The following is a 215,111-nucleotide window of genomic DNA, read 5'->3' as shown; positions in this document are numbered from 1 at the left end:
ATAAGATCCTTAATAGGATAAAGGAACAAAGTCAGGCCACAGCAAAGGGTTCAGCTTAAAAGAAAACAGCTGAGATGGGCTTTACAGAGGCAGAAAGAGTACTTTATGTTACTTCCAGGAGAACTCAGAAGATTATAGTTGAAGAGGTGGGGGGGGGATATGGCCCTTATCCCTAAAACTTGAGGAATCTAACCAGTGTAGAAATCACAGTTGTATTCATGTTTACGTATCAGCTTTCTATAAATGGAAGCTGATTTACTAACTGCAGAGCCAAGGTCCCACAGGGCTCAACTGTGGATTCATAAAATCTAAATTTTGCATACCATGAGAGTTTAGGTCCTCAGTATTGTTGTTTGAGCCGACACAAACTTTGCTTTTCCATCAAGTGGTTAAAAACAGACCGAAGAGAGGCCAGAAGAAAAGCAAGTTTGCCCTCTGATCACCTTGAAAGCTTGCAAGCACTTTTAGCCTCCACCCACCTGAGAGTCTGGTTATATTGACAATACTGATGATGTTAACAAAAGTGATTTATAGTCACACGTTTTTAGCCGCGCCACTCGAGCCACCTTAGAAGTTTTCTTGGTGGTCTTGACCGTGACCGTCTGAACTCCCAGCCCAGACGAGCCTCCCACTGACACCTCCTGGGGGCGTTGTTCTTTGAAATCGAGCATCCTGGGAAAATAAGGGTCTTCCATTGGGGGGGCCAAAGTTTCACCCCAGGGCTCGGAAAGACAGAAGACGCAGGTGGACGTCTCAGGATTGGACCGACGAAGGGAGGACGGCTTCTCTCTTGACGAGGATGATGGTGATCTCGATCTTTGTCCGTTTAATATCCTTCCTTCAGTCCAGGCTTTGTTCGCCATCATCTTCGACGACTATCCCCAACGGGCTTTTTAGGGATGCCTCCGCCTCTTTCCACTGCCTCCCAAATAGGGTCCCCCACTTCCCCTGAGAGGTCCCCTCAGAACCAAGACCCATCTTCTCCTGGAAGAGAAAAAGGGGGAAACGGTGAGGATGGGAGCCCCGGACCAGGATCCGATTTGCCGTGGGATCTGGCTGAGCGCTCCTGGTGGCCCGTGGGGTGGACGCTCCGCCACCCAACCCAGTTGAAACTCCGTGGGTTTAGGGGGGAATCCCAGGGGCTTAGGGGAGATATTTAGCCCACCAGCATCCCTGGCTTCACCACCCACCATGAAGTGATTCTGGTTGCTGCCCCAAGAGGGGTGTGGGGGTCTTCACTGAGTAGCTCCCTCATCTCTTTCAGAGAGGAGTCCATCTCCTCCTGCCCCTTCCCAAAGATCGTCTTTGGCTGCTCCGAAGTGGGTGGTGGGGACCTTTCTTCGTCTTCCTTTCTGGAGGGTCTCCGGGCATTCGAAACCCATTTCCTCCTGAAAAGAGAGAAAGGGAAAAGGGGGAAGACGACAGGAGTTGTGGACCTCCACCCAGCTCACCATGGGACCTGACAAAATGCTCCTTGAGACCCCTTACGTGAACCTCCCTGGGTAGCCCCAATCTCCCAGGAGTTCCCTTGACGAAGGAGGTGCCATTCCCAGATGAGGAAGGATGCTTCTTGAAGAGGCAAAACTAGTCTGCGTGGGCCAAACCCACGTTTGGTCAGTCAGCCTGCCTTTTTGTTTCATAATGCGTTGAAAGAGCATGGCTCTATTTACATGCTTGATGAGTCCCAGACAGGCAGCCCTGAAAAAGTTGTGTAGCTGGAGGGAAACCGGTTTTAAGAAGGAGATCTGGATTCAAATCCCTGCTCAGCCCCATAAACTCACTGGGGGAGGTGTCTACAGAAAGCTACCCCTAAAGTACTTCATGTCCCTCAGAAGGAGGGTCACGCTAATTAAGGGACGACTTGGCAGTGGTGCTCCACAATGACAATGGCTTCAGGAAACTACAGAAGTCTTTGCTTTTCCTTCAATAAAAGGCAAACACAGCAGGAAGTGGACCCGAGTGAGAGCCCGAGTGGCTGTTCGCTCGGTCACTCTCTGTGCCTGCCCTCCCTCGCAGGGTTGCTTGGGGGAATCATCTTGGTGGCCGAGCCAGGAAAGAGTTTTAGGGTCCCCGGAGGGAGAAACCTGTGACATCCTTCACACACAGGCCCATGGAAATACAGCCTCGAAAACATACTTAGCGGCTGATAACTGTCCGGCGAAACGCTAAAACAGGGGGGTGACCCACAGAACATCCCCTTCACACCACTGTCCAGAGGAGGCTCCAATGGTCAACTGGCCAACTGACCGTTGAGCCCAGAGGTGGACATTCCGCCAAGACCCCCCCCCTTTGGAACGTCAACTCTCCTGCGTATCCTGGCAACAGGCTCCTCCCTGCCCCACCTCCTGCCTCAGGAAAAGCCCCCCTCCCTCCATGCTCCCCTCTTTCCTCTTGGGCTCCCCAGAATGTGGTCTTGAAGGATAGACTGCCACCAACCCTGGAGGTTCATGTGGACCTTCTCACAGAGGATAACTTGATTGCCTCATGTCTTGCGGAGAGAGAGCAGCCAATAGGTCTCCCTGGACGAGGACATGGGGACCTGATCCAGCTGGCACAGGCCAGGGATGAAGGAAGGAGAAGGCCACAGTGGGTACTTCACCCTAACCCCGACCGCATGAGATGGGAGCACTGTAGCTCCATGATACGGTGTAATACCTCATCAGCTGCTGCGGTTCTGTCCGGCGGGCATCCCGGGTTTTGTGGTTTGGTGGAAGGTGTGATTTTCCATTGACGCTCCAAAGGTTTAACTCCCTCAAAGGTTTGCTTCTAAACTGTGCTTTGGATTGCTTTCCATGGGCTTGTCATTTAATCCTTTTTCCAAGGGCATCCTTGCTTTGAAGGGCATCCTTGCTTTCTCCCTTCCTCCTCCTGGCTTTTCCTTCTGCTTTTGGGCTGGGAGCAATTAGAAACCACAGAACAAGTTGGGAGGGCAGGACAAGAGGGGAATGGTGGATTTATGGGGCTGTTCCACTTCTCTTGCACCCCACTTATCCACACCTAAACTCCCTCCCCAGACCCATGCACCGCAAGTGCACCTTGATCTTCAGTTTGCAACAGTTGCACCATAACAAAGAGGCATCCCATTGCAGTTTTTACAACCTTGTGTGCTGCCTGTGGTTGAGTGACTGGGAGGGACTTTTCTGGGGTGACTGTCAATCTGTCCAGCATTGACCAATCATACTCGTCCACCTCTGAATTCATAGAGAGCCCCGCCTCTCTGCTAAGTGTTATTTTTTCCCCTTATTTATTAGATTTAAATCTAAATTTATTTATTTATTAGATTTAAATCTAAATCCCCGGGTAGGTGGGGCTCGTCAGCTTTGGAAGGCAGCCCATCTAGGAGAAGGAAAACTCCGATTTCAAACCTCCACTGCCTTGTGGCTACAGTGGGGTCTTGACTTAAGAATGGCTTGAGTTAAGAACATTTTGACTTAAGAACCGCTCTCATAGGAAAATATTGACTTGACTTACATACTTAGATTTGAGTTAAGAACTGAAAAAAACCACGTGGGAGGCAGGGAAAGTGCAAAATTTGAACTTTCAGTTAACTGTTGGCCAGTGAAAAGGGTGCCTGTCTGCTTCCTCACTCCTCCCAGCATTTAGAGAGTGGATTGGGAGACAGTCTTCGGACTGCCTGGTACTGGACTGCCTGGACTGTATTTTCCCTGCCTTCCCTGAACCTTTCTTGACCTAAGAAAAAAAGAAACAAAATATCTCCCTCTAGTGGTCGAAGGCGGAATAGCAGCTTCCCATTAGTTTCTATGGTCAGAAAAGAGCAGATACGGATCAAATGGTTTTCAATGCATTCCTATGGGAAATGCAGATTTGACCTGAGAACTTTTTGACTTGAGAACCGCCTTCCAATACGGATTAAGTTCTCAAGTCAAGACCCCACTGTATATCCACTGATGGAAAAGGCTTCAGGAGTTAACCTAAAGACAAAATCCGGAGCTGGAGTCCCGAAGGCAGTTCGTGTTGTTCTGCCAACTCCTGCGACGTTGCTGGAACCAGTTGTATTGGCTCTTGCCTTTCCATTGGACCGTTTCAGCGACGTGGAGAGGGGGGATCTGCTGCTTGGGTAACAGCCTATCCTCCATATTACTTTACCCAGGCTTCATGCTCTGGAGAGGACACTCCTTGATTCAGAGCATGTTACCATAGTCTCTTGAGACTGAAGGATGCCTATGGAAGTCACGAGGTCTTAGAATCACTGTGTGCAACTCCTGTGGCAGCTGCTCCCCCAGGTTTTTTTTTTTATGAGTTGGCAGAGCAGACTGGATCCTTAAATTTATTTCCCCTCATTTTCAGCCCATCCATCCAACCCTTGACCTTCTCAATTTCTTAAAGGGGGCAGCTTCTCCCTTTCCACCTGGCAAATGGGCAATGGATTTGGGTGCCTTACCTTCTTGGCTTCCTTCTTGTGTGAAACAAAGCTTCCCTCTGCAACCATCACCTGGTTCCCTGCGTACCTTTTCTGCCTATAAGGTTGTCTGGAAGCTCTGCCTGCATTTGCAGCTGGGAAGTCCATGACATCTGGCAGCATGTTGAAGTGTAGAGCCATACTCCTCCATGTTATCTAGCCCACATAAGATGTGAAGAGTGGGGATCTAGCCTAACCCCTGACACCAGTTCCCCATTCCATGTGCAGAGCTTATATTGTTAGATTTTGGTGTTTCATTATTGGAGGTGGTCACGAATCTCAGTTCAGAGGTTCATGCTGGTTTGTATGCACTCCCCCTGCCTCCCTAGAAGTGTGCACCTCTCCTCCTCCTCTTTGGCTGTTTGACCTGTCGCCAGCAGGAGCACAGATTTGTCTGTCCTACTGCCTTATCTGAATGAGTGATCTACCCAGGAGGCAGGGCAGGATAGGGAAGCCCATGCTCCTGCTGGGGACTGGTCAAACAGCCAAAGAGGAGGAGGAGGGGAGCACACCAACTGGTGAGTGGGAGATCCAACTGAGGAGGCAGGGGGAGGTTTCTGCCATCACTGTTTGTTATTATTACCTTTGTGTCATTGTGTTTTGCAGTTTTAATTTTGTATGCTGCCTTGGGAAGGATTCTACTAAAAACAACCTTAAATATATTTTGAATAACTACATACACATGGTTTATCTTGGCTTGACATATGACTGGCTGCTCTTCAGGCAAACCCACATGGAAGCTGCTTTTTTAATATATGATCTCACATGACAGAAAAAAGGCCTTGTGCGAATGACTCAGTAGCAGAGGTGAAGGTTTTCCTATATATAGTCAACGTGGAAATACCCACATGATCCATGTGGTTACATCACCCAAAGACACCTGCAGGCATTGCATTGTGGCAAAGACGCTCTGCATATGAACAGCATTTCTGGACTGAATATTTCACAATATTGCTTTATTATTCTGTTTTAAAACATTTATACACGGCTGTTCATCCAATGGATTCAGGGTTAGTAAACAGAAAATATTTTGAAAAGTTATGCAACAAAACACATACACATTTTATCTGTTTTATTATGTGCTGTTATCTGATTTGTTATGCAATATGTGAGTTATTTAAGGTGTGGTTTTCCCAATGCCCCCTACTCATAAGTTTTCATGACCAAGTACAAATTCAAACCCAGATCTCCCAAGTCCTATTCCATTACTCCACCCACTATATTATACTGGCTCTCAGTTTTAGCTTTGATATCATAGAACAAGGTAGCAATTCTAAAACATACAGGAGGTTAAACCATTTGTTGAATTAAAACTACATGGGAAAACAATCATGTCCTCACCTGGCACTGAAAAAAAATGTAATGCAGGGACATAATGTGTGTCTTCCCAGCTGAGAAACGTTAACTGAAACAGTCCTCTCCTTTCTTAACGTAGTAGCATATTTGCTACAAGAAAAGTACTTGATGAAGAGCTCACGGAGAATATATCAGAATATGGGCAAGCTGGTAAAGGAAATAATAATAAAATAAGACACATTCCTTCAAGTAAAGTGACTCTGAAATTATTTAGGGCTCCAAATGTGAAAGTGTGGCGCAGTAAATAGACCAGGATTTAGGAAGAATTGGGTTCAACTCTCCGCTTAGGCATGGAAATTCATTAGGATGTGGTAATGGTAACTATTCTCTGAACATCTCACGTACTTCCAAAAAATCTATTAAGTTGGAGGAAACCTGATGGCACATAACAAAAGGTAAGTACCAGCACCTTAAATTGTGACCAGGAACCAATAAGCAGCTGATGAAGGTATTTATTTATTTGCTGCATTTCTCCTGAAGGATTCACTGCAGCTTACAGTATTAAAAGTTAAATTATTACAATATTTAAAAAGCATTGAACAAATATGTTAAAACTATTGATAAAAACAATATGAGAAACAGAAGTAAAAAACAGAATAACATGTTTCCTCTTTAAAAAATATCCCCTTGGTCAATCCGTCATTTAAAAGAAAGTCTGCCTGAAAAGAAATGTACAGTACAGTATTTTAGATGAACATAAAATACAGTTAACATTCTAGTAGTCATATTTAATTTTCAATATCTGAGTGGTGTTCAAAGGCAGCCCAGTATACAACTCATTACATTCCAGCTGTAACAGGTCAAGAATAGCTGTGGACAAAACTGCATTTCAAAAATTTCTTAACATAGGGGATAAAAAAGAAACAAGGACATAAACATTTGAAATGGATAAGAAAACAGCCCTTAAACACATATGAGTTCTCCTTAAGTGCAAAGGGATAATATTTTCTACATAGAATTGTATTTCTTCCCAGAATAGCTCTGTGAATAGCTACTTCTCACAAACAGCAGATAAAGTGGTGGACCTGTGTCTGGCTGCACGGATTTGCTAAATCTCATGTTGGTGCTGCCAGCCTGTGGCTGCAAAAACTGGAAAAGACCAAAAAATCTAGCAGCAAGTTGAGGTAATTTGCTGATGGATTGTGTTCAGTCTTGCACTGTCCTATAGCAAGCGGTATCAGAAGTGAACATTTTAGCTTGATACCCTTGCGGCTTAAAGGATTAGGTTTTCTTTGATAGTTATTACAGTTTAGCAAGCAAAACACACCATGGGAAATACCTCTCCTTTCTCAAATGTAGCAGTGGTATGTAAGGTGTTGACAGTTATAGCCAATTAAAGGCTTAAAGTGAATAAAACTGCAAAAACAGTAGCACGGACTTGCACTTTCATTGGAGTTGCTGGTTGGTTGCTAAGATATAAACTTTTTCCCCCTCAGTAAACCTGATAGTGTCACAAACATTCCCATGGCTTAAATCTTTGCCGCTTATTTTGCATGAGTGAGCATAGCTTCTTGGGATCCTTTTTTCCTCTTCAGTCCCGTATGTATTTATTTCTGAAATTACTGAGATGGGTTCGTTTGGGGATGACTACTGTTTGTTTACCACCATAAATGGATGGCACTTGATGGAGTCGTGTAACAAAAACGCAGACCACAGCCTCAAAAGTGCTTATAGCCCAATGCACTTTTTAAAAAGGTGCTGTTTGTAAAAATAATTTTTATTCATATGTGAAGTACAGAATCAAAATGGCAAAATTAAGATGTCATTACATTCTATTTCTATTTCCTTATCCCTTATATGCCATGTTACAGTTTCCTTATGTTAGCAGCAGTGTCATCTATGTCCCTTCTGATTTTGAAGCTAATTAAATGCCTTGGACCCTAAAGAGCTTGCGGACTAATGGTAATGTCCAGTTCACACAGCTCATCCAAAGTCCCATCAGGCTCATGCTGGCAGGGTGAAAGTGAGTGAGAAGCGGTACAGTGTGCTGCATTTCTCTTGTTCATTATTTTCCTTCTATTGTAAGCAAGCAATGGGAAGAACATTTGGTGTAATTTTTCCCTTGCATTGGGGCATGACTGGGGACTAGAAAGGCTTGGGATTGTATGGCTCCAAAGCCTCCCAGCTCCACCCAAGCCATGCTGTGCCAGTTGAAGTCCAGTGTTGGAGAAGTAAGGTCTGCCAAACATTTGGTTAGGGAAGAGATGAGAGCTCCTCTGGTGGTGTTCTTACTTTCTGCCCTGCAAGAGAGAACTTTAGTGCATCTTATAGTCTCTGGGACAGCATCCTGGGGGGGGGGGGGGTTGAATGGTACTCCGAAGACAGTGGTTCCCGACCTTGGTCCCCAGATGTTCTTAAGACTTTTGGAAACCTTCACCACTAGCTGTGCTGGCCAGAATTTCTAGGAGTTGTAGTGCAATAACATCTGGGGACCCAAAGTTGGGAACAACAGTCTTAAGAGAAGTTCAAAGTCTTTCTTGGAGTCATTTATGATCTCAGATAGGCACCTCTGGATGGGCTTCTGAATAATAAGGAACTAAATTTAAAGGGCTAAAAAGAAAAGGAGGTGTAAGCAAACATTCCTTCTATGAACATCCTTACGATCCAACCACTAATCTGAGTCATTCCCTTCCTCTAAAGCAGTGGTTCTTAACCTTTGTTACTTGGATGTTTTTGAACTGCAACTCCCAGAAACCCCAGTCAGCACAGTTGGTGGTGAAGGCTTCTGGGAGTTGCAGTCCAAAACTCCTGAGTAACCGAAGGTTAAGAACCAGTGCTCTAAAGCAATGGCTTTGCTGCATAGGCCCATTAGGTCACTGTAAGTCAGAACCGACTTGATAGAACACAAAGCACCCTGATAACCCTTATACTCCTTATTGTTCAGGAGCCCCTCAATTCTCCAGAGGAACTTTTTAGAGGAGGTGCATTGTCTTAGCAGTGCTTCCTATGCATGTTCACCCAAAAGTCCCACTATATTTAGGGAGGCCTAATTCGCTCTAAGTAAGTACAGTATAGTATTGAAACCGTGTTGTATTGGATTTACATGTAGGTTAGATATTTTTCTGGGTTACCAATATGGCACACACTGCTTTCAACTCCTAAAGGAAAATACATATAGTAACATCATATTATACAGTGTAGTAGCACTGTAGTAAAATATTGGCTGAAATCCAATAGTAAGTCAAAACTAGAGTAGGCCCATTATATCATTGACAATTCGGTGAGTGAACACCTACAGTATGTAAGTACTACTGATTTAATGGACCTATTCTACTATCTAGTATCGATTGTAGGTCCCTCTTCTTCAGGGTAGAGGAGAAACTCTTGTTGTAATTTACTACTGGATTTCAGTCAGAGCATATAAGTACCAGATATAGTGTGAAATATATACATAAATGTTCTTATCCTACAAATGTATAAATATGCACCATTTTGTCACTCATAAATTTTGTTTACTCTTCAAGACTCTGTTCACACTGACATAGTTATGGTATAAGGTTCCCTGATAGCACATCGTCTACTTGTGTTTCTACTTAAAATGATCCATCTTTCCCCTTTTACAGCTGGCCTTTATCTTTCTAGCACAGGGCTACTGCATGCAATCTTTTTGGGATGATTCACTGAGATGCAAAATAGCTCTTTGTTGTGCCTTCATGGATGGGTTCTTGAGTTAAAACAGATTGTACTGAAGATCAGGTCCAAAGGGTAAAGATTTATTTCTATCAAGGGAGCTTCTGATACAACTTAGAGATGGGCACAGACCACCTGTGGTTCATGCGTATCTCTAAATTGTATCAGAAGCTCCCATGACAGACATAAGTCTTTACAGGACCTGTCCACACTGTGAAATTCGGTGCAATTAGGATTTGGTTTGTTTCTTTTTCCATGCCAAAGAGTGCTATCAGGGAACCATATACTATAAAATATCTTAGCTGAAAAAGTGTTCAACACTTCAAAGCAATGCCTCCTCAGAAGGAGGCCCACTTGGAGGCAGCAACCTGACTTCCCTGCTCTTCCTCTGCCAGCTACTGCACCTCTGAGTGAGTGCCCACTGGAGGAGGTGGGGCTTTGAAGTGTTGAACATCTGTTTGGCCAATAAACAAACTGGCACAAACTGCTGAACTAGGAAGTACAGCCTCTGAATTCTATGGTTTTAATGTATCAGGACAAAATTAAAATCATCTGGTCCTTAGCAGGTCTGAAAATTAAATTCTTTTTTTAAAAAACCCTCTGATTTATGAGTGTGGGATATTGTGGTTCTGTACCCATGATTCAAAAAGCCAGGAAGTGGCTCTAAATTGCTGCAAAATATTGTGCCCGCATTGTAGCAGGAAAAAGGATACCAAGCTTTACATAGCAAAGGGCAGCCTGAATGTTGACAACACTAATGGCAGCTGTCAAGATGTTCTACCCACTTCTGCTCACTACCATTCACACGTTGAAAAACAGCCCTGACAATTGCTTTGCATTGGAGTGAGAAGTGATGAACTGATGAAAAATGGAGTCAGATTCTGTGATTTGTGTGGTGTCACTTTGTGAATGGTAGTGGTGCTGGGGGGGGGGGGGAGACCCATACAACACCTTGAACATTATCCTGTGGAGTATCTCAGGGTTTCATGATTCCCCAGACTATTTTTTTACTCCTAATTTCCAAAGCAATTGACAACATCCTTGGAATGCAGTCAGTAAAAGGAAATTTCTGCTTTATAGTTTTGAGTATTATGGTAACTCTTTTATGACATACTGTTTTATGACATACTCTTTTATGACATACTGTTTCTGCATTCCAAGGCAGAGGAACTGACTGGGTAGGGCTAAACTGAATGGCAATGCAAAGCATTAGGGGTATTGTAGTTTCCCAAGAGGCACCCAGCACTGAGCATAATGGGCAGGGAGACTGGTTATGGTTTATAGCTTATTCTATAAGGTTGTTCTGTAGTATTTTATCACTTATTTGAGTATGTTTCAGGAATTACTTACTTGAAATAGATTAATTACTGTTTTTCTGTTTCATATATTCCTGAAGATTCTCTTTCCCATATTCTTTTCAAGCTTTCAGTCCCTTATTATGATCAATTATCAGTCTGTTAATTAAGGTAGTGTTTCCTTTCAATTGCTTTTTCATTGCCAACAGCTACATCTCAAATGCAGAGTGTGTGCATTTGATTAAACTGGATGATTTGATGTGTTTGAAGCCAGTTATACCTTATATGTTTCAGCTGCTCTGCTAGCTGGCATCCTTCCTGTCTGTTTGACCCTGTGAATAAGTTTTTAAATCTGAATAATTTGTGTTAGTGAAAGGAAGGGGAAAAGCCTCTAAAGAATACTCTATACAATTTTGGAGAGGTAGTCCATAATAAAAATATTGTTAAATGGGGTCCCATGGATATGGGGTGCACGTTAGAATTTAGTTTGTAATAAGCACTATTATTTTTAATTTTTTGTATTTTTGTTGTATATGTTTTTTGTTTTGTTTTGTTTTTGTATTTAAATTTTTTAAAAAAATTAAAAATCTGAATAGCCATGCATAATACAAATCTTAGCAGAGAATGATCCCAGGGGTCAGATTTCTACTCACACATGTGACTGTGTAAGTGCAGTTGTGTAAATGTTTCCTCCTCCCAGCAGGCTTTCCTTCACAAGCCAGTCCCATACTGGTTGCAAAACTGGATGCACACCCAATGGTGCAAAGGGAAGCTCCCATGAGGACAAAACCCTTTACATTACTAGAACAGTTTTTCTTCAGTTGGATTTTGTCCATTTATTCAATTGCCAAGTAGCTACGTCAACACTTACAGCGGTGCCCTGCAAGACGATTGAAATCATTCCATTGAAATCGTTGTTTAGCGAAAACATCATCTTGCAAAAAGGGTTTCCCCATTGGAATGGATTGAAATCCATTTAATGTGTTCCAATGGGGAAAACAGTCGTCGTTTTGTGAAAATCGCCCATAGGGAAGCCATTTTGGGAAGTGCTGGTCAGCTGTTTAAATCACTGTCTTGCGAAGCATCGGTCCCAAAAACACCTTTTTGCAAAGATCGCCCATAGGGAAGCCATTTTGTAAAGCCGCTGATCAGCTGTTAAAATTGTCGTCTTGAGAAGCATCGGTCCCGGGGGGGGGGGAAACGTCTTGCGAAGCACGGACCAAAACATCGTCCAGCGAAAATCGCCCATAGGAAACACTGTTTTGCGAAGCGCAATGGCAATCGCAAAACCTCATCGTCATTTTGCAGGGTCATCGTCTTGCAAGGTACCACTGTATATAAATGTGATTGCTTCAGCAGATCTGCCCTAGCTGAGCATAACAAGGCTGAAACATATAAAAATATAAGTAATTATTTTCACCTTATTTGGCTGTGAGAAGCTAGTTACAGATGCCTTATAAATTGGATAGATGATTCTTTCCCTTTATATCTTGGTATCCCTATCTTGTCATGTTTGTAATCACGAGTGTTTAACAGTTCATTGAAAGCACAATTTCTTTATCACATTTGTTTCTCACTCTTCCTTGAAGGAGCTTAGTGGGACAACATGGGGTTATCTTGTTTTATCTTCAAACCACCTTATGGGGTTGATTAGGCTGAGCCGTCACATATCTGATCACTACAAGCAGGTACTCTGTGGGGGGGAAAAACTGTATCAGTTTCCCAGGAGTGTGTGTGAGAAGTGGTGTCTAATCACTAGCCCAAATTCAGCCACTGTCAACTTTAATACATTTTAATCCACATATTATTTAAAGATTTCCCCCATGTTTACTTACAAATAAGTGCATAAAAGTTGTAAAGAAAAAAAATCTACACTTCTGCCCCACATTTTTGGATTGTCTACATGACACATATACAGTACAAACATGGCAGCATATTTGATGTGTACCGTCTATATACCTTAACATGTGCACTCTATAACTTTTAAGCCTTTTTGCTATGATACATTTTATTAAGGGGCTTATCCACCTCCAGTTTCAATTTGCCAGTAGGAGACTACAGTACCCCTGAGTAGAAACAGCTACTGTAGCTGGATAGCTCAATAGTTTAGGTATCTGGTTGCAGAACTTGAGGTTGGGAGTTTGATTCCCCACTAGGCCTCCTGTGAATAGAGCCAGCCTGTGTGGCCTTGGGCGAGCTGCACAGACCCTAGGGTGCCCCCAAGAGAAGGGAATGGTAAACCACTTAAGAGTATTGTCTACCTGGAAAACCCTGAAAAGAGTCGCTATAAGTCCAAATTGACTTGATAGCAGATGATGATAATTATTATTAAGTATAAACAAGATATTTACAATGTATCAAATTATGTTTTGCCTTCCACTTCGAAAGCATGAGCTTATTAAAGGAACATCAAAGTTATTTTTAAGGACTACAGCTTCTAGAATCTTCCAATCAGAAAGGCCAACAGCCTTGGTGGTTGTGGGATTCTGAGACCTGTTCTAAAAATTAGCAACGTTCCCAAGCTCTGCTATTTCTCTGTGAGATATATACAGTATTTTTTAAACCCCACAAACTGAATTCCTGTATTATGTAACATTCCTGTTCATACAACAATAATGTCTGATTTTAAAATTAATAGAATAGTTACTCTGATACAAGCTGGGAGTTTAAAGAGAGACTGCTATTTGCATACCCATCAACCTTCATAGTCCAGGCACAATAATATTTACAAAGTGTTATTCCTAAAGGTCTTCAAGAACCTCAGAGTTTCCATATAGAACGTCTATAAATCAGTGGCAAAACATTACCCGGTTTAATGACCCAGGATTATAATTAAAATAAATGTCAACATTAAGCTCCCAATAAAATCTGCTATGAGATAAATAAATCTAGTTAGTTTATAAACTTACTGATATATCGGCCATTTTTGGTCACATAGTATTGTTCAAAGTCTTACAGATAGAAAGATGAAGGCTTTTGGCATATTATTGCATCAAAAGAATTTCTATCAGCTCTCCTCGACTTTGAAAAGCAGAAGACATTCTGAGGAAGTAAAACTAGCGGTCATCTCCAGAGGATGTGAACATTCCAGTACTATTCAACATTATTCGATGAGGAAATGGTTAGACCAAGTGTTCTCTTATTAAGTTAAAAAACAGTATCAACTGTTGCATTTGGAACTGCTGAAAAATTAGTTCTGAGAGCTCTCTCATTGTTCCAGACGTTGGCAGTACAGAGATATTTGATTTGCAAAACTGGCCAACTCACAATGACTCTGAGCAGATATGGGAAGAAAATGTTTGGGCAATGATTTCACAGTGTAATTGTTTTCTAGATGCTGAAATCTTAAAACGATGGGGGAAAGAACCAGCATTGCTTTTTGTCTCCTGAAACTAACCATTCTTTTTCCCAGTATGCCCATTAAAACTGAACTGTGGGAAACTGTTTCTGACCCATACCAATCACTCTGTATATCACAGACATTTCCAAGGGTGGGGTGGGTCATTGTATTAATAATTTGCAACAAAAACTTCAAGGAATCTTGTTGTAGTTTTAACAAAAGTTTTTAAACTTTTTAAAAACTTTTTTAAAAAAAAAAGTTTTAACAAAAGCTTTGGGGGACTGTAGCCAACTTTTTCAGATGCCTGTATTTACACTTGCCTTCTCCACATCACGGAACATAATCATTCCTCAAGATGTTCTTAGATCTCCTCCAATGTGTTTCAGAAAATGCAAAAACCATATTTAGGTTACATCCAAATATTTTAAAGTATTTATACATAATTATATTTGTCTGAACAGTGAGAAAACATGACTACTGAGGAAACAAAGGAGAATGATCTAGAATGGGCAGGGGCAAAATTCAGTGCCATCAAGACATAAGACATAAGACATAAGAAATTTATTTGTCATTGCACTCACAAGTGGGTGCAACGAAATGAGGTGCTCTTCCCCAAGGTAAAACTGGACAACACCACTACAAAAAAAGTTAAAATATACACAACATTCACCATACAAATATAGATACCCCGTTTCTCCCAGCAATTAAAATTCCACCAAAAACTTATGACCCCGCATTTAAACTCAATACTGCACTTGGGTAGAAGCTGTTCTTGAATCTGCTTGTCCTTGCTTTCAATACCCTGAATCTCCTTCTCGATGGTAATAGTTCAAAGAGCTGATGTCCTGGATGAGAGGAGTCTTTCAGTATGTTAGATATCTTCCTCTAACAGCCAATGATGTTTTGGGCCGTCTTAATCACCCTTTGAATTGCCTTTTTCTCTTCCACTGTGCAGCTCGTGAACCATACACAGAGACAGTAGGATAATATGCTCTCAATCGAACTCCGATAGAAGGTGGTTAACAAACTCTCAGTCAATTGTTGTTTTCTAAGAATCCTTAGAAAATACAACTGTTGTTGCGCCTTCCTGATTAACGCAGCGGTGTTTGCACTCCAAGTCAGGTCATTTGTTATGATGGTTCCAAGAAACTTACATTCAACTTACTTTCAACTTACATTCAACTTACATTCAACTATACTGTTCAACCTCAAGTGTACCAGCAAAGCTCCCACCAGTTTCCTTCCTTCCATCCCAACAACAGGAGCCATGCCATTTATTCCTTGCTCAGGTCCCACATTTCCTGAATCCATCCTGCACAATTTGGGCACTGTAGCGGAGTTGTTGTTGAACTTAGCTGTTTCCTCTGAAATAAAAGGTGCTGCTCTGGAATTTTCCAAGACAAAAACGGAGCATTTGAGAGAATCCTAATTGGGTCTGACCACTACTTCAAGCTTCCTTGTTTCACTTTGTTCACAAACAAGTACGCCCACTTTGCCTCATTTTTCCTAATAGATTTCAAATCCAAAGCACTTCTCTGTTCATTAGCTCGATAAAGAATATTAATGATATGCTGAAATTACAGATGATAAAAATGGTGTAGTTACTTTCATCTTTACCAACTGCCATGGCATACAAAGCATAGTAGTAAAAGAACTGCTCATATCTCTCTTTCGCCACATGGTATTTGCTGAAACATGTTCATATGCGAAACAGTAAAATAGTTGGCAGGAAAGATGGGAAACAGTTGAACACTTGGCAGAGATCAGAATCTACACAAGGCTGTAATGAAGCACACACAGCACTCTTCCAATCCAAATGTTAATTTTGGTGGCATAAGTGCTTCCTTGATTCGGGTCCAGCCCTCTTTTGCTTTTTCAGCCTCAAAAGATATTATTTCCCAAAGTAATTTTAGAAAGAAGGAGTGGCAATAACACTGCGATGCCCCGGCAGATTCTGTGTCCCAGAACAAATCAAGAGAAGCACAACTGATCCTGCCAAAGACTGTAATGCCTTGGCTTGAAATGGGATCACATACTGTGTGACTTCAGCATGAAGGTGCTTGAGTCCTCTAGCTTAATCCGGAGAAGGATTCTTCCCTCCCTCCCTGCACAGCTATGCTGCTGCCATCAACTTTGTGTCCTCTTTCTTGCTGCCTTCCTCTTCTTTCTCTGGCTGCTGATTCAAAGATCACTTGATCTCTGTCCTCCACCGTCAACTCTGACTGAGGCAGAGAATGAGCTCGCGGTCTTCTCCTTATTGGCGCTTGTAGTACCACAACAGAACATTATTAGCACTAGGGAGCCCAGGACACCTGATGTTCTCAAGGAGCATTGGGAGAAAGATGATGTTCCAGGACTTCAAAGTATCTTCATAGACCATAAGGGATGGAGAAGGAAAGAGACCTCCACAACTTTCTGTTGTAGCTACAGCTAAGAAACAGGATAACAGAAAAGAAAAAGACTACACAGCCATCAGGTAATCGGGCTGGAGAGGTAGTTTTCCTGAGCATTCAGACTGCACTCTCGAGTCAAGCATGGAGGAGTTTGTGCCCTATGAGATGGAATGCAGACATCATTCTTTACCCCATTTTGTTCATTAGAGGTCTTTCCCTTATCAAAATATTCCCTGCTGCTGCTTCTCACATTCTGCTTCGAAACAGATCAGCATCTCCGCCACCATCATGTCCATTTGAACTGGAAATTTAAGTTCAAACTCAAAGAAGAAATCTACTTGCAACAGGATTTAAGGACATGCCCATCACTGCCCTGTTCAAATCACAGCCCCACTTATACCCTGCTGCATTTTGAGGCTCTGAGCACACTGGCAAGTTGAATTACTCTGATTTGGCTTTGCTGTGATTAGCTTCACAGCTGGTATTATGGCTGAATTCACAGTCAGTGATCACACAGGGGCTGTGGTTCGATTCGGAAAGTCAGTGTTCACACCCGATGTGATGTAATTCATATTTCAGCCCGCAGCTCCCCCCACTTCCTTTTTCTAGTCTCACCTCTGCTGATGCTTTTATGGATTGTTTTCAAGCCACTTGGTTTTGAAAGGGTTATACAGTGTTCCAAAAAAAAGGAGCAGCATTCCAAAGTTCTGATCATTTTTTTAAAAATTCTCACCCAGAGGTGATCTAGCACTAAACTAGTATATCAACACTAGTTATTAGGTGATAAGATGATCCAGCACTAATCTCATATTTGAAAAAAAAATAAATTAAAAATCAGAAGATGATTAGGGGAAAGAACACAAGTCAGACGTTCCTGCCATCCTGAACATCATGCCCCAATTGAACATCATACCCCAACTGCCTACATCACCGAAAAACCACCCACAGACACACATCCCATTTTTACAAGAACAAATCAGCTGATCACATGGGAAGAAGTCTGTTTGAATCATTCCAGCTTGAAAAATATAGAAACCCTGTCCCCAACGGCAGAGAAATAAGCCACGCTGGGAGCAAAAAGAGCTGTACTGATTCAAATCGGCCCTTTTCATCTTGTGATGGGGGCATTGGAAATACTTTGATTCAACCATACTTTAACTGCAGCAAATCCAGCAGTATTTGGTTGTCCAGTCACAGCCTAAGATGAATATCTAACTGTTTGAAAAAGGCTGAAGAACAGCCCACTTTCCTTTCTAACTGCAGATCTCACTAGGATTCTTTTTCACTCCAGAAAGCCACAATCTTCTCATGAAATTTCACAGCTGTTCTATTGGGATGTGCTGAAGTGCTGTAAAGAGATCATCACCACCGAGCTGTATGAAATCTTTTGTCTTTGATGGAGGGAAGGCGGAGTACCACAGGACATGAAGGATGCAAACATAGTCACATTGTATAAGAACAAAGGAGACAGGGGCAACTGCAATAACTACTGTGGCATCTTTCTTCTCAGTGTTGTAGGCAAGCTGCTTGCTCGTGTTGTGCTGAAGAGACTCCAGGTGCTTGCAGACAGAGTCTACCCAGAATCACAGTGTGGATTTCGAGCTAATAGATCCACCACTGACATGGTATTCTCCCTCAGACAGTTGCAGGAGAAATGTAGGGAACAACAACAGCCACTCTTTGTGGCCTTCATAGATTTTACAAAGGCCTTTGATTTGGTTAGCAGCGTCAGCCTTTTTAAAATCCTTCCCAAGATTGGATGTCCACCTCCACTCCTTAACATCATCAGGTCCTTTCATGAGAAAATGAAGGGCACTGTAATTTTTGATGGCTCAACATCAGATCCCTTTGACATCCAAAGCAGAGTGAAACAGGGCTGTGTCCTCACACCGACCCTGTTTGGGATCTTTTTTTTTTTTTTTTTTTGCTGTAATGCTGAAGCACACCTTTGGAACTGCAACAGAAGGTGTCTATCTCTGGACTAGATCAGACGGAGAGCTCTTTAATCTCTCTAGATTGAGAGCGAAGACCAAAGTCCAGTTGAAATGCATGCAGGACTTCCTCTTCGCTGATGATGCAACTGTTGTTGCCCACTCTGCTGAAGACCTCCAACAACTCATGAATCGTTTTAGCAAGGCCTGCCTAGACTTTGGATTAACAATCAGCCTGAAGAAAACATAAGTCATGGTCCAGGGCGTGGACTCACCTCCCTCTATTACCATCTCCACACAAGAATTTGAGGTTGTTCATGACTTTGTGTACCTTGGTTCAACGATCTCTGACACTCTCTCCCTAGATGTCGAGCTGGATAAACGCATTGGCAAAGCAGCTACCATGTTCTCTAGAGTCACAAAGAGAGTATGTCTTAATAAGAAGCTGACAGCATACACCAAGATCCAGGGCTATAGAGCCTGTGTCCTGAGCACACTCCTGTACTGCAGTGAGTCCTGAACCCTTTGTGCATGGCAAGAGAGGAAGCTGGACATGTTCCATATGCATTGTCTCCGACTCATTTTTGGTATCACCTGGCAGGGCAAAGTTCCAAATAGAGTAGTCCTAGAATGAGCTGGAATTTTTAGCATATATACATTACCGAAACAGCGACATCTACATTGGCTCGAGCATGTCGTGAGAATGGCTAACAGTCAGATTCCAAAATATCTCCTGTATGGAATTAGTGCAGGGAAAGCACCCCAGAGGGAGACCACAGCTGCAATACAAGTATATCTGCAAGCGGGATCCGAAGGCCTTAAGAATGGACCTCAACAGATGGGAAACCTTGACATCTGAACCTTCAGCCTGGAGGCAGGCAGTGCATCACAGCCTCTCCCAATTTGAAGAGACCCTTGTCCAGCAGGCTGAGGCAAAGAGGAAGTCCCGAAACCAGCAAAATCAGAGAGCTGGACAGGGGATAGATTGTATTTGTCTTCAGCATGGAAGGGATTGTCACTCTCGAATTGGCCTTCTCAGCCATAGTAGATGCTGTTCCAAGACCTCTATTCAGAGCACGTTACCATAGTCTCTTGAGACTGAAGGATGTCTAATGATGAATATTGGGATAAGGTGTGCTTATCAAGATGATGAAACATTTAGCACTGTGTCCCATCTCTATATGCTGGCTATAAGTGCGATAAACCACCTGTCTGGAATACAAATGGTCTGCGTAATCATGTACGTGGACTAAAATCGCCTCTTTACCCAACCCTAAAATGAACCTTAAAATTGTATGAGGTGGCCAGCAGCCACGTCTCTTTGAAATTAAGAAAGCTGAACATGAATAACTTCAACAGGATGTTAAGTCTGGTTTTCAGTTGTTGCACTTAAGTTATATTCAAAGGTGCCCCGTAGTGCTATTCTTAACAAAGGACCACGCTATGGCATAACTGTTCCCTACACTGTCTGATTTATATTAAGAAACTCAGTGTATGCCAATATATATACGGAATGCAATTTCTAATTGTTATAAGCCATCAAAGAACTTTCTGAAAAATGACATTGGTTGCCATCTAGAAATTGTCAAAATCAGCTGCTATGTGCTTTGATCACAGCACGTCTCTAAAGTCACCACTTTCTTGTGCTGCTCACACAGCTTTCAATTAGGTTGTCCAAATCTGTTTCACAGGATAATTATGTTACTTCTTTTAGACGCTATGTCCACCATCCCACATTGAACAGGCAAAGGCAAACTTACTGATTTCATGGAGCTCACGTGTGCTAACTCTGGGCTGGATTGTGGTCTTTGCATTACGAATGTGAGAGGCTGTTACTTAGCCCCTGTGGCTCCTTTCAATTAAAAGGCTCACCTATGTATCAGGACATCTTTTTTTTAAGAATATTTTAGACTGCACCATGATTAAAGAAGGGAGTTACAAATAGGTTAGCACGTGAATTTTTAACTTCCAGATAAATTACTTAAAATTACTGATTAACATTCTCTCGACACTTCCAAATTCACAAGTCAGTTCAGTGAGTGCTGTGATCACTGAAGTGTAATCTCACGTGCACCATAGCAGCATGTGTTTTCCTACCACTAGGGCTGGATGGATGTCTCTCTCTCTCTCTCCTCCTATCCCTCTATACAGCAGAAACTATTGTCCTAAGGAAAAGACCTACAACTGAGGGGGGGGGGGTTCCTGTCCTTTTTGCTAGTAGTTGGTTTTGGGGTAATTTGATGAGAGTCATCTCTACAAAGAGAAAGAGAGGGAGAGACATATTTTATTTGCTTTATTTTGACAAAACTGAATCATGAACTGAAGAGCCTCATGGCACAGTGGTTAAACCGCTGTACTGCGGCCAAAACTGTGCTCACGACCTAGGGTTCGATCCCAGGTAGCCGGCTCAAGGTTGACTCAGCCTTCTATCCTTCCGAGGTCGGTAAAATGAGTACCCAGCTCTCGGGGGGGGGCAATGTGTAGCCTGCATAATTAACTTGTAAACCGCCCAGAGAGTGCTTGAAGCACTATGGGGCAGTATATAAGCAGCACACTTTGCTTTTTATTAGTTTTTTTAAACATTTGTTTTATCAATAAACTGCCTTTTTCTCAATAAGGGGACCCAAGACACATATGTACTGCACTGGAACATTAATAAAGTAATTAAATGTATTTACATTATTAAATTTGGTCACATGATACCAACTACAGGAGTGGGGGATGTGGCTACAGAGGGCATTTTGATTTTTCTCCATGCACTTCATCTGGAAATCCTGCCTGTGAGAGGCTTGGAAAAATTTTGTTTTGTTCTACAGTTCTCTGAATATTAACTATCTGAAGAATTCTGGGAAAGGTAGCCCTAAAAAGTAAACCCCACCAGCTTGGCCTTTGGCTTCCATATAGATTCCTGTGGGATTTCTTAGCAAGCAAGCTAACCCCTGCTTGCAATGATGCTGCAGCCCTGCCCAAATTCCTCTCTCAATACAGCTACATTTGTTCATTACATAAAACCAATAGAGAAACTCTATTCATAGGTATAATGAGTCTCAGAATACAGAATTAACTCACACCTCTCTCATGTTTGTAAAACAAAGCCACTATTGCAGACACGTTGCAGGGATAATAAAGGGTACATCTTCTCTTTTCCCAGAGCGCTATCAAAGTGATGAAGCGTGCAAAGTCTATATGCATGTGAAATGCAGGACTGTGAAGATGAGCATCTTGAAAAATAAGAGACCTGCAGAGAATTAACAGTGGAAGAAGAAAAAAAATCCCATTGATTTACCGAAGTTACCTCATTTTCTTCTCCTCAAGAGTCTATGTATTTCCTGTTCCTTTGAAAAACAGATTTTGAAAATAATTGAGAGCTTCTCAAGCATCCTCTCAGCCTCCACAAACTTCAAGGGGAGGGAAAAAAAACAGCCCTTTCATTAAATGGGATATTGGGTTCACAGCAAAGCCTCCACCATGTGACAAGGGGACAAAGCAGATTTTTGAGTCATTGTAACAAACTCTCATTGTCTTTTCAGAATGGCTTCCCCCAAAGCCATCCTGTTTTAGGGACAGGGTTATAACCATTGGTACACAGAACTGAGTTAAGATTCTGAACCTCACGGCCTTATTTATGGCAATGCCTAAGCCCCCAAGATCATAGGCACTACTTCATTTACTTAGACCCCTGGCCTTGCTGACTGGAAGATTCCAGGAACTGTGGTTCCAAAAAAGTAACCTTTCTAAATTTTGTTTGAATCTAACAGAAGCAACTAACTAGTGAGAAATTGTGTGGGGAATGAAACCTCTTGGATTCGTAAAGAAACTGGCAATCCACATAGGCATTTGTTCCGCTGATCAATGCACTGATGGATTAGACCACTCTTTATTCAGGCATCCACATGTGGACATAACTGGAGTGCCCAACCCACAATTCTGTTCCCCTATCAGGGTTCTACTATTTTGGTACAAGTTGGAGGGCTCTACTTTAGTCCATTCCCAGCAAGTGTGGTTACTTGGAATGGACTAGAATAGAGTCTTGCAGCTCCTTTTAGTGTCAATCAGAAACTGAACCCTTCCCTTGATTGTCTGCAGAGGTCAGGGGATGTTAACTTTTTAAAAAATATATAGCTGTTAGATCATTGCTAATGTGGTCAATCACTTCATTTAAATGTTTAAAAAGTTTTTCTTGGCCTGTCTGTTTATTACTAATCAAACCATGGCTTCAGGCAGTTTCTTGATTGGTAATAAACAGACAAGCAAAGAAAAAAATAAATGTAAATGAATTGATTGCATTAGTGATGATCTAGCAGATGCTATATATATATAATTTTTCCTGACCCTCTGCAGAAGATCAGGAGAAACGCTAATTGACAGTGGATAGGGTTATACGGGGTCGTCTGCTGTCTGGATGGGAGGAGCGCCATTGAATGGCATATCGTTCCTTCCCCTTTGTAGCCCAATCCAGCCAACACCAAAATGGTCAGTCTCAACAGGCCCTAAGAGAGCTGGCAAAAGACGTATGCTGAAGCCACTGGTCCCATCACCTCCTGGGAAATAGAAGGGGAAGATATGGAGGCAGTGACAGATTTTATTTTCCTGGGCTCCATGATCACTGCAGATGGAGACAGCAGCCCCGAAATTAAAAGACGCCTGCTTCTTGGGAGGAAAGCGATGACAAATCTTGACAGCATCTTAAAAAGCAGAGACATCACCTTGCCAACAAAAGTCCGAATAGTCACAGCTATGGTTTTTCCTGTCGTGATGTATGGAAGTGAGAGCTGGACCATAAAGAAAGCAGACCGCCGAAGAATTGATGCCTTTGAATTGTGGTGCTGGAGGAGACTCTTGAGAATCCCCTGGACTGCAAGGAGAACAAACCTATCAATTCTAAAGGAAATCAACCCTGAGTGCTCACTGGAAGGACAGATCCTGAAGCTGAGGCTCCAGTACTTTGGCCATCTCATGAGAAGAAAAGACTCCCTGGAAAAGACCCTGATGTTGGGAAAGTGTGATGGCAAGAGGAGAAGGGGACGACCGAGGATGAGATGGCTGGACAGTGTCTGCGAAGCAACCAACATGAATTTGACACAACTCCGGGAGGCAGTAGAAGATAGGAGGGCCTGGCATGCTCTGGTCCATGGGGTCACGAAGAGTCGGACACGACTAAACGACTAAATGACGACGAAGCAGCAAAGGGTGACCACTCAGACATCATTCAAGGTACATGGTGGCCAAGTCCAGTCAAATTATTTTGGCACACATAGGAAAACTCTAAACTTCCTCTTTCTCTTATAACAGTAAAACACAATATTAATAAATAAAATAACTAAAATTTCACTGCTGTCATGTTGCCTAATGGTACTGCCAGGCTTATTAAGAAATGTGCAGTCAACTGTACTGTATAAAATGCATCATAATTCTAATGGCCCACTCAGGTACATAAATATCCAAGTTCTACAGATGTAAATTTGGTGGAGAAAGAGCATTCTGCTGTACTCACTCAACATATTCCTCCTGTTATTGACACCAGGCTGCCTCTGTTAACATACATGAACAAGCAGGACAGGTGAATATACTCTAAAGACAGTATATTACAAAATATATGCTGAATACAAATCATATGTTCACTGTTCACTTCCATTAAAGCAGGAGGAAGGGACCAATGTCTAGGAAAATTTTACTTTCTCAGGACCTCTGGGTTATGAAATGTATGAATTTCCATGATCTGAAAATTTTTATTTTAATCATCTATGGAATTCAGTTCTGAATCACATCTGAGGTTGATCCATGGCCCTTTTAGCCTAAATTTGGCTAAAATCAGTGTCCAGTGGTCCTCTGCAACTTGGACTCTGCACTTATTTCTCAGTAATGTGGTTTGTTGTGTTTCAGATTAACCACAAATTAAGCATTAACTTAATGCCTGAATATCAGGGGGAACAAAACCCAAAATATAATTTAAAAATAACATTCCAGAATTGCTGATTTATAATCTTACACTAATATCTGCTGCTACTGCCGTATATTTCCCACAATATTGGATTATTTTTCTTCCTATAGAAGGCTCCATGTCTTCTGTTTTGAGATGCTGGCGAGACATGAAGGCAGACCAAATTTAACAGCTACATTAACATCACTGTGACACTTGTTCACATGTAATTTGCTAATGTTGTACTAGGTGGCGAAAAAACGCTCCATCATTTCCCGTCTGACATAACAAGTCACTGGAGACGCAGTGCCACTTTTGGAATATGTCAGGAAAACAGATCGTAGCGCTCCTTTTTTGTCTTTCTGGAATAGGAGCAATGATTGCTGCCACGGCCTCCAATGAATGGAAAATAACCAGCAGGGCATCCTCTGTGATCACAGCCACATGGATTACCCAGGGCCTCTGGATGAACTGTGCAGGAAATGCTATGGGTGCTTTCCACTGCAGACCTCATCTGACCATCCTCAAGGTCGAGGGTAAGCAAGCTAAAGGAAGTAATGTCTTCTCAGGTGGAGGGCCATGTTGTCTGGGCAACTAATACTTTTAATCAGCACTATGCGTCGAAATTGGATGTTCTTTTGGACCACTGGGGTTTGAGTTTTGGAGGAGAGCTTATAGGAGTTCAAAAGAGATGCTCCGGCCGCCCTGAGGTCTTCAGGTTTCACACTCAGGAATTCAAAATGTATTTTTAAAAAAAACAAACAGGCAAGGGCATGCCTTTTAGCATATACCAATGGCGTTTACATCTGTACATATTCACTAGTGGATGTCAACATCCAAAACAGGGTGGTGGTAATAGGAGCAGCTGTCAGACAGCACGCAATAATGCAAGCATCAAGAATGCACAGCTAAAGATATCAGTCATATTTTCCATTCAAAAAAAAAAGTGGCTTGTAGGCCCAGCCAGTGCTGCACATGATCAGAGTGATCCCCTTTAGAATGGGATGGATCAAGTGCACCTTGGGTCTGTGTGGGATCCCCTCTAGCTCCGGGTGGTCTTCTGTCATTTCTCAATTAAAAAGAAATGGGCTTCCTGGACTAAAACATATGGCGGGGGGTAATTATGGTCCCAAATGACCAATCACAGTAGCTAGAAGCTTCAAGGGGGGGGCACAACCGGCCATATTTCTGACCAAGTAAATTGAGGGGGTAAAGTACTTGGAGAGGCGTTTCAGAAAATGTGGTCATGGTTATGGTCTCTTTGGCATTGTATGGAGGCTGGCAGGAGCCCCCAACCCCTGGCTGCTGTCCTGCTCTGCTGGAGAACATGGCTAGAATCCTTTCCTGCCTTTTGGCTTTTTGGGTGGGTAGGTTGGCAAATGTCCAGTGACGCTGGGGACAAGGTTTCCTGAATGTTCTTGGTATGTTTCTCTTTCACTGCACTGCAGTTTTTCAAGCTTCTTCCTTTAATCCTTCCATTTAAATTTTTCCATTGGGGAAGATAACCCCCTTTTGAGTTGCTTGATATCGACACAGAATGACAGCCATGTACTTCCTTCCAAGCCAAGAAGGGCAGAGGAAGACAAAGGCAGCTGCTTTGGGGCCTGCAAAAGCTTTCTTGTTGAATCCCTAAAACCAAACATTGATTATAGTCATATCTATCTATATTGCTATTTACTACTTCCATCTACTGTATTTACAATTTATTTAGCAACACAGTAATCTTCCAAGGTAGACCCTAGTTCAGTACTGTCCACACTATCAGTGACTCTCCAGGCTTTGAACAGGACCTTCTCCCCAAATGCTATGTGGAGACCTTTAGGAACTGAACCCAGGACTTTCTCCATGTTGTCTCTGTGGTGGCCACATCGCCTTGGAATTCACTCCTATCTGAGGTGTGATCAGCCCCATCCCTCCTTGGTTTTAGGAGATAAGTTAAAATCTAACTTGTTTGCGCAAGCCTTTCATGGCCTTACCCCAGAGTAATCTGGCTTGAGTAACTGGGTTTTCTTTTTGTGCCTGTGGACTTGCATTGTTCTGCCGCCTACTATTATTATATTCTGGATCTATACTTTTTTATAGTTATTATCTTTTTTGTATTTGTTATAATATATTTTTGGAGATTATGTCCTTTGTCTGTTGTTTCATTTGAATTTTATTATTGGTTTTGTCATGTATATTGTGCTATTTCGATTTGTTCGCCACCGAAAGCAGTATGTACACACACACACACACACTCACAAATACATACACACACACACACACACACACACACACACACACACACACACACACACACACACACACACACACACACACACACACACACACACACACACATGCATTGTACCATGGTGGGTGGAGCTACTGTCCCATCTACCCCAATATTTTTTATTCTTTCACCTTGCATTACCTAGTCTCATCCAAGACTAATAAACTGTACTTTCAATATTTATGAATCATGAGGAAAGTAAGCTGTAGTCCATCTGGACTGTTTATTACGAGTTTGTAAGTTTATGCAGGAAGAAACTGAGAGTAGCTCTTCTCCAAATGAAACAGCAACAGCACAACCTAGAATGACATTTAGGAATTCTAATTTTAGCCTCTCTGCGCAAGAGCTGCTGAGGCACAGTATTACACTACTAGGTGACATGAGATTCTGAGCAGTAATCAAGCAATTCAAACCACTGGTTACTATGCTTACTTTACTACACAAATACATGGGGGGAGAAGAAAGAAAACAAAACACAACAGAACAAAGTCATGGGGAACTGTTTGCAGTAATAGTGTCTACTATAATTTTGGCTCCATGGCTGTGTTACAAATACTAAAATCCCTAACTTATGTTATATTCTCTAGTCATATTTGTTTCTGGGCCCAATCATAAAACATTTTCCAGATTTCTTTAACATGCTTTTGCACCCTATGTGTTCATAATTTTGGCAATATTCTGTGGCACCGAGTTCTATGTTTCCATAATATATTTTGTGCAGGGATTTTTCCTTTCATGTCATTGAAACCTGCTGCCTATCCATTTCTGTCTCTGTCTGTTTTTAATATTTTGAGAGCTTGTGTTAATTGTTTGATATTTGCTCTTTCCACATCAGTCACAATATAGTTATACAGCACTGCATTCCAGTCACTCCTGGGATGGTGCTCTTCCTTGACTTCTGCTTACAGCATCATAATTTGGATATTCTGATGCCATATTCCTCTCTCCACAATCCCCTGAATGTCAGATGCCTGGCTTCTGCATACCATTTTAAAAACATATGAAGCCACCAGAGTTTGGAAATTTTAGACCAACACCAGGCAAGGATTCTCAGAACATTTGGGGGTGGGGTGTGTGCATGGGCTTCAGTCTGCCCGAATAATGCTTGAAAAATAATGTCACTTGAAGCAAAACCATAACCCAGCATCCTCAGTGAAAGATGAAGCTGGGATGATTTTTATGTTCCCTCCCTTAAAAGTCTTTACACAGGAGGTGAAGGCCCATCCTATTACTGAAGCAGTGTAGACTTAGCTGGACTGCTTGTTTAAAAAGTGTGCTGCTTATATACTACCCCCTAGCACTTACTGTAAAACGCACCATTTACTGATCATGGAAGGCGTAGTGAACCTCGAGCCAGCCACTTGAGATCGAACCTGGGACATGAGCAGAGTTTTGGTTGCAGTACTGCAGTTTAACCACTGCGTCATAAGGCACTTATCACAAGGAAGTGCAAGTTTGCCCTGTTTGAATGAAACAGAAGATGAAAGATTTATTAGTCAGCATGAAAGAGTGGCGGAGAAAAGCTTCTGTTGATGCAAGAAGGGGTTCTTGTTCTTTCTGTGACTTCAAATGTACTAACCTGTATCAGTTCCTTACCTGCCTCATACCTCACCTGTTTCTTATCTGTTGAGGATGGTTCCATATAAGCCATTTCCTTTTTCCATTCAATTTCATTCAAATAGACAAATTTGCAGCCTAGGATGGCCCAAAAGAACTGAATTCCAAATGTAGGAACTTAGTTCTTTGTGTTTGCCAGTTCTACGGCAGACCTATATAGTTCCTGTGATATGAAAAAAGATGTGTAAATCTAGTTTTAAAAGGCTAATATAGAAAGAGGAAGTGTGGAGTGACATGTGTAGACAGCATGCACATTGATGTGTCAAATAGTAGCAGTAATTGGTAGTAACAGTAATTTAAGCATATAACTTTAATTCATTTTCAAACCTAATGTTTCTAAGTTCTGTCCTCATATTATTTTTATACTTATAGAAGTGGGGCTAAATAGTGGAGGAGGACTATAACATCATTGAATTTCTGCTGTTTTTGTGTTGTTGTTTTGCATTCTGTTGTGAGTGATCAGGCAACAGTGAAGTGTTTCAGAGAGAATTATTTGATTTCATAGGCCAGCAGCCTATAGCAACTAGATTTTTCCCCTAATGAGTAATGAAAATGAAACTACAGTAATAGTAACTAGATTATTTTTGAGAAAGCAAAGAGGTACTTTTTAGCAATCAACTGTAACAATAACTTGTATTTCTGGGTGGTTGGAATGACCAGTGAAATTCCCTCCCTCTCTCTCTCTCTCTCTCTCTGTGTGTGTGAAAAGGTTCGTTATTTCCCTCAGGCGACCCCTCCATAATGGTGTGAAATGACAACGGACGCATCTTTTTAAATTTAACATCAGAACTTTTACTTTCTCCAACATCCACCTGCACTTCTTCAAACGATAACAATGGTTCCAACACCGGCAACTGGCCGTCATTAATAACATTCAAATTTTGATTAACATCCCATTGAGTCAGTGATGTGGCTCCCCACAGGGTTCCTTGGGCGCCATCCGAGGGCTTGGGAGACTCCTCACTGCGCAGATTGTCCCACAGCATCGATGACAGATCCATCCTCTTTCATCCGGACCCTCAGGGAATGATGCTACTGCGCTTTCCCTAGCCCGTTGTAGTTCGACTTCCCTCGGGGCCACGATCACGTCCCACTCCCAAACAGTTATCCTTTGGGGTATCCCTTGAGGATCAGGAGGGTTAGGCAATAAAACACCCACCTTTAGATTCGGAAAGTCCTTTACCAACCCTTGAAATCGGACTTTCTCGAATGCTCTCCGTCTTTCCTCTCTCTTTCTCTCCTCATACGCCTTTACTACCGAACTGAACCACACGACCCCCTCCTCATCCTTGTATTCCTCCCCAACTGTCACTTCTGACTCCTCCCACTCCCCCTCGGCCAAACACACCTCTATCTTCCCCTCCCCCTCTCCTTCTGTTAACTCTTTTTTCTCTTCTTCGCCATTTTTCTTGTTAACCTGTTGTTTCTTTCCGTTGTTATTGTCTTTTATTTTGATTTCTGCGGACGGCTCACTTCTACTTTCTAACCCTTCACACTCTCTTTTTTTTTAAATTACCCTTCTACATTCTGGGGTGAGCATAATAATAGGCCATGTAAGCATGCCTGTGTGTTGGGGTGAAGTGAGGGTATATGGCTTCCAGAAACAATTCTTCCACTGCCAGTAACAGCAGTATGGTGAACATATAATTCTCACAGCAAAACTCACAGTGCGGCCACTTATGATTTCTGTTATCAAAAATGGAAGCAGACAACCATGCTGGCCATCTACTGTGCATTCCCTGGCACCCACATGTCTTCAGGTCATTGCTTATTGCAACACAATGGTTTCTGCCTACAAGCATTCCATAGGCAGTTATATTGTGTATCTTTTATCTAAAGATGTGATACCTGATTAACTATATTAACTATATAATTAGAGACAAAGAAGTTGGGCAAATGGACTTTGTCTGTTATTTTTTTCATCTGGCAATGAGAGGCAAGCTTTTCCTGGAATACTTCGTTTTTAAGTGCCCATTTGTTCAGAATGATGAACCCTGATTCAGGTTTCCAAAGGAAATGAGGATGCCGGAGTTTAATATTTCCTTTCCCAGAAGGTGAACTTCCAAAAAACGCATGGATAGAAGTTCCAGGACTTCCATGAGTATATATAACCAATTAAAATGGAATGGAATGGCTCCCTATGTGAATCAAAACAAATTATCTAAAACTAAAAATATTCTATTTTCAGAAGAAACGTGGAATAGTAAAGATGCAATGAATCTTAATTTAGTAATTTGCACATGTGTATAGTTTGTCTTTTGCTTTCAGTTTAAGTCTGTTTCCTAGATGTTTTAATGTTGGTTATTTTTATTAAGATAAAAACAAAAAAGGGGAAGGGGGAATGTTGAAGAGCATCAGGCCCAGGACTCAGCCTTATGGGACCCCACTTGTTACTTCCTCCCAGTTTGAGAAGGAACCATCGATAAGCATTCTCTGAGGATGGTTCTATAACTCAATGGGTATCCATCTGACAGTTGTTCTGTCCAGGCCACACCTACTTAGCTTGCTAATCTGAACATCACGGGGCACTTGTCCAAGGCTTTGCTGAAATCAATATATATTACAAAAAGGCGACCCTATTTAGCCCTCTCCAGTCCATTCCAACTCAGCTCTGTAGACGAGGTCATTGTTCCTCTAACTTGAAATGTGCTAGAAACACATACCTATACTAGAATGTGTTATCAAAACTTTGCAATGAATTTCAGGTTCTGTTTTCTCTGGAACAGGAAGTTGTCCAGAAGATAGTGACATGCTGCAATCCACAGTGCTTTATACACTTACCTATGAATTAATACCACTAAATCCATTGGGGCTTACTTTCAAGTACAGTGCACAGGATTGCCCTGTTAATGCATTTGGCAGAACTTGGAAAATTAGCACAAAAGGCCTACTTAATTAATATTGTAATTGAAGGATGCAGGAATCTACTTCAGTTTAGTGGGCAATGTTTAAATAAATTAAGTAAAAGATAATATTAAATATTACTTTTTGAAATATTAAGTTTTTAATTGTAGAGGAAATAGCATATGTTACCGTGGTTTACACCATTCCTCCCACTGCATTTTTTTCTTTAATCCTTCAATTGGCTCTTTTTGTAACTTAAGTTGGCTTCCCCAATCTGGAACATCCCAGATGTCTTGGATTTCAAACCTCACAATTCAGTCACTGGCTTGAGATGGTGTGATTTGTAGTCAAAGACACCTGGAAAGTGTTGCCCAGATTGGGAATTTCTGCATTAACATTGAACTAAGAATCATTTAGGTTGTTTCTTCATCTTTCAAATACAGTGGATTGTTTGTCTGGACTGAAACATAGCATAAAGAATGCTATCCTTATTCCAGTTGAAGGACACCAAGCCAATGCACTGCTGATATGCAACAAGAAGCATGTACAAAGATTAATCAATAAATCAAGGGTGGGCAATTCTTAATCAGATATTTATGGAGTGCCTCTGAGCATATGCAAGACATTTTTCTACCCTCCTGAATAACAGCTCCTTTTGCCTCATTGTCCACTCAGAATCAAGGAGCATGATCTACAGAGATCAACCATGTGTTTAGTTGTTTAGTCGTGTCCGACTCTTCGTGACCCCATGGACCAGAGCACGCCAGGCCCTCCTGTCTTCTACTGCCTCCCGGAGTTGTGTCAGGTTCATGTTGGTTGCTTCAATGACACTGTCCAGCCATCTCATCCTTGGTCGTCCCCTTCTCCTCTTGCCATCACACCTTCCTAACATCAAGGTTTTTTCCAAGGACTCTTTTCTTCTCATGAGATGGCCAAAGTACTGGAGCCTCAGCTTCAGGATCTGTCCTTCAAGTGAGCATTCAGGGTTGATTTCCTTTAGAACTGATAGGTTTGTTCTCCTTGCAGTCCAGGGGATTCTCAAGAGCCTCCTCCAGCACCACAATTCAAAGGCATCAATTCTTCGGCGGTCTGCTTTCTTTATGGTCCAGCTCTCACTTCCATACATCACGACAGGAAAAACCATAGCTTTGACTATTCGGACTTTTGTTGGCAAGGTGATGTCTCTGCTTTTCAAGATGCTGTCAAGATTTGTCATCGCTTTCCTCCCAAGAAGAAGGCGCCTTTTAATTTCAGGGCTGCTGTCTCCATCTGAAGTAATCATGGAGCCCAGGAAGATAAAATTTGACACTGCCTCCATATCTTCCCCTTCTATTTCCCAGGAGGTGATGGGACCAGTGGCCATGATCTTAGTTTTTTTGATGTTGAGTTTCAGACCGTTTTTTGCACTCTCCTCTTTCACTTTCATTACAAGGTTCTTTAATTCCTCCTCACTTTCTGCCATCAGAGTGGTATCATCTGCATATCGGAGGTTGTTGATATTTCTTCCGGCAATCTTAATTCCGGCTTGGGTTTCTTCCAGTCCAGCCTTCCGCATGATGTATTCTGCATATAAGTTAAATAAGCTGGGGGACAATATACAGCCTTGCCGTACTCCTTTCCCAATTTTGAACCACTCAGTTGTTCCATGACCAGTTCTAACTGTTGCTTCCTGTCCCATATATAGGTTTCTCAGGAGACAGATAAAGTGGTCAGGCACTCCCATTTCTTTAAGAACTTGCCATAGTTTGCTGTGGTCCACACAGTCAAAGGCTTTCGCATAGTCAATGAAGCAGAAGTAGATATTTTTCTGGAACTCTCTGGCTTTCTCCATAATCCAGCGCAAGTTAGCAATTTGGTCTCGAGTTCCTCTGCCTCTTCGGAATCCAGCTTGTACTTCTGGGAGTTCTCGGTCCACATACTGCTGAAGCCTACCTTGGAGGATTTTGAGCATAACCTTGCTAGCGTGCGAAATGAGTGCAATTGTACGGTAGTTGGAGCATTCTTTGGCACTGCCTTTCTTTGGGATTGGGATGTAGACTGATCGAGATCAACCATAGAACATGTGTTTTGCACAGAGGATCCAGTGCTCTCAGACATAATCTCAGGCACCTTCAGTTTATTAAGAAATAGGCAGCCTGTGGGCTGTATGAATCCCCGTGGAGTCCAGAGATTTCCCCTTTGCACCCTGGGCTCCCCATCATCCTAAAACCATTCTTAACAAAATGTTTCAAAAATTCCCCTTGTGCCTTGTAGCATTGTGGGGGGGAGAGATGACTCTATTGTTTTGAGGCAGCTCAGCACTTCTGGGGGCCATCACTTACCTCTGGTTTAAAGAATGAAATAATAATCTGAGAACTGCTGAGATGGAAGGGACCCTATGGATAATCAAGTCCAGCCCCTGTCATGGAGGCACAGTGAGGAATCGAACTCCCAACCACTGAGATAACCCAAATGTATTAAATCTTCTCTTGGTGTTTGTCCTCTCAGTTCCCACTGGAGGAAGAGCTGAGCTGCCAGAGATGTGTTGATTAATCTGATGCCCTCTCTTTCTCCCTCCTACACAGACACAGGCATCTCGTTCTCTCTGTCCTCTTCCTGCTTTTGTTGTTGCCATAATCAGCCCTGCCTTTTCCACTTATCCTGGTTGCTCAGGCGCTTTCTGCGCCTCTACATTTGTAACCAAGGTTCCCTCGAAGGTGCGTTGCTGTGGGCATGCAGGTGACTCCAGCCCCCTCTACTAAGCATTCCCTCCTCCTCTGCTTGCTCACAGACAGAGATTGTTTAGAGTCCCTTTGGTTCTGGTCACAATAGAACCACACACCGGGTGGGGGGGGGGCAGCGTTGTGCGTGTGAGGGGCAGAGCCCTGCCCAGCAGGGCTGAAAATTAGAGGGAACATTCCTTTTAAAACATTTTCATTTTCATCTGTAACCTTTAAATTTCAATTGATTGAGAACTGAATAAATAAGTTACTGTTCTAATAGCATTTGGGCAAAATTAGGATTAAGATTAAATTATTAGTCTAATTAATTAAAAATAAAATGCTTATGTCAAGCTCTGGAATATCTACATCTAAGTGTTCAGTTCTTTTAAAAACTTTCACTTTATGAATGTGGGACATTGTGCTTCTGTAACCATGTTTCAAAATGTCAGAAAATGGCCTGATATTGCTAACCAATGTCACGTCAGCATCGCTAGAAGGAAAAAGGACACCAAGCTTTACTTAGCCTGAATGTTGCCAATACAATGGAAATAAAGTCTACAGGATACCATCTTGTGCCCATTACCATTCACAAAGGGACATCAAGTAAGAGAAAATCCCAGAAGCTGATGCCCTTTTGCATTAGTAAACCATTTCTCACCCAATCACAAAGCAATTATCATGGCTGTTGTTTTTTTGACAATTGTGAATAGTGAGAGTGATTAAATGCAACACATACAATGGAGAAACATACACACCCTTTAACCTCTCAGTTAAACTAAGGTTGCCATGCCCACTCCCCAGAAGGCAGACTAGAAAGCTATCTTCCAGTTTCCAAACCCTTTCCTTGGGGTAGGCAACCTGAAGAAGAAAAGCTATATTGATCCAAAAGCTTTACAAACATGTTGTGTGTGTGTTTTCCAAAAGTTGTCTCCTTGCCTTTTGAAATAAAAAGAGAGAGCGGGTTGGGAATTAGCAAATAATGTCATTGGAAACCAGTCAAAATCATGTAAAAGAAAAGCAATGAAGAAAGACAGAGGGAAAATCAACTCATTTGAAATGTGGTGTTGGAGGAGAGCCTTATAGATACCACAGACCACCAGAAAGGCAGGTACGTGGGTGCTTCATTTTCATTTTGTTTGATCTGTTTTAAATCTGGGGACATTTAGCGGCAACTATTTATTGAATCAGGGGTAAAGTTCTACCTTTTAAAAAAATCCTGACTCAAAAATCCTGTGCCCAAAAACCCTTTCCGTTGAGGGAGCTGACACTTGAATGTCAACAACACAGCCTAAGGGCTCCCATAATTAACAACTAATGTTCATGAGGAAGGCATTACCACAAAAGACACATTAGTGATCCGAATGGAAAATTAGAGCTTTCCTTTCTAAACAGTGGTATGGGAAAAAGGCTTCCAGTTGTGCTGAAAAGGTAGAGGAGGACTGAAGAGTTACAGAAAATCCATCATCAAAAGTTAAAATCAGATAGTGTTCCAGAAATGTGATTCTGGCAGACCTTTGTGACTGAGGAATTGTACTAGTAAATGAAACCCAGGCTTACCTCCCAACAGCCAATTACAAAGCAACACAAATTAATTTGCAACCTATGGGAGGTGTGAAAATCTCCTACTGTGACAATCAGGCATTCTTAGCAGCTGAGGAGCCGCCCTCTTCTAACAAAAAGTTATTGTAACATACAGTTTGACCCTTAGGTAAACCCTTCTCCCCTTACACTATCACCTTGATTCTGCTGATCCTTCATTTAAGAATATAGCACATTAAGTATAACCCCATCTATAATGTCACACAGAGTTTGGCATCATTAGCTAAAGCATGCTCTAGAGCAACCATCCAGCAGAATGCGACTGTGATCATAATGGGTAACTAATAAGTATTTTATTATTTTTCAGAAATAGGAACTAAGTTACTTTTGGAAAATCAAACTATTGGGGGCTGTCTTAAAAAGTAACTAGCTATAGTTTCTAAACTAATTTTCTTAAACTCCGCTGTGGTTCAGACTGGCAGACAAAACTCTTCCCATCCTGCTTTTTCCTCCAATGCTGCTTCTCCTTCCTCCACTCAGCTGCTCAAATAATCAAGTTGGGACTTGCTCTCCACAATTTTTCTCAAGATAGCCAGCATGACTGGATCACTTATTAAAGAATTAAGTAAAAACACATTCCAACCCTGATTTTAAAATATTTGGCAACATTGTTTCAAATGAGATAATACAAGCATTATGTGGTACTCTTTAAACTAATTCAACTCCGAAATGAATCAAAGACTGAATTCATAAGCTTTTTTGACTCAGTATTCAGAACTAGCAATGCAGAGGATAATTTTAATCACATTGAGATATTTATTTTCCTTTCAAAACCATTGCTACCTGCTTTGGAACAATGCATTTAAAGTATGATTAGAAATTTAATTAGGTATACATTAAACAAACATTGAGCTTTTACATAGTCACTGAAGTATTGCTCAGCACTTTGAATAAGTAGGGATTTGATGGGTCACCTACTCTATAAGTTCCATTGATTCAAAGGGCCTCCTCTAGTTGACTTACTATACAATTAAGTTACAACTAGAGTAGACCTATTTGAATCAGTGGAACTTATGAAGGATTGGATTCCCCAAATCCCCATGGGTTCAGTGGGTCCACTCTGAACTCATTGACCTTCACATTCCCTTGTCTCATAATCATACTGTTCCCCATTTTTCCTCCCCAAGGAATAATACAACACTACACTAGAGATTTGTGTCACTCTCTCCTGCTCTGGCCAACTGCTGTATTAGAAAGGCAGAAGAGGAGGCATTTCTTAATAGCTGGAAGTAACAGGGAAGAATTTGGAAGTGGAGCGAAAGGTAGGGAGTTCGATTCCCCACTGTGCCTCCCTGACAGAGACTGGACTCGATGATCCTTCCAGCTCTTCAGTTTTAAGATGATGATGACGATATTAAGCCACTATTTAGACCATAATTCCTAGCATTCTCACCATGTCCATGGGCTGACCCTTTCTGAGAGAGCCTCTTTTCTGGCATCACAAAGTCCATCTTTTGGTCTAACCCATGTGGCAGTCTTTTCTCCCCTTTTTCACCTTTTTCTTTACAAGCCAGTGCTTTGTCACTTGGATGACCAGTCAATGAAGCAGCATGCCACTTCACAATGAGTAAGGAAAAAAATCCAGCTTTCCCCTGCTCCCTGAAGAAGGGGAGACAAAAGAGGAGATGGAGGGGGATCTCCCCCCACGTTCTTACGCCTTTTTCTTTACAGTTCAGCACTGTGTTGTTTGAGTGGCAAGCCAGTTACATATTGGGGGCCGGGGAATCCCAGCTTTCCTCCAATCCCTGTGGAGGGAGAGAAAGGAGAGAATGTGGAGGCATGGGGGCTTGGAGGGAGGGAGAGGCTAACTAAGATTGCTTAGCGGTATGGTGTGGTTTCCTGTCCTGAAACCACCCAATCCTTGTGTATGGATGCAAGGATCATTCTAAATGTCAGACTGCACTTCCAAGCAACCCTATTTAGCTCATTCCAGTCAGGAATAACTTCACTATCTAGTTGCACCATTACATAAGAAGGGAGCACTCAGCACAGATTCACAGTGGCTGCCCAAGACAATGTTGGCTTGAATCACATTTTCATACCTCAACACTGGCAAAGCAGCTACCATGTTTTCAAGACTCACAAATAGAGTATGGCTCAATAAGAAGCTGACAGCATACACTAAGATCCAGGGCTATAGAGCCTGTGTCCTGAGCACACTCCTGTACTGCAGTGAGTCCTGGGCCCTTCATGCACGGCAGGAGAGGAAGCTGAACATGTTCCATATGCGTTGCCTCCGATGCATTTTTGGTATCACCTGGCAGGACAACGTTCCAAATAGAGTAGTCCTAGATCGAGCTGAAATTTTTGGCATGTATACACTACTAAAACAGCGACGCCTACGTTGGCTCGGGCATGTTGCAAGAATGGCTGATGGTCGGATTCCAAAGGATCTCCCATATGGAGAATTAGTGCAGGGAAATCGCCCCAGAGGGAGACCACAGCTGCGATACAAGGATATCTGCAAGTGGGATTTGAAGGCCTTGGAAATGGATCTCAAAAGATGGGAAACCCTAACATCTGAGCATTCAGCCTGGAGGCATGCGGTGCATCACAGCCTCTCCCAGTTTGAAGAGACCCTTGTCCAGCAGGCTGAGGCAAAGAGGCAATCACGAAAGCAGCAAAATCAGGGAGCTAAACGGGGCACGGATTGTATTTGCCCTAAGTGTGGAAGGGATTGTCACTCTCGAATTGGCCTTCTCAGCCACACTAGACGCTGTTCCAAGTCCTCCATGCAGAGTACGATACCATAGTCTCTCGAGACTGAAGGATGCTTATAATGATTATGACCTCAACACACATTTGGTGTAGACATGTTCAGGATGTGAACACTGTCACTGTAACTTCCTCTAGTTTACAATTTTTAAAAAGCACTAAAGTAACTGCTGCAAGTCTGTTCATGTCCTGCTTTTAAGGAAAGTGTACAATTATAATAGCACAGTTAATAAAAATACTCACCAACTGATGAGACAAACTAAACAGCAAACAGAACTTGTTGCAACATGCAGATAAGCATTGCCACCTACTAATGTTTAAGCTGTTTTTATGAATGGGGTCTGATGAATAGAAGAGTATCTACTCTTACATGAAAAGAAGTTCACAATCTTTAACTCTAATTTTCACTGCTGTTTGCATTCAGTGCCTTGTACAGTGGTACCTCGCAAGACGACAGCCCCGCTAAACTACGAATCCGCATAACAATTATGTTTTGCGATTGCTGTAGTGATTCGCAAAAGTCATTCCAATGGGGGATTTTCGCTGGACATTGATTAGGTCCGTGCTTCGCGAACCGTTTGTTCGCAAGACGACGATTTCTACCACTGATCATCAGCTTCGCAAAATGGCTGCCCTGTGTTTTCCGCACCCATGCTTCGCAGGGCAGCCATTTTTACAGCTGATTGGCGCTCGCAAAATTGCTTCCCTATGGGCAATCTTCACTGGATGACGAGGTATTTTTCCCATTGGAACGCATTAAACCGGGTTTCAATGCATTCCGATGGGGAAAGGGTTTTTGCATGACGACAATTTCACTAAACCGCGATTTCTATGGGATGGATTATTGTCGTCATGTGGGGCACCACTGTACATCTTATTTTTCACCTTGTGAATTTCAGGATACAGTGGCTGTTGTTGCTTAACTCTTCCAACTGGATGGCTTTGAATTGTTTACACACCTCAGTGGACCAAGTACTGTAGTTTACCTTCCTGCTGAATGAATCAACAGTATTTAGATTTAGGCTCAGGGATTACTTTTCTTAAACTTAATTTCTTTCTTGGAAACAACATTTGGAAGTCTGAAATCTAGGCTCCAACAGATTTCACAGGAACAAACTAATATAAACAATTCTAGCATTTGTTCTCAAACAAAATCATGTGCCAAGAGTCATTAATTCCTTCTTAGTTACAGTTTACAAAAACATCCCTGTTTGACTATTGCATTTTTCTTTATATCAAGCCCACACATCATGTCACATCTTCAGCAGTAAGCATATCCTCCCCAGAAATATTTTGTTTTGTCAGGAACCTAATGACATTCCCCGCCATTTTTAGTCTCAGGCAGGCAACAAAGTTTCTGAACGGCCTGGGTATCTTTGGGTACGACTGGTGAACTGGTTTCACTATAAGTCAGAAACTGTCCACTCCTAGAATTCAGAGTCCGCAGTTTAGTTTAGCAACATGCTACATTTCACAATAATAAAGTGGAATAGAGTAGCTTTGAGGTATATGACAACAACCATGGCTCTAATTCGCTGATTTTTCAGTATAATGAGAATTTGTCCTCCTGTTTTACTCATTACTTTCCTGAGCTGCCTTTTTTCTAAGGAGGAGGAGCTGTACAGCATGCAAGAAATAAAAGAGAGCAGAAAAAGGAGAGAGGGCAGCCCTAAATGAAAAAAAAGGAGGCCAAGAATGAGCTGCAAAGATTCAGGTTAACTGGGGGATAAAATTCTTTTAAAGGGGGTAATCTGTTTTGGAAGTTGGCGGATAGAGAAGAAACCCACAGCAGAGCAATGGAGGCAACAAAAGATGCAGAAATAATTCATAGGGCTGATATGTCTTAGATTTTGGGAAGCAGAATGGGGGGAAATTAAAGCAATAGGAAGAGGAGGAATGGCAAACATCCATGCATTCTCATTCTCATTCTCATTCTCATTCTCATTCTCTCTCTCTCTCTCTCTCTCTCTCTCTGTCTCTCTCTCTCTGTCTCTGGAGAAGGTGACAGCCCAGTGGTGGCTGTAGCTCTACAGCCATTCACTCTGTCCAATAAATTAATGCAAAAGTGCTTGTCTGTAGAAATGTATCCAACCTGACTCTTCATGTATTAAACTACAAATCCCATTCCATCTACAGTTGGGTTTTGCATATAGCAGCTGTAATTTAAACCAGTGGTTCTTAACCTTTGTTACTTGGATGTTTTTGAACTGCAACTCCCAGAAACCCCAGCCAGCACAGTTGGTGGTGAAGGCTTCTGGGAGTTGCAGTCCAAAACTCCTGAGTAACCCAAGGTTAAGAACCAGTGATTTAAACCATCTGCGAATAAAGAGCCAAGGAGAACTTTGCTTTGTATTATTTTACAGTATTTTGTGCAGTAAAGAGAACTGGCTACTTGAGGGAGATAATGAGTGTTCTCATGTACCTGTATTGTCCAAGACCTGCCTCACTAAAGAGGAACAACAACACATTACTAACAAGGAACAGCAGGGGATGTGTTACTTTTGCAGGCAGGGTAATGGCAACTGTAACAACCTTTTTGCTGGGCTGAAATAGCGTGTAACCCAAGGAATTGCTTTTTTTTTTTTTTTACAAGTACTGTATAATTGATGCTCCATGCTCTGTTTCAGCCTATTTATTCATTTAGTCTGCCCACCCGGCTTCACACTACATCATGTCCTAAGATGGGGCAGTTTTGTCTCCAAGGGTCATGTTTTGTTGCAGAACTGCAAGGAGGAAGTCGATGCACAGGGTAAGGTGTTCCAATGCACTGCCATCTGATCCATTGTAAACAATGTTCCCCAGTTTCTACCACTTGCCATGTACCAGTTATTTTCCTGCAAGCACACACACACACACACACACAAAGTACAAAAATATGCCAAGAGGTCTATGTACTGTTACCTTGGGGTAGTATTCCCCCCTTCCAACCAATGCACTATATTGGGACAAACATACGTCTCATGCCATTTTTCAGCAAGTCATCATATAGCAAAGGATGAGTGATGTGCTGTAGTTCTCGGTAGGTTGACTCCATTCAGATTATAACTGAATGTTTTTTTTTCCCTTATTGGAAATGCCCCATGATGATACAAGAATCATCTGCTTCTTTTATTTTCTCTGAATATATTGCCCTTTTATTCCACTTTGTGTTTTCTGGCTCTGGCTCTCTAGGTGGGACAGACATGATTCTGCACACATAAACATTTCTTTGGACACAGGACATTTCAATATCATTCAGTGCACTGGAATTCTCATTGGGATTAGAAAACACTGCATAACTTACACAATGCAGTCTTTGAAAAAAATCCTAGTACATGGAGGCTGGGTAAATATTATTGTTAACTTACATGGCAGTATTTTTTTTTGTGAATCCACATCTTGATGAGTTTAACTAGATGCTGGAACATACTTCACTCATATCCAGCTTGTTTTAAAGCAGTGTGCTGTGGAGTCTTGGTACCAGAATAACAGCTGTGTACATAACTTGTGTGGGATGCAGCTGACCCCCCCCCACCCTAAAGATACTCTCTCTAAACCTTATGATCCTTCATGCTCTCTCATCTGTAAAATGGGTGTCAGTAACACAGACTGTATCTAGGTCATTCCATCACTGTATTCATAGATACTTGGGGGGAGGGGATCAATTCATCCCTTGGTGGCCAACTTTCTGGTGATGAACCTTCCTTTATTTAGTTTTCCCTCAGCTGTCACTGAGTCCACAAATGAAGCTCTCAAAACCTGGTAGTATGTGCCAGATTTTGGATTCTACTGGTATAAGCCGTTGAGAATCGTAGTTACCTCCATGCCATGATGAGATGGCAGAGCAGAATTTTGTGGAATTATTTCTGTCATGAAATATATAAACGCACAATAAAACCATAACCTTCAAAATACAGTAAGGCTGCCAATGAAAACATGGCAGAGTAGGGTTCTACTCAAATCAAAATATTTGGGAAAATTAAAATGTCCTATCCTGAGGATGAAAAAATATAATGTGTGTGACAAATATGTCTGTTCAGGGAAAGGTTGAGATACACGATGGCATTTCAACCTAAAAAGCCCTGGCCTTTATTGTGGCATAACTGACTTCTAAGAAAGAACGCACCTGGAGAACTGGTTTAGTAAAAATCTCAAAACACAGGCAGGCTAGTTACATGAAAAAAAGGCACTTTTTACAGTGCTTTGGTCCAAGTGATTTGGGCCAGAAGCAAACAGGCCACCAGTGCAGTATCACAGGTGTGTAGCAAATCTGGTTTTATTACTTGAAAAACACTCAGCAGATGAGGCTTGGGGTGTAATCAAGCTCAATGGACTCTCAACGAAATAGGTCATGGAGAAGCTGCTTTACAGCACTGTTTCCAAACACTGAGTCACTTCCTGAGATAGACTATTGGCAAATGTCATTTCTTGACATTAAAAGGAAACACAGAGACGTTTACCGAAAGGAAACATTTATGTCTTGGCTCCAGCTCTCATCCTTTTGTTGTTTTTTCCCCCCAAGTAATTAACTACCAACAGATCCGTGCAGCCCTTATTGCAGCATTGCCTGACATTCAAAACTCTGAGATCAACCGCTGATATGGGTAAAATCCCAGGGCGTTGGGCCTATAATATGTAAAATGTTTTAAATTTTTTTTTAAAGATAAATAGAAAGGAAAAGAAAAGGTTAGGTGGATAAGAAACCAAACAGTTGTGGCAGGTGAGGGGGACAGTATTTTCCAGATGCACACATTCTTGACTAGCAATATAATACAGTGGTGCCTCACATTACGACGTTAATTCGTTCCAGCGAAATCACTGTAGAACAAAAACGTCGTAATGCGAAATAAAAAAGCCCATAGAAACGCATTAAAACCCGATTAATGCGTTCCTATGGGCTTGAAACTCACAGTCCAGCGACGATCCTCCATAGCGCGGCCATTTTCGCTGCCCGTGCAGCGAGGAATCCATCCCAGAAAAGAGCGGGGAGCCATTTTTTTAACCCGGTGGCCATTTTGAAACTGCCGATCAGCTGGCCGAAAATCGTCATTTTGCGAGATTTGGTTCCCGAAGCAGGGAATCGATCATCGCAAAGTGAAATTCCCCCATTGAAACCATCGTAAAGCAATCGCTTTTGCGATCGCAAAAAGTTCGTCGTAATGAAATTTCGTTGTTAAACAGGGCGCTCGTCTTGCGAGGCACAACTGTATATACTTGGAGCGCCGCACACACACAGCTCAACTTGCACAAGGAGCATTAGTTCTGTCAAAGCACTGACCTACACTATAGCTGCCAGAGATGCTAGCAGAGCCATCTTAAACCCAAGGCATGCTGTCTGTAAGAGCAAACAACTATCTCCTCCTGGCAATAAACCACTTCTATTGGCTCTACTGGCTGATCTCAGAGATCCACCAATACAGCAATCCACTGGCAAATTTGGTTGATATCCACCAACAGAAGAGACAGAAAGGTATGGTGAGAGAGATCCAAATCCCTACTCAAACCAGAGGGTATACCACCTGCTACACGAAACTGACACAAAATAAGGCCAGAGTGTGGATAGTATTGTTTCTAACACCCCTCGGCTGGGAGGAGGTTTGACAAAGAACATTTTCAGCTAGCCTAGTATTGGCTCCTCTTCCCCTTAGCCACTAAGGCTTGTGCTGTTACTGTGTAGCAGAGAGACCAGGAGAGAGAAAAACTTTCACACAGCTATCCCTCCTGGTCATAAATCATGGTCATAAATCAACTTGCCAAAAATCTTGTTCAATGAACAACACTGCACATTTCAACACAACTTTGATTGTCAGACTTTAGAGGCATTAGAAACAACTAGATGAACTAGCCCCAGACATTATTGTTAGCATGATCATCACATCCTCACAATATGGTGAAATGAAAAGCTTTGTTTTAGAAAAAGATAGCTATACTCAAATCCTACAATTTCCCCCTGCAGTTGGGTAGACTGAGGAAGAACATCATATCCCTAGCCAGCATAAATAATGATGGGGATTGATGACAGCCAGTGGGTTTCCAACAGTGAATGGAGCAGCAGTTGACTGACTCAGCAACCTATGAACCACAAAGGGTAACATGTGTGGTCCTTCTGTTATGTGTGTTTGTGTGTGTGTGTGCATTACACTGTTACATATATATTAGGTTAGTTGATGTTTCTGGGAAATATTGCCAGGCTCCATTCTGTATATAAGATCTGCCTTCTGCCAAGTGACATAAAATGGAGCTTGGCAATATTTCTCAAATTGCCATATATATGGTGTGTACGTATATAAAACCAAAGTGTGTGTGTGTGTGTGTGTGTGTGTGTGTGTGTGTGTGTGTGTATCAGAAAGTCCATCATAACTTTTATATAATATATATACACACCATATATATAATATATATACACACCATATATATGGTGTGTATATATATTATATAAAGGTTATGATGGACTTTCTGATATATGACACAAACATCAGCAAGGGTAGGAGGGATAAAGGGAATAAGCAAATAATAACATTTTTCTATACAAGAGAATAAGACAACTACAATTCAACAGAAACCTCTCACTTTAACGAGTTTTCCCTCCTACAGTATTGAGACAGGCACACTTGAAAGATATGAATGGCAGCAAAGGTAAATTAGTTTATGGGCCATGGAGAGAGAGAGAGAGAGAGAGAGAGAGAGAGATCCTTTGGTTCTGCTGCCCTCTAATGGTTATGTAAGAACTTCACCCCTTCAGATGTCTCCTTTTTCAGCACTTTCATTTTGAAGCCATAATAAAAGGAAATACTGTAATGCATGCTTCATGCTCTGGAGAGGACACTCCTCGATTCAGAGCATGTTACCATAGTCTCTTGAGACTGAAGGATGCCTATACTATACAGAAGTTACCACATAAAATAAATAAAATAAGAAAATAAGAAAAATGAGGAGAGAAAACTAACAAATACACATAAAACAAGGTCAGAGGTGGGAAAAGTAACTTTTCTTTGGATTACAAGTCTCAGAAACACCCTGCCAATGTGGTCACTGGGCAATTCTGAGAAGTGTAGTCCAAAAAACAGAAACTTTTTCCATCTCTGGAATAACTAGAGTTTATGAATTTGATGACTTGACACTTGAGTAGCCATGTATCCTACTTCATGGAAGATGGCCCTCTGTTTGAAGGGCAGTCAAGGGATTACTACATGTTCCTTTAAGCTGTAACAATAAGTTCTCAATATATTCAGTAATTACAACTATTTATGTGTCATATATAAAGAAGCCCATCTAAGTGCTTCTAAGACTTCACAGTCAATACCTTCTTTTCATCTCTTGGTGGCCCTGCTGGTGTTCTCATCACATGTTTACTGTTAGAGAAAGGGATCTGCAAGTTTAAAATGTTTCTTAGCCTGAAGATGCAATGATGGGAAAAGTACTGATGGCTAAATTCCATCCAGGAATCCAGCTGTTAATGAATCTGGGGGAGAAAAGTCAGCAGGGCTAAGTTGGTAATGATGGTAAGTCAGCCTGTTCTGTTTTTTATTTATTTATACCTGCTGTCATTGTCTTAAGCTTTCTCATTGCCCACCCCCTTGATGCCATGTTCTCTTGACTCTTTGGCCGTCATCTCTACCACTTTTCCCCCTGCTCTTTCTTTCCCTTCCCTCCAGTGTTTCCAGTTGTGCTTTCAGTCCAGAAGGGCAGCAATAACACATTAGATTTAGTGATGTTGGCAGCAACATGGAATTAAAATTCCATAAACCACGCTGAAGAACAAAGTTTGGAACACAATTTACTTGACTTGCATTGCATTTTTTTTCCATAACACCTTCCACCTAGCATTAAGAATTAAATTGTAAAACTACTGATAGTCTGTTAAAAGGCTTTGCTGGAGAATTTCCTTCTAGGGATGAATTTCAGCACATAAAGCAGTTCCAGAATATATCAAACTGTTGCCCCTGTGCATGTACAGAGTGCCACAGATATGGAATTTTTCACCGTCTAGGTCAAAAAGCATAAACTTTAGAAAGGTCTGAGGATTTTTAAAGGTTTTTCAATTCTAGTCAAGTAAATGTGTGTTCTGGGTGTGTGCCTCCTGCTTGCTAAAACAAAGCATGCATAGATGGGTTGTAAGTGTAGGCATACTTGCTTTCTAACCCGGAGAGGCATCAGACAGAATGTGGCTGAACCAAAGATTGCTTTCACCTGTAGCAGGCTTTGTATTTGATGCAAAAATTGTAGTTTCTGCATGTTGTAGAAATTGTTATTTTATATTTGAAACATGCTTTGTTCTAATTTAGTGCTGCCCACAGTCCTATCACTCTGAATGAAACCACACTGTGTCTAAAGGAGCTTACTCCTAATTAAGCAGGTGGAGGATTACAGCCTAAGTGCTTTTCCATGTACATACATTCCCTCCACACAAAATATATTTAGGGGGAAAATAGTTATTTTAAGAAACATAAACTTCAGCCAATTGTTGGCGGAAAATAATGCTATATTGGTCACGACTTATTGACTTGTACTTAATTCTACTATTTTGTGACTTTATTATTACTCTTCATTTCAATAAACACAACTTTTTAATAAGGGACTCAAGTCCTGGGGCCAGATCCTTGTTAGATTCTGCTGGCCAGGGTTTAACCAAATAGAATATATTTTTAAACTCACTAATAGTTGAACATTTGTCATCAGGCAGGCTCTGCTTATGGCTACGGTTGCCACCACTGGGCTACATCAGCCCATAACCAACTGTAGCTCAAGGGTCGTGGGGGTTTTTTGGGCTCTTTGGCCATGTTCTGAAGGTTGGTCTTCCTTAGGAAGACCAACCTTCAGAACACGGCCAAAGAGCCCGAAAAACCCACAACAACCATTAGATCCCAGCCGTGAATACATTGTAGCTCAAGGCTTGCAACATTTTCTTGGGTATCTCAGATTGAGGCCAGTGCACTCCCGCCAAGGTCTCTCTTTTGTCATCATCTTTCATTCTCTCCTCATTCTGAACAATCTGCTGCCTTCTGCCTCCTGTTTATGGTCTCCCTCTCTTCTAGACTCCTTGGACCCTGACTCTGAGTCTTGCTCTTTCCGCAAGTTTCCCTACTCTCCAGGGTCTTTGAGCAAGCCTCTTCTGACATCTTCCCCTCTTCCATCACCGTCAGCAAATCCAGCGGAGTTGATGACTTCACAGGGGGCAATCTGGCCACCTTGAGGGATATGATGGCTCTGGGGAGATCATTTCAGGATTTTAATGGAAGGCACGGAGGATTTCCTGACCACGGGACCCTCTGACGATCTTCACCGCCATGTATTCTGACTTGGAGGAAAAACAGGATCATATGCAAAATCATGGAAAGGATTTTAAACATTTCTTTCTATTAAGGCTGTCATAATCTAATAGCAATTTAATAACTGTTAGAAAGTTCAACGTCTTCTTAACCAAATAGGATTTTTAAGCTCACTAACAGTTAACCTGTTACCCATTTTCTACTAACTGTCCCATTCCTAAACCAGCTACATTGCTGTTTCTTTCACTTCAAAATGAAAAAAAGAAAAAAGCCTCACCTTTCTTCACCTCTTTTTGTGTTTCACTTAATTCATCCTCCTGTCCTTTGTTGACACCTTCCACCCATTGGTGCCTCTGCCCTTAGGTAGTTATTATCCTACCTGCCAATTTGCTCATTTAATATTTCCACAGTGAGAAACTTCTCTGGTTTCACTGGAGTTACCTAGAGTTATTTTCTTTGTCATTGACATATTTCCTCTTCACAAAATTCCCTGAGCCCAGCAAACAATCTTATGACTTTCATGATGACGCTCAACTTTGTTTATTTTATTAACATATATACCACTCCTGGCTCCCTAAATGCTTGGGGAAAACTTACATTCCCATAAAGCATAATAAAACACTCAAGCCATCAAACCATAAAAATAAAAATCCTATTCCAATGAAGCCAACAACAATCACAGTCTAATACAATTTGCAAAGTTCAGTTTCTGCAAAAACCAATAAAACATTGTATCCATTGTATCAATCTCTACTACATACATGTGGGTACTTAGAAATAAAGTCTTGCCTTGATGCTGAAAAGGGGTAGAGAAGTTCATGACGGTGATTCCAGATGGAAATCATTCACTTCTCACGTCACATGCATTCCTTCCTTTTGCATTGTATCAGTCTGACACGTCCCGCTGTCTGATATTTCTTCTAGTCATAGGGCCCTTCCCCCTCTCACACCCACAACTGTGTCAACTAGGTGCTCAGCCTTGGCCTTATTGTTATCTTCTTATCCTCTTTTGATTTTCAAATTGTTGATGTGTGGCAGAAGTTTCCTTGGTCCAGAATCCCTCTCATCCAGACAGACCTCCCTTGCAAACTTCAACTGAAAGTATGAGGGCTAAGTGGGACCACATTAACTGACCCTACTCCTGATCAGCACACAATCAGCAGAAGGCATGAAAAGGCTTTACACCAGTGGTTCCCAACCTTGGGTAACACAGGTGTTCTTGGACTGCAACTCCCAGAAACCTTGACCAGCACAACTGGTGGTGAAAGTTTCTAAGAATTGCAGTCCAAGAACACTGGGGTCACTCAACGTTGGGAACCACTGCTTTACAGGCATGTAGCTATAGGTGGAGGAATGATGGTCGTGTTGGCTTACCAGTTACACCAAGAACTTGGGTGCATTCAGAAAATTCCATGACCAGAGCTTGGGGCCAGCAGCCACAATCCCCTTGCCTCTTTATATGTTCATTATAAGCACGGAGGGACAGAGGCTCTGAAATGGGCTAAAGCTGAAGTAGACAGCTGTGGCCCCATATGTTTTTGGATTGCAACTTCCATAATCCCCCACCATTGGCTCTACTGGCTACAGCTGATGCAAGTTGTGGACCAACAATATCTAGGTGGCCATACTTCACTCATCCCCAAATTCAGTAGCAAACTATAGGTCAAAAACACCTAGAGGTCCACAAACTGAGACACCAGGACCAACAAACTGAAAAACTAGTGTTTTTTAAACAGTTTGGATAGTTCTGTTTCTGTGAGTTCATGTTTTATTTATTTATATAGTCCTTTTTTCTCCCTGAAGCAAATTAAAGGTAGCTCACAACGAGATTAAAAGTAAGTACAATTAAAAGCATAATATAAAACACATTTAAACAAAATATAATAGTGAAATGCAATCAAATGAAAAGTAATTTGAAAACATGTCAGTTTTAACTATGATGATCCTGATCTTTATTATTCACCCATTTAAAACCCAATTATTATTAACTAGGTAGTTACAGGAAGTCTTCCTGAGTATAAGAAACTGGTTTTTTTGGGAGCAAAAGACTATGTTGGGCCTCTTTCAGTTATGTTCATATCCTAATCACTTTGAACAGTGCTAAAACCCAGTGATGAAAGCACATACAGTATAAGGCCTATAGTAATATAGTAATAACTGGACAGAGGAGGTGGAAAACTTAGCCCCCCCCCTTTGTTGTTGGCCTGTTCCTGCCCTCAGTAGACGTCTTTACCTGGCACACAAAACCTCAGAAGGTGTGAAAATTGCCTCACACTTCCCTCCATGATGGGAAAAGCTTTAGCACTTTCATTGCTGCATGCCAGGTAGTTGTTAACACTGTACAAAGCAAAACTACAACAGTGAGCGGGTATCTTTTTTTTAAGTCAATTTTTGACTGCTTGGAAAAGCAGGATTTGTCCCAGGATCCCACAGTCAGACTTTTCCAAATTCTACTTTTAATACCAAAATAACTCCAGTAATGAGGAGTCCAAGCCTGTCCCCTGCCTATAGCTTATTTTTCTTTAATGCTTCTGCAACAGAAGATAGTCCACAGGAGGGTACAGTTCTTGGCTGTCCAATTGGCAGTTCTCCAAACAGTCCTTCTATGTGACTTCACAAATCTCTCTTTAAACACATGCAACCACTGCTACGACTACAGCTTTATTTGAAATTTAGGCATCCTACTGAGTTCATGGTTGAAAAAATAACCTCTGAGTGAAGAACTTATAGGTGACACTTCATTCTATCAGCTGTCAATTACCCTGTCTAGAATTCCATGTTCTTTTTCACCTGGCAAAGAAACATTAAGTATAGCTGAATACTTTTACTAAAACCAAATTCTTGTCCTTTACAACAGAGGAAACCATTTATTAAAATGGCACAGGAAGAAAGGTCGAAAGGTAGCCCAATCTCTCAGTGCAAACAAACTTCTAAATTATGTCTGTGTTTGGTTTGCCTCACTACTCTACAGCTATCACATAACAGTGCTGAACTTCTATTTCCTGCTTCTTCGGCTTGTACTCACAAAACAGATCCATAAGTCTTTTTTGTCGTTGTTTCTGAGCAAATTTTTGCTAATCTTATCTGCTTTTTATTTTTCATTCTCAGATTACAGCCACTAAAACTTAATCTCCAGCAACATATATTGTGAATTTCACTACTATTAAAAGTTAGGTAATTAGTGAAGAACTAAGAACCACCTTTATTTATTGTACCCTCCTGCTCATTATTATTAAATGAGCACCCAGGCCATAGACTCTAAGCAGTCAGCTGCACAGTTCACCTAAGATTTGCTCAGACAGTGTCACCTTCTGGCATAGTACTTCTAGTTAGGGGCGTACATGGTGAAAAAAGTCATATACATTTTGTTTCAATTTCTTTTGGGGGTGCCTCTTTAATTTTTGTATTTTTCATGTCATTTCATTTTATGTGTGAGGGACCACAACTTGTTCATCTTGTTCATTTTAACTCTTTCTGTTTTTGTCACAAGTAGACCCCAAGCCCTAAAGAAAACTTTAAAGCTACTAGGGTTAAAAAAAAAAGCAGAAGCAAGGCAACAGAAAATCAATCTACTCCAAAAGCAGGCAACAGTGCATTAGAAAGAAATATCATCATCAGACCTATGCAAGCACTCACACAGGCCAGTGGAACACTGGCATAGCCCATTAAAAAACTCCAAAAATACACCTTTAACAGAATAAATACAGTACACAATAAATTAATCAATAACAATGTTTAAAAAATTAGTCAAAGAAGGAAAGTACCCCCTATACACAAAGGGGAACAATAGCAAAATTTACTGCCCCCTTTCCCAAAAATAAAGAAATGCAAAAAAGGGGGAGGGAAATACAATAAAAGCCTGCCCCACTAGAATATGGGGAGATTTCTCTTCCACACCCATTTGATACGTTCTCTTCTCTGATCAATGGTGACAGCAGACATTCCAGGCAGCAGAAAAAATAATGCAAATATATCAAAAATACTTTTAAAAATGAAGAAAAAAGGGCAAGAAATGAAAGGACTTTAAAATGGAGGCACACAGGCATTGCACTTCTCCTTAGTAGAGTCCAACCAATCCAGACCCTTTTATAGACTGAAAATTCACACTCTCTTTCATTGATGCTTTGATTGGCTGCTGACAGCACTTCTCACAATAATATTGGATGAAAGATTTCCTGGGCCATTTGACAGAGAAAGGGTGAAAACAAAAGGTTAACAAAGGTTAAATGAAAGAGTGAAGTATGAAAAAAACATAAAATGTTCCTGTACCCTCTTTCATTAATATGAATCATTCATGTTTAAGGGGGGGAGGAGGAATTGCTGGGAAAAAAAATACAAAATGAAAAAAGAGCTTTTGGGAAAAAATCTTTTGTGGAAACATGAAAGGGACATAACTACTTGTAATTGTGACTGGAAAAATACTGCCATAATGTGGCATGAATTTTGCAACCACCAATGCTGCACTTAACAAACTGATTGTGCATTAAGTCATCACAGGACTCAGAAACTAGCAAAGATGTCTGTGACGGGGGCTGGATTGTAAAAATAATCTTAAGGATCACCCTAAGGATTGCTCATATTCCTGCTTGACATAATTAGGCATGACTGGGCCCTCTGAAATCTGTCAAAGGGCTCTGGATTGGTTGGAACCTCTTTGATTTGTCTGAAAACAGAAATAGCTTATTCAGCACAGGGCCAGTCTCTACATTCTGTTGAAAGGGATGGTACTTGAGATAGTGGTGTCTAACATTCTGTTCACTACAGTGACACTAAAGAGCAAAGTAGATGTGAGCAGCACTGTTAGTTCTTCCGTTCATGCTAACTTTAGAAGGACTGGTGCTAAGGTATTTGTTGTCAGGTTTCTGTGTATTCCATCCACATTTTTAAAAGCCAGAAATGAACTTTGGGCCACTTCTTACTCTGTGACAGCTTGTGCAGATTTCCACCCCATTTCCAACTGCTTTTTTATGTGGCCCCAAAGGGACCTGCGGCAAAAAAAAGCTGGCTCTCAGACTACCGAAGTTGTCCACAAAACAAAAGTCTGTAGTTTCACTCTCTGCAGGAGACCAAGAATCTCATGAAGCTGTTAGATTCCCCACTTAGGTTTCTTGCAAAATTGAGGAATGTTGCTAATATTCTTCATATCTCTAGTCATTATAATGTGCCCCTGTCATTTCCAATAGTCCCACAAAATACTGTATACCACTTTCATGCATTCTGACACAAATCACTTTGTGCAACAGGATTTAATTGCTAATTATGCAGTGGTTTTTGCAAGTCAAAGTCTCATCTCTGAAACCAGAGATTTCTCCCTTATTTGTTTTGTTTCTTGGTTGCTGGAATAGTCTGCTCCCAGTGAAGACTAAACTTTTCTTTATTGCAATGATTTTTTTTAATCCTTGCCATCCCAGATTCAGTCAAGCTAAATTAGCCTAAAGAAACTGATCTGCTCCATGTCTTCTTTTAATATGCTTGGTTTCATATGATGAGTGGCAATGATGGTGGAAGCCAAAAAATATTCAAAACAAAACCTCAGGCAGTAATCTGTAAAATAACCTTTGTGAAGAGGTCAAGAGTCCAGGACCCTAGTAAAGAATGATGATTGTGGAGCCGTGGGGCTAGAATGGAAGAAGAAACCAGCAGAAAAGGCAGGTGGGGAAGACTTTCTTCTCTCTGGTCAGCCCTTTCCTTATACCATCAGCAACAGTGGAAGAAAGCAAATGGGGTTTCACTATGATCCTAGCTAGCACACAGAGACAGGACTTGCACCCTGATGTTCCTCTATCCTAAGGATATACACCTTAGCCCACCATAATGTCTCTGAAATGCAATGAAGAGGGGTGGTTTCCCATGCCACAACCCCTCCCCCAGCAATATCTATAATGAGAAAATAACAGTTTTGCTATATAATGCAGTTTCACAGTGTGACAACCCCAGACCTACTGGAGTATGCCACACTTTAACTATGCTGCCACCAACCATTCCCTATAAGGAGTCACACAGACCAGGAATGGATTTTACTAAACAAAAGAACAAGGTTTATTTAAATAACAAACAGGGTAAATAAAATGATCAGGTAAATAAGATACAGTAACGTGGCTTAGTCTCAATCATACATACAACAGTTTGGTTCACACAGAACACTTAAAAGTAAAGCACAGACCCTGAACCTATCAGTTCTGGCTACCCAGATAGAAACCTGAACCTATCAGGTATGTACTAACTGACGCACAGTTGTACTCAGTCTGACACACAGACTCCCACTCCTAACTCTCCACACAAGCTCCACATATATATACAGTACAGCACCTCCCCCCTGATGTCCCGCCTTCCACTCCCCATAGGATGGAACTTTCCCTCCAAACCCATGACAGACAGGTACCATCAGTGCTGTATGTAACACCTCCCCTCTTTATAAGTTGTTTTGCAGGGGGAAAGCTAAAGTGCTTTTCTCCAAAAAACAACCAGGATCAAAACACACAAAACAGATATACAATAACACAATCCCATACTTACACTCTAGGTTAAACATATCAATTAGGCATTTAAACATTCATATTTACAATACATTAAGTTACCTTTATTAATACAAACCAAGACTGATCAATAAACAAGTACATTTAACTTTTGGTCACCAAAATATACATAGTCCATGTTTCTTCGCCGTCTTCACTCGTCGGGTCTTCTTGACAAGGCGTCAGCAACACAGTTCATTGACCCTCTGACCACCTTCACTTCAAAGTCATAATCTTGCAGGTTTAAAGCCCACCTCATAAGTTTACTATTATGGGTTTTCATTGTCTTTAACCACTGCAGTGGTGAGTGGTCAGTGCACAGAATAAAATGTCTTCCCCAGATGTAAGGTTTGGCCTTCTGGATCGCGTATACTATGGCCAGGCACTCCTTTTCCACGGTTGCCAAATGTCTCTCACCTTTCTGGAGTTTCCTACTCAGGTAGGACACTGGATGCTGGTCACCATTTTCATCCTCCTGGCAAAGAACTGCTCCTACCCCGCTGTTAGACGCATCGGTGTAGATGATGAACTCCCGGTCGAAGTCGGGAGCACGCAGCACTGGATAATTGATGAGCGCCTCCTTCAACCTCCGGAACGCCTCCTCACAGTCGCTGGTCCACGGGATGCGGTCATCAGTCTTCTTCCGCGTCAGATCGGTCAGCGGAGTCGCCAACTCGCTAAACCTCGGGATGAACTTTCTGTAGTAGCCCACCAACCCAAGAAATGATTTGACTTTTTTCTTGGTGTTGGGTCTGGGCCAATCACGAACGGCTTCTATCTTGGCCTCTAGGGGTTTGATCACTCCTCCCCCTACTATGTGACCCAAGTATTTTATCTCTGGGCTACCCAGCTGCAGTTTGTTCTCTTTGCAGGGCCTAGGCCAAAGCACTTCCTCCCCTGGGTTAAAGTGCCTCTCCCTGGCTTGCTGGTCATACCAGGTCTTCTGTCTAACCTTCTGAGCTTGCAGGTTCTCTGCTGCTAGCTCTAGGTTTCTCTTTAGGTCATTCATTAAAGAGTTTATATATGTCACAACGTCTTGTGGGTCATCCTGGGTGATCTGCTCCCAATTTTGCTTGATTAAATCAAGTGGCCCTTTCACCCTTCTCCCAAACAAAAGTTCAAACGGACTGAACCCGGTACTGGCTTGTGGCACTGATCGATAAGCAAACAAAAGGGATTGCAGCTTCTGGTCCCAATTGTTTGGATTCTCTGCCAAGTAAGCCCTAATCATGCGCATCAGAGTCCCATTGAACTTCTCCGTTAACCCATTACTTTCGGGGTGATAGGCAGTGGTTTCCTTGTGTTTAATTTCACAGATTTGCCATAACCGTTTCATGAGCTTCGATGTAAACGATGCGCCCAAATCTGTGATTATTTCTGAGGCAAATCCCATCCTGGACATATACCCCACCAAGGCATCTGCCACTGTGTTAGTTTCGATGTTAGTCAAGGGAATGGCTTCGGGGTACCTTGTGGCATGGTCCACAATGGTGAGAATGAACCGGTTCCCCCTCTTTCTGGCCTTGGGCAAAGGTCCCACAATATCCACTCCTATACATTTGAACGGGGTGTCAATCACAGGCAAAGGGCACAACTTCGCTTTGGTCCTGTCACGGTTATTCCCCTGCCTCTGACACACATCACATTGTTTACAGAACTCCTTGATCTGCTTCCCTATTTCGGGCCAGTAAAAATTCTGTGTGATTCTCTGCTGTGTTTTGTTCACCCCTAAGTGCGCAGCAAACATGTCAGAGTGCCCCCTTTGTAAGATCATGGGGCGATACTTTTCAGGTACCACTAGCTGACTTCTGATCCCATCTCCCCCTTTTGAGACATTCCTCAGGGTCTCTCTATATAAAATTCCCTTTTTCTCACGAAATCTCGCTGTGGTTTCAGGTGTTAGCTGGGTGTCTGTCACCTGTTCAAAACACTTTTGGAGAGTGGCGTCCGCCTTTTGCTCTTGGCCAAATTTGCTGTCTGTGGTTAAGGTTTCCACCACAGCTTCGGAACTACCCTCATCTGCTTCCGCCTCGGGCCCTTCAGTACCCCCCTGAACTGTCCCCGTGGTAGCTTGTGAACGTGTAATCACTAGCACCCGTTTCACATGTTCAGCCAGGTCATTTCCCACGAGCACGGCTGCTGGCAGAGTCGATGAAATTGCTAGCCGCCAAACTCCCCTCCAGCCTTGAAAGCTCACAGGTACCTCAGCTACTGGCAGTGAGATCACCTGTCCCTCAATCCCTGCCACCTTCAAGCTCTCATTTGGGATTACATACTCCCTAGGAATAATGTCTGGATGGCACAGGGTCACCTGGGAACAAGTATCCCTTAGCCCCCGATACTGATGGTCAAGTATTCCTACGTCCACCCCTGCGGTCTCAAACAACTGCGAATCTGTCCTCACTAGTAAGCAGCACTTGACCTCCACAAGAGGACCATTTTCCCCAGCCTGATCAGCAGATGTAACTGTTCCAGATTGAGTAGTCATGGCAACAGGCTCCCTCAATGGCAAGGAGCTTTGCTCTGTCTGGACACAGAACACAGCTTTTGGCTTGGTTCCACTCAAATCATGAGGCAAATTTCCCTTTAGCTGCTTTAATTTCTCACACTCTGAGATTAGATGGCCCTTTCCTTGACAGAAATAACATTTTCTGCTGTATTTTGAGTCTTTCTCATCTGGTTTTGGTTTTCCCTCCAAAATCTGAGGTCTTTGTGGTTTCATGTCTGAGGGCTTCCCTTCAACATGGGCCCCTCCCCCTTGCTGGTTTTTCCCTGGTCCCTGAGAGTACTTGCTGTAGGTTTCTTTGGGTTTACCTACAGATTTCCCCTCAGCACCTAAGGGCTTTCTTATTTGGTAAATAAAATCTGCGATCTCTGCCGCCTCGGTCACAGATTTCGGTTTCCTCTCCCTCACCTGGAACTTCAGTTCCCCATGCAGGACTGAATAAAACTGTTCCAGCGCTATCAGGTCTTTGAGCTGCTGGAAGGTCTCTGTCCCCTCCTGAGACAGCCATTTCTCTAGCAGCCTCACCAGTTGGGCCCCCACTTGGGTAAAAGTCTGCTCTGGTTTTTTGGTGAGTGACCTGAATCTTTGCCTCAGCTGTTCAGCATTTATCCCATGTCTGGCAAACACCAGTTTTTTAAACTCAGCGAAATCTTTCAACAGTTCCACTGGCATCTCTGCATAGACTTCTGCCAGGCTGCCACTGATCAAAGATCGCATAATGGTCATCTTCTCAGTTTCCCTTACTGAGAAGTCCACAAACGCTCTTTCCACGAGGGAAAAGAACACCTCAGGGCAATCTCCCTTGTGGTACACAGGGAATTTCTTCAGGTCAGTTTTAGACAGGCTGCCTTCCCCATTCCCTGGGTTCCCCTCATTATTATTGTTATTATTATTCTGGTTCATCATTTCCAATTTTCTTAACTCAAACGCCATCCTTTCTTTTTCCAGAGCAATTTTCTCTCTCTCCAATCTTTCTTCTCTTTCCATTCTCTCTCTCTCTCTCCCTAATTCAAATTGTCTTTGTTTCTCCCTTTCCTCCATTCTTTCTCTCTCTAATCTTTCCTCCATTTCCCTCACCCTCAGTTCATGCTGTTGGGCTAGGAGCATTTTTCTGAGTTCTGGGTTCTGTTCTCCCGTGCTCTCATCCTGCACTGAGCCAAATTCCTCCTCAGAACCTTGGTCTACCTGTGGGTCCCTTACTTCCCCCATTTCTGCCATTTGGCTTCGAGTCAAGGGCATAATCCCCCCCCAGAACAGGCTGCCTTCAAAAGTCAAGCCTCAAAATAAAGCGACGACTTTTTTCCTTTTGCCTCAGAAACAGCCTTCTATAGATTGCTGCTGTTCCTTCAGCACTAACTTGCAACTGTTGCCAGGCAGAATCCACCCCCTCTGCTAGGCCTCTCAGCAGACAGGCTAGATCACTGTTACTTTACACAGCTTTGCCTCAGCCCTTTCCCACCAAAACGGGTTGCCTCAGAGCTCCCTAATCTAGTCCCCAATCTGAGTTGGCACGTTCTTCCACTAGCGTACCTCCCCGTGAGGTAAGCCTAGAAGATTACCTACGCGCTCTCAGATTGTCCCTGACTAGACCCCCCTTGCTCTGGGCACACTTGCCAAGGCTTTGCTGGACCACTGGACAACTGGACCAGTCGTATCCCACACGCTGGACACCAATCAATGTGACAACCCCAGACCTACTGGAGTATGCCACACTTTAACTATGCTGCCACCAACCATTCCCTATAAGGAGTCACACAGACCAGGAATGGATTTTACTAAACAAAAGAACAAGGTTTATTTAAATAACAAACAGGGTAAATAAAATGATCAGGTAAATAAGATACAGTAACGTGGCTTAGTCTCAATCATACATACAACAGTTTGGTTCACACAGAACACTTAAAAGTAAAGCACAGACCCTGAACCTATCAGTTCTGGCTACCCAGATAGAAACCTGAACCTATCAGGTATGTACTAACTGACGCACAGTTGTACTCAGTCTGACACACAGACTCCCACTCCTAACTCTCCACACAAGCTCCACATATATATACAGTACAGCACCTCCCCCCTGATGTCCCGCCTTCCACTCCCCATAGGATGGAACTTTCCCTCCAAACCCATGACAGACAGGTACCATCAGTGCTGTATGTAACACACAGCTTTATATAGTGTTCAGATATCAGTCACAGAAAACTGCAAGGCTGTGCTAAGTGTGGTTTATTTTGTGACCAATCAAAACAATTATGGGTTTGTTCCTTTGTTCTTCTGTAATTTCCCCTTCAGGGTTTACATTTGTAGTTCCAGTGGCTACCTCAACTCAAAGGGGAAAATCAGGGAGTCCCAATCAGTTGGGGAGGGGGAGGGAAATGTAAGAAAAGTGCAGCACCAAGCATGGTGATAAGGATTCCAGTAAAATTCATTGGAACACAATAAGATAAAGAGCACCTCTCCCCCTCTCTCTTAATATTTTCTAGTCGAAAGACTTAAAAAGTGGGGGATTTTAGATCACAATACCAAGAATCTTCCAGGCAGCACTGGGGATTTGTGGAGGCATAGTCTTAAAGGTAACTTTTCCAAGCTCTGCTCCAATGTTGTACTTGTCCATGTAAACACAGGGTAAAAGAATGTGAAAGGCAGGGAAAAGCAAACCTCATATAACCAGAGGCTCATTTCTTGGGTCTACTGGCATCATTAAATAACAAACCTTGCAAAAAGTACAAAGTCACGATCTCAGTGGGGTATACATGCCTCTGGTGTCCGCCCAGGTCATGAATATTCATATGCTATCTGCATGGACCAATGAGAATGCTGGAGAGGCGGAGTAACAAGATATAAGAGTCTCTGCAGGAGGAGGAGGAAATAAGATGGGATTTTTGAGAGATTGGTGATTTGGGAGTTTGGAGCTGAGACAGAATTTGGGAAGGTGGTAGAGAATAGGAAGGAACGTTGTTTTGTTAAGAGTTAACGACATCGACCGTACCTTCATCACCTGTATTAATAAACAACTTCTATTTGGGTCTATTTAAAATGACATATTGCCTGGACCTCTATCATTAATAATAAACAATGTTGATGTAATCAGCTGGTGGCAGTGACGTGACACGTAGCTTGTGCCCTTTGCTTGGTGAAACAACCAAGGGACAGGCAGGAACATGACAATGCCCTATATCAAAATGGCAGTGACTGGAAAAAAACAGGCCAAGAGGTAAGGTTTTATTAGTTTTGGAATTCACCATATGTGTTAAGGTCACAATCAAATTAAGGATTACAGGATTTAACACATTGATATAGTTTTCCAATATGAGACAGGCAAGTTCATAATAATAATAAATAGCAAGAACTATCACCACTACATGTTAAAGCAATAAAATTGTTCCTAGATTGCTCTATAATAAGCCTAGGTTAATCTTAAATATTTCTGATGGGTTTGCCAAGGGTCCAATATAAAAGACTTACAACACAATCAAGTAAGTGTCTATTTAGAAACCTTAATTTCCAGGTATCTACACAGGCTGTTGTTGCTGCTTCACACTGGGCAAAATCTTGTTGGTATAAACCTACACTGCAGAGCCAGATAACACCATCATCTGGCATTATCAATTTAAATGAACTGAAACCTTCCTACAGCCTCCATAGGGCCTCAATCCCAGTGACAGTGATCCAGCAGCAATTTTTTTTTTACTATTAAAGGCTCCCCATCCCATCCCAAGGCCCCCAAAGGCTTCCCAAGGGCAAAAGGGAATCCTAGGGAGCCTTGGAAACAAGGGGATAGAACACTTTCAATTAATTTAAATTAAATATTACTGGTACTCATATCATCTAGGTCCAAACATAATTTTATATCTCTTGGATTTCGGTCACTTGGCTTCTTATCTGCAGTGTACAAACTGTTTTCTCCCAGCTTTGTAACTAAACAGACAGTCATCCTTATCAGAAAATTGAACACTAGTTCTGCTATCAGTTTTTTTTCAAATGTGGTTCATTTTTAAAATACTTTTATGCACCTTATGTACAGTTACCAATTCATGTGTTGACTAATTAATGAAATAAATGTATTGCTTCTGTTGAAAACTATTCTAGACTATAAGCTATTCTATTACTATAAACTATTCTATTACTATAAAACATTTAGAATATATAAATTATTATATATTTATATATAGCCTATCAGTGCCGTCTACAACCAGCTTCTACTGCAAATTTGCAATATTGTGACTTGCCACCCAAGAGCAATGAATGCAATGAGTGTACCTTCAGCTTTTCCCTGCTGCTATAAAACCTTTATGAATATCTTCACCTTAAGGTTCAAGTCCTTAGCATAAGACACCAAGGTCCTTTTATTAAAAAAATGGGTTACTGTTGTGCTATAGCATAGCACCCAAACTGTTTTTCCTCATTCCAACCACTCCCTTGTCAACTAAGTGTGTTATTCCATTGCCAAACACTGCCAATTAATTAACCACCAAGTTTTTCAATTACTGCATTCCTGATTGTGTTCAGCTTGGCCAACACTTCACCTTTTACTTCTGATATTTACTGAAAATGAAAAACAAAAAGCCTACATTGCCCTATCGACTCTTAAATCTAGTCTTCTAAATTCCAGTATCAGAGAGTCCAATTCAATGGATTCATGTATACTCAAAGTTATATTAGCAGCAATGTCACCATAGAGGAATTATCTTGGAGGTACTATTGACTTCAGTTTTCTCCTCTTTGTTCTGTACAATATTACCTTTGACCATGATTCTTTCACGAACCAGGCATGAACTGACATTATATAACAAAGATAATATTTCTGAGTGCATGCAGAGTACATCACCAAATAAGAGCAGGTCATTACACACATTTAGAATTTTAAAGAAATTTAGAATGTGTCTGTACTGTATCACTCTTTAATTCAAAAATTTCCTCACCTGCTTACAATAAGTTACAAGCTTACAATAAGTTACAAATGTAATAATACATCAGTAATCAACAAAATATTTGCAACAAGAGAAACTGGGATCACAGAAGAAATTTAACACACACAAAAACATATGCAAAAGATGAGAGTTTAAAAGCTAAGGAGACCAAAATGTGTGTTTCACAGCTCAGCAAAGCATGCATCACTCTCAACCCATTCCCCTTTTAACAGCATTTTGCCAACACTGTTGAGGTTTTTTTTTTTTTCCTGAAAATGTTAAACCTGATAGCCTTGCCGGGACACCCATAACACAACTGAATGTGTGATCAGATAACTGACCGTACATCACTTAACATTAGCTGTCATCTGTGTCACTGTGAAATGTGAACCTATGCTTTGCATTGTTGCAGCACTAGCTAGAAATATGCTACTCACCTCTTTCCAAAAATTGGGGGGGGGGCTTTATTAATCTGTTGCAAGGGTGACCTATTAAAAGCTTTTAAAAAATTATATCACAAGCCCACAAGCATCTGATTCAATGGGTTACACAAATAGTACATGCTTCAGTAAACATGTTAGCTTAAAAATATGTTAGCTGTTAAAGGGCCACAGGACTATTACCTATTTGCTAGAAAACCTTGTCCAGGAAGTGATGGAATGGTATTCTACCTTCTCCTCATCACAGGACAAAGAGTGCCATCACAATCACTAGTGTATAGGGTAGCTAAATGTGTACTTGAAATATAATTTCAATTTCATTATGAGAACTATTTCGGATTTTCTGGTTTCTTCTGAAACAATTAATGGACATTTAGTGAGCTGCAGTTTTATGATAGCATGCCTCACTCTAAAGAGTCCTAGGAAATGCAGCTCCAAGGGGAGAAAAAGCAGCCCTAAGTTTAGGCAACAGGAAATCATTCCTTATCAGTGGCCCAATGGAAATGAACAATGGGCCAGATAATGTGTTAGTTTTGGTTACATGTGATTAATATTGATTTGTACTAAATAACACAATGGACCTGAAGTCAAAAACAAGGGACAAGTTGTATTTAATTTATGATGTTTCTTCTAATATCATACATTTGGCAACATATGAAAAGGTAACTAATCTTTAACAGAAATAAATCTCACAATGCCTAGTGAGGCTTAAACCTTATTAAATGCATTAAGGAATGATATTGAGTTCATATACCTGAGAGTAACCCTTGCCAAACTCAGTGTGAATAGACATGTGTAGGATTGTGCTGTAAGTCACTTTTTCTCTAACCATGCATCTTATGAAAGCAACACATTAAATTAATGTTGCTTATTAGAGTTTGGGGGGCAGAAGACTCAGAAGCAAATGGTGGGGGGAGTTGTGACACAGGCAGAAGCAGTGCATAAGTGGGTATTCACACACAGAGGTAGATAGTCTGGTATTCGCACATACACACAGAGGCAGGTGGGCATTTTCTTACACACTATCTTATGTTCACCCCATTCATTCATTCGACAACTCCTCTGAAGAACACAAAAAGTTACATTACCCATACTAGAAATGTGTTTATCTGTTGTAACTGCTGACACTTTCCCACATCAATAAATGAGAATTAAAGGAAAAGATGTGTATAGCTATCAACTTTTTTTTTCTTGTGTTGCAGACCATGTTAAATTACAAACATGCAGCGTGGCAACTTTTAATCAGTTTCAAAAGTATGTTTGCACTTTGCATCACTAAATCCTTAGCAGTCTCTTCTTATTTTCTAATTATTGTGAGCATCTGAGGAAAATAATTTGTTATGACACTTATTTACATATAGTATTTTTATTTTTCTCATTTACACATATAGTCACAAAGGTTCTAATTTGAACTGGAAGGCTGGGCATTAGGAGGAAGGGCTTCTCAGGACTATGGTCTTATATATCACATGATTGCTTTTTGTGTTATATTTTAGTGTTCTGTCGTGTAGTTTTGTTTTTAATCCTTTGTAAACTGCCCAGAATAGTGGTTTGGCACTAAAGGGGTGGTATGTAAATTACATTGATAAATAAATAATAAAATAAATATGCACATACTTGGGAATACACTCAACAGAACACAGTGACTGAAATCCTGTTGCTTAGCATTAGTAAGTTACACTACAGTAGACCCACTGCATCAGGAGGAATTTGGTGATTCAACTCCTACATGTGTTCCACTGATTCAAACAGGCCTTCTCTAGTTGCAATTTACTTTGACATAGTAAATCACAAGTAGCCCATTTGAAGGAATGAAAAGTATGAAGGAATTGACTCACAAAGTCCCCACTTATTCAATTGGCCAACTCTTGTAGATTTTACTAGGCTAAGCAACAGGATATCAGTTAGTAGCGCATCCTTCTGAACAGACATCCATAAAGGATTATGCTGATAAACCTTACATGTAGAGATGGGCATGAACCACAAAAATGGTAGTTCGTGGTTCATGGTTACCCATGAAACATCCAGACATTTTTAAAAATGAACCACAAACTGGTTCTTTTTTTAAAAAAAAATAGTTTGTACCTGGGGGAGGGGAAACTAAACCCCTCCACACACACACACACAGCCTGCTCCTGCCCCCTTCTCACTGCCATGGCATCTTCCTACCTGGTCCTGCTGCCTTCTCCTCCTCCTCCTCCATTGCTGCAAATAGGCAATCCAGAGCCTTGCAGTGCTGGATCACCCATATGCAGCTCCACAGCCCTCCCACTGCCCCTGTCGCCTCCCTACCTGGTTCTGTCACCTCTTCCTCCTCCTCCTCCTCCTCCTCCTCCACTACCACCACCACCACCACTGCCATCTTGAGAGACAGCAGCAAAGCTTTCCTCCCAAAGACCAGACCTGCTGTCTCTGCACGTGCGCCTGCCTCAGCAGATAGTTGGGGGCATGCACAGAGACAGCAAGGCCAGCTCCCAGGAGGGAAGCCACGCCTGCTGTCTCACAAGATGGCAGTGGAGGCGAAGGATGAAGAACAGGAGGCAACAGGACCAGGCAAGGAGGAGATGGGGGCAGTGGGAAGGGAAAGGGGCAGACTGTAAGGGAAGGGGAATGAACCAGGAATTTTGTTAAATCGTTTAAAAAGTCTGTGGTTTGGGCCAGTTCAACCCAAACCTGATTTTTAACAAACTTCCTGGCTCAGTTTTTAGTTCATGCCCATCTCTAATCTAGAGGTTCCCCCCTCTCTCTAATAATACTTCCCCAGCTGCTTTTTTAGCCCTAGAATTGAAAAAATATGTGTGTACCATGTTGCAGGTAGTATGATCTGGAGAAAAAAATGTTTCCAGGAAATGACACCATTAGAAATACTGTTGCTAGCTAAAAAACAAAGTTTCTCATAGATTTGCCAAAAGTAAAACAAACTAACATTATGTACTGTACTTTCACGCCCCAGATTGTTATCATGACAGGCAGTCCCCCCAAAGCCTCACTCTAATCACATTTCCTCCGTCATAGGTTTTTCTGTTGTTTTTGTGTTGTGGGGCAGGATCTGAAGGAGATTTTAAACCTGACATTTCTCAAGCCCCCTTTTTCAAATTATACCTCCAAAATTGTCATGGTTGTGGGATTAATCACAGGCATAATAAAGTGAGGCTAGCAAATGTAGAGCACACCATGAAATGTTTGGCAATAACATCATGAGCACATCATGCTACACACCGTCTGCTTCTTAAATCTGAAGAGTGTGACAAACCCCCAAGAAGAATGAATGATTGGTAGCACAACCATTATGAACAGTTTTCAGGATGGCATAAACTTCATGCTTCATAGTTAAGCGTGCTCAGGTTTCTCACTTCTACATTGGAACTAGAGTTTGAGAACCAAAGGGCACTGTGAAGCATTTTGACTACAACTCCCATATGCCCCATCCAGCATAGGCACTGGTCAGGATTATGAGAATGTCAACCTGAAAATCTAGAGGGTAACAAATTGTTTTTGTTGGATTAGGAGCAGCAGCCTTACTAAAAAAAATCACAGATTTTAAGTGGTCCTATCTGGCACATACAGCAAATTCTAGATGCCGTATTTTGTATATACAGTACCATCTAGTTAAATGACACAGTACTCTTGGAACAACCCCATGTTTATGACAAATTTTGCTAAACTGTAAAATTTACAAGCAGCTCTGTTCAGGGAAGAAATCTGTGTGGTCCCATTTGCTGAGAACTCAGGACAACTTCAAAAGCTGCCATAAAGAAAAGACAAGTAACTCACATCTCAGTTGCATTTCCCACATTACGTTAGGTCTGGCCAAGACTTTTCGTATCCACTCCATTTTTGCATTTTTATCATCTGCAGGATAAAGAATTTAATGCCCTCCTCTCTATTGCTTTAATATAGAAAACATAGTAACGCTTTCATAGTAACATAATTGATTGACTGCAATCAGACAAGAGGTATCTGTAAATAAAACACAGCAAGAACTCTGCTCTGACAATGTCTGCTTATTTAGAAGGCCTATTCAATCTTTAAGTACTGCACTATTTAGGTTACTGGCCAGGATCCATCAGTGTACATTCTCTGACTACCATTGCTTCAACCAGAATCAATACCCCCTCCTGAACATAAAACCCCCTGTGCCCTAAACCCCTGCTAGAAAACCCTCTTGAATGGGTTATGGGTGCCAAAGAGAGCTGCAGCACAAGGAAAACCAGTTCCAATGGCATTAGGTACTGAGGGCCAGTGCTGGATGTTGGCCATTACTTGTAACTTTGAAAGTACTGAAATAAGCTGAAATAAATACTGGAAACATTTCAGTTCTTCCCCACACTTCTGCTTGGGGACAAAACAAAAAAATCAAACAAAAACCTAGAACAATGACACTTCGCAGCTGTCTCTGTAAATCTCTTTATGGTATCTCAGTTATCCTTACATTCACCTTGTTATTTTTTAAAATTATTAATAATAATCTACTGTTTCATCTGTTTCTTGTATTTTGAGTCTCTGTTCTGTCACTTATGCTTGGATCTCTTTTCCACCTAACATTTCTTTTGCTATTTCTCCTTTAAGAAGCTTCTTGGGATTAATGATTTTCTTTCCTTTTGATTTTGCACTTTTCAAAACCCTTATTCCTGAGTGATTGTTTTTCAGAGGGTTTTTTTAAAAAAGCATTTTCTAATGAACATAGATGTAAGGTGCCTATTCTCTGCCAATTATCTCAGAAATGGTAGGGATATTATTACTTTTCAGAGAACTGGTTATGCCTTGATTCCCCAGACGTGGGTTTCCAAAGCTCAGGAGAGGAGAATCATCTGGTGACGCCACTGTATTGGATGAGGAGCTAAAAGGGAAGTATTAAGTGTTGTTTCCTCATTTCTCTGGTTAGAGAAATTTCTTCAGGGAGACAAATTTCACAGGGGCCATAACACGATGAAGAAAGAATGAAATCCCACTATTTACCCATCCTCATGAAAATGGGTGGATTTCCCCCCAAAATGCAAATAAATACTTAACATGATCATCTAATTTGGTCCATGTTTAGGTTTTTCTGTTTCTGCCTGGAGCATGTGATTACCATCTATTGAATTATTTCTCTTAAAAATTGCAACTGATTTGCTTTCACCCAGTTTGTAACCTGTCCAAGTTGATTTGCACCCTAATATCCCAAAGTTTTGGACATATTTGTCTGAATAATGAAAAGAATGTAAAGGTGCAGGACACAAAGAGTTCGGACTTGGGATTAGGGCAGGGGTCTCAAATATGCAGCCCGGGGGCCATGCTGCCCGCCAGATGATAGTTTGTGGCCCCCACCTTGTCTGCCCCCGAAGCACCCACACATCCTCTGCTGTCAAGAGTCAAAAAAAGCCTCGCCTCGCTCGCCGGCTCTCTCCCAAGACAGTGCCTCTTGTACCCTCCATCCGGAACTGCAGCCTGCCAGCGAGCCCGCCTGTCTGCTGGCTGGCAAGCTGCAGTTCCAGATGGAGGGTGCAAGAGGCTCTGTCTTGGGGGAGAGCCGGCGAGCAAGGCGTGCTGCTGGCCCTTTTTACCGAGCGCCCAAGCTGCTGTCGAGCGATGTCTGAGAGTGGAGCTTGTTCCTGGGCCATTTTCGAAGAGTGCCTCCGCCGCCAACAGCAGCTGCCGCCACCGCCTCTTCCAGGGAAGCAGCTCTCTGGCTCTCTTTCTCTCTCCGGACCCCCAGCACCAGCTGGGCCAGTGGCCGCTTCAGCGCCTGGCGGTGCTTCCTCCTCCTCCTCCTCCTCCTCCTCTTCGTCCTGCTTCAGCCACCTCATCTCTGGAGGCTTCCTGGGCTCACCTCGCAAAGTTTGCTCCCCTGTTGTGGTGGGGGTAGCTGCTGCTGCTGAGTGTGCCTTTTTTTGAGGGGGGCCTTCAGAGGAAGGTTGCCAGATCTCTGTGCGTGTGTGTCTGTGCATGCGTCTGTGCGCGCACCTATGGGGGGGCACCCTGTTCTGTTTAATTTCGCAGGTACCGTTGGGGGGCTTTTCTCCTTTGGCAAGGCGATTCTGTGAGGGTTTTTAAAAAATATTATGTTGTGCCCTCCCCCCCAGGCTAGGCGGTCACTAGCGCTCCCTCCCTTCTCCGCTTCTTCGTCCTGCTGCTGCTGGTGGTGGTGGTAGTGAAGAAGGAGCTGGAGGGGGTCGTGGCTGGTGACGAGGGCTCACACGCTCCTCCTCCTCCTCAGAGCCCCAGCCAGGCGAAGGAAACTCCTGGGTGGCTTCCTCGGGCTCTTGCTCCGCTTTGCAGAAAATCTGATGTGGCCCACCCTCACCCAGACTCTGCCCCCAGTGGCCCCCAAGTAAATTGATTTTGAGATCCCTGGATTAGGGGGTAGAATTCAATGTCATCACCTAATGCTTATCCTCCATTGTACAAAAAACAACTCATACCCCTTCCTTCCTTCCTTTCTTCCTTCCTTCCTTCCTCCCTTCCTCCCTCCCTCCCTCCCCTGTTGGGAGCCATGCAATGTACTTACATTTACTCAATTTACTCAACAAAATCATTTGCTGAATGGGGAAGGATTACTTCTGCTTAGTAGCTTTCCTGCCCTGGTTGGTACAGTAATTGATCAAGAAAATACTAAAGTTCTATAAAAAAAAAGTTCTATAAAAAATAAAAGCCAGCCATAGACATTTAAAAAGTTAAGTACACAATGGTGGTGCAGGATAGATAGTTTAGGTCCTGTTCCTAATGCTAATATGCCCTGATCCACCAAAACAATGGTCAACATCCTATTGGATAATGACACCTACATAACTTGAAGTTTTACAAAACAATGTGAAATTTGCACTAAGGCAAAAGTCTATTCAGGAAGTGGTTCTATGAGTTTAGTGTACAGCTGGTTACACAGTCAGTGCATGATTGATTGCATGGTAGATGGTGCCATCTGTTATGCTATTCATTGTACAAATGATTGCACAAAAAGATACGTACTGCCTGGCTATAACTCCCTATGAACTTACACTGGCATAACTTTACACTACGTAAGTCTATCAAGATTTCAGTCAATATTTGGAGCTTTGCAGAACCTTGACTTCATCTGAGTGCCACTTTGGGCTTCCTTGGTTTCCTTTGGATCATTTCAGAAACTGATACATGGCAACATTTTCTTTCATTTTCCAAATAAATTCAGAATCTGAAGCACATCTCTTGTTTCTACAGTACAGTAGGAAGAGGGAAGAAAACTGGGATATATTCTAGGCATACCTAACTGAGCCATATTTTGAGGGAAAGAGTCTCCTTTTGACCAAAATCCTCATTGATTCAATGGGCCAACTCTAGTGTCACTTACTATGCTAAGCAACAGGGTTTGGGACATTTTTAATGGCTTTCGTCATCGTTAAACAGATTTTTTTTCCTCTTTAGGAAATCTGAGTATACTCACTTCTTTTGTTTACTTGGACCACTATCCAATTATTCCTGTCTGTGGAATGTCCTCCCAAAATAGTAACATGGGAGCATGTCACTTGCACAAATATTGCCATTGTGTAAGTGGAGGACAGATTTGCATCACTTGTACAACAACAAAACCTACAAACGCTTTTGACAAAAGGAGACATTAATAGTGGAACGTTCTGCTTAGTGGAAGCTCAGTGAGCCTTCAGCCTTTTGGTGGCGGTTCAGGTAGAGTAAAAGTACAGTACATCAATATAGTCATACTGAATGATGAGGGATGATTTAGTAACTGGGTGTCTTTGTTTTAGGGTTAATCTAAAATGAAAGCACACACATGTAAATTTCCACTTACAGCTGTGAGGAGGGTGAATCAATTGCTTGAACCCAAACTGCAGATAGGCTTGGTGTACCCCCGTGACTCTCTGTGTGCCATAAAGACCACTAAAAACACACACAAAAAAAGAACGGCAACTGAAATTGACTAGAAGTCCACAGTGTTAAACCAAGGGTGGAAAAGATGTATCTTAGGGACTACGTGTGACCCCAAAGAACTCAACTGCATCCCTCTCCTCCTGTATACTCAAGTTTAAAAATAATAATAAAATTGGCTTTTAAAATCCCCTTGTGCCCTCTGGGGTGTATGGGGCAATCTTGCCATATTTTGAGAGGCTCCCTGACCCTTAAATTTTCTACATTTTAAAAAAGTTTTGGCTACCAGAGGCAGCATTAAAAGTTTTGTAAGAAAAAAACTTATGCTTGGGCAGTTGTAGTAAAGGACGAAGTCTTGTAAGGTCTAGGGATGGTGGTGTGTGGCCTCCAGACCCCTGGAGATTACCCACTCAATTTGTTAAGCAGGGAAAAGCTGTGACCTGTTAAAATGCTAGTCCTAGAGGCTTTTAGATGCGGTAGTTCAACTTTTTCTCCTTGAAAAAGCATAAACTAGAGGACTGTTTGGAACCACAAAAGTAGCTATGAGGGGCTTCATCAGCCCCAGGACTGTCCATCCATGTCAGTTCTGCTTTGATTTGTATTCCTGCACTGAGCAGGGGGTTTGACTCAATGGCCTTATAGGCCCCTTCCAACCCCATTATTTCATGATTCTATGTAATGCAGAGGTCATCAACCCCCAATCCGTGGCCTGATGCGTGGCTTGAGCTGGACCAGTCCGCGGAGGCAGACCTCCCACCCACCCCACACGTGCTCCCCTCCCCACAGCTGCTTTGAGCACACACACACATGCCAGCGCCAGCATGAGCACTCCCCCACCCCTTCACACATGCGCCCACACGCCTGCGCGAAGGGGTGGGCGGGCACACAAATGGGCATGCAGGTGCTCCTGCACATGTGCGAAGGGGTGGGGGATTGCTCATGTTGGCGCTGGCATGTGCATGTGCACTCCCCCACCACTTTGCGCATGCACCTGAGAGAGTGCCATGCGCCAGCGCGCAATCGCAGGGAGGTGCTCCGCCTTCCTCAGAGGTTCAGCAGGTCCGTGGTCCCAAAACGGTTGGGAACCGCTGATGTAATGTACACTTTCCTCAGGAACACAGAGAAGCAAAAAACACAGTTCAAAATATTCAGTACTGTATGCCCATAATCACATAAATTGAAGGCATGACCATATTATGTGGCTGGCACTGCACATAAGGTATTTATAGACATGATATGGGAATGAAGACATGTTGACAGAATTCATGAATTGTGTCAATGTGAAAAATGATAGTGTTTTGTGTGCTGTTGTTTTCCAATATACCATGACCACATTACAGTACATGATAGACATTACAAGCCCAAAAGAGAAGGAAGTCTTTTCTCAGCACCCTTTTCAGGCTTTGCTTGTTTTTGTTCACTTAGTTTTCTACAATACTGTACTGCATCTTCTAAAATTTAAGCCATTTGGAAACAATAATTTGTAAAAGATAATGCTTAACATTCTATGGCCAAGTGCAGAAATAACACTAAATTATGGGTCAGCACAAGGACAAGTCATAGCAAGCCTTGGGCTCATGCATTCCTTTCCTGTCCTTTTCTCATTGGATGCAAATGCAAGATCAGAAGCACTTATTTCTGTCTGAGATTAACCATAGAGTAAATTTTTGTCCAAACCCTCAAAGACCTTTAATCTCAACTATGGTTTGCTGAACATGCAGTATATGTTTGCATTTTCATAACTGGCCAACATAGATTGTCCTCTTTTTTACTACGAAAAAAGTGTTGCTTATGGTGACATTGACAATCTGAGCGTCATCCTAGAAGATCAACTGTCAACAATCTAGAAGGGTTTATGTCCAGGACAAGATTGGGTTTGTGTACTCTACCCCAGCATAACACTACAGTTATTTGTAAGTCTTGTATCCATTTTATACTAATCACACTTTATGAACATACTATGACACAGGAATCCTAGTAAACTATGGTTAACCTTAACTGCTTAAATTTGCTTGTTTTCAACAAATCGCAGTTAAGAGTAACTTGAATTTGGGCTCAAATGACATAGCAAACTTTGACTAATCTAAAATGAAAGCAAAAGCCTCCAAATTACTTACCTATTGGGGGGAGGGAGTTAAATGAATCCAAGGTACATTTAAGCTTACTCTTTGTGTGTTAAACTATCACTTAGTATTATAACTGCAACAACACTTTGTCTTTTCACATAAGCAAAGGATTACTACAGTACATGCAGAAACACAGGAAGAGGGAATTGGTTGAGAAAGTGAGATCCTCCAAGGAGGAAATGAAAGAAAACCAACTAAGTATTTAGAGAAAGAAGCTTCAGAATAAGCAGCTCTAGCCTTCTGCAGAAATGTTCAAAACTGAATGGAAAAACTTGCAAACTTGTTTTAGTTCGCAAATTCAAGAGCAGAAATCAAAGCATGTAAGTAGTGAAGGAGAGAACTTGAAAGTTCAGACTCAAAATGTAACAGAATTTTGAGGTTCCCTTAGCACCCAGCATTCCAGTTCCCTTAAAACTGTCACAACTTATGTCATAGAAATGAAACATTGCTATCAAAAAACTGTTTTGTGTGGATTTAAATAGTAAAGCCCTAAAATGTGAAAGTACAGAAAGAAAGGGCTTACTCTAACCATATACAGAGTGTCATTCCTTTACCTGGAATCAAAAGTAAATTGCCTCCAAAATGGTAAGCAGGATTTCTAGGCAAACACGATCCCCAAGCCTTTTCTTCCTGAACTTGGAAAGATTACCTTTTTAAAATGAAAACTCTGAAAATCTAACACAACTAGCTTGCAGGCCAGAGAATTCTCAGGGGCATCATCCAAAAAAGTAACAATTCCAACCTCTTTTATTGTCATAACGTACACATTGTTTTGTAACCATAGTAGAGGGGAGAAGTTTGAGAAAGTGGGAATTTATCCCATGATCCAAATTTGATATATTTCCCTCATACATTGCAGGTGTTCAGGATTTTTTTCACCCAGGAACAGAGAGTTACTGGTTCTAAATAACATAGCAAATCCAGAAAAGTGGGAAATGTTCTCCTTTTCAGAATTCAGGATTACAGAGAAAGTCAATTAGATACATAGAAGTTAATGTTTCAGCACTGAATTAATAATGAATGATAATTCTTTACCTTGGCCAACTTCACCCACACGCCCTGAACCCATGCTGCTTCAAGGGAGCAAGGAAGAGTTTGAAGCAGCCCAACTTAAAGAGAGTAAACTAAAAAGAAAAACCAATCGAGAACATCAGGCATGACGACCCTAATCTGTTTATACTGGCACAGGAACAAATAATGCTGTCATCCGTATTTAATTTATGAAACTAGAAATGCTGCTTGTGATTTTATTCCTGCAAAGGAAAAAAAGGGCTACTGCAATAGATTGTCTTTCATCCTTTGCAAAACAGAACAGTTTCTGCTGAACCCTTCATTCTGCCAGCCAACATGTGCCGGTGAGCTGCGAAATATGCTTTTGCACAATATGCACAACCATCAAGTCAATTCCCAGCTGAAAATGAGAAACATCACTTATATATAGGGGGCTTTCATAGCGCAGCTTTTAAAATCCATAGCCAAAAGTGGCAGGATCCAGAGGCTATCTGGACTTTCAGTGTTCATGCCTGGTTGCTACGATCTAAGCTTTGGGCTGCAGTTCTCAACTGACATTTGGTTTACATATGGAAAGATAAAATGAAGATAGGGAGAGTGTAAAGACTCCTTTATGCACCAAGTACCTGTATTCCATTTTTTTCTGCGAAAGGTCTATCACATTCTCTGATGTCTCTTTCTTTCTCCTTCCTTTTAAAAAAGATGCCAGGAATTTGGAACTTCTGTAGGAAAGGCCTTCCAAAAATTTGGCATGCCTAGAGGAGGAGGCCAGCTGTTGTTTTTTGTTTTGCTTTGTTTTTCCTGGTCAAAAGCTGAGTAAATACGCAAGGCAGCGGTTACTGTGTTCCTCCAGGAGAACAAAAGAAAACGGCCCTGGGGTTTGGGTCGAGGCAGGAGGGAGGCACACCAGCCGACCTCGCCTTGAGGGCCACCCGTCCCTTTAGGCAGGGACGCCTCAGGCAGCAGATCTGCGGTGTAGTGGAAAGGCAGGGAACGAATAACGAATCTGGTTTCCCTTCAGACCCTACAAATCTCGGTGACGGTGGTAAGCGAAGAATGGGGAGAGGGGCTTGTCTTGAGTTTCGGCCTCACGTGCCCTAATAAGAATGTCAGTGGCTTGAACTGCTCGGCACCTTCGCGTGCACGCGTGAGGAGGGCGGGGGGGGAGCTTTTGCTCCGCCTCAGACACCAAACTCTCTCCGGCGGGCCTTTCTGCTTTGCTCTTCTGGCCCACAACGCGCCCACACCCGCGCGCATGTCACCCTAGAGAGGGCCGGCGAACCTACTCGGAGGACAGCCCGCCGGCTCGCTGAGGAGCAGCAGCGCTCCCGCCAGGTTGACCGGGCCAGGCTGGCCGCCGCGAGCACTCGGCGCCCCCGGGCTGGGCGGGGAGCCCCCGGCTCCGCCTTCTCCTCTTCCCGCCCTCTTTCCTGACTTGCCGCTAAGATGCGGCGCGGGGTGGGAGCTCCCCCAGGGACGCGGCTCCCCGGACTCAGTCGGGTCGAGAAGTGGCGCCCGGGCCGGCGGTGCTGCTGCGGGGCTCCTCTCGCCCTCGCCATCCCTAGCGCGCCCGGCTCCGCCTCGCCTCGCCCCGCGCCATGGCCAGCTCCTCGGCCGAGATCATCGCCTTCCTGCTGGTCCTCTCGGGCTGGGTGCTGGTGTCCTCCACGCTGCCCACCGACTACTGGAAGGTGTCCTCCATCGACGGCACGGTCATCACCACGGCGACTTTCTGGGCCAACCTCTGGAAGACCTGCGTGACCGATTCCACGGGCGTCTCCAACTGCAAGGATTTCCCTTCCATGCTGGCGTTGGACGGTCTGCAAACGTTTCCTACGATCTCCCTCCGTCCTTCAACTCCCTCCCCCTCTTCTTGCCTATCTGATCAGGAGTTTCGCCTCTCCCCTTCAGCCAAAGGGGAGTTCAGCCCGCCTGCCCTTGAATCCCCTCCGCCCTTGAGCTTGAGGAGCAGGAGGAGGAAGAAGAGGGACGGGGGAGAGAAGTGGACAGCTCCCCACTCTTTTCCCGGGCCCTGAAGGCTGGCGCGCTGAAAAGTCTGCCTGCAATTCTTCTAGCGCTTTACTTAGGAGTAAGCCCCCCAAAAGTCAGTGCGGCTTCTCCTCCAGTAAAGGTGGTTAGAGGAGATCGTGCGGGGGGGAGGTAACAGGATGCTGAAGGGAGGAGGACAGAAACCAGTTTCCCTGTTAAAAGTCCAGGAATTTAAAACAGAACTAGGCTGAAGGGGAAGCTTTAAATTTAAATAGACGGAAATACCATCCAAAATACATTTTCAGATGGTTTTTTGTCCTCTTTATCTTGCTTTGATTTCCTTGCTACTTCTTTATCTTTCCATTCTTGAAGGCATGCATTTTAACTAATTGTAAAAAACAACAACACTGGTTTGATACACTCATTGCACACAAACGTCAACACTTCCAAGTGTGCCCATCAGTAGCAGTTTTCAAGAACTGGCAGAAATCTCTGAGCAGTTGTGAATCACGTCCTTGATGTTTTCTAATAGTAATATCCACACTAGACTTTTCAGATTGTGCTTACTGACCGGAACTCTTGTGTATTTTGGCTTTAAATGCCGAGCACTCTCTGTATGTGTAAGATGAAATGTTTGTAGTAGCCACCAATGTATTGTTATGCCAGGTTATGGTCTGGGACTGCATTTGACAATATGTGTACTTTTGAGCTGTAAGGCTGCACTTCAGAAGCACCTTGTGAATTCATTGGTAACACATTCAGAGTATAATTTAATTCCTATATTAATGAGGGTAAATAGAAAGGCCACCAAACAACATCTACCGCTTTAAAAACATGCATTCTCAACCAGTGAAACAGGGAAAATTATGCACCAATGTCTCAGAATGTCCACGTATTAAAGTGAATTCATGCCGGTACCTCTAGGACGAATCCCGGATATGATGCTTGCCAGATAGCTTTGTGTCTACCTCTTTATGCATATGCAAGTAGGGTGTGAAGCATCAGCAAGGGGGTGGAAATCAACTCCTGAGATGTTCTGCTACATCTCCCTCCACCAAAACACACACAAAAAATAACACTCCCAACACCTCCCCAAATCCTGCCAAAACTCATTTGTCAAGTATGACTTATTCATTTGCTCCATGTTGGTTGGTTGCTTTTGGGTGCCGCAGACCTGCCCAATATAACTTCTGAGATCTCTTCTTTCTAGCCTCCTCTAACTTTTGTGCCCTATCACTTTGGGAAGAAGCTAATTTATATATATGGAGGGCATTCTTCCAAGCACTTGCTCATTGTAGAAAAAAGGCTGGGCAGATCTGGGACCCTGATGTTTGCTTCAGACACACGGGGTCCTGCATTTTTTTTTTGTCTAAGTGCTCTTACATAAGTACAGTACTCTCTTTTGTGTGATGGTACACCTAAAGAGGATAGAAGAAAACAGTAAAATGTGGGCTTCCCATATATTTGTTCCTTTCTGTGCTGTTCCTACATGTGCTAAAAACTATGCTGCTGTGCTGAAAACCACAATTGGTGAAAGGACTGTAATGCACTTTTTGCCTGGCAAGTAATATGCTGTAATTAGCACTTCTGGTGTTAGGAAAATTTTAGAAACAGGTTCTACATCAATGGCCAGCCTGATCGGGCATCTGCCATGGCCCACTCAGTTTGGGATGGAAAGCTGTTGACCGGAGTGCTTGAAAGTGACTCTGTTGGCCAGGTGCCTTTCTCATGGATAGGCAAGTGCTCTCAGTAGTGGGAAACAGCAGTGGCATCATTAATTGCCATCTGCCTTACTTCCTCCTTCTTGTCACTGTCTTTTCAGTGCTAGCCTAATAGTGAGTCTGGTGCTCCTGCTACTTCCTGGCCTTCTCCCCTCCGCCGGGTGGCACAAATGAAGAGCAACAACAAAGGAGCTGGTGAAACTACTACCCGGAGGGGTCAGTGGGGACGCAGCAGCGTGAGGAAGGTTGGACAAGTGGAGGAGCTCCAGACTGTTGAGGGTCTGGTTGACTTCTCCCTCTGAGCACTGAGGACGAGAAACATCATCATCTGCAACTGCTGAAAATGTGGATTGATTTAATTGTAGCCCTCGCCATTTAAGGGAACCATTGAGGGTATCCTGCTGGAGTGTCCCCTTAAAACCTGGAGCTAGTGCTGGACACAGAGAAAAGATTTAGCTGCTACAGACTCTTTAACATATAATTTGAAAAGAATAAAAATACTTTTCTTTCTTAATAATAATAATTTTAGAACCTCAAAGCTGGAATAGACCCTGTGGATCATCAAGGCCCTCTCAAGGAGCTAGAGTGGGGAATCGAACTCCCAATGTTTGCCTCTTACGTTGGGTCTTCTTTCAATTGTGTGTTTGCTTGTTTGTTTCCTGCCTTTCTGCCCATACAGGACCCAAGCACTTCACAACAATTAAAACTATACAATAATCCACAATTTTCAAGTATCAGAGAAACTATATATATGAAAATTAAACATATCACAATAGTAAAACCAAGATAAAAACAATTTAAACAACATTTTAAAGCATTCAAAATCTCTAAGCTTAATAAATATAGCTTTCTTGGGACCTTCATTGCTTAAACATCTATTTGAAGAGGAAGGTCTTTGCCTGATGAGAAATGGAGAAGGGGAGGGGGGCAACATGGCTTCTCAGGGCAGCACATTCCAAAGTCTGGGAGCTGCCACTGAGAAGGCCCTCCTTCTCTCCTGTCCTCACCAAACAAGATTGGGAAGAAAGTAGAACTGAGAGAAAGACCTCCCCAAATCTTAAAATCTAAGAAGCCTCATATGGAGTGATAAGATCCTTCAAGATAGCTTTCAAGAATAGTAAACCAGGTAATATGTTAATTGTTTCAGTAGCAGTATGGCTATTATTATTTTCAATGGTTCTTCAGCTTTTTAGTGACTTGGTAGGAAATAGTGAAAGGTTACATCAGATTTTAAGGGTGCCAAAATATAAGCGCTATTGAAAGTCCTTTTGTTTTTCTTCTCCCTAAAAATGTGTTGATATGGCCATTATGATGAATCTAAACAAAAGTTTAGCTTATCTTACGAGGTGAGCTGTTATCATCTGAAAGGCATAAGTAGCTGGTGACAAGAACGAGGAGGAATTCACCCCAAAGTTTTGTAGTAAGGTACCATCCTTGCTGAAAGAAACAGGAAAATATCATTTATATTGCTTATTAAAGGGACAATCAGTCGAAATGTAGCTCTCTTGTTCTTTTTGTTTCAGTAAAATAAATTGTGGCAAGAACTTACGTCCACTGTTGCCATCCATGAAACTTAAAAATGTTTTAATGTTGGTAGGACTGTCTTCAGTTCATTTGTTTTTTTAATCTCATCATTTAGCAAAGTCTCCATAGAAGTTAACAGCATTTAAAACTCAGAATCATTTATTGACACCCTAAATAAATGTGGGCAAAAGCTACCCAAGCACACCTCACTGTAATGTTGAAAGACCAATCCCTCCCTTTTGGCCCGGTTCCAGCTGAATCCCTGCAGTGATAATTTGCTGCAATAGAAACCTCTCTTTGTTGAGGAAGAAGGAAATTGAACTGTTTAACCCCAGCTGTCTGAAAATGTACAGTATGCTTTCCCATCCCTAAGATGACATTGAGGTGAGCACTTCTTAGATTCCCAGCAAGATGCTGTTTAGGACTAATAGAAGCTGGGGTTCACCAGTGCAAAGCCTTGTCCCTTTGTATGAAGACTTGACCTATGGAACTGCTGTAGATGTTGTGAGGCCTCAGGCTGATCCAGTCCAGCATTCAACAGTCTGACTACTGGCAGCCCAGCCCTGTAACGAAAGTTGCTTCCATTAAACATATCAGGGATGTTGAATGTGTGATCTTCAGCATTCAAAACAGATGTTCTGCTGCAGAGCTGTAGTCCTTATGTGTAAGTACTGTATTTTTCCATATATAAGATGATATTTTTGTCTAAAATCTTTAGATTAAAAATTGAGGGTTGTCTTATACATGTAGGAAAGGAGGGGGAAGAGATCAAAGTGCTTTGATCCCTGCTTTCCCCCTCCACTTTCTTGTACTTTTTTTTGTGAGGAAAGTACTTTCCCCCTCCACTTTCCTTGCAAGAAAGTGGAGGGAGAAAGCAGGAATCAAAACACTTTGAGGATTCCTGTTTTTCTGCTGCACTTTCTTACAAAGAAAGACATTTTGGGTTGGAAAAGTGGGTGGGGTGTCTTATACATGGGGGTGTCTTATACAGAGAAAAATGCGGTAATATTGAGGAAATTGCCTTAAGGCACGAGGAGGAGACACACATCATTTGTGAGCTGATTTGTATGCTGTTATGTGCCATCATGTTGCCCATGGCTTATGGCAACCCTGTGAATACTTCAAAAGCTCCTATTCACAGGCCTGCTCAGATGTTTCAAAAGAAAGATCAGGGTGTCCTTTACTGAATCAAATCATCATAGCAGGTCTTCGTCTTTTGTTATCATCTTCCACTTTTCTTAGCATTATTGTTTTTTTCAGGAAGTCTTGTCATGATATATCAAAAATATTATTTTGTTGTTTAGTCGTTAAATCGTGTCCTGTTCTTCATGACCCCATTGACCAGAGCATGCCAGCCCCTCCTGTCTTCCACTGCCTCCCAGAGTTTGGTCACATTCATGTTGGAAATATTATAGCTTCAATTTACTTCACCTTCTAGTAAGAGTTCAGGCTAGGTTTGATCAAGAACCCACTTCTTTGCAGAGCTTTTCTTGAACATCCCATTGCAAATTGATCTTTTTCTTTCCTGATATATTCTTCACTGTCCACTTTCATATTTGTACATAGTAATCAGCAATACCATAGGGGATGATGCTTGCCTTGGTCTCCAGTGACACATCTTTCTCAAGGATCTTTTCTAGTTCTTACATAGATGTATTTCCAAGTCTCTGTCTTGTTTTGGTGTCTTGACTTCAGTCTCCATTTTTACTGATGTTTGAGCTGAGATATAGAAAGTCCTATCTATTTTGATTTCTTCATTCTCAACTTAGAAGTTAGATAATTCTTCTATCACAATTATTTTTGTCTTCTCAAAGTTTGCCAATAATCCTGCTTTTGCACTTTATTCTTTAATTTTCTTCAGTAGTTGTTCCAAGTCATTGTGACTTTCTAGTAATAATATATAATTTGTGTGTCTTAAACCACTGATTTTTTTCACCCTCCTTCATCTGATCTAATCCAACAGTTTTTTGATTTTAATCTGTTCTACATATAGATTGAATGGATGTCTGACACACTTGCCAACTAGAAAGTGTCCTGTTTCTCCATACTGTATTATGCTCTAAGAGCAGCTTCTTTTTCAGAATATAGATTACATATTAGGACAATCAAATGTTGTGCCACACCATTTCATTCAGAGTGGTCGTTTGACCAGATAGGCGGGGTACAAATAGAATAAATAATAAATAAATAAATAAATAAATTAGCCATGACTATTAATGAGCTGCACAATTAAATGCTTTATTGAGTTTCATTTATTAAGTATAAATAATTTTTTTCTGAAATTCTTTGGAATACTCCAGTAGCCTGCATACATTTGCAATAGGATCTCTAGCAGCCTCTTTCTTTTCTGAATCCAGCGTGATCTGGCATTTCTCACTCGATATATGGCAAACGTCTTTGTTGTAAAATCTTGAGCATCATGTTTCTTCCATAGGAAATTAATGCCATGGTCCAGCAATTACTACACTCCTTGACACCTCCTTTCTTTGAGATAGGGCCATATATTTATGTTTTCAGTCTCTAGATCATTTATCTTCTTATTTGTTGGCATATTCTTGTTAGGATATTGATTGATTCTGTCTCTGTAGCTCAAAATAGTTATATCAGTATTTTCCCTATTTATGGTAATTTATGTCTTCTGACTGTTTTGTGTAAGTGGTATTCTGTTGAAACTGCATTTAGAACTATGGAATACAGTGTCATAAGATATGGTGATAACCGTCACCATAGGCAAGAAGAACATTTACAATTTATCAGATGCATGAATAGTGATTGGCTAGTACAGTATAACTAGGAGATGGCAAGAATAAACATTGGCATCCTGGGCGTAAGTGAACTAAAATGGATGGGAATGGGCGAATTCAGTTCAGATGATTACCATATCTACTATTGTGGGCAAGAATCCCATAGAAGAAATGGAGTAGCCCTCATACTCAACAAAAGAGTGGGAAAAGCTGTAATGGGATATAATCTCAAAAAAGATAGAATGATGTCAATACGAATCCAAGGCATACCTTTCAACATCACTTGATTTGGTGGACAGAGTGCCTGAGGGACTATGGATGGAGGCTTGTTATATTGTACAGGAGGCAGCAACAAAAACCATCCCAAAGAAAAGGAAATGCAAGAAAGCAAAGTGGCTGTCCAACGAGGCCTTACAAATAGCAGAAAAGAGAAGGGAAACAAAATGCAAGGGAGATAAGGAAAGTTACAGAAAATTGAATGCAGACTTCCAAAGAATAGCAAGGAGAGACAAGAGGACCTTCTTAAATGAACAGTGCAAAGATATAGAGGAAAATAATAGAAAGGGAAAAACCAGAGATTTATTCAAGAAAGTTGGAGATATTAAAAGAACATTTTGTGCAAAGCTGGACATGATAAAGGACATAAATGGGAGGGACCTAACAGAAGCAGAAGACATCAAGAAGAGGCAGCAAGAATACACAGGGGAATTATACCAGAAAGATCTGGATGTCCCAAGCAACCCAGATAGTGTGGTTGCTGACCTTGAGCCAGACATCCTGGAGAGTGAAGTCAAGTGGGCCTTAGAAAGCATGGCTAACATTGGAGGTGATGGCATTCCAGTTGAACTATTTAAAATCTGAAAAGATTACACTGTGAAGGTGCTACACTCAATATGCCAGCAAGTTTGGAAAACTCAGCAGTGGCCAGAGGATTGGAAAAGATCAGTCTACATCCCAATGCCAAAGAAGGGCAGTGCCAAAGATTGCTCCAACTACAGTGGTGCCTCGCTTAATAGTGATAATCCGTTCCAGGAAAATCGCCGTTAAGCAAAAACATCGTAAAGCGGAAAAAAAACCCCATTGAAATGCATTGAAACCCCTTCAATGCGTTCCAGTGGGGACAAAACTCACCATCCAGCGAAGATCCTCCATAGGGCAGCTGTTTTCGCTGCCTGTCTAGCGAGGAATCCGTCCCAGAAAACAGTGGGGAGCCATTTTGTTTACCCGGTGGCCATTTTGAAACCACCGATCAGCTGTTTTAAACCGCAAATTCTTCGTTTTGCGAAGAATCGGTTCCCGAAGCAGGGAACCGATCATCGCAAAGTGAAAAAAAAACCATTCAGACCATCGTTTTGCGATCGCAATTGCGATCACAAAAGATCATCATAATGCAGTTTCGTCGTAATGCGGGGCAATCGTAAAGTGAGGCAGTGTCACCAAAGCTACCAGCATTAATTTCACCCAACTCCGGGAGGCAGTGGAAGACAGGAAGGCCTGGCGTGCTGTGGTCCATGGGGTCACGAAGAGTCAGACATGACTTAATGACTAAACAACAAAAGTATAACTAGATGGAATATGAAAAAGCAGTATGTACACTGATATCAGGTGATAGAAATAAACAATAGAAGTATTGCCTTCATATCTCTCACATGATGCATTCATCTGTCTGCAAATAGTGAACCATTTGTTTTGAAACAGAATGCTAGACGAGGACCTTTTATTTGATCTGGGTCTTTTTTAAATGTAGGTGAGTTACAGCATGTGCAACTCTCCCCCTATGTACACATCTTCCTGGCTGCAAAAAATTAGATGCCAGAAGAAAATTTGGGGAGGGTTCTTCATGAATTGTCCATTAGCTGGAAGTTCTGATTGATTGGAAGTTCTGAGGGTCACTCAGCCCCTCTCTAAAATGGTGTGGTCGCCATATGTACCACTGGCTTCTTAGAAAGTTTAGCTGGGTCTTGGTAAACACAAAAAACACTCATTGTTGTCAGGTGAAGGAAAAATACATCAAGGTCAAAGTGTATGTCTTCCACACCTAGAGCCCAATTATATCTTATAGATTAACTCAATGCTAGAAGAGGTAATTCTGTACATGTTGACGTCCCATAACTCTTTCACCTACCATAATTTGAAAATGAGTTTGCTTGCTTTTGTGATTGGACTTTATGCCATAATGTTTTTACTTTATGCCGTAATGATTTCTCAGACGTGAAAGGCCGCCTCAGTTTGGCTCTAACATTAACATAAATGAAACTCTGTAATATATTGCTTAGCCCTATGTTGAGTCCTCATAGCTCTCCTTTTTAAACATGCTGTGACTAAAATGTGGCAGCCACACTAAAAAAAAAGCAAAGGGTCAGATCTGAAATGCCAATAATGTAATATTTACTTCAGACCATTGTAAAATATCTTCCAAAATTGGCTCATGAAAATAATAATGTTTAAAATGACAGTTTTAGTCACTCCTGGAGATTTAGAAGACCAATATTTTCAGGCTTTTTTGGACCTAGAAATGTTTTAACAGTCCAGCTGGTTCATGCTTGAGATGATAACCATGCCTACATTTTGTAGGGGGAGATACAAAGCTTTCTTATTCTGAGTCTACCTGGACCATATTGAGCAGTATTGTTCATTCAGCTCTCTAGGGTCTCTGGCAAAGGATTTTTGCATCAGCTTCTACTCATCCTTAAAAAAACCCAAAACCTGAAGCTACCAGAGAATAATGCTGGGACCTTCTACATACCAATATACTCTTCCCCTGAAATATAATCCTCCATATGATCATCATTCTTCACTATAACCCATTGCCAGAACAAAATATTGTGCGGCATGACTGACTTTGATCCTCTTTTGCAGATGTAAGAACATTCTCACCCAGTTTGCCTGCTATAATGGTATACCCTTTTTATTATTATCCCCTGTCTTTGTATGTATCTTTGTATCTATCTTCTCTGTATAACAGAGAAAAGTTGGAGTTTGGTGGATTTGGTGATATACCAATGCCTGGAAAAGGCTGCTTTTTTGTACTCTTACTCCAAGAATCCCATAGCCAGCCTAACCAGTGGCTAGGCTGACTGGGTGAAGTTGAAATTCAACAAAGGAATATTTGTTTTAAACCTTGGCTTTCCACTATAGTCTGTTCATTCAGGTGCAGGCATGTTTGTAGCTTTTGCCTTACTGCTTCTCTGTGGATGCGTTCAGGCCAGGAGGTCATCATGCAGGTTTCAGACAGATTGACCCAGAGGTCTCTTCCAGTCTTGAGCTTCTATGAACTCTTCTCTCAGTTTGAAAGGCAAAATACAGAGGTCTTCACCTTGTCTTCAGGGTAGATTTATGAACTCCAGAAGAAGCCCTGCCTGTGAAACAGAATCTCTCCCCAAATGTAACCTGGGGGAAGGGGGAGGAGAGGTAGAACAGCACCTGGAAAAACCTTCCTCTCTTTCACCTTAAGTGTAGAGTGATCCGAGAAACCAAAGACAAGAGATTCTACTATGGAATAGAAATGGATAATTTTGCCCAATGGAGAATTTCAGCAGCCCTGCATGAAAACTTTCTAATTTCAGTCTCATATAAAAACTTGAACTTTGGGTTTTGCCAAACAGAGAGGAAAATTTGCAGTTTTACTGTCTCCCACATTAGAGGGTTTTTTTTTCTGAATGGGAAGAATTTTGCAAATGTAGGTAAATACTGATTTAAACAATGAATTGAAATGACCTGTTCACCTGCCCTTGCTTGCCTACCCGTCCTTTGGGCCTTTAACCGCTTCTTCAGGTGCAGACATTAGTCATTGATACCTCTTATCTTTGACTGTGGTTTCTGTAGGTCACTGTTGTCGTTGAAGATCCGGGAGCAGCCCAGCTTGTGTCCTCTGCTCCCCATCAGCTAACAAAGTTAATCCAACATTGCCCACACATACATCAGTTGTGATGCAACAAGTTACTGAAATTACAAAATACTGAATCAGCATCCCAGCATTTAAAAAAAGACTTGATGTTCACCTTATCATATGGTCAGATGTCAGTGCTATGTTTTTCCGAGGCTTTTAACCTTTTAATTGTGTGGAACAATAACTTGGTTTTTATCATGGTTCAGATTTTTTTTATATCTTTAATTCTGTTTTATTTCCACATAAACTGCTCCAGAAACATAACCAAAGAGCTCTATAAACATGTCCTAAATGCATACACAATATTATTTGCAAACATTCACACCCATTGCTCTTGCTTTTGAAACAGCTGTCATGAACTCTGTGTAGATTAGCAAGGTAATGCCCATAAGGATCTATTCTAAATTCTACTGAGTGAATGAAACAGTTGGACCGAGGACAGGAGAGCAGGGCAGGGATGAAATGTGGAATGTTGCTGAGCTCCCACAATATAATCAGAGAATCTTAGCTGCTTTTAAGTTATTTTGCTCCTGTTGTTATTAAATATATCTGCTTTACGTACAAGTTTCTTGTTGCTATGCTCTGCCTTTGCTATCTATGGCAGCTTACTGGAAAAGCTGTTACAAAGATAAAATGTGATAACTCATGTATACTGCCCTGAATCCTTTACAGGAAAAAGAAGGTTACAAAAAAAAATCTGCTCTCAACCCATCCTCTTAGGATCTGTCACTTATCTGAACTGCAGTCCTGTTCTGCTTTGGGTGTGTGTCGTAACTCAGAATCAGCGTCATTGCTTCTTGATCCAAAGAAAAATGGTTCTTATTTTGCTGGTGGTAATAGTAGTGGTGGTTACAGCATTCCTTTCTGCCCTGGGATTCTTTAAGGAACAAACCAAAATAAAATTGTCTTCAGGTTGGCAACTACTAACCTTGATCTCAGTTACTTTAAGGTCTTTCTAGAAAGGATATGCCATTTTCCTATCCCTTCGTATTGGGGCAGAGGAAGAAAACTTCCTTGAGTCCTGCCATTCTTTATTTGGGATTATCTGCTATGTATGCCACACAATTCAGAGCTCAAAAACATACAGCTTGGGTCCAGGCTACTTGAAGGACCGTATCTCCTTATATATGCATTCTCAGCAATTAAGATCAGCATCGGTCTCATTGCCAGCGCAAGCACAGATGATGGGGACACAGGAGAGGGCCTTCTCAGTGGCAGCTCCCAGGCTATGGAACGCTCTTCCTCGGGAGATCAGGAGGGCCCTTTCCCTTTTATCCTTCCAAAAAAAGCTAAAGACCCATCTCTTCAAGCAGACTTTTAACAATTACAACTGAATCCCTGAACCCCATTTTAGCAGATAATTTTAATCTTTTTCATGTTTTCACATTTTAATCTTTTAATTTAATTTTTAAATCATATATTGTTTAATTTATCTTTTAATATTCAACTTACTGTGTTTTAATTGTGTGAATTTTAATGCTGTGAGGCACCTTGGGTCCCTTTGTTGGGAGAAATGCGGCATACAAATAAAACTACTACTACTACTACTACTACTACTACTACTACTACTACTACTACTACTACTACTAATAATAATAATAATAATAATAATAATAATAATAATAATAATAATAATAATAATAATAATAATAATAATAATAATAATAATAATTTTAAAAATTACTTATTGGATTACACCTCCCACAATTCTCCAGTTATTTGGGTGATTCTCGGAGTTATAATTTAAAAAAAAAAGGAACATGTCTGGTCTCTGGAACATTGATAGCAAATTGGTAAATAGCATTTGTCAATAAGTATTTTTCTAGCACTTCACATGGCCCACTGTGCCTCCTTGACAGAGGCTGGACAGTGATCTATAGGGTTTCTTTCAGCTCCATGTTTCTAAGATGATGACAGTGGTGATGCCTCATCAAAGCTGGTTCTTACTTTTTAAAAACCCATTGGTCTAAATGTGTGTCACTGTTTTACACAGTTCTGGGTGGTTTTATGACTAGAGTCCAGTTTCAGTAAACAGTTCTTCTTGCTGCTTTTTATGCCATGTTGCTAGAATTGATTTGTTGCTTTTACTTTATGTCAAATTATTACATTTTTAATAGAAAAGCGCTCCATAGGTTTTAAAGATATTTAAATGAAGACCTGTTTTATTTCTATTTTGTGCTGAGACTTCGGAGTAAGGTTGGAATTCTAATTATAGGTTTGAGAATGAGGGTACAAACAAAATGGGGGTTGGTTGCAGGCTCTTCCTGGCAGCCACAGAGTGTGGGAGAAGGGAGCAGGGCTCATGGACATAATGGTAAACTATCATTCAGTGCTGCACCCAGATGCTGTGGCTCTTCTGTGAAAAGTCAGACTTTGTCAAATGCTCAGAGAATGGCTGATGGTTTCAAGCACCTGTCTGACAGCAACATTTAAGTCAGCTGGTCCCCACCTTTTCTTTCCATCCTTATGGCTTTCACAAGCACGCATGAAACAGGCTGTGTGCTTTTTCTTTGAGTGGAGAAATAGGAGGAAAGCCACCAGGCCAGTGTGCCAAAATGTATGGTCTTAGCAAAGCAAGAGGAATGGCCGCCAACTGTTCCCAGAGTCTGGCGATATTACCTTTCGGATTACCTTTTGTATTATCCCCTAGCTGGCAGGATTCATGCCCTAGCATGACTCTTTCTTCCTCATCCCCTCCCCAACACAGTGCAACTGTGTAATGTGGACGGTGTGTAATGTGTAATTTGCCAGAATTCATAGCCAGCGAGAAGGGAGTTGAAGGCTTAGGCACCTATTGTTGCTCCCAGTGGATGAAATAAGAAACTGCTTATATTATTGGTTCCCTTCACCTCTGAATGAGTAGGCTTAGATGCAAAACTATGGGTGTAGCTCCCTGTGTTAGTGTTGTGAAGAGGCAGGCCTGTCAAAGTTTTTTATATTTGACATCCCTCTGTTTAAGGCAAAGGGATGCAGCAGGAGGGCATAGACTCTTTTACACTTGTGCAAAACATTGGACTTTGACGAATGCCATACTGGGCTGAGGAAGGGTCCGTTTGCTAGTATTCTGTCTCCCACAAAAGTCTTAAAGCAGGTATGAGGTATGTGTGACTCTCCCAGCATTGAGCCAGTATAGTCTATGGGGAGGGAGGTGAAAATGGCAGTCTGGCAATATAGGAAGGATCACATGTCCCTCATTCCTGAATTAAAACCAAAAACTCACCCTGAAATGGAGTGTCTATCCTATAGCCTGTCAGTCTAGAACTTCGGACTGTCATGCAAGGACGGGGGGCTGCTCCCAAATATGTGATTCAGCATGGTAGCAGCTGCTGCTTTGCCCTTTGCTTTCTTTCTTGTTTGGGACTCTTTGTCATAATGTTCCCGTGTGCTTCCTGCCTCCCATGTCTCTTTTTGTACAGTCAAACTTGTTGTAGTTACTTGTGTTTCTCTGATTTTGCCTCCAACTCAGGCTCTCTCACACTACTTATCCTATCAGTCTCTGTAACTCTGTGCCACTTTAGCACATCAATCATGTTTTTATTTCTCTCTTCCTCCTCCCACAGTCCTCATTCTTCTTCCTCTTCTTCTAGAACAAAGCATGTGCTGGCCTTTGACTGATGAATGGCAGCCATGTTGTCTTTAGCTGATGCTAGTTATTTTGGTTGGGGTGAATGTTTACCCATTTACCTAGGAGATTTCGCCATAAATTAAACTTGAGAGGACCTCCGGGTAAATACCTTCATGCTTCAGCACGTTTAATGTGTTAATTAACTACTAACAGTGCCAATAAATTGGGCCTGTCAGAAAATAATGGCTTCCTTGGCCAGTTTTGATGTACAGGTATACCTAAAGAATGCAGCACAGAGTGAAGCCACAGGAGAAGAGAACGGAGGGTGAGTGGAAACTTTGGAACAAATACCCACATTTCATAACATTAAATTAGGGCAGCACAGCTTGTGACTTCACCTCACAAAGGCAGTTAATGGATACATCTGGTGGTCTACCAGAGGCTTTCAATGCTTCCTGTGTTGCTATGTTTGATTAAAAGCCTGCTGTCTGCCTAGATTGTCACTCTCAAACCCTCAATGCAGTGCGTTATTACACACAGAATTATGTTTAAAACTAGAATGCAGAACTTTGAGTTCCCACAGGTTGATAAATTGTGTCCATCATACCTCACCACTAGTTTGTTTGTATGTTCATTACATTTATATCCTGTCCATCTACTTTGGACAACTAACAGCAAATACGTAAAAAACACATGTACCCACCCAGTAACAGAAAACACCCAAATCATAAAAAGTTGAGAAAGAAGAAAACCCCAAGGCAACAGCAAACTAAATTCAAATAAGAACACACAAGACAATAAAAAAAATCATAGGGAGAAGATGTTTCTGGAGGCCTCCTTAAAAAGCTCAAATTTCATGTTTTTTATTCAGGGTTTTTAAATTATTTTTAATGGTGACAGAAAAAGAAGGGGTAAAATTCCAGAGAGTGAGATAGTACATTTACATCAACTTGTACACTTATACTACAAAGAAAGATAAAAAGAAACCAGCAGATTTCCGCAGTGTTACTATAATTTCTAATCTATCTACAGTGTATTCCCTATTTGGACCTTCACATTCTTCTTTAATCTCTGCTTTCCAAGCTACCTTTCAAGTCTAATTATGGAATTATTACTTCTGTTTCCACCAATTCTGCAACTTCCCATTTCTTTCCTGTCAGCTTTTATAAGTCGAGAATATCTGTTTTCTTCTATTATTTTCCATCTAATAACCTAACTGTAGAGATTACATGCATTATCAAATATTTCATTTCTCTAACTAACATCTCAAGTCTACTATTTAATAAAAAGACCAAATCCGATTTAAATACAGTGGTGTCTTGACTTACAAACTTAATTGGTTCCGGAACTCCGTCATAACTTGAAATGGTCATAAGTCAAAGCACCATTTCCCATAGGAATGCATTGAAAGCAATTAATCCGTCCTGGCCGAAGGAAAAAAACACATACAGAAAAAAAACCACTGCAAGACCCATCGGAAATGCAATCAATCCATTCCGGCCGAAGGGGGAAAAGAAAAGAAGAGCAAGCAAAGCGTCCAAGACCCATCAGAAATGCAAAAAGCAAAGCAAAAAGCAACCAAACCCCGCAAGACCCATCGGAAATGGGGAAAAAAACAAAAAGCAAACAAACCCCCACAAGACCCATCACAGCATAGAAACATAATCCTACCACCCAGCCCAAAACCATGCTGCAAAACCCACCCAGAACACTTTTTAAAAAGCAGAAAACAGCACCTTACCTTACCAGGCAGTCTGAAGCCTCCTCCAATCACACTCACTCTAATCATTGGGGCAAAAGAGCTACAAAGAAGCAGCCTCTTCGCCTACCAACAGTTAGCAATTTGAATTTCCTGCCTTTCTTTGGTTGTAACTCGAAGCTCAGGCTGCAAGTTGAAGCAACATTTTGCAGCCAGAGCTGGTAGTAACTCGAAATGTTTGTAGGTTGAGATGTTTGTAAGTCGAGGCACCACTGTATTGTCGTGTGGAACAGAATATTTTTCACACTTTCATACACCTACAGTATTTCCGTATATGTCCATCAAACAGAATAAAAGTGTCCTCCTATTTTCCCCCATACTATTTAAAAGCATTTAAATACCTTTTTTTTTCAAAAAGAAAGCTTTGTTGGCCTTGGGTACCATCAGTAACTCATATATCATTTATAAAGCATCTTATCTATATTTTCTTTAATAGTAACTGATTTCTGGACATTCTTCTACCATTTTATACCCACTTTATTTTACGATCTTTAACCACTTCATTTTTCATTTTCATGTTTTATTCATTTAGTCCAGTGGTTCTTAACCTTTGTTACTCAGATGCTTTTGAACTGCAACTCCCAGAAACCCCAGTCAGCACAGTTGGTGGTGAAGGCTTCTGGGAGTTACAGTCCAAAACTCCTGAGTAACCCAAGGTTAAGAACCAGTGATTTAGTCCATCTTCATTGTCCATCTTTATCTCCAGATAAATTCATGTTAAATTTATGAGAAAGATCTTTCAAGATAAAGTCCTAAGAATGATACAAGCCAAGGGACTCAATAGAAAAAATAAAGAAATTAATATCTTGAAGCATGTTCTGTGGCAAATAAGATGGAAAAGAAGACAATATATGGAGCTGACATCCTTCTTGAGAACAAACTTAATTATATATAAGTGGTTGGTGCTTGAAGGTGTCCTCTTTGAATTCCAAGAACAGAGTTATTATATTAATTCAACAATGAAGGCAAAAGCCTTTTTGAAAACAAGAGAAATGACTGGGCAGAAAAGGAGGGGAAAATTTCTGGTGTTTGCTGCATTGATTCTTCAAGCTATATCTATATTTTGTTGGATATCCTCTGGTCGCACCTCTACGAGGAATACTAGATAGTAATCATTGGCTCTGTATCTTCTTTTTGTTCTGATACATTCTGGAATCTCAGTACAGCATTGGCTCTTTCCATTTGCAAATTTAACAGTGTGATTTCATCTTGCTTGCTTTCCCATTTTAGGTCTCCCATGTCTGCATTCAAAACCTCCAGTCTTCCTTCTGTTCTTTTTGATGTCTCATCTATTCTATTTGTTTTTTATTTTCTGTAATTTGATTTTTAATATCAGTCATTCGCATCTCTAAGTCTTTCATTTGTACACATAGCTGAGCCATCCCTCCTTGTAATCGCTGTATACCTGTCGGTAACACCCCTTGAATACTCTGATGCCAGTCCTTAAAGGACTCTTGTCCCAATATCCCACTGAGATTCTGTTCCTCTGCTGGTGAGCCTCCCTGAGTTCTTTCTTTTCCACCTTTTCCATCTTTTCTTACCATATTGAGTAAATAAGGGAAGCTGTTTGACTCTTCTGTCAGCAGCTATTTTCCTTCTTTTTCTTTAAGGAGTGCTGTTTAAGTCTTCTGTCAGCAGATGTCGCTGTAATCTTACTTTTCTTTCTCAGTCTTATTTACATGTCCGATCCAAGAGGGGGTGGAGCTTCCCTCCAGGTAGAAAGTTCTCACAGTCGCTAAGTCACAACAATAAAAATTTAAAGGATCCACAATGCTTTGAAGTAAATAGGATTCAATATCAATGTTTCAGAAAGTCACAGGAGCAAGGTTTTTTTTTTAATCTTAGATTGATCTTTCGTGACCTTGGGTTCATGGAGATTTTCCTTATATGAACAAATATTTTAACTTAGAGTCTCTGGTTGAGATATTTTGCACTCTCGCTCTCTGCTTGGGGTGTTCCCAGCTCTTTGCCAAGATGGCTTCCTCCTTGTACTCCATGTACTCAGATGCGACTTCAGAGGGGGAACCAGTCTCCATCGATTCCATTCTCCCCTTTTGTCATCTCTGCTGCTTCAGAGATGACAAAAGGGGAGAATGGCTTCTCTTAGCATAGAAACTACCACTTCTCCTGGCATAGAAATTGTCTTTGTCTTTAAAGCAGGCTATTGCATAGAAATTAAAAAGGGAATGCCTTTCTACGCACAGAGGGAAACATTAAAAATAATTCTTTATTTAAAAGCGTGCTGCTTATATACCGCTCCATAGCACTTCAAGCACTCTCTGGGCGGTTTACAAGTTAATTATGCAGGCTACACATTGCCCCCCCCCCCCCAGCAAGCTGGGTACTCATTTTACCGACCTCGGAAGGATAGAAGGCTGAGTCAACCTTGAGCCGGCTACCTGGGATTGAACCCCGGGTCGTGAGCACAGTTTTAGCTGCAGCACAGCGGTTTAACCACTGCGCCACGAGGCTCTTCCTGTGCCAAAGGCCCTTCCATTCATTTATTATTTAAATAAATAAAATGGCTGAAATCCAGTTTTCTAGTGTAGTAAGCTACAAATAGGGTAGACCTATTTGACTTTCAATGGGTGAGAATTTGGTGAATCAATTCCTGTTAAGTTCCAGTGATTCAAATGGGACGGCTTTACTTGCAGCTCACTACACTAAACAACAGGATTACAGCCAATAGGTGGCAAGCTGCTATTTTAGGTGGACCATAGTTTCAGCATTGTGTTTGATTTACTCTCACTGTACAGCTATTCATAGAAACATCCCTTGCACATTGACGGGGAAGTGAGGCTGTCTGTGGCCACATGTCATCACAGACACATGTATTGACCATGCTTTCTGCTCAGCAGACGTTCAGCCAACATACACAGTTGTCTTTGCACATGGTATCATAGAGGTTCTCCACTCAAGTGGGATTCTGGTCCAAGTAGGATCCCCTCCTTCTGTGGACAATCTTTACATATGTATGTTAGTACCCATGTAGAGCTCCTTCTTTCATGTGCCAGATGCAGACAGCAGTGGGCATGGTTGCTCCATTCAGTTCTATGATTCCCCCATCCACATTCCTTAAATTAGTGTAGGGGATCAACTGAACGCTATGGGATTAAAGAGTTTCTTTTTATGCTGGGATAGTACTGTATTGCCACCCAGGGCCTGAATGCAAATGGTTGTCTCAAGTAGAGTACAGCAATTGAATCAATGCTTACACAAGCTTTGGCTCACAATTCAACCATTGGTTCTGTGGATTTGCTGTAGTTAGGACCAAGAGTTGGATCTAAGCCCGTGTCTTTAATAACCACAAAACAAACAGAACCAATTCATTTAAGCTTGTCCGATCATTATAAGTTTAAGGAAGCAGACATCTTCCAAGTCTGGCTTGTCATACCATAGTAAAAGGCACAGGAGGAACTCTGTCAGGACGGAAAGATTATAAATGATGGTCTAATTAGCTACCAATATTTAGCTAACCAAGGGACGTGGTGGCGCTGTGGGCTAGACCGCAGAAGCCTGTGCTGCAGGGTCAGAAGACCAGCAGTCGTAAGATCGAATCCACGTGACAGAGTGAGTGCCCGTCGCTTTGTCCCAGCTCCTTGCCAACCTAGCAGTTTGAAAGCGTGCAAATGCGAGTAGATTAATAGGGACCACCTCAGTGGGAAGGTAACAGCATTCCGTGTCTAAGTCGCACTGGCCATTTGACCACGGAAGATTGTCTTTGGACAAACGCTGGCTCTATGGCTTGGAAACGGGGGTGAGCACCGCCCCCTAGAGTCAAACACGACTGGACAAAAGTTGTCAAGGGGAACCTTTACCTTTACTTATTTAGGTAACCATCAGTATTTGAATTTGTTAACTAGCTTTTCTCCTAACCCCTTCTCTCCACCTACAACAGTTCCATTCTTGTCTTTCTCTTATCCGTATGGTGGCACAGTCTGGTGAGTTCCTAAATGACCTTGCTTTATTAAGAGGCATGTCACACATTTGATTTCAGGTAGGCTGTTTGATAATTGAGTGCCCATTAAAATCATATGTGAACTGGCTTTTGAGCAAACTGGATACCAGCACGAAATCTGCATGTTGATAAATTTGGTAACACTTTTATTGTATTCCACTTACTTATTGGCAATCAGTAAGGGGAGGCAAATCCAAAAACTATGTAAGATCATCTGAAAGGTTTCTCTGCTTTTAAATTTAGTTAGAATCTCCAATTATTCTGATAATATAGAAGCAAATATTTTGTGATGTTTCCAGATTGTCTGTGCATGTGAAGAAATGGTGTGTTGGATCTAGGAAAAGTTAATGTTCATCGACAATACATTCTCTGCAAACAAATTAGATGCAGTAATCATGGATCTTGCCTTTTTTATGTCCACAGTTATAAGACCTGTTAAAGACAGGCAGGGCAAACAGGCAGAGGTGAAAAGAGGCGGGCAGAAAGACTCTGAGACCTTTAAGGATATTGACATAAAATATATATTTATTGCATTGCTTAAGTTTTATGCAACATTGGAGAGGAAGTGGTTTGTACAGATTTCTAAGCAAACTTCTTGAAGCCGGTAGACACCTTCCTGCTTCTTTTAGCACGAAGGTGCCATTAACATGAGACAGTGATACTCAAGGCTGGAATAACAGCCAAAATTGTCTGCTAGTGTACTTACACAAACAGTATATTTTTGGCAAGTTCACAACCTAGACCTGGTGCTTGAAACAGAATCTCAGGATTGTACTTAATGGCAGAGGAGTCAGCAGGAAATGAGGTGGGGCAGAATGTGGAATGACTGCAATACTACTATGTTAAAATCTTGGGCTTGGCATTTGAAATGAGTCAAGAAACTAGCAGGTGTTGAAGAACAATTTCCCCCCTTTTTGGAGACTTCCTAGATATTTTGGACTACTGCTCTTATCAGCCCCATCCAGTACAGCTGATGGTCAGGGATGACAGGCATTATAGTCCACCACATGTGGAAGATAATTGAAAGGTTGTCCTTAGAGTGAACAGTTTTATGTATCTGAGGGCAAGTGGATGTACCAGCCCTGTCCTCTGGACTTTTGCTTAGAAGAAAGAAATCTGGATCCCAAATTAGACTGACTCTATACCTTCCCCAGTAACCCAAGGAAATTCAAGTAGCCACAACATTCCGCTTCTGTTCTCCAGTCTTTCTATTTGCCCTTCCTCCATCCACAGTATTGCAGAGGTATGAAATAGTTGATGAGAACTGATGGCCAGATTCAGAACTTTTTGAGAGTTGTCATCCAAAATAGTAGCTTTTCCCAGCTCAGCCCAGATTACCAGATGTGGGGAATCAGAAACTATAGCCGCTGAGCTCCTTCCTTGGAGAGTCTAAAAGTCAGATCTTCAAGTGTCAGAGAACGAGTCCCGTGGGTGGGTCCTGTGGGACTTACTGCCAAGAAAATGTGGGCTACTCTGCAATTGGGAGTACGAAGACAAGAAAAAGATTGAAAACAACACTGCAAGTACAAATATATGATGGCTAGAAGACACACAGGGTGGAATAAGAAGCTAGGAAATACCCTGGAAAGATTTTTGGCATTCCAGCACAGTTTTTGTAGTATGTACTAGCCCAAAGTTGATCCACGTTGCTGGATAGCTCCCTCAGGTGTGCGGTAGTTGTATGAAGGTTTGGTCCCTGGTACTCGTGGAAGTGTAACGATTTTTGTCAGTCCTTCCACTGGAAAGTGGTGAATTTTAGTGTGCATGTAGCAGCTGTGCCATATTCAGGCATTCACAATTGCATTGGGGAACATGGGTGTACCTCTTTCTCCTCTGCTACAGCAGCTTCTGCCTCCGTTCCCTCAAAATGCTATGTAAAAGGATCCTAGTGAGGTGTGGTGGTTGCAGAGAATTTCTTCAAAATTGGACAGCTTCCATGAGTAGAGGCCTTCTAGTCAAGGAAAGTTGATCCTAGATCTATTATTCTGATACTGTATTTTAATAGTTCTTGTTCTCCTAAGGTTAGAAGATTGCCCATATGTTGAGAACTGGAAGGTTCCCTCCCATCCCTGTATGATTTTTTCTCTTATGGCCTTCTTTCACTGAACTGTCAAGTTACAACTGCATTGGCACCTATTGTTCTTAACGTCATGTAGATGCCAAGCAGAAACATGGTGGTTAATAGCTGTCAGGACATGATTACCCAACAGATCTTATACTCCCTTATAAGGAGTCTATAAAAATGGACAACTTGCAAGAGTTTGGGGCCCATTTTTGTCCTCTCACAGACCTTGGAGGGCTGTGTACACACTGACACTTCTACCCCCATGACCTGCAACATTAGGAGACCCAAAATGCACATTACTGTCCTCAGAAGCTTCTACAGAGCATCATGTACAGTATGTGTGGGAGCAAAATAAATTGGGAGGGCCATTTGGGGAGCTCAGGGGGTCCTGGACAGGCTGCCCCTTGGTCTCCCTAGAGGACTGGATGTAGCCTTGGTGAATGAATGCACTTTCCTCAGAGTTGTGATTGGTTCTCACTTTTCACTGTTTCTGGAAAGGTGGGAAAACATGTTGCTTCTGAACTGTTTTGTTGTTTCCTGATTATTTTGATGACTGTAATGGTCTAGATTAAGGTGATATTTAAAGGATATTCTTTTTTCAATATGTTTTAATTTATCTTAATTGTTTTAAATAATGTTTATTGGTGCCCTTCAGTGCTATTCTTCAGTGGGAGGATGAGATAAACAAGTGCTAATAATAATCATGTGCGATCAAATCAATTCCTACTTATGGAAACCTTTTTTCAGGGTTTTCCAGGTAAATAATACTCAGAAGTGGTTTACTATTCCCTTCTTCTGGGGGGTGCCCTGGGATTGCGCAGCTTGCCCAAGGCTACACAGGTTGACTGTACTTGCAGGAGGCACAATGAGTAATTTGACTCCCATTCTGTGGCTCTGCAGCCAGATGACTGAACCACTGAGCTATCCAGCCAGCTAGAACATGGGACTGAATAAATGAACTAAATAAATAAATCGGGAAAGACATCTGGACAAACCCTCATGGTGGTTCTGCATGGTTCTGAAGTCCAATAAATTGCAAAGTGGGTCCATTTACATGGGAGAGACTGGGAATGTAATATTTTCACACTGACCCTTGAAACACCCTTGAAAAGTGACATGTTTAATCAATAACCAGCTTTTGCTGTTGTATTTTCAGGTTACATCCAGGCCTGCAGAGGACTTATGATCGCTGCTGTCTGTCTTGGATTTTTTGGCTCTGTGTTTGCACTGGTTGGGATGAAGTGCACAAAAGTTGGAGGCTCAGACCAGATGAAATCCAAAATTGCTTGCTTAGCTGGGTTGATTTTCATACTCTGCGGTAAATATGAAATTATACACGCTCAGAACTCTGCAGTTATCTGGAAGTGCATCATATCAAAATCATGGGGGAACTGCTATTGATTTCATTAGTCAGAAGGATCATATCTACATGTATGGTGCGTCTGATGTACTGTATTCTGATGTATTATCCGTCTGATGTATTCTAGGGCTGAGCGCATTGACGGGTTGTTCCCTGTATGCACACCGAATCACATCTGAGTTCTTTGACCCCACATATATTGCACAAAAGTAAGTAATGTTTGAAAAGCTATAAAAACAATTCTATGAATTATATTAAAAGACAATATACAGTCTTTCAGATACCGTACACACTTGCCAGAGACTGAGGTAAGGCTCCCTTGTCAACTCATTCATTCAGAATAGGTGGTAATCAGCATGGATTCCAAATCCAGAACAAAAATCAAGTCACTCTATTATTATTTTTAATGTGGACTTTCTATTATGACATATTTGGGCTGTGGGCGGAAGTGGGCTCCACATCCATCAGTTAGGCATGCTTCTGTACCTGTGATGGCTGGTCTCCAGAATGTCTGTAAGAGCCTTCCCAGAGGTGAGGCTTTCCTATTATGCTGGATTATAACTCCCAACATTCCTGATGGAATAGCCAGGCAACAGGTTCAAGGAGGCTGTTCCAGAACTGTAGCCAGTAGTGAACAGGAAAAGGCAAATATTCAGAAGAGACAAAGTTCTGGTTACTTTGTTGTATACTCTTACGTTATCGTATGTGCAGCTTCTGCATAGTTATTTAGTGGAATCTGTGTTAATAAGCTGGGTGGCTTTGTTTATCTTTGTCACACACATACACACACGCCAAAAAGGGTGTGGGTGTGAAAGAAACCTATTTGCTGATTAAAGTCTTTATGAAGCATGAATGTATCACTTTCTTGCAGGTATGAATTAGGAGCAGCTTTGTTCATTGGATGGGCTGGAGCATCACTTTGCATAATTGGTGGCAGTATATTCTGCTTCTCAATTGCTGAAAACAATAAAACTCCAAGGTACAGAACACACCAGCTTTATTTAAATTAATGCATTAGCATATTTCTAATTATTAAATGTGTAAGAAGGTAAGCTATGCAGATCTAGTTTGCATATCTTTCTAAACCAACCTTACAGTTAAGGTTTGTGAATGATTGGCTGAAAGAAAGAAAAGAGGTGGTTAGGATTTTAACCCCCCTTTCAAGGAAATATCTTGTTTGATATTGCTTGTCTCTATAAGGTTTGAGCATAGCATTAGATGCCATGTGGCAGAAGCTGATAGCAAAAGCCTTCATCTGTACCATACCGACCTTGCAATGTTCTCTCTCTAAAGGAATACATGTTTGTGTTTTCAGTGCTCTTAAGCCTGAATTTTATGATTTGATAACCAGAGCTAAGACTTTGGAGCCTACCAGGCATTTTCCGCTTTCACAGGATGGTTTTAGGACTTCCAAACAGAAGTGCAGAGAAGTACCTATATTTACTTTCAGCAGTCCTAGTGAACCAGGAGAAGGTGGTACCATTGTCTCAGATTCTCAGATTTCTTGCTTATCTTCCTCCTCTACTGTTCCCAAAGTGGGATCTTAATTTTGCCGTATCCGCACAATAGAGGAGAGAAGCAATGGGATCAGAGAAAGAGGTAGAATGTGAGAGGACAGTAACTCCTCTTGCTGCACTATCAGAGATAAAGGTGGGTTCTGTAGATTATAATGTGTTATTCTTAAATGCAAATAAAACATCAATTGAAAGCAAACATTTTGGGAGATAATGCACTTTGGTGTGGACAGTGAAGATATAGGTGGTATGCACACGTTAATGGGTTTGACTTTCTATTAGCTCAGCCTTTTCCACAAATGTCCTCCCAGTGCTCCAGATTTCATAAGCCCTAGTCAGCATGGCTAATGGAGAAGGATGATCAAAGTTCTCATCTAAAACATCAGACGGGGGGTGGTATAACTGAAAGACTCATGAGATTCATGTGAAAGTTTGTCATCCCCTTCATCTCCAGAACTGCTGCTTATCAGAAGCCAAAGCTCAGCTGTAAAGAGATGCTTACAACACCTTGTTTGAGAATAAGCCACACAGCATGACTTGCTTTTGAACAAACATGCATTGGAATGTGCTGTTTGGCACCAATGTAGGGCTTGCCATTATGTCCAGTGATGCCATTATTTCATTGAGCAGGAATTCCTCCATCCACACTGTATTCCTAACCATATTTGAAATTCTCCTTGGTTTCAGTAGCAGTCAGATATATGGTGTGGATAAGGGCTGCCCTTAAGAGGCAAAAGTCCTTGGGCTGATGGTGTGTTGGGCTCTGGCTTGCTCAAATATGCACAGTGAAAAAGAAACAAAGACATTTGGGGAAATAGATATACATGAGTGGCAGAAAGTGGCTACAGAAGACAACTGGAATTCTTTTGAACAGGAGGTCTACAGCCTCTCTAGGCCAGAGGTAATACTTCTGAAGGCTGCTGCTCCCATGCCCTCAGAGCAAATGGTGACCTTCTTCTCTGACCCTGCTGCTGACACTGAATAATTAAGCAAGTGAACGCTTTTCAAGCATGAAGTATAATATGTATTACCTGCTCAATTCCTTACTGTCAAAAGGTGCAGGCACAGGGCCAACAGAAAAAAATGCAGTAACCTAATTATGTGGATACATTAGGAAGTACTCTACAGAACCAGCTCCATGGCCCCAAGAGACAGAGCTCTATAATCATTAGATGGCTGCCGTTGCACCAGTCGCTTGGCTATTAACTCTTGACTTTCTGACTTCTGACCTGGCAAAGCTGTTGATTCTTTGACTGACCTCCATATTTTGGTAACCTTTGGGAAGCTATTTGAGTTCCCCAGCCATGGGAATGTGCTCACAGAACACTCCCTTTTCCCAGGTGTCCAGTCACACTGGAATCCAGAGGTTTGTTTGGAATATTTGTGTCTACCCTGCAGGTAGATGCGTATCAGTTCTTTCCACATTTTAGTTTTAATTACAGAACAATGTTCCAATGTGTCCTTCTGAATATCATAGGAACCTTGAAAGTATTTTCTCTCAGTGGGACTTACTGGTGTCTGGCAGTTTTAACTATTGTTCAAAAATACATGGACAGATGACTCCTGGCAGTTACATGAGCTGCAGAAGAGCAGCTAAACGTGCCCCATTTGCCATAGGAGTTGCTATATAATCTGCATGCTCTGTTGAATGTACCCAGAGGAACCCCCAGTATGGGCCCATAGTATTTATAGTGATATTCTGCAGGAATGAGCTGGAGAATTCAACAGCTGTTTGGTTTTAGGCTCCAGTGCTCATTCTGTTAGCTGCCTTATTAGTGCAGCCATTCACAGCCTAATCCAATCCCCACAACAAAGAAAGCTGTAAGGAAAGTGTAAAATCCACACACAAAAATTGATTGTCCAGGGTTGAGCTGTGTGTAAAGTTTCCCCGAGATAGCTGGTAGGAAAACATGCTTGAGGTGGCCTATCAGAATGTAACTGCAAGAGTTAGTGGACCCAAGTTAGAAATGAGCAATTTTTCAACATCCATCAAACTCAGTGGGTCTTAGTTTCACAAAAAATAACTTTGTTACATCACACTTATATCACAACCCTAAGCATGTTTGCTCAGGAGTCTTGTAACCCCCTTAATGTGTTTCTTGCAGACATGTGTATGAGAATGCAGAGTTATGAGTAAACAGATGTAGGATTGTAGGTTTATGATGTGATCCTCTGCATCTTTGGAGCAACATCCATTGAGTTGTTATACTTACTTTTAGATAAGGATATAGGACCCCACATCCCATTCTATATATGTCTATTTAGAAGTAAGCCTCAGAAAAACTGGATATAGGTTTTTCAGTATAGTTAAGTTAAAAATATAAATGAAAGTTTATATTTTTAACCTACCTGTTAGCTATAAAATCACCAGGTGGCTATTCTAAGGAAAAGAATGGATATTTGCCTGTAAATATCACCTTTTAATTTGGAGAATGAGCTAAGAACGGTTTTTAATGGTTTTAATGTTTTTAAAGTTTTAATATTGTTGTATTCTGCTCAGAGACCATTGGTAATGGCATGGCTTAAAAAATCTTGTAAATAAAATAAATAAATAAATAAGAACAAGAAAACATTATTACTTTTTCAGGATGGGATATGCATATAACAGAGCGGCTTCAATGATTTCTACTCGAACAAAGGCATACAACGGCTCAGCAGATCCAAAGACACCACAATCCCCTCCAAAGCATTTTGATAAAAATGCCTATGTGTAATTATAGCTCTAAAACTCAATGTATTGTTTTTTTAAAAATCACGTTTTGTGCTATTCATTCACAGAATGATTTTGAGAAAGGTACTGTTGTTAGCACCGGGAATAAGAATATTTTATAAATGAACTTTTGCCTATGGGATGTTAATTTTACTCATGCCTTGTTTTAACATCTATACTGATGTTTTATATAAATTATATCTGTAAATCATCTGTTTTGCTTTCTGTTAAAAAAGTATTTACAAATAAGCTCATACATTTGTTATGAATAGCATCACGGAAACAGAAAAAAATGTTTCTGGAGAGGTACTGTTTTTATACCCTATTCAAAGCTCCCTCTAAGCTGCACAAGTGTGCAGCTGAGCAGCACTGCATTGGAGCTGCACGCTCAGTCAGTGTTTCCACCCACTTTGTTCGGGTTATGGCCAGAACCCCGTGTGGGCAGGGTGGGGCCCCTTTCCAACGCTGGTAGAAAATTAGAGAGAACACTGACCCTATTGTTGATTGGGGCACATTAACAAGATACATTAAAAACACTAAGTGTTCCCTGAGTTAACACTAAGCTAAATTTATGTTGAATCTAGATACCTCCCAGTGTAGGCATGTTCAAAATTACTGAGAACAACCCGACCCTGGCCTAATTTTATGGCAGCATAGTGGCTATGACTGTGGGCTCTACTAAATGCTATGCTGAGGAACCAGGCTTCCCTGTCTGATCATTCCTACAATGCAGGGAGGAAGAGGAAATATTCTTAGCAGCCACTTCTAGGAACCACTCAAAGTACTGCCTGAGAGCACTTTCTGCCTGACTCTTCTGCAGCCAAGGAAAATAGTAGTGGAACAACACTTTTGAGTGTTACCAGGACTCCTGGAAATGCTGGCTGAAACACAAAAGCAGTCCCTTATCCTTAATTCCTCCTTCTCCTCCTCTCCTATGCAAAAACACTCTCTTCTCAGTCAGTATTCCTCTGAGCCAACCGAGCCAGCCAGAGACTCATGTCACTTCTGGAAAGGCCAGGTGCCGTGTGACAAACAGTTGTCTCTGATTTCTGAATGGAGACAGGCAAGAACTATTCTCTGACTTTATTGAGGTGGAGTTCCTGGGAAAGCACAGAAAGAGACTCTGAGGGTTTGGATTGTGATCTTGACAGGCTAGCCGGAGTAACGTAGCTGTTAAAACATTGTTTCCATGTATCTCATAATAATGCTTGCAAGACCCATCCTGACACGTGTGCCAAACATGTGGAAAGGCCAAGCGGGATACCCTCTTGGATAGCCCACTTTTCTTCCGGAGGGACAAGGCTGCTAGCATCCTAAGAATCATCTACTAAAATGTGATGCAGTTTGCTTCCAAACTTTGGAATGTTGTGAATGTTTAGGAAGAAAGGAAAGAAGATTTTAAAGAAAATAATTTATTTAACATGTTCACATTTTCTCTGAGGTTTAAAAATGATTTTTTAAAATTACTTAAAACCCTGGTTCAGTCAATACTGTTTATTAATTATTTATTCTTTCCTGAAAGTGGAGAGCTGACAGATATACTTAAAGTGTCCTGTATTAAATCAAAGGGAAACTGAAGACATTGGAGTTGGTAAACAAACGTTCTTTGTTAACACACAAGAAGAAAAACGAACAGGAATCATACTGTTGTAGATAAAAAAAATCTTCTTTCCAAGAAAGCAGTCAGATCTCTGAAGAGTCACTCCAGTCTGTGACTGTGACTAAACTGCTTTTTAATGTACTACTTTTATCCACATCTTGAATGCCTATTAAAAAATAAAAAGCCAAATTACTTGTAATATTAGCATGAAATCTTACAAGAAAGTCTATCACTCTCCCATGCAATCTGTGAAACATTTTACAATTCTTTAATTTAGAAACTTATGTTCAGTCTAAATATTTTTTGGAAGAATTGTGATCTCCATTAACCAAGGCTATCCAGCATGAGATCTTTCCATGCTTTTGAGACGTTGCCTTAGTGCACAACTAGAAATGCCTGAATTCCATAAAAGCTGAATAAGTACTATATGTCTTGTTGCCATGTGGATTCTCCTCTCTTCATTAGTGATACATTGCTTCAGGAATCAGATGTGATGAATACAGACACTCATAGGAATCCAGGTCAGCACTTCATCTGCTCAGTGTTGTGGGGTTAGAGAAAGTGATCACATTTCAAATGACAGTCTGTGTATTTCAGTGCACACAAACTATAAATGTGAGATTTTATACGAAAGGTTTCTGAAATGAACATAATTTATGAGAGAAACTCGATGACTTGGATCCAGAGAGTTCTCTGCATGAGTAGAAAGCATTTCTTCTCATCCCAACTCCCATCTCCGACTTCACACTCCTGCTGTCATTTCACCACATTACATATTTCTGGAGAGTCCCTGATCCTCATGAGGCAATGCATGGAATGGATGCACGTAGGGTGAGTGTAATGGGATGGAGGGGAGAAAGACTACTTGGGCCATTGAAGTTCCAGTCAAGAACACAGGAAACTGAAACAGGCCACTGGTTCAACCAGCAATACCTGACAACAGTCTCCCAGGACTTCAGGTGGTGGTATTTCCTGGCCTTAACTGGAGATGCTGGAGATACAATCTAGAGCCTTCTACATGCACTGAATCTCCCCAGTGTGGCACTCAGTGTTTGCTGGTGGTCTCCCACCCAAAGCTTAACCAAGCCCAACCTTGCTTTGGTTCAATAATCATGTGATATTAGGCATGTTCAGGGTAGTATATGGTGGCTCTTTTTTAAATGCCACCCTAGATTTTTGGAGGCAGTACAAAACATGTCAGAAGGTGCCTTTTAAAATGTTTAGGTCTTCTTAAAGTTTTTAGGATTTAGAATATCAGCCATAAGTTTCTAATACTTAAATAACCACAATTGCTGTGAGGTACAGTGGACCCTCAACTTACAGATGACTCCACTTACAGACTTTTCAAGTTACAGACTTCTCTGGCCACAAAATTTAGGTTCGACTTGCAGCCAGAGAATCGACCTACAGACTGGAAAAAAACCCAAAATGGAACAAAAACAGCTGATTACGGATTAATCAGTTTTCAATGCATTGTAGGTCAATGGAGACTCAACCTGCAGACTTTTCGACCTGCAGCCACTGTTCCAATATGGATTAATTCCATTAGTCGAGGGTCCACTGTATCCAGAAATTCTGCTGAAGCATGATGCCTTGTCTGTCCATTGTATTACTTGGCAGAAATGTGTGTGCGTGTGAGTGCCTGTGGCAGGAGGGCATTAATCTGCATCTGGTCCCAGGATTGCCAGCCTCAGAAGCTTTTCACATAGCCCACTCTTAATTTTCTCTGGAGTGAACAGGAACATATTCCTGCTCAGAAACAACTCTTTCTAGACTATGTGTTAGAAAATTCCAGTTTAACTATGCTTCTAAACTATTTTACCATTGATTATAAGGTGCCTTCTTGTCTTCTTTGAAGAAGCAGGGTAAACGTAATTCAGAACAAATATTTTCCTTCTGTACCTTCAAAGGGCTGAGTAAACATGACCCTCAGCCTCAAGACATACAATTCTGGAGCAGTCACCTTCCTCTCCCACCCAGATATGCCAGGACACAACTAAGGCTGGGAGCATCAGGGCTGCTGACCAGCTGCAAGTGCTGTTACCAATATACCTTCATCCTTTTTTGGTTTTCCTGTTGGAGCTCCCCATGCATGGACCATGGATGCAGGATTTAAATTGTCCTTTTCAACTGGATTTACATTCTCAGTTTTCTCATCTTTTACGGGCAAGGGTTTTTCATCTTCCAGAAATGAGAAATCCCAATCATCCTCATCCTCAACATCTGTAAACTATCAAGAAGAGAAAAAAGCAGGATTTCTTAAACGTCTGACTTTTCCAATAAGAACAGTTCTGTTAAGTTTTTCCATGTACATGCTCTATAACAATAATGTGTGCTTAATCTGAACAACAAAGAACTGCTATGATTTGTGCTCTAAAACAAATAAAAACTGGGTCTGAGAAACATGCAATATTTATATGACTGAACAAAAACATCAACGAATGCTCATTAAGCTACAACAGTGAACAATGCAGTGGTCACCACTGATAGGAGGCTTCTATACACAACGTGAAACCAGAAAAAATAGAACAATGGTTTATAAACTCTCATGCCCTCCCTTCTTTACTGTCTGCGTCAACTACTGAATTTTAAATTTTTAATGGTAAATTAAAAATAAATACAAAAACGTACTATCTCATCTCTCCAATGCTGTTTAGCATCTATATGAGGCCACTGGGAGGGGTCATCAGGGAACGTGGGGCTTCGTGTCATCAGTACGCTGATGATACTCAGCTCTACATCTCCTTTTTTCCAAAAACAGTGGATGCTGTCTCGTCCCTTGAGCGCTGGCTGGGGGCTGTTCAGCAATGGATGCAGGAGAATGGACTGAGGCTGAACCTGGGCAAGATGAAGGTCCTTCGGGTGGGTGTCCCAGACATCAGTGTTTTGGGAAACTCCCTCTCTTTTGTATCTCTTCAGATGATACAGAATGCGGCGGCCAGACTTCTTACAGGGGTGAAAAGGTACCAGCATATTTTCCCCGCGCTGGCCTCCTTGCATTGGCTGCCCATTTGTTTCCACATTGATTTCAAAGTTCTTACCATGACATATAAAGCCCTAAACTGTTTAGGACCTTGATAACAGGCAGAGCTCCTCCTCCCACCCAGTTCTGCCAGAGTCACTCATTCCAGCCAGGCTGGGCGGCTGAGGGGCCTAACGCCGAGGGAGGTCCAGAAAGAAAGAATGAGGAACCGGTCCTTCTTGGCAGTGGCCTGTCGCCTCTGGAACAACTAGCCTGTGGAGATCCACCTGGCTCCCTCTCTGGGTGTCTTCAGGAGTAAAGACCTGGTTATTTGGGCAGGCTTTTCCTCCTGCCTTATCTTAATTTCTTATACTTTTGCCATCTTGGATTTATCCATATGTTTATTGGTCTAACTGTTTTTAAATTTGTAATGCTGCCAAAACAGACCTTTGGTCTAGATGGGTAGGGTAGAAATCTAATAAAATAAAATAAATAAATGAGTACTAAAATTATTTTAAACTTAAAATAGCAGAGATAAGAGTTCTTGTCACAAAATAGTAATAAAAATGCAATAAGAACTATACAGTCATGGCCAAAAATATTGGCACCCTTGCAATTCTGTCAGAAAAATGCAACCCTTCTTTCTGAAAACTGTTGCAGTTGCAAATGTTTTGGTACTCACATGTTCATTTCTTTGGTTTGCATTGGAACAAGACAAAAATGGAGAAGAAAAGTCACATCTGATACAATCCCACACAGAAACCCAAAAATGCACTGACAACAATTATTGGCACCCTGTCTAAATTGTAAGAAATAATTCCTTTTTAAGCATGTGATACTCCTTTAACTTGTATTTAGACACACCTGTCGCAAAGTAAGAGATGCGGGCAATAGAGTAATCACACTTGCAACCAGTTAAGATGGACAAAAGTTGACTCAACCTTTGTGTTGTGTGTGACACTGAGCATGGAGAAAAGAATGAAGTGTAAAGAGTTGTCTGTGGATTTGAGAGAGAAAATGGTGGAAAAACATTGACAATCTCAAGGCTACAAGTCCAACTCCAGAGATCTTACTGTTCCTGTGTCCACTGTGCGCAATGTCATCAAGAGGTTTACAGCCCATGGCACTGTAGCTAACCTCCCTGGATGTGGATGGAAGAGCAAAATTACTGAAAAATTACAATGAGGGGTTGTTCGAATGGTGGATACAGAACCCAGATTAATTTCCCAACATATTCAAGCTGATCTGCAGACACAGGGTGCAACAGTGTCAGCTCGCACTATCCGTCACCATCTGAATGAAAAGGGACGCTATGGTAGGAGACGCAGGAGAACATCATTGCTGACACAAAGGCATAAAAAAGCAAGACTGGAGTATGCCAAAACTTATGTGACAAAACCACAATCCTTCTGGCAGAACTACTGTAGGCAGATAAGACAAAAGTAGAGCTTTTTGGACATCAGGACACTGTTTACAGAAAAAGAAATGAGGCAATCAAAGAAAAGAACACAGTCCATACAGTCAAACATCGTGGAGGTTCAAAGATGTTTTGGGGTTGCTTTGCTGCTTCTGGCACTGGATGCCTTGACTGTGTGAACGGTATCATGAAATCAGATGATTACCAAAGAATTTTGGGGCACAATGTAGTGGCCAGTGTCAGAAAGCTGTGTCTCCACCAGAGGTCATGGGTCTTCCAGCAGGACAATGAACTGAAAGACACTTCAAAAAGCACTCAGAAATGGTTACAAACAAAGCACTGGAGAGTTCTGAAATGGCCAGCAATGAGTCCATATCTGAATCCCATAGAACACCCATGGGGAGATCTCCAAACAGCAGTTGGGAGAAGGCATCCTTCAAATCTGAAGGCCCTGGAGCAGTTTGCAAAAGAAGAGTGGTCCAAAATTCCAGTAGAGAGGTGTAAGAAACCCATTCATGGTTACAGGAAGCGATTGATTTCAGTTAATTTTATCCAAAGGGGGTGCTACCAAATATTAAGTTAAGGGTGCCAATAATTTTGGCCAGTGCATTTTTGGGTTTCTGTGTGGGATTGTATCAGATTTGACTTTTCTTCTCTTTTTTGTGTTGTTCCAAAGAAATGAACATGTGAGTACCAAAACATTTCCAATTACAACAATTTTCTGAGAGAAGGGTTACATTTTCTGACAGAAATGTAAGCGTGCCAATATTTTTGGCCATGACTGTATGTTTGACACAGTATTGTCTCCGTGTGCGAAAATGGACCCATGTAACACTAGCCAAGTTACCTTAAGAATTGCTTGTAATAGCATTTAATGTGCTATAGTATTTTAAGAACCCTACAAGAGAAAGCTGTATTTTCTCAACACAGCATATGGAAAATTTAGGCTTAAAGATGCCAGCTTTCCTGCAATGGCCTTAAAGAGGTAATAAGAGTGGACAAGATCTGAGCTAAGAACTTTGTTCATGCTCTTATTCCTATTTAATCAATCAGATCTCCACTGTCAATAAGAGTTCAGAATTCTTCTCTGAATTTAATGAAAACCAAAGAGTCCACAGCCCTCTCCTGTCTATCCTGTGAGGCCTCTCTGTCCCCAAGAGTCCTTTCTGGTCTCCAACACAGTTCTCCCCCGCATCTTACTTTGGCTGCTTTGAAGCAGTGGTGCTGATGCCAACCGAAGGGGTGGGCCCAAGGAAAAAGGACACCTTCACTGCAGGATCCCTCTTTGCCTAGCTGTTGTACCACTGCTATGCTTGAAGTTCTGAGAAGCTGATTTCAGAGGGGACAATGCTGGGCAAATGTAATGACCTTGCTTGCATAGTTTTTACTCCATTGGGGCTGCCATGTACCTTCATTTGTGCAGCTACTAGCAGTGCCACCATGACCCCCCCAATCCCACCTAAGCAGCTGCAGGCTTTCATTTGCTGCTGCCAGCCCCATCACTTGAATAGGTGAAAGGCTGCTGCTTGCTGACAATTCAGTGGTTCCTTCTCCATCCTCTTCCCTCTACTCTAGTCCTATACCAAGCCAAGTCAACAAATCTTATTCACTTGTGGCAATGGCTGTCAGTGGATCTTTCATTCTTCCATACAAGAAGAAAGAAAGTAAGTAGAAGTGGCTGACGATGGACAGAAAGAGACTGCAGTTCTGGGTACAAGCTATTCTCTGTCTCTCTTAATCCCCCTCTTTCAATTTCCACTTGCACAGCATCCATTCGTGGTGGGGTTTGGTGGCGCATGTATGGATTCATAAATGGCCACTAGGACAAACAAAAGGACAATGCTTGACATCATAAAGGAAACTGTAACAAAGACAAGAGGAGGAAGAAGCCACCCTACTGTCTTCAGCATGTTTATCTGGAGATCCCTTCTTTATTGCAAATCCCTAGAATTGTGTTCACATCGCTCAGTTTGGGAACAAGTCAAACAAAATATGTGAATGTGTACCAAAGTGTACAAATCCAGTATGAAGAAAAAACCTATATGTTTTCTCCTTACAATATATTTTAACATCTTTATGCCTTATGCATCTGAAATGGAAGGAGAGAAAAATGTTGCTATCTGAGTCACAAGTCTCTTTCTTCTTTAGTTTTTCAACTGGTAATAGCGTGAGACGGCCTTCTCCAAAAAAACAAGATGCACAATCTGAGTATCTGGTAAAGGGGAGACACACTTATTAACATATGAACATGCATGAGGGAGGACTCGGAATCTCTGGAAAATTAATCTTTTCCCATTTGAATTGTCCTGCTGCTTTAGGATATCTGTGAGATACAGCAGCTTTGCTTCCTCTTTCCAACTCAGTGGTCCCAAATGCCAGTGCTACTTTCCACATGCAATTCGCAGAGAGCTTTACTACAGCAGTTTGTTGAAGGTAGGGCACTGCTTTACCTGTCATGTACTTTAAATCTCTCTTTTTGCATGGCTGCAGCTAAAGCTGTCCCGAGAGACCTCCATGTACATCATATTCCTACTTCACTTGAACATGAGTATATCTTTTGAGTTATTTAATTTACTGTTCATAATCTGAATGTTTAATTGGCTGTTAACATTGGAGGTCAGAATCCTACTGTTTTTACATACATGGAAGACAAATCACAGAAGCTAATGCAGCATGTGACAGCTGAGGAGGTGCCGTGCACACGCCAGATTCTGCGAACTCTCTTTCACACATGTATGATGCAATAGGATTATAGACTGAGTGTTTAAATCATTTTTTTTACTTCTGTGGTTATTTTACAATGATGAAGTGTTTTAGCTGTTGTTTAATACTGTAATTTATTTTATTTTTTTAGCTGTATTTATCTTTTAAGCATTCTGTAAGCTACCTTGAGTCTCTTTATTAGGAGAAACATAGCATGTAAATGAAGTGAATGAATGAATGAATGAATGAATGAATGAATGAATGAATGAATTTGACAGCTCAGTCACAATTACCCTGAGCAAATACTGACCACAGAGGTCCTATCAACAGATACAAGATAGTTAGCAGAATGTAACAAAAATGCTTTGGAAAGAAACCTTTTTTGTCAGTAGATTATATACTAAATTTCCACTCAAATGTAAAGGGAAGAGTTTGAGAGAAGAAAACATGTCTCAATATAGATACAATCTTTAAACCATAAAACCATAAAATACCTTTATTCCACCGGTACACTGCTCAGTGGGTTCCGGACCAACATTAAGTCCTCCAGTTGGCTTGCTTTCCTTTTCTTGGCTCAAAGGAAGCTTTTCCACTTGTTCAGTCCCTTTTTGGATAAGGCTGCCTACATGATTGTGAACATGAGATATATGGTCATCCGATGAACCAAAGGTTTTGCATTAATGGTGCAATCTCTCAAGCATTGCTGCTGTACCTATCGCGTTTTGTTCCCATTACATTTATACTTAAGATTACACAGTGGTCTCACCTGGGAGATCATATTTTGGGGATTCAGGTGTATTTCAGCACTAGCCTGAACATTTAAGCACTAGCCTGTTAACAAGCAAACAGGCACTGCAGGCAGGTGATTAAGTGGGCTGAGGCAGAAAAGAGGGAACAGTTCATCCCTTCTTTGTACACAAGCACAGAAAACAGATGGGCAGTGGGAGGAAGATTCCCCATATTCCACACCCAATTAAGAAGGCAGAGCTCTCTTTCATTGTACTTTGCAAACCTCCAACAGACTATAAAGATGACAGGTCCCAGGGCGAATGTAGCAGTGACATCCCCCTGTAAGCTTCAGCATGCCTACAGTTCCTCCCCAAGGCTGCCCACAAATTGATTTGCATACTTCTTGAAGGCTGAGAATTGGCTTTGATTTCTTCCACCTCCTCTTCTTCAGATGAGCTCATATCACTCTGGCTTGCAAATCTGGACACGGCACTCTTGCTGTTGCTCTTGGATGCTTTGGGCTGTGATAATTCTGGTGAGATGTAAGACTGCAAGATGCCATCCTCTTCCACTTCCTCCTCTGAGGTGAATGGTGGCGTTCTAAAAGAGGGGAGAGAAATCTGCAGATTCATCCTGTTCCAGTAAAAATAAATTAGAACACACAAACACCGGAGCAAAACTGTGATTCAGCCAAATGTTCATCAACCATGTTGTCACATTAACCACTTTTGCTAGTTTCTCTGTATTCTCTCTTCAAAGTGGGAAAAAGCAGGAGAGAAGTCACCCTGCCCAACTCCGATGAAGGTTAAAAATACATATTTTTGCTCTCTGCACCAACGGAGCCCCACTATCCATGTGAAACAGCAAGATGCCATTTCTGCAGAGAAAGAGGATATGAAGGGATGACTTTCCCCTTATACTATGTGTGGTGCTAGCAGTAACAGCATAGGGAGGGGGGATAAGGAGGGTCCAGGACTGCCTCTGAGGGTTCACAGGTCCCCTACACTGGTTTAAGTAAGGAAAACAATCTAGCTGATTTTAGCCTGATTAGCAGGTGTAATCAATTAGTCATTTTCATTGGTGGTTCATGACTATCATTTTGTGTGTAAACAGCTGTAGAGAGGATGTAGAGAATAAGCACAACTGCAGGCCTGTCTTGGAATTCATAACAAAGCAGTATCGACATACAAATAACTCAAGAACTCATTGGCCTGAACTGAACTGCTAGCCTCCTCTGAGAAGGTAAACCTACTGAATCAATTGCCAAACAGGACGTCAATACTGAAGGAAACTGAACCAATTCAACGGCTGTACTGAAGTTGGGACTAGCAACTGGAATGGGTTGCTGACATCTGATAACAGTTAAGGAGTCAGAGGAACGTCAACAGAGCTTCGTTTTAAGAGTGGGATGTCTCGCACAGCCTCCCTTCTCTCACAGTCTTGTGTTCTGTCTACATTAATAGGCCACTTGTCCCTTTACCCGAAGCATGCATGTACAGTAATCTGTCCTTTTTTGCCTTCATTAGTTAAGAGTCTAGAATTTGGGAGGGAGAGTTGTATAGTCTGGATTAGGGATGTCAGTCTCTCAGCCTTTTGTTCTAAGAGAGAAACTAAGTGATCATTCTTTTATCTGTGGCATGAGATTTCTTTGCACAGTATGTCCCCCTCAACTCAAGAAATCCCACAAGACTTCCCAGAGGTTTCCTGGTCATTTTTTTCATGCCAGGCTGTGCAAGATTATTGACATTTCCTGAGCAAAATGGCATCTTTCCTGCACATGATTCACCTCAAAGGGCATTACGCTGCATAAAATCTGTTAGTTCTTCCTGCACAGAACAATGGATGAAAAATTATAAACAAAAAACAAAACAAAACAAAACAGGGAAGACAAGACTGGGGTTTTGTTTTCAGGAGAAGCTGGGAAATTTCCATGATGTGACTGGGAAAGGAGGGAGTGTCACTGGGGAGTTCCAACATGGCAAAATGTAGCAAATCTCCAAGAACCAGAAAATTTCCAAACACTTGTCATATCCCTAGTTTGTATTCACACCTCTCTGTAATAATAAAAACCAAACAAAGGAAAACTTACGTAACACTGTGCAGATTCCTAGAAATTTCATCTGCTAAAACACTGTTTTTGCTTCTGGAAGAAAAAACAAAACCGTGATTTTTAGCTTTCGTTGCAAATTTGTCCAAAACAGCCTTCTATAGGAGTAAATTGCATATTTATTTTATTTATTTTATTTATATCCCGCCTATCTGGTCAGTTAAGACCACTCTAGGTGGCTAACAGCATAAAATAGTATAAAAAAATTTAAATAGAAGAAACCCTAGGAGAGGGAGGAAACAATAGGAGAGGGAGAGGAGAGGGCATCAGGAAAATGCAGATATTTAGTTCTAATGCTGCTCTAAACATTAATGGCTTGGAAGTGGCTTGCAGTTAACTTAAAGGTAACACAAATAATTTAGTAAATATTTAGTAAACTGGTCAGTATTGTCTTCATGAACACGATACATATTGCTTCTTAGATGTGCAAGGAAATATATGAAGCATATTTAATTTCCTTAATTTTTCCTTCTTTTTCCAATGAAAGACAGCTTACCAATAATTAAATTAAGTTAAATTAAAAAGTAAAAAATGTAAAACAAATTGCAAATAGTTAACATCTTAACCAAAAGGTCCCACTTACTTTGGTGTGGATGTGTTCTCAACAGCAATTGCTCTTTTTACGGGCTGGCGTTTGGCAATGGAAGAACGTTTTACTGGCTTTGTTAACACTGTGGATAAGGAACCTCCTATGTGAGCTCTCCTCTGTTGAACTGCAATGAAAACCAAATTATAAAGTAAGCCAAACATAGGCAGTCCAAAGAGGAAGATGCATGTTGCTATTAAGGAATACTCAGCGACATCATATCTGCCAAAGCAAGAAAAAAACCCACAAAGAAATATTTTCTGTTTTCTTTTTGCTAGTTGAATTGTGCTTAACAGAACTGCTTCTGGAAGCTTTTTGAACTCCTTCCTTAATATCTTTTTATTGTACTTGATTTCAACAGGCCTTTGGCTTCTTCAGTCACTGATTTTTTTCAACGTCCTTCTGAATGTTAACACAGTCATCTGCTTTCACTATCTCTTTTGAATCATTAATTTTAATCTCTATAACCTGCCTTGAGCATTTACCAGAAAACAGAAAAATTGGGTATAAAACAGAAATTAAACAAGGCAAAGAAATGTGCTCAGAACATACGCTTGTAACTTTGCTTCCCTATGTTGGATAGCAATTTCATAAAACAGATGCTTTAAATACATTCTAGGATAAGAAAACAACTCTTGTTCCTCACCACCACATGCCCACCACAGAATTACACAATTGGGAATGTAGCATTAATACTTGGCCCCCAAGTATTGTGCTGTCATCGTGCCAGATCACAAATTCCACTTCTGTAGACAGGAAGGGAAAGAAGCTAATTAAATATAGTACAGCAGTTCTATTCATGCCATGGATGACATGACTATCAGTGGTGCAGTGTCACCCCACTTCGCAGGGTTGAACTTCCAGGACTTTTTTAATAGTTAGGGATCAGCTTAATTGCAATCCTTCCAGAAAATGGGAGAGAGAAGGATTTTTCCCTGGAAAAGTACATTGTTGCAAGTTATTCTGTTGTAATGTGAAGTATTTGAGAGTGGTTTGGGCTTAAATTATTAAAGACCCTGTTTATCATATGTTGATATGGACTGATTCTTTTGCCTGCACTTTAGTACACTTTTTATGAGAGGGTGCACATGGGGACTGTCTCAATGAGCTGCTGTATCTCCAAATTTACCACCACAACACTGCCAATTATCATCAAAAAGCACGACTACAAAGATATAGATAGTTTATGAATCTATTGTTTGACCATAGGACAAATAGTCAGCTTTTAAAAAATAGCTAATCAACAAACCAGAATATGCCATATAGAGATAGGGATCAAAACAATTTGTTCTATAGAATATTCATAGATGGGGGATTTAGGATTTGAAGCCTGGTTACAGGAGAACCTAAAAATTGCCACACCTGATGAAAGATGAGGGCTGGAAAGAAGCCGGCTGCAAGATGCTCTTTCTGCAACTCTGAAGCTGACTTGCCGTTCAAGCTCTTCTCGAATATGCTGAATGTTGGGAACTTGTTTCTTTCTCTCTTCTCTAGCAGATTCAACAGACTCTAAGACTCTGCTCAAATGATCACTTGGGATGCCACGAACGCCCTGGGGGTAGGGGGAGATTGGACACCAATATATTGTTTAATACTTTACAGATGTTCAGATTACTTTTGAGGAACAATTCCATTTTTCACTTTCAGAGAATGTACAGATATACTTTTGCAGGATGTGGACATTACAAAACACATAACTTCATTGCAAGTGCTACCTTTTTATAAAAGGCTAGATCTTTCACAAAAGTGATTATGTTGCACAGAAGAGAAATCAAACTGCTTTCCCTTTTACAGGATTGGTTTGTAAAGTCACTTTCTCAGAGAGATCACTTTACTAGGAATGACGTATATCTGGAAAGATTTGAGACTAGACCTAATGTGACTGAGTAGATTCACTAGGCTGAGAGAAAAGCAAGCATGAAGCTATCTTATACAGAGCATGGAATGTCACAGGAAGGAAAATGAGAATTTACTTGCATTTAATCACCATCAAGTTGCACAAGGGAATTCAGGCTTCCCCAGGTCTCTCTGGATTAACTGGCTATACAGGGAATGAGAGGAAGCCTTATTTCCACTTGTTTGCAGCTCTATTTATAGCCCAGAAGGTGATGCAGATAATAAGCTGTAAACAATGCTTCTTCATCCTGTTAGCTCTGCCATAGGCTGTTTAAAAAGAGAAAGAGGCTTTGCTAACCATTAGCTATTTAAAGAAGAAGAAGAAAGGAAAAATATTGCTGATGACTTTAATCACTGCTCCCTGAGTGTGTGCTGGCTTCCTCCAGTCTGGTTTAAAAAGAAAAAAAAGAGGAGAGACTTTGTTTACCCTTAGCTGTTTTTAAAGAAAAGAAACATGCTTTGCTTGTCATTCTCTTAGTGTGTGCTACATGGTGGGTTTTCTGCACTGGTTGAAGTGATCACATACCTAAACTGATGTCAATAGATCTGGTTTGTTTGTTTGTTTTTAAATAGAAGCACCAGTAGCAGAAAGGGAAATTTAAGTTGGGGGGAGTGGAGAGAGACTCCAAGGTGATCTGAATTTCCCTCTGCCTCATGTGGTCAATGGAAATAAAATGCAAAACAGCCTGCCTCAAACCCTTAGTATTTCCTTCATTCTCCCCCCCCCCCGCCCCAGGTAGTTGCACCCTGAGTCAAGCCACTGGTCTATCTTGTTTGATAGTAATGGCTCTCTATGGATTTAGGAATATTCCTTCTTCTTAGTTCAACCTGGAGAGATTTGGTATTCCTGGGTGCTTTTCAATCCAAATGCTAACAAGGCCTGACCATACTCCATAAGACTGGAGTGTTGAAAATGAAATTAGTACACAGTCTGTTACTACCCACTCTAACTGCAGTGCTCAGTGATTAGAGATCTAGTGCTCATAATATTTGGGATTTTTTTTATGATATGCTGAAATCGTAGAAATCAGAAATACAGACTGTTTATACTCAGATAACTGAAAAATAGCCCTGTACGTTGGGGATGAAACTTCACTGAAAGGCAGTGGTTTTCTTTCAATATATGGCGTCATATTCCCAATATAATTTCAACTCAAGCATCTTTTACAAACTTTGGTTTTCCGCCCCTAAAAACAGCCAGAATGAAGTTATACGTTAAAACTCATTGCTCCAAGAATTTTTGTCACTTTTTCTTGCAGAACTATCAATTATAGTAGCAATGACACATCTTAGACACTGCAGTTTTAAATTAACAGAATAGTTTTGTCTTTGGAGCATGTATGAAATACTATTTAAAACACAGTATTTTCTTCTACTATGTATAAGGAATAGACTCCCAGTGTGATATAGCGGATAGAATGATGGACTAGGATTCTGGAGAACAAGGTTTGAATCCCTGCTCAGCCATGGTAATACCACTCAGATATCTTACTTACCTTGAAAGCTCTATTAGGATCGTTATAAGTTGGTTCCAACTTGATGGCACAGAACATACAAATACACACGCATTAGGAATAACAGTGGAACCAGTTACCTCAGGAGTTGGTGAGTGCTCCAACACCAGGGGCATTCAAGTAAAATTTAGATAATCACCTGGGAGTTATGCTTTGATTGTATTCCTGCACTGAGCAGGGGGTTGGACTTGATGGCCTTGTAGGCCCCTTCCAACTTCACTTCTCTATGATTCTATTTCTACTTGTAATCTTGCCTCCCTTCTTTTATTTTCTTTTTAGTATTCTTGATTTATTTTTGAGTAGACTATAAGTTTGGAAAATCCACACATGTTGCTAAGTTTTACTCAAAAATATTGAAATTCTGCCGAATTAGTTAACTCATTTTTTGCCTAATATTCATGATGCAGTCCAAACCAACCACTTGGATGACCCATCAGTTTCAAGGATGCAACTAAGGAAGCATTTAACTCTCTCCCACTGCCATTAGCGGAATCACAGACTTAGAGAAATGAAATGGGTTCTGAGAATAATCAAGTCTAACACCTACAGTACTGAAGCAAGAAATCCAGAACTAAAGCAACTCAGATGGATAGCTTTCCAACCTCTGTTTAAAAACCTCCAATGAAGGAGAGTCTACTACCTTCCAAGGTATTGCTGGAGTGCACCAAGCTGGAGGATGCAGAACTAAATTGAAATGGAGAAGCATCTTCATTTTCATTTCAAAATAATTTAAAGAAATCTTACTGATTTGATTCCCAAGGATTCCAACTTCTCTGCTAAAGTCTGCTCCAAAACAACTCTCAGCTCTTTTGTTAAAGAAGGATTGCTCTTCAGTGTACTTATTACATGCTTGCTCCTCTCTATTCTTGGTGAATGTTTCTCCTTTTCTAAAACAGAATAGAGTTTTTAAAATTCAAAGATACAAAATATCATTATTAAGCATCAAGCAAACACACAATACTTTTAAAAAAGCAATACTGAAAGTCATCACATAAACATGTTTCCACTGTATCTTGCCACCTGTATTTTATTGTCTGATTGAATCCAACTTTTCACTTCAAAATAAAACAAAAACACAAGTTTGGCTACATTTCAGTTTGGTTGTAGATCAAAGTTCAAGTCTTAGCTTGGCGATAAAGGTCACTGAACAATCCTTCTTCATCTTTCTTTGTTGATCTAACCTATGCATGCCCAAATCCCGATTTAACGTAATGTATCTAGGTTCCATTGGGACATGGTGGTGCTGCAGGTTAAAGCGCATGTATCTAGGTCCTATCGGAACGTGGTGGCACTGCAGGTTAAACTGCAGAAGCCTCTGTGCTGCAAGAAGACACGACGGAGTGAGCTCCCGTTGCTTGTCCCAGCTCCTGCCAACCTAGCAGTTCGAAAGCATGTAAATGCAAGTAGATAAATAGGTACCACTATGGTGGGAAGGTAACAGCATTTTGTGTCTAGTCGCACTGGCCACGTGACCACGGAAACTGTTTACAGACAAACGCTGGCTCTACGGCTTGGAGACGGGGATGAGCACCACCCTCTAGAGTCGGACATGACTGGACTAAATGTCAAGGGGAACCTTTACCTTTACCTTTACCTTTATCTAGGTCTTAAAAGCAACATCAGAAAGCAGACCCCCAACTGTTCAATTCACTTTACAGTGCACCTTTTCACTTCCTGGAAATCTCCATAACTAACAATTATATTTGGGCATCTTCACAATCATATTTCATGCATGAGTTCTGGCATGTTCTATCTACATACATATTATCCATGAGTGGCACTACTGCAAGGGTATGCAGTGACTCTACAAGTATTTAATCTCCTGTTAAGCTGCGTTTTATCAGTGTATGGGATGTTCTATGGGGTATGTGTAAGGAATTGGCAAGAGAACATATATGTAAAAGTGGTGAAACTTGTGCAGTAAGCATAAACATGTTTTTCAATATTTATTCTCTCATAGCAGCACAATGTGAAGCCTGTGACATGTTTATATGCAAACTTGGACACAGTTCTACGTAAGAAAAACAATACAGTATTTCAAAAAGATACCATATAAAGTTGAAATGGCTTCCAACCAGCATAAGGAGACAGCTTGGTTAGTTAATAGCGCAGTTTTTATAACAACAAAATAGGTTTTGTAGTCATTTAGTAAATATTTATATAGCTAATTCTCACAAAATAAGAAAGTAAATAAACTGAATCTTGCTATGACCTCCTCAATGTGAACTGATCAGATAGAAGCAACTGTAAGTACTGCAGTCCCATGAATTATAGTCCAGGAATAATCCAGCGGTGGCATAAAAGTTAAACATAACTTGCAAGAAAATTTAAATGCAGTGCCTGGAACTTCTTCCCAAATTTCCTCCTTCATTTAAAAAGCAAGATATCCTATGTACCCCCTTTCCAAGGAATCCAAGAAAAATGAAGGTAGTATCAATTGCCTCCAAAGGAAGATAGAAGATAGTAATTAGATTGATCTATGAGAAAGGAAGTGACTGGATGTTTTCGAAGACTGGCTGTTGAGAGTTAACAGGCAGGCAGGAAGACCAAGCAACAGAAAAGACTGTTTTTGGAGGAGTAATGGTGGGCATATTGGGGTGCCTACATGGCACTACTGAATGATTCACGGGCGGAAAACTAGCCTACTGGAAAACAAGCTGGAAAATAGTGTTACAATGCCTTGGAAACCCCCCTTGTGTGTACATTTGTATCCCCAGTAAAGCACTACCATTTTAGGACACAATAACTCTGATTGGTCCTATTATTACCTTTTTCCTCCTCTGGAAGCTCCTGTATGGGCTCCAGCATGTGCACCAAGGGGGCCTGTTCTAATAATGAGGAAACACAGGAAGAACACAAACAGGAAGACAGATAGACAGGGCAGAAGCAGGTCAAGATAAAAGTCTAGAGGGTGAAAATTATGCAGAAGAATATATGGAAGTGCCACACTTGATTCTTTTAATTCTGATTCACTTTGAAGCCCTGTTAAATGCAGTGACTTACAATGGAGTTCATTAATGCTTGTATTCGCATGGACTAGTATCTGCAACCACTAACATGTGAAGGAGCAAATTATTCATATTACCATCTTCATTTACTCCAGTGTTCTTCCACTGTGTCTCACATCTGGAAGCACAGCAGGTAGGACTTTTCATAACAAGGTACTTTGAGATTAGACCTGGGTTTTTTTCGGGTGTTTCTCTCTAACTGCCATGTGTCTTGGAATCACAGTCCTCTTTCCCATTCCCCCCTGAATCAAATCAATTAGGGGCGTGGAGAAGGAAATACATGGTCCCAGATCTTACTCTTTAGTAAAAACCACTTCCCTGCTTGAAGACTGGGATCTCTCTCTCTCTCTCTCTCTCTCAGACAAACCTTTTAATCAATTCCTGGATCCAGCCAGTTGATTCCCTCATGTTCGATGCAATAAACCATGAAATAAAGCCATACAATACTAAAACAGTCTGTTGCTAGAAAAGGGTAAGAGAAATGGCTTAATTCTTCTCCTCTAGGCATAATTTTTAAATTAATTCTGAGAAAGGAAGGGGGAATGGAACAGGGTAGGAAGACAGGGAGAGAGAGAGAGAGAGAGAGAGAGAGACAGAATAGAGATGCAGAGATAAATAAAATAAACAATCACCACCTAAATCATCCAGAATTAGTATTCAAACTGAACCCAACCACCTTTTTTGCATAGTGAAAAAAGTTCATTCTTATTTGCATGTTCAGACATATCTGAAATCTGCCAGCTATATGGAGAGAACATACTATGGTACTACAGATGCAGAACTAAGTATTACCCTAATGCTTGTCCACAGTAGAGAAAATGAAACAGATTAAAAACAATGAATGAGGAACATTGCCTTCCTCAGCACTCCTAGTCCAATTATTTAAGCTGGTAGCTATCATATGAAAGGACTGCCACCACTTGCACCAACATGACCCTAAATATATCTGTGAGATCCAAGACATGATGGCCATTTCAAACAACTGAATATTTTTGAAGCTGAAATGTGACAGTTGCAGCTGCCATGTGATAAATACATCTGTGAACAGGTCCTGGGGTAACAGCGTTTTATAGCAAGCTTTACAGTAATTCATTTCCAACATCACTAGTGATTCTGCAACTTCTTGAGGTACATGCTTAATTAGACCATTACTACACAAATAACTTTAGTTCAAAGTTTATTCAAGGCTGAATTTGCTATTAGATCAACTGATATAGATGCCCCAGGTAGCTGGTTGTAGGTGCTTTTAATTTTGATATTTTAATGCCCTTTTTAATTGCTGTGCTGGCGTAGTGTAGATATGGTTTCTGCTTTAAGTTCCAACATCTCCTGGGCCTGACTGTAACTTACTTTTATCATTATGGGATTTATGCTCAAAGTTTAAAGTTGAAATGAAGTATAAATAATTATTATAGAGGAATAAAATGGCAGCATCTTTCTTTTATATCAGTGAGCTCTAACAGTGATCTTTCTCAAACCCATGTGAGATAAATATAGTAGGAAAAATTGCTGTGTTAATTAAATTTAGCTACTACTTATAATTATCCCGGAGGACAATGAATGGATATCGATTTGCATATCTGTTAAAGAAACTCACCACGCATCGATGGCAGACTTGATTTAGGCTGAACAATGGCAGATGGCAGACTTGATTTAGGCTGAACAATATTCTGTGCTGAAGCTTTCACTGGAACAGATAAAGAAAAAGATATAAACTACAGTGCCTTATATTTCTGAACAGACTTTTAAAAAGGCAAAATATAAAGCACAAATTATTTCCTGGATGCATAGGTGTTAGAAAACAATGATCAGCAAACAGTGAACTCAAAGCACGGCCATTTTAGAGTCTTCCCTGCTTATAATTTCCACTTACCACCAGACGACTTGATGCTTTCTACTGATTTTCTTGATGCCAGTTTTTGTATCTGAAATGCAACAAAATGGGATTCACAAAATAGGTCCAAAAGATGAAATGGTATAGCATTATTTAAACATCTTTCCTTTTTTTCAAATGCTATGAGAGAAAAGAAGATAAGGCAGGACTGCAACAGTTTTAGCTATGTGTCCCTGACAGCCAAGCCCCTAGACTTGTGCTTTCCACACCCACTTTTCCTGGTATGCTATGTCAATAGCCTGCTCCCAACCAAAGCAAGGGAACAGTGCCCTTATGGGTCCGGATGAGTTCCAGCAGTGATTCAGGTAGTTCTACATAACCAGGAAGGAGATGATGTCTTTAATTTTGCTCTGCAGGGAAGTCCACAGAGATCAAAAGCATCAGGTCAGTGCCACCATAGCAAGCTGATGCCAACAAGATAATGCCAAAGGTTAGAGGAAGCGGTCATACATTCCAAGCTACAAATATAGGCTGTAACACTATGAATATTTATCTAGTTCTACAAAGCAAGGTACTCCCCATCAATGGAGGGAGGAAATTCCTGCAACAATTTTCAGTGTCAGGGTGAAAAATAAAGAATTGTTTTGGTGGACAGGAGGGAAATTTATTTTTTTTATGTTACAGCATAGTAAAACAAAGCCACTCTTTCCTAGACTAGATCTACACCAAGGCAGATGAAGAAGGTTCCATGCTGACACTGTGCACTGGTATTTCTTTTGCTGCTGAGTTAATATATAGCTTTCTCTCTATATGCTGTGGAGGGAAAAAGCCCAAACAGATGCCATTTTAATCCAGCATGGAGGGTGACACTGTGTGAAACAACAAGAGTGACTGTAGATTAAGGAAAGGTTAATGGGGATGTGTAGATCCAGCCTTACACTTCCCAGCTTGTACAGGGTGAAGGAGGGAAGTAATGTTACAGGAAGCCAGAATATCAGGAAAAGCTTTTTAACTGTTAGAACAGTACAGCAATTACCTTTGGAGGTGGTGAGCGACCCGACACAGGGGGCATTCAAGAGAAAGCTAGACAGATATCTATCAGGTGCACTTTGGTATGGATTCCTTCATTAAGCAGGGTGTTGGGGGGCCCTTCTAACTCTCTTATTTTATGATTCTGTGATGTAATGACTAGCTGCCTGCATTGGCTGGGTTGATCTAAGGACATTAGCAGATGTTGGCTGGCTACCAACTTGCTCTTTATCTTCAGCTACTTGGATCAATCTGGCAAATAACCAACATGTCAGCAGCTACTGTTGCTACTTCACTGGCCAGCCAAGTAGCTAGCTAATATGTCACTGCTTCCTGTTATCCCCCCCAACCTGTCCCATAAAAAGAGAAGGGAACAGCATGGAGCTGCTTCCAGTAGTCAGGTGACAACCAATGAACTGTTTCAGTGGAGAGGAGGGAAGTCTACATCTTTTTAATGCAACCGTGTAGTAAAGCAAAGCCATCATAAGGTGATGGGGAAAAGAAGCACAATAGTGTCATCTTCTCTCCCAAAAACATTTTCTTTCTTTTTTTTATCCCCATCCCTACAAATTGATGAAATGTCCTCTCTGATTCACCCCTTCAAAATATGCCTGCAAATCAGGGGAACAGGCAAGGCATTTCCCAACAGCTGTATACTTTAGAAAAATAAGATTACTGTCTTTAAGAACACACACTGTGAAAACTTTGAGGTTATAACGTTCATTGCATCATCACTGAAAATGCATTTGCGATTTCCCTACTTTAAAAAGAGAAGTACTTTGAGGTGCACTGAGATTTTTGGTTCACAGTAATATTGGACACAACCAACCTGATACTTTTGTGCAATTATGAGATCATTTTGCTCTTGAAGACTCTGTCCTAATTCTTCTATTCTCTTCTTATAGAAGCTGTTGCTTGCATTGAGTGCCTCACCCATTGATGCTTTCAGTTTCTCAATTTGTGATGTGAGCTGAGAACATCACATACATACAAACGAACAAAAAATATTAAATGTATATAAATGTGACTGATAACATCCAAATATTACACTATTTGAAGGGGAAAGTTTTTTCTACTTAGAAGTTTCACCTCAAAAACACTTCTCATACAGTCTAAAAGCCAGCTCCAGCTCCCATAGCGATCTATTTGGCAGACAGACAACTATAAACTTACAGGGCTCTTTCACCATACAGTATTTAAGCAATGGAAAACCTTCACTTGCAACACAAAACTGATTGTTCGAAGGAATTTTTATTTTCAAATAGTTGCATGTACTGTATTTAAATTGGAGGCTGTATCTTCAGTTAAATAATGTCTTCATTGCTATTTTGGTCTTTCTTTGGAAAAAATTTTCTATGAGAAGCACTAAGAGTGAGCCAGACTATTAGGAGAGACAGGGAAATAAGTATGTGCACCATTCTTCATGACGCTCTTTCAAAGAGAAAGAAAGGCATCTCAGTGGTGAATGAACATTTAGGTAAAGGTACACCACTCCACGTTGCTCTATTATGGGAAACATTTCTCCTAAATTTTCATTTTACACTGGGATCTGGAAATAAATTAATAGCCACTCAACAAAAAAAAATCTACTTTTGTATATAATAGAGAAAGGTAAAGGTTCCCCTTGACAATTTTTGTCCAGTTGTGTTCGACTCTAGGGGGCGGTGCTCATCCCCGTTTCCAAGCCATTGAGCCAGTGTTTTGTCCAAAGACAATCTTCCGTGGTCACATGGCCAGTGCGACTTAGACACGGAACGCTGTTACCTTCCCACCGAGGTGGTCCCTATTTATCTACTCGCATTTGCATATTTTCGAACCACTAGGTTGGCGGGAGCTGGGACAAGCGATGGGTGCTCACTCCGTCACGTGGATTCGATCTTACGACTGCTTGGTCTTCTGACCCTGCAGCACAGGCTTCTGCGGTTTAGCCCACAGCGCCACCACATCCCTTTGTATATAATATACTCTGCTTATATTTTGAGAGCTATCTCCAGTGCTTCCAAATTAATTACATGTGAAAGCTATTGTGACTAGAGATGGGGACAAATAAAAAAAATGGTGATTCATTTTGATCCATTATTTGTCAAGGTTAACAGATCAACGAATGCAATATTCTTCGATGAATCGACGAATCGATCCGTCGATTCATCTGCACTTTAAACGGCTATAACACTGGCACCCAACGACCTAGAGACACCAAATTTGCAGGGAAGCTTCCTCGGGCGCTTTTCCACAACACCTAAAAGTTAGGTGAAGATTGGATCATGGACCCCTGAGTTATATAGTCACAAAGAGGACCCCCCAGGAACTTAGAGACTCCAGAATCACAATGGAGCTTTCTATGTCTTTCCCCAACACGCCAGCCAACCTTGGTGAAGATTGGATATCAGACATCTGAGTTATCCACCCACAAATTGGGCCCCCCCAGGAGAGTTTACCACATGGCACAGAAGCCCATTCTGCCTTCCAGATGCCAATCAGCTGATCAGAAGCCGAAATGCAGCCAGCCACACACACAGCCAGCCACCCCAACCTAACCCCACACCACCTTCCTTTCCCTACCTTAGCTCCCACCGACACTCCCTTACCTTAATAGCTATTGCCAGGTCTCCATCAGGCCTTCACAGCCACGGCGTGTAAAAAGGGAGACTGGCTGCCCTTTGCAAAGATGGCAGCTGTGGCTTCATTTAGGGTAGAAAAGCTTCAGCTGCCATCTATGCAAAGGGCAGCCTGGATTCCCTTAAAGCAGACTAAGGGAATCCACGCTGCCCTTTGCATAGATGGCAGCTGCAGCTTCCCTACCCTAAATGAAGCTGCAGCCGCCATCTTTGGAAAGGGCAGCTAGTCTCCATTTTTACATGTGTGGCTCTAAGGCCAGAAGACCTTGGCAGCAGCGATTAAGGTAAGAGGGTGTCGGTGCTGGTGGGGTGGGGCCTAAGGTAGGGAAAGGAAGGGGGTGGGGGTAGGCTGTGGTACTGGGTGGCTGTGTGGGTTGGTGGCTGCCTTTCTGCTGCCGATCAGCTGATCGTCGGCTGGTAGGCAGAATGGTTTTGTTGTTGTTTTCTTTGAATACGAAGGTCAGATAAAAATGGGTAAATATTCATCCCTACATATTTGTGGGGGTCTCTGGAATCCACAAATACAGATCGATGCATATTTAACAAATCGATTATATTCGTCGGAAAAACCAATCCGTTTTTGTATTCGTCCCCATCTCTTATTGTGACACACAAAACACCCCTATGGGGAAGACAGGGATATTTCTCCACAGACACTTCTGACTTTCCAGACCACATCCCCACAGCAAAAGCAAAACAGCTAAAGGACACAACTGAGATTTAATTTTATTAAACTACAGATACTTTTTTTTTCCTACACAGAGAGCAACACACAGAAAAAATGTATGCCTAAAACCAGACAGATATGTTGATGGGACTAATCTATAATGTTCTTCTTCAACCCTGAGAAACTGTCATATATATTGAATTTATCTGACCTTATGTTGTTAATCATCTTATGCATTGCAACAGAAAGAGAGGACACAGATTGATTTAACAATGAGCAACGCAAAAATTAAAACTGGCTCACTGAAACGGGAGAAAGAAGGGGAGAAGAAGCAGGAAGGAAAATAAAGTCTTTAAAAAGAAATGGGGGGAACAAAGGAATTAAACTGGAACATTACTAGTGAAAGCATAAAGTTGTACATTACATGGGTACACAGTACTCATCAAACAAAGAGTCAGACTTAAAGAACAGAGCAATCTTACACATATTGTTTTACAGAAGCAAAGGATACTGTATTCAGTAGAACACACTCCTAAAACTGCAACCTGTTTTGCAATGGAAGAAATAATCATGAATTGTTTGGACAGCAGCTCAACAGAAATATTCAAATACATTATACATAACTAGAAGTGATTTTAAACCACCAGTGGATTGCCAGAGTTGCACACAGTATTAAGAGATAAAGTTCACTTCTGTTTCATTTAACTACAAATAAGGTAGTTATATACAGCAAATCACCACATAGCTTTACCTGCTGTTTTTCATTTTCATGGTCTTCTTGAAGAGCTTGTATTTTAGAAGTCCATTTAGTTTCCTGAATGAAACAAATAAAGTTGGATCACTTCAAATAAGCCTTAATGACATTTAAATTTGGCTTTAAAGCTATAATAAACACATACTATACATAAAGAACTGATATGAATTGCTGCACAAGAAAAGTAACCATGTAAGATGGTCTGTAAAATGCTGATGTTAGAATATGAACATAATACTTCACAACATAATGACTCAGTTTTAAAAAAATCATATTGCTTCTTTGTAAGAAAGCAAGCTCAAATACTATTTAGAATGGGGCTGAAAAATTATATCACTTCAAAATTTTACAGGTATTAATTTGCATGGTTATTGTGGGTTTTTCGGGCTCTTTGGCCGCGTTCTGAAGGTTGTTCTTCTGAAAATGCCAGCCACAGAGACTGGCGAAACATCAGGAAGAACAACCTTCAGAACATGGCCAAAGAGCCCGAAAAACCCACAACAACCATTAGATCCCGGCCGTGAAAGCCTTCGCGAAGACATTAATTTGCATCTTCATTTGCTTTGTGTGTGTGTTATCTAGTTTGCACTTTGCAGGACAGTTGAGTAACAGTATTTGTTTAGATAGTAATAGCTGAAGTCACAGAGGGGATAACTGAGGAGTATTTTCAGCTTTGGGACTGGGGATGGTAGTTTGAAGCTGTGTTAGTAACTCTGTAGTGAATGTTGTCTTCAAACAAAATCTCAAAACTTTAAGGTGCGATTATGCTACTAGTCTGGGCATAGCAAAGCATGATGTGATACACTGTGGCAGAACTAAACAAAGCCATTACTTCCTCATATGATTTGCTGCTTATCTAGCTACTATTATAAGAAATACAAATTATGCATCTATCCACATAATGTGTAGCTTGTGATTAAAAACTATGGTCACAATTTTCAACGACTATGCAATTCCACCCAAGGAAACTAAACCGACAAGAGCTCCCCACAACTTCAAAACCATGGCGGCTGTGTCAAAGCAGTTTTGTGATATGGCATTAAGTGTGGGACAGAGGAGTTCTGGTATTGTGATGAAATAAACATCCCATTGAGCATGGCTAAGCCTATGGTCATTATTTTCTTATCCTTGCTCATAAATCTATTGTGCCACATTATGCATTTCTAGTATTATAAAAAATGCCTGAAGAGCATTCATGGGTGAAAGTACAGTTGATCACGATTCTGGAAAACAACTATATAAGCCTGTAATTCTCAAAATGTTATCTATTTTTCTCAAGAAAACACCAGTATGATCTAAAGACCACCATATGAATGCTCTGTCTGGGGACAAGATAACTTCATACTGAAAAATGCCTAAGATGCGTGTTAATTTACCTGTCTCTCAAGAAGCTCTGTTATGGTCTGCTGATCTACAGCATTCCGATGTTTCTCTTCTACAAATTCTCTGCTATCCTTTAATGTACCTAAATTGGATTTTAGGTGTTTGTTTGACTTCTGTACTTCCAATAAGTGCTAAAAATGAAATAATAAAGAGATGAAAGCAAAGATACATTGCAAATAAATAAATAAATAAACACACAAACAAATGCTACAACAATTGTACCCAACCTGATGTCCTCTACTGACGGTGGCAGCTGAGATGATGGGAGCTGCAAACCAACACATTGCATGGGACATTAGGTTGAGGATGGTAACAGTAGAGAATAAAATTTTTTAAAAAATTATTTTAAAGGGATAAATAAATTGGTATGTAAAAATATTTTCTAGCTGTTAAAATGTGGTAAAATACAATGATCAGCACAGGATTTATTACAATTACCAACAACCCTGATAACAGAAATCTAACAACTTTCTTGAGTTCAAACTTTTAACTTAAGCTTTAATTTATTCCTCAGTCTCACTTTTGAACACTCACCCTTTTCCAATTGTGTACACTCTAAGCCTCTCAGAAAAGTCATAAACATACAAATCATAAACTAGAGGATAAATATGACTTGATAGAGTAAACTGAAACTTGGTGGGATGACTCCTATGACTGGAATCCAGCAATTGAAGGATATAAATTTTTTTCTGAAAGAACAGAAAAAAAATAGAAAGGGAGGTGGAGTCACACTATATGTCAAAAATACATATTCCTGTACAGAAATACAGGAGGATGAGCTTAGTTCTCCCATCAAAAGCCTCTGGATAAATATAACTGGGGGGGGGGGGACAAAAACCACGTGGTTGCTGAAGTCTATCGGTAACCACCAAATCAAGGAGATGTAGATGAAATCTTTGAAAAACAAACTGTAAGAATTTCAAAGGACATGATATAATAGTAATAATGGGAGATTTATCTGTTGAGAGCCAAATTCTGCCAGATATGACCCTTCCAAGAAATTCCTGGGTTGGGTTGCTGATATTTTTCTCCTACAAAAAATGGAGAAAGAAAATAGAGGATGAGCTATCCTTTACTTGATTCTAACCAATAAGGATGACTTGGTGAAAAAAGTGGCAGCAAGAGCAATTCCGGGGGAAAGTGACTATGTTCTATTTCAGTTACTGATTTCAAAGGAAACCAAAGCAGATTGTAGCCACACGTGGATTTCAGGAATGCCAGCTTTCATTAAATCAAAACAATGATAAGTAACGCCCCACTGCAGGAGATCCTAAAAGGAAAATGAGTTCAAGATGGGTGGAAGCTTCTTATAAATGGAAATTCTAGTGGCACAACTACAAACAATTCTAACAAGAAAAAAACATGGAGGACAGCAAAAAAAGACCAATGTGGCTTCACAAAAACCTCAAAGGACTTGGAAATAATAGTGAAAAAAGAACATATAAAAGAAATGGAAGGAAGGCCCGGCCAAAAAAGACGAGCACAGGCAAGTAGCAAGGAATTTCAGGGATGGCATTATGAAGGCAAAAGTCAAGAACGAGCGGAGGTTTGGAAGGGACACAAAAAGCATTCTTTGGGTATGTGCATAGCAAATGACAAAGAAACTGTCTCAACTACTCAATGGTGATTAAAAATTGTGACATATGATAAAAGCAGAATTGATGAATTCCTACTTTAGCCCAGTCTTTTCCGAAAAGACCATCTAGGACTCTCCAGGCAAATGTGAAGTACAAAGGAAAGGGATAGGACTGCAGCTTGAGAGTGATAAAACAAATAATCGAGGAATATCTTATGAAATGTATCCAAGAGTATTGAAGGAACTGGTTGAAAAACTCTCAGATCTATTATTTTCTTGAAATCATAAAGGATGGGGGAAGTGCCAGATGATTGGAGGAGGGCTAATATTATCTCTGCCTTCAGAAAGGAGGAACATGGGAACTACAGACCAGTCAGCCTGACATCAAACCCAGGGAATGTTCTGGAGCCAATTATAAAGTGGTCACTCTGCAAGCACCTTGAAAACAATGCAGTAATAACTAGAAGCCAACACAAATTTGTCAAGAACAGGCAAATTTTATCTCATTTTTTGATCAAGTTACCTCCCTGGTAATCAGTAGGAATGCTGTAGATGCAATATATCCTGACCAGCAAAACCTTCAAAACTATTAGAAACATTATCATACAGAGGACATGCAGGATCTGTTCTCAATCATCCCAGAGTACACGACACATGATAAGGGGCTCAAATTACAGGAAGGCAGGTTTTGGTTGAATATCTGGAAAAACATCTTAGCGGTAAGATAGTGGTACTAATTACCTCGGGAGCTGATGAGTGCTCCAATGATGGACACATTCAGAGAAAATTAGACAATTGTTTGTCAGATATACTTTGATTTGAATTCCTGCATTGAGCAGGAGGCTGGACTCAATGGCTTCACAGTATATGCCCCATAAAGCTGTAATGTCAAAATCTGATACTATTTTTATGTACACAGTGGTAAAATAATTAGGAGAAGTGTAACAAAAAACAACCCTGAAAATGTAGATGGGAGTAAAAAACAATTAACTGCAAAAACTAGCCACAAAATGGATTTCTGTTTAAGCACTTGCACCTGCAATTTCTCATAAGGGACTGCATGACTTGATTTCTGTGTAACTGAAACAAGTGTGCCTGCAACTTCCAGGTTGCATATTTCAATAACTTTGAATAATATATTTCATGCATATGGAACACAGAAGCAATTAGATTAATAAAACTTGTAGAATTAAGTAACCTGATGTTGCCCAGAATCAGTTTTCTGCCTGGCAAAGGTACAATGAATGACAAGAATACCTAGAGAAAGAGTTACTTTACCATGAGTGAAACAATGGTTTATTCTCATCCTCTGAAGAGAGATGAAGTATTTTAACAATGAAACAACTCATACCTTGATAACCAGATGAATACTGGTATCATTGAAAAGGTTACCTGATCCCACACTGACATTAACCCTTTCAGGGATAAGTGTCAGCTGTGATGGACTACAGGCTCGAATTACTGAAGAGTCTTATAAAGTTATAGTGTATTGAGGTCATTTTTCAAATGTAATATATTTGACCTTGCTATTTTCTCAAAGTGTCAAGCCAAAGTCATTTTTGGATTACTTACATTTTCTAATTCTGTATTCTTTGCTGACAACTCTTTAAACTCCTTCATAAACATATCTTTGACCTTCTCTAGCTCAGTGGCCAATTTTTCTTTTTCCTCTTCTTTCCACTTGTGAAATAACTGCCGAATCTCCTCCTCTTTCGATCTGTGTTCCTCATATTCCTGAAATGATTTTGAATTGTTATTCTGGGAATTCTCAAATGCATGCAAACAAACAGAATACCTTGCAGCGTGGAGTGCTTTGAGGAGAATTTTGAGTTGTATCTTGACATCAGGAAGACACCTGGAAGACATTCCAATAACTTTGGATAGGTTGCTAATACTGTCTCATTTGTAAAATAATTTATTTTTGTTTAATACTGAAAAATAAGTGACTTTAAAAAATACTGCAAGTATAGCCCCCTCTCCCACCATCTATTCAGGCTTTCTGAACAACCTTCTTGGTTCCAGAACCAGGTATTTATCTTTTGCCTTGCTGCTGTTGTTTTTAACAAGTAGCCATTCTTCCATATTCACTCTAGCCTTGATTTGTTTATTTATTAATTTCATTTTAGCTTGTATTCTTGTGATTTCTAGATTTTGGTTTTCTGGAGATGAATATTGTATAACTATTTTATATTTGTTCCTTCATTCCCTATCTGCTTATGGAGGGGGAAAGGGATCAAAGTTTTGCAGGATCACTTTGATCCCATGGGGCGTAGCAAGAGGAGGAGAAAGGGAATCAAAGCCATCCTGCAGCTGTGGCATCCCCGGGGCATAGCAAGAGAAGCGAAAGAAAAAAAAAAAGAAAAAAAAAAGACCCGACAAATGACAATTGATTGGTTGTTCCTTGGGTCAATTTGGCACTTCATCCCCATCTTTACTTATAACATACTGGAATTTATTAACTTAGTTTTAAATATTGATCCATAGCTTCTGGACCCCAAAGAAACTTACAGCTATAACTTTTAAAACCTTTTTTTAAAGCTTTTTAAAAGCACAGAACATTACAAATAGCAGAACAGTACAAAAGATTCTAAAAGCCAGAGTACAAAGCTAATACAATTTAAATACTAAACAGCCATGAATAACACAGAAGAAATTGACATATCATTTAGAAATTGAACATAGAAAGTGGGACAGACCAATTTCCATTTGGGAGAATTCCATAGGTGGAATGACCTTTTTAGACATACCAAGTTTCTAAAACTTTGTTTTGAGATGTTAAGGTGCTATGTCAAGCCAGGGATTCTAGCAGAAGAATGCAGGACAATTCTTTTTTGAGCAACTGTGAAAGTATGCCAAATGAGGATGCTGTTTATTTGCTCACTGCTGAAACTGTATCACCCAGCAATGCAAATAATGTGAGGCGCATATGACTATTACAAATTCTTCAGAGATTAAGTGACACAAGGGACCAATAGGGCAACTCCAAATTTTATAAAGCTGTGCTTTCTGACCTAGATTCTCAGTCTGGATAAATTTGTCAGTAAATGGATACACTACACTCAGACTTACCATCTGTGCTTTCAGAGTGGGTTATACATAGCAGCAATATATGGACACAAGAAATAACGACATGACCAGCTCTAATTTCCAACTCTGCAATTATTCTAGGAGCGTTTTCTCTCAAGATGATTTTGTCATATTTAGAAGACATATTAAAGTATCTAGGGTTGTTTTCAATTGTTTTCTTAAATCAGTGGTTCTTAACTTTGGGTTACTCTGGTGTTTTTGGAATGCAACTCCCAGAAGCCTTCACCACCAGCTGTGCTGGCTGGGGTTTCTGGGAGTTGCAGTTCAAAAACACCTGAGTAACCCAAGATTAAGAACGACTGTCTTAAATGATACTGATTTCTTTACTTCAGTAAACCAAGCTGTAGCCCTTCTGCAACTCTATGGATGCCAAGTTAAGTTTTTACTTCTTTCTCGGAAAGTACATAATTTTAGATGCCAAAGGTGTCAGTGAATAGACAATTATTGGACAATCAGATTGTGAAGAAGTTATATTAAAGTTATGATAAGAATGTACTTTTTGGGAGAAAAAAAATCCGATGACTACATCTGTCTCAAAAAAGTGATTTAAATCAAATCCATCCTGCCAGCTTGTTTTAATAACATTTGCTATGCCTTTCCACATGATTCCCTGATTTTTCCCACATCACAATTCCTGAAATGCTACAAAACAGTCTCTGTATTATGCTTTCAGACCACGATGAGTCTAATTCTTGATGTGACTTAGGTGACAACTCTGAGAAGAATACCCATACCATACCTGGTGCTAACTTAATGAATGCTCTTTAGAAAGGGAATTGGGAGCCAGGTGAAAAAGGTAAGACAGCACTTCCACATTTAATACCAATATACAAGGTGGAATTTCATAAGATACGGTTTGTATGACTAGCTACATCTATGGAAAATTCTTTTATAAAGAGCCTAGGTGTAGAAGCTTCATGTTCTTCTTGACACTATGGGAGGCATACAGCCGTTTTATAGTTTACAGAAATCAGATGTACTATAAAACTGCTTGCTACAGAAATTCCATTCAAGTTTCTAAGCGTTGGCTTTGGGCAATTATTGTCATTTGGTAAATGAAACTGTCATTTAATGAATAGTTTGACAAATGAAATTAAAAAGCCAAGAAAACTCCTCAATTCACATTTGAATTGTTTTACAAAAAAAAAAAAAAAAAATCAAACAATCATTGGTTATGACTAGGGTTGGGCATGGAAAAAAACTAAAGGAATCCAGGATTCCAAAACCTATACCAGCAGATAAAACTAGAAATGATCAGAAGTCCACGTCTAACTTCCAAAACTCTTGTTACCAATAATTAGGGGCTGTGCCTTGTTTTAAATGAGAACTAACTTCTTGAGGCTTTCTGGAGCAGCAAAATTTTTTGTTACACTATTTTTTTTCATCAAAAGGGGCATCTGGAGGGCTACACAAACAGAATGGTAGGATGCTGCATGCATCCACCTAATGCCCACCTTGATTTTCAGCATCACCAAATAATTTCTAGAAACAAAGTGTGCCTTACTTTAGACAGTTTGACAACGTGGGCATGTTGCTCAGCTTCTAATTGAGACTTGGTAAGTTGTAACTGTTCCTTTAGCTTGTTGATCTCTTCCTCTAATTTATCCGTCTGTGGACTTTTCTTCTGATTTGCTAGAAAAGAACAGATAATGATGATTTTGTATGTCTGTAATCTGTATTTTGGAAAATGCAGCTACTGTTACAGAGAGAGTTCAAAAATACTTTTTCGAATTGCACGCTAGCACCTCTAATTCCAGTTGCCTTTCCCCCCTCAAAACATTATCAATCAAGCTGTAAGGGGTGGATCTACAGCTACTCTGGGCATCAAGACGCAGAGATAGATCTTTCAGAGATTTTGGACTCCAAGTCCCAAGAATTTTTGGAGAATACTGGGAGTGTGCAGATCAGCTTTCTTCCCCTCCCTGATTGTCTTTTTTGGCCTGTTTCTGCCTTTAAAAAAAAAACCTGGGAGTTGCTGAGCTTTCTGGAAGAGGTAGTCTCACTGTCCATTAGGCTCTATGGAGGGGTTCTCTCAAAGAATTAACTCTCCCAAGAAGCCATGTGACTCCTAGAAAGGAACAGGGCATTTTTCTTTTTTCTTTAAATCAGAACCAGCCAAAAAGGGGACATCCATGGAGGTAAGGAAAGCTGAGCTGTAGACTTCTGTTACTGAGCTGCATGTTCCAGAATTCTACCTGGGGAATTCTTGGAGAATTCCAGCAGTTTGAGTCCAAAAAATTCAAAATTCACAACCCTATCAAGTTATCTTGGAAAAAAAACTGGGACAGTTTAGAGATGTTTAATTCTGTATATGGATCAGACACTAGTCTGCTGTGAATACATTCCTTTTCATGAAAGCTCTTTCCATTTGATTATGGACTGTTTCTCTTTAATTGCAGGGAACTATTTGCTGTGTGTTTGCTAACCCTCAATAGAGACTTTTCAGGTGACAAAGCAGATAGATGCACATGACAAAAAGGATGAAATCCTCTCACATGAATTGTCCTCTGTGGTGTTCTGTGCAAGAGCATAATCCATCTGCATTAAACAGAAAGAACATAAAGAACTCAGATTCTGGATCTGAATCACTCCTGGGAGTCCCCCAGAGACAAGGCCCCCTTTCCCATGCTGTTTCCTGACTTTCCCAGCTATTGCATGATTTCTTCCTCTCATTCTCAAAGTTTCAAATGGGTTCCCTACGACTGACTTACAAAGTACTAAGCCCCTTACACTAAAATATATTGTTATTTTTGGCCCTATACTTTTGCCTTTTCACCTTCTCACCAGTAAACAGGGGCCCAAAAGAACTTCTCTTAAAATTGAACTTGATTCTTGGGCTGAAAAAATCCACCTCCTTTGACTTAAACAAAGATTCCGGTTAGCTCCCTTTCAGCTACCGTAGCTGACTTCTGCCCAACAACAATGATGATAGCCATAATATTTAGAGAGAAGTTACAGCAGGTAAGCTAAGCTTCAGACTACACATGACAGGCATATTCTCAAACTTAATGGTGGGTTAGCTGATATTATCCTTCTCCAAGGTTTCGAGCAGCCTTCTTATAAGCCCACTTTTTCAGAACACTATATGAATATATATCACAGCTTTGAAATAACAGAATTAACACACTGACATTACTTTTTTGGACCAATAGTTCATATAAAAATTAAAATTAACAGGATTTTTACATCAGTTTGGCATGCCCTTTGTAGAAATCTACTTCTCACTAGGCCAAAGGGAAGGGGGCCTGTACTTCTCTTCCAGTACTTATACCAGGAAGCCCAACCATGGCCTTATGAAGGCATTTGGATTATAACATTCAGGAGTCTTAAGAGCTGCCAAGAATGTATGGCATTTCTTATGGTTTCTGATAGTTATAGTCCAAGCTCCCATCTCACAATACAGTATACTTCTTTAATAATAATTGTGTGCCATCAAGGCAATTCTGACTTACGGCAAACCTTTCCAGGATTTTCTAGGTAAGGAATACTCTTCTGGGGGACATTCTGGGATTGTGCAGTTTTGCCCAAGGCCAAACAGTCTGGTTCTTCTCCCAGGGGCACAGTAGGGAACTACCCTTTGGCACTGCAGCCACCTACACACTTCACCACATCATTATAAAAAGCCTTCATTGTAATTATAATCCTGATTAGAATCTGATCAGCAATCTGCCTACCACATCCAAGCGGGCTACTGAGATCACAGCAATGGATTCCTATTGCACCCAACTCAGTTTAATAGGGCTATCCCTATTTTTTTTTTGGGGGGGGGGAACCAACAACAGTAGTAGCTTCAGTTTCCTGTGGATTATGTGTTTGTGTGGAGAGGAATGTTATTTGGAGCCAAATCATGAACCCGCAGCCTCTGTATAACATGAAGCTGGGATCATTAGCATGGCCCCTCCTGCTAGCCTGGCCTCTGTAGATTGGGAAAAAAAAAAGGACTAACATATTGTTGAGGTTGTTCAGGCCTACTGTGGAACTGGCAGACACAGACAACTAAACTGGCCATTCCATGGGGGGCTGCAAATTTATCTGTTAGAATCAAATAGAAAATGAAAATTTTAAAATGCCTGAGCTGGTGCAAATAGCAGCTCCTTTTCTTTTTGTAACTGCAAATGTAAAGTACCAATCTGGATTAAGATTGTACATGCTTGCTCACACTTTTGTATTAATTATTCTTATTACAATTATAGAACACCTCTGTCTTGAAGGTTAAAGAAAGTAGGAAGCTTCCACTTACCTCAGAGTAAGCATCAATTCAGTAATTTACTTTTGATAGATACATTGTGTTACACTTTCAGTTGCATTTTTTTAAAAAAAGAAAAAAGAGCTGGGCAACTGGCAGGGCACAACATGTGTTTAAACAGTTGTTATTTTGCTCCAGAATCCTGACTGGAGCAGTCAAGATTAAAACTGTAATTTTAATCCCTGTTGCATTAAATGAGACTAACACCTAAGTAAGTGAGTATAAGTCAACATTTCTTATAGCATTATGATAAAAAACAGAATGTAAATGGAGGCAGTCAACTGGCTTCTAATAGAGCAAAGATTCCCAATCTTGGGGCTTTGGACGATCTTGAACTATTCCTCCTATACGTCCTGAGAAACAACATACTCTTGCCAGTTCTATCTAGGTCTTCTGGGTGTTAAAATCTGAATGCATTTATAGGGCCAAGGTTGTGCTACACAGTATACATGGAGGTATAGCCCTTTTCTCCTAGGGGATGATCAATATGAAATGACATATAGCCTCTGCAAATTGCATATCAAACTTTAACTACCATGTTTTCCTGAAAATAAGACAGGGTCTTATATTAATTTTTGCTCCAAAAAAACGCAGTAGGGCTTATTTTCAGGGGATTTTTTTTTTCATGTACAACAATCTACATTTATTCAAATACAGTCATGTTATCTTCTTCTGGTTGCTGCACAATGGTGGAAATCGGGGTTTCACTTAACTAGGGCTTATTTTGGGGGTAGGGCTTATATTATAAGCATCCTGAAAAAACATTCTAGAGCTTATTTTCAGGTTAAGTCTTATTTTCAGGGAAACAGGGCTATTAATTTTTTAATCAAGCTCTAATATTTAACTGTGAAGGGCAGGCATATCTTCATACCATTGACCTCTGCCAACTAGTGGTATCCACATTGTTTTTCCTGCAAACATGTAGAATGCCCCCCTTGGGAGCTCAATTCTTGAAGTCAAAAACATTTGTACTGAAGGTGACCCTTCCATGGTTCTAGAAGTGACACATTTGTCTTCGCCCACAGTGCTTGCTTTTTTCACTGCAAAGCCCAACCACTGAAACCAAACGACACCAGAAGAGCTCATAACAACAATTGGACCTTATAATATTAGAGGCAGCAGCCTTACAAATCAATATTCTGTAATTTAATCAAACAACAGCTGTAGTTGAAATGATGGGGAGAAAACAATTCCAAAAATAAGAACAGAAGAGAGAAAGAGCATTTTTGCAGGTGCCTCCAAATCATAAGAGCAATGCTTGAAGTGATTACACATCTAATTATATCAGGGAAATAAAACTAGCAATGATTTTAGCAGTGTGCATTTATGAACTGTGCTGGCTAGTTGCTGTAGCAGAAATCCAGAAATGTCATAAAAGCAAAGGAATGCCCATAATGAAGAATTTTTTTTTTTACTTACAGAGCTACATAATGGGCTGAAAATATTTCACCTTTCTCCCTTCATGTTAACCAATGGAACCCTGTGTGAAGTTACAAAGCTGTGTGCTTTATACCTTCATGCATACAGAATCACCTAGGCATGAAGATACATTTATTTGGTGATGTGAAAACTTTTATAACTGACATGGATTTGTTTGGCTTCCCAATTTATTAGGCTGGAAAAATTTTCAGGCTTATTCTTGCGTCATAAAATACCCTTTCTACAATATACACTGTGGCCTTGTCTCCTGCTCATAAATGACAAACCCTACCCATTTTGGAGGCAGCATTTAATAGTTCACTGGCCAGAATTCTCTTGCTGATTTACAAGTGCAGAAGGAAAATCATGTAAGTTGTGATGGCAAACTACAGCTCATTAATGATGTGTCAGCTGTGTTTCTGGGTTCATACTCAATTGCACAACTGGATGCATAATCAGAAATGCAATGAACACCTTACAAGAGAGTGACAATTCACTGCAAAGAATGGCCTTATACAAACATAAATAAGCAATTTTAGCAATCATGCCAAATTTACCCACATTCAACTTGAATCTTTTTCCTATAACACTTATAGATCAGCCTATGTTCTATCTGAAAGAACAAACTGAACTCACTTCAGTTCACTTTGAAGGTTTAGCACAATGGCCTTGGTTAGTCACCACCATAATCCATTGCTATCAATGAAACAACTAATTTCAGCTCCACTGCTTTCAATGTAGCTTACTCATAATGACTATTCCATATGCCCTTATCTGGAAGTTGAGTCATGGCAACTGGAGTTGTTTGTACCTGATGCATTCTGTTTGCATTTCCATACAGCATAAAATACAGATTAGACTGCGGGTTTTTCAATTCTGTACATTTTTTCCTCAAAACTCACCAATGTGTGTTTCTTCTGCATGGCGACGCTGCAAGTGACTGTGCAGGAAGGAATGGTTCATAAAAGCTTTGTCACAAAACTGACACTGTAAAATAAAGGTATTTTTGTCAAACAACTACAATCAAAACTTACATCTATTCAACAGTAGTAGATGTCTTTGAAGAACTAGCTTTGTGTGTTTTACTGCTAATCTAAGGTTCATTCTCAGCTGTATAGTTGTAGTCTTCTAAAAACATGTAAGATATTTGAATAAATTTATTAGTAAAAAAAATTAAACCAGCACAGGGAGATCAGTCATCAAAGAACTTTGCTGGCATAGGCAGGTGACCAAAATCTGTACACACTTAATCACAATGTTTTTAAAAAACATAAAATTAATTCATCTCCGACATCTTACATTTTACTATTAACTATAAATAGATTTGGCTCCACAAAACATGCACAGGCTCTTGTCTGATTTATGGTCCCACTTCTGTGTTTCATGCTTACCTAACTTTACTTGTATCCTACTTATTTCTCAGTACTGTAAATAGTTCTCAAAGTGAAAAAGACAAGCTCTTCCAAGTATTAATGATGCTAATTCTGCATTTGTCAACAGAAAACATTTAAAATGAGGATATATGAATACATATCCACCAAAATATCACTCTGTTCTGAGGTTACGGCCGACACCAATACTGAGGGAATATTAGGACCAGAATGCGAGCAAGTAAACTGCTATCTACTTACATGCGATATTTCTTGAAACAGTCACCTTGTGTGGCTGCCTTGGTGACACCTGTATCCTATGGCAGATTCTTAACAGCCAAGGAGAGACTTATTTTGTTAAACTGTCAAACTTTCTAAATATCAGCTTCAACATCAAGATGGGCCAATTTTTCTAAACATCAACTTGTCTTCAGAACCGGGCAACTAACTGGGTAGAATGGTTCTACTCCTAACTTCTATCACACTAACTGAAATCCTGTTGTGTAACTGTACCAGGCATAAATGATAGTGATCATAATTAACAATGCTAAACTTTAATTTAAATTAAAATGTCCTAACCCTGACCTTTCAGATTCTTATGTTTTGTAAAGATCTCTTTTGTCCTACAGAAGATTTTGGAAGTCTTGGAATAGGGAGGGAGCCTTTAATATCAGAAAATTGCTGCTGGATCGCTGTTGGCAGTCCCAGTCTGGTGGGACCACCGCCAGCAGTCTTCTGATATTAAACACTCCCTCCCCTTCCAAGACTCCCCCAGGACAAAAGGGATACCTAGGGAGACAGGACGTTTTTAATTAATTTAAAATAAAAAGTAACACTACCGGGTGATTATACCATCACCATTTATATAGTGGTATTGCATAAACTGGATTTCAGCCACCATGTCATAAACTACAAATTAACTATTGCTATTTGAAACTTTGAAAGTATAGTAAAGAAATGCCTTCCAGAATTTACAGATGGGTCTGGGGGGACAACATAAGAAAACTGAAATCCTATTTTGCCAACACAAAGGGCAAAAAGTGATTCCCTGTGTGGTGTAGTAGTTAGAATGATGGACGAGGAGTATGGACAACAGGATTTCAATTGCCCTTGGCCATGGAAACTCACTGAGGGAGTGGAATTAGTAAAACCACTCTTTAAATGTCTTAACTTACCTTAAAAGTCCTATTAGGATTGCTGTTAATAATTAGTTGGTTACAGATTGACAGCACAGAACAAGCACATACATAATGGCAAAAAGAAAAGCATTAGAAATATTCTGCTTGTGATTTACTGATGTATGATCTTGTAAACTCTTACCCATTAATATGCTTCAACTATGCATGCCATCTTGAAAGAACCCCATGTTCAGGTTATCAGTTGCCATGAGAAATGTCTTTAATTGCCATAAACAACTTTTTAAGAATTTACTGTGGAGTCATAATCTCTTATTGCTGAATTCCTGACTCTCATCAACTATTTCAAACCCAACTGCTGATAGCTATTATGTGATGAAATATAAATACCCTGAAATAGCCACTAAGGCTATAAATATTTAAGTTACATTTCTGTTGGATAAATGAAAACACACAGAAAGCCCAGCTAGCAAGGAGTGAGTGCCACAGAACTGCCAAAAAGCAACAGGGATCGTTCTGCTAAAACACAGCAAGGCTTAATGCATTAAATTGGCTGTGAAATATCATTATCCGACCAAATTCCCATGTTAAAATTGCCACGCTTGCCCATAGTGGTTGCACGGCTTATTCCTTATGCAATCACTTCAGTGCATGCATGGAACACCAGTATCTTATGCTTTATGAAGACAAACCACTTACTTGAAAGAATCTCATTGTTTGTAAGTAAGCACATATTATATTGAACAATGAAGTCTTATTCCACAGTGAAAAAGGAATACTGTTCGGTTCTGGGTTCCTTACAACATATTTGAACAGTAGTCCCATTTGTTTCTTGTTCTGTTCTCTAGAGGTGTCATGAAAGCTATCTGTCAAAAGGTCTGTTAGAAAAATCAGGCGGTTGCCCAGAGTAAGCAGGAAATGGAGAGTTTTTAACTTCAGAAACAGAACTTTTATTAACATGCATTAATGGAGTATCAATCACAACTTCAGTAGGTTCTGGAAACTCCCACTGTTTGAACTTCCTTTCTAACTGTCCATAACAATTAACAACATATTCATTCTTTAGTATGGGGGAGCCGGTCCAAGGCGCTCCCTGTCTGTAGGCTTCCGCAACGGAACACTCCTTACTGCGCATATTGTCCCGCAACAAGGGTGTCGGGCCCAATCCCCCTCGAGTGGTGGTTGGTTGAAAGTTGGATCCGGGCATACCACCTTCCTCCAACGACCCTGTCCTCTGGGGAACACCACCACGGTCCATTCTAGAGTCTCTTGTATGACCACTCCTTCAGGCTGCAATACAGGATCAGCCAACAATCTGCCCACCTTCAGGTTCGGGAAGTCATTCATTCATTCATTCATTCATTTAATTTGTACCCCGCCTATCTGGTCCACCGGACCACTCTAGGCGGCTGGACCACTCTAGGCATCTATCAGATTTCTGACTTCTTGCACTTTCTCCTTTTCCTTTGCCTCCTTCTTCGTGCCTGTCACCGCCTGAAAATCCTGCGCTTCTCCCCTTCTATTTATGTTCTCCTGCCATACCTCCACCCATTGCTCCTCCCCGTTCTTCCCCTCTTCTGACAGACAGACTTCTGTCTTAACCCTTTCTGATTCTTTACATTTCTCTGCCTCCTCTTTTCTTTCTCCGACAGCCTTGCTTTCCTTTTCACTAGGAGGAGACGGCGCACTCCAACTCTCTCGTCCTTCAGACCATCAATATACGTCCCAGGCAGGGATAATAATTCATAGCATGCTTTTGGAAAAGAGCATAAGAACTGAGTAGAGTGCAACACATTTGCCCAATCTATGGCTTGCAGTTACACAAACTAGAGAGTGCTCCACTAACAATAATGGGGATTGCCACTCATACAAAGGGACGATGTATACCCTCTTGCACAAGCAGTGGAAGCAAGTAACCATATGTGAAACAGGCTATTCTGCAGTGGATTTGCCCCCCGAACAGGATACTAGCCTGTGTTTATGGCTTACTTCATATCATGATATATAAAATACATGCTAAAGTTATATGAAGTTCAAAATTCCTCAGTTGAGTTATGAATATCTCAACAGACTTATGAGTGTGTGAAACAAACAAGGGATGTATTTGAAGGCCATGGCCTCCATTTTTATCATATGTTGTCTTGCCTATTTGATTAACTTACTGCCAATGGGATTATGTGCTCAAGTGTTTTCAAGGATAACTATTATGGCTGCAAATAATATAGAAACCCAGGGACTGAGCACACAAACTCTGGATATAAAACAATTAAGTTAATGTAAATTCAAGTCATAATTTTTTCAGTGGGATATGGGCACATGGATTATACCATTCATTTTTATACCACTCGGTTTTTTAAGGAATTAGTAAAAGCAATATTATTTAAAGTTCCGTTTCATTGGTGCTTTTACCACCTAATATGTTGAAACCTGTTTTAATTTGTTTAATTCTATTTAAAAATAGGATTTAGCTAGTGGCAGGGTTTTATCTATTTTATGATAGTTTTAGTATTGTATTTTGTATCATTCATTATATGTGATTTAATGTGTCATTCATTCATTCATTCATTCATTCATTCATTCATTCATTCATTCATTCATTCATTCATTCATTTATTTATTTATTTATTTATTTATTTATGTACACACTATTGCACAGTATACAAGTTGAATGAATGAATATTTTTGTTACATTGTCCTAGGGGCTACCCTATGATCAAGAGACAACAAGGGAATGTCTGAAGTTCTGCTTATAAAGAAGTGAAAAACAAAGACATAGAGCTATCCTTTAAGCAGACCCTACAGCTGATACACAAATAGAGCAGAAAGGTTACAGATGATACTACTTAAGGCCACAAGAAAGGGATCACATTACTGAATGATATCTTACACTTTAAAAAAAAGAAAAACTTCTTTGTAAGTAGTAGAACAATATTTAAGAGATGTAGTGGGTGCCCATCCCCTCAGAGTTCCAAAATGCTACCATTCATATGCAATGAAGGACATGTCCTATGGTAAGTTCTGCCTTATTTTACAATTCTGTAATTGTATATGTAGAGATAGCATGATCTAATTGCTTGTATCATCTTCAACTAAAATCTGCCATCTGTTCTCAAAGGAAGCTTTAGCATTACCCTTAAATTCACCTCTTAGCCCCCATCTCTCTACCTCCATTAGAGCAAACAGACAAGAGCTTCTACATGGGTTTAACTAGATCAAGCCCATAAGTAACTACAGAAGTAGGAGCATCCTTGACATCCAAAGGTATACATAAAGTGTATCTATACTGATTATGTAGCCACAGTTTAAATAGCCCTTTTTGAATTCAGCAGACTGAAACAAATGACAGATTCCTTCAGTTTTCAACATCTGCACAATACTGTGGTGATTCTAAGAGCATGGATACACAGCAATGGATGTGCCAGCCAATCATTCTTGCATCTCCACACAACCTATAAGCAGAGTTGCCAACTTCCAAAGGTCAGGCCCACCAGACCCTAGAGGGCTGCACCTGTAACCCCTTATTTAAGAGAGAGAGAGAGAGAGAGAGGAGATTTTTTAAAAAATAAAAAAAAGAGCCCCCAGCTTGTGGATTTTTCAAAAAATAAAAAATTATTGAAAGACTGGACAAAACATAGTAAAATTCCCTCCTAAACCCTGACAGCACACAAGGGGGCTGATCTTTAAAGGTATGGAATTGTTTAATTGTGTTACAATTTTTTCTTATATTTGTGTTGTACTGTATGTTGTAAGACGCCTAGAGTGGTCGCAATGACCCGATAGGTGGGGTATAAATTGAATGAATGAATGAATAAATGAATGAATGGTTTAAAATTTCTCATGGGAATCCTGCTTTCCATGAGAAATGCCGAGTATTTGCACCGCGAATGGATTCGCACGGGTTGACTGATTCTTTCTTTCTTTCCCTTCCTGCTCACCTGGTGGTAGGTGGCCCCGGCCTGGAGCATCATCTGCTGGGTGGCGATCATCTTCTTGCGGCGCTTGCACTCCTCCTTGAGGAGCCGCATCTCCTGAGCCCCGCGGGCCACGTCCTTGGCCAGGAGGTCCCGGTGGGCGTCGGCGGCCCGCAGCAGCTCTTGGCTGGCGCGGAGCTGGGCGCTGAGGTAGTCCTGGGAGTGGAGCAGGTACTCGAGGCAGAGCTGGGCCAGGCGCAGCAGCTTGAGCAGGAGCGGGTCGGCGGGGGCTTGGCAGTGCGGACACCGCTCCCGGGCGGCGTTACAGAAGGTGACGTGCCCCAGGTGCTCCTGCAGCGCCGCCACGTCCACCTCGGCCGCCACCCGCTCCACGTCCACGGCGCTCAGGCGCCGCCAGTCCGGGCTGTCGTGCCGCGGGCGGAACTGGAATGGGGATAACGCCGCGGGGGGACCCGGCGGGGCCGCGGTCGCCGTTGCCGCCAGCACCGAGGCCATCGACGACCGGGTCGGCGGCCCGCTAAGCCAGCAGAATCTGCGGGGAAAGAGATGGAGGCCGATCAGTCAGCGCCCCCCCCCCCACACACACACCGGTGGATCGGGCCCTCCGCCCCTCCCTCTGGCCGTTGCCATTCCGTGTTACGGACGGGTCTTCCAGGCCGGTGGGCGCCGCCGGCCGAGGGTGACTTGCCTCTGCTCGGCTCCCCGGCGCGTCTCCCCTTGTTGCTATGGGAACCTGTCAGCCCGGTCGGAGGCTGCTCCGGGGCCTGCTGCGGCCGAGGGGCCTCAGCCCTCACAGAGGGAAGAGACCGAGAAAGGGTGGTCTTGGTCTCCCGCCACTACAAGCGCCCGACACACAAAACCCCGCTTCTCGCAATATCTCCCCCCTTTTCCAACTAGCAAACTCGGCGGATCCTGCCATCGCCCCCGAAAGAGGCTGTTACGTTTTCACACTCCACAGCCCTGCCGCCACTTTTCATCCCCCCGCCCCCAAAGCCTGCCTTCTCCATTGGCGTCAACAGGCAAAAGTTCAACAAATTGCTTCTGGCAATGAAAGGTTTAGTCATTCACCAGTGAATGCTCATCACTTTAGGCGTTTCTCTCATGAACACCACAGAGAGGATAGGAGTACAGTAAGTAGTGTCGCCAGGTAGCTTCCTTCCTTCCCCAAGTTTTGATGCACTGAAGCAGAACAGAGTTACTATTACTTCTAAGGAATCTGGATTGCTTTGTTCCGTCATATCAATATAAAATAATTGGTTGGAATCAGATAGTGTTATAGGTGGACTAAAGTACTTTAGGCTGCAATCTGATATAGGCTTACTTGGGAGTATGCCCAAGTGAACTTGATGGAACTTGTTCCTGAAATATCACCTATCAACTTATTATGAAGCACTGTTTCCAGTGAACATATAGGAAATATTGGTCTCACAGCCCAATTTCAATGCTTACCTCAAAAGTTTACTGTACTTAGTTTAATGGGACTACTCTCAAGTTAGTACACTGAGTTGCTAGTTGTATGAAGGTTATATTTGTAAGTACTCATACCTGAATTATTTTCATACTTCCTTTTTCTCCACTTTTTCTTCTTTTCCACCTCCAAAATCACAAAAGTATTACATGACTCCATGAGACATCATTGTAAATGTTTTCTCGTGTTTTTAATCCAGTGTTTTGTTGTTTTGATTTATATACCACTCCACAGTATTAAAGCACTGTCGGGGTGATTTACAACATAATTATGCAAACAACGCTTTACCTGATCCCCTCCCCCAGCAAGCTGGGTTCTAATTTTACCATCCTTGGAAAGATGGACAGTGTCATCCCTGAGCCCTCTACTTGCATCCATTGGGACTGAACTCAGGTTGTGAGCCAAGGCTTGACTGCTATACTGCAGTTTTACCATTGTGCCACAGACTCTTTAGTTATTTCATTTAAAATTAATTTTGCTTAAATTAATTAGTTCTTCTTTTAAATGAACGTAGCTACTAAAATGTATATGAATAATTGTTGAATAACACTATGTGACTTCATCAAATAAGTTATCAATATTTTAGATGTATTATAACAATCGTTGTTCATAGCAATACATAGGGCTTGAAAAATTTCGAAACGTCTCACCAGTCAGTCAAAAATTTCACCAGTCAGCATGACTAGACTATAGCCTTGCAATTTATGTTTAAACTTAAACTAGGCACTTTCTACATAACAATGCATACAAACCCAAAATAAATATACCCAGACTTGGGTTGCTTTATTACCTGCATGCCTGTGGGGTCATGAAGCTTGTATTTTGAATGACTTTCTTTTGAATATCACCAGCAAAAATAAAATGGAAAGCAAAAGCGCCCGGCCTCTTAAGGAGCCAAGTCGTTCAGTTGAAATTGCGAGCAGGGAATCTCTGTATTCTCCAGCATCGGACTACTCTACATTCTCCTGCAGAATTATATATCTATGTGCCGCTCAAACTCTCTTCTTGGGATAAGAGGGCTGTTTTTTGCAATGGGGAGGGGGAGGGGAGGACTACATGATCAGAGAGAGAGAGAGAGAGAGAGAGATGGACTGAGGGTAAGCAGGGAGGAAGCTGTGGCTCGTCAACCAGTGTTTTTTCACTTGTCACAGATGAGTGGACAAGTGGATATTTCAAGCCCTGGTAATACAGTTTAAACATTATACATTGCACTATGTTTAGTTATAATCTAACCCTTTTGGACTGATGCCAGGTATATCTAATTTCATGACAGCTATTTAAAAGAAAACAGGGTTTTCATTGAATTAACATCAATGAAAGATTAGAATTAAATATGTATTCTGTTATTTTTATATACTAGTATAGTTCACATAAACTAGCTGGATAACTTCATGGCTTAGGTATCTAGCGCCAGACCCAGAGCCTGGGAGTTCAGTTCCCCACTGTGCCTTCTGCAAGTAGAGCCAGCCTGTGTGGCCTTAGGAAAGCTGCACAGTCCCAAGGAGCCCCCAAAATAAACAGACTACTGTACAGTATTCTTACCAGGAAAACCCTGAAAAGGTTTGCCGTAAGTCAGAACTGACTAGACTGCACATGATGATGATGATGATGATAGTTCACATATTGATCCCATTCTTATCTGTTCAATCTGTATGCAGAATACTGTATATCATACTAGATGTAAATGAAGGGAAAATTGGAAGAAACATCAATAATTTAAGAAATACAGTTGACACTATCTTCCTGGCAATGACTTTAAATAACTTTGATTGAAAGTGAAAGAAGAAATTGCTAAAGCAGGTATGCAGTCAAACATTAAGACAAAAAAAAAAAAAACAGAGTACACAAGGACTACATGACTTAAACGTTGACAATGAAAAAACTGAAACAGTTTTTGCATAAGTTGGGTCAGTCATCAATCCACTGGAGGCTGCAGCCAAGAAATCAGAAGAAAACTGAGACTCAGAAGGGCATCCACAAGGGAATTAGAAAAGGTAATTGTGCTGGAATGCCCCATGTCACACCTGTCCATCATGAGGAGCTCAAGGGCAGGAGCCTATGATAGGACAGGAGGGGCGGAACCAAAAGAACAGTTGAACAGTTAGTTAGACAGTTAGAGGGACAGTTAGAGAAAAGAGATTGTCAGATAGGGAACTGAAGAGAGAGAGAGTTAGGAGACTGAATTGCGAGTGTTAGCACCCAATTTTAGGTTTCAATTCTCCGGCAGGGAATAACAGATAAAGACAGTGCATCCATCAATCAGACTATATGTGAGTCAATTTTTATTAAACATATAGCTGGACCCCATCTTAAAAGGCAGATCGGGAGCCCCATCATGCATGTGGAACAGCATTTTATAAGATTCTTACACAAAATACAACAAGCACAGCATCCCCTTATTGGTCTCCTGAACCTTATAGGTGCCTGTTAGATCATCCTATTGGCCGTGGTAGATGTGAGAAAAATATCCAAATTGCATCCCAGGGTTAGTGGCTGCCAAGTTTGTGAATGTGTGAACCATTGTGCAGCTTATCTTTAAATATGTTAATGACTTGCAGTTTTTGCCTGAAGCGCTGTGAGTTGGCCTTGAATGGGGGGGGGGGGTCTCACAAAGCTGTGTGATAATGTAGAAATGTTTCTGTGAGTGCCAAGCAGGAAGGGCCAGGAGATTCAATACTTTGAGATGAAATGAGGATACAAAATACATTGACTATAGAGAATGCATATAAAGTACAGATACAAAAATGCTTATAGAATATCATTATAGTAAGGAAATAGTAGGAAATCGTATTTGCCCCCATCACTCTCCCCTTTTATAGGACAGGAGGGGCGGAACCAAAAGAACAGTTGAACAGTTAGTTAGACATTTAGAGGGACAGTTAGAGAAAAGAGATTGTGAGATAGGGAATTGAAGAGAGAGAGAGTTAGGAGACTGAATTGAGAAAGTTAAGACAGAGATTGGAAAGTTGGATTGCTTGAGAGAATAGGAAAGGGTTAAAAAGTATAGAGAATAAATAGATTGTCAAAGAATATTGTTAAAGTGAATAAAAACACACACAAACCAACGTGGAATCAAATGCTATTTAATGAATGATCCTAAACACCTGTGATTTACCTTTGTGACTTGAATAACAACTATAAGATCAATAAATCTGTTGTATTGGTAGTACGTATCTAAGATACATCTATTTGGTATAGAGTGGATAAGATCCACTGCTTGATTGGTGGCAGTGTGAAGAGAGGAAATGCATCCAGAGGGTGGACTTGTGTTTAGGGAAAATAAACAAAGGACACTGGGTGGATGCGACAGTCATCAAGTGTAAGGATGTCTTACTTGAAACTGAGATCATCTACATTTCCAATCACGATGTAGGGGGTGTGCAAGTTGGATAGTAAAGAAAGCTGACAGGGAAAAAATGATTTGCTCAAAATGTGGTACTGAAGGAGAGCTTTGCAGATACTCTGGACTGCCAAGAAAGACAAACAAGTGGGTCCTAGAGCAAACCAAGCCTGAACTCTCTCTGGAGGCAAATATGTTGAAACTGAGGCTGTTCTACTTTGGGTACATCATGAGAAGTCAGGATCGGCTGGAAAGGACAATACTGTAATGTTGTGAAAGGTGGAAAGCAGCAAGAAATAAGAAGACAATGTGAGATGGACTGACTACCTTAAAGAACCACCGCTTTGAATTTGCAAGTGCTGAGTTTGTCTGTTGAGGATAAGACATTCTGGAGATCACTCATTCACAGGGTCAACATAAGTTGAAGGTGGCTTGACGGCACATGACAATGACAATGACGACGACAACAGCAGTGTAGTTCCCAGTTCTAAAGCAAATGAGAAGTCAGGCCAAGCTTTGAGCTGGACAATATTCTAACTAGCTTTATCTATGCAAATATTTTTGTGCACATGTTTAGACATTTTTTGCAATTGGTAACATATATGTATGTAAATTATAAGGCAACATTGGATTTAACTGAATTTAAAACAAACTGATTAGAATACAGTTCAAAGATGTAACTGTAGCATGTACGATAAAATATTTTCAATTAAAAGCTGCAGGAAAAAGATGTGTTTCTTAAAAGCAGATTAGACGAAGCAAGAGGCATATCTTTCGATGGAACTTCGCATACATACAGGTCACCTGTATGTATGAAGGTCCCTCCCAAGAGATACGCATTTTGCCACCTGTGAGAAGGCCTTAGTCGTAGCATCTACCAACCTCAATGATCTTAGAGTGGACCAGAAAGTAGGGTCCCTAGATTCAGAACAAGCAGATTCATATGGGTACAGACCAGTGCTAAATAGCATGTGGTCCTCTAAATATTGGTTCATGTCTCTCCTCAAATCTTTCATTATTCACTAGCCTTGTGGCGCAGTGGTTAAATGGCTGTACTGCAGCCAAAACTGTGCTCATAATCTGGGGTTCAATCCCAGGTAGCCGGGTCAAGGTTTACTCAGCCTTCTATCCTTCCGAGGTTGGTAAATGAGTACTCAGCTTGCTGGGGGGGGGCAATGTGTAGCCTGCATAATTAACTTGTTAACCGCCCACAGAGTGCTTGAAGTGTTATAGGGTGGTATATAAGCAGCACGCTTTGCTTTGCTTTTGCTAGCAAAGAATCATATATTCATGTTACTGTCAGTCCCTCAACTAACCTAGATGCATCCATGAAACCACTGCTTGCCTATGGAACTAACACAAATTGATTAATCCATCTCACCACATTATTTCATACGAGAAGAGACAAGTGTCTAGCAGGATCTACTCATCTAGATTTTAACGGCACCATATTTGAAAAATTAAATATAGATACACAAATTGTGTACCACCAACAACCACTTCTAGCATTTTATTATTTTATTGTTTAAAAATGCCCAATTATAACATTTAAAGCACAATGAAATGCTAATTCCTCCTAATGTTAATATCCTAGTTTTACTTAATGTAGTCTTCTGTTTCATTTAAAGAAATATATTCCACTAAAACCCAATACAGATACTATTCTGAGGTCAGAAAATCGGACAGCTTTGTGTTAAGTGCGGGTGATTTATCAGAAGTAAAAAACATTATTAATGTTTATATTAATCTAAGAATTCAGAATACAGAATGGTCCTCATTTCAGGAATACATTGTACCAAAATGGTATCCATATGAATAAAATCTCCTTAATTTTACAGGAGATCCAGATTTACAAGATACACATTGCCACTGACTGATCAACTTCAGCTTCCAGATGGTAGACAACGTTAATCTGCTGCTGTAAAACCAAGTCTTGTCGCACTCTCAAAGATAAGTGGGTTTCATGTGGCCAAGGCTTTTATAGATCAATGCTGTGATGGTACGGCTGTTTATATTAGAGGCAAGATACTGAGACATTTGACAACTATATCTATAACCACTCAGACAACACTATTACAAGACCCAATAACCCACAAAGTGACTGACTCATTTTGTCAGCTCATCTCCCAACATATACAACTACTGTAGTCACATTCTTCTGTCTCTACAGAACAGGTACAGTAGATCAGTTTTTATGCTGTAAATGCCCCAGCCAAATTAAATGGGGAGCATAACTGCAAGCAAGGGGTTTTGACAATAGCATCTTGGTTTTGGCTGCTCATGTAAACTATTTTATAATAGTTATAACTATTTTTATAATAGCTCTAAATAGTTTAGGACCTCGATATCTTGTGTAACGGCTCCTCCCACCTAGATCTACCCAAATCACTCATTCTCGCCAGGAAGGGCAGCTGAGGGGCCTAACGCCAATGGAGGCCCGGAGAGAAAGAACAAGAAACTGGGCCTTCTCAGCAGTGGCCCCTCGCCTTTAGAACAGTCTGCCTTCAGAGATCTGTCCGGCTCCCTCGCTGGGTGTTTTTAAGAGCCAACTTAAGACCTGGCTCTTTTAGGCAGGCTTTCCTTCCTGTCATCACTTGATTATTTTTATTTTTTCCCCATCTTGAACCATATTACTATTGTTGCTTTTTATTTTATTATACTGTTTTTAATTCCATTTTTATTGTTAGCTGCCCAGAGTAGAATTGTGTCTAGATGGGTGGGGTATAAATGTAATAAATAAATAAATAAATAAATAAATAAATAAATAAATAAATAAATAAATAAATAATAGTACAGAATCACTTTAAAATCTGTGCCTGTACATTCTGCATTTCAATTCTCCCCACACATTACTCTTTAAAAACTCCTTCCCCCCTCATATGTAAATCAGGAAATACTTCACCTATATGTCGTGAACTGCACACCGCAAAAGCTTAAAATGGGTTTGTCCATTTTTCAAGTGTCATAAAACCTTTGTTTTGTGTAATTTTTTAATGTGTCATACTGAATTTAAGATTGCTATTTCCCCTTTATGAGTTGCCCAGTTTTTAAACAAACAAACACACAAATTTGATACAAAATAATGAATGGAAAACATTTCGAAACCATAGAAGTATTTCAGTTCTAATCACTATTGAGAGGAAATTCTGTTCTTGACCTGGAAGTATTTATTGTTTTACAAAGGGGTTTTAAGAATCTATTGTGAAACTGCCAAACTAGAATTTATTAGCAAACTTGATTTTTAAAATTAGCCCTTTATCAAGATTGGTTTACTCACTGACTACAAATACAGTACTAAATTGGCACAACAAAGCTAGGATGACACCTCATTATGCCTATAACAAAAAAAAAAAAACTTGCTTATATGTGAATAAGCCCTATTCAATTCAGTGAGAAGTATTTCCAAGTAGAAGTATACATTGCAGGATTCTTGTCCACTAAAATGTATACTTAATTATAAGTAATCTAAAAATGTGTTCCAATGAACAACAAGAAGTGCTTACTTGAGGAGGATGTTCCCACTGTATTGGCATGCCACTGAAGGCTATGCCAGTGCAGCAAAAACATTATTTAAAATATTTTCACCCCACCTTTCTCCTTAGAAAAGGACCAAAGCAGCTTACAGCAATATTTAAGAACAAAACAAAGATTATACAAAGGTGGCATAAATCATTAAAAGGCAATTTTAATGCTAAAAATACTAGTTATAGAAATATTTAAAAGGAACTAACAAAATATGCCTCTTAGAAATGGGAAACACAAACAATACTAAAAAACAGTCAAAGCAGTGATGCATAATGCGATCCATCTAAAAATATCATGCTCTGGCAGCCAGTAATTGAAGGAAAATTTGCCTGAAGATAATGGTGTTCACTTGCTTATGGAAGGACAGCAAAGAAGGGGCCAGTCTGGCCTCCTATGAGAGGGAGTTTCAAAGTCTTGGAGCAGCGACAGAGAAGGCCCTCTCCCGTGTCCCCATGAGAGACACCTGTGAAGGTGGTGGGACCACGATAAACATCTCCCTCAAATGAGCGCCTTTTATCTCTCCTACAAACAGTTTTAAAAAACTATTATAGTACTATGTCCAAAGAGCACCGTGCCTTCACAAGTTGTTCTAGCAATTCAGTGCTATGTTGCTTGAAAAAAAAGTTTAAAGAGAGGGAGAGATGTTGATGTTAATGACAGAGGAGGATGGGCAATCTTGGTGATAATTAGCAAATTGAGGTGTAACATGGACTCTTCCCCCCCCCCCCCCAAATTCCCCAGGATAATTAAACATTCCTTGTGAACAATAACAAGGATTTATCTGCCACAGGAACTGTCCATATTTCAGTTACCTGCGTGGGTCTTCGTAGATTAGTTCCATTCAAAACTTCAAAGTACATTCTACATTTGAATACAAGAAAATATGAATTAGCCCCAGCCTGCTGTTCTACATATGCTTTTTTGGGAGCATGGAGTGGTCCCCAACCGTGGGCCTCCAGATGTTCTTGGACTTCAACTCCCAGAAATCCTGGCCAGCAGAGATGGTGAAGGCTTCTGGGAGTTGTAGTCCAAGAACATCTGGAGGCCCAAGGTTGGGGACCCCTCGCTGGATAGCTCAGTGGTTTGATCCCTCCCTTCAGAGGGAAGAGCCAGCCTGTGTGGTCTTGAGCAAGCCGCACAGTTCCGGGACACCCACAGAAGAAAGGGATGGCAAACCACTTCTGAATATTCTGTACTTAGAAAACCCTGAAAAGGGACACCCTAAGTCAGAATTGACTTGATGGCACACACACACATTCTGTAGGTGTTTATGGGACTGGACTGAGGTTGTGCTGCTCTTAAGGTTCTTTTTGCGTGGACTTCAATACAGTATAAGGATTTGGCTTCCCTACAGACAGTACACATGCCTTCAAAGACAATCACAGGAAATGAATTGATGGAACCAAGATCTCCTAACGAATACTGACACAACTCTTAAGATGTACCCATCCCTTGCGCCACTTTCAGGGGTCCCCAAGGGTGGAAAAGGAATCCTCAGCAAATTAGCCTAGGCGTCCTACTGAAAACCTTGGGGCTTGCTCAATCAACACAAACCCCACTGGGTCTGAAATTCAAGCACTCCTGTCCCAGGCGGGGCGGATTTAGAAAAGAAGATCGACCAAAAACCTAAAAGATATGGCTCCGAAATCGGATACCTATCTTACATGCAGGAACTGGCTGACAACGAAATAAAAAATCAATCAGAGGCAGGCAGGCCAAGGCCCGAGAATCCAAGTCGCAGAACCCTCTTTCTTTTTGCCGCTTTTTAAAGAAAAAGATTTCCGAGAAGGAATTCTTGGTTTAAATAGACTTCCCCCTGCTGGATGCAACGACGAAGCGTCCGAGACAAAGAAGGAGCACGGCAAGGGGTGCGAGGAAGCGGGGACGATCGTCAGCTTCCCCGCGGTCTTTTCTCCTTGGCTGGAAGCAGCGCCTTTCTTCCCTAACGATAAGATCGCCACAAGAAGAAAGAAAAGGCCGTGTGGTCTCCCAAGAACTTTGTAAAGGGGCGATCCCTTTTATTGGACCCTTATGATCCCTGTTCCCTGGGCTCTCTCCGGCGACAGCCACGTGGTGACGCCGAAGAAGCCGGAGCCACCGCGCAGCGCCTTTTCTCTCCCGGGAGTTTGAGGTTCTCACCTAGCCCCTGGACGGAAGAAGGTCGGTCCCGCCAAAACTTTTGAGTCTCCCCGGGAAGCCTCCTTCCCCGGACGCCGAGCGGGCCTCGAACCAAGAAGTCCGGGTGTCCCGCTTGGGTGGTGAGTGGGGAACACGGCGCATGGTAGCCGGCCAGCCGCCGCCGCCGCACATCCCTCGGTGGTGGTGGGGATCAGATTTCCCCCTCCTCTCCCCAACCCCCAAGGCTCCTCCTCAGCCGAAACATCTCGCTCTCAGACTAGTACCCCTTCTTTTGGCCTCATTTACTCTTACTCCCTGTAAACGGGAAGGGCGAGCCGAGACACGAGGAAGATCGGAATGCCTGCGTTATTTGGAGGCCCCAAAATTGCCTGGCCCGCAAGACTGTTCCTGTAACCTGTGACCATTTTTTAAAAACTTCTCTATTCTGAGCGGCAGCTTTGACTAATATTTATAGTAAGTAACTGATTGCAGTTGTAAGTAACTGATTGCTGATCCTGAACCCGCGTTGTAGTTATAATTTTGAAAATATTTACTTTTCAGTCTCGCAAAAGTGATTAAGATAGTTAACTTTCACTAATTTATAATCTAGAGAAACCTACCGAACGGTTTATGGTGCAAAGCCCACTCCCCTCTTATCTCCCCAGTGGCCTTCACACCCAGGACAGTGCACAAAGTCTGCCCTTGAACAAAACCTTTTTGCTAAATAAAACTTGTTTGACTTTCTAATGCCTTGAGAGTTTGCTGGTTTTGCTGGATTAGAACTATGTGGTATTATTCCTTCACCTAGTGAGGTAACTCTGAAAAGTATCTGAAAATACTGTATGCAAAAGAAGCGAAGTTATCCCTTGTAAGGCTACAACTGTGATGTCATGTAATGATACCTTGATTATTGAGGAAATGATCAAACTAAAAATAATTTGTTATTTGCAGCAAGTTACTTCCAAACTCTGATAATCCCAGGATCAGTATAGCATTAATATTTGCCCCAACTATTAATTAGTGTGCAAACTGTTTGTTTGTTTGTTTGAATGATAAAGTTGAGACTGACAACTCTGAAGTTCTGGCCAATTTCCGAGTTAATTGTGGTAACACTAGCAGGTATGTATAGAGTGAAATGGCTTTTAAGGTCCATTTCAATCAATGCCGTGAGTTCTGTATCGATTATATTTCAAGCCTGTTACCTGTGATACTAAGGAAGATACATACAGTAGTTGTAGCTGTAGAAGCCATAGCTGTGTTGGTTAGTCTGTGCAAGTATTATAGGTAAAAGCAAAATAGAGATAAAAAGTAAAATGACACAAAAACATGTGGCGCCTTAAAAACTAACTTTTATATTTTTAATTTGAGTTTTTGTCCACTTAATCAGACATAAGAGAAAGACATTCATGGAGAATAGGGTTGACTTTGCACAGCTTTAGTGATAGATTTAGAAGTAATGTTAAAAACAAACCAACTGGAATTGTATTTGTTGTCTGTAGGACCAGCCGAACTGCTGGACAATAAAAGGCGATCCTCTCCTGTAGCAGGTGATGCGTGATCTGGAAAGGGGAGCGTCGCGCACCCTCAGTGTCCCTAGTTCGTTTCCCTCAAACCCAGGTCCACCTTTGGGCACGACTTGCTTATTTCTCCTTTCACCAACTGCCACCAGTGGATCTTTATCCACCCTTTACCAATAAGGTTGCATAGACACGTGTTGTCAAATATAACTGATTATTTATTATTTGGTTGTTGAATCACACAAGTAGGTTCATAGATGTTTTATTATGTTGCACTCATTAAACTTGGACATTAAACACATTTATTTGTATTACTTCACATCGATCACTGGAGTAAGATCTGATGACTGTCTATTTTATTATACTTCTATCCTTTAACTATTCTTTAACACCTCAACCAACTACACCAACTTTCCAATCTCTCTCATAAACCTTCAAAACCTCCTCTCTCCTTCCCTCTCAGTCTCCCAACTGTCTCCTTGACTCTGCCCTCCTGTCCTCTCATAGGCTCCAGCTCTAGAGCTCCACACGATGGACAGATGGGACATGGGCCTTCGGCCACAGGCAGGTGTCGCAGCAGCCTCCTGGTTGCTCCCCTTGTTGCAGGACAAAGCTGTAGTTTCCAGATAACCTGTCCTAAGGTAGCCTGTTGCTTTCAGGTGAGATGAAAGATGGTGTCTAGTTACATGACCAGCACTGAAATAAGCGTCAACTGTCAGTTTTATAAGCAGAGTGAAAGGAGGGGACACCATCTTGCTTTGCACTTCAGGCAGCAAAATGCCAGCTCTGATTATCTGGATATGCTCACAAACATCATAGTTAGGCATTTGTGCCCAAGCAGCTAGACTGATATTTGTGGGCAAATTTGTACAAATACTTTGCACCTTTTTTTAACATGTAGTAAAGACCCTGATGTTGGGAAAGTGTGAAGGCAAGAGGAGAAGGGGATGACAGAGGACAAGATGGTTGGACAGTGTCACTGAAGCTACCAACATGAATTTGACCAAGGCAATGGAGGCAATGGAAGACAGGAGAGCCTGGTGTGCTCTGGTCCACGGGGTCACGAAGTGTCGGACACAATTTAATGACTAAACAACAACATCTGTTAATTTAACAGAATGAAAGTTGTCTTGCACTAACAGTTTAGAAAACAAAAAGTGGATCACATCCAAAAGAGAAAAAAAAATGTAAGTAAGGAATATAGATAACTACTGTGGTGAAAAGAATGGCATTTTTGGACTCAGGAGACTTGGGTTTGAACCCCCACTCAGCCATGGAATCCTAGGGTAGCCATTTCCCTGCCCTGAATGGGGTTACACTCCCCCTAAGGGACAGGGTCCGCAGGTTGGGGGTGCTCCTGGACCCCAGTCTAACACTAGAAGCCCAACTGGACTCGGTGGCCAGAGGCGCCTTTCTTCCGCTGCGGAAATTATACCAACTACGGCCCTACCTGGATGAGCAGAGTCTCATGACATTTACACACGCACTGGTAACATCTTGCATAGATTACTGCAATACGCTCTATGTGGGGCTGCCTTTGAAGATGGTCCGGTGACTGCAGCTGGTCCAGAATCGAGCTGCACGGCTGGTGAGTGGTGGGGCCACTAGGGAACATATCAAGCCGATTCTGTTTAAGTTACATTGGCTACCAGTTGCTGCCCGAGCCCAATTCAAAGTATTTGTTTTGACATATAAAGCCCTAAACGGCTTGGGCCCTGGATACCTGAAGGATTGCCTCCTTCAATATGAACCTACCCGGCAGTTAAGATCTAGCCAGGGGGCCCTTTTGAAAGAGCCGTCCCTGAAGGAGGTAAGAGGGAGGGCTTGTAGAGAAAGGGCCTTTTCGGCAGCTGCCCCCAGACTATGGAACGCCCTCCTGACTGAGATTCGTCTGGCGCCAACGCTGATAACATTTCGGTGCCAGGTCAAAACCTTCCTGTTCCAAAAGGCTTTTAATTGAAATAATATCAGCTGTGGGTCTCATGGCAATTTTTACAGTATATATTTTAAATTGCATTTTAATTATTTTGCCCTTTTATTTTGCCTTTTTATTGTATTTTAAATGTTGTAAGCCGCCCAGAGACCTTTGGGTAGTGTGGGTGGCATATAAGTTAAATAAATAAATAAATAAATAAACAAACAAACAAATAAGTAAATATTAGATTTTGTATTATCCCGAATACTTCCCTATGTTTTTGTTTTGTTTTGCTCTACTTCCCTCCCCCCCCCTGTATTTGTATCCCTTTGATTGTTGTCTGTTTGTGTGTTATATAATAATAAAATGTAATACAAAAAATAAGTCAGGTCTGACTTGACAGAACGTAATAACAAGAAGTATACCCCTGTAAGTAAGCATACCCCTGGCAAATTGACCTGACAGTAGCCCCATGTGGGGTGGTGTTTAGCCAATAGCAGTTCTCCATCATCAATTAGATAGGGCACCAATGCCTGAATTACACAGTGTTTTGTTAGAATATGTTTAGTGGCCTCTAGTGGATGTTGTCAGAATTAATACAGTACAGTACTGTACAGTAGTTCTAGGGTACACTTCATTCACTCACAGATGTATGACAATGTATGAGTGACTCAGTGTACAGGTGATTTAAATTACAGTATTGTAATCCTAGTCTCTTAATGGAAATTTAAGCCGAAATTAGATAAATACTCTCAAATTATTCCTTGTTTTATAGTCCTAACTTGCTTAATTGTTCTTTGATTTGTTATGTTAAATTAAATTCTCAAAATATTAAAAACTAGAAAAAATACTTGATGGTTTGGGCTTTGTTTGACTTAATGAACTGGAAAAAAATTACTGTGTCTTGTCTAACTCCATTCAGATCTCATCTGATATTGTAGTTGTTCTGACTTTCACGGGCTTATGTTCAACCTTCTACCTTGGACTATACAGTATAGTGGCACCTCGCATAATGAGCGCACCGTTTAACAACGAATCCACATAGCAATCTGTTTTTTGCGATTACTAATGCGATCGCATTGTGATGTTTAGATAGGGTAAACATCGCATTGCGATGATCGGTAAGCGTTTTGCCATCCATATAGCGATGTTTCCGGATAGCAACGATTAATCCGGAACGGATTAATGTCGCTATGCGGGGCACCACTGTATTTACTATTCTGTATTTTTCTTCTTCTCTTTTTTCCAAGTATTGGGGCAGTCTGTTCATTTAACCTTGTAGACCTAGGTTTTTCGTTTGGACATCTTTGAGGTACTGTGGAGGCTACCTACTCTATTAAAGAAGTTAAAACCATATTTGGAGGCATCAAGTGACTTACACTTGAGAATAGGGTAAAATAGGAACAGTCCTGAAACATTTTAAAGATATGTTGTGTCATAAATCAGGAAATTCAGAACAGTGTTGAGAATAAGAGATTGAATAAACATGTAATAGCAATTGTCAGATAAAATAACCATGGTATCTTCCTTCTGTTCTCTGATTTTTGACACCTCTCCTATCAGACTTTTAACTCCAAATGTCACTGCATGGAAAAACATAAGAAAGGATACCTTCATTCTTTCTTAACATTGGTGGCAACCCTTTCATTGGGCCAGGTAGGAGGGTGGAAACCAGACAAATCTTGCCTGTGGGGCCGTAATCAAATGAGAAGTTATCTGGTTTATACCTTCTTAAAAAAGAGGAGCTATTCAAGAGAACAGCTGACTGTATAGCTTAGTGAGTTAGGTGTCTGGCTGCAGAGCCAGAGGTTGCAAGTTCAATTCCCCATTGTGCCTCCTGGGAAAAGAGCCAGCCTGTGTCTCCTTGGGCAACCACATTTGAGTATTGTCTATCTAGAAAACCCTGAAAAGGGTCACCATAACTCAGAATTGACAGCATGCAATCATTTATTATTATGCAAGAAAATGACTGTGGTTGTCTTCACCTTCCAGAACAGAAGTGATAACTATGGCTTTTGCGATGTTTCTGGACTGTAGCTCTCATGATCCCTAACCCTTGGCCATGTAGGCTGAACTTATGGGGAGTTGTAGGCCAAAAGTATCCATCCCTGTTTCCATTGTTCTGCAATATCTGGCATTCAATGGGATGCTGTCACAAATACTGGAGCTTATATCTACGCATCATAACTGGTTGCCATTGATCACTTTATGTTTCATAAATTTCTTATGGTAGATTCCCTTTTAAAGCCATACAATTTGCTGCCATTACTGCATACTGTTGCACCTAGTTTTGTATTTTGTCTGAGGGGCTTCCTTTCATTTTGCTTGACAACACTCATTCTTCTAATGCTTTGTTTTATAAAATGACTGATAAAGTTAATTAGTATGAGAGGTAATGCATTATAAGCAGAACAGTACTAAGTAGGCCATAGAGAATGATGTTGTGTACAACCTGCTACTTTAATTGATTAATGTCTTCGAGAAGGACATTTCCCCCCACTACAAAGAGCCCAGCAGATCTCTCGTTTTGCTTTAAGTCCACACTTGAAACCAATAAGGAAAAAACAACCATGCTGTTCTCAAAGTTGGTGTAGATGCTGAGCTAATCCTAGAGACTCTTGGAAGATTTAAGGACCCTGGAAATCCAAAGATGTGTAGAAGAAAGCATTTCAGCCGGTCAACTTTGCATGACAAGCTGTTTTGCTTCACAATTATTAAAGGTGCGGGATCCCTAACTCCTTTTTCTTACAGCCACCCAAGCAATCACACTAGGGACTCCATATTATCTTCCCACTGGAGGAGCCAGCCCCCCCCCCCCCCGGTAAAGGGGCATTTTTATCCCACCTAATCACACCCACAACTATCCCTCCCAATTAATGGCTGCACAAAATAGCAGCACAGGAATTGTGCCTTCACTGAAATCTCTTGGGCTTATTTTGTATAACAACTGTTTTGTTAAAATTGTGCTTTCTTCTTTCTCTGTTCTTGGAACAGCCTGGGCGGAGAGAAGCAATGAGGATACTACTTTTAAGTAATCATTATTGTAATGATTTTTAAAATAATTTCCATGTTGATTTAAAAAATGGCTACATAATCTTGTTTCCTTCTAATGGTAAAAAGTGAATTTTTAGTTATCCTTGTGAATTTACAAACATCAAAGCAGTGGTATTTGCATATTCCATATTGATACCAAAGCATCCCTAGTTTGTTTCTTAAATCTAGTTTTCTTGGTACAACAAAATGCATATGCACGCACACATATACACTCACACAAATAACTAGAATAATCTAGTTATTATTGGTAGTAGTGGGAAAATACATTTTCATCACTCTAGCAGTTAACTCTTAAGCATTTGAATACTTTTAATTGAATGTATGCCTCATACATAAAGGAACTTATTTGAGCTTAAGTAAGCAAAGGGACTGGACTAGGTGTACCTTAAAATATAGGCCAAAATCCTGCTCATGGAGTTATGCAGTACAAACTGAATGATGTTATTATCAGATGCTGGTGATATTTAATTTAAACTAATCAAAAGCTTCCTAACCCACTCACTCCTTTTGCAGCTCCCAAGGTTTTATAAGGCTCCTTTTGGTCCTGGGAAACCTTTGGGGGGTGTTGGGAAAAGCCTTTAGCAGTTAAAAATCTTCTGCAGTGGTCTTGATCCCTGATTGCTCCTGACAAGGTCAGGACTGCTGGCAGAGATTTTTTTGACTATTAGAGGTTCCACCTCCATCCTGAGGCTTCGGAAGGCTTCCATTGAAGGAAAGGAACCCGAAAGGGGTGAGGAATAGGAAGCTTTTAATTAATGTAAATTAAATGATATTTACAGCGGATGATGACATAATCTGGTTTGCATTGCATAAATCTATGCAAGAGGATTTTGCACATACACGTTACTGTATATTGTTAAAGTGTTGAGTTGATTTAGGGTAGAGAGATAAAAATTTCAGTAACAAGGTAACTTTTAATTACCCAAGTTATATTAGCTTAGTCGTGCAGAACAACTAAACAAAATAATTCATGTGATAATTTTTAGTGGGCAGCTGATCTTGTGTTACGCTATACTCGGAAGATCACACTTTGGAGATATGGAGGACGTGAAATATTAAGGATGTTCTGCCAAAAAGTAAACTCTGTCCAAAGTTAGGGCATCACGGCGTGAACTCTAGCTTCAGCTCTCGTTAGCGCGCATGCTCCAGCTCTAGGAGGTGGGGCAGTTGACTGTAGCCTCTCCTGCTTTCCACGTTCCCCTAACAAAGGGCGGGACGAAATCCGGCGCAGCCAATCCGTGGCTCCCACGACCCACCCCGAGGAACTTGGCTGAGAATGTTGTTGAGAGTTTCAGAGTTCCCAGCTGAACTATTTGGAGGGTCAGCGGGCGCACGTGGGAATCGAGCGGTGCAATCATGGTGTTCCCCCGGGCTTCTGTTAACAAGCTGGGCTCTGCGTTGCCGTTGCTGTTGGTGCTGTGGGATCTCCACTATGAGGGTGAGGAGGAGGAGGAGGAGGCTGTGTTGCTGCTACTGAGCAGGCGGGACTGAAGCCGGGCGGGGGGGGGGGCGAGGGGAAGAAAACCCCCTAGCCTTGGCTCTCCGTGTTAGAAGGGAAGCGGAGAGGAGGCAGGGGCTTCTAGCTAGAGAAAAGGGGCGTATTGGGGGGGGGGTTGCAAGGTGCTGAGAAGGAAGGAGCGAGGTGACCGACAAAAGTTCTCTTTGGGAGTGCTTAATCGCTTCCTGGTTGCAGAGAACAGAAAATGGGAGCTGACTTTTGGGGGATACTCCATGTTACGGGGCAGGATGCCACTGCCAGCCTTTGGGAAGCAAGGGCATGCTCTGAGTACGTTGAAGGAGAGAGAGAGAGAGAGAGAGAGACCCTTGGTAGTGAATTGGGTCCACAAAGTCCATAGAATAGGAAGCTGGCCTCCTCTGGGTCCCTGTCATTTGTACTGGACGTTACTATCCCACCACAAACTACAAACTCCTCGATTTATACATTTGAGAAAAGGAGTAAAGAAGATCTGATCATGATGGTAATCTATTAGCAAAGTACTTCCTGTTACCAGAATCTGACATCAGTGGGATAACTGCTGGGATCTTTGGATACCTGTTTGCTTGCGCATATAAAACTTGTGAAATGAACAATTAAAAATGCATTTAGTAAACATTTCAATTGTTGCAATAGTGTGGGTGATTTCATTTGGCTTTGCGGCTTCTTTGAGTTATGGGCCTTTGCACTTGGTACAGTATTCAAAATATATAATACCATGGTATTGTAATTTAATAATGCAGCTTTGGTACACTGACACTAATTTCTGAGGTTCAGTAGTGTACATGGACATCTCCTACCACATGGAGATCTGAAATAGGGATGGAATTGATTTTTATGAATGGATTTGATTAATGGTTTTGAGTTTGTTATAATGTATCATGGATACCTCTGTTGTCATTTTTGTTATGGCTACCCTATGAATGAGGAACCTCCACCATATCATGAATATATATTGTCTTTGTATTTAATGGATATATGTGTACAACTGCAGTTTGATGTTTTGTATGTTGTTTTGAGATACACACACATGCATACTCTCACATATAATTTCTAGCTATATAAACACTGACTCTGGTTTTGTAAGATAAAGCTGAATTCTTTATAGCTCACTCATCTCAAGTAATAGTCTTGTATAGTCTCCATAGATACTCACATAACTTTGCTTTCAGTTTTTTCCCCTTTTAATAACACCCAGATAACCACGCTTCATATTTTTGAGGGCATGCATGAGGTAAGAGGAGATTGCGCAGATATAATGTAATTTGGCCTCCAGAGTTTTTATTGTCTGTGATGATGCGTGAAATGGGGGAAGAAAACCATCATATTGGCTGTCAGAGCTCAGTGAGTCTGTTGAACATTTAGAGGGGAAAAGTTATTTGTACTTGAAAATGGCAACTTTGATTTGGAAATCAGTGCAATACTCAAAAGTAAAATGGGAAAAAATACAATTCACTAGCTTTCTCTTCTCTTTAAATGTAACTTGCTAGGAAGCCCAGTTGTGTTTGTTAGCATTAGTTGCCCCTTTGAAAACATACTATATATCTGAGAGGACTGAACCGAATGTATTTTCTATATCTTTTGAGAGTTGCTTATTTAATCACCAGGAAGCCTGAACTCAGTAGCATTTAATTATTAGGAGGTGGAGACATAGCTGCTGGGGGCATGATTCCATGATAGAGTACGTGTCCTGTGAATCAGTTCTTAGCATCTGTTACTCTAGCTAGAAAATACTCCTGTCTGGAAAACTGCTGCCAGACAGTGTTGGCAATATTGGCTTAGGATCTGACACTAAAAAGCATCTTTCTATGCTTCTAAGTGTAGATTCCAAATAATAATATCTAGATTCTTAGACAACATCATTAGGTATCTTTGCTTGTACAAGTTGCCAGTTGGAATTTGATAACTATGGCTGGGATCCAGAAGGGCTCTTCTATGGGTGGAAGGTGATTCTGAGCACACAGGGTGGGCCTTGGATTCTGTACACTTCCCATATCCTGTGCTTTTTATGTCAAAGTTTTTACCTGTTTTTTATTTGGAGCAGCTTTGCAGGGGACTGCACTGAAGAGATGGGGAAGCTCTATTTCATGAGCAACTCTGGACTGCCAAATAAGAGAAATTACTTGATATTTAGTCTAGTGACAGAAAAACTTCTCAGTGGCCACCGTGCTTTTAGATTTCGCAGTGGAAGGATTCAGAGCAACAGCCCTCGTAACAGTTTGATAAATGTTTCCTCTGCACATAGGACTTGTCTGCATGACTATTTTGGAGCAGGCTGGATCAGATCATGCCACAGGGTGGTCCATATATCGTTTGATGCAGTCCACATATCCAAATAGCATATAGACCTCAAGCAGCCCTATTTGGCCTGCTATCAGTTTGCTAATATTGTGAAGAGGCTTAAGAAGAGAACAAATCAAAGAGATATCGGCAAATTAAACACTTCCTTGACTCTGTGGAGGATCTGAGGAAGTGATTTTATAAAACGTGTTTTAGGGTAGTGGATATGTGTTGCATCACTTTGGGAAAAAAAACAAAAGCCAAATGGAAAACTTTCTCCCAGAAGCAGAAGACGACAATGAGGGGCATTTTTGCTTGTTTTTCTCTAAGAGTTCTCAACTGGAAGAGAAAAGCAGACAAAAATCCCCCTTGTTCCCACCTCCTGTCTCATCCTGCTTCTGGGAGGCAGTTTCCCATTTGGCTTTAATAATAATAATAATAATGATAATGATGATAATGATAATAATAATGATAATACCCTGTTTCCCCTAAAATAAGACTTGAAAATATGCCCTAGTATGATTTTACAGGATGCTTGTAATATAAGCCCTACCCAAAAAATAAGTCCCAGTTAAGTGAAACCCCGCCCTCCACCATTGTGCAGTAACCAGAAGACAATGACATGACTGTATTTGAATAAATGTCGATGGTTGTACATGAAAAAAATAAAACATCCCCTGAAAATAAGCCCTATTGCATTTTTGGAGCAAAAATTAATATAAGACTGTGTCTTATTTTCAGGGAAACAGGGTAATAATAATGCAGCATATATGCCCTAATACACTTTTAAAAAGAAATCACTTCTTCAGCCCCTCCCATACAGCAGAGAAAATGTTTAATTTGCCAACATTCTGAAGCAGCCATCTTTTTAGGCCACTTAATTATACTGTATTAGCAATTGACAGGAAGGCTCACTTTTGGCTTGTTTCCGGTGATCAACCACGCTGGAAATAAAGCAAACCAGGGCGATCTTACTTGCACCAAAAAGGTAAGGAGCCCCTGCCAGGGACCGGAAGAGGGCAGATAGGACCACTCTGGGGGTGGACTAGGTTACTCCAGCAAAGACCCAAGCAGCAAACTAAGTGCTGGTGTAGTCAGCCACTTTTCAGCTTTTTCGCAGTTGTAATTGCATACACGAAAGTGGCTAGAACCTGTTATGCAGCTCAATGTGCTCAATGGGATTATGTCACCATTTTCCTTTGCTGATTTCATGGGGTGCATGACTTTGTCTCATTGTGAGCACATTGTGTCCACCCCAAAATGACATTTGATAGCTGCAATTGGCTGCTACTACTGATGTCACCTCCACTGCATATATTCAGTTCCACAGCAAGACTTCAGTCTGTTTCTATTTTCATTCCCATGCATTATTTAAAGCATACTTAATTTTTAATTTTGTGTTATGTATGTTTGTGACAAATACTGATCAATACTAAGCCATCGCAAAGAAAACAGTAAATACATAGTACTGTATATATGTACCATGTAAGTGTATGTGTGTACGTACAGTACATGGATATGCACACATGTGTACACACACATGCAGTTATATTACAGAGGTGAGTGCAAACCCTCACATTTAATAAATATTTTCGTATATCTTTTCATGCAACCACACTGAAGAAATGACACTTGGCTACAATGTAAAACAGTAAGTATACAGCTTGTATAACTGTGTAAATGTGCTGTCCCCCCAAAATAATGCAACACACAGCCATTAATGTCTAAACCGCTGGCAACAAAGTGAGTACACCCCTAAATGACAATGTCCAAATTGGGCCCAAGTAGCTGTTTTCCCTCCCTGGTGTCATGGGAGCTGTTAGTGACACAAGTCTCAGGTGTGAAAGGGGAGCAAGTGTGATCATTCTCTGACTGGTCACTGGAAGTTCCACATGGCACCTCAAGATAAACTAATTTGGTTCAGATGGTGTCAAGTGTGTGTGGCGGCAACCAGGTGAGGAGTCCAAAGACAAGTGTGTTGTGCCTACAATCAAGCATGCTGGTGGGAGTGTCATGGTCTGGGGCTGCATGAGTGCTGCCGGCACTGGGGAGCTACAGTTTATTGAGGGAATCATGAATGCCAACATGTACTGTGACATACTGAAGCAGAGCATGATTCCCTCCCTTCAGAGAATGGGCTGCAGGGCAGTATTCCAACATGATAACGACCCCAAACACACCTCCAAAATGACCACTGCCTTGCTAAAGAAGCTGAAGGTAAAGGTGATAGACTGGCCCAGCATGTCTCCAGACCTAAACCTTATTGAGCATCCGTGGGGCATCTTGAAACGGAAGGTGGAGGTGCGCAAGGTCTCTGACATCCACCAGCTCTGTGATGTCATCGTGGAGGGGTGGAAGAGGACTCCAGTGGCAGCCTGTGAAGCTCTGGTGAACTCTGTGCCCAAGAGGGTTAAGGCAGTGCTGGAAAGTAAGCTGACCACACTAAATATTGACACTTTGTGCCCAATTTGGATATTGTCACTTAGGAGAGTACTCACTTTTGTTGCCAGCTGTTTAGATATTAATGTGTGTTGCGTTATTTTGAGGGGACAGCACATTTACATTGTTATACAAGCTGTATACTCACTGTTTTACATTGTAGCCAAGTGTCATTTCTTCAGTGTTGTCACATGAAAAGATATACTGTACTAAAATATTTATGAAAATCCACTTCTTCAGATGGTAAAAATCTCTTGCAGCTGATAATGTCATCCAGTGGGAAACTATTGGCAATTAAATAATTCCTGCTTCTTCCTGGGGCTCATATTGGCTTGCACTCAATGAGTCTAAGTACATGTGATTAGAGGACCAGTGGGACAGAAACAGGAACTCTTTAATTATTGAAAATCTCCCCCTGCTGGTTATATCATCACCCTTTTGCAGATTTGATTTATATGCATTTATTTTGTGTCCTTAATTTTGGCCTTTAAGTTTAGTGGGACTTGCTCCAAGGCAAGTGTATATGCTGCATCGAATTGTAGACTTAAAAAAGTATAATGGATAAAATATTAGCTGTGGAATCTGCAGAGTGAAAACCAAGTTGAATCATAATTGCCAGTGCAGTGTTGGTGGCTAAAGAGATTAATACTGGGAATATAATTTCTGCAGTGTTTCAAAAACATTCAGTCATATGAAAAGGTGCACCCTCTTTGAATTCCATGGTTTTACGTATCAGTTGCAAAGTTGCAACTGGGGTTCAAATCCCAGGTAGCCGGCTCAAGGTTGACTCAGCCTTCCATCCTTCCGAGGTCGGTAAAATGAGTACCCAGCTTGCTGGGGGGGCAATGTGTAGCCTGTATAATTAAAAATTGTAAACCGCCCGGAGAGTGCTTGTAGCGCTATGGGGTGGTATATAAGTCCAATAAATAAATAAATAAATAAATAGAATATCATAAAAATCATCTGGTCCTTAGCAGGTCTGAAAATCAGGTAAATACAACCTCAGATGAACAACAGCACATGACATATTATGCCATGTTATGATTTATTTAACAATAATAATAGTAAAACAAAAGCCATGTAAGTACTGTACACCTTTACTGTTTCTATTAATTCCTTCTATTAGGAATTAAGAGGCTCAGCCAGGTGCTGCTTACCATATGCCCTTGAGTAATTGATAATCAGCAAGCCAAAGTTTTAGCAGTTTTTTGGTCTGGAGCATTTGAATGTGTGTTAACAAAATGGCAAGGAGGAAATACATCAGCAATGACTGTAAAGAAGCGATTGTTGTTGCCCATCAATCTAGGAAGGGTTATAAGGCCATTTCCAAATGATTTAAAGACAATTTTTCTACAATGAGGAAGATTATTCACAAGTGGAAAACATTCAAGACAGTTGCCAATCTTCCCAGGAGTTGGAGGTGCAAGCAAATTCACACCAAGGTCAGACCATGCAATGCTCAGAGAAGTTGCAAAAAACCCAAGAGTTACATCTCAGATTCTGCAGGCCTCAGTTAGCATGTTAAATGTTAAAGTTCATGGCAGTACAGTTAGAAGACTAAACAAGTATGGTTTGTTTGGAAGGGTTGCCAGGAGAAAGCCTCTTCTCTGTAAAAAGAACATGGGAGCATAGCTTAGGTTTGCAAAGTTGCAACTGGACAAACCACAAGACTTCTGGAACAATTTATTTTGGATAGATGAGACTGCAGTGCCATACTAACTGTTAAGCATGATGGTGGAGCATTGATGATTTGGGCTTGTTTTGCAACCCCAGGACCTGGGCACCTTGCAGTCACTGAGGCGACCATTAACTCCTCTGTATACCAAACTATTCTAGAGTCAAATGTGAGTTCATCTGTGCAACAGCTAAACATTGGCCACAACTGGGTCATGCAACAGGACAATGATCCCAAGGACACCCGCAAAACTACAACAATGGCTGTACAATAATCTACAAAAGAATCAAGGTGTTGCAATGGCCCGGTCAAAGTCCAGACCTCAACCCGATTGAAATGCTGTAGTGGAACCTTCAGAGAGCTGTGAATAAACAAATTCCTGCAAACCTCAATGAACTGAAGCAACATTGTAAAGAAGAGTGGGCCAGAATTCCTCCACAACAATGTGAGAGACTGATAAAGACACACAGAAGACAATCACTTCAAGTTATTGCTGCTAAAGGTGGTTCTACAAGCTATTGAAACGTAAGATGTACTTGGTTTTTCACACATGGCTTCTCCATTTTGGCTTTATTTTTGTAAAATAAAGCATGACATGGTGTAATACGTCCTGTGTTGTTTTTCATTTGTGGTTGTATTTACCAAATTTTCAGGCCTGCTGAGGACCACATGATTTTCGTGATGTCCTAAAATCGTAGAATTCAAAGAGGGTGTACTTTCTTTTTCACATGACTGTATATGGGGCAGAGGAATTTTTGTTTCACTTTATCAAAAATGTCCCCCAAATGCTTGAGGCCAAACTATTCAGAATGGAATCCATCTAGCAGAGTGTTGCAAATGACTGAACTAAGGTCTTCAACATCTGAGCTACACCCCTGGTACCTGGAGTGATGGACTTTCAGAGATAGCTGTTCATTTTGGATAAGTGCCAGGCCAGTTTGAGTCACTTTTGAAAGCATGAGTGGGCCAAGTGGGACCTCCCAGATACCGCAGGACTGCAGGTTCCACCTGTCCTCACCAATGGCTATGGTTGCTAGGGCTTTTATGAATTTTAATCCAACAACTTCCAGCAGGCTGCACATTGCTGTCTCCTGTTTCAAAGTTAAGAACTCATTTGGAGATTATTTTTTGTAGCTTCTCATCTTTGGGCAGCATCAGATCTGATTTTTATATATCAGTTAATACTCTTAGAACTGCAAAGCTGGAAGGGATGCTATGGATCATTAAGCTCAGTCCCTAGTCAAGGAGATACAGTGGGGAGTCGAACATCCAGCCTCTGGCTCTGCAGCCAGATACCTAAAACAGCAGTCTGTGGCTCTTTTGATAACCTTGCATTAGTTTTTTTATAAAGCAAATTAAATTATTCCCATTTGATAACCTTGCATTGTTAGCTTTTTATAAAGCAAAATAAATTATTCCTATTGAATGTTTCATATAAATATTTTTTTTCTTCCTTCAGGAGCAGAATGTGGGATAAATGCAGAAGTAGAAAAACAACTTGAAATGGGAAAGAAGCTGCTGGCAGCTGGGCAGCTAGCAGATGCTTTGTCCCATTTCCACGCTGCTATAGGTGCGTATCTAATGGTTTGTTAGTATTTTATTTTACTTTCTCTTGATTTCATGCAGTTGTTCCCCATGATTTCTCCCTCTCTGATAAGCCTCATGAGAGTACTGTTAAGCAGAAAACCTTTCTTCTGTTTTTGTGCTCTTTAAGCTGGTCCTCTTTATTGATAGCTAATATTGATTGATAACATCTGAAAAATAAGCAGCCCTTAAATCACATTTTGCTGATATGAGCACAAGAGAAAGTCTGGATTAAGAAACCTTAATAGCTTCATTGAAACCGAACATGTGAAAAGAGGGAGAAAACCACCATGATTCTTTCTTGTTTGTTTGTTTCGGAACAGGAGAGACCTATTGACGTGATTGCTCCAGGGCAAAATAAACACCGGCATTACACGTCACACAGATTATTGAACAAGTGTCCACCACACCTTGACAGTATTTCCATGTTTGAAAATGGTCCCGTGTGAAGCCATAACAGCAGCCCTGACTAGCTGAGGGAAAAAATTTGTTTAGGTGTCAAACTATTTTTTTCTGGCTTGTGACAGGCCATGAAGAAGGTCCAGTTTCCTTGATGTAGCACCACTGCTGTTTCAGGATTCCTAACTGATGTTTCATTTTCCCCCTACTTTGCGAGTTTCTAGCTCTCCTTCTAATCATTTGGCTCTTTACTCCCTCCTCTTTGCCCCTTTGATAAAGCTGCTTCTGGAATACTGATGATAAGTGTTTCTCTCCATGAGACTCGGCTTTGTGCTGCAATGATTTTCGGCGTTCTTTTTAAACACATCTGTTAAACAAGAGCTCCAACCACCCCCATCCCCAATGCCTGAGTTGAGGCACAAATGCATTTGTTTTGTGCCCTTAGAGCAGCCTTTTAGCTGTCAACCTTAAGGCACTTTTCTGTTGGCAGTAAGGAATTATGTGTCCTCTTTTAGATGTAAAGAGATGGTTGGGGTGATAAATAGCAGGCTGTCGCTGAGATCCTGTGTCTCTAATCAAAAAGCCCAAATTTTTGGAGGAGACTATCGGCTGAGTTTTTGTTGTTCTGGAATCAGCAGTTTGGTGACATAGCTTACATTTCATTTCTTCCAAGGTTGGCACTTTAATAATTAATTGGATGGTCTGAGATAGCATTAGAGGAATGGTTTGTTGTTTGAGAGGAGGGGGTTGGTACTGCAATCTGTTGTAAAAACTGGGCCCCAAACATAGGTTTCTCATAGGGTAGGGTATATATCCTCCATCACCAGATATTAGGTTGTATGATGAAATATTCTCAGTATGTAGATTGTAAATGAAGGCTGAGGAGCATTTAGCCCTCAATATGTCATTAAACTGCACTTTCGAGCATCTGTCCCCATTGGCTGCATCGCCTAAAGCTAATGGGACGTATAGTCCAATAGAATCAGGGTGAGTTCATGCTCCCTACCCCTGCTTTAGAGTATTTGAGAGAAGAAGTACCTGCTCAAAGAACTTTTAATCTAAAATTTGAGCATATGTGCATGCACACAGGCACATGGACACACACACACACACACATACGTGCACAATTAGGGCTACTTACAGATAAATTACAGGAGGGCAACCTTGGGAAAATTGCTCCAGATGCTGTTGGACTCCAAGTCTTAGTCCTAGCTAATGGTGATGGAGAATGAAAATTTGAGTCTAGCATCATCTACAGACCACACATTTCTCTGCAGTTGGGTATGGAAACCATGGAATGTTGCAAAGGGCTTCACAGAAAATGAGGAGGAAACTGTTCTTATCGTTAAATGCAACTTAACTTTCCACACCAACTTTGGATCTTTTTTGTTACTTGTTCTATGACTGGATTGGTGCAGCTCTTGTTTGTGGGCTGTTCCATCAACTGTCATCATTTGTTACTGCAGCTGTTGTGGCCCCTCTTTTTCTGCCAAAGAGTAAGGAAAGCAGGCATGGAAAGTGTAAAATATTAAGAGCTGAAAAGGGGATAAGCCATTAATACGTTGCTTCCGTTGTGTTTGTTCAAAAGCTTATCAGACCTGTGTGAATCAAGATGTCTAAAAACGTGTGTTATGAGATAACACCCAATGAATAGGACTCCATATTTTGTATGATGTAGCACAACCATTCTCATGGCCATAAACACAATATGAAAGAAATATAGGCTGAATCAGGATTGTATAAGTCACATAACAAACCCTATAAGATGGCATGTAGATAATTATTTCCAGTCTCTGGCTCCCTTGAAATGTGCCAGCACCCCCCCCCCAAGAGCGCCATATGACCTCCATTGAGAATGGCTGATGCAGGGCATGCATTCGAGAAGCTCAGCGTCTCTTGTATCACTCTAACTCCAGTCAATGATAGCTCCTCACATAACCTGTTTGCAGTCAGGAAGATGAGTTCTCTCCATGTTTCTGCAACGAGCAAAGCAACATGTAACAACACCGATAAGCACCAGGCAGCCTTGTGGTGTTTGATAGAACACAGTTAACCAAGTTCAGTTGGACCTTGATTGTCTCCTTTTCCTAGCAAAGTCTATATTTCTGTGACAGCATCTCCCAAACAAAGTCAGGAGTTCTTTATGGGTAATCCACCATCCCTTCATTTATGTAAATACTGCTGCACATGTTCTACTTAAAGTCCTTTAAAAAAGTTTAAGTTTGAAACTTTGTCCCATTATTTAATATGGAAGTACCCTAATAAGGAATTGCATAAAGAAGATGCAAATTATTGTTGTATGAAAGTACTGTACAGCAGTGAACTTGTACTAGCAGAGCGCATCAACATTTTAAAAGATAATTCTAAAAGTGTGGCAAGCCCACCCCCACAAATTTATAACTTTTAAACTAGGCTTTGGATCATCACTAAATTTGGCCCATTTGTAGCAGACAACCTGCCCTTGCTGTGTGCCAAATTGGGGAAGTATATGCAAAGGGTTTTGAATTATCAGTTTTTAAAAGTAAAACTCTTACTTCCAGTTCAGAAATAGGCAATCCTAGAATTCACAAAGGGACATGAAAACTTTTTTCATTAGTTAACCACTTCTCACACAAACACAAGCAATCGTCAAGGCTGCTTTCCAACCAGTGCTCTAGCAACTATTGCTTAGAGCCACAAAGTAATTGAAATGCCTAGGAGAAATTATGGTGAGCACAAGAAAGTGTCCTGCAGACTGTCTTGACTGTTGATACAGGTGTTGTCAACATTCAGACTGCTCTTTGCTATGTAAAGCTTGGCATCCTTTTTCCTGCTGGCAATGTGGGCAAGATATTGTATAGCCATATTGGGCCATTTCCTCTAATTTAAACCATGGATACAGGAGCACAGTATCCCATATTCATAAACTGGAGGGTTTTTTAAGAATTAAAGAGTGCCATGAAGTTCTGAATGACTTGTCCATTCAAATCTAGAGCAAAGACCTCTAATAAAGAACAGCGTAGCTTCCCTAAAGAGGGCACATCTTTTATCAGGATTGATTCTTGACACCCCTTATTTTGACAAGTACACAAATAGGAGTAGATAGAGGGAGTAGTAACTTCTCTTTTTGTGAATTCAGAGTAGTAGAATATGTGTTCCAGGGAATCCTGCTAGTCGGAACCGAACTCAAACTTTCTCATTTTGAGGCTTGGTTAGAAACAGATTTATTTGTTCTACCAGATATAAGAAAACATTTAGGACATTTAGCTTCACTTCTTGGTTTTGAAACTTTAGTGGTATACACCTTTGATTGCTACTGTTACATATTTACATTTGCTGTTTCTTCAGTTTTTATAACATATTGTTTCCTTTTGTCATGGGAATGTGATATAAAATGCTGTATCTGGAACAGACATCAATATTGGATGGAGCCCTCTGCAGCAAACTCCTACAGCTCTTCTCTGAATTTGCTCCAAAACCTTGACAAACATTCTATGCAATAAAGGTGTGTGTGAGGGACCATATCTCTCGTAGCTATAGCAAGAGCCCCCATGATTCATTCTGCAGCATTGTTGCTTGCAAAGATACTTATGGCTTCCTCAGAAGTCTGCTGAAGACCCAAATGGAAAGAAATAAAAAATTGTGGCAAGTGAACTAAATAGTATCAGCAGCACCTTACATGTACACTGAAATTCTGGATGGATCAGGGGAAGGCCATTCTTATGATGGTTCTGTAGAAGGCTATGAATGGGCAAGATTTGGCTAAAGCTGGAGACAACAAAGGTAACTTGACAATACCAACAAAAGTTATTAGTCCCCTGCCCCCACGTATTCAACCAGTCTTGGGATTTTCAGATTTTTTTCACTACAACTACCAGAATTCAGCAGGTGTTCTTCCAGCTAGAGACAGTAGTCTCTCCATACATTGAGCCCTGTAGAGGCTGCCTGTAAAAAAACCCCTACCTGTCCCCTAATTCTTTGCTATTCCCATGGAGTTTAGAAAGCTCCACCCATGTCATGTCCTCTCTCTACATTACTATTCATTCTTACTCTAGAAACATTAACTGAGCAAATTAGAGATAAAAAGGAATTAAAAGGATTGAAAGTAAGAGGTCATACCTATAAGCGCCAAGTTTTTGCAGATGATCTGGTTATTATATTGGAAGATCCAATGGATTCAATTGAAGACTTGAAGGAGATGTTGAAAAATTTTGGTGTTATGGCAGAAATGAAAATAAACAAAAACAAAAACACTTGTTAAAAATATGAGAGAACAAGCACCACAGAAGCTAATAGAAAAGACTAATTTTCAAGAAGAAAAGGGAGTTACATACTTAGGGATCCAAATCACAAAGAAAACGAGTACATTATTTAGAGATAATTATATGAAGTTGATGAAAGAGATACAGACTAGCTTGGAAAGATGGGACAAATTACAGCTATCGCTGATGGGAAGAATAACAACCATTAAAATGAATGTTCTACCTAAAATTCTATTTTTATTTCAGACAATTCCTATAATATTAAAACAGTATTTTTTTCAGGAACTTAACAAGATAATTACGAGATTTGTCTGGCAAGGTAAAAAACCAAGAATTAAAATTAAAGCAATGCAAGATGACAAGCAAAGAGCAGGTTTTGGTTTCCCAAATTGGGTTTTGTACTATAGATCTTGTGTATTAGACTGGATAAGGGGATGGATAACCTTAGAAAATGATAGATTACCCAATTTGGAGGGACATGATTTGCAGTTCAGTTGGCATGCTTTTCTATGGTACAAAAAAGTTAAAAGAACAGAAAAAGTTCAACCTGCATATGATAAGAAGAGCTCTACTAGGGACCTGGAAAAAGATCATCCAACAGATTTACCAAAAACCACCTATAGAGGCCTTTACACAACCTAATCTTATGACGGAAGCAAAACTTCTAAGATAGATTCATTAAAAAAAAGTGTCTCTAGCTCTTATATAGTGTCTCTAGCTCTTCTTTAGACCTTAACTCACAATCCTTTTTTAATGAATCTATCTTAGAAGTTTTGCTTCCATCATAAGATTAGGTTGTGTAAAGGCCTCTATAGGTGTTTTTTGGTAAATCTGTTGGATGATCTTTTTCCAGGTCCCTAGAACAGCTCTTCTATATATATATAGACTGGTGGTCCAGAGCACAAGTGGAATCTAGGTATAGATAAGATAAAATAGAGGGTTTTTACCCAGAGCAAATGATATTTGATAAACTTCTGCTGGGTTCAAAAGATAAAGTAATTAAGAAAATGTATGATTATTTGTTAGAAATTAAAATGCAAGACAAGATAGTCAAATAATGTATGATTAGGTGGGCACAAAATATAGGGCATAATATTGTTATTGATCAATGGTTGCATATATGGCAACATAACATAAAGCTCACAAAATCGATTAATTTCAAGGAGAATATATATAAGATGTTTTACAAGTGTTATATGACTCTGGAAAAATTAGCAAAGATTTATACAGATGTGTCAAATGTTTGCTGGAAGTGTGAAGCACATGAGGGAAGTTTTTGCCATATGTGGTGGGTTTGCAGAGTAGCGAAAAAATTTTGGATAGTTGTACATACTAAAAAAAAAAATACTGCTTTGTAAGGTTCCACTAACCCCAGAACTGTTTCTACTGAGTATTATACCAGACAATATAGGTAAGACAAAGAACTACTTAGTTTTATATATATAGTCACTGCAGCCAGAATTCTTTATGCCAAGAATTGGAGGAAATCGGTGATACCAAAACAAGAGGAACTTATTGAGAAGATACGGGAAGCGACAGAAATGGATATCTTATCAGAAGTGTTGAAAGACTGTCCAATACAAAAGACAACTGAACGATGGGATTTATTATATAAATGGCTTGAGTCACCAGATAGTACTTGAATAACATAGAATGAAACTAAGATGTAAATGTAAGTTAAAACTTGGAGGGCAATCAAATAGAAGAAAAGCGGAAAGTCGAATTGATATTGCAACATGAATAGATTGGATGTCAGTACATTTTGTGTTCTCCTCCCCCTCCTTTTTTCTCCCCTCATATCCCCCTTTACCTTCTGTACCCCTTACCTTATCCTAAGTTGTTAATTAGAAAGAAAGAAAGAAAGAAAGAAAGAAAGAAAGAAAGAAAGAAAGAAAGAAAGAAACCTCCACCCATGTCCATGCTTTAATGGACAGCTGCGGAAAGAGCCTTGGCAAGGAACAGATGAGGATCCTGAAACTCCTCTTAGAGCTTGGATATTTTTGTTTAAATAAAACTGGGGAAATTCTTGCTGTATTCTGGTAGTTCTAGTTAAAAAAAATTAGAAATCTCATGCCTGAAGTTGACTACTGGATGGAAACACTTGGTTGAATCCGTTGAGAAACTTGTGTTTGGCAAGGCTGAGGAAATACAGCAGTCCTGATGTGGGATAAACACTTTATACTTCCATTCAGAGTCCCATAAAATTCTCATCTTCTTGAGTTGGAGTAAAGATGAAAAGTATGTATATGTTTGGTGTCAGTTACATTTCAAGAGTTTGCTAAGTCTGCAGAAAGAATGGAAAGGCTTTGGGAGATTTTCTATTGCTGGTCTTGAGTGAAATTATTATTTGGCCTTCTGTAAATGATGCAGAAGCCAAGGACAAAAATGCAAAGCAGATGTCCAAAAGCAAACCTGCAGATTGAGATAAAAAGCTTTTGCATTCCGGGGGCTCAGTTTTACTTCACAGCTGGAATGCCCTTCAGTGTGCATCTTTGGAAGCCCGTAAGAACAACTTGGAAGATGGAACCGGCCACATGTCTATGGTTTTAAAATTTTCATTCGAGTTCATACTTGCCAAAGCAGGCAATGTCAAAGTGCATCTGTTCTGTGGAAGTACTCCTTCAGCTAATTAAATGTTGGTGTGACACTGTTTAGAAATTCTGCTCATGGTGCCATTATTCCTCTTTATTGCTTGCTTAGTTGTATCCAAAGGCTTGACTGGCTTGAGGGGATGTTCTGATTGCTCCTTCTTCACTTGCAGAAGGGGACTCTGATAACTACCTGGCGTATTACAGAAGAGCCACAGTCTATTTAGCCATGGGCAAATCGAAAGCTGCCATTCGTGACTTAAGCAAGGTGGTTGAATTAAAGCAGGATTTCACATCGGTAAGCAGCGCTTTCCAAAGATTCCTTCAGGGTGGATGAAAATGGCTTTTCATCTTTGTTTTTTATGTTGCCTTTAAATAGAAGTCTCTTCTTTTTCCTTAGTGAGTGCTATAATCCAACAGAAAACTTTTATTATCCTATAACTTTGAGAGGTTAAATGTAGAGTAAAAATCTAGCAGTTTTGTGGTATTTAAAAAAGATGCATTAGCAGGGAAGATGGTATTTTCAGAGTGTTAATTTGGCATGAGATGGAATAATAAGGTTTTGGTTATTGAAGCTGTGTATTGACGTTTTGGTATATGCCAGGACTAGATACTGACTCCTGGATAATGACATGATTGCAGTGTGGGATCTCTGTTTAATTAGCAACTACTGCAGTGAAAGTACTAGCAGTAATTGACCTTTGTTTAATACATGTGCTACTAGAAAATGTGCATTCTTAAGTCTCCATTCTGATTCTTAAAGAGGATTTTTTGTAATTTTTTTCTGCGTTTTCAGTGTTGGTTGTAGTGACTTGGGGCATGTATACTTCTGCTTACATTACTCTATAAAGCACTATATACATCAATGCCATTGTATAAATAATAATATAAATAAGTACTAATAATAATGTGTTTAGAAGTGCTGAATTAAAGCACTGAACTATCTGAATCTGTTAACTATTTTAAGCATAAATCACAACAATTTTGAAACTAGCAGTGCACAGAACTTTGGAAATTGTTGCTGTGATTTTGTTCATTTTGATCTTTGAAAGAAGATGCTTCATTGCATCCTTATGAAGAAATCTGAAGATACTGTATTTATTCCCTTGTGAACAACTTCCCTTCCTTTGTCATTGCTGTTATGTGCTGTAAAGTTGCTTCTCGCTTGTGGAAATCCTAATAGGGTTTTCAAAGTGTGTGAGGTGTTAAAGGGGTGGTTTACCATTGCCATCCACAAGGGAGTTTTCATGACCAAATAGGGATTTGATCCTAGACCTCCTGACTCTCAGTATGACACTATTTCTGACAAACTGTAAACATCTTTAGCTTACAACACTGTGAGAATGGGCACAAATTTGCTGTTATGTGGAAAGAACATAGAGATAGGAACATAGTGTTTGTTGTATAGTTGTTAAGTCGTGTCCGACTCATCGTGAACCCATGGACCAGAGCACGCCAGGCCCTCCTGTCTTCCTGTCAAGGAACATAGTAGCGACATGCTAAACAATCCTGAGAAAAGGAGAAACAGGATTAAAAATGCTCTCGAGCACTGTTTCTGAAACGGGGCGGGGGGGCAATATCTTTAGGGAACAATTTTAATTGTATCATACTTTGTTTTGTTTATTGTTACATACAGCACTGATGTTACCTGTCTGTCATGGGTTTGGAGGGAAAGTTCCATCCTATGGGGAGTGGAAGGCGGGACATCAGGAGGAGGGGCTGTACTATATATATATGTGGAGCGTGTGTGGAGAAGCAGGAGAAGCTGGAGGGAGAGCTGAGAGAAGAAGCTTGAGTGGGAGTCTGTGTGTCAGACAGGGTACTACTGTGTGTCAGTCAGTACCAACCTGATAGGTTCAGGTGTCTGTATGGTTAGCCAGAACTGATAGGTTCAGGGTCTGTGCTTCAAGTTCAGTGTTCTGTGTGAACCAAACTGTGTGTATGTATGATTGAGACTAAGCCACGTTACTGTATCTTATTCCCTTGATCATTTTATTTTCCCTGTGTGTTGTTTAAATAAACCTTATTCCTTTATTAGTTAAAAATCCATCCCTGGTCTGTGTGACTTCTTATAGGGAATGGTTGGTGGCAGCTTAGTGAAACTGTGGCATATCCCACTAGGTCTGGGTTTGTCACATTGATTGGTGTCCAGCGTGTGGGATACGACTGGTCCAGTTGTCCAGTGGTACAGCAAAGCCTTGGCAAGTGTGCCCAGAGCAAGGGGGGTCTAGTCAGGGACAATCTGAGAGCACGTAGGTAATCTTCTAGGTGTACCTCACGGGGAGGTGCGCTAGTAGAAGAACGTGTAACCTCAGATTGGGGACTAGATTAGGGAGCTCTGAGGCAACTTGTTTTGGCGGGAAAAAAGCTGAGGAAAAACTGTGTAGTAGCAGTGATCTAGCCTGCCTGCTGAGAGGCCTAGCAGAGGGGGGTAGACTCTGGCTCGCAACTGTTGCAAGTCAGTGCTGAAGAACAGCAGCAATCTATAGAAAGCTGGTTCTGAGGCAAAAGAAAAAAAAAAGTGGTCGCTTTATTTTGAGGCTTGACTTTTGAAAGCAGCCTGTTCTGGGGGGGGGGGGGATTATGCCCTTGACTCGAAGCCAAATGGCAGAAATGGGTGAAGTGAAAGACCCCCAGGTTGACCAAGGTTCTGAGGATGAATTTGGCTCAGTGCAAGGTGACAGCACGGGAGAACAGAACCCAGAACTCAGAAAAATGCTTATAGCCCAACAGCATGAACTGAGGATGAGGCAATTTGAAATAGAGGCCAGAGAAAGAGCTGAAATCAGTCAGGCAGAGGCAGATGCCAAGAAAAGGGAAATAGCCATGAGGATGAAAGGGATGGAACTGAAACACCAAATTAGAATGGTACAATTAGAATTGGATTTCCTAAATAAGTTTATTAACAATTTATCAGTTGAAGAAATTGCGGAAAGAGAAAAGTATGAGGCTCAGGTCAGACAAAGTGAGCAAGATCTTGAAAAATATAATCAGCAAAAAGACATTAAATTAAAAGAAATCAGAGATAAGACTGAAGAAAAAGTGAAAGAGATAAAAGCTAGGGCTGAGGAAGAAATTTTACAGATCAGGGCTGAGTTTGAGGCTAAGCAAAAGGAGCTAGAAAAGAAACCAAAAGAAGGCACACAGGTTAAGGCACAACGTCAAAACCTGAATTATTCTGAAGAAAACATGAGGGAAACATGGGACCCTAAGTACTCCAAAGGGTTAGTTCAGGGCCCGCCAGAAATGGGCGGCCATTCTGCACTATTTGTGTTTAATAGACTTTTTTCTTTATTTTAGGCAAGACTCCAACGGGGACATTTACTGCTTAAGCAGGGGAAGTTTGATGAAGCAGAAGAGGATTTTAAAAGAGTGGTAAGTTAGAAGTCTCAGTAATGAGGTTAATTGAAGCAAACGTAAAGAAGAAAATGCAGTTGACTTATCCCATGTGAGTTACAGTGCATGGCTCCTGGTTATACAGTGGCAGGAAGATTCTTAACTTATTTTTTATTTTATTTATTCTATTTATACCCTGCCTATCTGGTCATTTCGACCACTCTAGGCGGCTTACAACATAAAAACATAACAAATATAAGAAAAATTATAACAATTAAATAATTCTGCAAGATGGGAAAAATACAAAATAAATCAAATAGAGAGAGAAGGGAAGAGGGTCAGGAATTAACTGGGGGGGGGAGGCCTGCCTATACATCCATGTTTTTAATTGATTTTTAAAAGTACCCAGTGAGGGTGCAGCACGAATCTCCGGAGGCAGATTGTTCCAAAGGCGAGGAGCCACCGTCGAGAAGGCCCGGTTCCTTGTTTTTTCCTTCCGGGCCTCCCTCAGTGTCAGGCCCCTCAGCCTCACCTCCTAACTCGCAGGAGTGCCACGGGTAGAGCTAGGTGGGAGTAAGCGTTCCGCCAAGTATTGAGGTCCTCTGGTGTTTGAGCCCATGCAACACTGAGAATGTAAAAATGGCTACTTGTGCTGTGTTTTTCTTTTTAAATATAATTGCAAGATTGAAATGTCCTGAATCAGCAGAAAGATGTCTCCTAAATAGAATCTAATATTACAATCTTTTACTTACAATTCAGAAATAAGTTCCTTTGAGTCCAGTGATCAAACTCTGTTCCCCATCAGGCTGTTGAAATTAATCCATGTAGGATAGGGGGCCACAGAGTGAATTTCTGTGTACAGTGGTGCCTCGCTTAACGAGCGCTTTGTTTAACGACGAATTCGCTTAGCGATGACTTTTTCGGAGCGATCTTGTGCTCCGTTTAATGATGTTCCCTATGGGCAATTTTCGCATAGCGGTGTTTGGGACCATGCTTCACATAGTGATGACAGTTTAGGTCCCCCTGTTTCGCTTAACGATTGTTTTGACAGCCTTATGTTGGCTGTTTTTTATATGTTTAAAATGTTTAAAAAATGTTTAGAATGCTTTAAGTGCACTTAATAAACCCTTTGTTAAACTAATTTGACTTTGTTCCGACTCTTTTTAAATTTGTTGTAATTTTTCCCCCATTGAGATGCATTGAATAGGTTTCAATGCATTTCAATTGGGGAACCGTGTTTCTCTTAGCGATGTTTCCTATGGCGATTTTCGCTTAAGGACGGCAATCCATTCCCATTGGAACGGATTATCCGGTTTTCAATGCATTTCTGTGGGAAACTGTGTTTCGCTTAGCGATGTTTTCCCATAGCGATGATTTTTTTGGAACCAATTAAAATTGTTAAGCGAGGCACCACTGTATATATTTTGTTTTGATGCTGACAATATGTTCCTAGGTTGAACGGTTACTCAGAGGTGTCCTGTTCTTTAGATATGCCAGCCTTGCTGAGCTACTGTTTTGCTCTCAGTCTGCCTCTGCATTACAGTGTAAATAATATCAACTGGTCAGTGTTTTCTTTTCCTATGTAACATTTGCAAGATATGGGAAAAACATATTTCACTGTTCTTTCTTTCTTTCTCTCTTGCTTGCCTTGCAAAATGAAGAATGACTATGGGGGGAAGGTTACAAATTGAATAATTTAGAAGGTTCACTTGCAAATGTTCAAGTATCCTGTTGTGTAAAGCTGTATCCTAGCATCTTTCAGGTAGACTTATTGTTCCTCAGAAAAATAACTTCAGCCTTCCTGAGGTGAGGAATTGAAATCAGGTGATAGGCTTTGCCAGTCAGTCGTGTAACTAAGGTATCCAGCTTGGATTAATGAAAATATTTGTTTCTCTTTAGTATGGATTGGGAAAGTTCTGTCAAATATACTTGTGTATGAAAGAGAAAGCTTTTCCATCTCCTAAATACATTTATTTGTTTGTAATAATCCACTCCTTTTCAGCTGGCTTCCAAGAAAAATAGCGTGTAGAATTATCTACACTACAATGACAATCTTCTGCACCACATGGGTGCCATTACTCTGGATAGGATGTACAGTACTGTAGTGTATTAGACTTCAGATAAATGTTGGTAGCTATGTAGATAGCCTAAAGCTGTGGGGGCAGCCCTAACTATAGGTGAACTGGGCTAGAGAGTGTCCATTCCTTTGGTGCCTTTTAAATAGTTCACAATTAGTCTGAAGAAGGTTGCCTCGAATTACAGTAGCAGTTAACTGGTATTGTGAGTTGTTAGGCAGCTCTAAGGAAGGCTTCTACATCGCTGGACAGCAGTTATCCCCAGTTTTGGAGCACAGGCATCCCCCTTGGGAACAGCTCCTAGATTTCAAAGCATGCTTCTATTTTGTATTGTTCCACTAGAGGCCAGCAAAGCCTACCCTTGAGGGCCTTTTTCTGTGCAATTGCACAAAGTTTTAAAAACATATAGAATGCACTAATTAAATTAAAATTAGGTGTTTTGTTTTTTTTTAAATCCTGCCTCGTGCATCCAAGAATGAAAGCATTAATGCTTTTCATTTATGGTTGGAATAATCCCAAGAGGAATAGGTTCTGAGAAACAATGTATTGCATACCTACCTTTTGGTCCTTTAATTTTTAACAGCAAAAATTAAAATATAGAGACGCCTTCTCCGAACGGAATTTCTCCGACATACGCTTGTGTCATAAACATTTTATTTAACTGATAGCTTTTTATGTAGCGAGCAGATAGGCTGCTGACCAAGACATGGCTTGCTCCATGCCTTTTCCACAAGCCCTCTTAGATTCCGTGTTAGCCATTAGGGAAATAAAATCTTTTCCTTCATAACTCGCATAGAAATGCAATTGGCTGCCTAAGCAAGCATGCAGTGATTAGCACTTTCTGTTGACCTGTGTGGTGGAAGTCAAGTTTCTTTACCTGCCCGATAGCCAAGTTTTTATGTTGGCTGTGAAGGAAAAAACTTCCTACATCCATGGCCAATGTGGAAATGCAGGCTTTAAGCCTCATAGAAGGCAAGTTTTTTTTTTGTTAAAGGCATGATATTAATAAAATTTCTCCCTCACTTCCTAGAAATATACTTCTAATACTTAATTATTTGCCTTTGTGACACATGGGGGTTCCCCTTGACATCTGGTGGAGAAGCAATAAAAGCCTGGTGGCAATGCTTGAAATTTGCAAGTTCAACACTGTAGTATTCTGGATTGTAACATCTAACTAATGTTACAACTCATACACTTAACACTTTTTCTGAGCCCAAACATATGGATGGATAGATATGCATTCACCAAATATAAACAGAGATATATCCATTTGGTAGTTCTGTTCTATTGTAGCACGTTATCTTGTATCTATGGCAGGAATGTACTTAAACTGAAGTATCACTTTTTCTGTTACATCCCACTGCCTTTCAGGAAAATTCAGTGTTTTTGTCACTAAATACGTTGCATTTTCAACATAATGTTCCCAATCCAGAAAATCATGAGTATTTCAGAAGGCTGTGAAAGCCCTTTTCTCTCCTTTTTAATTCTCAAAAATCAATGGAAGTAGCTCTTTCTAGTCCCATTTGATTCTCTGGTGAGAGCAAGAGCATGCTTATGCTCTCCCTGTGCCTTGTTACCTCTTGTGCTTTGATACTGGATCATTCCTGGGAAAAGGAGGGATAAAGAGAACTTTGGAACTGGGCCCAGCCACTAAATGTAAGGGCTGTTTTGTGATAAAATGGTTGGACAAATTGTGTACAACTTGGTTCATTTCTAGAGATGCACAGGTTTGTCTCTTTGTATGTCATTCCTTTTTACCTTAGCAGCCACTGGTACAAACAAGACCTTTGTGGCCACTAACCTAAATAGAACTTTCTTCAGTTTGGTTGGAATTTGGGTTGATTCTCTCACACAAATTTATTACTTGATGTGCACTACATCAAATAGTCATTACTTGATATAACATAATGGCTGCTAGTCATAAAGAGTAGAGGAGCCAAACTGCATAAACACATGCGTGAACCTGTACTTAAGAAAGCAAGAAGAACCAGGATCAGACCCAAGACCTGCAAACATTCCATTCCCATGGTGGCTATTCACAGATCTTTGGGAAGCCCTGAAACAGGTGTCCAGACCCCACAGATATGGATTAGCAGTGCTTTAAGTTTTTAAAACATGTTTAGGTATTACAATATCTGGGCATTATCTGTATATTTTAAAACAGAGCAAAATAGTTTAGTAAAAACTTTTGAAATGCTGGAGTTTAGTTTTGTTTCTTTTGATTTATCTGTTTTTCAAAATATCATTCTAGAATTTGATTAAGTGGTTTTGGTTGCACCTGGTGGTATGTTATGGATTTTCTTTAAATGTTGCACTGTGGGTTATAAGATTGCTTAGCTGTATATGTATATATATATATAGCTAAGCAATCTTATATGAAAAGGTAAATTGCCCATCTGCAATTTTAGGAATATGCAAACTAGAGGTGTAAACTGCTAAAGCTCAGTATGACAAATTATATAATTCAATAAATGTAGTTGTGTTTTTGGCTTGACAAAGCAAATTAAATTCATAAAGTAGAGATAGATTATGCACACAAATCACTTCTAAAAGCAATTTGACCACGTGAATCTCATCTGTTTTATACTGGTGTTAAACCACTAATTAAGCTGTACTGAATGTTTTTTTTTATTACCTACATTATCTTCCTACAGGGAGGTCACTGCAGTATATTTTTATAGCTACAAATTCTGCTGGCCTCATTATTTTTATAGCTAGAAAGCTTAAGTTGACAAACTTTTGATGATTATAATAGTCATTTCATAGTACGACTTTTTTTTAAAAAAAGGTAAATTTCTGCGAGAGGAAGGAGACCACTAAAACCCTACAAACTCAAAAATGATGTAAATAATAAAATTGTCAATGGAAATGAGAAAGTCATTTATATCACATAAAAACTGCATGAACAAGTGATGGACAATGCAGACTGGAAGGCCAGAGCTTCTTGTGCATATCGATTTTAATGTTAAGTGCCACTGAAGAATACAGTGTGACTTGCTCACGGATAAATGTGTGTAGCATTGCAGCCGCAGTAAAGTCAGTGGGTCTTGCTTGAAAAACTGGTCTCAGTTCTCTTATGGTATGCAAACATCTGTATATAAAATCTGGTGTCTCTAGTTATTATTTTCCAAAGTTATATTCAGACATCATTTAAAACAGGGTTGGTACCTGTGGCCCTCTAGAGAGGTATTTCTCCTACAACTCCTATCAGCCCTAAGCAACATAGTTTATACTGAAAGATTATGGGAGTTGTACACTGAAAACATCAGGAGGGTCATGTGTGCCCAGGATTTAAACCATTTGCTGCAACACACAGGTAGGTGAGACTGTGCCAAACAGTTCTGTGCCTTGATTTAACACACCTTACATAGCCCCTCTGCCTGACGTCCATCGGTACAACTGACATTTGTTTCCTGATTAATTTTTTTTAGTGACAAAAATACCGGCATGGATCCAGAAAGAAGATAGTTGTGCTTCAGCCTCATTGAAATAAATAGGAAGGGAAGTATTAATAATGTGGGGCCCATCTGATTTCAGTAGAATCCACATTTGACTGACTTCCACTGATTTCAGTCCTGGGTTAGATTTTCCTTCCAGTTCATTTCAAGGAATTGCAACCAGTGTCTGTCTGGATCTCCATTTGAAGCAACAGATGGTTCAAGTTGAAATTTTTTGCAGTGTAGTATACAGTAGTATCTGTATGATGACTTTAACCCGAGGGGATACTACTTTCTTAAGTTGTTGTTGTGAAATAAAATGTAAAGCAACCTTCCCCCACCTGTTAACCTTTTATATTTTTATTTAGTTGTTGTCTTCTATATATATTTGCCTGAGGATTATAGCAACTGTCGTCTGACTTATGTTGAGGGTACTGAATGGGGAAGGCTGGCCAGGCCATGTCCTAAATTACTCTTCCTGGTCAAGGAGATGTTGCTTTCAAGGACAAGTTTTCCTGTCGCCTCTGAACTTGTCCGTGTATTGAGAAGCTTCTGGATTCTTGTCACATTTCCCCCAGCTCATAGCTTTCAAACCATTAGACTTGTATGTATTATTTTTCCAAGATAGCTCTGTGGTTTAGTGCAGCTAACTTTTGTAACTTGAGGTACTTGCCTGTTGTCATTAGGATGCCCATTTCTTATCTTACATTATGATTTCAATACCAGCTTTATAAGCATTTTTTCCCTTCCTTTGTTCTGCTCAGTCTTGCTGATGTCATTAGGTGGTGTTTGAATAGTATAAGGAATAAGGAAGATGCACGGCCTTGTTTGTTTTCTTGTTCCCACTCAACTGTTTTTATAATCATGATAAATATATTTTCATACATTGAAAGAGTAAAGATTCTTATTAAGAATGTGAGCGTCAAATGCTGGGAGGTGGGCAGCTTCATCATCATTTATTATTTGTAGAAGTTCTGAATATAAATATGCTAGGGGTAGAGTTAAACTGGTATCTGCCTGGTGAGCAGGCTTGCAGTTTTAATACTTCAGAGCTGAAATCTAAACAACTAAAATAGCCATGCCGAAAGCAGAAGCCTGCTTGTTTGTGTTTATTTGCTTCTTATTGAGAATTTTGGAAAAGATAGCAGGCTTGTGCATTTTTATCTTTCAGGTGCAAAGCCATTTTCTTTTGCTAGCAATTTCTGCTTCTTCTTTTTCTTGTAAATGATACATAAACTGGGTAGCTGAAGCCATAAAAATGGCCCCCTTTCTGGAATCTAGAGTTCCATTGTGATCGGTGATAGCAGGCATAAGGATGGTTTGAGGGTACTAATTTATGTATCATAACAAAAGGCAGCAGTTATGAAAGTTTCATTGTTAGCCCTTTTCTTTTACAATAAATGACATAAATTTTATATTAATTGCCAACTGTAATTTTCTTTTACAATAGGCCATATTTAATAGTACTGTATAAATGTCTGTTGCCTTCCTCCTCATCTGCATACACATTTTTATTTTTTTATATTTTTTTGGTTTGGCATTCCCTTAGCTTATTGAGCCATTATAATCAAATAGGCATATAGCTGAGTCTTAGTAATCAGATTCTTTTGTTTTGTTTTAATTATCAGTATGCTTTGATTTTCATATGGGGTTTGCTTGAGTGGCAGTGGTATCATTCCAGCAAGCTCTTTCTTGGTTGAGGAACTGCAGTTCTTCCTATCATTTCAGCTGCTGAATAGAGTACCATGAGACTATGATTTTTGCTCTAGGGGAATATGATTGCCCCATGTGTTTTGCTGTAGAGGTGACAGATGTGGTAGCATCTCGGGCACTTCTTGGATGATGTTTAACACTTACCTGTGAAATTTATCACATCTTTTCCTTATTCACTGACACTGTTTTAAATGTCCTAAAGCTATGTTGCCTATGTTCAACTAATGTTGTTTTCTCCTCAGCCTTGACAATAAAGCTAACTATTTTATTATTGAGAAGAGAGGAGAATCTTTTTGCATCATGCTGGAAGATACCAGCATCCTATGGCCCCATTCCATTCAAATAATAATAGGTTTCTGTAGAACTAGACCATCCCCTAAGCCCATTAGGTTTCACAGTGTTGACATCCATATAGAATTAAACTGTTGTGTGTGAGAGACAGAAACTAACTGCATTTGGAGATGGATAACTAAATTGGGAGTGAGAAGGAAATGAAGGGCCAGAGACTGTAGAGGCAGTGATGTGGTATTAGGAGGCAATAGTGCAAGGCAGATAGTGCCTGGGATGAGGACCATTCACATCTTCCAATGCACATATGGAACATAACGTTTGCCCCCTTTCTGCAGAAATATAACTTTACTGTAATGAAATAAATGGAAAACAACTCATGGGCTGGTAGGAGCATCATAGATATATATCAGACATCTGTTGAGTTTGGCTGTTGATTCAGCTTGTAACAACATTTTTCTCTAGGTACATTTTTGGAAGAGGCTACAGTAACAGTGCCTTCTGTGTGATAGGTGATGCCTTATTAGATGTCATGATTTCAAGGTACATCTGCTTTGTTTTTGTTGTGTGTGTTTTTTTTCTTAACAGCTCCAGTCTAATCCTGGTGATAAAGAAGAAACAGAAGCTCGTTCCCAGCTGATGAAGTCTGATGAAATGCAGCGGTTAAATTCCCAAGCACAGACTGCCTATCGCCAAGGGGATTACTATACTGCTATTGGTCTTCTAGATGAAATTCTAGAGGTGAGTCCCAGAACTGAAACTGCTGCTGAGATATAGCAAACACTCCTTTGATATATCACAAATAACAATCCCAGATCAGTCAAGCTTGGAGCCAGCGTAAGTCCCGGCTATGGACAGTTGAGGTACAAATTCATCACTGAGTCTGGCATCAACAAATAACAACACTTATTTTTTTAAACTCGCATGTAATATCCTAGTCCCTGTTATGATATGAAAGGAACACTGAACATTTGAGAACTGATTTAGTGAAACACATGCAAGTTAGAGGGCTCAGTTCCACAACTGTATGCAGGGTGGATTTGATTTAAATCAAATTGATTTAAATCATAATTTTAATTTTTTAAAAATCAGATTTAAAAAAAATTAAAAATTAAATTGTGTTTTAAATCAATTTGACTCTAAAAAGTCATTGATTTTTACCCACTCTGGTTGTACTTCTACAATAGAGGAGAAGGTATGTGTGACCTCCTGAAAGTTGTTGGAACTGCAAGTCCCCTCGTGTCTCACCACGGATTGTGCAGGCTAGGGTTAATGTGAGCGGCAGTCCAGCAACACCTCAAGAGCCACAAGATACTGAAATTTGTTGACCAATGTGTGTACAGGCAGAACATTGTCTCGTTTTAGGCTGAAGGACCAGGCTACATGTGTTCTTCTTTTTAACAAATGGATTTGAACCCAAGTCTTGTTTTCATTTTGGTTCCTTAAGGTTTGTGTTTGGGATGCAGAGCTGCGGGAGCTTCGAGCCGAGTGCTATATCAAGGAAGGAGAACCTGGGAAGGCCGTTAGTGATTTAAAAGCTGCTGCCAAATTGAAGAACGATAATACTGAAGCATTCTATAAAATCAGTATGATATACTATCAGCTAGGAGACCACGAACTGTCTCTGAGGTAAGGTTATTATTATCTGAAGCACTAGGGGGAAAAGTCTTCTGAGAAGTGCTAATTCTTTTCCTGAATCTACAAGTGCAGAATGGGAAATTACCTTGGGAAAAGCAAACTTCCTATTCGTCGAAGCAAAATGGGGGAAAAGGTGGTATTTGTTGGGAAGACGCAGTAGGGAGGCCTGTTTGACTCCTCCCTTACCTACTGTCTTCCCCCACCCACCCAAAGCCCTCTAATTATTTTTCTCTTTAGCAGGGCTTAGTTATGAGTTTACAACCTGGCTCTGGTGGGGTGGGGGATAGAGAAAGTGGTCAGGAGAAGAGAGGGAAGCATTAAACAGCCTGATTTTCTCGCCTAACAAGTCTTCTTCAAAAATGCCTCTGCTACGTGCACTCTATTGAGCTTATGAGGAAAAGAGAGGATGGAGAATCCTGAGTTCTTTTAATGTGCTTATACCCATATGCTTCCTTTAGTCTGTCGGCTGATTTCTGAACCGTTCTCTTCTAGCAGGGAAAAGAACGATAATCTTTTGCTTTTACAACTAAAATACTGTTATCCAAAAGTATCTTTCAAAGGCTTCATTTAGAAAGCTAAATAGCATGAAAGCTTGACAGGTTTCGGATTAAGATCAATTGCTCTCAGTAGGATTGTGGGAAAAGTTTTTAATTTTAATAGTATTCTTTTACTTCCTGTTTCTTCTGTGTTCTGCTAACACCTAATGAGAAGCTCTTCTCTGTGCTTGAGATTGATGGTTTAGGGAAAATCTAGTATGTCGCTCAGAAAGTATGTGTGCCTGTCTGCAAAACTTTAGGATCTTTAAGCGGCAGCATTTATGAAACTTTTGGCAAATTTCAGTCCTGTAGCACAGTGGTCCCCAACCTTGGGCCTCCAGATGTTCTTGGACTTCAACTCCCAGAAATCCTGGCCAGCAGAGGTGGTGGTGAAGGCTTCTGGGAGTTGTAGTCCAAGAACATCTGGAGGCCCAAGGCTGGGGACCACTGCTGTAGCACATGTGAATGGCATGCTAGACTGCTTGGCATGTTCTTTATTTTTGATGAAGGTATAAGCGAAATTGGGGAAATGATTAAAATAGCATGCACCCAAGCAATGCCCTGAAACTCTACATCTGTAAGTTCCAGGGTTGCCTAAGTAAATTAGAAATATGCACTGTCAAGTAATTTGAGAAATGATCTGGTCTTAAGCTGGACAAAGCACACACTTTGCTTGTAGGTTGTAAGTTGCATGGTCCTTCTCAGACACACAAGCTATTGTTGCTATTGCATTTATCCTCTCTCAGATCTTTTGTAGAAAATTAATATTTCCATTTCTCAGGGGCAGAATCATGAATCAGAGGAAGTACAAGTTCATACCAAACTCACTCTGAGTATAGGGCTCTTAAATTTAGCCACTGTTTAGCCACTGTCAGAAAACCGAGCTAACTTGACTTGTTTTTCTTTCCTGTGCAAAAAGTGAAGTGCGTGAATGTCTGAAACTTGACCAAGACCACAAGGAGTGCTTTTCTCACTACAAACGGATAAAGAAACTCAATAAACAGATTATGTCAGCAGAAGAACTTATCCAGGAAGGCAGGTGAGATGCTGTGCCTGTGCTCTTTGCAGGGAGAGAGAACGGCACTTTAACCACTTTGACCTGGGCAGCTGCTCCTCAAGCATGTCATCTACCTTGGTTGGTATTGTGCAGAATCTGCTCTTCTGCTTTTTCTAGGCCCTCTCTCAGCAATAAGCACACCTGCGCCATGTGCCTCTTTTGTGTTGCCTTCTGTCCTCCTGGTTTCTTTCCTCTTCTGAATGTGCTTTTATTATATATCCAGCTCCTATACTGGGCTTCAGTAGTCTCCGATTTAGAATACTAACTGATTCCTTGTACCATTGGGTCCTTCTTCCTGGTTTCCATCTTTCCTTTTTGTAGCTTCCTATTATTTTCTCTGAAGTGCAAAGTATTTTTTTTTACTCATTCATCTATCATAATCAACGTACAACTCAGTGTTGGGGGCTTGTTCTGCCAGCTGGGAGCATTCAGTTCGTATGTCAACCTGAGGCAGAGGATTTCTTGTTATATGCTTAATTTCATTTGCTTTTTTGGTTATTATATAATTTTTCAAAACAGTTCCTTAGCCAAAAAGGTTCCTGTAGCTACTTAGGTATAGTAGGTGCAACAAAATTGGTGACTGCAGCTTATGGTAAAAAAAAAAGACATGCCACAAAAGGAAAAATGGTTGGGGCAGGTAGAGGAAAACACCAAATGTAGTTTTAGTAGGGCCGCTGGAAAAGCCCAGCTACCCACTTCCTTTTCCTCTTTTGTTGCTAACAGTTGAAGGAGAAGTCTTCGGGGAGACGGTCTGCGCTGGATGAAAACATTTTTGGTCCATTGAAGTAAAGAGTAGCTTTGTGGTCAGGACAAAATAGAATCTTTTGTAGCTGTCCATATGGTGGTCTATATCACAGGTCCCCAACCGCGGACTGGTGGGGGGGCATGTGGCACGCTTGCATGGGGGGCATGGCATGCTCGCAGTGGTGTGGTGCACCCGCAAGGGGTGGAGCATGCTCGCGCGCATGCACATGGCATGCTCGCAGGGGGCGTCACACACACGTGTGTGGTAGCGCTTGCAGGGGGCACTAGCAGGGGGCAGGAGATCTGTGTCCGCGGCCTGGTCCTGCCTAGGCTGCGGACCGCTGCCGGGTCACAGAGCAGGGGTTGGGGATCCCTGGTCTATAAAGGTATTGCCTATTTGTGCATTTGGATTTTGTTGGTGCAGTTATTTAGAGCAAAGTGTGGTCTGCAGACTATGTGCCATCCCTTGGAGGCAATTTTGCAGCCTCCCAGGGCCTCTCAAGTTCAAAACACCCCACCCTGGTTATTTTGTTCCAGATGACCTGTTTTGGCCAAAGAAAGGCCTGTGTAGAAGCAGTGGCTTTCTGCCATTCTGAAGTGCCTGTTCTTAAGCATTACTCATCTCCAGCCATTTCTGTGTATGGTACAACCTGCAGTGGGATCTGGACCTTGAATTTGGACCCCGAGCTCTCAGAGCTTGTTCAGCATCACTTACAGCCGAGTTCTACAGTATATTGCACACATACGGGTAGGAGGACGTATGGTGTGATTCCCAAGACGTCATAGGCATGTATTTTACTTATATGGGAGATGCTGAGAAACTGGCAACTTACAGTAGTGCTGCAGATATCACAAAAGGAAGCAAAGTTTGGTTACCAATGGAGTTGCTGATAAATACAAAAGGGAAATCGATTAGCTGTGTGAGTAATTAGAGAGTTTACTGGCTGGTCTCTGTAGAATGTGGTATGTAGTTATTCATCTCCCCAGTAAATTAAAGTGTCAGGGAAGTTAGTTTAGCACTAAATGCCATTTCTTATTTAAAGCACTATTTTAATGTATCAGTGTTTAAATTGTGTTGATCACAGCACTGTTGCAAACAAAATACTGTAGCTGTCCCTAAATGAATAAATATAGGTAACTCTCCAATTGTTAACACTGGAAGAGAGTACAGAGTATGGGCGGGGCAGGAAATGAGATCAGATGAAAGCATTGGAAGGTATGACATGTCATGCGTGCAACACTGTTCCAAAACATCAGGGCACTCTGTGATGTTTACATAATGTTAGTGCTGTGCCACTGAATCTGGGCACGCTTCGGTGCATGGGGTCTTCTGATTCCATACACCTGCTAGGGGGAGACTGAAAGCATCTACTCCTTGGTTTAAATTAATCTTCGATGTGTTGCTTCTCCAAGCTAGGAACTCTGGTTAGTATAAACTGAGGATGGGCAGAGTGCATCTCTAACCCCTTTGCTGTGGTTGTTTCTATAGTTCCCAGTGTTATCAGATTCCCTCATTCTTGCCTAAAATTCTTTCTACCAGCAAGAAAAGACGAATTGCTCAGGAGAAGTGATCAGTTTTTTTAACTAAGTCTCACAGTTTTTCAGTCACAGTATTTTCCACAAAAGCTCCCTGCTTTTCAAAACCAGAAGTGTACATCTGGCCACTACCTGTTTTGGGGTCTGCCACATTTTTCTTTTGCATCTCCCCTCCCCCCCCAAAAGATCCTGGGAGGGGTGTTCAGACCCACTGAAGTAACCTACTCCTGGTTTAAACTCCAGTTCCTTGAAGTGAGCAGGATGAGAAACCGTGTTTTATCTTTGGCTTATTTTAATATTGCAGTTATTCACATAGGGCTAAATTGTGATCTAGTGTTATATATGAAACAGACTAAGGGGCCTCATGAATAGCATCTTTAGTTTTTCATGTGTTCTTGGAAATTACTAGTATTTAATGATGATGGTGATATAATAATCCTATGCCGTCCAATTCTAATTTATGGTGACCGGTTTTCAGGGTTTTCCAGGTAGAGGATACACAGAAGTGATTTACCCTTCCCTTCTTCTGGGATTTTCCTGGGACTGTGCAGCTTGCCCACAAGGTGACACAGGCTGGCTCTGCTCACAGGAGGCCCAGTGGGGAATTCAACTCCTAACCTCTGACTCTGCAGCCTAAACCACTGAGCTACCCAACCAGTTGCCAGGAACTCTCACTGAAGTCCTGTTGCTTAGCATAGTAAGTGGCAACTAGAGTAGACCTATTGAATCTGAAGGAACTGACTTGCTATGCTAAGCAACAGGGTTTCAGCCTCTGTACATCTAGAGTTGGTGCTGTCACAATATTTAGGCATTGTGAAAGTGGCATCTTATTGACAAACATAAGTATTGCACTTTAGGTTGTTTACAATTGATTGGAGAAATCTGTAAACTTTCCTATAGAGATGAGCGATACATGTTGAGTATTGACAAGCACTTGAAACTTCTGCAGTATTTTTTAGATACCGTGGCATGACACTCCACCATTCAGTCACTAGCTGGGAGACTTTTACTCTGCAACCTAAGCTTCTCATAGGTATTTAGGTTCTGTAATGAACCTGGTGCTCTTTTGTAGTCCGAGATATTGTAGTATTTTGTAGTCACAGAAAAAGTGTGGTGTCTGCCAAATTTCCCCCGTAGTCCATAAGCTGGTCATGGCTTCTGTGAATGCATGTCTCGATCTCTGAAATGATCTGCATATTTTAGGCAGTTGTGCACCGTTTGAGCAAGAATGGTACGAACAGAATATGCCAAGGGCTGTGACTGGTAGTCATGTTTCATATCTGTATTATTATGGTGTTAAATTAAATAATTGCTTTTTAGTCACATGAGACCAAGGTGTTTTTGTTTCAGAGAATTACAGTAGGACCCCTATATCTGTGGTTTCACTTATTCACGGTCTAAAAATATGAAAAGAACTAGAAATACAGTGGGGCCTTGACTTACAAATGTCCCTACCTACAAAAATTTTGAGGCACGAAAAGCTCTGGCCGCAAAATTTTGGTTCAACTTGCAGCTGGAGCTTCAACCTACGAAAGGCAGGGGGAAAGGGCAGGAAATTCAAAGCTGTCCCCCCTGCCTCCCGTCCCCACGGGGACAGGAGGCAGAGGGAAGTGGGTGCAGCTTTGGAAGCCCGGGAAGCCAAAAGCCGCCTCAACCTCCATGCCTGCTGCTGGCTTCCCAGGAGTCCAAACCTCTTCCACTGCCCTCTGCCTCCTGTCCGTGTGGACAGAGGGCAGTGGAGGGGGTTTGTCCCCACAGGGACAGGAGGCAGAGGGCAGTGGAAGGGGTTTGGACTCCCACGGGGACGGGAGGCAGAGGGCAGTGGAAGGGGTTTTCCCCACGGGGACAGGAGGCAGAGGGCAGTGGAAGGGGTTTGGACTCCCACGGGGACGGGAGGCAGAGGGCAGCGGGTGCAGCTTTGGAAGCCCGGGATATTTTATCTTTGGCCAGAATGGATTAAATGGTTTTCATTGCATTCCTATGGGAAATGGTGGTTCGACTTACAAAATTTTCAAGTTATGGCCACCGGTCCAATACGGATTAATTTTGTAAGTCGAGGCACCACTGTATGTATTTCCACTATATATTTACCAGGCCTGGCCACTAAGAGCCAGATAACATGTTTATAGGGTTTGCCATTACAGTATTTGCAGTTTTTTGCAATGGCAGGGGGAAGATTGAAACCTATTCCCCAGTTATGGGGTCCCTACTGTAATTTTTGTTTCAGGGATATTGCATATTCTCCAAACACTGTATTATTGTTGGAATGGTGTGATTAATTTCAAAATAGGGGGATATTTTGGTTTTGAGTGTGTAGGGAATGTGGCCACACAGTGCTTTGGGAACCAGTTGGATTGTGCCAATAGCTTCAAGAAAGAAAATTGTCCCAACTATGTTATGCAGGGTTTTCTCACTGAATATGGATCAGGGGTGAGACATGTGTTGTCCTGGAGCTGTTCGCCTGTGGGTCGAAGTCAGCATAACCAATGTTGGCAGCTGACAGGACTTGCATTCCAGCAGTATCTGATGGCCCACATTGCCTCCTCCAGAGATAGTAACTAACTGCTGGTACAGGTTGTTGTAGTAGGGCAGTACTCTATTTTGAAAATGAAAGATTCCTACCTGTAGAAAATGGAGGTGCCTACTGCAAGATTTGATCTCTGTTTTCTGGCTGGCACTACTTAACCTGCTCCGTAAGGGCGGAGCCTTAAACAACTCCAATTATAAAGGCAGTTCCTCCTTCTCAAATTTCCTCTGGACTAGTTGAATGGAATCTTGCGTAGGTTTGGATTAGATCTATTTTTGCTTTTCTTTGGAGTGTGCCTATCTGTTAGGCCTTAAAATAAATTGTTAGCAGATTGCTTGATCTTGGTATATATTTATTAATACAAAGTGTTTTGATTATTAATATTTAGTTTTGTTACCCTTGGAACTGGTAATGAAACATGGTTGCTGTGGTGTATAAGCCAGCAACGGGGGACCTCTTCTGCTAGGGGAAAGTGCACTGGACCTATGATGGCGGACACCTCAGGGCCACATTGTTGCTCTGTTTGGTCTTTGCTGCCAGAGTGTGCCTTCTCCCATTATACATCCCGACAGAATGCCTCTTTCCCTTCTGAAACCAGAGGAGAGGCCAAAATAAGGTGACATTTTTAGGTGCCGCCTCTGCCAGCTTTCATTGGCATGACTGCTGTCACTCCCCACACACAGAGGGCAGGGAGGGCCTCCTTGGCCATAATCTCCATGAAGCCAAGACTCTTAATTCCTACTGGAACGTGGTCTTACTAAGGTGGGGGGAACACGATACAAGGAGTGGCTGGGCGCCTGGTGCACCCTGTCTGAGTTCCTGTTACTGGGCCTGTATAGTCCATCGTCTGTGGTTGGTGTATAGTTTCCCACACTGACCCCAGCCAGCTGACACCCTTTGAAAGAGAGCCACTCGTGTTGCTCAGTTATAGGCTCCCATATCCCTGCAGTAGTTCTGCCAAAGATACTTCTGGTGCTTTTGCTGCCACCACCTTCCTCTGAGTGGGTCTCCTCAGCTGCCAGGGAGTTGGGGTCAGTGATGGACTAAAGAGTGGCATGCCTCCCCCACATCCTCACCTGTTAGCAGGCTGAACCTCAATCCACTTCCCACTCCAGGAGTTTTTGATCATCAATAGGTGGTGCTTCCCAAGGTCACAGAATATGAGGTCTGCCTCTTCTGCTGCCTCTGCCTGCTCCTCACTGTCTGTCACTGTCAAGGATGATGAGTCATCCTCTTCTTCTTTTAAGCTGAATTCCCACCAACTTAGTCCAGTCTCCACCTCTTACCTGTCGTGCAGGTGCAGTTCCTCTGACACCACCTGATTCCTCCCACCTGGGACGTCTCTCTTATTCTCAGCGCTCTCCTGCTGCCCTGTTGCCAGGGTCTTCTGCAGGTCTACTGGGGGTGGGGGCGGCATGGGGCGAGCGTAAATGCCCCACTAGAGATAGCCAGAACATCCCTCTCACACAAGGCTTTGTTGGTGACCACAGCAGTCTGGCAGCTTTGGTGGTTCTGTTTTGTTGGTGACAGAGGGGCTCGTGTGTGCGCATGCATTTGCAAACATGGTCTTGGAGCCCACATTTCTGACAGTGCTGATGGCGGGAGCTGTTTTGAGCATAGTTTAATGTGAAAATAAACTAATGAAGGTGTTGATACCAGGTGCAGGGCATTCTAAATCCCCATCATATGTTGTTTTCTATGGCCAGGTATTTTTAAGAGAGTGTGTGAAAGTTTTTGTGTTACGAAACTGATGGCATGTGCATTTCATCCATTATTCTTAGCATTGAAAACAACCATATTTTTTCCTCAGTCTAAAGAACTCATGTGACGAAAACTGATGTGGATGTGTTCAGGATTACTCAGCTGATTCTTTCCCCTCTGCTTTATGAAAGGTATCAAGACGCCATTGATAAATATGAGACTGTGATGATGACAGAGACCCAGGTTCCTGTTTATACCACCCGAGCCAAAGAAAGAATCTGCCACTGCCTCTCCAAGGTAAACACCGAAGCTGACTGCTTGCAGAAGATGAGTGCAAATGAAGCAGACACTGACTGCGTTGCTCCCTCTTTCTCTCTTCACAGAACGAGCAGGCTGCAGAAGCCATCAGACTTTGCACGGAAGTTCTGAAGCTAGAACCTGATAACGTGAATGCTCTGAAAAGCAGGGCTGCAGCATACTTGCTTGAAGAGCAGTATGAAGAAGGTAAAAGTTGCAGGACAGCAGATTGCCTTCTTTGTAGAGCTTACCATAACTCAGAAATCCCTAGAGTGGAAAAGCCATCTGCCCCTTGCTGCCGCCCCCCCCCCCCCTTTGATCGTCATCATCTGAACATGATCTGGAGTTGTCTTCTTTCCTGCTGCTTTTGGTAGTTTTCGGTCTTCCTTGGAGGTTCTTCCTCCTCCTCCCCCTCTCTGAGGTTCTTTAGGTCTCTTCTTTCTTTTGCTATCTGCTTCTGCAACCTTTGGTGTCCTATTTGGTCACAACTGTACAGCAGTTGTCTGTGCTGAGGATCCCACTAAGTTCATGACTGAACTTCGGTAAACAGCAGTGTTTTGCAAGGGGAGAGCAGCCTGGGTTACTATTATGAGACTTCTTTAGGGTGCTGTCAGAAAGGATGGTTGCGAATTTTTATTTGAGGTTGTTTCATTTTGTTTATTATTTTATTTATTTGTTTGTTTATTTAGTGATGATGCAAAATGAAGTGCAAGACCATAGGATATAGATCCAAGTTAATGTTCCAGTTTAGTTTCCCTACACAGAGCTCCAGTTCTGAGCTTCTCTTATTTTCTGACAAGGACTGTATCATGACATAGTTACCTTTATCCCCTGTGTTTTCTTGTGGCTGTGAGAATTGTGTTCTTGCTTTATGTTTGGAATGCAAAATCAGTAAGGATGGTTGCAGTCTCTCCTTGGCTTGCAGATCCCTCAATAGTGAATGGCTGGAGGAATCACATACTAATGTATCTATGTCAGCAAAATGGGAAGTGTTGCTGCTTTCGCTCCATTCCATAGCCAAAATAGTTAGATTTTTACCTCTGGGTAGATTATTTGACCTTGGCAATATAGGTTTTATTGTAGGGATAAACATACATATTACGAGGAAGGAAGAGATGTTCTCTGGGGCTTCACAAATTCAAAAGCATGGTTGCAGTTGGATAAGCAGGCTGCTAATATGCATATGACTGGAAGAAGCCGTTGTTAGCTGGGGAGAGAGGACTGCTTTCAATTGACTTGGTCACTTTTTCACTGAGCAGTTCTTAAGAGATGTTGCCAAGGGAGGAGGTAGGGTGGTTAAAGCTGTGTGTTTGGGGTATGGTCTTATTTGCAGATGTCGTCATCTGAGAAAGTGTGTTTTTTAGGGCAACAGGGATGCCTGTTTTGAAGGCTGCCAGGAGTCCTGTTCAGATATTTTATAAAAGGATTATTGCCCTATCACTGCAATCATATGGAGACAACGAGAGGAGCACTAACTCCATCCCCTTGTCTATTTTCTCATGAAAAATGAGGTGTCTGAGGAGAATAATACCCAGTTGTATCCAAGGAGGCTCCACATGCATATCAAAATGTGGGAAATGTATGTTTCCTGTGCAGAGCCTTCTACAAATAGAAGAGGATGGAGCTGGAGAATTCACCTCTTCTTGTGGAATACATGTAGGAAGATAATACCTTGATAACCCTGCAAGGTCTCCTATATCTATGAAAGCTCTCTGCACAATTCCCCACCACTTTTTCGCCAGTGTTTCTGTTAATGCAGAGGGACTCACAAGTGTGGAGGAAGTTATTTTCAGATATTACTTTTCATGTGACCAAAATGGTGGAGGAGTGGGCACATTCGTTTAACTCAATAACATATGCAATTAACTTTATCTGGATGAGTGCATCTTTAAGTGGCATAGGTAAAGGTAAAGGTTCCCCTTGACATTTATTCCAGTCGAGTCCGACTCTAGAGCGCGGTGCTTATCCCTGTTTCCAAGCTATAGAGCCAGCGTTTGTCCAAAGACAGTTTCCATTGTCATGTGGCCAGCAGGAGTAGACACGGAACACTGTTACCTTCCCACCGAAGTGGTACTTATTTATCTACAGTGGTGCCCCGTATAGCGAGGTTAATCCGTTCCGGATTAACCTTCGCTATACGAAAACATCGCTGTGCGGGGCAGGAAAACCTATTGGAACGCATTAAACTTAGTTTAATGCGTTCCAATAAGCTTCGAAACTTACCCCCTCCAGCGATGTTTTCGCTCCGGCGGCCATTTTGGAGCCGCCGATCAGCTGATCGGCGGCTCCAAAATGGCCGCCGCATGACCCGAAATGGCCCCTATCAGCGTTTTCGCGCCGTCCCCTTGCTTAGGGAGGTCGCGAAAACGCTGCGGGGGGGGCATTTCGGGCCATCCGCGGCCATTTTAATGGCTGCGGATGGCCCGAAATGCCCCCCCCGCAGCGTTTTCGCGACCTCCCTAAGCAAGGGGAGGGCGCGAAAACGCTGATAGGGTCCATTTCGGGTCATGCGGCGGCCATTTTGGAGCCGCCGATCAGCTGTTCGGCGGCTCCAAAATGGCCGCCGGAGCCCCAATCGTCGCAAAGCGAGTGCGGCGATTGGGGCTGATCCGTATAGCGATCCCCAAAAAGGGATCGCTATACGGATTTTTCGTTAAACGGTGCACTCGTTAAGCGAGGCACCACTGTACTTGCATTTTTACATGCTTTCAAACTACTAGGTTGGCAGGAGCTGGGACAAGTGATAGGAGCTCACTCCGTCGCATGGATTTGATCTTTTGACTGCTGGTCTCCTGACCTTGCAGTACAGAGGCTTCTGCAGTTTAACCCGCAGCACCACCACATCCCCTTTAAGTGACATAAGGAGTAGGAAATACAGCTTTTGAAGGAGGTATAGGGTAGTAGAACTTGCATAGAATCTATTCAGAAAATAGACAGTTGATGAGGATCTACTGCTGTTCTAACCTGCAGGGAAGGGGAGAAGGAAATAAGACAGAAAATCTTGGGTTATGCTCATGATCCTGAGGGTGTATAGTTCTAACAGGGACACATACAGATTCATTTTTTATCCCAGCTGAGGAAATCATGGCTTTCTCTGTTCCTCCAATTTTGCCTCTACCTCAGTCTTATTTCATAGGATGGAGTGGCAGATGGCGTTTGTCTCAAGATCCCATCTTTGGAAGGGATTTAAGCTTTGAGCCCCTCTAACCACTGTGTAATGCTGTGATTGATCAATATGTAGTCTACATACAACCTTAATTCCACTGGTGGTAATACATTGTGCTTACCTTTATTTTTTACTTTACTTTATTTGGACTTATACCTTGCCCCTCTAGACAAAGTCTACTCGGGGCGGCTTAATTGAGTAATAAATACATAAATAAATAAAATAAGTCATATTGCAGCAGGCATTCATTAATTATGAGATTATTATTATATTTTAAAGGAATATTTAGTGCTGTCCAGCATTTGACTTTACTAGGGCAGTAAAACTGCAGGATGGAAAGGTCCTAGGAGTTTCACTTTCTGACACAGGTATAGCCACTGAGTATGTATGAAGGGCTTGAATAGCCACCTCATGCTGGCTTTCTAAATGAATGGCCAAAGTGTATTTTTCCAAAAAAAACATCCATGCCAGTACTTTAGACTGAGGTACATCACAGTAGGTTGGCGAGAGCAAATGAAAGAGAAGTCAGATTTGCACTGTGTTGGTTGGCGGATGAATGTTTTAAATCACTGGGGCATCAGAAGTACTTTTTTAAAGAAATGTTTGTCTTCAAATGGGAATTGCACACAGTCACTGAGCATCTAACTGATATAAATTGGTCACCAGCTCCTGCCAGCATGCCTAGAAACAGCAAAAAGATAAATGGAATGCCTACTGAGAGCGAGCAGCTGCAGGAAGATAATATGATGCAAATACTTTGTCTTACTTAGGAAGGCTAAAAGTCTTGAGATCCATAAAGAGACATTCCAGAATTAGAAACAGAGAAACCAGAAAAAGACTCCTTGTGTCAGAAATGCAAAACAAGCCTTCGTGAAGGCACTAAATCAGAAGCTGAACCATGTGGTTGACAGTCGTGCAATTACAGAAGATGCCTTGTGCCGCTCCACCCCCAACCACAATTGTGAAACCCTTCTGTGGATCTCAGGCAAGAGTAGTGCATTCCTGATTGGTTTGTCTTTCTGAAATAACTTGGTGTAAAAGATCTCTCAGTAACTGGACTCCGAGTTTACACAGAGTTCTTGGCAAGTTGGACTTCTGGGCATCAGCGAAGATGCCCCTGTTTAAGTAAGATTTGTTATAGCTATTGACACTCCATGGAGCTTTGCAGGTGGTAGTTTCCCAAGTCTTATTTTAGGGTACAGAGGTCTGTTCTGTTTTAGGGTCTTCTTCCCCTTTTCCCTGTGTCATGGATCTTTAGTCATTGGGACAGCCCACTTAAGTGAACATAATGGGCTAAAGTTGAGGGAGGCAATATGCAGCCCTGATGATGCTGGACTGCAGCTTCCATTATTCCTCACCCTTGGCTATGGTGGCTAAATTTGATGGGAGTTACAGTCAAACAACATCTGGTGCATGCTTAGGAAAAGGAAAAGTCTTGAGATCCACAAAGAGATTTTGCCTGCATCTGGGCTAAAAAGACAGCAGATTTATGTGCTCTTCTAAACGAGATGCACAAAGACATGATAATATTTGACGTCTCACTCTTTGTGCTGGAGATGAATTAATGCAAGCTAACAAAGTATATTATGTTTGTTGTCTTTCCTGGTAGCTATTCAGGACTATGAGACTGCCAAGGAGCATAGTGATAATGACCAGCAGCTTCTTGAAGACCTAGAGAAAGCACAGCGGATGCTCAAGCAGTCTCAGAAAAGAGATTACTACAAAATTTTAGGAGTTAAAAGGTGAGCACTTGCTAGTCAACCAACTCTTTTGTGTCTCATTTGTATCCCTCCTTTTCTTCAGTCTCCTCCAGACAACCTGTGTGACCCTCTTATTTTACCAGCATAACGAGCCTGCAGGGTGAGGAGCTCCCCCAAGCTTTCCTGTTCATTGCGAAGCAAGCAAGGATTTCAGCCTCTCAGATCACAGGGTTACTGTGATTACAGAATTTGAGTCAGAGCCATAACTAGCAATTTTGTCATTCAGGTGAGCAGCATAAAACGTCCCTCCAGATCAACTGTGCAATTCATTTGCACTGAACAGTTTGCCAGTATCTCCCCTCCTCCTCAGGGTATCGGCAGCAATGTCAGAGCTACAGAACCAAAACCAAATTGTATGTGTGTATTATTTAGCACAACACATGTATGAGTGAACTGATATTCTATACTGTCTAGCCCGGAGGTCAGTCTGTGGTGACCAGGATAGACATGGTCAGAGAGGACAGGGCTGTTGATGGCCTCACCAAAACAGGTTGCCTTGCCCAAGAGAGTCGTGAAAGTTTATTTGCAGTTTGTATGTTGAACAGCACAGACCACGCGGAGAACAAAGATTTTGACTGGTCTGGTTCAGAGTGTATATAATATGAGGGGAATGGAAAGTTGAAGCAACCTCCACTTTCTCTTCACTGTGTTTCTTGATAATGTCCCAGATGTAAACTGTAATGTGTCCCTTCTCTGCAGGTGAGAGAGAGTTCCCGGTGCAGGGCCGCTTCCTTGCTTGTTTTGTTTTTTCCATGTCGGGAGATCATTGTGTACAGCCAGGCAGCCCTTTGGGAACAGGACATGGGATCCCATTTGCTTCCTTTTCTTGCTATCTCTTTCCAATCCCACTGTCTGTTCAGATGTTTTGGGCTTCCGCTTCCTGAAATCCCAGCCAGCATGGCCAGTGATTAAGGAATTATGCACGTTGTAGCTGAACGTGTCTGGAGAGCCAGAGAGTCTCCACCGCAGCCACGTTTTATGGAATGTTCAAGAGCAGTGTGGATTTCCAAAAGGCTTTATGCCACACGGTGCTAGAAGTGCAGGAAGAGCCATAATAACTCTTCCGCTGGCAGTGTTGGCTTGCATTTTTTTTCACTCTAACGTTTGTCAACAGAAATGATCCTTAATTATCACTTAATCCCTGTCTATATAAATAAGACCTCACTTAGTTTGCACTCTTTTTATGTCGTCTCTTGTCAAAACCAATACAGTTATTTTCTAATGCTGTCCTTTCGCCATCATCATATTTTATATAAACTAACCCCCCCCCCAATACACTTGACTTCTAGTGTAGTGTGTGTGGTCTTTTGAGGAAGTACATGAACTTTGTTAGGCTGGAAGCCAGAACAAAATCAAACTACAGTGGTGCCTCGCTAGACGATGATAATCCGTTCCACTGAAATAGCTGTTTAGCGAAATCATTGTCTAGCGAAAAGCATTTCCCCACTGGAATGCATTGAAACCTGTTTAATGTGTTCCAATGGGGAAGAATCGTCATTGTCTAGCGAAGATCGGCCATAGGAAAGCCGCTTTGCGAACCACCAATCAGCTGTTTAAATCGCTGTCTTGCAAAGCTTAGGTCCCGAAAACACCTGTTTGCGAGCTCAGAGGGAACTGTCAAAATCGTCGTCTAGCGAAAATCGGTTTGTGAAGCAGGGACCAAACATTGTCCAGCGAAATTCCCCCATAGGAATCGTTTTGCGAATCGCTATAGCGATCGCAAAAAGCCAATGTCTGTATTAGTACAAAATTAAATTCAAGGATGTTGTGTACACATTCCGCTGCCAGCTGCAGTTAGATAAGTTCTAGCTTCCAAAGTTGTCAACTTCAACCTAAACCCATGTTAATCTTGAATAGAGAAATAGTTCATTTGAAGCAGGCAGTCCCCGAAAGGCTGAGTGACATATTAAGCAAAGAATAAAGCCAGAGGTGTGGAAAAACGAATCACTGAAGGAGCTGAAGGATGATATGATATGAAAGATCAATGCCTGGGATGAAATGGTACATTAAGAAAGTGGTTGCTTGGAAATGTCCTTTAGAAAGGTGATCCTTCTGTGTGCAGACTAGGGATTTTAAGACTATAGATTGGAGAGCACCACAGTCTGAGGCTTTGCCATTTGTATGGAATAGCAACAAACGTAGGATTTGTGCCAGTAGACATTCCAGCTACTTCCACTCCCCTTTGCTGGGAATTGTTCCCCAGTAGTAACAGCCGTTATTGCTGTAGCAACATGGAGGAGGCAGGCAGAAAAGAGGAGAAGAGGAAAAAAATTACCTTTAAGTATTGACAGAATGGCTCCAGTGGGCTTTCGCAAGCTATATATATATATATATTGGTGGGAGACAAGTGTAAAACAACACCATGCCATGTCTCTGGGATTTTTTTGTTATTTGCCCTATCGTGGAGCTGATTCCTGAAAATAGCAGGTTTGGAGCCAAATAGCATCCAGAGCAGAGTTTCCCCTGTAGCCTTCCAGGACTCCCAGCCATCTCTTTTGGCAAATTGCAAAAGCCTTTGAAACAGGTCGCTGTGGGGCTGCTAGATGAAGAGGTAGTGGGCATAAACATTTCTCTCCATTGATGCTTGCAGGGTTGTTTTCAGCAGGCCTTTGTTCTGCGAAATGGAAGCCCTGGATCAAATCTTTTGCATTCAGTCAGCAGAAATTGATTTCACTCTTATTGTACACGTCTCTTTTGTTGGCCTAGCTGGAACTTCAGGGTTCCGTTCCCTGCCCCATTGCAGGGTTTTGATCCACCTTATTTAACTAAGAGAACTATTTTCTTTGGCAAGGTAGGACGTCAAACAAATATTTGTTTGGGGAATGTCCGCTTTCTTGGATTCTTACAGATCTGTCTTCTGAAGGTTGGGAAGCCTTAATATTAGCATGAAAAGAAAATTCCTGGAAAGTTCATTTTGCAAATAACTTCCTGTGGTTTCTACAGGAATGCCAGAAAACAAGAAATTGTAAAAGCCTACAGGAAGCTAGCAATGCAGTGGCACCCTGACAATTTCCAGGACGAAGAAGAGAAGAAGAAAGCAGAGAAAAAGTTTATTGATATTGCAGCAGCTAAAGAAGTCCTTACTGATCCAGGTACTGGGCTTATAGCTGGTAGAGGGCAATAATGAGCAGACTTCGGCTTCTTGGCTCTACTTTATTTCTTGTTTTTCTAATATACGAAGACCTGCCAAACAGAGCCAGTAGCAGAACACCTTTGAATGAGAGGGGGAGGGGGAAGGAGGATCTTTGATCACTTTCTGAGCCTAGTGTGGTTTCCAGATGGCAGCTCCAACTGCTAATACTCTTAAAAGGAGGCTTTTTTCCTCCTTGCTCAGTGGATTTTTTTTCTTCATAAGATGAAGCCTGCAAGAAGTGAATTCTTGCCAGATGTTGATCAAGGCTTATTCTGGGAGCTACATGGGTTCACGTTTAGTACTTGGGTGTGAGACCACCAAGGCTCTCCAAGTAGGGCTATGAAAAAAGGCTCTCTGAAACCCCAGGCAGATGTTGCCAATCAAAATTAACAGAACCTGGTTAAATGAAGCAGTGTTCTTACTCAGCCTGTTTCTTATTTGGTGAGGAACTGGAGATGAAGTATAAAGGTGGCTATAGATTGAGGATGGCTTGAGTTCTTGACCCTATGAAATTCTGTGGTTATCCCACAAAAGCCTTATCTGGACAATTTTATATACAGTATATCACAGAAGTGAGTACACCCCCTCACATTTCATAAATATATAAGTATACCTTTTCATGTGACAACACTGAAGAATTGACACTTGGCTACAATGTAAAGCAGTGAGTATACACCTTGTACAAGAGTGTAAATGTGCTGTCCCCTCAAAATAACGCAACACACAGCCATTAATATCTAAACCGCTGGCAACAAAAGTGAGTACACCCCTAAGTGACATTGTCCAAATTGGGCACAAAGTGTCAGTATTTTGTGTGGCCACCATTATTTTCCAGCACTGCCTTAACCCTCTTGGACATAGATTCACCAGAGCTTCACAGGTTGCCACTGGAGTCCTCTTCCACTCCTCCATGATGACATCACAGAGCTGGTGGATGTTGGAGACCTTGCGCACCTCCACCTTCCGTTTCAGGATGCCCCACAGATGCTCAATAGAGTCTAAGTCTGGACACATACTTGGCCAGTCCATCACCTTTACCCTTAGCTTCTTTAGCAAAGCAGTGGTCATTTTGGAGGTGTGTTTGGGGTCATTATCATGTTGGAATACTGCCCTGCATCCTGTCTCCAAAGGGAGGAAGATCATGCTCTGCTTCAGTATGTCACAATACATGTTGGCATTTATGGTTCCCTCAATGAACTGTAGCTCCCCAGTGCCGGCAGCATTCATGCAGCCCCAGACCATGGCACTCCCACCACCATGCTTGACTGTAGGCACGACACACTTGTCTTTGGACTCCTCACCTGCTTGCCACCACACACGCTTGACACCATCTGAACCAAATACAGTATAGTGGTGCCTAGACTTACGAACTTAATTGGTTCCGGAACTCTGGTCGTAAATGCGATTAATCCATGCAAGACCCTTTGGACATGGGGGGGGAACCCTGCAAGACCCATCGGAAATGGGGGGAACCCCAAAAAGCAAACAAATCCTGCAAGACCCATCAGAAATGGGGGGGAACCAAAAAACAAACCCAGCAAGACCCATCACAGCATAAAAACATAATCCCAACAGCCAGCCCAAAACCATGCTGCAAAACCCACCCAGAACAGTTTTTAAAAAGTAGAAAGTGGCAACTTACCAAGTAGTCCGAAGCCGCCAATCACACACACTCTAACTGCTGGGGCGAAAGAGGTACAAAGAAGCAGCCTCTTCACCACCAACGGTTAGCAATTTGAATTCCCCATCTTTTTTCCCTGCCTTTTTCTGGTTGTAACTCGAAGCTCCGGTCGCGAGTAGAAGCAAGATCTTGCAGCCGGAGCTGGTCGTAGCTTGTCACATGAAAAGATATAAAAATATTTATGAAATGTGGGGGTGTGCTCACTTCTGTGATATGCTGTACCAGTACTGGACTGAGCTTACAGGCTATTTCTCTGCTGGGCAGAGGTGGTAATTTTAGATCAGGACATCTAGAGGGTGGAAGGTTCATCCACCTCTGTTCTGTATGAATCCTTTGCCAAAGGGAGATAATACGCTGTTCCAAAAAGGATGACTTGTTTTAAAAACACCTTTTCACGTATTTTTTAAAAATATAATGCCTCCCTTGTGTGATGGGTCTCTTGCCATTTGAGGCACAGTGGTGGCTCGCTTGACGAGGATAATTCATTCCATTGAAATCGCTGTTAAGCAAAATACTCGTCAAGCGAAATGAAAAAGCCCATTGAAATGCGTTCCAGTGGGCTAAATACCTCAGTGTCCAGCGAAGATCCTCCATAGGGCAGCCATTTTCGGTGTCTGTAAAGCGAGGAATCCATCCTGAAAATACAGCAGGGAGCCATTTTGCACAGCGGGTGGCCATTTTAGAGCCACCAATCAGCTGTTTAAAAATTGTCGTTTAGCGAAAAATCGGTTCCCAAAGCAGGGGGCCGATCATCGTTAAGCGATTTTTAACCATTAAAACATTGTTTTGCGATTGCAAAAACTTCATTGTCAAGCAGTTTTGTCGTTTAACGAGGTAATAGTTAAGGGAGGCACCACTGTAATTCTTTTTTTTTTTTTTTTTGCTACTGTACAAGCAAATAACTACAAATACCTCGCTCCAGGTCAGTAAAATACTAATATGTGCCCCATCATGTGAAGTGGATTAGAGACTGGAAAAGTTTCTTTTCTGGACTACAGGTTCCAGAATTCCCCATGCCACAGCAAAGGTCAAATAATAGCACTCTGGAATAGTTGTTCTTAGATTTTTTTAATTCTGTGTCAAATTTGATGACATCTTCCTCACACATTGTTAATGTTGCTTTTCAGAAATGCGGAGGAAGTTTGATGCAGGAGAAGACCCACTAGATGCAGAAAGCCAACAAGGAGGAGGAAACCCTTTTCAAAGAGGCTGGCATTCTTGGCAAGGGTTTGACCCGTTCAGTTCCGGAGGACCTTTTAAATTTAAATTCCACTTCAATTAGAGGGTCTCCCCTGCCCAAAGTTCCCTTGCCCTGATTCTGCTTCAGTTTGGTCCTTGCACAATGAACTTTAATGAAAGCCAGGGGGGTGTTTTTTGCTGATGGTCTAAAAGGAAAAAACAAACAAACAAATTCATAACAACAAGAAGGTCTATTTGTATTGACTCATTTTATATTTATGGGTATCAAACTGCTGATCTTGAGAAAGATGAAGGACTAGTTAGGACTTATTGAACCCTTCTTCTGAAATGGATTGAGACCTTGCTAAGACAAACATGCTGGAGAAGCAATTTTATTCAAGGAAGCACTTTAAATTTTACTAAATCCTTTGTGACCTTTTGTGAGACTTGGTTTTCCTGACTGAAATGACCAGAAGATACAATAGGGTCTCCATTGAGTGATTGCAAGAGGAAATTCTGGGACCTTGATTAGCTATTGAAGTGGTGTTACCCTTGGGAGACATTGGAGAACACTCCCCCATCTTTGCTGTATGTCATTCACAAATCTAAAACAAAACAAAATGTAAAAACCCACCCCTCCTCATCTTTCTTAAGGCACCATCCATGCACCTAAAAATGTAGCTCAGGTTATGAGCCATGCCTGTTTTTCCAAAGACGATACCAGTTATGGAGATTACAGGAGTTATTGTTTATATCTTGAGAGTAGGTGCCATAATTATTCATATGCTTCTGTGGAAGATGAGTGCAGTTTAGAAAGCCATTCAATTACCCTGTGATAATTTTCTTATAGCAGCCTCTGTGCACAATCCTTTACTTATGTAGAACAGGCCTCAATACACTTGGTTTATGGACAGAATTTTATAACATATATTTTTAAAGGATAATTAAAAGCTCTTCTATTTGCTGCAGAAATCTACATAAATAGAAATTTATTTTTAGCTGTATCAAACAGAACCATTTTCAGCATATTCGCTCAGCATATACTTGGCATTTGAGAAGAGTGGGTGTGATGTTGCACCAAATATATAGAATTCATTTTTGGTCTTTTTTTTTTTTTAAAAAAAGAACGTAAACTGTGAGACAGCTGTTCACGTGAGTGTTGCAGTTTGTGTTAGAAGAGGATTATCAGTCCTTTTTATAGGTGCCATGTAAAACATGTTAAGTTCACAAAGAAGTGTTTCATTCTGTTGTACTACTAACCCCAACATAGAGGTTTTCTGTGGCAGCAGGTAATTAGCACCAAAGTAGGCTTCCATTTCAGGTCATGAGCCTGGGACACGTCTGCTTTATGGATGCTACCTCCGAAGTGTATTCATCATGAGGACCTCTCATGATGTGAACTGGAGTCATGGTCTTTAAAGAACTTTTCATAAAAAGTGAATCTCTGCGTCTTAAGAAATGACAATAGCACAGTTGAGATTCAGAGCAATCTAATTAAATGTTTTCTGTTTCTTTTTGCTGCTCTCAGCACAGAAGGACAAGAGAAAACTGCTGTAATGGTAAACGGTACAATACCTGTATTCAATAGTCTATTCTTCAGTACCTAGATCCTGTGAGGGAGATCTCTGCAGGAGACAGAGCTCTGCAAATACTGTGCTTTCTTGGATTGGGAAGCGCCCAGACGTTGATATAGTTGTACGCCTGAGGACAAACAGTCAGGTCATGTGGATGAGATATCTGTCCATTTGCTGAGTGCAGTCATTCAGCTTTGCTGCTCTAAGGAAAGTCATTCATTGGTTGAAGAGTGGCAGTAGCTTATTCACTTGTTTATCTTTTCTGAGTCATTTTGGAATTACCTTTGGGCAGACATATAAAGAAGCATCACACCACATAGACTTTGTTCAGGGATCTTCCTGAGAACATTCACCTTCCTGATATGAAGACCTGGCAATCAACTAGGCTACATGTGTCTTGAGCAATATTCCAGATGCTTTATTTCTTTGAACCCTGTCATTAAAACAAAGTAGGACTTGTGAAAGGACTTTGCTTTCTGCTACTCTTCAGCGTATGGTATTAATTCAGGTGGAATTCCGCCTTGGCGTCACTTGGTTTTTTGAGAGCTCATAGCTTTTACCCGAGGCACCATTAAGGCCTCTGAATTAAATTGATCAATAGCCCATTGTGGCCAGTTATGTAGTCACATTAGCAAGGACTAGTATTAGTTAACAAAAACCACTGCAGTGTGTGCAAAGTTTGGAAATATTTGCAGAATAAAGCTGTTTCTTTGAAAAACAACTGAAACAGTGCTATGAAAGCTAAGTATTTTTTTTTAAGATAAAGAAGTCTAAATCATACAAGGTAGTGTACTGGCATCAATGAAATGTAGATCACAACTGCTGCTAATTTCATCAATCAGTTTAAAGCTTCTATTAATCAGAAAGCTCTTTTTTTAATGAAACCAGATTAACGTTGAAGTTAACAATTGTGCCAAAGCTTAAAAAATAAAAACAAAAAAAACCCCACTATGCCAGCTAAAGAAGAGAAATCTCTGCTATGTTGAAGTTTCCATGTAATTGTAGATGGGTGGTTTTTTTGTTTGTTTTTTGGTGATGGGATTTTATCTCTTTAGAAAGAAAAAATTAAAAGGTTTTTCCAAATTGGCATAGGATGGTACTGATATTAAACACTAAATGCTGCAAATTGGAACAAACTAGGATGTGTCTTTTTACAGCACTTCATTGAAGGAATAATTTTGAATAATTTCTTCTAACAGTTGAGTGCAGGCAGAAAGGTATGCATACCTGTTTCAGCTACCTGTGAAGAAAAACACCTGTGGGGTCTAATATAGCCATTATACCCCCCCACACACACACACCGTTTATGTGCAAAGTGTTTAAACTTTAACGTCCAAAGACACATTGAATCAAGTAATCTCCCATTTGAAACGTGCAGTTATTTGCCACCTAAGCGAAAAACAGGAGCAGCGAGTGAGCTGGCCATGTTTGTTTTCGGTTGGCGTGCAGTTGCGAGCTCTCCTGCATGTAAGCCTGAGCTGTTATTCATGTACAGTAAAAGAGTTTGGAACGTGTGTGGGGTTTATCTTTACAAGGCAGGGGCAATGCGGAAATCTAAAAGCACTCCTCTACTTTATTCATAGCATGATTTTCAAGAAAAGCTTATTCTGGTGACAAGGACCTATTTTATCCAGTTGAGGTAGATGTCTGAATAAGCAAATGTGGCTTCACCTGTAATTTTTTATTTTGTTCTGAGAATTGGCTACACGTGAAATGTGAGCTGTTTTTAGGGCTGCATTCACGTGGGTAGCTTTGTGGTGCCAGCACTACCAGGACAATGATGCTAGTAGCTGTTTTCTAGCAACAGAGATGCAGCTTTACTGTTTTAGCTCTAACCCTCTGCTCTGCAAAGGAACATTGGTGCATGAGCTTCTGTGGACTTTGTCTTTAACAAAACTTTTTAGTACCTAAAGATTATTCTTAACTACTGTGATGGGAAAACCATTTGATTTTTGTAAAGCTGTACAAGAAAATGAACATTATCCCCAAGTTACAGCTCTTGTTTATAAATATGGTAATAATCCATTTGTTTCAGTTCAAGGGTTCTATAAAAATTATAAAGAATCAAGCATTATCTTTTTAATTGTTTCAGTTTAAAATCTGGAAGCTATTCTGCCCCAGTGAGTTTTTGCATTAAATTGATGGAGTGCATTATGGCTATTCCTGTCAACTCTAAATTCCATACATTTAACCCTGAACTACCCATGAAGATTAACAGTACAAATGTTTTATTGTACTTTTTCACCAGACTTCCATTCAAACAAGAGAGGAGAATGCTGCTGCATAGTTAGCTGTGGAAGTCTAACGTGCAGAAAATATGCAACACTGTTCTGTCCCACCTTGAGGCTAACAACAGAAGGGAATGGGTGAAGGATCTGCAGCAAGTCGTTCAGCATCATTACAGTATTTGAGGAAGGCTAATGATAACTACTCTTGTTGAAGTTTTCCTCTTTACTTTCCATACAATGTAGTTAAATGCTGTGAGCTGCTACTGTACTACCAAAGGGAAGGCAAAAAAATGGCATGCCACATGACCAAATAAATGTTACTACACAAGAGGAAACAACCTGACATATATTTTATTTGTTAAATTTTTATTCAGCCTTTGCACAAAATGGTGAACTAAAAACCATGAGCCAGAGGTACCTGAAAGTAGTAAGGCCAAGTGCATTAAACACAGGCGAATGTAATATGTTGACAAAGACAGCTGCTGTTACTGGAGAGAAAGCCTATTCAGATTGCTTTCAGCTTATGCCAGAAACAGAAAAGTGGGCGTAAAGAAAAAAAAATCCAGACTCCAAACTAAGAGAAACTCTTCAGCCATCACAGGACATATTGGGGCAACTGGAAAGGTTCTTAAGTTCACCAGGAACAGAGTAAAACCATGGGCAGTGATCATAATGAGCTAAACAGGAAGAGATCTTGAAGGATCACTGCTTTTGAGCCTGAGTCAGGGTAAATAAAGAAATGACTGCTAGCAATATCATACCTCTGCATATTACAAATGCACTGGCCTAAAGGAGGAATGGGTAAATTAAGACTTATGAGTCCAGCACCAAATAAGTAATATTGTATGTAGTACCAAATTATAGAGAACCAAA

The 215,111-nt window shown here is 41.1% G+C and overlaps 3 protein-coding genes across 5 annotated transcripts; 2 read left to right on the top strand and 1 right to left on the bottom strand.

Annotated features, from left to right (window-relative positions):
• The first annotated feature begins 23,585 nt into the window (after positions 1–23,585).
• CLDN10 (claudin 10) lies at positions 23,586–101,632 on the top strand. Of its 2 annotated transcripts, none has more exons than XM_020783548.3 (5): positions 23,586–24,821; positions 96,994–97,155; positions 97,325–97,406; positions 98,069–98,176; positions 101,299–101,632. In XM_020783548.3, the coding sequence occupies exons 1-5, from the start codon at positions 24,608–24,610 to the stop codon at positions 101,423–101,425; spliced, it is 693 nt and encodes a 230-aa protein (XP_020639207.1). In that variant the 5' UTR covers positions 23,586–24,607; the 3' UTR covers positions 101,426–101,632. The 2 variants fall into 2 exon arrangements, with proteins under 2 accessions (XP_020639207.1, XP_020639205.1); XM_020783546.3 differs by lacking the exon at positions 23,586–24,821 and adding an exon at positions 74,075–74,441.
• A 1,185-nt stretch (positions 101,633–102,817) lies between these two features.
• Positions 102,818–155,648, bottom strand: DZIP1 (DAZ interacting zinc finger protein 1). Of its 2 annotated transcripts, XM_072994696.2 has the most exons (19): positions 155,467–155,648; positions 144,998–145,526; positions 139,459–139,543; positions 134,396–134,523; positions 131,377–131,538; positions 128,222–128,359; positions 126,843–126,905; positions 123,636–123,776; positions 121,817–121,868; positions 121,541–121,630; positions 119,704–119,763; positions 117,680–117,822; positions 114,888–115,077; positions 113,523–113,652; positions 112,922–112,975; positions 111,233–111,432; positions 110,598–110,725; positions 105,074–105,251; positions 102,818–103,187 (listed from the first exon to the last, which is right to left on the bottom strand). In XM_072994696.2, the coding sequence occupies exons 2-19, from the start codon at positions 145,487–145,489 to the stop codon at positions 103,105–103,107; spliced, it is 2,517 nt and encodes an 838-aa protein (XP_072850797.2). In that variant the 5' UTR covers positions 145,490–145,526; positions 155,467–155,648; the 3' UTR covers positions 102,818–103,104. The 2 variants fall into 2 exon arrangements, with proteins under 2 accessions (XP_072850797.2, XP_078246931.1); XM_078390805.1 differs by lacking the exon at positions 119,704–119,763 and having other exon boundaries at positions 155,467–155,599.
• Positions 155,649–163,137: 7,489 nt separating this feature from the next.
• DNAJC3 (DnaJ heat shock protein family (Hsp40) member C3) lies at positions 163,138–214,576 on the top strand. The gene is made up of 12 exons (XM_020783540.3): positions 163,138–163,369; positions 171,280–171,390; positions 178,806–178,930; positions 181,933–182,007; positions 190,070–190,222; positions 190,929–191,110; positions 192,575–192,694; positions 199,412–199,517; positions 199,604–199,724; positions 204,293–204,425; positions 207,387–207,535; positions 210,385–214,576. Exons 1-12 carry the CDS (start codon positions 163,288–163,290, stop codon positions 210,537–210,539), a joined length of 1,512 nt encoding a protein of 503 aa, XP_020639199.3. The 5' UTR covers positions 163,138–163,287; the 3' UTR covers positions 210,540–214,576.
• The last annotated feature ends 535 nt before the right edge of the window (positions 214,577–215,111 follow it).

Source organism: Pogona vitticeps, chromosome 3 (genome assembly GCF_051106095.1).
Source record: "Pogona vitticeps strain Pit_001003342236 chromosome 3, PviZW2.1, whole genome shotgun sequence".
NCBI lineage: Eukaryota > Metazoa > Chordata > Lepidosauria > Squamata > Agamidae > Pogona > Pogona vitticeps.
The sequence above is the reverse complement of the archived record's forward strand: the minus strand, read 5'-3'. Positions and strand labels throughout refer to the sequence as shown.

What these genes read in the sequence shown, in the direction of transcription:
- DZIP1 (XM_072994696.2), bottom strand. Translation starts at nt 145,489, where the DNA reads ATGGCCTCGGTGCTGGCGGCAACGGCGACCGCGGCCCCGCCGGGTCCC. An exon ending in TAATTGCACAAAAGTATCAG is followed by an intron (nt 121,869 to 123,635) that starts GTTGGTTGTGTC and finishes GTTGCATTTCAG; the next exon opens with ATACAAAAACTGGCATCAAG. An exon ending in AAGCATCAAGTCGTCTGGTG is followed by an intron (nt 121,631 to 121,816) that starts GTAAGTGGAAAT and finishes TATCTGTTCCAG; the next exon opens with TGAAAGCTTCAGCACAGAAT.
- CLDN10 (XM_020783546.3), top strand. Translation starts at nt 74,222, where the DNA reads ATGGCCAGCTCCTCGGCCGAGATCATCGCCTTCCTGCTGGTCCTCTCG. An exon ending in GTTGATTTTCATACTCTGCG is followed by an intron (nt 97,156 to 97,324) that starts GTAAATATGAAA and finishes GATGTATTCTAG; the next exon opens with GGCTGAGCGCATTGACGGGT. An exon ending in CCCACATATATTGCACAAAA is followed by an intron (nt 97,407 to 98,068) that starts GTAAGTAATGTT and finishes ACTTTCTTGCAG; the next exon opens with GTATGAATTAGGAGCAGCTT.
- DNAJC3 (XM_020783540.3), top strand. Translation starts at nt 163,288, where the DNA reads ATGGTGTTCCCCCGGGCTTCTGTTAACAAGCTGGGCTCTGCGTTGCCG. An exon ending in GTGGGATCTCCACTATGAGG is followed by an intron (nt 163,370 to 171,279) that starts GTGAGGAGGAGG and finishes TTCTTCCTTCAG; the next exon opens with GAGCAGAATGTGGGATAAAT. An exon ending in TCTGCCACTGCCTCTCCAAG is followed by an intron (nt 199,518 to 199,603) that starts GTAAACACCGAA and finishes CTCTCTTCACAG; the next exon opens with AACGAGCAGGCTGCAGAAGC.